Source organism: Chiloscyllium punctatum, chromosome 13, assembly GCF_047496795.1.
Source record: "Chiloscyllium punctatum isolate Juve2018m chromosome 13, sChiPun1.3, whole genome shotgun sequence".
Lineage (NCBI taxonomy): Eukaryota > Metazoa > Chordata > Chondrichthyes > Orectolobiformes > Hemiscylliidae > Chiloscyllium > Chiloscyllium punctatum.
The window spans coordinates 101,639,343-101,927,700 of NC_092751.1; the positions used below are offsets into that span (position 1 = coordinate 101,639,343).

At 44.3% G+C, this 288,358-nt stretch overlaps 1 protein-coding gene across 14 annotated transcripts; it reads left to right on the forward strand.

Moving 5' to 3' along the window:
* Positions 1–28,521: 28,521 nt before the first annotated feature.
* LOC140484719 (PH and SEC7 domain-containing protein 1-like) lies at positions 28,522–237,087 on the forward strand. 14 transcript variants are annotated; one of them, XM_072583468.1, is made up of 21 exons: positions 28,522–28,665; positions 36,856–37,006; positions 43,076–43,216; positions 82,954–83,028; positions 92,501–93,534; positions 110,965–111,076; positions 112,435–112,936; positions 125,215–125,727; positions 140,172–140,225; positions 159,248–159,442; positions 162,198–162,278; positions 163,598–163,710; positions 169,511–169,569; positions 178,008–178,097; positions 201,385–201,428; positions 216,647–216,837; positions 220,981–221,051; positions 225,979–226,136; positions 227,062–227,206; positions 230,204–230,347; positions 232,867–237,087. In XM_072583468.1, exons 5-21 carry the CDS (start codon positions 92,593–92,595, stop codon positions 233,107–233,109), a joined length of 3,657 nt encoding a protein of 1,218 aa, XP_072439569.1. In that variant the 5' UTR covers positions 28,522–28,665; positions 36,856–37,006; positions 43,076–43,216; positions 82,954–83,028; positions 92,501–92,592; the 3' UTR covers positions 233,110–237,087. The 14 variants fall into 14 exon arrangements, with proteins under 14 accessions (XP_072439569.1, XP_072439567.1, XP_072439574.1 ...); XM_072583466.1 differs by lacking the exon at positions 43,076–43,216; XM_072583467.1 differs by lacking the exons at positions 28,522–28,665; positions 43,076–43,216 and adding an exon at positions 28,863–28,990.
* The last annotated feature ends 51,271 nt before the right edge of the window (positions 237,088–288,358 follow it).

The following is a 288,358-nucleotide window of genomic DNA, read 5'->3' on the forward strand; positions in this document are numbered from 1 at the left end:
ATCGGTGGCATCTGCATTAGCAAAGATCCATGAGGACTTACAGTGGCAAGGGCGTTGGTGGAGGTGAGATGGCATCAAAGGGTGGCAGCTTTTGTTCAGGATGGCGCAGCGAAGGAGACTCATGCCTGGCCACTAGGGGCAGAGCACTTAAGAAAGACTGTAAAATCGTACACCTTTTCTTTATTTCATCATTTTTATGTGTTTATGTTCAATGTTTTGGTTTAGTTTGCTATATTTTATGAATGTGCTGGAGAGTGGTGACAACAAGCAACACTTTTCATTGTATTTTGTAATAAGATACATGTGCTAATAAATAAATAAATCAAAAACAACCTATTACATGCCTGGAGACCATTGTCATCAGCTGTGCACAGCTCCAAAATGTAAAATATTTAAAACAACATGTCTGAGAGTTCCAAGAAAAGTGAGGAGACTAATTCATACACTTGCAAGGTTGGGTGGAAGTTTGGAATTATTTGAAGGGTAGATTAGATGATCTACAGTATGGAAACAGGCCCTTTGGCCCAACAAGTCCACACTGACCCTCCAAAGAATAACCCATCCAGACCCATTCCCCTAACACTATGGGCAACTTAGCATGGCCAGTTGACTTGGCTTGCACGTCTTTGGACTGTGGGAGGAAACCCACACAGGTACGGGGACAACATGCAAACTCCACACAGGCATCACCCAAGGTTGGAACCAAACCCAAGTCCCTGGTGCTTGAGGCAGCAGTGCTAACCACTGAGCCACTATGCTGCCCCATAGAGTGTTGAAGGGTTTATAAAATCTTGATGGGCATAGATACGGTAAATAGACAAGGGATTTTCCCCGGGGTGGGGGAGTCCAGAACTAGTGGGCATAGGTTTAGGATGAGAGGGGAAAGAATTAAAAGGGACCTAAGGGCCACCTTATTCATGCAGAAGGTGGTGTGTGTATTTGGACCAGGAGCCAAAGAGATGCTGAATAAACCAGTGGAATCAATTAGTCAGTCACGGGGTTAAGGTGACGGGGAATAGGAGGGAATATGGAACAACATTTCTTGTCGGAAAATTTAAGTTGTCAATCCTTAACAGAGGGGTATGGGTAATATTTTACTGGACCAGTAATCAATAGACCCATGTTAATGTTCAGAAGTCATGACTCCATTGTGGCTGGCCTTGGTAGAATCTAGATTAAGTTATTAAACTAACCTCAGTCATGGTCAACATGTGTGTTGTATAGACCCTACTGAGCGAAACTCTAAAGAAGGAAATCTGCCCTAACCTGCAGGGTCTGGCCTACATGGCGACACTCCAATTCCACATCAATGGGATTGACTTTGAACTATCCTCAGAATTGTTGCATACATCAAGATGCCCCAAGGGTGAATGCTGGGCCAGTCATCAGAAAGCTACAGTGGCTCATACCTGCCTTCTGACTTCTTCATGAGGGTCATGCATTGGAGAGCAAATCAACGCCACATCACACATGGAGCCTTGCAGCAGCATCCAAAATGCAGTCATTGACAAACAGGTATGACCTTGGAGATCTTAGTTTTGGCCTGGAGTCATGCAAGATTGAGCAGCTTCCTGTCCACATGATTTCTGATTCAGATACCAGGATTGCCAGCATGGAAGGGACCAGAGTCACCTTTCATTTACACGTGGAGAGACCTTGACTCTCTCAGAGCCAACTCTCTCAGAGTGAACAGCATTTCTGACGGTCCCCTTTCTTATCAGATTCACAGCTCCAGTCAGGGAACTCATATTCTGTGAGGTCCACCTGGCTGACCTCACTACAATCATTACATCGAAGGGTGTTTAGATCCCAAGGCAGTATGTTAAAGAAGGGCAAAGGAGCTACCCCCTGCTGATTGATGGGAGGCAGTGACATCAGTGGTAATGCCGCTAGGTTACAAATCCAGATCTCCCCAGATAAATGTTATTGGAATGTGGTTCAAATCTCACCATGGCAGATGGTGAAACTTGCATTCAATAAAAAATAATCTGCAATTAAAAGCTAAAAAAGTTACCATTACCATGTAATTACTAATGACTGTTGTTTAAAAGCACAGCTGGTTCACTTTTACGAATGGGAAATCTGCCATCCTTACCTTGGGTCTGGCTCTACATTGGCCCATTGTAATATGGTTGATTGCACTATGAAATTATTGAGCTGGCCATTCAATTCCAGGGAAATTCGAGTCAAGCAATAAATGCTGGTTAGTTTCCTCCCACCGCCCAAAGATGTGCAGGTCAGGTGAATTGGCCATGCTAAAATGCTCATAGCGTTAGGTGCATTAGTCAGGGGTAAATATAGGGTAGGGGAATGGTTACTCTTTGGAGGATCAGTGTGGACTTGTTGGGCTGAAGGTCCTGTTTCCATACTGTGGGGAATCTAATCAACTGTGCATTCACACTTAATGGAGTGTTGGAGGCTGAGGGGTGACCTTATGAAGGTTTATAAAATCATGACGGACATGGATGGGATAAATAGACAAAGTCTTTTCCCTGGGGTGAGGGAGTCCAGAACTAGAGGGCATTGGTCTAGGGTGAGAGGGGAAAGATATAAAAGAGACCTAAGGGGCAACTTTTTCACACAGAGAGTGGTACGTGTATGGAATAGGCTGCCAGAGGATGTGGTGGAGGCTGGTACAATTGCAACATTTAAAAGGCATCTCGATGGGTATATGAATGGGAAGGGTTTGGAGGAATATGGGCCGGGTGCTGGTAGATGGGACTAGATCGGATTGGGATATCTGGTCGGCATGGACAAGTTGTACCAAAGGGTCTGTTTTCGTGCTGTATAACTTTGTGACTCTTTGTGTGACCCACGGACAATTTTCTTTTTAAATCACAAATAGATTATCTCGCCATTATTGCTTGGCTGTTATTTTTGTTACAAACAACAATGACCTATTATTTTATAAGATTTTCTTTCCGAGCAACATTGGTGGATTAAAACAGAAACTAGTCACAGAGAATTCTCTGATGTTGGCGTTTAATGTTTTGATGGAAACAGACTGCTTGAATATTGGTTACATAAAACCTCCCAGAAACCGGGAATCAACCCATTTACCTGTCATTTAGATAAAAGTGGAAACTTTGCACCAGGCACCTTTGTGATTTTGAATAGGGAGTCTTTCCTCTCAAATAAATAAAATACCTCAAAGTAAACATCAGTTGGAAATTATTCGACTTTCACTCAGTCTTGTTTCAGGAATGCAATTTATGGCAATAAATTGGCCTCCATCAGCCAAGTGGGAGGTTGTGTAAGACATTAAGATGTTTGCCATCATTGTTGCACAATGTTTTGTCCAAAGAAATTTTACCTGAGTCAATATTATCAGTTGGCAGAACAGAGAGCTGAAAGTACAAACCAACATGGAGAATGAGTAATGAATCTACTCACAACCATTGCACGTCTTCACTCACCTATTAGCAACTTCAACCCTTGGATCTTGTGATTAAAACATTGAACAATCTCAGCTGTTTGTGAATGGAGATTTGAGTAGGGAAGAGAGTTATTGAAGAGGTCAAAGAAGCAAATGCACTGAAGAAGATTTTCTCGAGCAGGTTTTTTTTAACCATTTTACATCTGAAAATTTCATTAGCAGGACAAAGGTGTTGTTGGCCATTTATTGTCATCCCTAATTGCCCAGAGGGCAGTTAAAAGTCATTACATTGCTGTGGGTCTGGATTCACGTGTAGGCCAGAGCAGGTAAGGACAACTGTTTGCCTTCCACAAAGTGAACAAGATGGGTATTTTCCTGACAATCAGCAACAATTTCATTAGAATTGTAATCTCAGGCAACGTTTTTCAATCAAATTCAAATTCTACCAAACTTTCATGGTAGGGTTTGAGCCCAGATCTGCAGACTATTGCCTTGGTCTCTGGATTAAGAGTCGAGCAATAGTGTCTTTAGGCCATCACCTGTACTCTGTTATGATCGGTTATATTATTATGTGTTGAATATGCAATATCTATAAAACTGTCACATATGATTAGATTCCCTACAGTGTGGAAACAGGCCCTTTGGCACAACAAGTCTACACTGACCCTCCGAAGAGTAACCCACCCAGTCCCATTTCTCTCTGACTAAGGTACCTAACACTATGGGCAATTTAGCATTGCCAATTCATCAGAAGTATTTTGTGGCACATACTACCCAGAACCAGAAGACAAACAGACATTGTACTGAATACTCCATATATGTGATCAGTACAACAATTACAATTCAGCCTGAACACATTGTTCAGGCTCCATTGCGGTGCTGAGAGAATGCTACACTTCTGCATGTGCCTCTTTGTAGCTTAGACATTAAATGGAGATGCTAATCTGTTCTTCTGAAGGACATCAAAGATCCTGTGCCATTATTTCATAGAATCCCTAGAGTGTGGAAGCAGGCCATTCAGCCCACACAGTCTCCGACCCTCCAAAGATCGTCTCAGCCAGACCCATCACCCCCTTCCTTACACCTATAACCCTGCATTTCCCATGGCTAACCCACCTAGCCTGCACATCCTAGGACACTATGGTTGAGAGTGTGATGCTGGAAAAGCACAGCAGGTCAGGCAGCATTCCTGATGAAGGGCTTATGCCCCAAACTTCAATTCTCCTGCTCCTCAGAAGCTGCCTGACCATCTGTGCTTTTCCAGCAACACACTCTTGACACTGATCACCAGCACCTGCAGTCCTCACTTTCTCCTGGACACTACAGACAATTTAGCATGGCCAGTCCACCTATCCTGCACATCTTTGGACTGTGGGAGGAAACCGGAGCACCTGGAAAGAATGTGCAACCTTCACACAGACAGTCATCCGAGGGTGGAATTGAACCTGGATCCCTGGCACTCTGAGACAGCAGTGCCAACCACTGAGCCACCACGCTGTCCTCTTTTTCAAAAGAGATCTACTCAAACCTTGGGAATCGATGCTCAGTTTCATATGTGCCTCAGCTCATTGGTTGAGGAACCCCTCATCCATGGTTTTCTTACCTAATCGGTTGACCATTCCAATTTTTTATTGTCTGGGCTCCCATCTTCCACTCTACAGGAGCACTTTCAAACCTTCGGTGCCAGCATTCTAACTTGTACCTGGACCTTGCTTGTCCACCATCCACAAACTCACTAACCTACATTGTCTTCCAGATCAGCAGTGTCTCACTATTAACATTTTCCTTGTTGTTTATAAATACCTCTGTGTGCTTGTTCCTCCTTATTGTCTAAACTCCTCTCGACCTACAACACTCTGAGATTGCCACGTCATTGATTTCTATCTCTGAATTGTACCAGTATATAAAGGAAAGCATTCCTAAATTATGTTCAGGAGAATTCTCTACAGCAGTATGTGTGTAATCCATCAGATAGGAAGCAGTGCTACACCTGGTCCTTGGAAGTGAAGTGGGTCCAGTAGAACAAGTGGCAGTGGGGGAACATTTGGCTAGCAGTGCATCATAAGGTTTAGGATGATGATGGAAAATAGCAGTGGACGCATCTTGAATAAGAATGATCAACTGGTGGAGAGCTAACTTCAATGGGACAAGAATAGAGTTGGCGCTGATAGACTGGAACAAGAGGTTGGTAGGAGAAACAGTAACTGAGCATTGGGCTACCCTCAAAGAATATGTGGATTGGGCACAGTCAAGATATATTCCTTCCTTCGAAAGGGAAAGGTGGAAGACAAACCAAGGGCTCTTTGGTTATGAAGGAGTTAGAAGTTACATGAAAGAAGAGGACGTGTATTAATGACAGGTGAGAGTGGTAAGTACAATTGAGAACCAAGCTGAAGGTTCAGAAAATGCAAATACAAGTAGCAAAGAGGGATAATTGAAAAGGTCTGGCATCTAACATAGAAGGAAATGCCCGGGTATTCTATCGGCACATCAGAAGGTCAATTCGGGAGCAAAAAGGGGATTGACATATGGAGGCAGGGTTCCTGGCGGAGATATTAAATGGTTACTTTCATCTATCTTTACCAAAGACCAGGCCACGGTGACAGAAGAGGAAACCTCAGTCATCAGTTTAAAATTAACATCATCAGTTTAGAATTGACATAGTGGAGTTATCGGCTAAGCTGTCAGAATTTGAAATTGATAAGGCATGGAGAGACTGAGACACGTCCAAGGATATTGAAGGAAGTGAAAGTAGAAATTGTAGAGGCACTGGCAACAATCTTTCAATCTTCCCTGGATTCAGGGGTGATACCGGAGCACTGGAGAACTTAAAACATTACGCCTTTGTTTGAATAGATCTGTGAAGATTGGCCCAGCAATTACAGACCAGTCAGATAGTGGGACAACTTCCAGAAACCATTATTCTGCTTAGGATTAATAGTCATATGGGAAAATATGAATTATTTCAGAAGATTTTGCGTAGTTTCAGAATCTGTATGAGTTGATGTACTTTGATACAAAGGACATGGAGAGATACACCAAATGGTACTTATTCTCAAGAGTGTGCAGGAGCAGAGAGACCTGGATTTACATGTACATAAGTTATTAAAGGTGGTAGGACAGGTAGAGAAGGCAATTAATCATGAGAGGTCTGGCCAAGGTAGACATTTATAAACTATTCCTATCCTCAAGAGGGATTAAAATGAGAAGGCACAGATTTAAACCGTTTTGCAAAAGAAGCAAGTGCGAGGTGAGAGAAAGCTTTCTCACACAGCGAAAAGTTAGGGTCTAGAATGCACTGCCAGGAATTGGGGAGGAGGCAGATTCAATTGAAGGAGTGACATAAGTATTAGATGATTATTCAAGTCGAAACAACGTGCAGGATTCCAGGAACAGGTGGGAGATTGACGTTGAGCTAAAATGTTCAGAGGGCCTTCGACAAAATGATGGGCTGAATGGCCTCCTTCTGCACTGTAAAATCCTGGGATTCTGTGATACACAGGAAACTGTTAAAAACAAACTACAGCCCCTGGATCATGTTATAGATCAGAGAGATCTAGGAGTTCAGGGACACAGGATAACTAAGAAAGCGTTTAGCATGCTTGCCTTCATTGCTCAGGCCTTTAAGTACAGGAGTTGGGACATAAATTGAGATTGTACAGGAAGTTGGTGAGGCCTCTTCTGGAATACTGTGGACAGTTCTGGTTGCCCTGTGATAGGAAAGATATTATTAAGCTGGAGAGGGTTCAGAGGGTTGGAGGATTTGAGCTATAGGGAGAAGTTGAATAGGCTAGTGCTGTTTTCCCTGGAGCGTCGGAGGCTGAGGGGTGACCTTATAGAAGTTTATAAAATCATGAAGGGCATGGATAGGATAAATAGACAAAGTCTTTCCCCTGGGGTGGGGGAGTCCAGAACTAGAGGGCATTGATTTAGGGTGAGAGGGGAAAGATATAAAAGAGACCTAAGGGGCAAAGTTTTTACTCAGAGGCTGGTATGTGTATGGAATGATCTGCCAGAGGAAGTGGTAGAGGCTGGTACAATTGCAACATTTAAAAGGCATCTGGATGGGTATATGAATAGGAAGGGTTTTGAGGGATATGGGCCGGGTGCTGGCAGGTGGGACTAGATTGGGTTGGGATATCTGGTCGGCATGGACGGGTTGGACCAAAGGGTCTGTTTCCATGCTGTACATCCCCATGACTCTATAACAGATATACCAGGGTGTTGCCAGAAATGGAAGACTTGAGTTACAGGGACAGGTTGGATAAGCTGGGACCTTTTTCACTGGAGTGTAAGAGGTTGAGGATTGACATTATAGAGGATTTTAAAATCAAGAAGAGCATAGATAAGGTGAACAGCAGATGTCTTTTCCCAAGGGTAGGTGATTTCACGACAAGGGGGCATATATTTTAGAAGACAGAAGAAAGATTTAAAAAAGACATGAAGGGCAACATTTTTACATACAGTGCGGTTTGTATGTGGAATGAACTTCCACAGGAAGTGGTGAATGCTGCTACAGTTACAATGTTTAAAAGACTTTTAGATAAATACATGAATAAGAGATGTTTGGAGGGATATGGGCCAAGTGCAGGCAGGTGGGACATGTTTAGTTTGGGATTGTGTTTGGCATCGTCTGGTTGGACTGAAGAGTCTGTTTTTGTGCAGTATGACTCTATTACTCAATGCCTCTATGATCTTTGTGGTGTGCTAGTGTTAAAGTTCTACTGTGCTAAAGTGCATCATGAAAGGGCACAACTGAGAATTTCCGCTAGATACTCCTGCAAGTGCAGGTAAAGATAAAGTGTTTCTCTCTCTTACGAAACCAAGTCATCAGCGAAGCCACTGTTGATAGGAACTGGATAAAATCAACTAACCGCAGAGTCAAGAATCTCCAACTATTCACAAGGTAAATAGGCCACTACTGGAATGACTTAATGACTGGAACATTTCACAATCAGTTCATCATGGATAAACTAAAAACTGATTTGTATTTTGTTTTAACTTTTTGGACTCAATTCTCATTTTTAATCTGAGTTTATACGTGTGTGCTTTGTCATCTTTTCTTGTATTTGGGTAACTAATAAACTCACCCCTTTGTTCGCTTAAGAAAGTCTGGGTAAATTGGTTTCTTTTAAATCATGAATACATTTAGGCTGGGAAGGGGTATCCATGAAGGATGGGATCTTTATAAATGAACTTGCTGCGACCAACCCGAGGGAGGAGTTGAGAAAAGAAGGGGAACCACGTTGTCCCTCCCTCACCTAGGAGCTGAACTGGTTTGGAGGTATCCCATCTGGAATCGTAACAAATTGGGAACTTTCACCTGGGTGTAACATCTCCTCATGTAACTTGGTGTCACGTTGGATTTGTGATGCACCTTGGGACATTTCATTATCTCAATGGCGCTAGATAAATGCAAGTTGTGGCTTAGTGCTGACCTTCTCCAGCATATGAGCTTCACTGCTCCCTGATGTTTGCCACTTTAGGCATTTGCACCCATGGACCGTCACTGTCCTGCACACCTTCAGCTGATGCTGCTCGATCCTCAGGAATATATTACCTCCTCCTGAACTCCCAGCCCTGCTTTCAGACTCTCCTTAAAACCCATGCTGAGCGTTCATCACCTTGCAAACACCCTCCAAACGGGATCCAACTGAGCATGAACAGAGAGCCACAGTCTAGGCAACTTACAGCTTAAATAATCCGTGCAAAATTAATTTTTAAAGCATCGTTTCCTGTCCTTGATATCTAGATGCTACAGGTGATTAGTATTACAGTGTCACATTAATGATTCAGTCACCATTGGTGCTTTGCACATTCTCAATAAGCTCTTTGCCAATTCTAGCGCCCATTGCTGTTGTCTCTGCTGCTTAATGTGTTGCAATGATCGGAAAGGCCATACCCACAGCAGGAGGTGGAACTGCAGTGGTTCAATTACTGTTATTTCCATGGCAACACATGGATGCTCCTGGTGAATGTGACACTTTGCTAGTTTGTCCCCATTACATTCACTTCTATATTGTCTCATGGCAGCAGATGTAGCGGTGGTGGTGGGGGTGGGGTTCAGGAGATGAGGTGATGGCAGGGAAAAGAGACAGAACTTACATAAGAAATAGGAGCAGATTTAGGCCACTCAGCCCCTTGTACACTTTAAATGCAGCTTTCAAACAAATCCAGAGCTGGAGCAAGAAACTAAAATACAGATAACATGAGGGAGTAAGAGTAATGTGACGATGATGCTGCAAGACAAAAAAGATTGGGTTGGTGATAGTTCGTGGAACGAAATAGAAGATTAATCTAAGGAGGTGCAAATGACTGAATAAGACAGTTGCAAAGATCATTGACCCAAAATTTTACACTTTGTACAGGCCTGCAGAGCATTTCCAGTTTATATTTCGGATTTCCAGCCGAGTTTTTGTCGTTATTGTTAGTGTGAATCCCATTGCTCCTTAATTTAACTGAAGGATATTCTAACCTATTCGAACCAAATGGATTCACGACTAGATTAAAGTAGCAAAGTCATGGGTGGCACAGTGGCTCAGTGGTTAGCGCTGCTGCCTCACAGCGCCAGAGACCCAGGTTCAATTCCCGCCTCAGGTGACTGACTGTGTGGAGTTTGCACATTCTCCCAGTATCTGCGTGGGTTTCCTCTCGCAGTCCAAAAATGTGCAGGTTAGGTGAAGTGGCCCATAGTGTGAGGTACAGGGGTAAATGTAGGGGAATGGCTCTGGGTGGGTTGCGCTTCGGCTGGTCAATATGGACTTGTTGGGCTGAAGGGCCTGTTTCCACACTGTGAGTAAATAACCTAAGCATGTCACACAATCAAGGACAAACCTCTCAAACGATAATATTGCGATATCGGGGAGATGGGCTGAGAGATCTCATTCTACACTTTCAAAACTACATCATTGGCTATAAAGGAGAACACACCCTAAGGTCATGCTAGGTTCTGTCACTTCATATAATTATCGCCTGACTGAGCAGAACTATGTGCATTTGTCATTTAGTTTAACCATGATTTGGAGATGCCGGTGTTGGACTGGGTGGACAAGGTCATAGGTCACACAACACCAGGTTATAGTCTGACAGGTTTATTTGAAATCATAAGCTTTCAGAGTGAAGTCCTGAACAGGTCTCAGAAAGTTTGTGATTTCAAATATACTTGGACAATAACCTGTTGTTGTGTGACTTATGATTTAGCTTAATGTAAGAACTGGTGAGGACCATTCAGCCCCTTAAGTCCATTCTGCAATTCACTTGGTTTATGGGTGATCTGTGCCCTTAGGCTACATATTACATATAACATAACAGCGCAGTACAAGCCCTTCAGCTCTCGATGTTGCACCAACTTGTGAAACCAATCTGAAGTTGCTCTAACCTATTTTATCCCATTATGATCCATATGTTTATCTAATGACCATTTACGTGCCCTTAAAGTTGGAAAGTGAGTCTACTACTGTTGCAAGCAGATTCTATGCCCTTTCTACTCAATTAATAAAGAACCTACCTCTGACATCTGTCCTATATCTATCACCTCTCACTTTAAAGCTATGTCCCCTTGTGCTAGTCATCACCATCCAAGGAAAAAGGCTCTCACTGTTCACCCTATCTAACCCTCTGATTATCTAATATGTCTCTATTAAATCATCTCTCAACCTTCTTCTCTCTAACAAAAACAGTCTCAAGTCCCTCAGCCTTTCCTCATAAGACCTTCCCTCCATACCAGGCAACACCCTGCTAAATTGCCTCTGCACCCTTTCCAAATCTTGCACGCCTTTCCTATAATGCAGTAACCAGAACTGTACACAATACTCCAAATGCGGCCACACCAGAGTTTTGCATGACTGCAATGTGACCTCATGGCTCCAAAATTCAATCCCTCTACCAATAAAAGTTAACACATCATATGCCTTCTTAACAACTCTATCAACCTGGGTGACAACTTTCAGGGATATATGTACAAGGACTCCGAGATCTCTCTGCTTATCCGCACTACCAAGGATCTTACCATTAGGTCGGTACTCTGTATTCCTATTACTCCTTCCAAAGTGAATCACCTCACACTTTTCCACATTAACTCCATTTGCCACCTCTGCAGCTTATCTATGTCTCTCTGTAATATCCTTCCGCTATCCACAACTCTACCGACCTTAGTGTCATCCACAAATTTATCATTCCATCCTTCTATGCCCTCATCCAGGTCCATTTATGAAAATGACAAACAGCAGTTGCCCCAAAACAGATCCTTGTGGTTCACCACTAGTAACTGAAGTCCTAGATAAACATTTTCCATCAACCACCACCTTCTGTCTTCTTTCAGCTAGCCAACTTCCGATCCAAACTGCTAAGTCACCCTCACTTCCATGCCTCTGTATTTTATGCAATAGCCTACTGTGGGGAACCTTATCAAATGCCTTACTGAAATCCATTTACACTAACCGCTTTACTCTCATCCACCTGTTTGGTCACCATCTCAAAGAACTCAATAAGGTTTGTGAGGCACGACCTACCCTTAACAAAACCGTGCTGACTATCCCTAATCAAATTATTCTTTTCTAGATGATTATAAATCCTATCTCTTATAACCTTTTCAACACTTTACCCACAACCAAAGTAAGGCTGTCTGATCTATAATTACCAAGGTTGTCCCTACTCCCCTTCTTGAACAAGGGGTCAAGATTTGCTATCCTCCAGTCTTCTGGCACAATTCCTGTAGACAATGATAACATAAAGATCCAAGCCAAAAGTTCTACAATCTCCTCCCTGGTGTCCCAGAGAATCCTAGGATAAATCTCATCCGGCCCAGGGGATTTATCTATTTTCACGTGTTCCAGAATTGCTAACACCTCCTCCTTATGAACCTCAATCCCATCTAGTCTAACCTCCTTGGATTACACACAAATTTCCCATTACTATGCTTGATTGGCCCTAATCTTACTCTAGTCATTATTTTATTTCTGACATACCTATAGAAAGCTTTAGGGTTTTGCTTGATCCTACCTGACAAGGACTTCTCGTGTACCCTCCTGGCTCTTCTAAGCTCTCTCTTTAAGTCCTTCCTGGCTAACTTGAAACTCTCAAGCGCCCTAACTGAGCCTTCATGTCTCATCTTTACATAAGCCTCCTTCTTGCTCTTGACACCAGCTTCAACTTCTTTAGTAAATCACGGCTCCCTCACACAACCACTTCCTTCCTGTCTGACAGTTACATACTTATCAAGGACAGGCAGTAGCTGTTCCTGGAACAAGCTCCACATTTCAATTGTGCCCATCGTCTGCAGTTTCCTTCCCCACCCTATGCATCCTAAATCTTGCCTAATTGCATCATACTTGCCTTTCCCCCAGCTGTAGCTCTTGCCCTGTAGTATATACCCTTTCCATCGCTAAAGTAAACATAACTGAATTGTGGTCACTATCACCAAAGTGTTCACCTACCTCCAAATCTAACACCTGACCTGGTTCATTTCCCAGTACCAAATCCAATGTAGCCTCACCTCCTATTGGTTTACTTACATACTGTGTCAGGAAATCCTCCTGAACACATTAGACAAAAACTGACCCATCTAAAGTACTTGAACTATAGTGTTTCCAGTTTCCCATAACAACTATCTTGTTACTTTCACTCCTATCCAGAATCATCCTCTCCTCTACATCTCTGGAACTATTCGGAGGCCTATAGAATACTCCCAACAGGGTGACCTCTCCTTTCCTATTTCTAACCTCAGACCATACTACCTCGATAGACAAGTCCTCATCAAACATCCTATCTGCCACCATAGTACTGTCCTTGACTAACAATGCCACACCTCCTCCTCGTTTACTATCTTCCCTGTTCTTATTGCAACATCTAAACCCTGGAACCTGTAACAACCATTCTTGTCCCTACTCTATCCATGTGTCTGAAATGGCCACAACATCGAAGTCCCAGGTACCAACCCATGCTGTAAGTTTATCCACCTTATTCCAGATGCTCCTGGCATTGAAGTAGTCACACTTCAAACCAGCTTCCTGCCTGCCAGTACACTCTTGTGACCTTAAGATCTTATTTATGAGCTCATTATTCTCAACCTCCTGTACACTGGAGCTACAATTCCATTTCCCATCCCCCTGCAGAATAGTTTAAACCATCCTGAAGAACTATAGCAAATATCCCCCTGCAGGATATTGATACCCTCTGGTTCAGACATTTATAAAACCATGAGGGGCATGGATAGTATGAATAGTCAATGTTGTTTCCCCAGGGTAGGGGAGGCTAAAATTAGATGGTATAGATTTAAGGTGAGAGGGGAAAGATTTAAAAGGGACCTAAGGGGCAACTTTTCCATGCAGAGGGTGATGTGTATAGGGAATGAGGTGACAGAGGAAGTGATGGAGGCTGGTACAATTACAACATTTAAGAGGCATCTGGATGGGTACATGAATAGGAAGGGTTTAGAGGGATATGGGCCAAATGCTGGTAAATTGGACTAGATTAATTTAGGATATCTGGTCGGCATTGACAAGTTGGACCGGAGGGTCTGTTTCCATGCTGTACGCAGCTCTATGACTTTATGAGTCTATATTTGCTGAATTTATTTTCAGTTCTGATGAACTGCCATTGACCTGAATCATAAACTCAGTTAACACAGATACTGTCTGATCTGATGTGCATTTCCAGCACTTTTTGTTCCTATTTCAAATTCCCAGCATCTGCAAAACTGTGCTCCTCCATTTGCCCACATTGATTTCACGATCTTTAACATCCTCGCCAAACAAAAACTAATCCTAGTTTTGAGATTTTCAATTGCGTCCAAATGTCAGCAACTGCTTGTGGAGAGAGGTTCAGATATCCAAGCCTCCGTGTGTGAAGAAATGCTTCCTGACATTAAATTTCCCAAAAACCGGAATTTTAAGATTATGACTCCCTTTTGTTCTGAACTCTTCCCCCTCTACAACGGAAATAGTTTCTCTTGATGTACACTGTCAAATCCTTCAAACATCTTAAATACTTCAATTACTTCTTCCGCCCTTTACCTTCTTTACTGGGATCACTCAAATGAGAATAAAAATGCAGCACATTATCAAACCTGGATCAGCGCCAATGTCAACGGAGAATGGGCAGATTGAGAAATACTGGCTACTGAAAGCACAAATCTCCTCAAATTAGGAACATACCCATTGTGTTGCAATAGAGATTCATAGGTCAGCGCCAGAAATTTTCTGGGGAATTCTCCAAATTGGTCTGTGCAATTTTGACAGTATAAAGATAAAACTACCATAGTCTTACCAGATCTTAGAGCTGCTCTCCCATTAGTGAGATATATGACTGGTGCTGGTTTAATCTGACAGTCTCCATGCCCCAGGCAAGGTGAGGTTTGTGAGAAGGAAACCTCAGCCAGAATTGGTTCCATGCCGTTGGCGTTATTGCTGTACTGTAGACCTCTAGGGTGGCACAATAGTTAGCACTGCTGCCTCACAGCTTCAGGGACCTGGGTTCAATTCCAGCCTCAAGTGACTGTCTGTGTGGAGTTTGCACATTCACCCCTAGTCTGTGTGGGCTCCCTTTGGGAGATCTGGTTTCCTCTCACTGTCCAAAGATGTGTAGGTTAGGATGGACTGGCCATGCTAAATTTTCCCGTGCTAGGGGCATGGTAAATGTGGGGTTATGGGTGGAGCTGGGTGGGGTGCTCTTCAGAGGCTTGTGCCCTACTTGATGGGCCAAATGGCCTCTGTCTGCACCATAGGAATTCTATGACTTGCTAGCCAGCTAACTGACCCCAAACCTTGACAGAATATTGGCTGATCATCCAACCCTGTGCAACTTTTTCACGCAGACGATGGTGTGTGTATGGAAGGAGCTGCTTAAGGATGTGATGGAGGCTGGTGCAACTACAACATGTAAGAGGCATCTGGATAGGTATATGAATAAGAAGAACTGGCAAATGAGAATAGATTAGGTGAGGATATCTGGTCAGCATGAATGGGTTGGGGCGAAGGGTCTGTTTCTGTGTTGTACATCTCTATCACTACTCCTGTCAGCCCTATGATCTACTCTGTTCTAGCAGCACCAATTTTTCACATCTTCCCATTTCCAGGAAGCACTACTTTCTTATTCTCAGCCTGTGCTCTAACAGCTTGAGATCTTTCAATCATTAGGCTTTTTTTGTTCATTGAGTGACGTTGGAACCCCCACTCTTCAGATATCCCATGCTTACCAGGGGCATTTCAGCTATTTTGTAGCTCACTCATTAATTTGTTGACATTCAATTTCCATTGCCTTACTTTAACAGTTCTTAGCCTGTTTATTTTGGCACTGTAGGAAATTTACTAGAATCACATTAACATGCACCCATTAAAGTCCCATTAGCCTGCTTCCTATTAAGACTTTAAGATGTCTTTTGTTGATTTTTTATTTACCCTTTCCTTGATGCGGATATGAGAACAGCCATTGTTGTCTATCCCTAATTGCCCTTGAAGTGAGTAGCTTGCTGGAGCCATTTCAGAAGGTCTTAATCTGTAACCATTTGTACCTCCTGTAGCTATCATGTCAAGTTACCCTTCTGCAGCAACTAGATCTGAACCATTAATTCTCTTCTACAGATGCTGCCAGACCTGCTGAGTTTCACCAGCAAATTCTGTTTCTGACTTACAACATATAAAATACTCTTTTTTTTTGGCATTTCACCTTTACCTGTCTCATCAGGAACCCATCTTTTGGCCTTACAGCATCATCATTAAATTGTCCCTTCTCCTTCGTTGGTTTTACGTTCTTGTCTTCACTCAGTTGACAGGACAGCTGTTGTGTGACACTAACCCTGTGAGTTCAGTCCTATTTGGACTCTCATTTATCAAGTTTCAGGTTAAGCTCACTGCCAGTTGTCTCTCTCCCTCAATGTATAGTGAGAGAGCAGCACATGGCCCTCAGGGACTATGGCAACGCTATTCATTTAGAGAGAACTAGAACCCCTACAGTGTGGGAGCAGGCCACTCAGCCCATCAAGTCCACACCAACCCTCCAAAGGAGATCTCACCTTCCACCTTATCCCTGCATTTAGGCCATGGATACTACAGGCAAGTCAGCATGGCCAATCTATATAGCCTGTACATCTTTGGACTGTGGGAGAAAGCCAGAGCACTCATAGGCAACCTCCACAGACACTGGGAGAATGTGCAAACTCCACACAGATAGTCATCCAAGGCAGAATTGAACCCAGGTGCCTGGTGCTGTGAGATAGCTGTGCTAACCACTGAGCCACCTTGCCATCCCAACTGGTGGACCACTGTGTACAACTGTTAAACTAAATGGCAAGTGCGCATAGTTCAGCTCAGTCAGGAGATAATCAGATAAACTTACAGAATCTCTAGTACGACCACCAGGTGTCTTCAACCACTTTACATCCAGTGAAGATCTTTTCAAATGCCGAATGAGTTGAAATGTAGAATATGAGCATTCCAGGGCTATATTAGTACACAATAATGGACTGACTTGGCTTGGACAAACTATTCAATAAAATATGATACTGAGGCTGCTGCAGATCAGAAATGGAAACAGAAATTGCTGGAGAAACTCAACAGGTTTGGCAGCACTTGTGGAGAGAGAGTGTGTGTGTATGTGAGAGAGAGAGACAGAGTCAACATTTTGACTCCAGTATGACTCACCTTCAGAACTGGACTCAAAATGTTAACAGCACATTATGTTTATCATAGAATCCCTACAGTGTGGAAACAGGCCATTTGGCCCAACAAGTCCGCACCGATCCTTCAAAGAGAAACTCACCCAGACCCATTCCCCTGACTAATGCACCTAACCCACACATCCCTGAACACTATGGGGTAATTTAGCATGGCCAATTCACCTAACCTGCTCACCTCTGGACTGTGGGAGGAATCCGAAGCACGCGAAGGAAACCCATGCAGACACAGGAAGAATGTGCAAACTCCACACAGACAGTTGCTCGATGCTGAAATCAACCCTGGGTCCCTGGCACTGTGAGGCAACAGTGCTAACCACTGAGCCACCGTGCTGATCTTTTCTGAGGGATACATACAAATAGAGCCTTTGTAGTGAGGTTGAGAGCCAGAGAGAGGTTCCTGAACCTTATGCCTCATCAGCTAAAAGCACAGTGAGCAATAATATATTCAACACAAAGAGCTGTGGATGCTGGCAACCAGCAGGATAAAGCAGAGAAACACAGCAGGTATGGCAGTATCTGTGATGAGAGAAACAGAGTCAATGTTTCAAGTCCAAGGGAATGAAAGTTAATTTAATGCAGTCTATTCCCCTAGAATGGAAACATTATGCTTTATAAATTCTGCAAATTTACTTAGTTCTGAAGAAGTGTCACTGAACTTGAAGTATTAACTCTGTTTCTCTCTCCACAAATTCTGCCAGACCTGCTGAGCTTCTCCAGCATATTCTGCTTTGATTTTGGATTTCTGCATCTGTAGTGTTTGCTTTTTACCTGAGATGTGCATCAGAATCTTGTTGAGGGCCCGGGGGTTTTGACCGGAGAGTGACCAGGAGACCGCCGCTGTCTCTGCCTGGGCCAAAACACAGGCCAACGAAACATGACGAAGCCCCTACCCCCAACACTGCCCATTCCCCCTTGTCTTCCCAAGTCCCCAGGCAGAGGATGTCAGCTTCGGCCCTCAGTAGTGCCACTCAGGAGGCTGTGGCCAATGCTGGAATTGCAACTCCCTGCATCCAGGGCATAGGCAAGAGGGAGTCCTTGGATCAAGGATCATGGGAAAGCTCAGTTCTTGGGTTAGGGGTCACGGGGAGAAGAGGTTATCAGGTCAGGAGTCATGGGAAGAGTGAATGAGGCTGTCTAGAGCACTGTGTACAACTGTTAAGCTAAATGGCAAGTGTGCATAGTTCAGCTCAGTCAGGAGATAATCAGATAAACTTACAGAATCTAGTACACAAGGGTCACAAGGGAGAGAGGGTGTTTTTCAGGTTTGAACCATGAGGGGGAGGATGTCCCTCAGGTTGGGGCCATGAGGACGGGGAGCATAGTGTTCAGAGACAAACACAGGGTGACACTTGATGCCCAGTCCTTCGACCACACAGGCAGTCTCTCATCGTGGGGCACCACCTGGAGCTGACAAGTGATCCTCAGGGTAACAGAAGCCGGGCACACTCGGCTGAAGATCAGTTAATCCCAGTGAAGAATGGCTGTGACCTTCTCGTGGTCTTTAATTGGCCATTCCAAAGCCCCAAGTGGGGGCAAAGCCAGATGTTCAGTCATGGGTTATCTGGCAGAAGGGGTAAATCGGGGATTCACGTATGGCCCCATTCCACATCTGAGCTTATCCCAGAGAGAGAGAGAGAGAGGGAGAGGGAGAGAGAGAGGGAGAGAGAGAGAGAGAGAATGACATTCCATTCTCCCTCTCTCTCATCAAACATGTTGCTTAGAAATAAAAACAGAAATGGCCAGAGATTCTCAACCAATCAGACAACATCTGGAGAGAGTGAAAGACAGAGCAAGAGAGAGAGAGAGGGAGAGAGAGGGAGAGAGAGAGAGAGAGAGAGAGAGAATGACATTCCATTCTCCCTCTCTCTCTCTTGCTCTGTCTTTCACTCTCTCCAGATGTTGTCTGATTGGTTGAGAATCTCTGGCCATTTCTGTTTTTATTTCTAAGCAACATGTTTGATGGGGAGTGGAGATTCGATTGATTATTTAATGCGGTCTCACTACACACAAATATTCAATGATGGAAACACTAAGCTGTGTAAATTCTGCCCATTTTGTTGGTCAGATGATATTAATGTGTGATCCCTCAAGCTAACTACAGAGGGTGCTATTGAGTTCAGTTAGGCAGAGCCTTTATCGGGTCTGTGCTGGTAGAGATCTAGAGTACAGAAGAAGGCCCTTCAGCCCATCACGTCCGCTCTGGAGGCTCAAGTCTAGAATGTTTGATCCTATTTATCTTTACCAAAAGAATTTAGTTGCCTGTGGCAATAATAACAACCAAATCAAGACGATGACAGGTTTAGATGAGGTAGACAAAGAGAAAATGTTCCCATTAGCTGTTGGTACATGGACCAGGATGCACCAACTTAAAGAGATTGAGCAAGAAAAGCACAGTGGAAGTTTTACACACTGAGTGCTAATGACCTGGTTCTAACGAAGGATCACTGAACTCAAAGTGTTAACCCTGCTTCTCTCTCCACTGATGCTGCCAGACCTACTGAGTTTCTCCAGCACGTTTTGTTTTGATTTTGGATTTCTAGCATCTGTAGTGTTTCGCTTTTACCAGAAACAGGGGTCAGAATCTTATCGAGGGTTCAGGAGGTATGGCTGGAGAGTGACCACAAGACCACCACTGCCTCTGCCAGGGAAGCCCCTGCCAAGTCTCAGGCCAACCAAACTAGGCGAGGCACACACCCCCGTCCCCAACCCTTTCCCTCGAGCACTCAGTAGTGCCACTCAGGAGGCTGTGGCCTCTGCTGGAACTACAACTCCCTGCATTCGCGACGTGGGTGAGAGAGGGCTCTCGGGTTGGAGGTTGTGGGGAGAAGGGGCTCTTGGGTAGGGGGGTTAAGGGGAGGGGATCTCGGTTTTGGGGTCATAGAGGTCATGGGGTCCTTCGGTCAGGGTCATGGGGAGAGCATGTTCTCAGGTCGGCGGTCATGGGGAAAAGGCCGTGCTCAGTTTGGGGGTCATGGCGAGAGGGACATTTCTCAGATTGGGGATCATGGGGAGAGGTAGTGTTGGGGTGTCCCCAGGTCAGGAATTATGGCAGCGGGGAGGGTTCACAAGTTGTGGGCCAGGGAAGAGTGAGTAGTGAAGGAGTCTTTAGATCAAGGATCATGAGGGGGAAGAGGGTGTTTTTCAGGTTTGGACCATGAGGAGGGGGATTGTCTCTCAGGTTGGGGCCATGAGGAGGTGGAGCATGGTGTTCGGAGACAAACACAGGGTGACACTTGACAATACAGCCTCTGATTATGGGGCACCAACTGACAAGTGACCCTCAGGGAAAAAGAAGAAGCTGGGCACTCTCTCTGGCATCAGGCTTGGCTGAAGCTCAGTTAGAACATAGAACATAGAAAAGTACAGCACAGAACAGGCCCTTAGGCCCACGATGTTGTGCCGAGGTTTAATCCTAATGTAAAGTATAAGAACTTAACCTATGCACCCCTCAACTCACTGCTATTCATGTGCATGTCCAGCAGTCGCTTAAATGTCCCCAATGATTCTGCTTCCACCACCACCATTGACAACACATTCCATGCATTCACTTCTCTCTGCATAAGGAACCTACCTCTGACATATCCTCGATACCTTTCTCCTAATATCTTAAAACTATGACCCCCTCGTGCCAGTCAATCCTGCCCTGGGGAAAAGTCTCTGGCTATTGACTCTATCCATGCCTCTCATTATCTTGTATACCTCGATCAGGTCACCTCTCTTCCTCCTTCTCTCCAGAGAGAAAAGTCCAAGCTTATTCAACCTTTCTTCATAAGGCAAGCCCTCCAGTCCAGGCAGCATCCTGGTAAACCTTCTTTGCACCCTCTCCAGAGCCTCTGCATTTTTCCTATAGTAGGGCGACCAGAACTGGACACAATATTCCAAGTGTGGTCTCACCAGGGACTTGTAGAGCTGTAACAAAACCTTGTGGCTCTTAAACTCAATCCCCCTGTTAATAAAAGCCAAAACACCATATGCTTTCTTAACAACCCTATCCCCTTGGGTGGCAACTTTGAGGGATCTATGAACTTACACTCCCAGATCCCTCTGTTCCTCCACACTGCCAAGAATCCTGTCTTTAATCCTTTATTCAGCATTTGAATTCAGCCTTCCAAAATGTATCACTTCGCATTTGTCCAGATTGAACTCCATGTGACATTTCTTAGCCCAGCTCTGCTATAGCCCTTGATGCTATCACGACACCTCCAACCTTTGTGTCATCTGCAAATTTACTAACCCACTCCTCACGCTCCTCATCCAAGTCATTTATAAAAACTACAAAGAACAGAAGCCCAAGAACAGAGCCCTGCGGGACCCCACTCAACACTGACCTCCAGGCAGTTAATCCCAATGAAGGATGGCTGTGACCTTCTCATGGTCTTTAATTGGCCGCTTCAAAGGCCTAAATGGGGGAAAAGCAGGATTTTAAGTCATGGGCCTTCTAGCAAAAAGGGTAAATTGGGGATTCACGTATGGCCTCATTTCAAGTTTGAGCTGACCCCAGAGAGACAGAGAGAGAGAGAGAGAGAGAAAATGGCATCTCCCATTCATCGTCTCTCTCTCTCTCTCTCTCTCTCTCCAGATGTTGTCTGATTGGTTGGGAATTTCTGGCCATTTCTGTTTTTACTTCTAAGCAACATGTTCGATGGAGAGTGGGAGTTTGATAGATAATTTAATGCGGTCTCACTACACACAAATAATCAATGATGGAAACACTAAGCTGTGTAAATTCTGCCCATTTTGTTGGTCAGATTACATTAATGTGTGATCCCTCAAGCTAACTACAGAGGGTGCTATTGAGTTCAGTTAGGCAGAGCCTCCGTCGGGTCTGTGCTGGTAGAGATCTAGAGTACAGAAGAAGGCCCTTCAGCCCATCACGTCTGCTCTGTAGGTTCAAGTCTAGGATGTTTGATCCTATTTATCTTTAACATTAGTTTTTAGTTGAGTGAGATCAAGACTATGACAGGTTTAGATGTGGTAACAAAGAGAAGGGTGTTCCCATTAGCTGTTGGTACACGGACCAGGATGCACCAATTTAAAGAGATTGAGCAAGAAAAGCACAGCAAATGTTTTACACACTGAGTGCTAATAAGCTGGAGCTACTAGCCTATGAGATTGGAAGAGATGATAAATGATTTCAAAAGAAAATTAGACAGGCAGTGAGGGAAATAACTTTACAGAGCTATAGGGTGAGAACAGGGACAATGGGACTGACTGAGTTGTTCTACAGCGAGTCAATGGGCTGAATGGCCTCCCTCTACACCTTGGGAGTCAATGACTTCTTTATTGATATTAAATTTACAATATTGGGGGCACCAGTATATTAAAATAATGTGGCTGGATTGGTTAGCAACATCTGCAAATGAAAAGCGTAAAGAATTTTTCATAATCAAGAAATAGAGTTATAGCCATAGAATCATACAGATGTACAGCACAGAAACAGGCCATTCGGTCCAACTCGTCCATACTGACTAGATATCCTAACCTAATCTAGTCCCATTTGCCAGCACTTGGCCCATATCCCTCGAAACCTTTCCTAGTCATATACCATCCAGATGCCTTTTAAATGTTGTAATTGTACCAGCCTCCACCACTTCCTCTGGCAACTCATTCCACACATGCACCACCCTCTGCATGAAAACATTGCCCCTTAGGTCTCTTTTAAATCTTACCCTTCTCATCCTAAACCTATGTCCTCTAGTTCTGGACTCCCCCACCCCAGCGAAAAGACCTTGTCTATTTATCCCATCCACGCCCTTCATGGTTTCATAAACCTCTATAAGGTCACTCCTTAGCATCTGACGCTCCATGGAAAACAGCCCCAGCCTATTTGGTGGCACGGTGGCTCAGTGGTTAGCACTGTTGTATTACGGCACCAGGGACCTGCGTTCGATTCCTGCCTCAGAAGACTGTCTGTGAAGAGTTTACACATTCTCCCTGTGTCTGCCTGGGTTTCCTCCTGGTATTCTGGTTTTCTCCCACAAACCAAAGATGTGCAGGTTAGGTGAATTGGCCATGCTAAATTGCATGCAGTGTAAGGTGCATTTGTCAGGGGTGAATATAGTGTAGGGGAATGAGTCTGGGTGGGTTACTCTTTGGAGGGTCAGTGTGGACTTGTTGGGCCAAATGGCCTGTTTCCACACTGAAGGTAATCTAATCTAATCAACTCGGCCTCTCCCTGTAGCTCAAATCCTCAAATCTTGGTAAATCTGTTCTGAATCCTTTCAAGTTTAACAACATCCTTCCTGTAGCAGGGGGACCAGAACTGAACACAGTTTGAACTTCTGATTGCTGGTTTTGCCTGGCCCAGACTTTCTGTGATTCCAGTGACAGTGGGATCAGGTGCCCAGAACAGTGTGGATTTGGGGCTGTTTGCTCTTTACTTACATCAGTTTTTATCCAAATTTAGTTAGAGATTTTCATTGCAAGTTTAAAGAGTGCTCAGGTGTTTTATTCAAAACAAAGTTCACCAAAGCCCCTTAGACTTCCAAACTAATGTCCACCACCATCGAGAAGGACAAGGGAAGCAGATACATGGGAGGACCCTCACCTATGAGATCTCCTCCAAGCCACTTACCTTCTTGACTTGGAAATATATCACCATTCCTTCAGTGCCTCGGGATCAAAATGCTGGAATTCCCTTCCGAACAACTTTGTTGTTCTACCCACACCAAATGGCCTGCAGTGGATCAAGATGGCAACTCACTACCTCCATCTGGAGGGCAATTAATGATGGGAATTAAATGCTAGCCCAGTCAGTGAGCCCCTGAATGAATAAAAAACAATCAGCACCCACAACAGTGTTCACCATTCCCTCCATACACCATGGACTCAACTCACCCTCTTTCACACCCCCTCCCCTGACTTATCAACTGGAATATTTACCAAAGGAAAATAACCTAACCGCGGATGCTGCAAATCAGAAATTGTTGGAGAAACTCAGCAGGTCTGGCAGCATCTGTGGAAAAAAAGCAGGGTTAACGTTTCCAGCTCTTTTTTTCTAGGGTCACTGGACCTGGGACGTGGACTCTATTTTCTCTCTGCACATGCTTCCAGACTTGCTGAGTTTCTCCAGCAATTTCTGTTTTTGTGTTACCATCTGGAAATCCTGACTCCTGTCCGGCAAATGTCAGAAGAGTCAACGCTGTCAGTGAGTTAGGGGACTGTCGGGGTTATGATGTGAGGAGAATGAGACAGCCAAGGGGCAACACCATTGAAGGGTTGATGGAGAGGATGAATATGGTCATGGGGTGAGGCAAGCTGTAGGGGCCTGAGCAAGGAGATGAACACTGTTGGTGGAGTTTGAGAGAGGGAGGCGAACAGTGTAGGGGTTGAAGGAGGTATCGAGGATGAGGGAGGGGAATGAGCATTGTCGGTGTGTGAGGGTGTGAACATTGAGTTGAGGTCTTCCACTGAGGTTACCCAGTCTGATTTCCTCTCCACAGCGACAAGGAGACTGCGTTGTATAGAGTAAATTGAAAGGACAAGTAAATTACTCTTTCACCTGGAAGTTTTGTTTGAGGTCTTTGATGGTGATGAAGGAGAAGGGAAAAGGTGAAGTGTTCCACCTCTTGCAAACCTGCAATCTAGTCTCCTTTAGCTGTTGCTCACAATACAGTCAACTCCACAATGAGGAGACCCAACACACACTGGCTGACTGCTTCACAGAAACCTCTCCACTCAATCTGCAAACACAAGGACTGGATGTTCAGAGAGGGGGTCCTATATGAGGCATGCAAAGATCAGAATGGCATAGATAGGGCAGATAGGGAGCAACCTTTCCCCTTAGCAAATGGGTAGATAACCAAGCGGCACCATTTTAAGGCAAGGAACAATGGGTTTAGGGGGGATCTGAGAAAAAAGAGCTCACCCAGAGGTGTTTGCTTATCTGGTACTCACTGACTAAAAGGGTGATGGAGGTGGGAACCCTTAAGACGTTGAAGAAATATATATGTGGAAAATGGAATTAGAGTAGATGGGAGTCTGATTCCTCATGAAGGACTTTTGCCTGAAACGTCGATTTTCCTGCTCCTCAGATGCTGCCAGACCTGCTGCGCTTTTCCAGCACCACGCTCTTGACACGGGAGTCTGATGGCTGGTATGGACATGGTGGGCCAAAAGGCCTCTTTCCAAGCTGTAAAAGCTCTATGACCCCAGGCTTTCGATTGCTTGGAATTTCAACAAACCATCTTGATCCCTCGTTAACATTTCTATCCTGGACCCTCTGTGTGTTCTAGTGAAGCCCAATGTAAACTACAGCACCTCATTTTTCACTGAGGCATTTTGCCACCTTCAGGACGCAACGTTCAGCAACTTCAAATCATGGACCTTTGTCCTTTATTTTTATTTGTTCCCCACCACACCACCATCCACACCCCCCCACACCTCACTGCCAACCCCCTTACCTCACTACCCCTCCCTCCACATTCATCTTATTTTTGCTGTCAGTCAGAATTGACATTTAACCTGGTATCTATTCAGTCGGTTAGCTCGGTTGACTGGATGTCTGGTTTATGATGCAGAGTTAATCAAACAGCAAGTGTCCAATCCCTGAAACTCACAAATATCACCATGAAGGCCTTACCTTCTCAATATCACTCCTTGCCTGAGGTGTATTGACCCTGAGGTTAAATACACCACCAGTTGTCTCTCTTTAATGAGAGAGTGGGATTATAATAATTTCACCTTCCCTAATAGGGTGGTACAGTGGCTCAGTGGTTAGCACTGCTGCCTCACAGCACCATGGTCCTGGGTTTGGTTCCAGCCTCGGTGACTGTCTGTGTGGAGTTTGCACATTCTCCCCGTGTCTGCGTGGGTTTCCTCCGGGTGCTCTGGTTTCCTCCCACAGTCCAAAGATGTGCAGGTCAGGTGAATTGGCCATGCTAAATTGTCCCATAGTGTTAGGTGCATTAGTCAGAGGGAAATGGGTCTGGGTGGGTTAATCTTCGGAGGATCGGTGTAGACTTGTTGGGCCGAAGGGCCTGTTTCCACACTGTAGGGAATCTAATCTAATCCTTTACTGTTAATCTTTACCACACCTTTACTTTCTGTTCTGTAATGCCTCTCAACTCTCATCTCCTCTGAATCTTCCCCAACATGTTCTTTCCTCCACCTTTCCCTATCTCCTTTTTCAACAGTTAAAACCCATCACAATTCCACCTCTCTGTAGTTCCATAAAAAATAGTTATACTGGACTCAAAGTTTTTCTCTTCTCAGATACTGAGTTTTTCCAGCATCTTCTGTTTTATTTCAGATCTCCAGCATCTGCAGTGCTTTGTCTTAGCCATGATGCAAATGCTGGAATATCATCATCTCCAGAGACAGGGTTTTCAAATGACTTGGATAAAGGGACAAAAGGTATGTTTGCTAAATTTGATGATGTCTTAGAGATAGGTAGAACAGTAAGTTGTCTAGAGGGGACAAGGAAGTTACAAAAAAAAAGCTAGGTTAAGTGAGTAGGCAAAGATGGGCCAAATAGAATATGAAATTGTGAAATTGTCCACTTTGACTGAAAAAAAACAAATGAATGTATTACCTAAATGGTGAGAGATTGCAGAGCTCTGAGATACAGAGGGATCTGGGTGTCTTTGTACATGAATCACAACAGGTTAGTATGCAGGGACAGCAAGTAGCAGAGCTAATTAGAAATTGGATACAGAAGTAATGAGATCATGTTTCATTTATACAGAGCACGCGTAAGACCACATTACAGTACAGTGCTGTGCTGTGTAGGAGTGCGGGACTCAGCACAGCAGCTTACCAAGATGATTGTTGGGCTGTGAACTCAGAAACATCGGGGTAGGTCTGACTACTACAACAGGGCAGTTGTCAATGTGTCCCATGAGATCTCATTTCAAACAGACATTCTGGCCTTTTGCTGTTGTCCCACTGTGAAATGCTAGCACATCGAGGCAGTGTAAGTGGATTCAATGTGTGTTTGTTTTGTACAGAACTGCGAGTGTGAGGGCTGTACATTTTGTTGTGGTACATTGTATGTGTTATATTGTGGCATGTGCATGCTTTATTGAATGTGTTCCATTATACTGTGTGTTCCATTATATTGTACTGGCATGATTGTATTGTCTGTTCCATTATATTATGTATATGATTATATTGTATATTCATTTACATTGCTTCTGTCCCATTATATTATGCATTCCATTATATAGTGTGTTCCACTATATTTAGGGCACACTATTATGTTATGTATTCCATTACATTGTGCGTTCCACTATTTCATAGAATCCCCACAGTGTGGAAACAGGCCCTTCAGCCCAACATGTCCACACCAACTCTGCAAAGAGTATCCAACCCAGACCCACTCCCCTACCCTATTACTCTACATTTACCCCTGACTAATGCACCTAACCTACACATCCCTGAACACAATGGGCAATTTAGCACGGCCAATTCACCTGACCTGCACATCTTTGGATTGTGAGAGGAAACCAGAATACCCAGAGAAAACCCACGCAGACACGGGGAGAATGTGTAAACTCCACACAGACTGTCAGCTGAGGCGGGAATCAATTATATTTTGTGCTCTCCATCCTTTATGTTCCATTATATTATGCTCCATTATCACAGAAGCTCTACAGTATGGAAACAGGCCATTTGGCTCAATAAGTCCACACCAATCCTCCGAAGAGCAACCCACCCAGACCCATTCCCCTACCCTGTTACTTTACATTTACCCCTGACTAATGCACCTAACCCTGCACATCCCTGAACACTATGGGCAATTTAGCATGGCAAATTCACTGAATCTGCACATCTTTGCATTGTGGGAGGAAACTGGAGCATCTGGAGGAAACCCTCACAGACACTGGGAAAGCCTGCCCGAGGCCGGAATCGAACCTGATCCCTGGTGCTGTGAGGCAGCAGTGCTAACCACACAACCACCGGATTTTATTTTGTGTTCCATTATATTATGTTCAATTATATTATATGTTCCATTATATTGTTAATTACATTATATTGCATGTTCCATTATATTGTGTGTTCCAATGTATTATGCTCCATTGTATTGTGTTCCATTATGTATTGGATGTATACCATTATATTGTGTTTCATTATATTTTGCATGTTTCATGACATTGTTTGTTCAATTGTATTGTGTTCCATTAAATTGCTCGTCCCACTTTGTTATATGTTTACCATTATAGTTAGTGCATACCATTATAGTGTGTATTCTATTGTGTGTGCGTGTTTGTGTTCTATTGTGTGTTTGCATTGTTTATGTGTGTGCGTGTGTGTGTATACATGCACCATAAGAAGGCCTAACGTTTTGACATTCATTCAAAAATGTTTAAACACCCCCCACCCCAACAGACCATGAGGATCCCCGGGGGGGTCTCCCAGATTGAGACTAGTGCTGTGATAGGATAGGACAGAAGCTGTTCTTGTCCAACCCTTAGAGCCGGCGAGGTGGGGGACTGGGAAGGGCTGGGGTGTTTATAATTTATTGTGCGGGGTATTTCTGTAACACTCCCTGACGGGCAGACTCTGGCGCTCAATGGAAATGAAAGGAGCAGCCGGTTTAGCCGAGGGCAGCGTTGTGGAGCCGGCCTGGGTCTTATAATCTTCTCGGCAGCAGCCAGTGATGTGGTGGGAGCCCGGGGTGAGTGGCTTTTGTCGGCATGTTTTTCTCTCTCTTGTTCCCGATGGCTGCGAAATTAATTGTGCATTTAATCATAAGGCAGTCAGGTTGGAGTGTAATTGAAATCAGGAGGAGGAGGAGGGGGGAATCACGTGTAGGGAAGCTGTGATTGCCTGTGGACTGTCTGTGAGGAGGTTTGTCCATCCTGTATCCCGGAGAGACATACACACAGGGAGCTCAGTGTCAAAAGACTGTGGAGCTGGAGCTCTGTGATCAGATGGGGTGAAGCTATCTGAACTGCACCACTGTCACTGGAGTCCCCTACTATTGTTCATGCCTGGCACAGGTACTGTGACCGATTCTTGTTCTAATGAAGGGAAAATAGGAGTCGTTTCTCCAATCTGCATTTCAATTGTTAACCCTCCCCTAGCCGACAGTTGGTCTCAATTGACATCCAAATGTTGGGAAGTGTTCAAGGTGAAATGTTCGGGGTTGCAACCAAAAGGTCCTCTCTGAGCTGAATATCGGTCTAGATTTTATGGTTCTGGTGCTTTGTGAACAAACTCTTTCTCTTTTCAATCTTGTTCCACTGTGATTTTCCAGTTGAAAGTAGTCATCGGAGATGTGTGTTTTTGGAATGGTGTGGACGGGGCACTGAAGTGGCACAGGCGACAAAACATTGAAGTGAGGACGCTGGAAAATCTCAGCAGGTCTGGCAGCATCTGTAAGGAGAGAAAAGAGCTGATGTTTCGATTCTAACTGACCCTTTGTCAAAGCTTTGACAAAGGGTCAGTTAGGCTGGAAATATCAGCTGTTTTCTCTCCTTACAGATGCTGCCAGACCCGCTGAGATTTTCCAGCATTTTCTCTTTTGGTTTCAGATTCCAGCGTCCGCAGTAATTTGCTTTTATTGAAGCGAGGATGGTTATTTTAAGGGCAGTGGGAATGGGGTAAATATCAATTCAGTGTCTGCAATGGTTAGAGAGATATTGTGCAAACATTTCCACCTAATTAAGATTGCTGCTTGCCTCTGTACTAAAAGCTTGTAATTTCAGGCCTCATCTGAGTCTGTAGTTCCTGGACCGTCTCTGACACCTCCCTCCCCTTCCTGGACCTCTCCATCTCCATTAATTACGACCGACTTGACACTGACATTTTTTACAAACCCACCGACTCCCACAGCTACCTGGATTGCACCTCTTCCCACCCTACCTCTTGCAAAAATGCCATCCCGTATTCCCAATTCCTCCGCCTCCGCCAGATCTGCTCCCAGAAAGACCAATTCCACCACAGAACACACCAGATGGCCTCCTTCTTTAGAGACCGCAATTTCCCTTCCCACGTGGTTAAAGATGCCTTCCAATGCATCTCGTCTACATCCCGCACCTCCGCCCTCAGACCCCACCCCTCCAACCGTAACAAGGACAGAACGTCCCTGGTGCTCACCTTCCACCCTACCAACCTTCGCATAAACTAAATCATCCGCCGACATTTCCGCCACCTCCAAAAAGACCCCACCACCGGGGATATATTTCCCTCCCCACCCCTTTCCGCCTTCCACAAAGACCGTTCCCTCCATGACTACCTGGCCAGGTCCACGCCCCCCCTACAACCCACCCTCCCATTCTGGCACTTTCCCCTGCCACTGCAGGAACTGTAAAACCTGTGCCCACACCTCCTCCCTCACCTCTATCCAAGGCCCTAAAGGAGCCTTCCACATCCATCAAAGTTTTACCTACACATCCACTAATATCATTTATTGTATCCGTTGCTCCCGATGTGGTCTCCTCTACATTGGCGAGACTGGGCACCTCCTAGCAGAGCACTTTAGGGAATATCTCTGGGACACCCGCACCAATCAACCACACCGCCCCGTGGCCCAACATTTTAACTCCCCCTCCCACTCTGCCGAGGACATGGAGGTCCTGGGCCTCCTTCACCGCCGCTCCCTCACCACCAAATGCCTGGAGGAAGAACCCCTCACCTTCCGCCTCAGAACACTTCAACCCCAGGGCATCAATGTGGACTTCAACAGTTTCCTCATTTCCCCTTCCCCCACCTCACCCTAGTTCTAAGCTTCCAGCTCAGTAATTGTCCCCATGACTTGTCCAGACTTGTCCTACCTGCTTATGTCCTTTTCCACCTATCCACTCCACCCTCTCCTCCCTGACCTATCACCTTCATCCCCTCCCCCACTCACCCATTGTACTCTATGCTACTTTCTCCCCACCCCCACCCTCCTCTAGCTTATCTCTTCACGCTTCAGGCTCACTGCCTTTATTCCTGATGAAGGGCTTTTGCCCGAAACGTCGATTTCGAAGCTCCTTGGATGCTGCCTGAACTGCTGTGCTCTTCCAGCACCACTAATCCAGAATCTGGTTTCCAGCATCTGCAGTCATTGTTTTTACTCTGTAGTTGAGAATGCACTAGTCCTGTACTGAGGGGGTGCTGAACTATCGGACAGCCATTCTTCATGTCTAATCTTGTGCTTTAAGCCAAATCTGTGCATGGTCTCAGGATATTGTGGGTATCTGCACAGATTCTGTACCTAAAGCCAACACAAAGAGTGCTAGAGAAACTCCACAGTGTCTGCAGAGAGTGAAACAAAGTTGACCCCTCTTCAGAACTGTTACAGAAGCTGCTGATTAAGTCTCTTAAATGTAATGCACTCCTTATGTACTCTAACACTGTTTACAACTGGTACATAGATTCTGAAGTGCAGTTCTGTAGTGCAGGATCTCTCTCTGCTTGCTTTCACGTTTGAAGAGGACAATAAGCTTTCCAATACTGCTGAAGATTGAGGTGGTCTCCTTTAGACGAGAACTTAAACCAAGGCTCCCACCGGTTTACAGAAGATCCGGGCCACTTTCCAGGGTTTCAAAGTCTCATTCTCTAGATGTGAGCCAATATCAGAATCGGAGGTGGGGAAAGGGACAAGAATTGTAGTCATGCTGAAACGCTCCTGATTTGATGTTAAATGTCATTTTGTCCAAAAGAATCACTGCATGAATTTTAAGAGTGTGATTGCTAGAGTTCCCGAGCCTCACTGAGCAGTTGCCATGCCTGCCTCCTCTACACCATTGAGTGATGCTTGTGGCAATTCAACCTTTTTCAGCCAATCACAATAGGTGCATTTGCAACCCAGTTAAAGATGGCAGTTCACTGAGAGTTTGTGCAGTAAGGAATCATAGTCTGTGAAGAACCGTAGGCATCTGTCTCCGTTACTGCGACAATGGTTGTGTATCGCTTGAGGGTAACCATTCCGCAAGCGTGGAGTATGGTTATGATTAGATTCCCTACAGTGTGGAAACAGGCTCTTCGACCCAACAAGTCCACACCGATCCTGCGAAGAGCAACCCACCCAGACCAATTTCCCTACATTTACCCCTGACTAATGCACCTAACACTACGGGCAATTTAGCATGGTCAAGTCAACTAACCTGTACGTCTTTGGACTGTGGGAGGAAACCCACGCAGACACGGGAAGAATGTGCAAACTTCACACAGTCAGTTACCCGAGGTGGGAATTGAACCCAGGTCCCTGGCATTATGAGGCAGCAATGGTAACCACTGAGCCACCGTGCCGCCCCATGGTTATGAGGCCAGGCCTCCATGAACTTGCACAGTAAACACAGGGAGTGAACTTATGTTAGCTGAAAATGTGTTGCTGGAAAAGCGCAGCAGGTCAGGCAGCATCCAAGGAGCAGGAGAATCGATGTTTCGGGCATGAGCCCTTCTTCAGGATTCCTGAAGAAGGGCTCATGCCCGAAATGTCGATTCTCCTGCTCCTTGGATGCTGCCTGACCTGCTGCGCTTTTCCAGCAACACATTTTCAGCTCTGATCTCCAGCATCTGCAGTCCTCACTTTCTCCTTGTGAACTTATATTAGCTTTATTTAGCGCCATGCTCTGAGGTGTGGGGGGGAATGGGTGTGGGGAGGCAATTGCAGCATCCCTCACGGGTGGGGAACACAAGTCATGTTGGAATGCCTTGTGTATCCTAGCCCTACACCCTTGTGGTCACATTCCTGGAGGAGCACTACACTATAATAAATACTGCGAAATAAATTGTTCTGTATGCTGATGTTTATTTTGAAGGTCCTTTTTATTTGGGTTTTGTGGCGTAGTAAGTCTCATTTCTACCTCTGAGTCAGAACTTCTGGGTTTGTGTCTAACGCTCGGTCTTGATGGACAAGGAAGCTGTGCTCATTATATAACAGACAAGCTGGAGGAACACAGCGAGCCAGGCAGCATCAGAAGGTGGAGATGTCAATGGAGGTGGGGTTAGGGGGTGCTGCAGATAAAGAGAGGGGGAATTTTGGGTGGGGAGAGGGGCAGGGGAATGGTGAGGTAGTGATGGATGGTGGGTACGACCTGATTGGCCGATGGGAGGAATGAATCCTGTTGGTAGGTGGAACGGAAGGTTTAGAACCGATTGATTGCAAATCCTTTAAACATGCTCTTGGGTGGTAAGATTAGGAAAGTTTGCTTGATGTGGCGTGGCTCCCCCCTCAGGCTATGCTGATAAGATATTGACCTGTTCCAGGGGGAAGAAACTGGCTCTGGAGACAGATGCAAGCGCATGCTGTGACTGCCTTGTACATCTCTAGCTTTGGGAAGACCTGTCCCTGTGCTGTTAGTTCCATGAGATATGTGAGCAAGCACAGTACCATGTATGGGGTTGTGATACCAGTGTAAACCTGCTGGATTTACTAAGGTCAGTACGCAGGAGAACGCAACAATAACTTCTATTTGTACAGCGCCTTTTAACAGAATAAATGGTGCCAAAGTGTATTGTCAAACCATAATTGACACACAGTCAGGGGAGTAGATATTTGGATAAGTGAGAAAAGATTGATCAAAGAGGTGGGTTGCAAGGAGTGCTTTTGAGGGGAGGGGCAAGAAAGAGAGGTTTAAGGGGAAGTTTCCAAAGTTCAGGATGCCTGAACGCACAGGCACTGGGGATGGAGTGCAAGAATGAGGGATAAGCAAGAGGCTGGAATTGCCTCCTCACTTACACAGATTTTCCAGTCAATAGAAGGTTTGTTGATTTTGATCTTTTGAGGATCATTCAATTCTACATTTTGTTTCAAAGGCATAACAGTTACAGGTGCGCAGCTGAAAATCTTAATTCCTTGGACAAATCCTTGATAATAGTTTCAACTGTGGATATAAAAGTATGATAATATTGTTAATAATATATTCCCTCACAGACTAGAGTTGTCTACCAATTTGTGTATTTCTATGTCCTAACGAGAGACTATAAGAGGACGTAATCACTGTCCATAGAATGCCCCAGTGTGTTGTCCCAGTAATTAACAGTAGCAGTTACCCATCATTGTAGATCCCAATGCACAGGCTCATTAACAAAATTATGTAAGTACAAAAAGTCAGCTTTATTTCCTACAGTAAGTACTGCTGGAAAATGTGTCCCCCCTTTGGGTGACTTTTTTTTCCCCTGTCCTTTTACATCTTTAACAAAGACGGGAGCAATCAGCTTCCACATCACTTTGTTCGTCTCTCAAACCAAAGCGTGTTACAGTGTTACAATGTGTTATTAAGCGTGTCCAATACCAGTCAAAGGAAGACCAGATATGCCTGGCCCAACACTGCACTCAATAAACCACAAGTTTAACTGTTAAGGTCATTGCGTTGTGTGCCAGCTCAGTTGGTAACATACTTGCTCTGAGTCTCAAGCTTCCTGTTTCAAGATCCAAGGAGAACTGAGGGGGACACTCTAGTGCAGTCCTGAGGCAGTGCTGCTGCACGGACCGAGGGGGGACACTCCAGCACAGTCCTGCGGCAGTGCTGCACGGACTGAGGGGGGACACACCAGTGCAGTCCTGAGGCAGTGCTGCTGCACGGACCAAGGGGGGACACTCCAGCACAGTCCTGCGGCAGTGCTGCACGGACCAAGGGGGGACACTCCAGCACAGTCCTGCAGCAGTGCTGCACGGACCGAGGGGGGACACACCAGTGCAGTCCTGAGGCAGTGCTGCTACACAGACTGAGGCTGATGCTCCAGTGCAGTCCTGAGGCAGTGCTGCTGCACGGACCAAGGGGGGACACTCCAGCACAGTCCTGCGGCAGTGCTGCACGGACCAAGGGGGGACACTCCAGCACAGTCCTGCAGCAGTGCTGCACGGACCGAGGGGGGACACACCAGTGCAGTCCTGAGGCAGTGCTGCTACACGGACTGAGGCTGATGCTCCAGTGCAGTCCTGAGGCAGTGCTGCTGCATGGACCAAGGGGGGACACTCCAGTGCAGTCCTGCGGCAGTGCTGCTACACAGACTGAGGCTGATGCTCCAGTGCAGTCCTGAGGCAGTGCTGCTGCACGGACCGAGGGGGACACTCCAGCACAGTCCTGCGGCAGTGCTGCACGGACCGAGGGGGAACACTCCAGTGCAGTCGTGAGGCAGTGCTGCACGGACCGAGGGGGAACACTCCAGTGCAGTCGTGAGGCAGTGCTGCACGGACCGAGGGGGAACACTCCAGTGCAGTCCTGAGGCAGTGCTGCACGGACCGAGGGGGGACACTCCAGTGCAGTCCTCAGGCAGTGCTGCTGCACGGATCGAGGCTGATGTCCCAGTGCAGTCCTCAGGCAGTGCTGCTGCACGGATCGAGGCTGATGCCCCAGTGCAGTCCTGAGGCAGTGTTGCATGGATGGCAGTGCTACCTTTTGGATAAGCCATCTGTTTTGTTGAAAATGAAGCAACCCACAACATATGTTTCTTTCTCGGAGAAGGGCTGGGAATTATCTGATGTGCCCAGTCTCCTATCCATTAATTATTCCCCAGTCAACATCTCTTATTTAGATTGTTCCCAGGATATGCACGTTGCTGGTGGAGCTAGCATTTGTATCAGGCGCTCCTTCATTGTCTGTGAACTGCAGGTGGTCCTTCTCTATAAGTTGTGTTGTGTACACAATGGTTCACACTTCCTGATGCACAAACAGCTCTCAGTGCTGGAAATAAGCTGTATCTGCAGTACCTGGTTATGCGTTGCAATGGTTTCAGTTGCATAATTTGTGATTCCCAGAGGTAATCTTTTGGTTCCTGAGTATTAAACAACTGCTTTCCGTCACAGGCAATGTAACCATAACTCTTCCTGCACCATTAGTCTTTTGCAGTTCCTGCTTCTTCCCCCTTCCCCCCTCCCCCCTCCAGCCTACTGCACGCCTTTCTCTCCCCTCTATGACATTTTATTTTCTCAGGTCTGAACTGCTCACTCTAATGGATGTAGAGGAGCCTGTGGCTACGATCTTGAAGGAGGTCTAGGGTCTTCTCCCTGGTGTCAAAGCCAATGTTTTTCCCCCAACCCGCACCAATTTTTTTCCTTCGGTGAAGAAACTCCTCCTTCTCAGTATCAGCATTAACACTGACCCATTGCACCAGCCCGCACAGAGTCAGTGCCCTAAATGGAGGAGACTCTACCTCTCCTGGTTATATGCATATTTTTTTTCTTTTTCTTCTCTCCTTATTCTTTACCCCCACACTATCGCCCAACTGCGGTAGTGCTTATATTTCCCCCAGCACCCACGTTGTGTGTGTGCGGGTGTGGGACACGGTGAAAAACAACAAGTGTAAAAATCTTTATTCAGCATCTACCACCAGGAAAAAGGAGGCACCAAAGTGGCCAGTGACCAGCAGTGCCCTTCTCGGAGGGCATTGCTGCATGACCAAACAGTGAGGGGGAGGGCAGGGATCCAGCACCACTTTTAAAACAAAAACACACAGATGACACATTAGTACTTGTGGGATCTTGATGTGCACAAATTGACTGCTGCATGCCTGACATTACAACAGTGGTTACACCTCACAAATGTAACTTCTTGGCTCGACGGTGCTTTGGGATATCTTAAGGCGGTCAAAGGTGCTATATAAATGACTATTGTTTTTTTTCCCCCCTGGATTCTTTCAGTCTTTCTCCCAGGGTGCACTTAAGGATGACAAAAATTAATATTTGTTTGTGGGGGCTTCAGACTTGACAGATGAAGATCGCTGAAGCAGAGCTGTCTAACCAATTGTCTAACTAATGGAGTGAGGTACAAATTGCGAAAAAAAAAATCAAACGCTTGAAGAATGGAAAGGGTTGAAGGCTTCAAGAGGATTTTATTCACCATTTATGATTGGCAGAGAGATGCCCATTGTCAATTCTACCATGTTATTTTCATGCACTTAAGTGCTGTCATTTTCTTGTCTTTTCTGTCAGTGTGAACTATCCCCAGAGCGCTCTCTAATGGAAAATGTAATCAAAACGTCCAGTGAATGGCAGCGTGACAAGGAGATTCTTTCAGGCTCCTTTCCAAACCAGTTGTGAATCAATTTTCATCTTGAACTGAGTGCCACGTCTGGACCTGCAGGTAAGACTGGGCTGCCCACCGTGGCAACGTCAAATCCTTCACTTAGTGCTGAAGGGGCTGCTCTTGATGTGCTGCAATAAATTGGAGCCCTGCTCAACAACCATGTGCACTTATATAGCACCTTCAAGGTGGCAAAGCCCTCACAAAGTCCTTCACAGGGGTCACTATTAAAGCGGAACTTGACACCGAGCTGCACTAGAAGATGGGAGTTTAGTCGAAGAAGTTGATTTAGAAAGAGCATCTCAAAAGATGAGGGAGAGGTGGAAGAGGTTTAAGGAGGGAGGGAGGTCCAGAGTTGACAGTTGAGGTGGTCAGGGAAATGAAAATAGCATAAATGCAAGAAGCCAGATGCAGCGGAGATTCTTGAAGGGATATGAGGTGGGAGAAGTTGCAGGGATAGGGATTCAAGGTAATGTGAGAGATGTGAAGCATTCTTTGAAAGATAGCAAGGAGTTATTCAAATGTCCTGATCTTGAGACATACAAAAGAGTCACTGGGAACACAACGGTGCTAAATCACTGTTTCTGACATGTCATAGAATCAGGCCCTTTGGCCAAACTAGTCCACACCGACCCTCTGAAGAGTAACCCATCCAGATCCATTACCCAACCTTTTAGTCTATACTTACTCCTGAATAATGCACCTAACCCACACATCCCTGAACACTGTGGGCAATTTAGCATGACCAATGCACCTAACCTGCATATCTTTGGAATGTGGGAGGAAACCAGAGCATCCGGAGGAAACCCACGCAGACACTGGGAGAATGTGCAAACTCCAGGCAGACTGTTACCCGATGTCTGGCACTGTAAAGCAGCAGTGCTAACCACTGAGCCACTATGCCGTCACCTTTTTAGGAAGTGCACAAACCTCTCCTCATATCCTGGGATGCACCAACCAAAATAGACTTGTCACCCTTTGCGTTGTCCTTAGTTTGTGCATGGAAGGTCTCCCAATCAGCATTGCCCAGTAACTGCATTTCCGAGTAAGCTGTCATGTGTGAAGTGCCTTGCGATGTTCTTTCAGCTCACTGCCTAATGAATTAATAGGAGCGTTCTCTCTGCCTTTCCTACAGCCAGTAACCTGTCAAAAATAAATGGACTATAATTGAGTGGCTTATTCAATGGGAATGGTGTGTTACCAGAGCAGATTAAACCACCAGGTGCTGCTAACCTTGTTGGCTTGGAGTGAAGAGTGTGGTGCTGGAAAAGCACAGCTGGTCAGGCAGCATCCGAGGAGCAGGAGAATCGACGTTTCGGGCAAAAGCCCTTCCTGATGAAAGGCCCTTTTGTCCAAAACGTCGATTCCCCTGCTCCTCAGATGCTGCCTGACTGGCTGTGCTTCTCCAGCACCACACTCTTCGACTCTGATCTCCAGCATCTGCAGTCCTCACTTTCTCCTTGTTGGTTAGGGGTCATGGTACGACCTTGACAAACTTTGAATGAAAAGGTTACAAAATTAAACATAGGGGCTGGGGCAGCCCATCCAGCCCATTGAGTCCACTCAGCCATTCAACAAAATTTTACCTCAACTCCAACTTCCTCTACCAAGCGTGAATGTCTCACCTTGAAATGACAAGTTACAAGGTGATCAGAGGATTAGATAGGGTAGACAGTGAAAGTCTTTTTCTTAGGATGATGATGTCAGCTTGTACGAGGGGGCGCAACTACAAATTGAGGGGTGATAGATTTAAGACAGATGTCAGAGGCAGGTTCTTTACTTAGAGAGTGGTAAGGCTGTGGAATGCCCTACCTGCTAATGTAGTCAACTCAGCCACATTAGGGAGATTTAAACAATCCTTAGATAAGCACATGGATGATGATGGGATAGTGTAGGGGGACGAGCTGAGAATAGTTCACAGGTTGGCGCAACATCGAGGGCCGAAGGGCCTGTTTTGCGCTGTATTGTTCTATGTTCACCCAGAGAGTGGGGAGCCTGTGGAATTCTTTACCACAAAGTGGCTAGGGTCAAAACGTTGAATGTTTTCAAGGAGGAGTTATAGTTCTCCGGGATAGAGTGTTCAATGGATATAGGGAGAAAGCTGGAGGAGGTTTCTGAGCATATTGAATGGTGGGGCAGACTCAAAGGGCCAAAGGGCCCTCCCTGCTCCTATCGTCTATGTTTCTGTGCTTGATTGTCCACCCTCATGGTCCTAAAACTCCCCTTTAGTTGCATGTAAGGGCTCCTGCTTTCAACTCCATTAGTGACATGAAGGAAAGGAACACACAAGATGGTTTACCTTTACCTCTATTATGTGCTTAGAGGAAACCCAAGAGCTTTTCCTGAAGCATCCTCCTTGCCTGTAAACATCTGTTGTACCGAGTTCCTCCGCCATCCCCACCCAAAACAGCATTGGTTCCGTCCTTGGGCAGAGCTTGTAACCCTGAGCGTGGCACCCCTACTTGGGACTGAGGAGGATGAATGGAAGGATTGCAAGAGGGTAGCTGAGCCCTCCAATGGCCCTGCCACCCTAAATTTTTGCAGTACGATCCAATAAATAGGGAGTTGGGAGGTGACTATTACCCATTGGACTATTAATATTCTGGGGATCTGGGTTCAAATCCTGCCACTGCAATTAAAATCAGGAATTAAGAGTTTAATGATGACCATGAATCCATTGTTGATTGTTGGGAAAACCCATCTGGTTCACTAATGTCCTTTAGGGAATGAAACTACCATCCTAACCTGGTTTGGCCTACATGTGACTCACAGCAATGTGGTTGATTCTTAATGGCCCTCTGGGCAATTGGGGATGGACGATAAGTGTTGGCCTGATCAGTGACGTTTTCATCCCATGAATGAAGTAAATGTGAAGTGAAAATAAATGCAGATTTAAAACACTACTTAGAGCTGATTTAGGATTGAAGACACTGTGGGTGACAGTTTGCTTTTGCTGTTGAGAGTGATAAATGCTTTTCTGCTGAAAAGCTGTGGACATGAAGTGAATATGAAGGGAGCTGTAAAATATGCCATTGACAATTCTTTTACCTATTTGTGCTATTTCTGTCTCCCTCCTGCTGAAGGTCATTTTGTATAGGAATCCATAGTGCACACGGGTACAGAAATCCACTGATTTTATTTAAAAGACACAAAATCTCCAAAGACCAGAAACTGTGGACTGAAACTGGGAAATAGCTGAAAGGCCGGTCAGGATCAGGGTGGGAAAGGCAATTTTGCACGAAGATTTTTCGGGTGTTAAGCGAGTGGTTCGGAATCAGAATGTAGTTTTCCAAATGGGTGTGTGTGCAGAACCCAAAGTTCCTGTTTATGTAGCTGTTGTGGCTCTAATTAACAAATATCAGCAAAGTTTCACATATTAAAGGTTTCCTTTTCATTGCAGAAGTGGCCTCCACTTCTGTGGGAAGGAGGATTTGAGTTCAGAACAAGCATCCCATTCAGCTGCTCATATAGTTGGTTCTGATATAATGCGATAGTTCTGTTCTCGTGTGATCCTGCATTTATAAGAAAATCGCGCAAGAGCCGCACCATTTAAACTAATGGCGTCACAATCGTGTTATAGCCCAGGAAAGCTTGTGTTCTACAGATAACAGTCTAACCTCGCCAATCGTGTTAAAGCCAATTCATGTTGAAGAAACATGCGTTATGAAAGAATCAACTGTACATTTACTGATTTTGTTTCCCCCACTATTGGCAGCAGTGCTAGTTGCAGTAACCTGGAGACTTGGACCAAAATCCTAGAGATTTTGTTTCAGTTCCAGTCTAGCATGTGGGGCATTTTAAATGTAATTCATTAGTAAGTGAAATGCACTAAGGAGCACTCATACCCCTACCAGGCTATGTTAATTCAATGTTATTGTAAATATGCAAGTCTTTCATGAGACTCTTTGCTGCTTTATTGATGCTCTATAGTTACAAAGGAGAAATCAGGAACCCTTTTATAAATAGCTTCCATTTTCACTGAGGAGGCTTCAAGACCACCAATTTCCAGCAACCTGCTCTGAAAACTCTGTTGATGTTTAGATAGCTGTGATAAATTGTACGGCAGCAACGGCAATTCTAAATCAAATAACATTATTCTAAATAGAACAACCCGTAAAAAAATCAGTTTACCTTTTCTCTCAATTTTAATGGCTCTCTAAAATATTTAGATTGGCAGCTTCACCAAAATGTGATCAGCTGTACTTTGAGCAATAACCTATCTTTTTTTTTCTAAAGTTCATGGAAATTCATCTCTTAGTTTTTGAGATCTATTGTTTACAGATAAACAGACATCTAAGCATGTAAAAACATTCTCTATCCTCGTCTCTGTGGAGGCAATAATAAATCTCAAATACATTGCTGGTCTCACCAGTTCTGATTGTCTAACTACTGTATTGTCATAAAGATCCATCTGCTTCCTTAATGTCCTTTAAGGAAAGAAATCTGGTGATCTTACCTGGTCTGGCCTACATGTGATTCCTGACCCACAACAACATAGTTGACTGTTAACTGCTCTGTGATATAGTCTCAGGAAGTTACTCAAAGCATTACAGATAAAAAGCACTGTGCATGTTCCTACTCCCCATCGTCTGTAGTGGTTCAAAAAGGCCACTCAGCAACATCTTCTCAGATGCAGTTAAGAACAGGCAATTAATATTGGCCTTGATGGTGACAGAGATAGTTGGCTAGGTCTGCAGCTCTGGAATTTACTGTCTAAACCACTCCACTTCTCCTCGTTTAAGATGCACACTAAACCAACTTCTTTGGCCTAAGACCAATGCTGTTACATGCCTCAGTATCAAATCTTCCTGTGAGTTGCCTTGGAATCTTTGACTATTTAAAGGTTCTATGTAAATGTAAGATGTTGCAGTAGTTACTGAATCATTCCATATGTTGAACAAGGGATAAAACGCAAAATATGAGTGGGATATTGATGGATCAACCTTTTATGGTGTTTGCAAATTGGTGGGAAATGGGCTCTGGATGCTCCATGTGGTGTGTCTTCATCTCAGCGGATTACAAAAGGCCCCTGGTTGACAGGTTGCCCATTCCCAGTGAATTTGAGGGGATGGTTATGTTATTGTCCTTATAGTGGTCACATTCACCAGAAAGCAAGCAATGGTGCCCTGATAAAAGTCACTTTTTACTTTAGGTTGCGTAAAATAACCCAGTGTCTCTCAGTCGCACACAGAGCTTGAATCTTGGTGAAAAGGGAGACGTGTTGCTGAACTTTTTGCTCTTGTGCTCATCAGGACAAACTCAAGAATGCCAAATCGCAAATTTATGCAACTGGAGAAAAGGGTGCTGATTGGTTGGTACGTTGACTCTGATTGGCTCAAACTGGTGCCATGGAAAAAGTAATGGGAAACTATTAGTAACTTTAAAGACTTCTTGTTTGCACAGAGCTCCCTATGTAAGAGTATATGTCATTTCCAGCAAGGAGGAGTGAGCTTCATTTTGAGTTTGCTTGATTATTCTCAATTGGCTGGAAGTGGAGCTGCTTTTCACTATTGTACTCAGATGTGCTGTGTCATGAACTGGATGCTCTCTTGAGGGAGAGCATGATCACACTCAGATGTCCTCATCCATTAACTGTTTGCAAAAAAAGGCAGCAGGAATCCATCTTAATCCAAGATGTCTGTGGTGCTGTTTGATCATTGGCCAGAGTAAGAAGTTCACATTTGGTGCCCTGTCAGGAATGAAATGCAAAAAGCATGCGCTCCCCAGGCATTTGAAGAGACCAATATGTTGATCTTGAAACACTGACATGTGTTTTTCTGATTTGTGTTTAAATGAACTTGGTGAACAATCCTATGGGAGGTCTGCTTCTGGGTTTCATTTACATCCTATCTCTGTCGCTACCAGTTTGTCTATTCACTGTCTCGAAAGATGCCTTTAATTTACAGTTTGGACGTCAGAACGCTCATGCTAGGCTGGCTGATTCACCCAGTGTTGAGGTACTGAGCAGGAAGGTGAGCTGGTAAATTTGTCGGCTTATCTTTCACGCTGAGGTCGGGATTGTGCACGCTTGTGTAGTACAGTCTTTTCACAGAGCAGGGAGCGTGGCATCAGCTGAATTAGTGTGGGCCACAGCTGCTTCACCTTTTTTGTTTTTCGTTAATCTTTCAGGGGATGTGTGTGTGTGTCACGATGAGCATTTGCTACTCATCCCTAATTGCCATTGAACTCCGCAAATTTGCAAGGGGCCATTTCAGAGGACCGCTAAGAGTTTGCCATATTGCTGTGGGTCTGGAGTCACACATTGACCAGGTAAGGACAGCAGAGTCCCTTCCCTTAGGGGTGTTAGTGAACTAGATGGATTTTCAACCACAATTGATAGTTTTATGGTCACCTGTGTTAGGATTAGGGTAACCCTGTTGCTGAGACCACCTTTCACCTCCCAATATGTGAACTGAATTCAGATTTCACCTTCAGCAGTGACAGGACTTGAAACTGTATCCCCAATTACATTACCCTGGATTTCCGGATTACTAGTCTAGTGACGTTACTGCTGTGCCATCTTCTCCCCTAAAGAGGCAGTGCCAATCTTGAGTGAAAGAAAGCCAGACTTGCATTTTCAACGTTTGTGAGAAGATTTGTAGCTCGGGTGCTCGTTGTTGTGGTTCTGTTCGCCGAGCTGGGAATCTGTGTTGCAGACGTTTCGTCCCCTGTCTAGGTGACATCCTCAGTGCTTGGGAGCCTCCTGTGAGTGCTCCTGTGTTGTTTCCTCTGGCATTTATAGTGGTTTGTCTCGGCCACTTCCGGTTGTCAGTTCCAGACTTGCATTTCTGTAGCGTCTTTCATGACTGCGAGCTATCTCACTGTCCACCTGTATGCCTGACACTAAGTTCTTGAAGCAACTCTGAAATTTGATTGAGGCTGGGGACCCCTAGCAGAAACACTGGGGAGACATCCTCAAAGCATCCCTGATGTGATTCATGTCCCCGCCTACTCCTGGGAGAGCCCTGCCTCATGACTGACCAAATGGGAGAAGGCTTATTTGGGAAAGTACTGAACATGTTGGAAGACCTCGTCGGGAATGTGTGGAGGCAAAGTCAAGGCAATTAGGGAGCGTACTAACCTCTCAATGACGTATCTACCAGACCCTTCATAAGCCACCTGCCCCTGTTGTAGCAGAGATTGCAGATCACATGTTGAGCTCATAGGCTACCTCAGAGTCCATTGAGTGGGAATGGAAACCAGTCACCCACGTTCCTGAGGGCTTGATAAGGGGAGATATCCCAAAGCATTTACAGTTAATCGATGACAATAAAATGAAGATTATATGCCATAGGGGTTGCTAGTGAATCAAGAATATCAGCTGCTGGGAGGAAAACTGACTTTGATAGTAACCATATTCCATACTATGTGGAGTTTGCATGTTCTCCCTGGGGTCTGCGTGGGTTTCTTCTGGATTGTCTGGTTTCCTTCTACAGTCCAAAGGTGTACAGGTTGGGTGGATTATCCATAGTGTCCCAGGGTGTGCAGGCTAGATAGATTACTCATGAGAAGTGCAGTGTTACAGGGATAGGGTTGGGCTGGTTCTGGTTGGTGCTAGACTAGATGGACTGAATGGCCTCTTTCCATAATGTAGGGAATCTATGATTCAATCAGTTTTTCTCTCACTTTAGTGGACATCTGGAGCCATTTAGAGTCTGTGAAGTAAAACCAGACCTAAATGATTAATGGTAGCAGACAGCAATCCTTTTTTTCTCCTACCCAGAAGTGTTTTTTTTTGCTTTCTTTTAACGGATAACACCATCAGTAGAACACCTGTGTAGCCAATTGAATATTTTATAAGCGGAGCCCTAGCTACCTGATGAAGGTGCAGCACTGTGAAAGTTTGTACTGTCAAATAAATCTGTTGGACGATAACCTGGTGTGTGATTTTTAACTTTGTGGGCAAGGGAAACCGTCAAAGGTGGCTCATGGAGTTTAATTTCAAGCAGTGTAAGGTGTTGCCTTTTGGTAAGGGCAGGACATACGCAGCTAATGCTAGGGCCCTGGGGAGTATTGCTGAACAAAGAGACCTAGGGGTGCAGATTCGTAGGTCTTTGAAAGTGCCATTGTCGGAGAGTGAAGGTTGAGAGCGTGGTGCTGGAAAAGCACAGCAGGTCAGGCATCGTTCAAGGAGCAGGGGAGTCAACATTTCGGGCAAAAAGCCCTTCATCAGGAATGATGAGTGAAGGTGGTGTTTAGTATGCTTGTCTTCATTAGTCAGTGTATTGAGTATAGGAGTTGGGACATCAACATTGTAACTGTACAAGACATTGGTGAGTTCACATTTAGAATAGTGTGTATATTTCTGGTTGCTCTAGTGTAGGAAAGATGTTGTTAACTAGAAAGGGTACAGAAAAAATTTACAAGGATGTTGCTGGGACTGGAGAGTTTGAGTTATAAGGCGAGGCTGGATAGGCTGGGACTTTTTCCCCTGGAGCATTGGAGTCTAAGGGAGTTACAAACTCATGAAGGGCATAGATAAGATGAATAGTCAAGATACTTTTCTCCAGCATAGGGGAGTCCTAAACTAAAGACTTTGATTTCAGGTGAAAGTGGAGAAATTGAAAAGGGACCTGACGGTTAACCTTTTCATGCAGTGGGTGGTGTGTGTATGGAATGAGCTGCCAGAGGAAGTGGTGGAGGCTGGTACAGTTACAACATTTAAAAGGCAGCTGGACAGGTAAGTGGATAGGAAAGGTTTAAAGGGATATAGTTCAAACGCAGGCAAATGGGGCTAGTTCAGTTCAGGTTACCTGCTTGGTGTGGATGAGTTGGATCGAAGGGCCTGTTTCCATGCTATGTGACTGGATGACTCTACACCAGCTACTGCGTGTCCTTGATAAGTGTGTACCTGTCAAGCAGGGATGAAGTTGTCGAGCGCAAGAGCTGTGGTTTACTAAGGAAGTGGAATCTCTTGTCAAGAGGAAGAAGAAGGCTTATGTTAGGATGAGACATGAAGGCTCCGATAGGGCAATTGAGAGTTACAGGTTATTCAGGAAAGACCTAAAGAGAGAGCTAAGAAGAGCCAGGAGAGGTCATAAGAAATTGTTGACAGATAGGATCAAGGAAAACCCTAAGGCCTTCTATAGGTATGTCAGAAATTAAATAATGACTAGAGTAAGATTAGAGCCAATCAAGCATAGTAGTGGAAAGTTGTGTGCAGAGTAGAGGCAATAGGGGAAGTGCTAAATTAATACTTTTCATCAGTATTCACACTAGAAATTAACAATGTGGTTGAGGAGAATACTGAGATCCAGGCTACTAGACTACATGGGATTGAGGTGCATAAGGAGGAGATGTTAGCAATTCTGGAAAGTGTGAAAATAGATAAATCCTCTGGGCCAGGTGGGATCTATTTTAGGATTCTCTGGGAAGCCAGGGAGGAGATTGCAGAGCCTTTGGCTTTGATCTTTATGTTGTCGTTGTCTACAGGAATAGTGTCAGAAGACTGGAGGATAGCAAATGTTGTTCTCTTGTTGAAGCAGGGGAGTAGAGACAACCTTGGTAATTATAGACCTGTGATCCTTATTTTGGTTGTGGGTAAAGTGTTGGAAAGGGTTATAAGACGTAGGATTTCTAATCATCTAGAGAGGGATAAGTTGATTAGGAAAAGTCAACACGGTTTTATGAAGGGTAAGTTGTGCCTCAAAATCTTAGAGTTCGTTTGAGAAGGTGACCAAACAGGTGGATGAGGATAAAGTGGTTGATATGGTGAATATGGATTTCAGTAGGGCGTTTGATAAGGTTCCCCATGGTAGGCTATTGCCGAAAATACAGAGGCATGGGATTGAGGGTGATGTAGCAGTTTGGATCAGAAAATGGCTAGCTGAAAGAAGACAGAGGGCGATGGTTGATGAGAGATATTTATCCTGGAGTTCAGTTACTAGTGGGGTACCACAAGGTTTTATTTTGGGTCCACTGCTGTTTGTCATTTTTATAAATGACCTGGATGAGGGCGTAGAAGGATGCATTAGTAAATTTGCAGATGACCCTCAGGTCAGTAGAGTTGAAGATAGTGCTTAAAGATGTTGTAGGTTAGAGGGACATAGATAAGCTGCAGAGCTGGGCTGAGATGTGCCAAATGGAAATTAATGAGGAATAGTGTGCGGTGATTCACTTTGGAAGGAGTAACAGGAATGCAGAGTACTGGGCTAAGGGTATGATTCTTGGTAGAGTAGATGAGCAGAGAGATCTCTGGTGTCTATATACATGGATCCTTGAAAGTTGCCACCCAGGTTGATAGGGTTGTTAAGAAGGCACACTGTATGTTAACTTTTATTGGAAGAGGGATTGAGTTTTGGAACCGTGAGGTCATGCTGCAGCTGTACAAAACTCTGGTGCGGCCACACTTGGAGTACTGCATACAGTTCTGGTCACCGCATTATAAGAAAGATGTGGAAGCTTTGGAAAGGGTTCAGAGGAAATTTACTAGGATATTGCCTGGTATGGAGGGAAGGTCTTCTGAGGAAAGGCTGAGGGACTTAAGGCTGTTTCCATTAGAGAGAAGAAGGTTGAGAGGTGACTTAATTGAGACATATAAGATAATCAGAGGGTTAGATAGGGTGGACAGTGAGAACCTTTTTCCTTGGATGGCGATGGCTAGCAGGAAGGAACATAGCTTTAAATTGAGGGGTGATAGTTATAGGACAGATGTCAGAGGTAGTTTCTTTACTCAGTGAGTAGAAAGGGCATGGAATGCACTGCCTGTAACTGTAGTAGACTCGCCAACGTTAAGGGCATTTAAATGATCATTGGATAGGCGTATGGACAAGAATGGAATAGTGTAGGTTAGATGGGCTTCAGCTTGGTTCCACAGGTCAGCCACAATATCGACTGCCAAAGGGCCTGTACTGCGCTGTAATGTTCTATGTTATAGGCGAAAGTGAGGACTGCCGATGCTGGAGATCAGAGACAAGATTAGAGTGATGCTGGAAATGCAGCACCCAAGGAGCGAGAAACTCGATGTCGATTTTCCTGCTCCTCGAATGCTGCCTGACCTGCTGTGCTTTTCCAGCATCACTCTAATCTTGTCTCTGATTTCTATACCATCTCGGTTGATTTTCTGTCAGTAATTGCATGTAGGCCAAGCTTATTGTTTTGTACTAACATTAAGGTCAGTCATCCTTGGTAATTTGGGCTCTACAGGCGAGGACAACTAAATTTATACATGCAGCATCTCACTCTCCTGTTTGCTCTGGCTTTCATTCTTTCTTGCTCGCTCACTCCCTTGCTCGTTCTCTTGCACACACTCACTCGCTTGTTCTCTTTTTCGCTTGCTCTTTTTTTTTTCCTCTCTCTGTCTCTCTCTTTCTTTTGCTCTGTCTTGCTCTCTCTCGCTCACTCCCGCTTTCTGTTTTGTTCGCTCTCTTTTGTGCTCGCTCTCTCGCTCTTGCTCTCGTTCGCTCTCTCTCTTGCTCTCACTCTCTCTCTCTCTCTTTCACTGGGTCTTTCTCTTTTGCTTGTTCGTGCTCTCTATTTGTTTCTTCCCACCTCCCCCGCCACTCTTTTTAAATGTACTCATACCTTTATCATAATTCTTTGAAGATCTTTCTGTTGAGGTATTTGCCGTTTTCCTGAATGCAATATTGTATTATTCTATTATATCTGGTTATTAATGCCTCACAAACCCTGTGTTTTAAGAGTTTATAAATATATTGAGCTCAGTGCTTGGAGGTTTTACAGGGATGTGTCTCTGTGTTTGTTCCAGATATCTCAGAAGTGTTCTCATTCAGCTGACTTTATCCATTTTCACTTTATGGCGTTGGATTACACCTGATTTAGTTCTTCTCAATGTGTTTGTGAATGTGATAATTGCCAAGCACTGAGGAAGCCATGTACATCAATCTTTTACCCGATTAAATATCAAATTTTAATTTCACACATGCACTTCACAGCACATTCACAGTTACAACCTTGTCCCAAGCTCTGTTTAACCTTCTCTTCCCTGTCACTCTGACAGGCCCTTTCTCAATATCCTTCCTGTTGCCCTCTATTTTCACTTCTACGTTTACTTTCTTTTTCAACGCCAAAGTTTAATTCTCACAATAATAATATGTTTACTTTCCCTCTCCTCTCTGCAGTTCGCGCCTCTCTATTCCCCCTCCTCCCCCAGTTGCTCTTCTCTCCAGTCTCCTTCCAAATTTATCCCCTTTCTCTCTATTCCCCCCTTGCCGTTTTCCTCCTGTCCCTCTTCCCCTCCCAGTTTTTCCTCACTCTCTCTGTTGACCGTTCTCTGTTCGTCATCCTGATTTCCCATCCCTGATTCCCGGCTGTCCCTATTTCACTCCCTCTCCAAGCCCCTTTCCAATTGCTGTTCTCCCCATTTCCTCACTCTCTCAGTATCCTACCCCACGCTACCCTCCTTTCTTACTCCCATTGTTTTGCTGTTTACTCCTTAGTTTCCCACCTGTGTCTGCTCTTTTGATCTTATTTCCCCCGTTTGCTTCTCCAATCTAATCCTACTCTATGACTGCTGCCTGGTCATGGGGATGTTCTGTCATCTCCCACTGAATAACTGGGGTGGGGCAGAGAGGGGTTGCTAATGTATTTTGAGCCAAGGCTGGGTCAGCCCTCCCAGGCAGTGAAGGATACTCTTCAGGTGTCTGACATTGGCTATTGAGTGAAGATTCTTTGTTTTTCCCATTTTGAGTTTTCACCTCCCCATTCCGTGGATTCTGAATCCAAATCCTGGAATGCATCAATTGGTGGGAATTTTGTGGTGCAATCTGTTTGTATATTGGAATCAATCATATGAATCCCAACAGTGTGGAAACAGGCCCTTCAGCCCAACAAGTCCACACTGACCCTCCGAAGAGTAACCCACCCAGACCCATGCGCCTACCCTACTATCCTATATTTAACCCTGACTAATGCACCTAACCTACACATCCCTGAATATTGAGCAATTTAGATTGGCCAATTCTCCTAACCTGCAAATCTTTGGATTGTGGGAGGAAACCCATGCAGACACAGGGAGAATGTGCAAACTTTGCACAGACAGTTGCCCAAGGCTGGAATCGAACCTGGGTCCCTGGTGCTGTGAGGCAGTAGTACTAACCACTGAGCCACCCGTGCTGCCTCTTGTCATTGTCAACATTCTACAATACTCACCCACCTGGCTGAGCTGGCATTGGGTCATAATGGGTGTTGACATTCTGTCCCACTGTATAAATAGGAGGAGAAAGTGAGGACTGCAGATGCTGGAGATCAGAGCTGAAAATGTATTGCTGGAAAAGCGCAGCAGGTCAGGCAGCATCCAAGGAGCAGGAGAATCAACGTTTCGGGCATTCAGAAGGGCTCATGCCTGAAACATCGATTCTCCTGCTCCTTGGATGCTGCCTGACCTGCTGCGCCTTTCCAGCAACACATTTTTCACCACTGTATAAATACCCATGTAAAGAATGTACAGAAGGTTTGCCCTTTGAGGCTCAATATAAGACGTTGTCTGTTGGCCACTGATCTTGCCTAGTAATCTCTCACACATGTGGGAGTTGCTGATCCAGTTGAACATGAAGCAAACCCAACAATGACTGATGATAGGCTTCACCCTTAGATCAGAGTCATAGAGATGTACAGCATGAAAGTAGACCCTTCGGTCCAACCTGTCCACGCCGACCAGATATCCCAACCCAATCTAGTCCCACCTGCCGGCACCCGGCCCATATCCCTCCAAACCCTTCCTATTCATATACATGTCCAGATGCCTTTAAATGTTGCAATCGTACCAGCCTCCACCATTTCCTCTGGCAGCTTATTCCATATGCACACCATGCTCTGTGTGAAAAAGTTGCTCCTTAGGTCTTTTTTATATCTTCCCCCTCTCTCCCTAAACCTATGCCTTCTAGTTCTGGACTTCCCAAACCCAGGGAAGAGACTTTGTCTATTTATCCTATCCATGCCCCGCATGATTTTATAAACCTCTATAAGGTCACCCCTCAGCCTCCGACACTCCAGGGAAAACAGCCCCAGCCTATTCAGCCTCTCCCTATAACTCAAACCCTCCAACCCTGGCAACGTCCTTGTAAATCTTTTCTGAACCCTTTCAAGTTTCAGATCATCCTTCCTATAGGAAGGAGACCAGAACTGCATGCAATATTCCAACAACCAATGTCCTGTACAGCTGCAACATGACCTCCCAAATCCTGTACTCAATACCCTGACCAATAATGGAAAGCATACCAATAACAATGAATTCTGTTAAGGAATCACATAGAATTTTAAGACTAAAACACATTTCCAAAAAAAGATTAAAGATTCAAATCCTTTCATGCACCATTTTTGAAACGAGACCCATTTTGTGTAAACCACAAGGCAGATCTATAATTTGAGTTGTAGTTTGTTCTGTAGTTTATGGCTTCGTTTGATTCAAAAGTGTCTTGACCCAATATCTATCCCTCAACTAACATCACTAAAACAGATTATCCTTCTTGATTTCTGACTGTCTTAATTCCATTATCTACTAGTTTGTCTCAGAGCTAGTTCTATTTCCTGTGAAACAGAAGTTTGTGGAGTCCCAGGGTCCTCAATGGTAACAGTTTGTTTTGATGTGATGCATGTAATTTGGTTTATTAAATTTAAATTATTATTGTCACATGTACCTAAGTACAGTGAAAAGTTTATTTTGCATGCATTACAGGCAGACCATACCATACAGTTTGCATCAGGGTAACAGAACAGACCGAGGAATACTATGTTACTGCAGAGAAGGTGCACAAACAGCAAGATCAATAATAGATTTGAAATTTGCAAGGTCCATTCAGAAGTCTAATAACAGGAGGGAAGAAACTGTTCTTGAATCTTTTGAATCAACTTTCGATGATTCAATGATTCGAAAGTTGATAGGGCAGACATTCGAATGTGTCGTCACCGTGGTATATGTGTTGAAGCTTTTGTAGCTTTTGTACCTTTTGCCCCAGGGAAGGGAAGGGATTATAACTGGATTGCGAAGGCTCTTTGATGTTGTTGGCTGCCTTTTCAAGGCAACGAGAAGTGTAGATGGAGTCAGTGGATGGAAGGTGGGTTGTGCGATGATCTGGGCTGTGTTCACAACTCTCTGTCATTTCTTATGGTCCTGGGCAGAGCAGTTGCCATACCAAACCGTGATACACCCATGTACCTTTTAAAGGAGTGTTTCTTGACCCACCGTGAGACATAAAACCTTGCGACCACAACCAGCTTCGTCCCAGTTACCATTTTGCAGGCTGATATTGAGGGCTGTTGTGGTATAGTTGTAGTGTTCCTACCTCTGTACCAGGAGGATAAAGTTCAAAATCCACCTGCTCCAGAGGTATAAAATAACATGTATAACCAAGTTGTTTAAAAGTATAGACATTGTTGTTAAAATTAAAAAATGAAACCCACATCACTGTCCTACCAATGACCTATATGATTAGGTCATTTGTGACATAGAAAAATGCAACAGTTGACTCCCTCCTGACTTGCACTGCCAGTTCCAAAGTACACCCAGTCACAACCTTCATTACATCCCTGATCTGACCTGGAAATGTTACATGCTTTAAGACAGGTCCAGAATAACCCAATGTCAGTGAACAATGTTTGGAAACACAAGTGGCTGCTTAACCCTGGAAGCCCCATAGGATGATGTGCATGCATCAGGGAAAGAGAGATGTTTATAGCTTAAGGCTAGTTAAAAGATGCATAAAATATATATCTTTGTGATAATACATACACTAACAACCGATTTAAAGATATTCAACCAAGCTTGTAACATGGTTTTTTTATGCTTGCTAGAAGTGACCAATCTTCACAGGTAGGGACCCATTCTTTGCAACAAAGGGGATAAGTTCAAACCTTTTTGCTTTTATGAATTACCAAGAAGCTTGTGGAATCAATAGTTGCATTGCTTTCTCCATGGTGCTGTCTTGGTCAATCAGAGTCAATTTACCAACCAATCAACACTATTTGCTCCCGTATTTTAAATTGTCATGATTGTTTGAAATTTGACATTTTTGCATTTGTCTGGATGAGTGCAAGACAACAGGCTTTGTCAACGCATCTCTTTTTTTTTTCAGTGCAATTATGTGCAAATCAGTATTTATTGGGTATTGATATGACTGAGGTTGGAATAGTATATTTTCTCTATCATTCCATGATTTGGAGATGCTGGTGTTGGACTGGGGTGTACAAAGTTAAAAATCACACAACACCAGGTTATAGACCAACAGGTTTATTTGGAAGCACTAGCTTTCAAAGCGCTGCTCCTTCATCAGGTGGTTACAATCATACCACAATCACCTGGTGAAGGAGCAGCACTCCGAAAGCTAATGCTTCCAAATAAACCTGTTGGACAATAACCTGGTGTTGTGTAACTTTTAACTCTATCATCCCACTACTCCATGTGTTATAGCAGAAATATACTTCTCCCAGTTACCAAGATAACAAATTGAATACCTTCTCTATGTCAGGTGTTAAAAAGATACATCAACCAGGTTTCTTAATAAACCTACATTTGGGTTTATTATCAAAACAAAATTTACTGAATAAAGATACTATAGTTGGTTAACCTATGTAGTCTGTTACAGAAGTATAAAGCTTATCTCTATAAATATCTGAAAACCACACATGCAAACATGTGCATGGACTTCTGAAAATTAAGGAGAAAAAGGGGACTTCCTGAAAGAAAAAGGATGTTGGTCAATAGGAAATACTTGAAGGCAGAAAACTAAATATCCAGAATCTGTTTTGCTCTGATGTTCTGCCATATACAGTCAAGTCAATAATCTTACATGGTTTTCTCTGAAGTATTGCAAACTCGGCTTTCTTCGGAAAAGCAATATTGTGACGTTCTTTCAATCACTCTTTTAGAAGAACAAATAGGTTTATCCTGAATTAGTGAAGAGGGTTTTTACTTCCGAAATGGGAGGGATCAGCTGGGCAGCTTGTTCTTAGCATATTGTCATAGAGTCATAGAGGTGAACAGCACAGAAACTCATCCATGCTGACCAGATATCTGAAATTAATCTAGTCTCATTTGCCAGCATTTAGCCCATATCCCTCTTAACCCTTCCTATTCATGTCCCTATCCAGATGTTTTTTAACTGTTGTAAGACTCCACCACATCCTCTGGCAGCTTATTCCATACACACACCACCCACAGTGTGAAAAGGTTGCCTCTTAGGTCCATTTTCAATCTTTACCCTTTCACCTTAAACCTATGCCCTCTAGTTTGGGACTCCCCTACCCTGCAGAAAATGCCTTGGCTATTCATCCTAACGAAGCCCCTCATGATTTATCCACTGGTTCTCAGGATATTCTCCAATTCAGCTGGTTCTTATAAAATTACCAGTATCTGTAGTTACTTGCTTTAATCTGAAATAATTATGGAATGCACTGAGATTACTCAGCAAACCTGGCAGCATGAACTCTGAGGAAGAGTCATATTTGACTCAAAATGTTAACTTTGTCTCTCTCTCCAGATGCTTCCAGACCTGCTGAGTTTCACTAGCTGTTTTTTTTTCAGCTGGTTCATGGCAGGTTTCTCTCTAACTCCAACACTCTGGGGTTTACATACAATCCAGCTTGTTCTTAGCAGGCTTTCCTCTACTCCATGTAGATCAATCAAGCACCTCTCCATCTGGTCACTGCTCAGAACCAGCCAAAGCAGGATCAGCAGCAGAACAAACATTTATTGATGGTCTTAAGATTTCCAAGAAGCCATGATTTAAAAAGACTCCAAAGTTCTTGTCACCCAGTTAAAGGAAGGATATTATGAAGCGGGAGAGAGTTCAGAAGAGATTTATTCAAATGGTAGGTTTGAGTTATAAAGAAAGGCTGGAGCATAGGTTGAGAGGTGACCTTACAGAGCTTTAGAAAATCATGAGGGGTATAGGTAAGGTTAATGGTAGTTGTCTTTTCCCTAGGATGGGGGATTTCAAGAGAAGGGGGCACTTTTTCAAGGTCAGAGGAGAGAAATTTAATTAAAGACATGAGGGGCAAATTCTTTACGCAGCGGGTGGTTTCCGTGTGGAATGTACTTCCCGAGGAAGTGGTGGATGTGACACAATTACAACATTTTAAAAGAGACTTGGATAAGTTGATTAATAGGAAAGGTTTTGAGGGATATGGGCCAGGAGCAGGCAGGTGGGACTAATTTAGTTTTTGGGATTATGTTTGGCATGGGCTGGTTGGACCAAAGGGTCTGTTTCCATGCTGTATGACCCTATGGAATGGACATGCAATGACCTCTTTCAAAGAATTCAGTCCCAACATGCCCACAAAACATGAAATAAGTTGCTTTTACCATAATTCTTCAAAAACTTATGTACTCCAAGCAATAGTAAATGCAAAATGCCTTTGCAACAGTCGGTGTTAAATTAATATCCTCCCTGAAAGGAAGACGTGTGAAATCTGTGCTGGGAGTTTACTGAAGCATTTTAATCCAGCTCTTTGGCTGAGCCTACCTCACACACTGACAATAGTTTTTAAAGTGCAGCATATCAGACACCACTCAGTGCTGATTACCATGTTCAGCATGCTGTGCCTTCTAATTGACAGCATCCACAGCTTCAGTGGTTAAAAACAGACCAGTTCTGATCCAAGTACCAATTAATGGGCTTGCTCTGTCGGTAATGTTGATGGGCGCATTTAAAGAGACACTGATTCTTCCTCCATGTTTTCACTGTGCTTGTTTAACGTTTGACTGCTTGACAGCTTGCTTCTCACAGCTGCCCAATTCATTCCAAGGCGACGAATCGCTTTGAGAGGTGGTGACAATCAGTGTGGTGGCCATTTTGTGCGCAGCAGGATCCCAAGGCCTTGGAGATTGGATGGCCTTTTTTATCAGGGAGTGGGAGAGGGCGTTATGGACGGCGGGCACAAATTGAGTGGAATTGAGGTTGAGATGAGATCAGCCATGACCACATTAAATGGTGGAGCAGGGGCCAAATGGCCTACTCATGCTCCTAGCTCTTATGTTATGCTGTGCACACCAATTCATGGCCAGAGGGTGGGCATTACCTTTAAAGGATAGTGGGGAGGGTGGTATAGCAGGAGGCTCAGTTACAAATTCCAACTGCTGCAGAGGTTTACAATATTAGCAACAAAAAAAAACCTGCAGGAGCTGGAATCCAAACCAGACAAGCAGGAGGCTGGAAGAACACAGCAGGCCAGACCGCATCAGGAGGTGGAGAAGTTGATGTTTCAGGTGTAACCCTTCTTCAGAACTGGGGTGGGTATGGGGGAGGGTGGGGAACGCAGATAAAGGGAGTGGCGGAGGCCAGGGGGTGAAGTGGGGAAAGGTGAAGACAGGTAGAGGGTACGACCTGGTTGGTCAATGGGAGGAATGAATCCATTTGGTGGCCACCACCTCTATCTATCTTCACCTATCCCCACCTCACCACCCAGCCCCCACCACCCCCTTTATCTGCAGCTCCCCCCTACGCCCACCCTCAGCCTTTAAGAAGGGTTACACCCAAAATGTTGACTTCTCCACCTCCTGATGTTGCCGGGCTTGCTGAATGTGTGTGGCCCACATGTTCCTTCCCCACTTGTCAGCCCAAGCCTGAGTATTGTCAAAGTCTTGCTGCATTTGAACACGGACTGCTTTAGTATCGGAGGAATCGCAAATGGTGCTGACCATTGTGCAATCTTCAGCAAACTCCCCACTTCTCACAGATTCATGACACTTTAAGTGAATTAATTTTCCTCATCTCTGTTTTAAGTCTACTACCCATTGTCCTAAAACTATGACCTCTCATAGGGGTCATTCTGCTATAACATGACCGTTGCATTCCCCTGCAGCCTCGTGCTGTAGAAAATCACACTGTCGAAGATCACTAATAGAAAAATCACTATACCGTTCATTAGAAAGTCTGTGTTATCTGAATATCATCCACAATTTGTCAATAACGTTATGGCCATTTCGTGTTGACGACGCGCGTGTTATACCAGAACGACCTGTACGAGATTGCCTCGTACGAGATTGTGGGGCAATGTCTACTTTGTTAATCCCCTTTAGCATATTTCATATCTGAATTAACTCTCTCTCATCCTTCTCAACTCTAGAAAGTATAGGCCTACATTGCTCAGTATCGCTTCATAAGACCGACCCCCTCATGTTGAGCATTTGATTCCCACATTGAGATGCAGGAGTTCCTCAAGATGCTTTTGTAGGCCCAACAACCTTCAGCAGGTTCGTCAATGACTTTCCCTCCATCATCAGGTCAGAAGTGGGGATGTTTGCTAATGATTGCACAATGTTCAGCACCATTCATGTCGTGGAGTCACAGAATCCCTACAGTGTGGAAACATGCCATTCAGCCCATTGAGTACACACCGGTTCACTAAAGAATATCCCACTCAGACCCACCCCATCCTTGTAACCATGCGTTTCCCATGGTCAACCCACCTGACCTGCACATCTTTAGACTGTGGGAGGAAATCAGAACACCTGGTGGAAACCCACACTGACTCTGTAAATTCCACATAGACAGCCAACTGAGGCTGGAATCGAACCGGGGTCCCTGGCGCTGTGAGGCAGCAGTGCTAACCACTGAGCCACTGTACTGCCCTGTGACACCTCAGATGCTGAAGCATTTCATTGCCAAATGCAGCACAACTTCGATGACATCTAGGCTTGTGCTGACAAGCAGTAAGTAACATTTGGCAGGCAATGATCATCTTCAACAAGAGAGAATCGAGCCATCACCCCTTGACAATCTGTGGCACTTCCATTGCTGAATCCCCTCAGTGTCAACATCCCAGGGGTTACTATTGACCAGAAACCAAACTGGATTACCTATATAGTGGCTATGACAGCAGATCAAAGGCTAGAAATCTTTCAGGAACAAACTTACTACCTGACTCTCCAAAGCCTGTTCACCATGCACATGGCTGAACTCTAGAATGCTCCCTGTTCCCTCGTCAACATCTCTGTCTCAGACTTGCTGCAGTGCTCCAGTGACGCTCGGCGCAAGTTGGAAGAACAACACTTCATTTTCTGCTTGGGGACCCTGCAGCCCTCCAGATTCAATATAGAGTTCAATAATTTTAGGGCCTGAACTCTCCCATGTCCTAGCCCCTACCCGACACACCAGGCCTTGTTATCACATAGTCTGCTAGTACAGACTACCTATTGTTAGCCACTAACTGCCTCCATGAATAGCTATTCACCTACCTAGTCAGATCATTATCTACTCCTTTGTCTGTCCAACTATTCTTCTCTGTCTCTTTAGGCTCTAACCCCACTATCATTTACTCCTTAAACAACCCCCCCCTGCCAACACACCAATCCGAATATCCTGCATATAGACCGACATTTTTCTAGCTACCGTCAGTTCTGAGGAAGGGTCACCTGACCTGAAACGTGAACTCTGATTTCTCTCCACAGATACTGCCAGACCTGCTGAGTTTTTCCAGCATCTTCTGTTTTTGGTTCTGATTTACAGCATCTGCAGTTCTTTTGGTTTTCCAGTCTGGAGTGTGATCGAATACTCCCCACCTGCCTGGGTGGGTGCAGCTTCAACAACACTCAGGAATTGCTTCTGACTGTGGGGTTTGGCAGCCCTTGTTCCCCATTTAGGGTTGCCAACTCCCTGGGAATGCCCTGGAGTCTCCAAGAATTAGCTCTTAATCTGCAGGACACCCCTGTGAACTAAACAGGAGCAATTATCTGGCAACAAATTAGAAACAAAATGAGTGTTTACTTTGCGCCATTTGTATAATTTTTAATGATGATATTAGATACATCGTGAATATATTAAGAAAACCGCTTGATATGCAAGAAAATGGGCACACCCAGAAATGCATTCTCACGTATAGAAGAACAACCTCAGTTATCCGAAAGTCAATCATCCAAGTTTCGGATAATCCGAAAAAGAGTCCTGTAAATGCTTCCTAAGTGATCAAATCACTTATTCAAACAATCAGTTATCCGAACAAAATGTTCCCCATCTGTCTCACTCGGATAGTCGAGATTGTGATGGGCTTGGTGGAAGGGAGGGATAGAGGTAGAAATCCTCTTGGATGACAATGTGGTATCATTCAATCAGATGAGGACAATTCTGTTCTGATTCTCCAGTTGGCTGTGGGAAAATGGGAGTGTAGTAAGATTGGGCAAGTTGAGTAATCAATGGTGGGAGTGAGGAGATGGGGCAGTTAGAGGCGGAAAGCCTTGCTAAAGTTTGCAGGACACTGCCCATCTGGAGTTGGAAGCTCGTAGACTTTCATAGTGGAGACAATATTCTGGTGCAAATCTCACTGGACTGGTAGTGTAGAAAGCCAGGCTAATGCAGTGACAATGTGAGTTCAAACCCCACCATGGCAGAATTCAGTAGGGAAGGAAACCTGCCATCTATAAGCGATCTGACCTTGTTCTGCTTCCCAAATCCACAGTAATGTGGCTGATTCTTAATTGCCCCCTGAAATGGCCCTTGCAAGCCCCCCTGTTCCAGGGCAGTTAGAGAAATACTGGCCTTGTCACCAATGTCAAAATCCCATGAAAGAATAAGCAAAAGAGTTGCTCAAACCTGCAAAGTTCTTCAATTAAAGCAAGGTGATGTTTGTGGGTAATGCCGCGACTGGATCGTGCAAAGTCAGAGACCGAAGTCCTCATGCCTGTCAATCACAGACCATCACCCGGGCAACCACTGTGGCATTTATGAACTGGAAGTGTGCAAAATGAAATGAAATGAAATGCGCGTCTGCGGTTCCTATCAAAATGTCATTTGACTAATGCCTATTGTGCTCTAAATTGATTTAAATTGACAGGTTGTCCCACCATTTGCTGCATCATATTGCCATGTAACTCATGCCCTGGGCTTTCAAATTTTAATTACAGAAGAAGAAATGCCAAGTTTCCTTTTGCATCAAAAGATCAAACCATCTTCCCAGTGCAGTTGGAATGCAGTGGCCATTTTTAAAGGCAGCACCCCTCCTTTGCAAGGGAAACACATGTCCATTAACATTAAGAATCAGTCCCAGATTCTGCTGCATTTTACTGAAGTAACATATCAGCTTGGGTCACCTGGAGCAGTGTAGTTATTACTGGATAGTAGCTCTGAATAGGGTGCTGAATTTTAATGACCAAACCTGCTCACTAAGAGCCCCTCACTGATTTATAGTCACATTTAGAGAAGGAAACGAATTGAAATATTGATGAGCCTGGAAATAAATGACCTACTTTATTTCTCTTACCCACCTGTTAATGAGCATGAGTTGGAAGAAAATGTATGAAGCTTCCAGTTTCTCCTTCACCCCTTCCCCCCCAGAGCATGCGGTAACTCTTAATCCTGTTTTAACAGCAAGACCTCAAAGCCATGTATATTATGAATTCACAGAGTAATATATCAAGAAAACAGCTTGATTTGCAAGAAAATAGACACGCACAGAAATGCATTCTCATGCACAGAAGAACAACTTCGGTGATCCGAACGTCACTCATCCCAGTTTCGGATTATCTGAACGAGGTCTCAGCGTCCCGTAAATGCTCCCTTTGTTTACGATCAGATCGCTTATCGGCGCAATCAGTTATCCGAATAAAATGCTCCCCACCCGTCTCGTTCAGATAATCGAGGCTGTTCTGTGTTGTGAAAGGGAACACCTTTTAATTGGAGGCTAAGATTTTATTCCACTTTTTGGATAAAAATTATATTTTTTTACTGTGGGTTTTATTGCACTTGACCTTCATTTTTAAAAGATTGATTTTGTCGATTAACCTTATAAAACTGGGCTTTGGATTGTCTGGCAAGTATTAGGAACAGCTCATCCCATTTCCGATCAGAGATTATACTTTACAAGCTGTGTGTCTGAATAGGAGGGAGGGTGACCACCTTTTACAGCGTAGTCTCTCTGAACTCCTCTTTATTTCTCAGATGTGGGCGTCACATTTACTGTCTACTGTTTGTTGCCCTGAACAGCAGGATGGTTGCTAGGCTATGAAGGATAGATGGAAATTAAAGGAGCTTGCAATTCTGTTCTGACCTCAGTCTCAGGATCTCACAAAGCTTCATGCAGTCAGTGACCTGCTTTTAATGAGTGGTTACTGTTGTAATATAGGACATTAGTTCATTTAAATAGAGGAATTGATGAGTAGATATAGATCGCTTCATGTTTACTTATGTAACTATGTAGCAGGGAGCTGTGGAATTGTGGTAATAGTTTTACCAGACAACTTAATGTTGCTGAATGATTAGGGGGAGGTATGACTCTTGGTGGTTTAATCTGAGGGTCACCACATCTTGGGCAAGGGGATATATTGAGAGGCAGAGTCCATCATGGTAACCTCAGCCAATGCCGGTGCTGAACCCACACTGTTGGCATTACCCTGCCAGCTCTCCAGGCAACTGATCATTAACTATTCTATTAACTACCTGATGTGCAGAGCTTGTGTTGAGAAGGGCTTTTGCCGTGCAGTGATAGTGCCCCTACCTCTGAACCAGGAGGCCCATGTTCAAGTCCTGCTTGTGCAATGGTTTGCCGTAACACCTCTGAATAGGTTGATTAGAAAATATGTAGGACTTTGAGTATTGCTGAAAAGAGACATATTTAGTCAAAAAGCTTTCATCTTGTACTCATCAGGACAATTTGCAAGAATGCCAATGTAAAAGGAAAAGAATTTCAAACGTGCATGATAAGGTGAGCCCACTTGCCAACCAATCAGCATTCTCCCTTCACACAGTGTAAAATGCTTTTTCCCTCTAAGTTGTTAATCTTGCAAATTGTCCTGATGAATAGGAGGTGGCAAGTTGCAACAAAATGCATCATTTTGTTGCAATGCCCCACTGTCTTCCTTCAGCAGCCGAAAGGGAAAGTTTCCTCCTTGAGTTATTTGAATGATCTCTGAAATTGACTGGCTCCCCTTGAGCTACTTTAATAAACCACCATTGCACAGGATTGAGAGGAAATGTGAACATAATATACAATCACGACATGGTTCGTTATGATGAGACATCAAACTCAATCAGCTGCTTCTCTCTCCAATTGAGAATTAGATCCTCCTATTCTGTATAAGCAGGTTACTAGGGGATGTAATCTTAAAAGAAGTTTAACCAGACCTTTTCAGGAGTGATCTCAAAAAGCACTTCTACACGAAAAGGGCAGCTGAGGTTTGTAACCCTGTCCTGCTGACTGCAAATGATACTGGATCTATTAATTAAGTTTAAACCTGACAGAGGTAGATTTTGGTTAATTAGAGGTATGTGGAAAGGATAGTACGGTCACGAACCAGTCACAATCTCATTGAATGGTTGAGCAGTCTGAAAGGGGCTGAATGGTCTCTGTAGCATTGTGATAATAATGGGATTTGGGAACTGATACCATTGGGACTGGGAAATTGTCCCTTCATTCTGTGCAGTGTGTACAGCCAGATTCTTTCAAGAGACAATTGCATCTGAACTCTGTGGTGAGAACTGAACCCTTTCCAGGCACTTGCAAATGAACCCAGTTTAAGTTCCTTTCAATAAAGAATTCAGTTCAATGCTCTCTCTCTTCTCTCTCTCTCTCTCTCTCTGTTCAGCATTCATAGAAAATTAATGAGGACCATTGCATATGTTTTTATCATCATTTTTTTTGTGTGTGTGAGTGAGAGAGGGAAAATAGGACTGGAATCTGTTAGGTATGAAGTTGGTGCCACTAATAAGCTGAAGAGCTGGAAACAAAACATTTTCCAGCAGAAAAAGAAGCACTGAACAATGTGTGATAGAATGATACAGTACAGAAGGAAGCCATTTGGTCCATTGTATCTGTGTTGGCCCTTTGAAGAAGCTTTCTGATTAATGCCATCCTGCTCTAAATAAAGAGACCAGTAGACAGGCTTTGTTTCTAATCCAAATCCTCTTTTCATGGAGTCGGATCCCCCTCTGTCTCTTTTGGTTGGATCTGACTGTCAGTGTATTTTGAGACTGCTGGTTTGCGTTGTCTTGAAGCCAGGCTGACCAGCCGAGCGGACTAATGCTGTGATTTACTCCCATCTGTTCCTTTTGTCCGGAAGCAAAGGCCATCACTGAGCCCCCAACTTTGCAGGTACTGACTCCTGTTGGTGGATGGGACAGTTCTAGGCGCTGACCATCTGTTAAACTCAGTGTGACCTGCAGAGGAGGGACCGGCAGTTTTGGCACGGCGAACTAGATTGGCTGCAGTGAGGCAATTACCTCGATGGACAGGGCTAAAGGTGATCATGCTGTCGGCTGCAGCGGGTGAATGCAGCTTCTCAGTTAAGGGTGACACTGCAAACCATCAAGAATCAGACTTGAAAGAGTGGGAAGTGAATAACCTGCTATCTGAAGTTGGTAATACGCCAAAACGGGTCCTGCTTTATTTTGTGTTGAGAATAGGTGTCTGAAAACTGGTCCTACATTCCACAGGATGTCTGGAGATGAGGTAAATATAGTCTTGTACAAGTAGCAAATGCCTTGGGTTTGTTTGTTAGATAGATTCAAACTCCAAAGTTTGTTCCTTCATTATGCTACTGTACAGAATCAAAATGCTTTAGTGACTATGTACGTACATAAATGTATTTTTTGTGAATAAAGTGTATTTTTGGAATGAAAAAAGAGGACAGAGTGCAGTGCATTAATCACTTCTAGTTTTGGAGTAATGTGAAGCTCTCATTACTCGGCAGGCGAAATGACTGTGAATGATGTTAATTTGGTCAATTCACAGTGGGTATTTGTGCTGCCTGGAGCTCTTGACTATGCAGTCTGCAACTGGACAGAACTGGCTCTCAGTCAGCGACAGAGAAAATCCGAGAGTGTCCGTCTGTCTCTCTCTCTCTCTCTCTCTCACTCACATTAGGCAGCAATGCGAAGGATTAAACAATGAGGAACAAGGAGCTTATGTGGGTACATTTCTGTTGATTGTGTATCTGGCACACGTGATGTTTGATTGACGAGAGAAAAATAATTGCTGAGTATTGGTTCAGTTGAAGAAAAGTTTTCACTTTTCACATCTCTCGGATATGTTTTGCTCACAGAATTACTCTGAGGTGTAGTTTGAGGCATTGATACTGGCAGGGCTTTGTACAAAGCAGGACAGCACACACAAATTAATGATCAGTTCATCCAACTTTTTTTCTGCCACCAAGGGAAGAAGTTTTAGCTTTTCAAATGCCTCAGGATGTTTTCTACTTCCTGTATTTGTGTACAAATATTTTTTTGACAAGGAGCCATCTTGCCCACTTTATTTCGGGACAATGTGCAAGTACGTGTCATTGTATTTGTTGTGTCATCAGGTTTATTTAGGGGTTTAGAGACCCATAATGCTGGCAGTTGAGCAGGTTTGAGTTCACGCTTATGTCTGAGTGGGTAAAGGCACTCGTCTTTCAATCAGAAGTTTGTAGGTTCAGGTCCCATGGTGAACAGATGTGTAAAATCTAGACTTTTACTTGCAGACATTAGTGAGAGGGTGTGCTCTTTGGAATGAAATTATAAACTGAGTCCCCAACTATCACTTTAGATAGTTGTATAGGACAGCATGGCACTCTAAGGAAGAGCAGGAGTGTGCTCCCTGGGATATAAGGTGATGGCAGAGGAAATGAACAGGTATTTTACACCAGTCTTCAATACAGAGGATACAAGTAACATCCCAGAACCATTGGTGAATTAAGAAATGGAAGATTCAGAGGAACTCAAAATTGCATACAAACTGGAAGCGACATTGAGCAAATTGTTAGAGTTGTAGCTGACAAGTTCTCGAGTCCTGATCAATGTCATCCTCTTGTGAGATGGCACGGTGGCTCAGTGGTTAGCACTGCTGTCTCACGGTGCCAGAGACCCGGGTTCGATTTCAGCTTTGGACGATTGTCTGTGTGGAGTTTGCACCTTCTCCCCGTGTCTGCGTGGGTTTCCTCCCACAGTCCAAAGGTGTGCAGATTGGGTGGATCGGTCATGCTAAATTGCCGAGGGATGCAAAGGTTAGGTAGGTCAGCCGTGGGGAATGCAGGGTTATGGGGATAGGATTGGAGAGTTGGTGTGGACATGATGGGCTGAATGGTCTGCTTTCACACTGTGGGGATTTTATGATTTTTAAAAAAAGTTCCCCACAGGACAGAAAGAGGCCATTGAATCTGCATTGAACCTCTCAGGAGCTTCCATCCAGAATGTCTCCTTGCCTGCATTTCCCACGACTAACCCACTACTCTGGGCACTACAGTGCAAGTTAGCATGGCCAAACCATTTAACCTGCACATGTTTGGACTGTGGAAGGAAACCGGAGCACCCAGAGGAAACCCATGCAGAGAACATGCTCACTCCACGCAGACAGTCATTTGAGGCTGGAATTGAACCCAGGTCCCTGGCGCTGTGAGGCAGCAGTATGAGCCACTGAGCCACCGTGCACTCTACTGGCTAGTGGTAAGCGAGATAGTTGATGCACTCATCTTAATTTATCAAAATTCCCTAGATTTGGGCAAGTTTCCATCAGAATGACAAATTGCAAATAGCACTCCATTATTCCAAAAGAGAAGGAAGCAGAACAAGAAACTACAAGCCTGTTAAAGGAGCATCTGGCATAGGGAAAACGTTAGAAACTGTTATTAAAGAATAGGGCACTTTTGCTGCATGTGGATATCCAGAAGGCACTGGATAAATTGTCATGTCAAAGGTTAGTGCAAAAAACATAAAGTGTGATGTAAGGGGTAAGATAATGGCCTGGATAAAAGATTGCTAGCTAACAGGAAGGTGAGGTATAAATGGGCAGCCTGTAAGGACTGGTGTGTCACAGTGACCTTCAGTTTTACACGTCGTGAAAATGACTTGAATAAAGGAATCTAAGGTCTGGAGTCTTCATTTGTAATTAATACAAAGATGAGAGGATGTTAAAAAGAAGTTGAGAGGATATTCAGAATCTACAAAGGGAAATACATAGGTTAAGTGAGTGGGTGAAGATTTGGCAAATGGAATGTAATGTGGGAAAGTGGAAAATAGTTCATTTTGGTAGAAATACTTTTTTTGAAAATGTATATTACTCAGATGAGAGATTGTAGTGTTGAGATGTAGAGGGATCTGGGGTGTCATAGTTCATGAGTTACATAGGTCATATAGTCATAGAGATGTACAGCATGGAAACAGCCTTTGCTTCAACCTGTCCATGCCGACCATATATCCCAACCCAATCCAGTCCCACCTGCCAGCACCTGGCCCATATCCCTCTAAACCCTTCCTATTCATATACCCATCCAAATGCCTCTTAAGTGTTGCAATTGTACCAGCCTCCACCACTTCCTCTGGCAGCTCATTCTATACATGTACCAGCCTCTGTGTGAAAAAGTTGCCCCTTAGGTCTTTTTTATATCTTTCCCCTCTCACCCTAAACCTATGCCCTCTTTCCTGGGGTTGGGGAGTCCAGCACTAAAGACTTTGTCTATTTATCCTATCCATGTCCCTCATGATTTTGTAAACCTCTATAAGGTCACCCCTCAGCCTCCAATACTCCAGGGAAAACTGCCCCAGCTTGTTCAGCCTCTCCCTGTAGCTCAAATCCTCCAACCCCGGCAACATCCTTGTAAATCTTTTCTGAACCCTTTCAAATTTCAAAACATCTTTCCGATAGGAAGGAGACCAGAATTGCACGCAATATTCCAACAGTGGCCTAACCGATATCCTGCACAGCTGCAACATGACCTCCCAACTCCTGTACTCAATACTCTGACCAATAAAGGAAGGCATACCAAACGCCGCCTTCACTATCCTATCTACCAGCGACTCCACTTTCAAGGAGCTATGAACCTGCACTGGAAAACTTATAGAATATTACCCTTATTGCCAGGGGATTTGAATGTAAAGGTTATGAATTAGTTATACAGAGCAGTGGTGAGATTATATTTGGAGTACCGTAGGCAGTATTGACCTCCTTATTTAAGGAAGACTGTAAATACATTGGAAGCAGTTCCGAGAAGGATTACTAGACTAATACCTAGAATGGACTGGTTGTTTTCTGAGGGAAGATTAGATTTGTATCTTCTGGAGTTTAGAAGGCAGCCTCAATAAAACCTATCGTAACCTGATGGGTTTACACAAGATGTACTTCGAAACAATGCTTTGTTTTGTAAGAACATCTAGAATTAAGGAGTACCATTTCTAAAAAAAAAACTGGAGTTGTCCATTTGAATCCGATAAGGTTTCACAAAGGATCATGGGTCTTCAACATCCTTTTCCTCAAAAGGCTTTGGAAGCAACGTTTTTTGGATATTTTCAAGATGAATAAATTCTTAATAAGCAAGGAGAGAAAGGTTATCGGGGCAGGTGGAAATGTGAAGCAATCCGATCAGCCATGATTTTATTGAATGGTGGGATGGGGTTGAGGGGCTTATTCCTTCCAGTTTGTATGGTTTCCTGGCCAAAATTCATTTTCCTCAATCCGCATCACAAAAACAGATAGTTTGGGTATTTGTGCATTACTATTTCCGAGAGCTTGCTGTATGCAAATTGGCTGCCATATTTCTAACAATACCTCCACGGTACTTCTTTATTTATCTTAAAGTGGTCTGGAATGTCTTGAAAGACTCCATGTAAATCCATGTTTTTCCATTTACCTTCCCATCTATCCATTTTCTGGGTGTTAGTTAGCTCAGTTGGCTGGACACTTGGTTTGTGATGCACAGTAATACCAACAGCATGGGTTCAGTTCCCACACCTGGCTGAGGTTCATATAGTGATCATAACGAGGCCAGCCAGGTAGAGCTCATAGAATATGAGTTCCCTGATTGGGGTTGTTAACCTGGTCCAATCAGGAAGCACTGACTAACAGATATGAAAAGGAGTGTCCATTGTCGCTGTCCTTTTATATTTGAAACTGGGATTTGTGGTTTGTCCTCATCTCCCTGTAAACTGGTTGAACAGTAGGGTTTGGGGCCTAGCTTTGCTGCTCCTCTCCCTTGTAAAATTGCTGTTGTATACAGCTGTAAATATTAACTGTTTTTGTAAATTGTTTTGTAATTTGTTTAATAAAATATTACAAACAGGGGAAAAAAATGAAAAGGAGTTTCAGCGCTTCAGTTAGCCTAGGAATTCGCTCTGTGCTAGCTGGGTCAGTGTCCTGTAAGTAAAGGGTGACTTGTTGACACGATACTGGTGAGTCTGAAAAGTTTAAAAGTTCCTTTTGTTTTACTAAAGGAAGCAGCTTCTGAATTCTTCCTGAAGAGTGATTAGTTGAACATTGTGGTTATTGCAGCAGAGGTCACCAGCAGTGTTGACATTGGTAGTTGATTAGTTGGGTTCCTGATCCTTAGGTTTATGGCCTGGTTGAGATTCTGTTATTCTGATTCATTTTATGTGACTACTATCAGCTGGCACTCAAAAACACAGCGGGGACTAGGGGATAGTTCTTGGACTGTAACGTTCACCACAAGCTCACACTGAAACCCCAAAGCTAGTACATGAGTACATTCAGCCCCACTAGCCCCCTCCAGTAGAGTTGAAACTGGCTTTTTAGACCCTCATCCTTGTGTATTCTTCAAAGGAAACAACACACAGTGTGTCTGCAGTTTGGGACATAATCCTCAGGGAAGATCCTGGCTGTTAAGCAAGGAATCATCAGTTCCTCATTATCTTCGAAATCAAGCTTGTTTTGACTTGCCTGTTTCCCCTTTTGATGGAATGTTGTTTGAAGTTCCCTTTACAACTGTGTAGATGTGACATTTTGTGGTCTCTTTCTCCAGATAGCCACTTAATTTACAGCAGCAGTCACTTTTGTTTCTAGATTGACCCTGTTTTTTTTTTCAAAAAAGATGACATTTTGGAATTACAAGTTAAAAATGTCGACAGTAATTTGGAAATCTGACCCATGGCCACAACAAAGGAGAAACTTGAGGTGACCTAACTGAGATCCTACCAAATGCAGTTGTTATCTTAAGCATATCTAGATCAAGACTACATTTCCTTTGGTGGGAAATTGGAACAAGAAGACAATCTTAAAAGTAGATTTTGCCATGTGCTGGTTTGAATCATATTTTTTCATGATGTTGCTTTTGTGCAGAGCTGCTCATTACTTTGCTATTCGCACCTACTCTGGACTAAGGCTTTGTTACTTTATGACAAGTGCCACTGCTTGCTTTGTTTTACATCTGGTGACCGGTTTTATTGTTATCTAATATGTCTCACTCTTTACCCTTTCCTAGATGTTCCCTCCTCTCTCCCTTTTAGCAGCATTTAAACCCATCCGATTTCTACCCTCCTTTAATTCTGAAGGAAAGTCATTTTCAACTTGAACCTCAGTATCTGTGGCAAGTGGGATTAGATTAATTTGGAATACCTAATTGGACGAGTTGGACTGAAGGGATTGTTACCATGTTGTACAACCCTGAGAAACAAAGTTAATGCTTTGAGTCCAGTTTGACTCTTCAGAGCAGATAGAAAATGGAAATATGATGGATTTCACGCTGTTGAGAAGGAGGGGAGTGCCAGGTGTAACAAAACAAAAAGTAATTAGATATTGAAGGCATCATAAAATAAAAGGCAAAGGGATTTATAATGGTTGTAAAGAAGGGACAAAGTGTGGGTGTTAATAGCAGAAAAAAGGTCAGCTTTGACTGAAAGAAAACAAAATGAATAAAAGATACTGGCAGAGGAGGAAATTAGGTAAGGGCGATGAGTGACATAGAGTAAAGGTGGTTTGAGATGCAGGTCAATGTAATTCAATGGTGCAAGAAGCTGTAAAGAATTCATGACATTCTCCTCTTTGCGTTCTAGATGCCATGGTTTCCTTTTTTACCTCTTTCTTTTATTCACTCTTGCTTTCTTGCACATTTCCGATCCATTCCCTTCTTCCACCAGCTTTCTTCTTGATGTTTGTTTGGGTTCACAGCTAGTTATGTAAGCTACAGTGAAAGCTCCATTTTGTTAACAGCAGCGGACACTAGCTTCCAGGTCAGCCCCATCTGACCACTGCAACAATTAGAGTGATTTCAGCTCCTGATGCTTTTGCCACCATCTTCCCCAAAACCCAAGCAGACAAATTTCAGTTAAAACAGGTGATTGCTTGCATTAAGATCCAAGATCTGGGACGGCACGGTGGCTCAGTGGTTAGCACTGCTCTCTCACAGCACCAGGGACCTTGGTTCAATTCCCACCTCGGGCAACTGACTGTGTGGAGTTGCACATTCTCCCTGTGTCTGCGTGGGTTTCCTCCGGGTGCTTCAGTTTCCTCCCACAGTCCAAAGATGTACAGGTTAGGTGAATTGGCCATGCTAAATTGCCCGCAGTGTTAGGTGGATTAGTCAGGGGTAAATATAGTGGGGGGTAGGTTTCTCTTTGGAGGGTTGGTGTGGATTTGATGGGCTGAAGGACCAGTTTCAACACTGTAGGTAATCTAGGTTAAAGATCCGGTTCCTACAAACAGAGTCCAGAACCGGGCTGAATATCAGGGAATTTAGAAAGAATTGTAGACCAGATAATGAAGGTGATGTGGTGTCAATGGAGTTTGGTTAGGGAAGGTTGACAAGAGGCATGGAAAATAAGTGGGTAAGGGCAGTTGATGTTAACCTTGACCAGTTTAAAGAATTGAACAGACCTTGATGGGCTGAATGGCCTCCTTCTGATTCCTATGTTCCAATCAGCTGGACTTTTTATCAATTTGTCAGCTGTAAACAGCAAGGAAGTTCATAGGAGCATAAGAAAGAGGAGCAGCTTAGGCCATTAAGCCTGACGGTTCAACAGGATTAAGGCTGACCTGCCCCTGGTCTTGACTCCTTTTTCATTTCCTCTCAATTCAGCCATTAGGTTGAAATGCAGGTAGAACTTGCATTTATATAGCCTCTTTTATAGACACAGGAGATTCTACACCAGTGTGTTGCTTTTGAAACGTATGATGATGGTTATGTCAATACAGCAAGGCCCCTCCAACAATAATCAGTTGAATGATAACCTGATTTAATTTGATTAAAGAATTAATATTGCACAACGGTATTCACCAGGAAAATGCCCTACTGTCCTTCAAAAAGAAAAGACCACTGATGTCCTCAATTGGGTCAATTCCAGAGTTGAGGGGGTTGGTTTATGGGGAGAGATTGAGTAGACTGGAATTATATTCATTGGAACTTAGAAGAATGAGTGGGGGAATCGTATAGAAACATATAAAATTGTGAAGGGAATAGATAGGATAGACGTAGAGAGGATGTTTCCACTGGGAAGGTGAAACTAGGACAAGAGGGCATAGCCTCGAAATTAGAGGGAGCAGATTTAGGCCTGAGTTGAGAAGGAACTGCTTCACTCAGAGGGTTGTGAATCTATGGAATTCCCTGCCCATTGAAGTAGGTGACGATACACCAGTAAATGTTTTTAAAGCTTAGATTTGTTTTTGAACAGTAAAGGAATTAAGGGTTATGGTGAGAGGGTGGGTAAGTGAAGCTGAGTCCATGAAAAGATCAGCCAGGATCTTGTTGAATGGTGGAACAGGCTCAATGGGCCAGACGGCCTACTCCTGCCCCTATATCTTATGTACAGCCATATGAAGGGGCAGACTTGATCCAAAGTTTAAATAAAAGCAAAATACTACACTTAGATGCAAATCTGAAACAAACGCGGAGAATGCTGGAGAATCTCAGCAGGTGTCGAGAGAGGAACAGAGTTAATGTTTCGAGTTGGGTGACTTTTCCTTAGAACAAAGAGAGAGAACTTTCATCAATTATACAGGGCATCGGTGAGGCCACGTCTGGAATACTGTGTACAGATGTGGTCTTTTTATCTGAGGATGTATGCTCTTGCTGTAGAGGGAGTGCAGAGAAAGTCTACCAAATTAATTCCTGGGATGGCAGGACTGGCATATGAGGAGAGGTTAAATCGGTTAAGGTTGTATTTAGAAGAATGAGGGAGAATCTCATTGGAACCTATAAAGTTCTAACAGGACTGGACTGGGTGAATGCAGGAAGGACGTTCCTGTTGGTGGGGGAGTCCAGAGGCAAGTTTCAGGATCAGGGGTAAACCTTTTAGGACTGAGATGAGGAGAGATTTCTTCACTATGGGAGTGGTGAGTCTGTGGAATTCGCTACCACAAAGTGGTTAAGGCAAAAACAATGTGTTTTCAAGAAGGAGATAGATATAGCTCTTGTGGCTAAAGGGATCAATGAAGGAGAGTAGAATGAGGGTATTAAGCTTGATGATCAGCCATGATCATATTGAATAATAGAGCAGGGTCAAATACATTACTCTTGCTATTATCTTCTGTGGTTCCATGTTAAAGTTTCAGGTCCATTATAACTCCTCTTCAGAACTCTGACATTAATTCAGTTTGCTCTGGCTAGCTACTGGGTATCCTAGAGGTCTAGATGTGTGCTTCAAGTGTACCTGCCCTGTGTTGTTGCATGGAGTCATATTGATGCCAGTGTACCTTGGCACACTGCCTGGGATTCCAGTACGCCCCAGCAATACAAATGTTGACCTGATTAAAAGGGAACATTTGTTGACATTACTAAATACTTACTCTCTCTTCAGTTTGTTTGGGCTTTAGATCCTCTGTACTTTCATTGTCTTGGAGTCAAATGATTTTTAGCAGTGGATGGATTTGGCATAGATTCTGTGTAAATGCAAACATGAAGCAAATGTCTGTGCACAGTGTAGGTGATAAAATTGAATGAAATATTAGACTATTTCTAGATCATATGATACAAATTAGTTGTGTGTTGATGAAGGAACTATCAGAAACTGCTGGGAATACTCAGGCCACCAGTGGAGGGTGAACCAGGAGGGTGAACCAGTGTTAATGCTTCAGGTCGCTATCTTTAATGATACAACTTACAGCCCAGGAAGTGCTTTTTTTTAAACAGAAAAAGTTGTGTATTCATAGCTGCACAAACAATTTGTGCACGGGTCCCAAAAACAACAATTTGATAATTGGCCAAATAATCTGTTTTATGACTAAAAACAGAAAATGTGGGAGAAACTTCAGGTCTGGCAGCATCTGTGGAGAGGGAAGCGGTTAATGTTTTTAAGTCCAGTATAACTTTTCTTGGAAAGTGAGTTTCTCCAGTTTCAAAGAAAAATCAGACTAGACTTGAAATGTTAACTCTGCTGCTCTCTCCACAGATCCTGTCAGACCTGCTGAGTTTCTCCAGCATTTTCTGTTTTTGTTTCAGATTTCCTGCATCTGGGGGATTTTTGCTTTTCATCTGTTCTAGGATTTGATTGAAGAGTAAATATTTGACTGGGACACTGGAGATGACTCACCCATAGTGGGCAGCACAGTGGCGCAGTGGTTAGCACTGCAGCCTCACAGTGCCAGAGACCCGGGTTCAATTCCCACCTCAGGCGACTCTCTGTGTGGAGTTTGCACATCCTCCCTGTGTCTGCGTGGGTTTCCTCCGGGTGCTCCGGTTTCCTCTTGCACAGTCCAAAAATGTGCAGGTTAGGTGAATTGGCCATGCTAAACTGCCTGTAGTGTTAGGTGAAGGTGTAAATGTAGGGGAATGGGTCTGGATGGGTTGCGCTTCGGCGGGTCGGTGTGGACTTGTTGGGCCGAAGGGCCTGTTTCCACACTGTAATCTAATCTAAATCTAAATCTAATCTAAAAAATCTAATCTAAATCTAAATCTAAATCTAAATCATTCTTCAAAGTAATGCGCTATATTAGTTTTTGCATCTGAATAAGCAGATGCCCTTGTGTAGTAAGCCATCTGGAGAACAACAGTGCAGCATTCCCCTCAGTACTGCACGGGAATTTCAACCTAGAGACTGAAATCTCCAGAGCAGGATCTGAACCCACAATCCCCCTGCCCCTCCCTGAGCTGTCAGCTCCGTAGTTTGAGAGATGTTTCCAAGAGGAATGGAAGGTTCTCTTGGTTTTGGAACCTCGTTGGAACTGGTTTTCTCAGTACTAAGCATTTCCAGGTTTTCGATGCAAGAATATATCTCTTTCCACTCCAATTCAACAAAATGTATTTAATCCCACCCTCACAAAATGAATCCTTGCTATGTCAGTGGGACATTCGTTGATTCCAGCATTCCTTCTAGGTCGTTCTGACTCATGTATTGTAAACATGATAAACAATTTAGACCCTCGATATATCATTACAGTCTAGGTACTGACACCCATTGCCCGAAGGCATCATGAGTTGACTTTGGCTATAAATTGCTTTCTACCGTTTTTATCATTGCCCTTTATCCTACAGCCATGTGTGTTCACTGATGCAACAGCTCCAGGAATTCAGCCTGCTTTTGTGTTTCACCAGTCTTTGTTCACAGCTCAGACTCCTAACATTCTTGGTTACAAAAAGTCAAACTGATACTTTGTTGAAGCCTTGGTGATTGGCTCATTGTGCGCGGAGCTGATTGTGTAGCGCGGAATGGGTTGCTCGAAGCTATGTAACTGTGTCTGCAAAATGCAAACCTAATGGAGGGAGCAGCCGTTCCATCACTGCTAATGGTCGGTGTTTTACAAGCAGGTGCATCTAAACATTTCCAGCTTGATTCGTTTTGCCTTGGTTGTTGTGTCTGCTGCCAAGAGTCACAATCCTGTTTCTATGCTGAGATGTGCAGGACTTGTGCTAGATATTTTCTAATCAGCCTGTTCAGAGATGTTATTTACACAGGAGCATGGAGTCAGTCTGACCAGCAATACATCTCTCCTGCTCATCTCTGTGTGTGATTTTCATCTGCAGTCTGGGATTGGGGAGCACACTGTAAAACTGCCAGGTAAAAAAGAAAATGCTGTCTTCTCGTTATAGGTCACTGCTCTGTCTCTGGCTCCTCAACTAAACAATTGGCTTGTTTGAAGGTCAGGGTGGAGGAGGATGCATCTGTAATACCTGCTCAAAGCTTGGGCAATTTTGCATCTCTTTGCGGTGTCACGGTGGTTCAGTGGTTCCCTCACAGCGCCAGGGACCTGGGTTCAATTCCAGCCTTGGGTGACTGTCTGTGTGGAGTTTGCACATTCTCCCCGTGTCTGCGTGGGTTTCCTCTGGGTGCTCCGGTTTCCTCCCACAGTCCAAAGGTGTGCAGGTTAGGTTAATTGGCCATGCTAAATTACCCATAATGTTCAGGGTTACCTAGGTTAGGTGCATTAGTCAGGGGTAAGACTTCCAAAAGGTCTTTGATAAGGTGCCACACGGGAGGCTGCTGAGCAAGGTGAGGGCCCATGGTGTTCGAGGTGAGCTACTGGGATGGATTGAGGATTGGCTGTCTGACAGAAGGCAGAGAGTTGGGATAAAAGGTTCTTTTTCAGAATGGCAGCCGGTGACGAGCGGTGTCCCGCAGGGTTCAGTGTTGGGGCCGCAGCTGTTCGCATTATATTTTAATGATCTGGATGAAGGGACTGGGGGTATTCTAGCGAAGTTTGCCAATGATACGAAGATAGGTGGACAGGCAGGTAGTACTGAGGAAGTGGGGAGGCTGCAGAAGGATCTAGACAGTTTGGGAGAGTGGTCCAGGAAATGGCTGATGGAATTCAACGTGAACAAATGCGAGGTCTTGCACTTTGGCAAAAAGAATAAAAGCACAGACTACTTTCTAAACGGTGAGAAAATTCATAAAGCCAAAGTACAAGGGGATCTGGGAGTGCTAGTCGAGGATTCTCTAAAGGTCAACATGCAGGTTGAGTCTGTGATTAAGAAAGCGAATGCAATGATGTCACTTATCTCAAGAGGGTTGGAATATAAAAGCACCGTTGTGCTACTGAGACTTTATAAAGCTCTGGTTAGGCCCCATTTGGAGTACTGTGTCCAGTTTTGGTCCCCACACCTCAGGAAGGACATACTGGCACTGGAACGTGTCCAGCGGAGATTCACACGGATGATCCCTGGAATAGTAGGTCTAACATATGAGGAACAGCTGAGGATCCTGGGATTGTATTCATTGGAGTTTAGAAGACTAAGGGGAGACTTAATAGAGACGTACAAGATAATACATGGCTTGGAAAGGGTGGATGCTAGGAAATTGTTTCCGTTAGGTGAGGAGACTAGGACTCGTGGACACAGCCTTAGAATTAGAGGGGGGTAAATTCAGAACAGAAATGCGGAGACATTTCTTCAGCCAGAGAGTGGTGGGCCTGTGGAATTCATTGCCGCAGAGTGCAGTGGAGGCCGGGACGCTAAATATCTTCAAGGCAGAGATTGATAAAATCTTGATGTCACAAGGAATTAAGGGCTACGGGGAGAATGCGGGTAAGTGGAGTTGAAGTGCCCAGCAGCCATGATTGAATGGCGGAGTGGACTCGATGGGCCGAATGGCCTTACTTCCACTCCTATGTCTTATGGTCTTATGGTCTTATGGTAAATGTACAGTAGTAGGGTAGGGGAATAGGTCTGGGTGGGTTATTCTTTGGAGGGCTGGTGTGGACTTGTTGGTCCGAATGGCCTGTTTCCACACTCTGGGGATTCTGAGAATCTCTGATCCGACGCCTTGCTTTTGGCTCTGACTGCAAAATATTTGTTTCCTATCTCTTCCTCAACACCACAAACTCTGAAGCCCTTGCTACACTGGCAACTGCCAATCCCACTCCAAACTGATCAGATTCACAACTCCTCTCGACTCAACCTTGGCAAAACCAAAATGAATCTCTGTCACTTGCCAAAACCTATTGTGCTGTCTCCTCAGCTGCTCTGAATTAAAACCAAGAACTGTGGGTGCTGAAAATCAGAGACAAGGGAAGAAATAGCTGGAGACACTCAGCAGGTCCGGCTGTAGGGAGAAAGAGTTGAACAGTGTGGTGCTGGAAAAGCACAGCTGGTCAGGCAGCATCGAGGAGCAGGAGAGTTGACGTTTCAGGCATAAGCCCTTCATCAGGAATGGGAGGGGTGGGGCTGAGAGATAAATAGGAGGGGGGGGTTGAGGCTGGGGGGAAGATACCTGGGAAGGCGATAGGTAAATGTTGGTGAGTGGTGGTGATGATAGGTCAGGGTGGAGGGTGAAGCAGATTGGTCGGAAAGAAGATGGACAGGTCAAGAGGACGGTGCTGAGTTGGAGGGTTGAATTTGGGATGAGGGTAGGGGGAGGGGAAATGAGGAAACTGGTGAAATCGACATTGATACCATGGTTGGAGGGTCCCAAGGTGGAAGATCATGCATTGTTCCTCCAGGCATTGGGTGGCTAGGATTTGGCGGTGGATGAGGCTCAGGACTTGCATGTCCTTGGCGGAATGGGAGGTAGAGTTGAACTGTTCGGCCACAGGGCGGTGGGGTTGTTTGGTGGGTGTGTCCCAGAGATGTTCTCTGAAATGTTCCATGAGCTGGTGTCCTGTCTCCCCAATGTAGAGGAGCCCAGATTGAGAGCAACAGATACAGTCGATGAGGTGTTTGGATGTGCAGGAAAATCTCTGCTGGATGTGGAAAGATCCTTTGGGGCCTTGGATGGAGGTGTGAGGGGAGGTGTGGGCACAGGTTTTACACTTCCTGTGGTGGCAAGGGAAGGTGCTGGGAGTGGAGGGTGGTTTGCTGGCTCTAATGAAGGAGTCGCAGAGGGAATAGGCTCTGTGGAATGCTGACAGGATGGGAAGGGAAATGGGTGGTGGGGTCTGACTGTAGGTTGTGGAAATGGTGGAGGATGATGCACTGTGTTTGGAGATTGGTGGGGTGGAAAGTGACGACTTGGGGGCGGGGGGGTGGTTCTATCTTTGTTGCGATCGGAGGGATGGGGCTCAAGGGCGGAGGTGTGGGAAGTGGAGGAGATGTGCTGGAGGGCATTATTGAAGCAGGTTTTGCATTTTTGGTAAGGCAAACCAGGGCAGGACTTATCCAGTTAAGGTTAAGGTCCCTGAGGAGTGCTGTCGAACAAAGGGATCTTGGGGTGCAGGTGCATAGTGGAGTCACAGGTAGGCAGGGCGGTGAAGAAGGCATTTGACATGCTTGTCTTCATTGGTCAGATAGCTGAGTAAAGGAGTTGGGACATGATGTTGAGGCTGTACAGGACTGTGTGAGGCTACGTTTAAACTCTGGTTGCTTTTCTGTCGGAAGGATGTCGTTAAATCTGAGAGAATGTGGGAAAGATATAGGAGGATCAGGGTGTAGGTTTGCCAGAGGCCTGGCATTCAAACCACAACTCCATTAACAAATACACAGATTTGGACCCCATTTTACCAACCTCTCAGAAGTAGAACCAGAAATGATATTATCCACTACAACAAAGTGAGACAGATAAACAGCAAGTGGGACACAACACCAATGCTTCACTGGAGGCTCACTGATGATGTTACCTAGCATGGTGACGAAATGTCTGTGAACAAATCTACCAGCTCAATGAGCAACCGTACAACCTGAGCTCCAAACCTTTTCCAAATCCTCGCGTACAGGGATATTGTCGGGACTAGAGGGTTTGAGCTATAGGGAGGGGCTGAATAGGCGCTGGGGCTTTTTTCCCCGGAGAGGTGACCTATAGTTTATAAAATCATGAGGGGCATGGATATAGTGAACAGACAAGGTCTTTTCCCCAGGATAGGGGAGTCCAAAACCAGAGGGCATAGGGTAAAAGACTTGAGGGGTAACTATTTCACACAGAAGGTGATGTGTGTATGAAAGGAGCTGTCAGAGGAAGTGTTGGACGAATGGTACAATTACAACATTTTAAAAGGAATAGGAAGGGTTTAGAGGGATATGAGCCAAGTACTGGCAAATGGGTCAAGGTCAGATTGAGATGCAGATGAGTTGGACGGATGGGTCTGTATGACTCTATGACCCTGAGTCCAGTGACGACTCTTCAGAACAGAACAGGTGTGAACTCAAGTCATTGAGTGTATTTAAGGTAGAGATAGATAGGTTCTTGATTGTGAGGGGATCAATGATTATGGGTAGAAGGCTGGAGAATGGGATTGCGAAACATATCAACCATGATTGAATGGCGGAACTGAATTGATGGGCTGAATGGCCTAATTTGACTCCTGTATCTTAAGGTCTTATGCTTGCCCAGCTGCCTGCGACACAGTGAAGCCTCTTCAAAACTCTCCTCTTCAGATTGTCTTGTCTACCTTATTCTCTGCACGCTACGTGCCAGCTGATCCCCACATTTCTGATCACTCATGACTACCCTGGTAGCTCTGTTCCACCAGTTGTCTGATTTTCAGTACGTGGATTCCCACTCTCTGGAATTCTGATGCCAGCCCTGTTACGTTTTCAGTTGAAAATCTCACTTACGTTGATGTCTGTTTTCTATCTCTTCAAACCCCAGGACAGGCCACAGACCTCCGCTGGGTGAAGAACTCTGAGGTGTACATACAATTAGTGAGAGATTCTGGGACTTGTGCTCCTGACGTGGACTGATCCACACTGGGACGGTGTACCAGGCTTCGCTTGCACAACTCTAACAAGCGCATATATGTCATTGGGGTTCAGAAGATTGAGGGGGGTGCTTATAGAAACCTTTAAAACTATGAAGGCAATAGATAAGATAGAAACAGAGGGGTTGTTTTCACTGCCTGGTTAAACTAGAAAAACATCGCCTTAAAATAGGAGGAGCAGATTTTGGACTGAGTTTAGGAGGAATGTCTTCACCCAAAGGGTTGTGAATCTGTGGAATTCCCCGCCCAGTGAAGCACTTGAGGCTACCTTGTTGAATGGTTTTAAGGCAAAGGTTGGTTTTTGAACCATAAAGGAATTAAGGGTTATGGCGGCGAGTTGGAGCTGACTCCACGGAAAGGCCATGATCTTATTCAATGGCGGAACAGGCTTGAAAGCCCGGATGGCCTACTCCTGCTCGTTCCACTGTTCTCTGGAAGTGTGATTGCAAATTTCTTTTTGGAATCCCTACAGTGTGGAAACAGGCCATTTGGCCCAGTAAGTTCACACAGACCCTCTGAACAGTAACCCACACAGATACAGCACCGAACATTATGGGCAATTTAGCATGGCCAATTCACCTCAGCTACACAGCTTTGGACTGTGGGAGGAAACCAGAGCACCTGGAGGAAGCCCACGCAGACACGAGGAGAATGTGCAGACTCCACACAGACAGTCGCCTGAGGCTGGAATTGAACCCAGGTCCCAGGTGCTTTGAGGCAGCAGTGCTAACCACTGAGCCACCGTGCCACCTGTATCAATGAAATGTATTCATAATAAATGTCTGGTGTTATTTCTGACACTCTGACACTTTAACTGGAAGAACTGGAAGATTCTGATATTGGGAGTGTGGTGCTGGAAAAGCACAGCAGGCCAGGCAACATCCTGAACCGAATTCCTGATGATGCTGCCTGACCTGCTGTGCTTTTCTAGCAACACACTCTTGACGCCGATCTCCAGCGTCTGCAGTCCTCACTTTCTCCGAGATTTTGGGATTGACCCTGCGTTTGTGTCAGTTGTACGGATATTCAAAGTGCAGTGCCAGCACGTACTCACGCATGCTCTAGTTATGATTTAAGAACATCTAATACTACCTGGGGAAAGATTGGGACACATAGATAAGGGCGCCTACTCTGTTTTCATGCCCTCCTCTACATTTGATCATTGTTGCGTTGGCCCTAGTGGATAATGCTTGTTTATTTTTCTTTTAATCAGTAACCCAGGCGATTTGGTGGTGGTAAATTTAAAATTGAGAGAGGTGTAGTAGCATCTCTGAGCAGGCGAGGAACAAAGAGCAGATAGGGCTCTTGTCATGTGACAGTGGACATGTCCCTTCCTCTGGGTCAGAAAATCTGGACTCAAGTGGGGGGGGGCAGATGGTGGCTCAGCATTTAGGGTTTGATTCCACCCTCGGGCGGTTGTCTGTGTTAAGTTTACACATTCTCCCCGTGTCTGTTTGGGTTTCCTCCGGGTGCTCCATTTTCCTCCCACAATCCAAAGATGTACTGGTTATGTGGATTGGCCATGGGAAATTGCCCATAGTCTCTAGGGATGTGCAGGCTAAGTGGATTAGCCATTGGAAATGCAGAGTTAGGAGGCTGTGTCTGGGTGGGATGCTCTTCGGGGAGTCATTGCAAACTCGATGGGTTGAATGGCCTCTTTGTAGAGGTTCTATGATTCTAGGTTCTTCCCGCTATGGAGGTGTGTCATAAAATGTCCAAAAGGATCAATTAAAGATAAGAGCCAGTTTCCACCTGGATGGTGTTGGGCTGTGGAAGGGAAACATCACTCCATGTTGAACAGAGAGCAGCTCCTGCTTCCTCTCATCCCGCATGGACATTTACCAGAAACTGTGGTGGGTGTATTGTATGAACCTCCTCCTCTCATGTTCAAGGAACGAGGGGAGTGTGTCCAGAGCTTGTAAACGTCCAACCGACTGAGATACCAGATAGGTAACAAAAGTGGCTGTCTGACTTCAGGAGAACGAGAGGTGAGAGGAAGCAGAAGGACATGGCCTTTTGAAACAGTGATACTTGCCTCTGATTTAACATGTTTATAGCTCCCTTTCATACAGTGTCCACCCTGGGTGCTCTCTGCTTGCAGCACATTTCAGGATAACGTCATCATCTTCAACATGAGGCCCTCTCTCCATGTTTCTCTCCCCTCGAACCTACAGGAGTAACTTTTTAACTTTTGGTGGAAGAGATACCAGAATGGCGATAACGCACCCTGCCCAATCTCGTTCCCATTTGTCTCAAATTTAACTTGTGCCCAGGTCCTCATTGAATTCTTCACTATTAAGATAGAAAATGGGAGAGAGAGAGAGAGTCAGTGGGTTACAGGGTTAACACTGGCTACAGCTAATACAGGGGTGCTCCAAGTCATGAGGGGTTCTGATAGTTACTGTATTTCCAGAGACCAGAGGACCCAGACTGAGAAAAGAGGCGGAGATGACATTGGAAAAACACGCAAAAGGTTATAATCCAGACCTGCTGCTTGAAGGATGGTATACGTGTATTCAGTGGTAATCTTTGAAAGGAAAAATACTCAGAGACAAGGTTTTTTGTTTGTTGTTCATTCATGGAATGTGTGTGTTGCTGGGTGGGCCAGCAGTTATTACACATCCCTAATTGCACTTGAACTGAGTGGTTTATTTAGCCATTTTGGAGGAAAGAGTCAATCACATTGCTGTGGGTCTGGAGTTACATGTAGACCAAGCCATGTAAAGATGGCAGATTTCCACAAGACATAGGAACAGAATTAGGCCATTCAGCCCATTGAGTGAGTCTTTTCCACTATTCAGTCATGGCTGATATGTTTCTCAACTCTATTCTCCTACCTTCTCCATGTATCCCTTTATCCCTTGCCAATCAAGAACCTATCTCTCTCTGTCTTAAATACACTCAATACCCCACAGCCACCTGGGCAACGAGTTCACCTATTCATCATCCCTTGGCTGAAGCGATTCCTCCTCATGTCAGTTCTAAAGGATCAGGCCTTCATTCTGAGGCTGTGCCCTCGGGTCCTAGTCCCTTCTACTCACAGAAACATCTACTCTATCCAGATCTCTCAGTATTCGGTAAGTTTCAATCAGACTCAACCCCCCTGCCCCCCGCAAAAACAAATCCTTCTAAACTATATCGAGAACACACCCAGATTTCTCAATCATTCATTCCTAGGATCAGCACGCCCTTCTTTCAATACTCTGTCCCTTAAAGATGTTAATAAACCAGATGAGTATTCATGTCAAGTTACATGGTTGCTATTATGCTAACTTTTAATTCTGTTTTTTATTGAATTCAAATTTCTGTCATGTGGGATTCAAACCCGTGTCCTCTGAATGTTCATCTGGGATTTTATGGTTACTAATTTGGATTATTAATATTGCAAGACAATATTAATGGTAAGGAGAATGAATGGGACTAACTGGATTGCTTTTTCTAGGGAATTAGCGCGTCTGGGATAGCTTATCTATGGTTGTGAACATCACAGAAAGAGGCCATTTGGCCCATCACGCCTGTACTGGCACTCTGGAGGAGCTATCAATTTCAACCCCTTCCTGCTGCACTTTCTTTAAAGCACTGTTATGTTTTGTTCCGTTTTTCAAATCTATATCGAATTTCCTTTGTGCAAGTTATTATTGGATCTGCTTTCACTGCCCTTTCAGATGATAATCTGCTGCATAGAAAATTTCATTCCCCCCCCCCCCACCCCTCTTTGATTTATTTGTAAATTATTATAAAAACCGTCTCCACTGGTTACTAGCTCTTCTTTCAACAGCAACACTTTCTCCCGGTCTGTTCTATGACTTGCCCTTCGTTGATACTTGAGTAATTGCTCATTCCTGTTTTATTAATGCATCCAGAGTGAAAGAATGCAGAGGGCTTTGTGATTCCTGCTGGACTAGGAGCTTTCACTAGGGAAATGGAGAGATTACAAGGTAAGTGCTGCAGCAGAACTGGGTTAATGCCACATTGCTATTAGTACGACATCCATAAATAACCTGCACGTTGCAGTCTGGCCAAGTGTGTTCTCGAGTGGGCGTCTGCTTGTGTTTCTCTCATTGAAGATTGAAATCCCACCCCCATTCTTCTCATCCATCTCTTGTCTGTCTGCCAGAGCAGACTCTAAGCTGCCCAGCTGGTTATTGTTGTGCGTGGAAGGGAGGAGAAGGAACAAACTCTTTTTTACATTCTCTTGAAAAATTTAGATCATTTTTAAAGAATGAGACCCTTTGATTTGTCACAACAACAGCTCGTGTTTTCACTGACTGGCCGAATTGAGAATCCGAGATCTCTCTTGTTCCACTCTCTCGATCTCTCACGTGATGAGAGACTAAACTGGTGAGATCTTTGGTTTCCACCGGTGAGAATGCCTCATAATTTACCATAACTGACCTCCAGTCATTCTCAAAGGACCTGTCTGACATAAATCTCCGACAGCAGTTAAACAGAACTAAGAATACACAGTGCTCTTTCCGCATCCCTGAAGTAGATGTTTCTAGTTTGGCGATCCGAGTGCAAATTGTGCCTGAAATAATGACTTTTGAGGGGTGTTTTGTACTCTTTATCCCCCTCCCTATCAATCCAAAACCATTGGCATGCTAATGAGCACAAAACAGACAGGTCCTTCATTAGTAAGGGGATGAAGGATTGCAGGGAGAAGGCAGGAGAATGGGGTGGAGAAACATATTCACCATTAAATGGCGGAACAGACCCGATAGGCTGAATGGCCTAATTCTGCTGCTGTGTCGTAAATCTGCCCTGAATCAATACAATTGGGTTTTATTTTTCTTTATTCATTCATGGGATGAGGGTGTCGCTGGCTAGGTAGCATTTATTACCCATCCCTAATTGCCCAGAGGGCAGTTAAGAGTCAACCACATTGCTTTTCAAAAACATAGTGGGGAAAAAAATTACTTTGATTATATCTTGACGCATCAAAGAGTGAGAACCTGGTAGAGTTTAATGGATAAAGCTGATTATGGGTTTATCCCGAAATTAGGCATTTTTAATCGTAGTATCAATCCATCAGCTGCAAGTAACCCCATTTTAAACTACTGGAAACTACTTTCGAAAAACATTTTAAGAATTCTTTCACAGGATGTGAATGTTGTGGACTCGGCTAGATTCTTTTTCCCAGCCAATGAGATGGTGTAGGTAAGCTGCATTGAACAGCAACATCTAGAGTCGTGTGGGTACATCTATCAGGGAGGGAGTTCCAGCACTTTCACTCACTGACACTCAAGGAACTACACTGCATAATTTCCCCTTAGACTGGGGGTGCACGTTTTCACTTTCTCAATAAATTTAAAACCAATCACGTTCAAAAGTTTTTAATTAAAGCCTTGCTCACAAGGAAGTGATTTTAATAGGCTCCTTAAAACTCAAAAACAGGCGTTTGCTCAAATTCAAGCTCATTTGACCTCTCTCCAGGTTTTAGTATTTCCTTTGAAGCTGATATCTGTTGAGATACGCTTTCACGTGGGCCACAACTATTACACAAAAGATAAACTCTTTGAATTCAACTGAAGTGAAACTTAAGTTGAAGAGGAATGTTAGTTGTTAGCCTAGAGTGTACCTTATTCAAGACGCTTTTTTAGCAACAGGTCATCTTGTAACCAAGGGGAACCCATCACTTTAAATGCTTAGTGTGTGTGAGAAATAGTTGCCACATGTACCCAACCGTTGCTCAAAATGCCGAAGAAATTGGCTGCACACCTTGGCTTCATTACCACATAACTGTCGGTGCATAAAACTTACTGTTGGAAGTGAAAATACTCCCTCTCAGGTGGGCTCCATTAGAGTAGTTTAGACACTCCGTCAGCATTGTCTGTTAATAGTATTGTGCATCTGTGTGTGTGTGTGTCTCTCTCGGTCCATGTGCATTTAACTTGCTCAGCATTCAGTTGGCTACACTTCAGTCCATGAGATTACAATGGTTATCTCCAGTTGTTTTACAGCATGTTCGACTGAGACTGCCAAATTGAACCATGGTGCATTTTGTAAAAGTCAGACCATACAGAAATTATGGAAAGGCCCAAAAATCGTCTTGAGCACAACAAATAGCCTGATGCCCCAGTGCAGAAACCTGGGAGGGCTTGCAGGATATCTATCTTTTGTAACGTGGAAGCAGGCCATTCAGACTATCGAATCCACATCGACTCTGCAAAGAACATCCCACCCAGACCTGCTGCGCCCGCTACACTATCCTCGTAACCCTGTATTTCCCATGGCTAATCCACCTAGTCTGCACTCCCTGGACACTATGGGCAATTTAGCATGGCCAATCCACCTAACCTGCACATCTTTGAATTCAGTACAGCAATTCTAATATTGTATAAATAATTATGAATACCATCAACAGACATCTTCAGACTGCTTTTTTGTAGTAGGACAGCTTAATCGTCTTGGAATAGTCTCACCTGCTATGCCAGACGAAGATTTTACGAAGATGTGATCAGGATGCATTTTGAAGTATGGGCGCCATACGTTTAAGTTAATTTGTCTTGGAGACCTGCAGTTCTGGTTGAATAGATTGTGTCTGGATTCAGAAGGGTTCAGAAGAGATTTCTAAGGATGACGCCAGGATTGTAGGGTTTGAGCTATAGGGAGATGCTAAATAGGCTCAGCTTATTTTCTCTGGGGCATCAGAGGCTGAGGGATGACCTTATAGAGGTTTATAAAATCATGAGGGGCATGGATAGGGTGAATAGACAAGTTTTTTTTCCCCAGGATAGGGTAGTCCAGAACTCAAGGACATAGTTTTAAGATGAGAAGGGAAAGATTTAAAAGGGACCTGAGCAGTACCTTTTTCACACAGAGGGTGGTGCGTGTATGGAATGAGCTGCTGGAGGAAGTGGTGGAGGCTGGTACAATTACAATATTTAAAAGGCATCTGGATGGGTATATGAAGGAAGGGTTTAGAGGGATATGGGCCAAGTGCTGGCAAATAGGACTTGATTTATTTAGGATATCTGGTCAGCATGGATGAGTTGGACTGAAGGGTCTGTTTCGGTGCTGTACATCTCTGTGACTCTATGACTTTACAAGGAGAGATTATCTCGACTAGGTTGCGTTCCCTGGAATTTAACAGATTATCAGGATTATTTGATTAAAACCTTAAAAGATTAAAAGGAATAAATAAGGCAAATGGAGGGAAATTTTTGTGACTGTTGGGACAGTCAGAGGCAGGGAAGGGTGGGATAGGTGCATGGGGAGCTCACAGGTTGGTGGAATCAACAGGTTAGAGCTAGATGTTTCATGTGAAAAATCAGGAAAGACCTTTACACAGAGTGGCAGAAGTTTGGAATGCTGTTGCGGAAATGGCAATTAATGTGAGAATAATTGATCATGGGAAATCTGAGATCGATGAATATTTGTTACCTAATAATATTAAGGCCAAGGTTGGGAGATGGAGTGTGGTGTTAGACCAGCCATGACCTTTTGAAAGATGGAATAGGCTCAGGGAGCTAAATTACCTCTTCCTATTCCCATGTTGGAGTGGCATTAACCCTTTGGCTGCCATTGTAGAGAAGGTATCTCTTTCTTCAGTTTTCTCTGTCAGACTACTGCTGAGGGTTCCCAACTGCTTCACTCAAGATCCTTCTGTAAGCTCGGACAATGAGCATTGACAACTAGTTAACCTTCAGCTACTCCAGCCATCACTGGATGTCCAAGCGTGTAACACGTGGGCATACAAACCTACCCACACAACGTTTCTTTATTCATTCACGGGATGAATACATTTTTTGCCATCCCGAATTGTCCAGAGGGCAGTTAAGAGTCAACATTGCTGTGGGTCTGGAGTCATATGTAAGCCAGAGTGGGTAAGGAGTGTGCTGGCAATCCTGTCCCAGCAGCGCTCAGACTGGCTTGGCATCTCCACAAAATGTGCTATTTAGAGTCATAGAATTGTACAGCACAGAAACAGACCTTTGAGTCCAATTCATCCATGCCAACCAGATATCCCAACCTAATCTAGTTGCATTTGCCAGCACTTGGCCCATATCCCTCTAAACCCTTCCTATTCATATATCCATCCCAGATGCCTTTTAAATGTTGTAATTGTACCAGCCTCCACTACTTCCTCTGGCAGCTCATTCCATACATCTACTACCCTCTGCGTGAAAAAGATGCCCTTACGTCTCTTTTAAATCTTTCCCCTCTCAACCTAAACCTATGCCCTCTAGTTCTAGACTCGCTCACCCCAGGGAAAAGACTTTGTCTATTTATCCTGTCCATGCCCCTCATGATTTTATAAACCTCTATAAGGTCACCCCTCAGCCACCGACGCTGCAGGGAAAACGGCTCCAGCCTGTTCAGCCTCTCCCTATAGCTCAAATCCTCCAACCCTGGCAACATCATTGTAAATCGTTGCTTCTCCTTTTGCGCTTTTAAAAATTCATTCACAGGATGTAGGTGTCACTCATTAGACCAACGTTTATTGCCCATCCCTAATTGCCCAGAGGGCAGTTAAAAGTTAACCACAATGTTGTGGGCGTGGAATCATAGGTAAAGGTAACAGTTTCCTTCCCTAAAGGACATTAGTGAACTATAAGGGGTTTTTCTAACAGTTAGCATGGTTATCATGGGACTCCTCATTCTAGATATTTATTGAGTTCAAATTCCACCATCTATCATGGAGGGATTTGAACCCAGGTCCCCAGGACATTATCTGGGTCTCTGGAATAATAGTCCCAATTTCCCATGGCAGACCCACAAAGTAATGATCTCCATTGAACTCCCTGTATTGTTGCCTTTGTTGCTGAATTCAACACTTTGGTAGTTCACCTACCCACTGTTGCAAGTCTAGCCTTCTAGTTAGCACAGGATGTATGGGAGTATTGAGAGCAAGGAATGCTCGGTAATTGTAGTTAATGGCTCTCTCCTTTTCAGATCTTGATTTTTGTGCTGGGTTGGTCAATATTCTGAAGCCTCTATTCTCTGCACACTATCTGTCAGACTTCATTCCTCTCACTGTTAATCCTAGTCAACATCCTCTCACGTGACTTGATGATACTAATCAGGATTAAATCAACATCAATCACAGTTCATTCTCATGGATGCAATGTAAACAGTTCTGAGGGGGGGGGGGGGGGAGCAGTGGTCTCAGCTGTTCTTCCTATAATCCTGGGACTGTTTGAGCTGTGTCACAGCAGTTTACAAGCTGTTTGCCTGAGAGACATCCTGTTGCTATTTTGCGATTCACTTTAAACGAGCTGATTCAGATTGCATGATGATGTGCTGACATGGGGTCTGGAGATTTGCTCAGATGCTGTTTTAAAATCCAGTTTTGTTCCAGTTGAATGCCAACAGCTAGCTGTCCGGTTTTACCCTGGTCCATTTTGAGTTTGTGCTTGTTTGATCATTTTAGCCCTACTGTACCTATACCCAATATACAAGGTAGTCGAACAAAAACTATTTGTAGAGGCGAAGGTTTGGGATTGGTCTTCTGGGATCGTCTACCACTGCAAAATGACACTAGAAAGAAAGGTTTGTGTTTAGATGGGAAGTGATGGCTGAGTAGTATTATTGCTGGACTGTTAACCTAGTGACCCAGGTAATGGTCTGGAGATGTGGGTTCAAGTCCTGCTGTGGCAGACCGTGAAGTTTGAAGTCAGTAAAAAATCTAGAATTGAGAATCAAATGATGACCATGAAATCATTGTCAATTTTCAGGAAAAACCCATCTGGTTCACTTATGCCCCATTAGGGAAGGAAACTGCCAGCCTTACCTGGTCTGCATGACATGTGACTCCAGACCCACAGCAACTCTTAACTGCCCTCTGGGCAATTAGGGACAGGCAATAAATGCTGCCTAGCCAGTGACACCCTCATTCTGTGAATTAATTTTAAAAATAAATTATTTAGCAACTTTCACAGCCTCAAGATGTTCCAAAGTTCTTTAGAACCAGTGAAACACCTTTTGATTTGGAGCTTCTGCTACACTGGTATAGCAGCCAATTTATTCACAGCAAGGTCCCACAAATGGAAAAGACAGATTCGGGTCAGGAAAGACGAAGCTGAAATGCGATTGATCCAATCAACTAAAACCCAGAATTATTGCACTTCAGCCAATGACGATGGCCAGACAGTCACTGGAGCAGCACAGGCTGGAGTAGGACTGTGGAGCCCTGTAGAATCTTTGGTTATAGCAGACTCCTTGGGAACTGCCCGGGAAATTGAATTGTCTGATGAACAATTCCCATGTGGCTGAAACATTTCAAAAAAGTTCACTAAAGCTGGAGAATTCAAAGGATTCCGACTTACTTAGTAGTTACCCAGGAAAAGTTAGAGGATTAAAACCTACTCTAACTCCTGCATAACTATTGACCCATCAAACCTGGATCCCTGACTCCAAGTCCTGGGGCATACCCTAGTTGAACCTTCTGCCCTGACCTGACCCTGTCTTACTCTGTCAGCCTGACTCTGTCTTCCCCTTCGCCCACTGAGATTCAACACCCACGTCCCTCCTGACCACCCCCAGACCTGACAACTGCCTAACCCCTGACTTACCTTAAGCTCTCGTTCACAAACCTGTCACCACTAGCCACTTGCCATGCTACCCCATCTCTCACCCAAATGGGCGTGGTTTCTGTGAAGTTTTCCTCTGTGGTTGGATTTGTGGGTTTTTCTGGAGGGAGGTCCTTGTCCAGCGATCTCCAGCAGGGAATATTGAAAGGTAATTGAGTAAATTTTATTCCAGTCAGGGTTGGAAAGATTGTTTGACCCTGACTGGCCCAGATATTTCAATGTGTTTTCAAACACTGAATGCTTTGGTACTGACCTAGTGAACCATACCACGTGCATTCTTCTGTCACAAATAATTATTCGCCAAGGAATTTTTGAAAGTCTTTTTTTTTATATTGCATGTATTTTGGGAACATTTTGAAGTATTGAGACTTTTGCTCCACTGTGTTTTAGAGCACAGCTAATTTTATTTACATAGTGTGTTGGAGCTGAACTGGGTTTAATATATCTCGGGCTGCTTTAGAAAAATTGCAAATGCGGACTTAGATTTCAATTATCTTTAATAAATTTGGAAACCTGTTCAATTAGTTATAAATGCAGTTCAGAGGCATGTCACCTTGTGAATTTTCACCACCTTTGTACAAACATACGAATCTTTGAGTATCGGAGTCCTGTTGCGGTTGGACTGAACGTTGGTGAAATCTGTTCTGGAGTGCTGTTATAGGAAGGGTATTATTACAATGGAGAAGGTTCAGAAAAGATTTACCAGGATGTTGCTGGGAATGGAGGGTTTCAGAGACAAAAATGGAATGAGGGTGTCACTGGCTAGGCAGCATTTATTGCCTGTCCCTAATTGCCCAGAGGGCAGTTAAGAGTCAACCACGTTGCTGTGGGTCTGGAGTCACATGTCATGCAGACCAGGTAAGGCTGGCAGTTTCCTTCCCTAATGGGGCATAAGTCAATGGGACTTTTTCTCACTGGAGCATAGGAGGTTGAGGAGTGACTTTATTGAGGACTGTAAAATTATGAGGGGCATGGATGGGGTAAAATGACGAGAGTATTTTTCCCTAGGGTCTGGGAATTCAAAACTAGGGGGCATTTTTTAAAAGTGACAGGAGAAAAATTTAAAAAGGAAGAGGAGCAACTTTTTTACACAGAGGGTGTGGAATGAACTGCCAGAGGAAGTGGTGAATGCAGGTACATTTACAACATTTTAAAAAGATGTTTGGATAAGTTCATGAATAGGAAAGGTTTGGAAGGATGTGGGGAAAGTGCAGGCAGGTGAGATTAGTTTAGTTTGGGATTGTGGTTGGCATGGACTGGTTGGACTGAAGGGTTTGTTTCCGTGCTGTATGACTCCATAAATTAGGAGTGAGAATAGCCCATTCAGCCCTTCTAAACTACTTCACCATTCAATAAAATCATGGCTGATCTGTGAATCCATATTCCCATTTACCACTGATAAGGTTAGTTTGTTGTCAGGCAACAAAATCAATGTACCTCCCCTTCAAACTGTTCAAATACTCTATCTCCTCTGCCTTCTGAGGCAGAGAATTCCAAATTCACACAATACACCAAGAGGAAAAAGAATTCTCCTCATCCCTGTTAGCTACCCCTGATTTTAAAATAGTCTCTCCTGGTTCTGGACTGAGCCACAAGAGAAAGAGAATCCTTTCCACATTTACCTTGTCCAGATCATTCAGGGTGTTACATAAACTTTAACAAACCAATCCTCGCTCTTGAAAACTCCAGCCTGTCCAACATTTCCTCATTCTCTTCATTATCTTTTCTTTTCTTCCTTTAAACATGAACATCAAAGCTGCTCATTGGTGAAATGTGGTCTTACCAATGCCTTATATAACCTATATAGGTTGTGAGTGCAGACATACTTCAAGCTAGTAAACAGTCAATGGGAGTTAACAGTCAATGGGAGTTAACAGTCAATGGGATCCCTACAATGTGGAAACGGGCCCTTTGGTCCAACAAGTCCACATTGACCCCCCGAAGAGCATCCTCCCAGACCTGTCTGGGTAACCCTGCATTTCCCATGGCTAATCCACCTAATTTGCACAACCCTGTACACTCTGGGTAATTTAGCGTGGCCAATGCACCAAACCTTTGGATTTTGGGAGAAAACTGGAGAACTCAGAAGAAACCCGCACAGACATGGGGAGAATGTGTAAACATCACACAGACAGTCACTCGTGGGTGGAATTGAACCCAGGTCCCTGGCGCTGTGAGGCAGCAGTGCTAGTCACTGAGTTACCATGCCAATGGCAATATCAGTGGAGTAGTAATCCAGATACCCAGGCTAATGGTCTGGGAATATGGGTTCAGATCCCACCATGGCAGCTGGGGCAATTTAAATTCAATTAATACATCTGGAATATAAAACTTCTCTCTATGGTGGTGACTGTCATAACAATCATTGATTATTATGAAGGCCCATTATCTTGCTTTAGAGCAGAGAGATCTGCCATCCTTACTTGGTCTGGCCTACATGACGGTAATGAAGTTGACTCTTAACTGCCAGCTGAAATTACGCAGGGACGGGTAATAAATACTGACCTTACCAGCAGTGCCCATGTCCCAAGAAGGTATACACACAAAGTTGTGTATAGGTGGAGAAAAAGCAGAGTGAACATTTCGATCCAACGACCTGTCTTCAGGGTTCTGAACCCAAAACACGCTGCTTTCTCTCTCCACAAATGGTGCCAGACCTGCTGAGTTTCTACAGCAATTTGTTTCTATTTCAATTTCCAGTATCCACAGTCCATTTTTTTTTGAGTTGTGTGAAAGTTTAGCTTCCTGATTGGACTTAATAGGGTTACAGAGTTCAAACCCTCTATTGGCTGCACTGGGGTCAATGTTATAGTTTGGTTCCATGCTAATTAATAGGTCGATGGTGTTGGTCAATAACATCTTCCTTGGATTTTCCTAGGTTGGGGAATTGGACCTCAGCATGGGAAGGTGATTGCAGTGCCCACTGTTCCTACCTCCTATTAGCTGGCGATTGGCATAGATTCGTACCAAATGGCACAGGATACAAGAGTGATGACCTTCTACATGGAGCTGAGAACAGATCCTCCTGGGCACTGTGCCATCACACCTCCAGGATCACTGTACCATGATGAGCCCAGCCCTGCTCAGTCTGTTGCCAATACCCGATCACCATGCTTTCTCTCACCCATCGTGCCACCCTGTACGCAGCGACGCAGTCTGCCGCCAGATACAAAGATGGATTTCCTGGGCTTTCCTGGTTGCAAGAAGGGCACAGCCTCACTCGTTCGCACACAATCAGAAACCAATCCCTTTCGGGAATTTGCCCCAGCTAGCTCTGGGAGGTCCACTGCCCCGTCCTCTCCGGTATGCATCAGGACTCACCCGTTCTGCCCAGTTACCTTGGAGAATACTATGGGCGGTGACACCAGAGGTAGAAGCTCAGTAGTTACTTTCAGCTACATCGAAAAGGCCAGAGTTAAAACTGTTGTGAACCCTTTCAATGTGTCTGTGCTTCCTCAGGGAGTGAAGCTGGCTGGCATGGGGCAGGGATCCTCCATTGGATGGAAAAGTCCCCAGACTAGTCACAAGGTATCTCATGGGATAATATCAATGCCAACTCCGATGGAGAGTTTTGACACAAGGGTGAGCACAGTGTCTGTGGGAAGTTGCCGTGAGCCTTCGAATAGCCTCATTCCCAATCGGAGTTTGCTCTCATCGGTTGGGAGCGCGAGCCAAAGATATTCTGATGCTGCAGCTCAAAGTCCATGCCCTGGAGGGAAAAGAGCACAGTCTGGGAATGAACTACGTCAAGGGTATCCTTCAAAGCAAGTCTGCACAAAGGCTCTGGACTTGGGAACCGATCTAATGACTGTGGCTACCCCCAATAAAACATCGAGTAACCACAGCATTGCTGCCATTCCATGCGTGAATCCCATAGGAAGAGAAATCCCAAACAGTCCCGGCCTCACACAGGTACGTCCTGCTAAATGAATGAATGAATTAATGAGCTTTATTGCTTCTGTTCTATCCAGAGAATTAAATTGAATAATCTTCTGTGTAAACGGGGTAATAGCAGAGCAGCTTTGAGACCCCAGAAATGGGTAATTATGGGATGGTGGGCCCCATCTCTCTCATTTTGTCAACGTTGCTGTCTCGGTGGAGTATGGTATTGTGAAGGAGCAGAATTCACCCTTTGCTCTGAATAGCAGCTACAGCAAACTATATATTACGGTAAGACATTAAAATGTGAAACTTGTTTGGTAATCACCATCAATTCTGAATGAAAATGAACTGCATTGTGCGCCATCCAGCTGGGAGTGTGATGCTGACCTTGCGAGAGCCATCAGATGGGAATTTAAACTATTTTGTGGTTATTTATTTCCCCTAACACTGATGTTTCACCACACTGAGCTCCCCAGCAATAACCCGCACACTCCAAACATTCATCACTTGGTCCGGCTGTGCACGACTGATCACAATCTATGTTTCCTGGCCCACTCCAAGTGAATCAAATCTTTACTCACATTGACTAAATGAATCCATTCTCTCATATATGCCCATTGGCTTAGTGTTTAGCACTGCTGCCTCACAGTGCCAGGAACCTGGGATTGATTTCACCCTCAAGCAACTGTCTGTGTGGAGTTTGCACATTCTTCCCGTATCGGCGTAGCTTTCCTCTGGGTGCTTGGGTATCCTCCCACTATATAAAGATGTGCAGGTTAGGGGGATGAGCCATGCTAAATTGTTCAGTGTGCAGGCTAATTGGATTAGCCATGGGAAATGTAGGATTACAGGGAATGATGTTGGGTGGGATGCTCTTCAGAGGGTTGGTGGGGACTCGAAGGGCTGAATGGCCTGCTCCCACACAGTAAGGATTCTATATCAATCCATTTCTTATTCTTGATAAAATGTAAAACCTGCTCCTTCCTCATAGCTCCTGCTTGCTTTATGTTGTCTGTAGACACGCCAAGAAACATTTTGAGATCTCCTGAATTTGTGAAAGGTGCAATATAAATGGAAATTGCTCTTGCGCTGAAAAGCAGTTTTTAGTAAAAGCAAATGGTATTGGTGATCTTGGACCATCACAGAAGCAAGTGACAAAATCAAAATGCTGGAAATAAAAACAAAGTGCTGGAGAAACTCAGCAGGTCCAGCAGCATTTGTTGAGAGGGAAACAGAATTAATGTTTTGAATCTGATATGATCCTTCTTCTGAACCAAGAAACCATTGTTTGTTGTGGCCATAAGATATAGGAGCAGAGTTAGGCCATTTGGCCCATTGAGTCTGCTCCATCATTCAAACATAGCTGAAATACTTCTCAACCTCATTCTCTTGCCTTAACTCTGTAATCCTTAAACCCCTTAGTACTCAGAAACATATCTATCACCGTCTTAAAGACTCTTATTGATTTGGCCTTCTGAAGCAGTGCGTTGCACAGATTAACCACCCTCGTGCTGAAGAAATTCCTCCTCATCTCAGTTCTAAAGGGTCATCTCTTCACTCTGAGGGTCCTCCTAGTGGAAACATCATAGAGTAAGCGAGTCACGGAGATGTACAGCACGGAAACAGACCCTTCGGTCCAATCTGTCCATGCTGATCAGATATCCCAACCCAATCTTGTTCATCCCCCCACCACCCCCCCCACTCCCCCACCCCCCCACCCCGCCAACACCTGACCCATATCCATCCAAACCCTTCCTATTCATATACCCATCCAGATGCCTTTTAAATGTTGCAATTGTACCAGCCTCCATCACTTCCTCTGGCAGCCCATTCCATACACATTTCACCCTCTGCGTGAAAGTATTGCCCCTTAGGTCTCTTTTATATCTTTACCCTCTTACCCAAAACCGATGCCGTCTAGTTCTGGACTCCTCCACCCCAGGGAAAAGACTTTGTCTATTTATCCTATCCATGCCCCTCATGACTTTATAAACCTCTATAAGGTCACCCCTCAGCCTCCAACGCTCCAGGGAAACCAGCCCCAGCCTATTCACCCTCTCCCTATAGCTCAAATCCTCCAATCCTGTCAACATCCTTGTAAATCTTTTCTGAACTCTTTCAAGTTTCACAACATCCTTCCAAAACGATTTTCTCCACATCCACTCTATCTAGGCCCCTTGATATTCTGTAAGTTACAATCCGATTCCTCTTACCCTTCTAGACCATAAGTCCATAACACAGGAGCAGAAATTGGGGCCATTCAATTCATTGAGTTTGCTCAGCCAATCAATCATGGCTGATGAGTTTCTCAACTCCATTCACCCGCTTTCTCCCTGTAACCCTTGATCCCCTTTTACAGTCAAGAACCTATCTATCTCAATCTGAACTATACTTAATGACCTCCACAACCTTCTGTGGTAGTGAATTGCATACCATAGGCTGAAGGAGTTTGGGTATTTGTTGGATTGTAGATTACTGCCTGATTCTAGATCATTGCAAGCTGTTAGTTCAATGCTTATTTTCAAAATTGGATAACAGGGCATCGTTACAAGGCTGCATTCTCTCTGAGGGATTCTGTATACTGTGAGAACAAATCCGAGCAATTGTCCAGATCAAAGTCATTGCTTTCATCCTGCTCCTGAAAGATGCTGGTTGAGGAAGGTTTTATAACATCCCTGGGATCTGTGCTGATTATGTACTGCTGAACTCTTTTTTTTTTGTGATTTGTAAGTGGACAAAATAGAAGGAGTAATGGTGACCTAGTTCTTTCTGAATCACTGGGAATTGAATGCAGAGAGTCACTATGGTGACACTATGGTTCTAAAAGGTGTATTTTTTTTCCTGCTTGTTTTAACGAACAGCGTTTTGAGACAGAGGCAGCAGTGGTCTGCTTCAAGTCAATAAAGAAAGTAAGCTTGTGAGACCTTAGAAATTTTTAAAAGCTGGAACAATCCTGAATGGGTGGGGTCAAGCCCCACAGAACCAGGATTTTGAGTTCAGGTTTCAGTAGCTGTTGGGATTGTGAAAAGCTGATACACCTCAGTCTCTCTCTTTGCTACAACAAAGGGGTTCTCTTCCTGCTGCTAGAATTGCATGTGAGACAATCTGTTTTACTAAATTTGCCAAGGGTACATCTATGGCAAATTGGAACAGTCAATGATAGCTTATTATTCTGTTACATTCCAATCAAATTAAGTTATCCCAATAACTGGGCTATCTCCTCGACATGTATTGATGGGGTTTGGTCTGGTCCATAACATTAGTTAGTGAAGGTGTGCTGATGAGTAACATGGGAATGAGCTGACATTCAGCTAACATTGTAACACAGGTTCCTCAGGGTTTGGGATGAAGCTACATAGTTGGGTGAGCTTGGCTGGAGCTTTACAGTCCATTCAATGCACCAAGGCAACGGACTACAGACCCAAAAGGAGAGATGGGAAGCAATTTTGGCTTCACTCAACGAGTTGTAATTTGGAATGTGCAACTGAAGTGGTACAAGCAGAGTTGACAGCAGTTTTCAAATGGGAGAGAAAACCTCTGGTTCAGGGCTGAAAGGAGAGTGGTGATGTTTAATTTGTTTAGCAAGTAGTTCACTGGAGAAGCCTTTTGGCCCCTCATGTCCCTGCTACCCCCTGCAAGAGAACCTCGCCTACTACCACCACCCACATTGTCCCCCTAGCCCTAAACATATATCCTCTTCAGTTAATGATCCAATTTTTGAAACACTATTCTTTCATGGCACGTGGGCATCACTGGCTGGGGCAGCATTTGTGCCCATCCCTAGTTGCCCTTGAGAAGGTGGTGGTGAGCTGCCTTCTTGAATCGATGCAGTTCATGCACTGTAGGTAGACCCACAATGCCCTTAAGGAGGGAATTCCAGGAATTTTACCCTATGACATTGAAGGAACAGTGATATATCTCCAAGTCAGGACAGTGATGACTTGGAGGGAAACTTCTAGTGTTCCCATATTTCTGCTGCTCTTGTTCTTCTTGATGGCAGTGAGCATGGGTTTGGAGCGTGCTATCTGAGGATGCTTGGCAAATTTCTGCAGTGCATTATTAGGCCAATGCTGCACACTGCTGCTACTGTGGAGAGTTAGCATTGAGATGTCATGCACAGTATCAAGCTTCTCGAGCGTTGTTGGGGCTGCACCCATCCAGGCAAGTGGGGAATATTCCATCCTACTCCTGACTTGCGCCTTGTAGATGGTGGACAGGCTTTGGGGGAGTCAGGGGGTGAGTTACTCGCCTCTGAATAACTAACTGCTGACCCAGTTCTCTAGTGAATAATTAGACAGCTCTTTGAAAGACAGCTCAAGATGGGCCTAGTGGCCATCTTTTGTGGTGTAGAATTTCATTACATGAGAGTTGTTGATGTTCACAGCTGGAAGGAAAGAAATGGAACAGACCAGTAGAAAACAAACCGTTTAATTCAGATCCATCAGTTTCTCTTGTGATAACATCTCCTGTCCATCAATAGATGCTGATTGAGAAATATGAGGAGGAACAACTACCGATAAAGGTGTCCAGTGTGTATGCATTGTGAAGAAATTACAGGGTGTTCCGTACTCTGGACAAACAATCCTCCTTCCGCCTAAATCCTCAGTACCAATCTATCTTTCATTCATCTCCCTGTAGTTTGCAGCACCTTGCTGAAGGCTCGTAGTTGGAGGTGCTGTGGTAACGTATTTTTTACATGAACTTCCTGAGGAAGTGGTGGAGACGGTTATAGTTACAACATTTAAAAGACACTTAGCTAAGTACATGAATAGGAAAGGTTTGGAGGGTTATAGGCCAGGAGGTATGCAGGTGGGACTAGTCTGCTTTGTGATTATGTTTGGCATGGACTGGTTGGACTGAAGGGTCTGTTTCTGTGTTTTATGACTCAAACTCTATATTATAGCTTGGACCTTTGGACAACGATGGTTGCGTCTCCAATGTTTTTTCCTGCCTGCCATTGGTGTGCTGTGGAAGAATTTTCAGACCTGTTAGGCTGTGTTATGAAGGTATCTTCCTTGAACTTCAAGTCCTGGAGTGAGACTTGAACCCAGAGTTTCAGACTCCGAGGCAGGACACTACCCGTTGTGATGCAAGCCCTGTACCAGCTCGCTGTGTTAGCTGGATGGTATTTCCTTATTTCCAAACCTCTTTCTGATATTCTGTTGTTTCCAGTGAACACGCAATTGTCCAACAATCTGGTATTAAAATCTGATCGCAATGAGAGTAGGTCATTCAGCTCCTTGTGCTCCTCCACCATTAAATAAGAGAATGGCTGATCTTATTGTAAACTCAAATACACATTCTGATCCACTCATCATAATCTTTCATTGTCTTGCTTTCCAAGAGTCAACTCTGCCTTTAAAATATTCAAAGATTCAGCTTCCACCACTTTTGAGGAAGAGTTCCGAACACACTCAATCCTCTGAGAGTAAATTTCACTCCTACCCATTTTAAATGTGCTCCCCTTTTATTTTTAATTAGTAATCTCTAGCTCTAGCTTTTCCCATAAGAGGAAACTTCCTTTCTATATCTGTCCTGTCAAGACCCTCAGGATCTTTGTATTTGAATCAAGTTACTTCTTAATCACTTGTATTCCCCTCACAATAAAGGATAGCATTTTATTGGTTTTCTTAATTACTTGCTGCATGTGAATACCAACCTTTTGTGATTCATGCACTAGGATACCCAGATCCCTCTGCATTTTGGAGCTTTGCAATCTCTCTCCATTTTTGGCAATATTCTCTGTATTCTTCCAATTTCCCGTTTTCCCAAATTATATTTCATTTTCCCACTCACTTAACCTATTTATCTTTTTTAGGCAACAAAAACAGAAGTTGCTGGAAAAGCTCAGCAGGTCTGGCAGCATCTGTGAAGAGAAAGGAAGTTAACGTTTTGTGCCCAGTGACCCTGGAAGGATGCGACCAGACCTGCTGAGCTTTACCAGCAACTTCTGTTTTTATTTCTGATTTACAGCATCCACAGTTCTTTTGGTTTTTATTTAATTTTTTTTGGGAGCCTCCTTCTGTCTCCTTCAAAGCTCACTTTCCTCCCTACCTTTATGTTGTCAGCAAATTGGGCAAGCACACTTTCCTTTCCTTTGTCCAAATCATTTATAAATTGTAAGTAGTTGAGACCTCAGCACTGTTATCCCTATCATTACGTCTTGCCAACCTGAAAAAGATCCATTGTTGCCTACTGTCTGCTTCCTATTAGCCATCAATCTTCTAACGATACCAATGTGTTACTTGATACCATGGGCGTTTATGTTCTACAATAACGTTTTGATGCAGCACCTTATCAAGTGTTTTGTAGAAATATGTTAGTTCTTGCTGTATTATTTTCAAGTCTGGATTTGTGTATCTATGGTTGCGTTAATTGAAGGCTGTTGTTTCATCTTTGTTATGTATTGTTGGTGAATATTTCAGGTTGCCCAAGGTGAGCTCTATATTTTAATTGAGGGAAAATTGCTCTTGCCGTTTGTTCTTTGAAAATCTAATGAAAATTGGGTTTCAAACGGCATGAAAAGATTTGTTTAACAACCACCAGGTTCATTCATAGTGTGAGTAATTCAAACATATCCACAGCGTTGTAATGTATCAGTCTTTTATACAATGCTTGTATTTTCACTGCCTTGTTATAACTCAAAAGTGAAATTGGATAGATACTTGAGAGGGATAATTTGGTGTATGGAGGAGTGGTATTGGCCTAGATGCTGACAGTTCACTGCTCCTTGCGTCCATTGACTCCATCTTGGTCTCTGTCAAGCAATTCACTCAGTCTCATTCTGATTTTTTTGATTTGATCTATTATCCTATGTACCTAACTACAGTGAAAAGCAAGTATGTAAGTTAGTTCGCTGAGCTGGAAGGTTTGTTTTCAGATGTTTTGTCACCATGACTAGATAACATCATCAGTGAGAGACTTCAGTGAAGTGCTGGTGGTATGTCCCTCCTCTCTATTTATAGATCTTGGTTTCTTAAAGTGGGTGATGTCATTTCTGGTGTTGTTTTCAAAGGAAGGTATACACAACCCATTGTCACTAGTTCTCATACCTACAGACAAAGAAGGACACCACTTTGACTGGGACAACACACACATTCTAGGACAGGCGAAACAAAGACACGCACGAGAATTCTGAGAGGCATGACATTCTAACCAGAACTCCATCAATAAACACCATCGACTTAGATCCTATCTATCTTCCCTTGGAAAAAAATGACATCACCCACCTTAAGAAACCAAGACCTATAAATGGAGAATGGGACATACTACCAGCACTTCACCGGAGACTCTCACTGATGATGTTACCTAGTCATCATGACAAAATGTCTGAAAACAAATCTTCCAGCTCAGCGAGTTAACTTACAGACTTATCGTCAACCTGATCTACACATCGTCTCAAAAATTGTTAATAGTGAAGATTTTTTTTTGTTTTGCGAGCAGTACAGGCAGATCATAGCAAACAAGGACGTACAGACCATAGAGTGCTGAGACAGAGCGAGGTATTCAAGGTTACAGCTGCACAGGAGGTGCACAAAGCAAGATTAATGTTATTTGAAGAGAGAGAGGTCCATTCAGCAGCCTAATAACGACAGGGAAGAATCTGTTCTTGAACCCGTTGGTGTGTGTGTTCGAGTTTCTGTATCTTCTGCCTGATGGAAGAGGGTGGATAAGTGGGAGACCCCTCCCGGGGAGTGGGAGGGGTCTTTGATGTTGGCAGCCTTTCCACGACACCTTACAAGTTTCCTTCTTCTTTCAGTCACTGCCATGTGATCATTAACGTCTGCTGGGACCATCTCATTGGGCTGAACGGTCACTTTCTGTGCTGTACCATTGTGTGATTCTATCTGGCGAATCTGAGAGTTAACAATAAGAATGATTTCTCAGTGTTTCGAGGTGAAACAAGATGCTGTACGGCGAAAAGTGAATTGCTTCTCTTCAGGGGTGGGGGAAGCAATTTTTTCAGCTGCCGATGTCCTGGGGCAAGTGTCACCTCTGTCCCCAGTCTGAGTATTCCCAGCTGTATGTTGATGTCTTGGTTTGATTAGATTACTTAGTGTGGAAACAGGCCCTTCGGCCCAACAAGTCCACACCGACCCGCCAAAGCGCAACCCGCCCAGACCCATTTCCCTACATTTACCTCTGCACCTAACACTGTGGGCAATTTAGCATGGCCAATTCACCTGACCTGCACATTTTTGGACTGTGGGAGGAAACTGGAGCACCCAGAGGAAACCCACACAGACATTGGGAGAATGTGCAAACTCCACACAGACAGTCACCTGAGGCGGGAATTGAACCCAGGTCTCTGGCGCTGTGAGGCAGCAGTGCTAACCACTGTGCCACCATGCCACCCACAGTGACTGTGGCAGTACAACAAGGTAGAATAAAATGACAGCCTCAGTCTTGAGGGATTACAGGTGGGAAGGAATATAGAAAACTAGGCCCCTTTAGCCTGCTCTACCATTCTAGGTCAAGGCTTATCATCCTCCTCTAAAGCATTTTCCCACATTACCCCCATGCCCCTTTATGTCATTGATATGTTAAAATCTATCAGTTTTGAATATAGCAGTCAGGGTGGCATGGCGTCTCAGTGTTTAGCACTGCTGCCTCACAGCGCTGGGAACTCTGGTTCGATTCCAACCTCGGGCAACTGTCTCTGTGGGATTTGCACGTTCTTCTTGTGTCTGCGCGGGTTTCCTCTCACAATCCAAAGATGTGCAGGTTAGGGTGGATTTGCAATGCTAAATTGTCCATAGTGTTCAGGGATGTTTCAGTTAGGTGCATTAGTCAGGGGAAATGCAGAGTAATAGGGTAGGGGAATGGGTCTGGGTGGGTTACTCTTTAGAGGTCAGTGAGGACTTGTTGGGCCAAATGGCCTGTTTCCACACTGTAGGGATTCTATGACTTAGTCTCTGCAGCACTCTGCGATGGAGATTTCTAGATAGTTAGTCAAATTTTGAGTCATCCAGCACAGAATGAGGCCATTTGGCCTATTGTGTCTGTGCAGGCCCTTTGAGAACTCTCTTCAATTAGTCCCACAACTCTGCTTTATCCCCGTAGCTCGGAAAGGTTTTGTTTCTTTAATATGTAACCAATTCCCTTTCAGTTACTGGTTGATCCACCATCTGTTCACCATGGATCATTCCAGATATTAACACCTCACTGCTTTTACAATAAATTTCTCCTGGCTTTTTATTTGTCAATTATCTTAAATCTGTGTTTCCAATTAGCGACCCAGCTGGCAGGGTCTTCCTTCTTGCTGATTTTATCCAAACTCCTCATGATTTGGAACAGGGACAGTTGAGGGTAAATGTGATCTGACCTAACTCCTATATCCACACTTAGTGGAGGGTGCTTCTTTATAATGTGTCTTTATGTAACTGAACAGTCCAGTGCACTGTCAAAAAGACTCACATTAGATAGAATGGAACGTTTGAGTTATAAGGTGAGGCTGGATAGGCTGGGACATAAATCATGGAGCTTAGGAGGTTGAAGGGTGACCTTCTAGAGGGTTTTAATATAAAGAGGAGTATTGATAAGGTGAATAATGATTAGCTTCCTCATAGTGTGGAAACAGGCCCTTTGGCCCAACCAGTCCACACCGATCCTCCGAAGAGTAACCCACACAGAACCATTTCCCTCCTAACACTAACACTACAAGCAATTTAGCACAGCCAATTCACCTGACCTGCACATCTTTGGATTGTGGGAGGAAACTGGAGCACCCGGAGGAAACCCACACAGGTGCCTTTCTCCCAGGGTGGGGAATTTCAAGACCAAGGGGCATATTTTTAAGGTGAGAGGAGAAAAAGCTGAAAGGGAGACAGGAGGCAGCCTTTTCACAAAGAGAATGGTTCATGTGTATAATGAACTGCCAGACAAAATGGTGGGTGCGTGTACAGCTATAATGTTGAAAAGACATTTGGATAAGTATATGAATAAGAAATGTTTGGAGGGATACGGGCCAAGTACAGGCAGATGGGACTAGTCTAATTTGGGATTCTGGTCGGCATGGACTGGGTGGACCAAAGGGTCTGTTTCCCTGTTGTACGGCTCTATGGCTTATTGTTGTGGTTCTGTTCGCCGAGCTGGGAATTTGTCTTGCAAATGTTTCGTCCCCTGTCTAGGTGACATCCTCAGTGCTAGGGAGCCTCCTGTGAAGCGCTTCTGTGCTGTTTTCTCCGGTATTTATAGTGGCCTGTCTCTGCCGCTTCTGGTTGTCAGTTCCAGCTGTCCGCTGTAGTGGCCGGTATATTGGGTCCAGGTCGATGTGTTTGTTGATAGAGTCTGTGAATGAGTGCCATGGCTTATTCTTGCAGTGTTGTATAACTGCTCCCAGTTCATTGTGACTGAGGAACCCATTCTGAAGAAGGGTCTCTGGACCCGAAACATTAACTCTGCTTACTCTCTCTATGCATGCTGCCAGACCTGCTGAGTTTCCCCAGCAATTTCTGTTTTTGTTACTGATTTCCAGCATCTGCGGTTCTTTGTGGGATTTTAATCACTTTTGACCCTGCTTATTTTCAACTCTGTAGCCAGCCTTATTGCATTGGCTCTTGAAGTGCAGAGATCTTCTTCCTGTTGCCAAGTATTACAGTGACTGTCTTCCCAACTTGCCCCCTTCCAATGGTCCATATCCTTCACTCTCCCCAAGCCACTTACCAGTACAAATGTAGGCCATTTGGTCTAACTAGTCTGAACTGGTGTTTATACACCACACGATTCTTTGACCATTGCAGGTGTTTTGTCCCGGCCTCTCAGACAATCTCACTGTCCCCATTCCTCCCTCAAACTGGCTTAATTTCCTTCTGAGACCATCCATACTAACAGCCTCCATCACTTCCTGTGGTAGAGAGTTGTAGGCCATAAAGTAAAGGAATTTCAGTTGGATTTAATTTATTCATAACCATTTTATGTGTAGGTCCTCTGCTTTTGGATCCTCTGACAAGTGGGAAAAATTCTCTTCCTGTTGGGCCTGTGCAATTCTCACATAATGTTCAAAGATCTCTATCAGCTGTAGCCTTTTCTGAAGAAAAGAGTGGTGAATAGTTCAATCTTTCCTGATGACTGTAACCTGATAAATATTTTTGAGCACTTTCCCCAGGGATGCCATGAGTCTCCTTATAGTTCAGAGACTAGAACTGTTCATGGTACTCCTGAGAACAACCTGGCCCAGTTACGTTGAACAAACCCAGGGAATGCTGGAAAATCTCAGCAGGTCTGACAGCATCTGTGCAGAAAGATAGTTATTGTTTCGAGTCAGGTATGACATCTTCAGAATGGAACGAACCATATTCCAACACCTTTTCAGTTCTGAAGGAGAATCATAGAGTCATCCAGCACTGAAACAGACCCTTTGGTCCAACTAGTCCATGCCGACTGTGTTCCCAAACTAAACTAGTCCCACCTGCCTAGTCCTAGTCCATATCCCTTCAAACCTTTCAAATTTACGCATTTATGATTAGATTCTCTACAGTGTGGAAACAAGTCCACACCGACCCTCCGAAGAGTAACCCACCCAGACCCAATTCCCTCTAACCTGCACATCTTTGGACCATGGGAGGAAACCAGAGCACCCGGAGGAAACCCACGCAGACACTGGGAGAATGTGCAAACTCCACACAGACAGGCCCCCTAGGCTGGAATCGAACCTGGGACCCAGGTGCTGTGAGGCAGCAGTGCTAACCACTGAGTCACTGTGCCACCCTATCCAAATGTCTTTTAAATGTTGTAACTGTACCTGCATCCACCACTTCCTCTGGCAGTTCACTCCACACACTCTGTGTTTTAAAAAAAATTGTCCCTCATGTCCTTTTTAAACCTTTCTCCACTCACTTAAGAAATACATATCCGACTTGGAATGTTAACTCTGTATCTCACTCCCCAGATGTTAGTCATGATGTGTTGGAGGTGCTGGTGTTAGACTGGGCTGCACCAAGTTAAAAATCACACAACACCAGGTTACAGTCTAACAGATTTAATTGGAAGCACAAGTTTTTGGAGCTGATGAAGGAGCCGCACTCCGAAAGCTAGTGCTTCCAAATAAATCTGTTGGACTATTACCTGGTGTTGTGTGATTTTTAACTTTCCACAGATGTTGCCAGACTTGCCGAGTTTCTCCAGCATTCTGTGTTTGTTTCAGATTTCCAGCATCCACAGCACTTTGCCATTATTTCATTTCATTTTAAGACTGAGTTACTTGAATCTCTCTTTCCTGAAACATGATTGTACCTTGCATTTATTTTTCCTGAAACATATTTGGAGTTAGAAAGCAGCTGAGTGGATGATCCATTGGGTTCTGTCTCCCTTAAGATTGTTCAATAAAGCTCTGTCTTCAGTGTCCATTTCAGGCATCTATGTCTACTTTCAGACTGGGCTAACAAGAGATTAGAAGCAGCAGACGGTGAACAAGCACAGAGAGCAAGGCACTGATTTCACTGTTGGCAAACCCAGTGCATCAGGACGTGAGACGTGCAGAGGTGGCCAGACTATTAAATTGGCAGTGAGCCAGCTTATTAGCTGTAATTGAGGTCTGCGGGAACAAGTCTGAGTATTGACTGGTACTTTGCCAAATCATTTATTGGGCTATTATTGAGACTGAACTGAATATGCAGCTAGGAGTATCAGTTTGTGTACATTGTGTGGAACGATGCGTACACACAGGCAAACAGAAGCTGTTATCACCTGAAAGATATAGAGGTGGAGAGCAACTTTGAGGTTCTTGCTATGAATTGTTACTGTTGTTCTCTGCAAATGCTTAATGCAGGAGAACTTAATTGGAATGTTCATCATTATTAGTCATAATGATCACTATAATGATCAGTAAATGGATCATGTTTATTGGCTAGGAAGGGTCTTGAGCCAATGAGAAACAACTGAACACATTAGCTGCTGGGAATAGGTCATCAGCTCAAAGTATTCGTTTATTCCCTGTCCTTCGCCACTTTACTCAGTTCTCCTGAGGTTTGTTTCTTAAAGTTGTACCTCCTAAAGTGGGAGAACTCACCAAATCAGATACATCTTTCAGATAGCAGGCAAAAGCTCAAAGGTCCTATGATTTGAAGATTTTGAAATCTGATAATGCTAGAAGGATCAGGAAACCATAACATTGGAACAAGGCGACAAAATAGAGGAAAAGAATGTGTCTTTTTATTTTATGCCTTTTGAAATTGTGTGCTGATATGAGAAAGAACTGTTCTTAAAACCAGTGTTTTGCCAGGATTGATGCATGCTTCGAAAAGCAAGTATCCTGAATCTCATGGCAAGTGTTGTCTAAACAGCATCTTGACCAAGTGATAATTGTAGGTTAAGGTGCAGGCAATTTATGGTTGAGGTGTTCTGTATCCAGATAGAGCTTTGTTTAGTAACATGAAGTTGATTGGTCTATGGATTAGTGACTAGTTATCAATGATAAGAGTCTTTTGTCTGTCAGCAACTGTGCAATTGTTTCTCAGGTACCTGACAACAGTGGGTGAGAACGAGAGATCAGAGGCAGCAGATGGTGAATAAGCACAGCAGAACGAGACATGGATTTAATTGAGAGAAACCACCGGGTCTCACCAGCCAGGCATGCTTTCTCCCTCCCTTCTCTGCAGTAAACCACTTTAAATCTGAAGAAAACCTCTTTATCTTTCATTTTGCTTTAACCTGTGATGTTGAATTGATAAGCTTTTTATCACCTTTTTAGAACTCTTTTAGAAGTGAACCAGCCACCCTTGGTGTTTTGCAAACCAGCAAAAACATCTAAGGAAGGATGATTGAGAAGCAATGTTCTAACCAGCACAAGAATCATAACAAAATGTTTATAAGGGGAATTGAGTTTAAATTTGTAGTCGTAGAGTCATACAGCATGGAAACAGACACTGTGATCCAACCAATCTGAACCTCCTTCAATCTGAACCTAATCCCAAACTAAACTAGTCCCACCTGCCTGCTCCTGGCCTATATCCCTCTAAACCTTTCCTGTTCATCTACTTATGAAAATATCCCTTAAATGTTGTAATTGTACCCACATAACCACGTCTTCTGGCAGTTCATTCCACACATGAACCACGCTCTGTGTAAAAAACGTTGCCCCTCATGTCTTTTTTTAAATCTCTCCCCTCTTGCATCATAAATGTGCCCCTTAGTCTTGAAATCCCCCATCCTTGGGAAAAGACAACAACCATTAACCCCATCTATACCCCTCATTTTTTTAAACACTTCTATAATGTCATTCCTTAACCTCCTATGCTCCAGTGATAAAGGTCCCAGCCTATCCAGCAATTCTTTATAACTCAAACGTTCCGTACCTGACAACATCCTGGTAAATCTCTTCTGAACCCTCTCCAGCTTAATAATATCCTTCCTATAAGTGGGTGGCCAGAACTGGACATAACACTGTTTGCCAGTAGCTGGAGTTTAATGACTTGTTATCCTTGTTAAGTACAGAAACCTCGTCCATGCTTTGTGTCAACCTGGGGCTGAGTATCAGCTTGATTGGGGAATCATCTGCCATGGTGGGATTTGAACCCATATCCCCAGAACATTACCCTGGGGTTCTGAATTGCTTGTGTAAGTGATATTACCACTGCTGCCAGAAATGTTCAGATGTGTCCTGCCAAAGGTACAGTTATACCAAAGGGCTGGAGTGGGAAAAGCTGCCCAGAAATTCCTCTGCATGTTCTCAGTATTTGCAGACCTGTCATCACCACTTGCACTCCTATCTGGAGGACCTGTGTTAGCTGTAGCAAAGTACAATGTAACATTCGGATCATCAGCGTGTTAGTGTCGGAGCTCCCTAAACATCCTGGCGAAAGACTGTTTTGAAGCTTCTTAATGTCAGAACCACAACATTCAGTAAAATTCCACAAATGGCAATGAGATCATTTGCAAACAATGAGAGAAAAGTAAAGATTTCATCGTCTGCATTTCTCAAATGACAAACCTAGTTACTCAACACAAGGTTTGTAATAAGATGTCAGCAGTCTAATTTGTTGTGAATCTTTGACATAATAGTTGACACAATCCTCATCTCTGATATTTGTACAGTTGGTAAACATTGCTCAGGATTTTTTTGTGTTTTGAAAACGTTCATCAACTATGCTTTCTTTGAATTGTTCTGTAAGTTAATTGGATTTCTGTAAGAAGAGGGTGATGATTATAAACTCTCTCTTTGATCCTCTGAGATACCTCTCAAAATCATCCAAAACCTATTTTGTACACAATACTTTATCTGCCTATTTTGTGTTAGTTAACTGATTTGTAAACTTTGTCAAATATAAGGGTTTGCTATTTCCTTTATTGGTTAGCGTATTGAGTGTAGGAGTTGGGAGGTCATGTTGCGGCTGTACAGGACATTGGTTAGGCCACTGGTGGAATATTGCATGCAATTCTTGGCTCCTTCCTATCGGAAGGATGTTGTGAAACTTGTAGGGTTCAGAAAAGATTTACAAGGATGTTGCCAGGTTTGGAGGATTTATGCTATGGGGAGAGGCTGAATAAGCTGGGGCTGTTTTCATTGGAGCGTCGGAGGCTGAGGGGTGACCTTTTGAGGTTTATAAAATCGTGAGGGGCATGGATAGGATAAACAAATAAAGTCTTTTCCCTGAAGTGGGTGAGTCTGGAACTAGCGGGCATAGGTTTAGGCTGAGAGGGGAAAGATATAAAATACACCTAAGGGGCAATTTTCTCACACAGAGGGTGGTACGTGTATGGAATGATCTGCCAGAGGAAGTGGTGGAGGCTGGTACAATTGCAACATTTAAAAGGCATCTGAACAGGTGTATGAATAGGAAGGGTTTGGAGGGATATGGGCCAAGCGTTGGTAAATGGGACTGGATTAGGTTGGGATATCTGGTCAGCATGGCTGAGTTGGACCGAAGGGTCCATGCTGTCCATCTCTCTGACTCTGACTCTAAACACTGTCCACCTGAAATTAGTGTTACCAATTTGATAAACCGCCACATTTTTACCTTGTTGAGTTCAATTTCACAATGTGCTGTAATAAAACAAAAAACTTTAATGAAACAAAGCGGATGACTGAGATCATGTACAAAAATCAAAATTGATGGAGAATTTCAGCAGATCTGGCAGCATCTGGGTAGAGAAAGCAGAGTTAATATTCTGAGCCCAATGACCTGGACTCCTGTTCTGAAGAAGGATCACTGGACCCAAAACCCACACTCTGCTTTCTCTCCACAGTTGCTACCTGACCTGCTGAGTTTTTCTAGCATTTCTTGTTTTCATGTATTTCACAATTTGCTGCGGGTTTGTGACATTTTAAATGAGGTGGTTATTGAGGGCTATTTCAGCTTACTCCTTATTAGTTTTAAAAATGGCATTTCTGCAAAACCTACATTTAGACTGTATCAGCAGAGTAGGGAAAGCCTGCAAAATAATTGAGAAGAGTGCTGGCCTGGATCCAAAGTTGGCTGAGGAACAGAGAGCAGGGGTAAGTATTTTGTGCAGAGGAAGATATCATCAATCCTTCATTTCTTGAATGAAGCAAATGAGTTAGACCTGGATATCAAGGATGCATCTTCAAAATTTGCAGATGGCAGAGGACTTGGCAATATTGCTAACTGTGAGGAGGGCAGTGATAGACATCAAGTGGGCTAAGTCTGGGCAGACGAGTGGCAGATGAAATTTAAAGCAGAGAACCGTAAAGGCATTCATTATATTCGAAGGAATGAGGGGAGGAAAGATATAATCAAGAACACAATTCTAAAAGGGCTCTCGTAAACAGATACTTAGGGATGGTTGTGCACAGATCATTGAAACTGCCAGTGTCGGCTGGGAAAGGGGGTTAAAGAGGGGTGTAAGGTTTATAGTCTGAGGCATAGAATGTGAAAGCTCAGAAGTTATGATGAATGTTAGAAAATGCTGGAGTATATTCCCAATTCTTGGCACTTCACTTTAGACAGACAGGGTGGAGAAAAGATCCATGTCAGTGCTTTGAAGTTACTTCAGTTCTGAGGAAGGGTCCCTCCACCCGAAACTTTAACTCTGATTTCTCTCTACAGATGCTGCCAGACCTGCTGAGCTTTTCCAGCAAGCTGTATTTTTGTTTCAGTTGCACGCTTTGCTTTGGTGACCGGAATTTAGTTCTTCTTGTCTTTTGTAATGTCCCCATGAAGTGCCTTGGGAATTTCGTTTGGACCGTGTTAAAGGTGCTACAAAATGCAAGAAGCTGTTGTTGAATATGAAACTGGGTAAGGTGAAACTGCACGATGCCATACCGTGTCCTTTTTGGCTGAACGGTACAAATCCATTGTATTGAATTGGTTTCCGGCTTCTGACAATGGGCTAGATCCAGTAAACCAACTGGAGAGTTTGCCTGGATTAATGCGGTTTCAGGAAGAAACTCTGATTTCTGCAGTTAAATCGGGGGGGGGGGGGGGGCCCAGACTCTACCTGTGAAATTTAAAGCAACTTTTTGGTTCAAAAAGTACAGCTTTTTATTGTTTTATTTTGAAGGTTGAGGCTTGTATGTTGGTCGGAGAACACTCTGAGCGTGCTCAGAGGATTGCGAAAGCCAGACGAGAGTTCTTTTATGGAACGTTGGAGCCACAGATCCCAGAGGATAAAGGTAAGCCACAAAATCTATACTGGCGTATATGACATAGATAGGCAAGCTACAAGGAGTATGGCCAGGCCCCAGGAGCAGACCAACGAGGATGTCCTCAGACATTCCTGTTTACAACTGTCGGGCAGGGCTGAAGTAATGTAGGATCAGGTGTGTTGCTACAGTGATGTATTAAGTGGGGAGTAGTGTAGATGGGTGTAGATAGATGTGGAAGGAAAACAAAATCAGTAAAACTGACAATTTGGACATCTGTCCCATCTTGTCTGTTTCCAAACAAAAATCCAATATGACCAATATGCTCTTTTTCAAGTGCAAGTTTATTTTTAAACCTGTTTTTTTCCCCTTTGAAGTATGCCATAGAGATGTACAGCATGGAAACAGACCTTTTGGTCCAACCCTTCTACGCTGACCAGATATCCCAAATTCATCCAATCCCATTTGTCAGCAGTTGGCCCTATCCCTTAAACCCTTCTTATTCATGTACCCACCCAGGTGCTTTTTAAATGTTGTAATTGGACCAGTCTCCACCACTTCCTCTGGCAGCTCATTCCATACACGTACCACCTTCTGTGTGAAAAAAGTCCTTTTTAAATCTTTTTCCTCTCACCTTAAACCTATGCCCTCTAGCGTTGGACATCCCTATCCCGGAGAATACACCTTGGCTATTCACCTTATCCATGTCCCTCACGATTTTATAAAGTTCTATAGGTCACCCCTCAGCCCCCGCTGTAGGGAGAAAAGCCTGTTTAGCCTCAACCTATAACCCTCTGACACTGACAACATCCCCTGTAAATCTTGTTTGCACCCTTTCAAGTTTAACAACATGTTTCCTACATGTGTGAAGTATGATTGCTAGCAGAACCTGAGTGGGAGAAAGTGGGAACTGCAGATGCTAAAGAGTCAGAGTTGAAAAGTGTGGCGCTGGAAAAAGCACAACTGGTCAGGCACCACCTGACGAAGGGCTTATGCCCAAAACGTCAACTCTCCTGCTCCTTGGATGCTGTGTTTTTCCAGTGCCACACTCCTCAGCACACCCTATGTGGGCTGTATGGCCCACTTTCATACCGTGTCTTCTGTGCAATGGAAGGATTCCTAGGTTGCTCCACAAGCACTCCCTCCATGGCTATAGGGGTGGCAAATTGCTCACTTGCAGTCTTTGAAGAACCTATGTAAATGTGCTTACCGGTTGCTAGACCCTGTGGACTTCTACAACCGCTGATGTGTTTGAATGATATCCAGTTTGGAAGTGTATCCTCTACAAACTGAAATGGGTTATTTGGGGGCTAGTGCAGTCAGTTCCTGCCTCCTGCACTGAACTTGGTGGTCATTCGGTTCCTAATGATCTGTTGTCTGCTTTGCAGCTGACTCTAAAACCTGGCAGGCACCAGTGAATCCAGACAACAACACAACCAGGGAGATAGCAGAGAGCAAGGACCAGGGGGCCTCGGCCAATGGATCTCTCGATGCAAAACTGGGCACGCTCAGTCAAGGCTCTGCCAAGGTCGTTAATGATCTGAAAAGTGCACCTTTGTCGAATGGGACTTCCACCGATTACAAAGCAAGAGACCAACTGCGAGCGATGAAGTACTCGGAGACTGATCTGGATGCTGTGCCTATCAGACACTACCAGGAAACCAACCTTGATGAGGTCATGACAGATTACAATATAACCAGTTCAGACGGGCAAGAGCTTACTCACCCCATGAATTCAACACTTGATTCTGTTCAAATGGACCATCCCGTCCCTTCAAGAGGCTTCGGTCGAGACCAAACCACTGGGAATCATGAGGTGTGCAGGGAAGAGCAATCCAAAGCTGCTGAGGATGATGTGTTCTCCGAACTGTCCTCTGCTGCTGACGAGAGGTAATCCGTTTTGAATAAGCGACAACCAGATCAGACAGAAGATGTTAATTTTAATTTTCTCGCTCTCCACTGATGCTGCTCAACCTGCTGAGTTTCTCCAGCCTCCTCCGTGTCCATATCTGCCAACAACAGATGCTTCTGGAGTTAGCAACTGGAATCAGTTTGTACCATGAAACAAAAATAGAAAGTTTGGAAAAAAACACAGCAGGTCGAGCAGTACCTGTGGAGAGAAAACCGAGTTAACATTTCAAGTCCAGTGACCCTTCTTCACGACAGCTTTATATCATGGCAGCCCTCCTCCCCAGCAGTTAATGTTACCTTAAGGACAACCAGGTAGAGGTTACTGATTGATTTAGTAGCTTGAACACATATAGGGAGAGACTGACCGAGTCTGTGACAAAATGTGACATTCCTGAAGAAGGGCTTATGCCTGAAACATCGATTCTCCTTCTCCTTTGATGCTGCCTGACCTGCTGCGCTTTTCCAGCAACACATTTTTAAACAAAATGTTAATGTGCCTGACTCCAGTTCAGCAGATTGTGTTCAAATCACATCAATCTCACAGCACCTTGGATATTCAGCTTTGGGCAAGTGGCCTGTTCAGTTGCAGACAAGCTGCTCTAAGTCTGAAGGTTCAAGTCCCGGTCCAGTACTTCGTAAACACAAGAACTGGGAGCAGGAGTAGGCAATTCAACCCCTCAAGCCTGTCCCACCGTTTTATACGATCATGACTAATCTCACCTCGGTCTCAACTCCACTCTCCCGCCTGGTCTCCGTAACCCTTCGACCGTTACTAAATAAATTATCTCCTCCTTAAATTTATTCAGTGTCCCCATACTCTGGGGGAGTGAATTCCACAGAATCCTGACCCTTTGAGAAAAGTAATTCCCTCTCATCTCTGTATTAAATCTGCTGTCTCTTATTCTAAAACTATGACCTCTCATTCTAGACTGCCCATAAGAGGAAACATCCTCTCTCTGCCTAGTTTGTCAGTCTCTTTTTAGCATCTTATAGCCCCCCCTGTCATCTATCTGAACTACAGAGGGGATTGGCCTAAACTGCTCAATCTCGAGACAAACCCTTCACCTCTGGAATCAACCCTATTTTGGTGTCGCATGAAAACTTGGTCATCATACCTTCTAAAGCAGCTAAGCAGAACTACGGAGTAATGTTCACTTCCAAAGTTAATAATTATTATCAGCAATGAAATACCAAGGTCAGAGTATCACATGGCTCCTTTGTAAGCATGTTGTTCAATAGGACTATTGTACATGAACCTAGTTATTATCACATGGCTCTGAGGTAATATGAGCTAGGTGATTCCTCCAAAAATACAGATGTTACACGCATTAAAAAGGCAATAGCGTCATGCCAGCTGTTTATGTATACTGTTCCATGGGACATCAAATGTGAAATACTGCACTGCAGAATGAACAAAAGACCAGGAGTAGCCCCTCAAGCCTGTTCTGCCATTTAATAAGATCAGGTTTGATCTGTGGCCCATCTCCCGTAATATTTTTGCTTGACAAAAATTTTATCTGTCTTACATTTAAAGCTAACGACTGAGCTAGCATTGACTGCCACTTGTGGAAGGGAGATCCAAATCTCTACCTGGCCCTAGTGGAATTATCGCGAGGCTATTAATCCAGAAACTCAGCGAATGTTTAGGAAAACAGGTTTAAATCCTGCAGTGCTAGCTGGTGAAATTCAAATTCAATTTAATAAGTCTGGGATTAAGAGTCTACTTTTGATCATGAAACTGGTGTCAATTGTTGGCAAAACCCATCTGGTTCAATAATCTCCTCCAAGGAAGGAAATCTGTCATTCTTACCTGGTCTGGCCTATGCTTGATTTCAGAATCACAGTAATCTGGGCAGTGCGGGCTGGGCATTAAATTCTGGCCCGGGCATGATGTGAACATCCCGTGAATGAGTAAAAATGAAAATGCCACCCTTTGTGTGTAGATGTGCTTCCTACTGTCTCATAGAACAAAGAACAATACAGCGCAGTACAGGCCCTTTGGCCCTCGATGTTGCGCCGATCCAAGCCCACCTAACCTACACTAACCCACAATCCTCCATATGCCTATCCAATGCCCTTTAAATGCCCATAAAGAGGGAGAGTCCACCACTGCTACTGGCAGGGCATTCCATGAACTCACGACTCGCTGAGTCAAGAATCTACCCCTAACATCTGTCCTATACCTACCACCCCTTAATTTAAAGCTATGCCCCCTCGTAATAGCTGACTCCATACGTGGAAAAAGGTTCTCATGGTCAACCCTATCTAAACCCCTAATCATCTTGTACACCTCTATCAAGTCACCCCAAACCTTCTTTTCTCCAATGAAAACAGCCCCAAGTGCCTCAGCCTCTCCTCATATGATCTTCCTACCATACCAGGCAGCATCCTGGCAAACCTCCCTCGCTCCCGTTCCAGTGCCTCCACATCTCTCCTTTTGTATGGTGACCAAAACCGCACACAATACTCCAGATGCAGCTGCACCAGAGTCCTATACAACTGCAACATGACCCCAGGACTCCGGAACTCAATTCCTCTACCAATAAAGGCCAGTACGCCATATGCCTTCTTCACAGCACTATGTACCTGAGTGGCAGTGAAGGTTTAACTTAGTCTGTTTGGGATGAGAGGGATGTACTGTGATGAGTGGCTCAGTGAATTATAATAATATTTATTGAGGTTTAGAATTAGAGACAATTTCATTGAAACATACAAGGTTGTGAAAAGGCTTGAATCATGGACATTGACAGTTTGCTTCCATTGATCAGGAACTCTAGAATTATAGGAACACAGTCTCAGGATAAGGGACCAGCTACAATCCTGTTTTAAACATGAAGAAGCTATTTCTTAGGTTTATGTTTGGACTAGTGCTGGATCCACTGCTTTTTGTCATTTATATAAACGATTTGGATAAATACAGGTATGGTTAGTAAGTTTGCACATGACACCAAAATTGGTGGTGTAGTTATCTCAGAGTACAACGGGACCTTGATCTGATGGACCAATGGTCAGAAGAGTGGCAGATGGAGTTTAATTTAGATAAAAGTGAGGTGTTGCATTTTAAGTAAGGCAAATCAGGAGAGGACTTATACAGTTAATGGTAGGGTCCTGGGGAATGTTGCCAAACAGAGATCTAGGGGTGCAGAAGCATAGATCCTTGAGGCACATGGGATAGTAACAAAGGCATTTGACAGTCTTGCCATAATTGGTCAGTGCATTTAGTTTAGGAGTTGGGATGTCACGCTGCAGCTGTACAGGACACCATGAGGCCACCCCCAGAATACTGCATCAAAATCTGATCTCCTTCATTTAGGAAGGATGTTGTGAAACCTGAAAGGGTTCAGAAAAGATTCACAAGGATCCCGCCACGGTTGGAGAGTTTGAGCTATAGGGAGAGGCTGAACAGGATGGGGCTGTTTTGCCTGGGGTATTGGAGGCCAGGGGGAGACCTTACAGAGATTTATGAGAGACATGGAAAGGGTGAATAGCCAAAGTCTTTTTCCAGAGTAGGGCAGACCAAAACTAGAGGGTATAGGTTTAAAGTGAGTGGGAAAAGATTTAAAAGGGACCAAGGGGCAACATTTTCATGCAAAGGGTGGTGCATGTATGGAACAAACTGCAGAGGAGGTGGTGGAAGGTGGTACAATTTTAACATTTAAAAGGCATCTGGAAGGGTGCATGGGAAAGGTTTAGACGGATATGGGCTAATTGCTGGCAAAAGGGATTAGATTAATTTAGGATATCTGGTTAGCATTGGACGGGTTGGACCAAAGGGTTTATGTCTGTGCTGTACATCTCTGTGACTCCATAACTATATCTAACTTCTTCTTGAAAACAATCAAGTTTTTGCCTCAAGCCCGTTCTGTGGAAGAGAATTCTATATGCTCACCATTTTGTACATGAAGATATTTTGGGCCTAAACAGCTGACTCCATATCCTTAAACTCCCAGACGATACCTTCTAGTTCTAGAATCTCCAACCTGTGGAAATAGTTTATCTATCTCTACCCTGTCTTTTCCTGTTAATAGTTTGAAGGCTTCAATCAGATCACTGCTTGACCTTCGAAGTTCTCGAGAAAACAGGCCTAATTTGTATAATCTCTCCACGTGACTTAACCCTTGAAGTCCAGGTATCATTCTTGTAAAGCTGCATTGACTTTCTTGCCAAATCCAATATATTCCTCAAAAGGAGAAAGTGAGGACTGCAGACGCTGGAGATCAGAGTCGTGAGTGTGGTGCTGGAAAAGCACAGCAGGTCAGGTAGCATCTGAGGAGCAGGAGAATCGACATTCTTGGCATAAGCCCTTCGTCAGGAATTGCCGATTCTCCTGCTCCTCAGATGCTGCCTGACCTGATATCCTTCCTTAGGTATGGTTCCCAGATCTGCTCTCAGTACTCCAATTGGAGTCTAACCAGGGTTTGTATAAAGTTTGTGAGAAGATTTGTAGCTCGGGTGCTCGCTGTTGTGGTTCTGTTCGCCGAGCTGGGAATTTGTGTTGCACACGTTTCGTCCCCTGTTTATTAAACCACTATAAATGCCGGAGGAAACAACACAGAAGCGCTTCACAGGAGGCTCCCAAGCACTGAGGATGTCACCTAGACAGGGGACGAAACGTCTGCAACACAAATCCCCAGCTCGGCGAACATAACCACAACAGGATTTGTATAACTGCAGCATAACCCCGTGTCCATTTACTGAACAGTGCTAACCATAAACCAGTGATCACCTATGTTTTAGACTCCAATCTAATTGGATTGTTGAATAGTGAACCTACATTAGTAAGTTGTACCTTTTTTTTACGAAAGAACCCCATCAGAATGGGACTAATTGGACAAGAGTATAAAAAGTTAAGGAGTTGAGCGATGTCTGAAAGTTAGGTTAATGTAGATTTTTGGGAAGGCTTTTATGAAACGGGAAGGAGTTAAGAAGAGATTTCCGAAGTGTAACATGATGGGCTGAAGTAACTACCATTGAAAATCGAAAGCAGAATACTGCAGATTCTGGGGACTCTAAAGGAGAAACAAAATGCTGGAGAAACTCAGTAGGTCTGACAGCATCTCTGGAGAGGGAGAGAGATCAGTTAACGATTCAAGTCCAATATGGCTCCTCTTCAGCACAAAGAGATCTGAAGGAGAGTCATATTGGACTCAAAATATTAACTTTTTCTTCCTATCTCTCCACAGATGCTGCCAGACCTGCTGAGTTTCTCCAGGGTTTTCTGTATTTATTTCTGTCCTCAGCAGACCCTTCAGGAGTTACTAACTGGAATTACTTTTTACGATGGTGACCCCATCCCTCGCAGTAAATAGAGTTACTGAAGTGGAGCATGATTGCCTCACGAACAGCCTGTTGAAGAATTACAAATGTTCCAGCAAAATACTTAATTGTTTTGTTAGTGTTGGAGGTGTAACATTTTAAAGGACCTAGTTCCAACAAAAACAACTTGCATTTGTATGACACCGTTAATGCATTAAAATACCCAAGGCATTCCACAGGAGTGCCCTATGTTCTGGGCATCCTGTTAACACACTAACCTGTGAGTGGCCTGAGTGATCCAAACAATTTACCAGAAAGTTCGCGATGAGGGTTACAGTTATTTACTGATGGGCGGCAGTTCCCTGCTCCAACAACATGCCAATAGAGTTAACGTGTACCACGTATTATAGCTGCTAACAAGTAGGGTCTGCCTTTTGTTGTTTACTGAGCTGGGAGTCTGTTTCAGTGCAGCTATTAACAGATAACCAACCAGATATGACTTAATGTTACAAAGTGTTACCAGGGCAGAGACCGTGTATGGTTTTTGAATTCTTTACTTAACAAGGGCTATAAACTGCGTTGGAAATAGTTCACTCAACTCTGATTCCAAGGATGAAGGTGTTATCTGATCAGGAACAATAGAGTAGGTTGCTAATATATTCTTTGGGGTTTGAATGTTTGAGAAATAACCTTATTGAAACAGATGAGATACCGAAGGGATGTAAAAGCATTTGTTTGGTCTGACACAAACTTTGTACGTGTTAAAAGAATGACACATTTGATTTGATTTCTTGTTGTCATATGTACCTAAGTACAGTGACAATTTTTGTTTTGCAAACAGCACAGGCAGATCGTAACGTACAAGGACACAGAGGTCATAGGGCGCTTAGACAGAGCAAGGCATAAAAGGTTACAACTGCATAGGAGGTGCACAAACCAAGATCAACACAAGATTTGAAATTAGAGAGGTCCGTTCAGCAGCCTAATAACATCAGGGAAGAAGCTGTTCTTGAACTTGCTGGTGTATGTGTTCAAGCTTCTGTATCTTTCGCCTGACGGAAGAGGATGGAAGCGAGCATTTCTGGAGCTGGAGAGGTCTTTAATGATGTCCATGATATCGAGGTGCTGGTGTTGGACTGGAGTGAACAAAGTTAAAAATCTCACAATGCCAGGTTAAAGTCCAGCAGGTTTATTTGGAAGTAGAAGCTTTCAGAACACTGCTCTTCTGTCAGGTAGCTAGTGGAGCAGGGTCACAGAATTTATAGCAAAAGATCATAGTGTCATACAACTGTGATGTATTGAACAAATCTAGATTGCTGTTCAGTGTTTCATCCTTTGGAATGGGTTGCAGGTTTCCATTCATTAAAATATCAATTCCAGAAGTTCTTTCAAGTCACATTCCTGATGTAACTTAAGGTTTTATATTTAAAAAAGTAACATCTGAACAATGCATTAAAAGTGTGAGGTTAGAGTCTGACTCAGAGTGAGGTGACCAATGCTGGTTTAACCGGAGGGTCACCACGCTACAGGTGAGGGGAGAGGTTGAGAAGTAACCTCAGCCGGTGCGAGAGATGAACCCATGCTGTTGGTATCACTGTGCATCACAAACCAGCTGTCCAGCCAACTGAGCTAATCAATCCCATGCAACAAAGGTTTTCAATCCACAAGGTACAAAGAAGTTTCTTCTCTGAAGGTTGCAAGCAGAATTCTCTTCTATATATTGTGTGAAGTCTGGGTCATTGAATATATTCACCCATCAGATCTTGATCAACAGGGGAGTCAAAGGTCACCGGGGAAGGTGTGAAGATGGAGTTGAGATCACTGTATGATCAGCCTTGATCTTATTGAAGTGCAGAGTGGCTTGGGGGAGCTGAATGGCCTACTCCTCCTGTTTCTCATAGTTTGATGGATTTCAGCTCATCAGGTTGGCTCGAAGGTAGGGGATGATGGCGGAGGGTTGCTTTTCTGACTGTAGGCCTGTGACCAATGGTGTGTCGCTAGGATCAGTGCTGGTTCGATTGCTTTTTGTCATTACATAAATGATTTGGATGTGAATATAGGAGGTAAATTTGCAGATGACACCAAAATTAGTGGTGTAGTGGACAGTGAAGCAGGTCATCTCAGATTACAACAGGATTGTGATCAGATGGGCCAATGGGCTGAGGAGTGGCAGATGGAGGTTAATTAAGATAAATGTGAGGTGCTGCATTTTGGAAAGGCAAATCAGGGCAGGGCTTGTACACTTAATGGTAAGGCCCTGGGAAGTGTTGCCGAAGTGCATCCTTGAAGTGCAGATTCATAGTTCCTTGAAAGTGGAGTCGCAGGTAGACAGGATAGCCAAAAAGGCGTTTAGCATGCTTGTCTTTATTGGTCAGTGTATTGAATATAGGAGTGAGATGTCATATTGCAGCTGTACAGGACATTGGTTAGGCCACTTTTGGAATACTGTGTGCAATTCTGGTCTCCCTCCTATTGGAAGGATGTTGTGAAACTTGAAAGGGTTCAGAAAAGATCTACAAGAATGTTGCCAGGGTTGGAGGATTTGAGCTATACGGAGAGGTTGAATAGATTAGGGATGTTTTCCCTGGAGCGTTGGAGGCTGAGGGGTGACTTTATAGAGGTTTATAAAATCATGAGGAGCATGGATAGGGTAAATACACGAAGTTTTTTCCCTGGGGTGGGGGAGTCTAGAACTAGAAGGCATAGATTTAGGGTGAGAGGGGAAAGATATAAAAGGGACCTAAGGGGCAACTTTTTCACAGAGGGTGGTGCATGTATGGAATGAGCTGCCAGAGGAAGTGGTGGAGGCTGGTACAATTACAACATTTAAAAGGCATCTGGATGGGTATATGAGTAAGGAGGGTTTAGAGGAATGTGGGCCAAATGTTGGCAAATGGAACTAGATTAATTTAGGATATCTGGTCAGCTTGGATGGGTTGGATGAGTTGTTTCGGTGCTGTACATATCTAGGACTCTATAAGTCCATCCTGATGTTTCTGAGCCCTGTGAACATGATCTTACACATGGGAAATCTTTTAGTAACTTCCTTGATCTGTCTTGTTCATAACTTCAGGGTGGATTTCTTATTCTTTTTAGTCCAGCACTCTATTCCCCTTGTCTCACCTTCTCTCTTTTTTTTTCAAAAGCAAATTATATTTACTGTTGGGGCATCGGGCTAAACTGGCTGAGCCAGTATTTATTGCCTGATCCCTAGTTGCCCTTGAGCATGTGGTGGCTTCTGGACCCTGGCTGTGTGCTGCAGGTTAACCCACACTGCCCTGAGGGAGGGAGTTCCAGGATTTTGACCTGGCGAAAGTGAAGGAACAGCAATATATTTCCAAGTCAGGATGGTGAGTGACCTGGAGGGGAGCTTTCAGGGGGTGGTGTTCCCATGTACCTGCTGCCCTTGTCCTTCTAGACATAAGTGGCAATGAGTTTGAAAGGTGCTATCTCTCTATCTTTTAAGTGATTCTCTCCCCCATTGCTGTTTCATCCTTATTTTTTTCTCTCCACAGAAGCTTTGGATATTTTTTTCCAGCATTTTCTATTTGTATTTCCGATTTTCAGGATCTCAAGTCTTGCCTTTGTCAGCTCTTTAGGTAAAAACAAGGGCTTTTGCCCGAAACGTCCATGTTCCTGCTCCTCGGGTGCTGCCTGACCTGCTGTGCTTTTCCAGCACCACTCCAATCTCGACCTTTTGTCAGCTCTTTGCCTGGACCTGGCACTCCCCCTGCTGTTGTTCCTTTGTGTTACACCTACTTACCCAGCTGCCTCTTTCCACAGCCCAGCTACAGAAAAACTTAACTGTGATTCCTGCAAGCTGCATGGCCAATGATGTTGCTTACATGTCTAAAATTGTGACAACTGAATTTTTAAGAAAAAGAGAAAAAACTAAAGATCCCTGACCAACCAATGCAACTATACCATTGGTAAAAACCTTTCTTAGTCTTTCTTTGGTGCACTTATTTCTTTATTTCTCTCTTTTTTTTGTTTCCTTAGAATTTGATCTTCAGCATCTGTACCTGCGTATCTTTTGTACCTAGGATGGCACTGCAATGTGACGACTGTGAACATTTTACTGTATTCATTTGAGTACATGTATGGGGGAGTTCAGAACTAGAGGGCATAGGTTTAGGGTGAGAGGTGAAAGATATTAAAGAGACCTACGGATCAACCTTTTCACACTGAGGGTGGTACGTGTATGGAATGAGCTGCCAGAGGAAGTGGTGGACACTGGTACAATTGCAACATTTAAGAGGCATTTGGATGGGTATATGAATAGGAAGGGTTTGGAGGAGTATGGGCCAAGTGCTGGGAAATGGGACCAGATTAGGTTAGGGTATCTGGTCGGCATGGACGAGATGGATCGTTTCCGTGCTGCACGTCTTTATGACTCTGTGACGATAAAACTAATTCAATTCACTTACTGAGAGTTGTTGAAGGTGTCACATGTGAGATTTCCGAAACCATGAAGGATTTCAAAAGAATTCTCATCGGCAGGAGGTGAGTCAGTAACCAGAGGGACAATAGTTTAAGGCGATTAGCACAGGGTCCAGAAGGAGGCTAACGAGGATATCTTTGTTTTTCTCTTTGCCATTGATTGGGGAAGCAGCACCTGAAAGGGTGGTGTGAGCAGATTGAAGAGAAACTTTACCAAGAGTGTTTGGACAGAGTAAAAAAGCAGAAATGTGGACAAAGTGCTAGGGGAGTGGGATTAATTTTATGTGCTCTTTCAAACGACCAGAGTAGACGCAGTGGGCTGAATGGCCTCCTGCAGTGGTGTATCAGAATGTTAGAAGTAAGAGTTGGTCATTCAGACCACCTTACTTCATTTGATAAGATCCAAGATGCTGATCTTGACTCCCGTTTTGTTGCCTGTCCCACAATCTTTCACTCCCTTGTAGATTAAAAGTAGATCCAACTCAGCCTCAACTAAATTCCAAATATTAATAACCCTCTGAAAAGGAAAACAAATCTTCTTATCTCTCAAGGTTGAGAAGGCAAGTCCATTAGTCAGGGAATCTCGAACGATGGGCACTCATTTAAAACTGAGATGCAAAGGAATCTCTTCTGCCAGAGATTATTTCTGGAGTTCTCTACCCCAGCGTGTTGTGAAGGCTAGATCACTGAAAGACAAGGTAGATGGATTTTTGAGATAGTTGAGAGCCATGAGGAGCTGGCAGGAAAGTGACGTTCAGGCCTGGAGCAGACCACCATGAGCTTATGGGACATTGGGGCAGGCTTGAGAACGGTATTTCCTTTCATTGTCTTCCCTTCTGCGCAGACCTCTAGGGTCTCTGTGTACCCGAAACCTGTTGGTCTTCAGAGCAAGGAGTTCACCTCAAATAAGTGTCACAGACTGGCACATTCCAAGGTCCAGGACTACATGCTGAGGGATGCAGTAAAGGTTGGGGCAGCTGCCGTGAGGGCGCGGTGGGGAAAGACTACTGTCTGAGGTCTTTCTGCTGAAGGCAATTGGGGGTCTGTGCAGTTAAAAGACCCTCCTGGTGCCTCAAATGCATGTAGATATAGTCTGGTTCAAGTAAAAGATGCTTTTGGTTTGTTTGGATAGAGTAAAACTCCAATGTTCGTTTGTTTTCTTGATATGCTACTGTTCAAAACCAAACTCTGTGTGTGTGTGTGTGTGTGTGTGAAATTTAAAATAAAAGTGGCTTCCATGTGCAGAATGCAGAGCATATGCTATTCAAGAGGCTGACTGATTAATCACTGCTATTACTTCTTTCTTCTCTCCACCTTCAATGGAAGGCACTTTACTTTGAAACTGTGTCTCTGTTTTAGTTTCTTCTACCAGGAAAATGTCCCCCCAGCACCTACACTGTCCAGGGATTCTTAAAATATTTCTATACAATCACCCTCTATTCTTCCAGACTCCAATGAATGTGGGCCCAACCCACTCAGCCTTGCCTGCTGGGTTCGCTAGATTAATCCCAGCGATGAGAAGCTTGTCTTATGAGCAGAGTTGAATATTTTAGGCCTGTACACTCTCTCCAGAGTTTGGACGAATGAGAGGCGGTCTAATTCCGATCGATACAGTGCTGAAGAGGATTGACAAAGTAGATGTAGAGAGGACGTTTCCCCCCCCACCCCCGTGTGGCAATTTAAAACAAAACCGGATAAAGGGGAGGCAGATTCAAAATAGAGATGAGCAGAAATTACTTTTCTCAAGGGATCTGTGTCCCAGAGTGCAGTCAATGCTAGGACACTCAATGAATTTGAAGCAAAGATAGGTAATGAGTTGAAGGTCAGAGAGTCATAGAGATGTACAGCACAGAAGCAGACCATTTGGTCCAATTCATCCATGCCGACTAGATATCCTTAATTAATCTGGTCCTATTTGCCAGCACTTGGCCCATATCCCTCTAAACCCTTCCTATTCATATACTCATCCAGATGCCTTTTAAATGTTGTAATTGTACCAGCCTCCACCACTTCTGGGTTATGGAGAGTAGGTAGGAAAGTGGTATTGATGCTGAGGTGAGATCAAGAATGATTGTATTGAATGGTGGAGCAGGTTCAATGGGCTGAATGGCCTACTCCCGCTTCTGGTTCTTGCATTCTTTATAAGATAAACCACTTTGCCCAGGAATCAACCGAGCAAATCTTCATGGGAACTGCCTTCACTGCAAGTAAGATGAAAGTGAGGACTGCAGATGCTGGAGATTAGAGTCAAGAGAGTGGTGCTGGAAAAGCACGGCAGGTCAGGCAGCATCCGAGGAGCAGGAGAATCGGGCAAAAGATCTCTCCACCCCCCGAGGCTCCCAGCCTCATTCCTGATGATGAGCTCTGGCCTGAAATGTCGACTCTCCTGCTCCCCGGATGCTGCCTGACCTGCTGTGCTTTTCCAGCGCCACACTCTTGACTTCAATGCAACTAACCCTCTTGTTGAAGAAACCATTCCAACTATTCTTGATATGGTCTCAATAATGTTGTGTATAATTCTGCCCATGCTATTTTATTGTATTCGGGTTCTCCACCTGCAGGTCACTGGAGGTAGAGGTAAAGAATCTGCTTCCACCGGTTGCTACAATTCCTATTGCACGGAGCCTATCCGAAGAAGGAACTGACACCTTCAGCAAGCAATTTGAATCGATCCTGGAGTCCCACCGTGACAAAGGCACCTCTTATACCAGCCTGGACTCCATGGAAACCCTGCCTTCTCCCAGCAGGAACCAGGGGAATTATTTCACCTTTGACTTTCCAAGCCTGACTTCCGAAATCCAGGTCCAGATTAAAGAGAACGCCCGGCTGATTGAGGAGGAGTGGTCAAGTGCTGATGGCGAGGGTTGCACAAATTCAGCCAAGGCCTCTGATTGGCCAGACAGCCCTGGGTGCCAGGCAACCAGAACGGAGAGGAAGCTGGGGGTCAGTCCGATGGTGGGCTACAGTAAATCTGAGAACACTCTCACCAGGTGCCAGCTCTACGCGGAGGGCAACCTGCTCAAAAGAGCACTTGAAATCGGAGACGATGAACCAAAGTCAGAGTATTCCTCAAGGTAGGCCACAAACCTCTTCGAATTTGCCACATTGTTGGGTTCAGAGTTCATCATAGACTGGGATGGCTCATTTGTGTCACTCCAGGCTCAATGCAGCAGAGTTTGTACATTCTCCCAGTGTCCACGTGGGTCTCCTCTGGATGCGCCAGTTTCCTCCCACTGTCCATTTTGAACACTAAATGTTCACAATCCCTTCATGGCCTTGCATAACCTCCCTCCACCCCCGCTTCCTCAGGCCCAATAACCTTCTGAGATTGTGCTTCTCCAGCACCGGGCTCCTGTGTGTCCCTGACTTCCATCGCTTCTCCGTTGCTGGCTCTGTCCGCAGGAACCCCGTCTCCCCAGATTCTCTCACAGTTTGATCAAGTTCCTGGGAAAGGCCTTGGGCCATGTTACAGTATCAGAGGCGCTATAAAAACACTAGTTGTTGCAGTAGTTGTTGTTGTAGTACTGGGCCCAACTGACTTGCCAATCATTTTTGGCATTTTATCAGGGCCACTGGTGCCTGCCAGAAGATTCTCTTGTTGCAAACTACGAAAGGCAGGGGTGGCACCTTGGAAGTACATTAATATCTGAGAGATTCCCTGTTCCATTCTCAGTGATTCCACCCCACCACTAAGGGATTCATCACCAATGCCTTGACATTGAGATTACTGGATTGACTATCACACTGGCAACAAAGCAACCTGCCCTTTTTATTTTGCACATGAGCCCCAGAGGGAGACCTGAACTGAGTGGAGAGAAAAAGCAGAGATAAGAATACTTATGAAGAAGGGTTGTTGGATTTGAAACGTTAACTCTGTCTCTCTCGCGCTTGCTTTCTCTCTCTCTCTCTCTCTGTCTCTCTCTCTCTCTCTGTCTCCCTCTCTCTCTCTCTCTCTCTGTCCCCCTCTCTCTCTCCGTCGACCCCCCCCCCTCTGTCCGTCTCTCTGTCCGTCTCTCTGTCCGTCTCTCTGTCCGTCTCTCTGTCCGTCTCTCTGTCCGTCTCTCTGTCCGTCTCTCTGTCCGTCTCTCTCCGTCTCTCTCCGTCTCTCTGTCTCCCCCTCTGTCTCCCCCTCTGTCTCCCCCTCTGTCTCCCCCTCTGTCTCCCCCTCTGTCTCCCCCTCTGTCTCCCCCTCTGTCTCCCCCTCTGTCTCCCCCTCTGTCGCCCTCTCTGTCTCTCTCACTCTCTCTCTCTCTCTCTCTCTCTGTCTCCCTCTCTCTCTCTATCAGTCTCTCTCTTTTTCTCTCTCAGTCTCTCTCTTTTTTTCTCTCTCTCTCTCTCTCTCTCTCTCTCTCTCTCTCTCTCCATCTCTCTCTCTCTCTCTCTCGCTTGGTCTCAAAATATTCAATGAATATCTGAGGCAGATAGTTCCAAATTCCCACAACCCTCTCAGGGGATTAAACCTCTTAATCTCTGTCCTGAAAAGGAGTCCTCGAAACTTGAATCTGTTCTGTCTTTCTGGTTCTTGCTGGTGATATTCCCTGGTGCCCCACCTCTGTTTGCTCAACTGGTATCCATTTCATTAACAACTTTTCGACAGGTCCCTTCACAATGTGCCTCTGTTGAATTTTACATTGCTTTTAATGTTATCAATGCCTTTCATTGTTGTGCAACATTTAACTAAGTTTGAGATAACTGCAAATGTCTTATGATCAAATTATAGTTATTGTATTCACTTTAATGATGGCCTGTGTAATTGTGTACCCTTATTTATTATTAACTTCTGTCTGTGTTGTGAGAGATGGTACCTTAGTGGTAATATCCCTCAACTAGAACAAGGCAAAAGCTCTGGGACCGAAATTGAAATTGCCAGGAAATCTCAGCAGCTCAGGCAGCATTTGGGGCACCATGGTGGTTCAGTGGTTAGCACTAGTGCCTCACAGTGCCAGGGTAACGGGTTTGATTCTGCCTTTGGGTGACTGTGAGGAGTTTGCACATTCTCCCTCTGTCTGCGTGGATTTCCTCTGGGTGGTCCAGTTTCCTCCCACTGTCCAAAGATGTACAGGCCAGATAGACTGGCCATAGTAAATTGCCCATAGTGTCCAGGGATATGCAGGCTAGGTGGACTAGCCATGGGGAACTGTAAGGAACTGCTTGGTCTGGCCTACATGTAATCCCAGACCACCGCAGTGTATATACATTGGGAGTGGAAGTAAACCCCTCAAGTCAGCTCTGCCAATGAGTACAACCATGGCTGATCTGTTAATGGTTTTGAATTCTACATTCCCATCTAATCTCCCTGATGACCTTACATTCTTGTCCAGCACAAAATCAATCTACCCCTGCCTTGAGGATGTTCAATGATTCCCCTCCCACGATCTTTTCAGTTTGAGAGTTCCAATTTCGCTCAACTCTCTAAGAAAAAGAATTTCCCCCTTTTTTTTTCTCTGTCCTCTAAGGATGATGCCTAATTTTAAAACGGTGTCCCCTCATCCTCTCTGAGAGGAAGCATCCTTTCCACACCTATTTTGTCAGGACCAAGCAGTTGACCCCTGAGGGAATCGGTTAAGGTCAGTTGGTTGGATGGTTGGTTTACAGAGCAGTGTGATGCTGACAGCGTGGGTTCAATTCCCATCACTGGTTTGAGGTTACCACAAAGGACTCTCCTTCTCAACCTCTTCCCTCACCTGAGGTCTGGTGGTCCTCAGGTTAAATCACCACCAGTTGCTTCTGTCTCTAATGAGAGAGCAGCCAGTATGGTCTGGTAAGACTGTGGTGACACAACAACAGAGTTGACTCCTAGTTGCCCCTCTGGAAGTGACCACTCGGTTGAAGGGCAATTAGGGACAGAATGCTGGCCTCGTCAGTGACGTCCACATTCCACAAAAGAGTAAAGAAATAAAGACATCTGTTCACTTCAATTTACTGTGCTGCTTTTAATCAGGAAGAGTTTTGACTGTTATGAGGAAAAGGCAGGTAAGTGGTGTAGTAAATTAAATAAAGGTAAATTTGCCATAGTCCTCCATCATCTTATTGAATGGTGGACTGGACACAGTGGATTGAATGGTCTACTTCTGCTCCTATGATCTATGGTCTTAATAATCATTTTTGTTGCTCAAAATGTACACTTTGTGTCGTGAATGGTGTTCATTTCAGTAGTGGGTCTTGTACTAGTATCCTTGAGATCAGATTCCAGCCTGGTGAGTTATGAGTATAATTTAAGAAGGCTGGCATTTAATGATGAAATCTAATACACAATGGTATTTGAGTGCCAGTGTACCAGTATAATTCTCAAGTCTGTAAAGCCAGTAATACAAGTTGTGCCACTTGTAATACTGGTTGTGGCACCAGTAATAGTTGCTGGTCATAATAGTTATGGCACCCGTAGGAGACCAGTACTTTGGTGTCGTTGTGCATGCAGTGCCTGTTTTATTTAAAAACAAGTCCATTGTCAGGATGTGAGCATGGCTAGCATTTATTAGCTATTCCTAGTCTTGCTGTCAAAGTGGTGATAGAACCTTACAACTCTCTCTCTCTCTCTCTGAGAGAAAAAAACTTCTCTTATTTTCAGTTGTGAAAAAGTGACCCCTAAGTATAAAATATTTCCCTCTTCACAGCTGTTGCTGGTGGTACTATCCTGTGACCTAGCTCTTTTGCTCAACAGATATCCATTTCATTAATAGCTCTTCACCAGGTCCACCATGGAGGTCCCACCTTCTCAACCTCTCCCCTTGCCTAAAGTGTGATTAGATTAGATTAGATTAGATTAGATTACAGTGTGGAAACAGGCCCTTCGGCCCAACAAGTCCACACCGACCCACCGAAGCGCAGCCCACCCATTCCCCTTACATTTACCCCTTAACTAACACTATGGGCAATTTAGCATGGCCAATTCACCTGACCCTGCACATCTTTGGACTGTGGGAGGAAACCGGAGCACCCGGAGGAAACCCACGCAGACACGGGAGAACGTGCAAACTCCACACAGTCAGTCACCTGAGGCGGGAACTGAACCCGGGTCTCTGACGCTGTGAGGCAGCAGTGCTAACCACTGTGCCACGTGCCGCCCAATGTGGTGACCCTCAGGGTAAACTCCCCATCAGTTGTGTCTCTCTGTAATGAGAGAGCAGCCCCTCTGGTCTGCAAGGACTATTGTGACTACTTCTGTTTACAAGTGAAGACATCATTTAAGGTGAAGAGTGAACTGTATTGGCATTGGCATGTATACAGGCCTGAGAGGGTGCCAACTACAGGTTTCTTTCACTAAAGGACAATACAATGGGTCTTACACTGGTTTGACAGCTTTGTCATGTCTCTTTTATTGCTTTTTGTCTAGTTTGGTTTGTTTTTAAAATTATATTCAAATTCTCAAATTGAAAGGGTGGAATTTGAACATTTCAGTGTCTGAAATGTCCAGAAGGAAAGTCAGTCAGACATAGTATACCTCAAAATCGAGCTCCAGCGGGACCAGGTAGATTCATTCCCACCTATTGATGGTTTTGTGTTGGTGGTTTATCCCTCTGGGTAGTTGTTCAGGCCCTCGGTTCTGAATGCAGTCACATGACTGATGGGTTCCTGCTCTTGGAAAAACTGGTGCACAAAATGAATCCAGGAACTCCCGGTTTTCCAGCAAAACCCAATTGGTTGGCCCAACTAGCTTGACGTAGTGGTGATTCCAATCTCCTAGTTTAGGCCCAAATTTTAACCGTGATCTGCCTGTTAAGAGCAGGTGGGTTCATAGAACCATCACGGTGAGGAATAAAAATAGTAATATTGGCACAGGTGGAAATCTAATATACAATGGTATTTGAGCGCCAATGTACCAGTATAATTTGCAAGCCAGTCATACTGGGAATGGTACCAGTAATACTGGTTGTGGCACCAGTACTAGTTATGGGGTCTGTAGTACTGACCATGGTGTCGATCATAATAGTTATGGCACCTGTAGGAGACCAGTACTTTGGTGTCATTGTGCATGCAGTACCAGCTTTACTGGATGTGGTACTTTATGCAGATGCTGCCCTAACATGGAGACATGTACGGTTTTTATCTCCTTGTTCAGCAGGGACCTTTATTTCCATTGAGACAGGTCAATGAGGGGTCATCAGACTTGTTCCCGGGATAGTGGGACTTTCGCATGAGGAAAGACTGGGTGAACTGGCCCTGTATTCTCCATAACTTCAAAGCATGAGAAATGATCTATAGATCGATCGTCGATCATGCTGAGGAATCGAGGGTTATGGGAAAGGGCAGGAAAGTGAATGTGAGGAGCATTGGATAAGCCACGACCTTATTGAATGGTGGATTAGGCTCAATAGGCCAAATGGGTAAAAACAATGACTGCAGATGCTGGAAACCAGATTCTGGATTAGAGTGGTGCTGGAAAAGCACAGCAGTTCAGGCAGCATCCGAGGAGCAGTAAAATTGATGTTTCGGGCAAAAGCATCAGGAATCTACTCCTGTTCTAATTTCTTATGGTCTCCTTGAAACAAATTAAGGGGATAGGCATAGTCGATGCAGGTAAGCTGTTTCTCCTGGTTGGGGGGAGTCTGGAACCAGGGACACAACTTAAAGTCAAGAGCTTTCAAACCATTTAGGACTGAGATGAGGAGCAATTGTTTTAATCAGGCTGTTGTGAACTTTTGGCATTCTCTATAACAGAGGGTTGTGGAAGGTCAGCCTTTGAGTCTGGTTAAGGTACAGATTGATAGGTTTGATTGATAGGATTACCAGTGGTTATGGGGGTAGTTTGGGTAAAAGTCACTGAAGTGCTTAATCAGCCGTATAATCGTATAAAACAGCAGTGCCGGCTCAAGGGGCTGAATGGCCTCCTCTTGTTCCTATGTTCCAAAAGCGCAACTCCTATGTTTTCATGGGGATCGGAATTAAAATTGCACATTGACATGGGCCTTCCAGTGTTTGTGCAGCTGATTAAGGCAATGAGCATCTAACTTATGTTAGCGCTGACTGTTTAGGAATTTGAAAGTGACCTCTTTGAAAATCTAAGCCCGAACAGTACTCAGCCCTCTCGGAAAAGGAAACCCTTTCTTTAAAAAAACCCACGATAAACAGCCAAGAAAAGCAGCCAGCCTCTCCCTCCCCTATCCCTGGGATATTGATTGTTGTCTGTATTTTCCTGTTCTAATGAGACTCTGTGCATGGTGTAACATCATGTGAATGGGTAACTCATTCTTGCTGGGCACATTTACCTAAAATCAGGACTTGAACACTTGACTCTTAAAACCTTTCACAGTAAAAGTTAAAGTTGCTCTAAGTTACCAGACTGCGGGGCTGCTCTCTCATTAGAGAGAGAGAGAGGCGACAGGTGGTGATTTAACCTGAGGGTCACCACACCTCAGGCAAGGGGAGAGGTTGAGAAGGAGAGTCCTTCATGGTAACCTCAGCTGGTGCGGGAATTGAACCCACGCTACTGGCATCACTCGGCATCACAAACCAGCTGTCCAACCAACTGACCCCCTTCCAAAATGACCTACACATAAATCATTGTAAGACAAGATTGGATTGGGATATCTAGTCAGCATGGAAGGGTTGGACCGAAGGGTCTGTTTCCATGCTGTACGTCTCTATGACTAAGTAAAACAAGTATATCTTTTTGAAATCGCTCACAAGGGCTCAAAATCATTTTGGTTGCAAGGACAAAATCACCCAAAGTCCCCTTCTGTGGAATGTGTTCTGAAAATGCTGGTTAATGATTTGCTATTTGCAGGTTAAAGGTATGTGACATTCCAAATAGGTGAAGCATTTGGTAAAACGCTGATAATCGCTCCCCAGCTCTCAGATCTTGGGCTTACTGGTGTCAAGAGACAGGTGGCATTTTCCTGCATGAGGGGACTGAGAGATGGTGCCTAAGTGGTTATATCGCTGAACTACGAATCCAGGTTAATTCTGTGGGAGCATGTAGACCAGAGCAGCACAGAAGGCACAGCAGCTGGAGGAATTTAAAATCAGTTCAGAAAATCTGTAATCTAATCTCCGTGATGATTGCCATTCAGCTAACTAATGAGACCAGAAAGTGCTGGAGAAACACAAGCAGGTCTGGCAGGGTCAGCGGAGAGGGGATTAGAGTTAACAGTTCGAGTCCAATACGGCTTCTTTCGAATTGAACGTGGTGCTAGACTTAAAATGGTAACTCTGTTCCTCTGGCCACAGACTCTGCCAGACCTTTTGTGTTTCTCCAGCACTTTTTGCTTTTATTTTTGATTCCCAGCATCTGCAATATTTTATCTATGTTATTTGGCTCCCTAATGTACTTGAGAGAAGGAAATCAACCATCGCCATGCGATTGTACATGTGAGTCCAGACTGGCAGACAACATGCTTGATGCTCAAGTGCCTTGTGAAAAGGCCCTATCAAGTCACATGGTTCAAGGGTATTTAGGGATGGGCAACAAATTCTGGCCTTGCAGTGATGTCAACATCTCATCAACACCATTCCAAAAGTATTTTTTTTTTATTTACTCTGTGGGACGTGGGTGTCACTGGCTGGGCCCAGCATTTATTGCCCTGTCCCTAGTTGCCCCTTGAGAAGGTGGGAGTGAGTTGCTGCCTTTAATCCACTGCAGTCCATCTGCTGTGGGTTGACCCACAATGCCTCTAGGGAGGGAATTTCCAGGATTTTGACTCCATGAAGGGACGGCGATATATTCCAAGTCAGGATGGTGAGTGGCTCAGAGGGGAACTTGCAGGGGGTGGTGTTCCCACGTATCTGCTGCCCTGTCCTTCTAGATAGTAGTGGTCATGGGTTTGGAAGGCGCAGTGATTCTTTGGTGAATTTCTGCAGTGTATCTTGTAGGTGGTACGCACTGCTGCTACTGAGTATTGCGGTGTAGGACAAGACTGTTTGTCGTGTTGCAGCATAGCAGAACATTTTAAACTAAAAACTTCTGTCTGTCAGTTTTGAGGGGCGAAGAGTCAGGTTAAAAATAAAGTCTCATTGTCCAAGCAAACCACAGAGGCTGCTCTCTCATTTGGTGGCAGTTTAACAGTAACTGAGGGTTACTGTTCCTCAAGCGAGGGCTGAGATTGTAAGGGAGAGTCCTCCAGGGTTACCTTAGTCAGTGATGGGAATTGAGCCCACCCTGTTGGCACCACTAAACAGCCATCCAGCCAACTGAACTAATGGGAAGTGGGACTAATTGGATTCTCTACTTAAGGATCTTGATGGGCTGAGTGACCTCCTCCTGTGCTGTACTAGACTACAGTGAGGGTCTAGGTTGGAACATAAGCACGGTCCTCAAATGCCCAGCGGCTCAGTCTTGAGTCCCAATCTGCTGCAGCGACTCTATCCAGCAATGAGATTATCACTCTCTCTCGTCGCTCCCAGGTCTTGGAACAACTGCACGTTCTGTCAGGATCATATGAGAGATCAGAAGTATTATAGCTGAATGATTGGGCGAGGTAATACTAGAGTGGGGGGGGGGGGGGGGAGGAGAGAGAGAGAGAGAGAGGAGAGAATTATATAGCCTGTTCTTCAGCCTGAAGGGGAGAATTACAGCAGGATTGAGAATGAGCAATTTAAAGACCCTTCTGTTGGTTCAACATATCCTGCCTGAGTAAGAAATGTCTCTGGAACTGCAGAGAATGTCCAATTCCAATATTTGTTTTTCTTGATCAGCACAGGCCAGACAGAACAACTTTGATACCTGTGAATGTAGACACAAGTTTTTTTCTTTGTAACCAATAAATTATATTTTTTGCAATAAAAGAATTGACAGGAGGGATGACAGTCTGGGAGGTACAAGTGGAGAGGTGGGGGGGATGTTTTGCTCAGAAGATATGATTAAAAAGGGAAATGTTGACAGAGAGAGGAGAAAGGTGACAGATGTGTGTATGTGTGGCGGGGTGGGGGGCAAAACCAGATTGGTGCAGGGTCCACTTACCTATTACTGTAAGGAGCGAGTTACCTTGGAAAGACTAAGGAGGGTAGCCCCAGTATTTGGATTTGAGGAGCTCCCTGGACAAGAGGACATGGCAGGAGGGAGGAGTAACTATTACAAGAAGGAGGCTCAGTGAAGCAGCAATATCAGCTCCGGTGCAGACTGAAAGAGAGGCTGAAATGAGAGAGAGAGAGAATAAATATAACTAAGAGGCGATCTGGGAGAGAGAGAGAGAGAGAGAGAGAGAGAGACAGAAAATACATGTCGGTCTGCTCTCTCAACTCCGAGGGCTCCAGAGGGAGGTCTCTGATCAACTGTGAGGGGCGAAGGCACTCGGGAATCTGAAGGATTTCAAGGTCACGGGGTTTTTTTTTAACCCAAAAAAAGAAAGCATGAGAGTCCGGATCCCAAGGCAGCCTCCAGCGCCTCACGCTGCTGGGCAGCAGCCTGGACTAAAGGAGAGACACACAGACAGAAAGCTGGAGGTTCGTTGTAACGATGTCAGCAGTTCGCTCCCCTGGTAAACCCAGACTTGGAGAGCTCAAGAGGAGGAAACTTGTCTCTTTCCCCCTCCCTCCCCCAACACCCCCCGGGGGTGGGGGGAAGGTAGGGGGAGCTGGGGGGTAAAAGCTGGAGATCCAGTGGGTCTTGCAGTGACTGAGCTGTTGCTGTGATGGCTGATGCTGCAGGGAACCTGTGTTGCTGGCAATTTCCAGAACAGCCTGGACATCTTCCACACGCGGAAGAGCTGTGAGTATCAACGCAACATCCCCCCCCCCCCCCCCCCCACCAACTCCTTTTGTTAACCCTTTGGGGTCCAGCAGCCGCTGTCTTTGCCTCTCCACCCCCAACCCCCGTTGCAAATAGAAAGAGCCCATTGACTGGGGAGGCTGCCTGATCCTGGGAGTGAAGGGGTTAACTGATGGGGAAAGGTACAGTAGGTCAGGCCTGTGCTGATTGGAGTCTCTCAGAGGTGACCCGATTGAAACACCAGCAGATCCTCCTTCAGAAATCACAATAAATAGTGCCCATCAATTCCCCAAAGAGCTGTTATCCAAATTCAGCAGGTAATAGATGGAGTGATGACCTTTTATTTTCAAAGGGAATAGATCAGGGAAATCGAACATCGTCTCAAACTGTGGTAAATTGCCCATAGGGTCCGGGGATGTGTAGGCCGGGTGGGTTAGCCATGGGAAATGCAGGGTTATAGGGATGGGATGGGGCTGGGTTGGGATGCTGTTCACGAGGGTCCGCGTGGACTCAATGGGCCAAATGGCCTGCTTCCACACTGTAGGGATTCTGTGCTGATTCTATACAGAGCAGTAGTGAGACCACAGCTGGAATACTGTGAACAGTTACATCCCCTTCTCTAAGGAATGATATACTCACTGACGTTGGGAGGTTCACTGGGATGATCCTGGGGATGGCGAGGTTGAGTCGGTTGGGCCTCAATTCATTGGAGTTTAGAAAAAATGAGAGGTGACCTTATTGGAACATGTAAGGTTCTTAGGGAGATTTGTCAGGAAACCCACTCAGACACAGGGAGAATGTGCAAACTCCACACAGTCAGTCGCCTGAGGCGGGAATTGAACCCAGGTCCCTGGCGCTGTGAGGCAGCAGTACTAACCACTGTGCCACTGTGCCGCCCTTCAGAGAAACTGTTTCCCCTTGTGGGTGAGTCAAGGACCCCCCCCCAACAGGACACAAATCTCAGACAAAGTAGTCACTCATTTCAGGCAGAGGTGAGGAGGAATTTCTTCTCTGAGTAAATCTGCAGAATTCTTTACTGCAGAGGGCAGTCAAGCTAATTGTTTTAAATATATTCAAGGCTGAGATAAACAGATTCCTAATCAGGAAGGGAATCAGTGTTTATGATGAAAACGGAGTTGAGGATTGTCAGAAGTGCATTTAATGATGGAGCAAACTCGATGGATCGAATAGCCTAATTCTCTTCCTGTGTCTTATGGTCTTCAGGTTGTGAGAGCACATTTCCCCTTGTTGGGGAGCCAAGAACGCGCTTAAAAATTTAAGGCTCTTCCATTGAAGAGTGCAATCGGGAGGGAACGTTTCTCTGGGATAGTGTGGAATTCTCTTCCCCAGAAGAGATTGCGTTGTTGTGTACTGTATATTCATAGCTGAGCTCAATACGTTTTTGATCAACAGGGGAGTCAAGACTGATGTGACAGCAGGGGGTGTGGGCAGGAAAGTGGAGTTGAGATCAATGTCAGTGTGGGCGGCACGGTGGCACAGTGGTTAGCACTGCTGCCTCACAGCGCCAGAGACCCGGGTTCAATTCCCGCCTCAGGCGACTGACTGTGTGGAGTTTGCACGTTCTCCCCGTGTCTGCGTGGGTTTCCTCCGGGTGCTCCGGTTTCCTCCCACACTCCAAAGATGTGCAGGTCAGGTGAATTGGCCATGCTAAATTGCCCGTAGTGTTAGGTAAGGGGTAGATGTAGATGTAGGGGTATGGGTGGGTTACGCTTCGGCGGGGCGGTGTGGACTTGTTGGGCCGAAGGGCCTGTTTCCACACTAATCTAATCTAATCCATGACCTTATCGAATGGCAAAGGAGGCACGAGGGGCTGAATGGCTGGCTCTCTCTCCTAATTCCTGATTTCTCATGCAAGTGGAGGCTCTTGTGTTAAACGAATGCTGCTCCTGAGTGGAATCATGGATCCCTGAGGCGGGAATGGTCTTGAATTCCTTGCTTGACTGACAGAGTGAAAAGATGGATGAACTGGGGGTGGGAGAGGGGATGTCATTTTAACTCTCTGGGATCTTGCTGTGTACAGAAAAGAAAAATCAATATATTTGCCTTCAGAACCAGCTGAGCCAATTTCCCAGAGATAATTCTCTGAGAAATGCTTTCATTCTGATGTGGCTGTGCTATTCCCTTGCTGTTTAATTGAGAATATATTGTAACCTGTATTGTTAATCATCAGTGCACTTTACATCAATCAATAATGTTATTCTTTTCCTTGTTGCCATCCCCGTTTACTTCCAAACCCTTTGGCTGCATACTCCTTACGTTCCTTTCTGACTTTGAATTAAAATGAGCAGACAGAAGCAGGCCACTCAGCCTATCTGGTCTATGCCATTCTCTGTACCCTGGGGAGGTGTTGGTCCAGTGGTATTGCTGCTGTAATTTAATCCAGAGACCCAGCTAATGTTCTGGGGACCCAGATTCCAACCCTGCCATGGCAGATGGTGGAATTTGAATTAAATAAAAAAAGAATCTGGAATTAAGGGTCTAATGATGACCATGAATGCATTGTTGATTGTCATCTGGTTCACTAATGTCCATTAGGGAAGGAATCTGCCATCCTTACCTGGTCTGGCCTATGTGTGACACCAGACCCAGAGCAATGTGGTTGGGCCTTAATAATTAAGGATGAGCAATAAATGCTGACCTAGCCGTCATCCTGTGAGTGAATTAAAATAAATCTAACGTGTGATGGGTCCTCGTAGAATAATTCTAGATCAGTGATCCCAGTCTGGGCTCACAGCGATGGAATTTTTTTGCAAAGGTCTCTCCTAACGTTCTTCCGCAATTTGGTCAGAATTGTCTCTTGCTGGTCTGCACCGAGGTCATGGCACCGATGATGTTGGAGAACTACTCCCCACTTAATTTCGATAAAACTCTTTCTCTGAGTTGACTGCCTGTTCTTAAATAACGTTTTTTTTGTAGGGTTGTCGCAGTTTTTGTTCCCTCCTCATCACATTCCACCTTGAACTACTGAGCTGGTGGAGGGAGCATCCCCACTGACGTGGGACAAAATTGGATTGCCTCTTTGAGGAGCTAGTACAGATCCAATAGGATGAATGGCTGTAAGCTCTTCAATAAACAGCTATCTAATGGGCTAGGGTTAACTCTCATGGGTTGGAAAATAACTTTTTAAATTCATTAGTGAGATGTAAGCATTGCTGACTGGGCCAGCATTTATTGCCCATCCCTAGTTGTCCCTTGAGAAGGTGGTAAGCTACCTTCTTGAGCCATTGTAGTCTATTTGTTGTAGATAGACCCACAATACCCTCAGGGGGAGTTCCAGGATTTTGGCCCAAGACACAGAGGGAACGCTAATATATTTCCAAGTCAGGATAGCTGAATGCATCAGATTGGAACTTGCAACTTGGTGTTCCCAAGTATCCACGACCTTTGTCCTTCTAGATGGTGGAGGTTGTGTGTTTGGAAGGTGCTGTCTCTCGATCTTTGGTGAATTTAGCCCTATGTTCAGTGGTTCCACTAGAGGAGACTGCTTGAAGATCAATAGTGCACTGAGGATATCAGGAATGGTGCCTCAGCAATGTCCATTAGGTAAGGCATTTTATGCACACGCAGAGTATTTGCAGCAGGACAGGGAGGGGTCACTGTTACTTTGTGTGGATCTGTACTGCCCATCAGCTACACAAGAGGTAGAATGAGACATGGAAGAGTGTGGCTCACTCCATTGGTGTTTGAAACCAAGGTCCAATATTGGAGATACCAGGCATTGTGTGAGCACCTGCGACGTCTGCATTTTATTACGCAGGCTCAGTTTGCTCAGATGGCTGGATGGCTGAATGGCTAATTTGAGATACAGAGTGAAACCAATAGTGTGGGTTCAAATCCCACCCTGGCTGAGGTAACTATGGAGGACTCTGCTTCTCAACGTCTCCCCTCCCCTGAGGCACGGTGACCCTCAGGTTGAACCACCACCAGTTGTCTGTCTCCGTAATGAGAGTGCGGTCCTCTAGGACAGTGGTGACTTTACACTAACTTTAGCATCTTTCTTTACTTACTAACTGTTCTGTTGTGGCTTGATAAGAAACACTTTCTGCAATGATGTCAATGCTTTTAGACCAGGGGCCCTGGGAGAGCATCGATATTTGCATGCAGTCCTTGAGTGTATGTCGCTATATAGATAGGAGTTCCTGTGTGTCTGCAGAGGATCATGGGAATGTGTCAGTGTTTGCAAAGGATCATGGGAGAGTGTAAATATTTGCCATTATTGCAGGAAACCTTTCTTTATTAAGCAGCAATAGAGTGGCTAGTATGTTAACAAAGGATCATGGGAGTGAGTCAATATTTGCAGACCATCCCCTACATAGCTCAAATCTTCAAAAGGAAAATGAGACCTCTGTGCTCCAATTGCTGTCCTTGTCCACCTCCCCCTCCTACTTCAACCAGGCTCCTCCATCCCCTCTCTACCCTAAGCCAATACCCCACAAAGAAATTGCTGTGTGTGCAATGGCTTCAGATGGGGATGATCAAGGAAGAATTGGGATCAAAGAAAGGTCCACAAAGGAAGAATTATCAAACATCAAGAGACCGATCTGAGGAGAAGACCTTGACATTGCTCCACGTGGAGAGAATAGAGCGACCATCTGTGGTGTACCATCGGGTCCAAGTGACAAACAGGAGGAGGTGCTGGGGTTGGGTAAGGGATTGAATTATTTCACATTCACCATGTGCATGCTACATTGTTTGTGAAAATTCATGTGCATTATATGTTTCAGTATGACTGCACTGTCCATTCTTACCACCATTATCATGATTGATACAGCTTTGGGCTGCAGTGATCTAATTGTGGTTGATCGCTTCCACTCTATGATCCACCTTAATCCACATCTATTCCTTACTTTTCAGGTGCTGCTGGTCCATTGCAAGAGAGGGAAGAGGAAGCTCCAGGTGTGATCCCAGGTGAGAACGGCACTAGCAGTCAGGAAGGATGGCCGAATCCTGCAACCTACAGTGGGAGAGACTCGGAAACGCTTCAGGGAGCCCGGCACTGGTGAAAGAACAGAGGTGTGGGCCTGAAGCAAGGTCAGGTCTCCAGACTGCAGTGAAGTAGATACGGGTTTCTCTGCAGACTGGCCCAGGCCTCATCCACAGGGTGGTGAGATGTAGGAGGATCACCACCTGAACACCTCACCTTGGAGTCAATAACAAATGTAGTCGGGCTTCAGTCTCCTCTGGTCAGCTGATTCCTGCTGAACCTGTGTCCAGCTTCGACGTCCCAGGCAGTGCATTCCAAATTGGACCATCTTGTAGTGTGAAGCAACAAGTGGTGATTTATACAATAGTTAAATCAAGGCATAAGGTAGCAGGAGTGGGCCATTCAGCCCCTTTGAGTATGCCATCAAGTAAAATCATGGCTGATTGTGGCTTTAACTCCACTTTCTTGTCTGACCCCCACAACTCGTTCATTTAACAAAACATGTCGCTTGCAACCCTGAATATGTTCAGTGTCCTCAGAACTGCTCACCTGGGCAGAGAATCCCAATGATTAATCTTGCATTTCCAGGAGGAGAAATTCCTCCTGACCTCTGTCTTAATTAGCAGTGGCTAGTATTCGGTTCAGTGGCGAGTTTACCTTGTCAGAGAATACTGCTGTGTGATCTTTCCCTGGATAGCCCCAGGGACAAGATCATAGTTAAACCTAAAGTCTAAACTGGAGAAACACAGCAGCTCGGGCAGCATATATAAAGAGAGAAGCAGAGTAAATGTTTTGTGTCCAGTATGAATCTTCTGTGGAAGTTCAGCTTCCGGTTTTTAATTTCAGATCTCCGATATCTGCAATACTTTGCATTTATTGTGGTAGAACCCAACCTTGATATAGTTTTTGATTGTGCTGCAGAGAAGATTTAGGTGTTGATTGATCTTTGGGTGAGACCATGTCTAGCTGAATCTGAGAGAAAAACGCACTTTTTAAGGAGATTGGTTAGTTTTAGCTTTCTCTTTTGTTTTGCCTCCAAGAACAATGTAAGGTGGGAAATTATCCTTGCACTCTGTTAGTTAAGTTGCCAGTTTAACATGCTAGACATCACAGTTTTGTTACGAGCAATTCAACACAGCAAGATTAGTCTGAGGACTGACCCCACTGCAAATTCTCTCTGAGCCCAGGAACAATCTTGAGATACTGTGTATAAAGTGGTCCCTATGTTTTTAACCTTCATCAGCAGCAACTACATTAGAGGTATTTACCGAGTCTTGTTAGTAATCTAATCAGATGCTTTTAAAAATGTCTCTTCGAGTATTAGGGTTCATTCTGCTGCATGGCAAATTTTCCCCAAGGACTGGCACAAGAGAAATTTGCCCCGGGGACTGGCGCAGGGGAAATTTATTTCCTCCTTCATCAAGCGTAGCTTGAAGTTTTTTCGAGAGTTTGTGTGGTCTCATTGTCGTGACCTTGAATTAAAGAGAAGTCACTCAGTCAGGCCTCTGCTAAAAGTGGAATTTTTACCATCTGTGGCCCCTTTTCCTTTTCTAAAAAAAAGCTAAAAAAAATTTAAATTTGATGTACTTTAATGTTGTGTTTTCTCCTGATTTTTCTCATTTTAAGCATTGTTTAGAATTCTTGGGGGAGTGTGTCGAAGAGTGAATGAAGCTGAATTTATTATTAAGCAGCTTTATTGCAATTGTGCAGTCTAATGAAGTAGCCCTGCCAATGTCAGGTCTAATATCTCCTCTCATCTAGTTCCCCTGTGGAGGTCAACAAGGTCTGGATATTGAAACCAAACTAGCTCTCTGTAAAATAAACAGAAAACAAAATGGGATGCCAAGGTTAATGAATTGGATTCTGTTCAGTTTTCGAGGAGGTCCAAATGCATCTGTAAAATAGATCTTTAATAAATGGCCTCATTCTTGAAAAGAGATGATAATGCTGCCTTTGTTAGTCGTGTTGGTGTAAGAGAGTACTCTGTGGATTTGCTAGTTTGCGTGTCTTATCCATTGTTGAGCTGTGAGCACCTTATACACTTGCTGTTTGTATTAGTGAGTAACACAGTGGTGTAAGGGCATCTCCCAGCTGGTTAAAACATGAGCTATAAACCTGCCATCATGGAGTGATGGTGATCCAATGGTTTGGTACTGCAGAACCCCCAGGTCAAAGTTCTGGGGGCATGGGTTTAAATCCCACCATGGTAGATGGTGAAATTTATTATCCAGTAAAAAGCTAAAAGTAACCATGTTGTAGAAACCCATACCAGCTCATAAATGTCCTGTAACTACCTGGTTTGGTGTGGTTCTGGAAACTTACTGTTGTTGATTCTTACTTGGGTAATTAGGGACGGGCAATAAATGCTGGATTAGTCAGTGATGCTCATATTTCACAAATGAATACATGAAAATTAGAGACAGTGCACTGATGATTCAAAGACTGATCTCTGGGATAGCCAAGAAGGCACTTGGCCTATAGTCTCTGGACGTCATAAAAATGAGGGGTGAATTTGTTAAAGGATCAATAATTGTGACAGAGTAGGCATTTTGTTTGGCTTTTGTGGAAGCAGGAGGGTCTATAACCAGGGGACAAGATGTTGGAATAACCGGTAAACCGTTTAGGTTGCAAATGAGGAGAAATTTCTTTACTTGGAGAGTTTTTGACCCCAGAGAGCTATGGAGGCTCAGTCATAGAGTCATAGAGATGTAAAGCCAATGAATATATTTGAGACAAATTGATATAAGGAAAAGAGGAAAGAAAATAAGTCTCTTTGGTGCAATTGGTCAGCGCGTCGGCTGTTAACCGAACGGTTGGTGTTTCGAGACCACCTGGGGAGAGAGTGATTACTGTTCTCACTCCAACCGTTTTGTTGGGCAGCACGATGGCTCAGTGGTTAGCACTGCTGCCTCAGCGCCAGGGACCCAAGTTCAATTCCCACCTCAGGCAACTGTCTGTGTGGAGTTTGCATGTTCTCCCTGTGTCTGTGTGGGTTTACTCCGGGTGCTCCGATTTCCTCCCACAGTCCAAAAATGTGCAGGTTAGGTGAATTGGCCATGCTAAATTGCCCGTAGTGTTAGGTACATTAGTCAGGGGTGAATGTAGGGGAATGGGTCTGGGTGGGTTGCTCTTTGGAGGGTCGGTGTGGATTTGTTGTACCAAAGGGCCTGTTTCCACACTGTAGTGAATCTGATCTAATCTAATCATCATAAGCAAGGATTTCAAAGGGCTAAAAGGGGTAATGAAAAGTTGTGAGCAAACAAGATTAAGGAGAATCCCAAGGCTTTTTATACATATGTAAGAAAGAAGAGGGTAGCCAGGGAAAGGGTTAGCCCACTCAAGGGTAAAGGAGGGAATGTGTGTGTGGAACCAGATGAGGTCCTAAACAAATACTTTGTGTCAGTATTCATCAAAGAGAAGGGATTGGTGGAGCATATCTCTTCCTTTAGGGTACGACTCACAATCTACCTCATTCCTGTTGTTGTTAAAAAGGAAGAGGTGTTGTGCGTTTTAAAAAGTATTAAGGTAGATAAGTGCTTGGGTCCTGGTAGGATCTATCCCGGAATACTGAGGGAGATGAGAACAAATTGCTGGAACATTGACAGACATCTTTGTATCCTCTTTGGCCACAGGTGAGGTCCCAGAGGACTGGAGAGTAACCAATGTTGTCCCATTGTTTAAGAAGGGTAGAAGGGATAATCCTGGAAGTTATAGAGTTGTGAGAGTCATGTCGGTGGTAGGGAAATTATTAGGAAAGATTCTCAGGGGTAAGATCTATATACATTTAAAAGCAAACGGACTGATTGGCGATAGATAGGCATGGTTTTGTGTGGGGGAGGTCACGTCTGGGCTTGTATACCCTTGAGTTTAGAAGACTGAGAGGGGATCTGATTGAAACGTAGAGGATTATGAAAGGATTGGACACTCTGGCAGGAGGAAACATATTTCCGCTGATGGGGGAGTGCCGAACCAGAGGACACAACTTAAAAATACGGGGTAGACCATTTAGGACAGAGATGAGGAGAAACTACTTCACCCAGAGAGTGGTGGCTGTGTGGAATGCTCTGCCCCAGAGGGCAGTGGAGGCCCAGTCTCTGGATTCATTTAAGAAAGAATTGGATAGAGCTCTTAAAGATAGTGGAGTCAAGGGTTATGGAGATAAGGCTGGAACAGGATACTGATTGGGAATGATCAGCCATGATCATATTGAATGGCGGAGCAGGCTCGAAGGGCAGAATGGCCTACTCCTGCATCTATTGTCTATTGTCTATTGTCTCAATAACTTGATCGAGTTGTTTGAGGAGGTGACAAAGATAATTGAGGGAAAAGTGGTTGATATTGTCTACATAGATTTCATTAAAGCCTTTGACAAAGTCTGTCATGGCAGACTGGTAGAAAAGATGAAGTCACATGGTATAAGGGGTGAGCTGGCAAGATGGATACAGAACTGGCTAGGTCATAGGAGACAGAGGGTAACAGTGGAAGGATGCTTTTCAGAATGGAGGGTTGTGACTGATGGTGTTTCACAGGGATCATTGCTGAGACCTCTGCTGTTTGTGATCTACATAAATGATTTGGAGGAAAACATAGCTGGTCTAATTAGTGAGTTTATGGATGATACAAAGATTGGTGGAGTTGCGGATAGTGAGGAGGATTGTCTGAGGATACTGCAGGATATCGATCAGTTGGATGCATGGGTAGAAAAATGGCAGATGGAGTTTAATCCAGCCAAATGTGAAGTGATTCATTTTGGAAGGTCAAGTACAGGTGAAAATGATACAGTGAATGGCAGAACCCTTAGGAGTATTAATATGCGGAAGGATATGGCTGTGCAGGTTCACAGGTCACTAAAGGTGGCAGTGCAGGTAGATAAGGTAGTAAAAAAGGTCTATGGCATAAGACCATAGGAGTGGAAGCAAGACCATTCGGCCCATCGAGTCCACTCTGCCATTTAATCATGGCTGATGGGCTTATCAATTCCACTTAACCGCACTCTCCCTGTATCCTTTAATTCCTTCCGAGATCAAGAATTTATCAATCTCTGCCTAGAAGACACCCAACATCCGGCCCCTACTGCATTCCGTGGCAATGAGTTCCACAGGCCCACCACTCTCTGGCTGAAGAAATATCTCCTCATTTCCGTTCTAAATCGAACCCCTTTAATTCTAAGGCTGTGCCCATGGGTCCTAGTCTTACCGCCTAACGGAAACAACTTCCTAGCGTTCACTCTTTCTAAGCCATGCATTATCTTGTAAATTGCTATTAGATCACCCCTCAATCTTCTAAACTCCAATGAATACAATCCCAGGATCCTCAGCTGTTCATCGTATGTTAGGCCTACCATTCCAGGGATCATCCATGTGAATCTCTGCTGGACATGCTCCAGTGCCAGTATTCCTTCCTGAGGTGTGGGGCCCAAAACTGGGCACAGTATTTTAAATGGGGCCTAACCAGAGCTTTATAAAGTCTCAGAAGCACATCGCTGCTTTTGTATTCTAATCCTCTTGAGATAAATGACAACATCACATTTGCTTTCTTAATCACGGACTCAATCTGCAAATCAACCTTTAGAGAATCCTGGATTAGCACTCCCAGATCCCTTTGTACTTTGGCTTTATGAATTTTCTCACCATTTGAAAAATAGTCCATGCCTGTATTTTCCAAAGTGTAAGACCTCTCACTTGCTCATGTTGACTTTCAGCAGCCATTTCCTGGATGACTCTCCTAAACTGTCTAAGTCTTTCTACAGCCTCCCACCTCCTCAGTATTGCCTGCCTGTCTGCCCAACTTTGTATCATTGGCAAACTTCGTCCCTTCATCCAGATCATTAATATATAACGTGAACAGCTGCAGCCCCAACACTGTGCCCTGTGGACTGCACTTGTCACCAGCTGCTATTCCGAAAAAGAACCTTTTATCCCAACTCTCGGCCTTCTCTCAGGCAGCCAATCCCCAATCCATGCCAGTAGCTCACCTCGAACACCATGGGCCCTCGCCTTACTCAGCAGCCTTCCGTGAGGCACCTTATCAAAGGCCTTTTGAAAGTCTAGATAGATAACATCCACTGGGTTTCCCTGGTCTAACCTACTTGTTACCTCTTCAAAGAGTTCTAACAGGTTTGTCAGGCATGACCTCTCCTTACTAAATCCAGGCTGACTTATTCTAACCCGACCCTGCATTTCCAAGAATTTAGAAATCTCATCCTTAATGATGGATTCTAGAATTTTACCTACAACCAAGGTTAGGCTAATCGGCCTATAATTTTCCATCTTTTGTCTTGAACCTTTCTTGAACCAGAAGGTAACAACAGCGATTTTCCAATCATCTGGGACTTTCCCTGACTCCAGTGATTTTTTGAAAGATCACAGTCAGTGCCTCCACTATTTCCTCAGCCACCTCCCTCAGAACTCTAGAATGTAGCCCATTAGGGCCAGGAGATTTATCAATTTTTAGACCTTTTAGCTTTTCTAGCACTTTCTCTTTTGTAATGGCTACCATACCCCACCCTGCGCCCTGACTCTCCTTAATTGTTGGGATATTACTCACGTCTTCCACTGTGAAGACTGACACAAAGTACTTATTAAGTTCTTCAGCTATTTCCTCATATCCCATCACTAGCCTTCCTGCATCAATTTGTAATGGCCCAACTTCTTCTTTTGCCTCTCGTTTGTTTCTTATATATTGAAAAATCTCATACTATCATTTCTAATATTACTGGCTAGCCTACCTTCATATTTGATCCTCTCCTTCCTTATTTCTCTCTTTCTTATCCTCTGTTGGTTTTTGTAGTCTTGCCAATCTTCTGATTTCCCAGTGCTCTTGGCCACTTTATAGGCTCTCTCTTTTTCTTTGATACATTTCCTGACTTCTTTTGTCTAACCCCTCCCCAGATAATATTTCTTTTCTTTGGGATGAATCTCTGTACTGTGTCCTCAGTTACACCCAGAAACCCCTGCCATTGTTGCTCTACTATCTTCCCTGCTTGGATCTGCTTCCAGTTGATTTTTGCCCATTCCCCTCTCATGCCCCTGTAATTACCTTTAACTGTAAGACCGTTACATCCAATTTTGCCTTCTCTCTTTCAAGCTGCCGACTGAAGTCTACCATGTTATGATCACTGCCGCCTAAGTGTTCCCTCGCTTTAAGATCTTTTGTAAAGTCTGGCTCATTACATAGCACTAAGTCCAGAATAGCCTGCTCCCTTGTGGGCTCCATCACAAGCTATTCCAAAAAGCTATCCTGTAAGCATTCCATGAATTTCCTTTCTTTGGATCCACCAGCAATACTATTCTCCTAGTCCAACTGCATATTGAGGTCCCCCATGATCACTGTGACCTTGCCTTTCTGACATGCCCTATCTATTTCCTGGTATATCTTGGGCCCCTGGTTCTGACCACTGCTGGGGAGGTCTGGATGTAACTCCCATTATGGTTTTTTTTTGCCTTTGTGGTTCCTCAACTCCATCCACACAGACTCCACATCATCTGACCCTATATCATTGAGTGCTATAGATGTAATTTCATTCTTAACTAATAAGGCTACCTGTCCCCTCTGCCCACCTCCCTGTCTTCTCGATAAGTTGTAAATCCTTGAATGTTTAACTGCCAGTCCTGAATCCCCTGCAATCACGTCTCTGTGATGCCTATCACATCATATTCATTCGTGATGATTTGTGCTGTTAATTCATCTACTTTGTTACGAATACTACGAGCGTTTAAATAAAGCACCTTAATGCAAATTTTCTTATCCCTATGATTTCCAACATCTATAGTAATATATCCTAAGTTACCTTCCTTTTTGCTTCATTCCTCATCTGCCTCGAACTTAAACCCTGCACCCATGCTAACCTGCTCTTATCTTTCTACCTGATTCCATACTCCCTGTTACTTTCCCTTTCCCTTTACCTTCCCCTGACTCACAAGTTTAAAATCCTCGTTACCACCCTATTTATCCTTTTCACTAGAAGACTAGTTCTAGACTGGTTCAGGTGGAGACTGTCCCATTGGTACAGATCCCTTCGGTTCCAAAGCTGATGCTAATGTCCCATGAAATGGACTCCCTCTTTCCCACACCAGTCTCTTAGCCATGTGTTTACTTCCCTAATTTTCTTATCCCTATGCCAATTAGCATGTGGCTTGGGCAGTAATCCAGAGAGTATGACCCTTGAGGACCTGTTCTTCAATTTCCTTCCTAGTACTTGATACTCCCCAAACAGGTCCTCCTTCCTAGCCTTGCCTATGTTAGTGCCAACGTGAACCACAACAACTCCTCCTCCTGCTCCAATATCCTTTCAAACCGGTCAGAGATGTCCTGCACCCTGGCACTGGGCAGGCAACACACCATGCGGGACTCCCAATCCGGCTCGCAAAGGATATTATCTGTCCCCCTAATTGTAGAATCTCCTATAACAACTACTTGTCTTTTTGCTTCCCCCTCTTGAATGGCCTTCTGCACCATTCTGTTCACAGCCCTTTTCCTCATTCATAGACGGAGCAAAACTCTTCTACCTGTTGGGCAAGGTCAAGGGCTGAGGCTCCTGCACTCCTGAACTCAGAATCTCCCTACGTGCCTCACTTACAGTTACACCCTGTTGTCCCTGATCACTGACTGACTGACTGAATTTGAATTACTTAATCTACCGGGTGTGACTGCCTCCTGAAACAAAGCGTCCGGGTAACTCTCCCTCTCATGGATGTGCCGTGGTGTTTGAAGCTCAGATTCTAGATCATCAGTTCTGATCTGGAGTTCTTCCAGCAATCAACACCTTGCTGCAGATGTGGTCACTGCCGTTCACAATGGGATCAGCCAGCTCCCACATCATACAGCTACAGCACATCACCTGTCCAGCCGTCTCTACTTATTTAATGATTGCCTTCATTGGAAGGGGCATTGAATATAAGGATAGGCAAGTTATGCTGCAGCCTTGTAGGACTTTAGGCCACTCTATTGTGTACAGTTCTGGTCACGACACTGCCAGAAGGATGTGGACGTGTTGGAGCAGGTACAGGAAAGGTTTACTAAGATACTGCCCGTTATGGGAGATTTTAGCTATGAAGAAAGGTTGGATAGACTGGGTTTTCACTGGAATGCAGAAGGTTGAGGGGGTGACCTGATCGAGGTTTATATGATTGCGATTGGCATGCATAGACTGGAAAGTATGTGGCTTTTTCCCAGGGTGGAAGGGTCAGTTACAGGGGGACACAGGTTCAAGGAGCAAAGAGGGGAATTTAAAAGCGATGTGCAAGGCACATGTTTCACACAAAGGGTCAGTGAGTGCCTGGAACGCACTGCCAGAGGAGGTGGTGGAAGCAGACACAAAAACAGCACTCAAGAAGCACCTGGATGAATACATGAATAGGAAGGGAATAGAGGGATACAGATCCTGTAAATGTAGATGGTTTTAGTATGGAAGGCAAAATGTGTTGGCACAAACTTGGAGGACCGAAGGGCCTGCTCCTGTGCTGTATTAGTCCTTGATAGATGTCAAGGGATATGAGGGTAGTGCAGAAAGATGGTGTTGAGGTGGAAGATCTACCAAGATCTTGTTGGATGGTGGTTCAATCTTAAGGGCTGAAAGATCTACTGCCGAATGTGCAAATGCGTTCTTCTCCATTTTTAATGGTAATGGATTGAACATCCTTCCTGCCTTTCTCAGCTTGGCACTTTGTCACCCAGCTCTGATACTATAACTGAAAAGAATGACTTTGTATCTACCAGTTGTGCCCTGCCATTAGTGTCACTACATTGCCCCATCCCACCCCACCCCACCCCACCTACCAACTTGGAAGCCACTTCATCGAAAGGCTACACCGGGGTCAGGAGTTTAGCCTCTGGATTGGGACAGTGATGGCAGGGTCAAATAGAGGTTATGACTCCACATTGTGTCAGAAACATTCACCGGTCAGTTATTCTCTTTTCTGCAGATTGACCCAAATGGCAGCCAGAGGGTGGGATCTGGAAACTGGAGGAACCAACCTGAAAAGTTTTCAGTTCTGAAATGACCTCCACAGCCAGGTCACCACTGCAGAAAGGGAAGGGCAGCTGATAACTGTGATGAGGTACTCCTGTGGTGTGGTGGTAGTGTCCCTATCTCTTAGCCAGGAGGCCTGGTTTCAGCTGCAATAGAGATGTGTCATAACATCTCTGAACAGATTGATTACAATGATTATAATTTCCAGCATCCAATTTATAAGGGCTCTTGTAGCGAGTTGGGTTCAAGTCCCACTTATTCCAGAGATGTGTAATAATATCTCTGGATAAGGGGTTGATAATGAATAACTGTGGGTGTAGCCACATGATAGAGGGCTGATGCCCAAAACGCTGACTTTCCTCGGATGCTGCCTGACCTGCTGTGCTTTTGCAATGCCATACTTTTCGACTCTGATTCTCCATCCTCTGCAGTCCTCACTTTCTCTCTGTGGGTGTAGCCAAACAGCTGAGGAGAGCTATCTGTTCTGCCACCAATAGCCTGCTTCCCAAAAGCCTCATGGGGACCAGCAGATCTTGTAGGAAGTTCCAGTTGCCCTTTGGTATTTTGACATTGTGGACTGAATGGCCTCCTTTTGCACCATAACACTTCTGTGATTGACATTATTCTCCACTGTAACGTGTTCTGGTTGCCTTTTCGTTTCTGGGCGTTTGAAATGATCATACTTCAAGCTTGGAAGGAAGTTAGCCCTTTATCTTTCATAGCATTGCCATACCCGGCCAGAAATCTGCTGAAGCTGGTATTCTACACAACAGCTGATACCCCACTGCAGTCATGAATGTAACTGCACTGGAACACCAAGATCTGCAATTGCTTTGTGTCTAATTATAATTTATAAAGTTTCGGCAACAACATGTAGCAGGCTGTTTGCTCACTTCCATCGGATGCTCAAATGCTTCCAGCTTTGGTTCAAAGTCTCTGGGGCAGGGCATTTTGTTGGCAAAGCTGTCTGCTAACTAGTGGCATTAAAATCCTGCCCACCTGCTTTATATTCACCTCATATGGGAGTGAAAACCTTCCATTATCTTGGCTGTGTGTGTCTTCAAAAATATTCTGACATTTAAGCACAAGTCACATCTTAAAGAAACTTGGGTTTGACCAATGATACTCTGCAGTTGCCATTGGCCATTGCTGTTTGGATGCATGATTGGAGATGTCCTGTCACCGATAATTCAGCCCAAGTGCCTTCTCTCTGCCATCTTCATTACATCTCACAGCTAAGAAGTGGAAGTGTTAAAATAGCAATGGCTCACTTTTCTCATGCTTCTGTGACTCTTCGACTGGATTGATCAAGGAGATTAATCTTTTAATTCCTGGAACTTTCAGGGTAACCCTGAAGTGTCAGTATTTCTGTGGCTGGGTAAGGGACTTAGGATCCTGGAGCAATCATGAGATGATGTCATGGAGAAGCTCTTCACTGACTGTAAATAGCACAGCGTGGACAGTTGGTTAGGGTGTGTGTGACATACCTAGAGAACCAAGTAAATTTGAGACTAGTCATTAAATAATGTAAAAATAGGCTTATCTAACATTACCATGTCAAGTACTATTTATTGTTAGAATGCAATAAATAGTCTTTAACCTTCCCTTTTCCACATTTGATCTGCCAAACCCATAAACCCATCCTCTGAAAGTCCCTGTGTATGGAATCATATTATGGTTTCTGCCCTGATGGAGGCCATTTGGCCCCTCCAGGCTGTGCATGTTCTCTCTCTCTCTCTCTCTCTCTCTCTGCATGGTCTCCCTCCCTGTAGCCCAGCAAATTGTTTTCACAGTTCACTCACGGAGTGGAGAGGGAGAAATGTGTTCCCATTCATGAAAGGATGGAGAACGAGAGGGGGCAGATTTCAAGTACCTGAAACAAATCACCACGAGATAAAAAAGAACCTTTTGGTGAAGTGAGTGGTTAAGGCCTGGCATTTGATGCCTGAGCGATTGCAGTGGAGGCAGGTCCAATTGGAGCAGTCCAGGGGCGATTGGGCTGTTATTTGAAAAGGAGGAATGTAAAGGATTGCAGAGAGAATGGCATTTAGTAGATTGCTCCTTTGGAGTGCCAGTTAAGATGCAGTGGGCTGAATGGTGTCCTTTCGATACAGTATTGATTCTGTTGCTCTGGATACCCTTTTAATTGAATCTGCCTCCACCACACTGTGAGCAATGTGCATTTCCACAATCCAAGCACATAATGGCTTGGAGGTAGGAGATGGAAGGTCTGGTTAGTAATTATGCAGATGACACCAAAATTAAAAATCTCACACTGGGCGGCACAGTGGTTAGCACTGCAGCCTCACAGCCCCAGAGACCCGGGTTCAATTCCCGCCTCAGGCGACTCTCTGTGTGGAGTTTGCACATTCTCTCCGTGTCTGCGTGGGTTTCCTCTGGGTGCTCCGGTTTCCTCCCACAATCCAAAAATGTGCAAGTTAGGTGAGTTGGCCATGCTAAGTTGCCTGTAGTGTTAGGGGAATGGGTCTGGGTGGGTTGCGCTTCGGCAGGTCGGTGTAGACTTATTGGGCCGAAGGGACTGTTTCCACACTGTAAGTAATCTAATCTAATCTTAAAAAAAAACAGGTTACAGCCCAACCGGTTTATTTGGAAGCACTAGCTTTCGGAGCACTGCTCCTTAGCCACCTGATGAAGGAGCAGCGCTCCGAAAGCTAGTGCTTCCAAATAAAGCTATTGGACTATAACATTGTGTTGTGTGATTTTTAACTTTTGTACACCCCAGTCCAACACCGGCATCTCCAAATCCTGACACCAAAATTGATGGTGTAGTGGACAGCGAAGAAGGTTACCTCAGAGTACAATGACACATGGGCTGAGGAGTGGTAGGTGGAGTTTAATTTAGAGAAATGTGAGTTGTCTCATTTTGGTTAAAAATAAACTGGGAAATAAATAAACATACAGTTAATGGTAGGGCCCTGTGAGTGTGGCTGAGCAAAGAGACCTTGGGATGAAGGTTCATGGTTCATTGAAAGCAGAGTTGCAGGTGTAGTGAAGGAGGTACGCTTGCCGTTATTGGTCAGTGTATAGAATGTAGGAATTGGGATGTCATGTTGCAGCTGTACATGACAGTGGTGAGGCCACTATTTGAATATTGTGTCTAATTCTGATCTTCCTACTATGGGGAAAGATGTCGTTAAACTTGAAAAGAATCAGAAAAATATTATAAGGATGGTGACAGGGGTTGGAGGGTTTAAGCTATAGGGAGAGGCTGAATAGGATGGGCCCTTTTTCCCTGGAGTGTCAGAGGCTGAGGGGTGACCTTATAGAGGTTTATAAAATCATGAGGGTGAATAACTACGGTCTTTTTCCCAGGGTAGGGGAGTCCAAAACTAGAGGACACAGGTTTAGGGTGAGAGGAGAAAGACTTAGAAGGGACCTAAGGGGCAAATTTTTCACACGGAGGGTGGTGGGTGGAGGGAATGAGCTGCCAGAGGAAGTGGTGGAGGTGGGTATGATTACAACATTTAAAATGCATCTGGATGGGTACATGAATAGGAAGGGTTAGAGGCATGTGGGCCAAATGCTGGCAAATGGGACTGGATTAATTTAGGGTATCTGTTTAGCATAGACAAGTTGGACTGAAGAGTCACCTTCTGTGCGGTACATCTCTATGTATCTTCAGGTTCTTATGTCAATGTCTTTAGATTGGGGTCCACTAGTTCAGCACTCCACTGCTAACTACCATCCCAGGGTAACCTGCAGGATTGTAAAACAACTTGTGAAACTTTTATACACCCCAAGCGATTGTCTTTGGTATTTACTGGCTAAGCTGAAAATGTGTTGCTGGAAAAGCGCAGCAGGTCAGGCAGCATCCAAGGAGCAGGATAATCGATGTTTCGGGCATGAGCCCTTCTTCCTGAAGAAAGGCTGATGCCCGAAACGTCGATTCTCCTGCTCCTTGGATGCTGCCTGACCTGCTGCGCTTTTCCAGCAACACATTTTCAGCTCTGATCTCCAGCATCTGCAGTCCTCACTTTCTCCTATGTACTGGCTAAGGAGAGTGAGCAAGGTTGTAGTTGTGTAATCATTAACTGACTCTATTGTGTTAGCTGAGTGGTTTGAAACAATCTGTGTGTGATCCTGTTCAGAACAAGCTGTTTCTCACCAGGGGCAGCAGAAACTTCATCCAAATCCTTCTGCAAGTATTGGCAAATGGTTAATGTGGAAAGTGAAAGGGGGGCTGCTTTATTATTCTTTGTTGACACTCAACGGTGGGTAGGTAGTTCAGGAAATGCAAACAACCTGAGTTCTTCATCGCTGTGCTCCGTGGTTTGTTAATAGCTGGAGCTGGCCCTCTCTTTGCTTGGCAACTGACTTACTGTCACGTGCGTGTGGCCTAATCCATGAAGAAATGATGTGAAAGATTTGCGGATGCTCCCTGGACTTAACTCTGCCTCTTCTGTGCTTAATAATGTTGTTGATGACTGACTGCAGCATTAGCAAGCAATGCCGAGAATAGAGTCAACTGTGAGTAGTTATGGCTCTTTCACTCCACTTCAGGTGCAAGGAGCTCAAAATGGCTGCTAAGCTGTTCACATTCATGTACTGGGGTGCTGCTTGTTAATATTCCACAGTCAACGGTGTAGAAAGGAGAAGATAGAACAGGAAACTGTGTGGGAACAAAGTCGTGATCTGGAAGAGAAGTGAACTGCTTCAGGGCTGAGCTGACATTCTGATGGAAGGAGAGTGGAAGAGTTTGAAGAGGCTCTGGTTTCAGATAAGGCAGGGCGTGTAAGCAGTAAGTAGGTGGGACTTGCATGGTCAGGAGGTCAGTGCTGGTGGGGAAAAGGAGATTGATCCGACTGGAGTGAGTAGAGAAAACAGAATTCAGTATTCCGTTTGTAGTTTCTTTTGAAAATGCTTCAAGAATTGGAATTATAATTGCCAAAACCCCTTAGATTCAGGCAGTAAGGTCTAAAGGATGATCCAATACTCCTGGTAATAGTATCTATCCTTCATAATAACACAGCAACACTATGTCAGTCTTGACTCAGTGGTCAATCTCTGAAGTGGAAAACCATCGGTTTAAGACCCATTCTGGTGATTTGAGAGCATAATCTAGATGCAGTACTGAGGGGCAGTGCTGCACTGTCAAAGGTGCAGTCTTTCGAATGAGAAGACAAAATGAGACGTCTTGTAGCTGTCTCAGGTAGAGGCAAAAGCTATTGTAAGATCGTGAGACCGTAGTATTAAGCCAATTGGCCTATCTAGTCTGCTCCACCATTCAATGGGATCATGGCTGATCTGATAATCCTCAATTTCACTCTCCTGTCTTTTACCCCCATGATTCTCATAGGGATTAAAGATCTATCAGTCTTGAACATGCTTAACATCCAGCCTTGACAGTTCCTTATGGCTAAAAAAATTCGACAGATTCACGACCTTCTGGGAGACAAAATTCCTCCTTGTTTCTGCCATAACTAGTCCAACGGTTTATTTGAGAGTACAAGTTTTTGGAGTGCTGCTCTTTGTCAGGTAGCTAGCTACCTGATGAAGGAGCAGTGCTCTGAAAGCTTCTACTTTCAAATAAACCTGTTGGACTAAACCTGGTGTTGTGTGATTTTTAATTTTGTCCACCCCGGTCCAATACCAGCTCTTCCACATCATGTCTATCATAAATGTATGAGCCTTGACTCTGAGGTAGAGCCCTCTGGTACCAAACGCTCCGAAAGGAGAAATGATCTCTCGCTATCAAGCCCCCTAAGAATCTTGTATGTTTCAATATTGCTGTTTCTCACCATGGAATGAGCTGCCAGAGGAAGTGGTGGAGGCTGGTACAATTACAACATTTAAAAGGCATCTGGATGGGTATATGAATAGGAAGGGTTTACAGGGGTATGGTAAAAACAATGACTGCAGATGCTGAAAACCAAATACTGGATTAGTGGTGCTGGAAGAGCACAGCAGTTCAGGCAGCATCCAACCAGCAGCGAAATCGACGTTTCGGGCAAAAGCCCTTCATCAAGGAAGCGCCTGAGACCCGGGTTCAATTCCCGCCTCAGGCGACTGACTGTGTGGAGTTTGCACGTTCTCCCCGTGTCTGCGTGGGTTTCCTCCGGGTGCTCCGGTTTCCTCCCACAGTCCAAAGATGTGCAGGCCAGGTGAATTGGCCATGCTAAATTGCCCATAGTGTTAGGTAAGGGGTAAATGTAGATCTAGGGGTATGGGTGGGTTACGCCTCGGTGGGGCGGTGTGGACTTGTTGGGCCGAAGGGCCTGTTTCCACACTGTAAGTAATCTAATCTAATCTAATCTAAAGGCAGTGAGCCTGAAGCGTATCTCTCCACGCTTCAGGCTCACTGCCTTTATTCCTGATGAAGGGCTTTTGCCCGAAACGTCGATTTCGCTGCTGGTTGGATGCTGCCTGAACTGCTGTGCTCTTCCAGCACCACTAATCCAGTAGTTAGAGGGGTATGGGCCAAGCGTTGGCAAATGGGACTAGATTAATTTAGAATATGAGGTAGGTGTGGACCAGTTGCACCGAAATATCTGTTTCTGCATTCTCAATCTCTGTGACTCTAAATATTTGATCCATAAACATTACACAGATCCTGTCAGGACTTAACTGCAGTCAGATGATTTCTTGCAGTTGATGCAGTTAGGTCTTTGACAAATGACTTTCTGACCTGTTTAAAACAAAATTACCTTTGTAGAACTGACCCATTCATCTGACTCTATTTCGAAACCTGCAACGCAGAATGTGTTTTATATACACCTTTCCTCACTTGGGGATATCACTTATATGCATCAGGCATCCCATACATGCATGGATGTCATAGACCGTGAGGATGTACCCTATCGTATAAATTATCTTTACACCACACGCTGCATTTGCAAGGCTAACAGCATTGTGGATGACCCCACACATCCCTCATTCAAATTCTTCTCCCTCCTGCCATCTGGCAGAAGATATCGGAGCATTCAGTCTCTGACGGCCAGACTGTGCAAAAGTTTCTACCCCCAAGCCATCAGGCTCCTTATCACTGTATGATCGCACTCTATTCCATTTGTAATTTTCAGACAACTTTTTGAATTGCTGCTAAAACAATGTTTTATTGATGATCGTGCATTGTTACATTGTAATTTGTCCACCACTGTGCCTAAGGTCTTGTCAGGAATTACTGTGCTGTCTTGCATGTTTTGCACTTCTCTGTGCACTTTATTCTGCCCTGTGTGTGACTGTACTCTTGTGTAGCCTGTGTGTTCATAAAGCATCTTGGTCCTGGAGGAACGCTGTCTTGTTTTTATTGTACCAATGTAGAATTGACAAATAAAGTTACTCTATTTACCTAGGACCTTGCTACACTTCCATAACTCCAACTCATGTGTTTTTAGTGGATTTTGTATAAATCTGTACAGTCCTGCTGGGTGGATGGTTCATTGGATATAAATTTAGACCTGTTGTTGAGAATGGATGCGTTTTGTTGACTCAGTCATGCTTGTTAAGGGTGACTATTCCTCTCCCTTTTGTCAGGCTTAAAGGTGTGTCCAGATTGCCCTTGAGGTCTCGCAACGCTGCTAGATGTTTGTACACATGTAAAATTGGGAGAAATCACTCAGAATCCTGCAGCATTCATTCACCTGATCAGCTGGGCATGCTTTCAAGGATTCGGTGCCTTCAATCGATACCAGTTTGAGGAAGGAGAGCTGGGAATAGAGCATTTCAAACAGATATTCTTGCCAATTGTTCCTGATGAGTGCAGGTTCAAAAACCTTTGACATCATGAGTTTTTTTTTTCAACAATATTCTTTAAGACTGCATCTTGCGGAATGTGCTTGTTACGCAAACTTTGATTTGTGGAACACAACTGCTAAGCACCTACAACATCAAAATAAGACCTTGACATCTGAGTAATGAATTGTACAGCATGTTTGAGAGATATGTACATCATTTCAATTTCACCCCATTAATCAGTTGTTTAACACAATGCTTTAGTAATCAACGATCCCTGCATTGTCTTTGAAGTGACAACATATTCAAGGAAATACTAATAATCTGTCCCATTTTCCTTGTCAGACAATTAATGCTTTGAATATTTGATTGAACGGGAATGATATATTTGTGTACAACATAAGAATTATCTACATAATTTCTGTCTTGGAGGTTTATATATAGTCCATGCTCTGTCATTGGAGAGAGTATTGTCCTCCCACACTTTGACTAGAATTAAAGGTTTCGTGGAGTAATTGAAAGATTTGGCAGGGATTTCTCAACCAATATTCTGTCATCCAGCAGCCTAACGTGTCATAAATAAAATGTTTGATCCCTCACAGTCCAATCTTGCCATTTACTTGTCCACCTTTTACGAGTTTGGTTGTCTATGCAAAACCTACAGGGCAGTTTGTCACCCACTGAGTACCCTAATTTTGGCTTATTCACAGTTTGTAAGAAAAAAGCATTTACGGAGCATGTACTTTCTGTACTAAAAGGTGCCCATACGGCTCATAATGTGAATGCAACGTCTGCCATGTTCACTGTTTGCAAAATAAGTGTTTTTGAAGAATTTATCCCCCACACATGGTGAGACTTTATCGGGTTAGCTCAGTGTCTGGATGGCTAGTTTGTGATGCAGAGTGACATCAACAGTGTGGGTTGAATCCCCGCACCGGCTGAGGTGACCATGAAGGTCCCACCTTTGCAACCTCTCCCTTCACCCCCTGAGGTGTGGTGACCCTCAGGTTAAATCACCACCCATCATCCCTCTCAGTCCAATGAGAGAGCAGCCATATTGTCCTCTGGGACTGTGTCGACTTTACCTCATGTCACCAGTTTCACTGGAATCTTGCTGTGCATGGAGTGGTTTCTGGTCTTGCTTACATAGCAGATGTGGTGTCTTTAGTTGTGTCTTAAGGAGCTCTTTAGGCCAAAATTTTGAGAGTTCTAACAAAGTGCATTGTGAAGTGTTAATGAGACCAATGTGTAGCTTGTGAATGATGTATATTTGCCTGGGAAACGCTCATGATGCTGCCTAGTGGATTTTACCCATTCTTTTCAGATGTGCTTTATTTATTCCAGTGACAGCAATTTGAACCACTTGGTGATGGACTCTGAGTCCGAGATGGACAGCACCGAGCAGTTGGCGTTGGGGAGCACTGACACTTTGGCCAATGGCAACAAGACTGACCAGGAAGCTGCCAAGCGATTGGCCAAGCGTCTCTACTACCTGGATGGGTTCAAGAGATCCGATGTGGCTCGACATCTGGGCAAGAAGTGAGTAGTTGCTAAAAGAGGCAGGGGGAGGAGAGAGACTGGCAATACAATTGTTGCTCCAACTGTAGGTGAAATCACACTTGGGACACTGTGCACTGTCTGGGTCCCCACATATAAGAAAGGCTGTACTGCATTGGAGGCCGTTCAAAAGAGATTCACTTAGGCCAATTCCTGGATTGGAGGGATTGACTTATCAAGAGCATCTAAACTGGTTAGGCCTTTAATTGTTAATTAGAAGAGTGAGGGGTGATCCTATTGAAACATACAAGATTCTGAGGGAACCTGACAAGAGCAGATGTGGGAGGGGCCTAGAGTTTTGAAAGCTTGAGGCATTGAGAGTCATGAGGAACTGTCACAGCAAGGAGTCGAGGCCGTGGGCAGATCAGCCATGATCTTATAGAATGGCAAGAGGGGCTGAATGGCCTACTCCTGTTCCTTCTTAAAATATTTTTATGTGGGAGAAAGGGGTTCTAAAAAGAGAAGTGTATGCAATAGAACCTGTGCCAGAAATGTCAGCACTTTTCATGCAGCCCTTAGATCATTGCCTGCTGTCTGCTGAAAAGTAACAAGCATTAAGAAAGGCAAAGTATGAAGGTATGATTGTGGTGCGGTGCACTCCACACTCTGGTTTCTGTTCCATTCTTGGAGGACAAAGCCGATCATTAAAAACACACAGGAACAACAGGAAATGTGTTGCAGTTTCAGGATAGTTATTTAATCTGGATTATGCTTTTAGTCACATATTATTGTACAAACTGTCCAAACAGGTTCAGGCTGTTAAGAAACCAGTACATGGGTTTTATACCAGCTTCAGTTTACCTTATCACACCAAGAGAGGGTGCTGCTGTATCAATGTTTTAAAATGTCTCGAACAAGTTGTAATGATTTTCCATTTATCCTCCTTGACTCACTCACTGCCTTCGCTCCTTTTTATCTTTCCTTTTCTTTTACTCCTCTGCTGTTCCTCCTTTTCTCTCCTCTCTTTTCTGCCACTTTTTAACTTTCTGCCATCCTTTCTCCTGTTCACTTTCTATTACTTACTCCCATTCTATCCTTCTAAGTGCCTCCATTACACGTTTTGTATAATTCCACATCACTTTACTATTTACTGTTATCTCCTCTCTCATTTTAGACCCATTGCTGTTTCATGTTTCACTTTTTCCTGTGCTTTTCTTCCTTTTGTTGAGTCCCTTTCCCATTTTTGGTTTCTTCGCTGGATCCACAATTCCTGTTCATGAATGTTTTAAACAAATTTTTGCCTCTGTGATTCTCTGTTTCTGACCCCACTGGCAACTTGTCTTTCATATCCTCTCCTACCCTGTGAAATCATACTCTCACACACCCTCTCCCGCTCCCCCTCTCCCGCTCCCCCTCTCCCGCTCCCCCTCTCCCGCTCCCCCTCTCCCGCTCCCCCTCTCCCGCTCCCCCTCTCCCGCTCCCCCTCTCCCGCTCCCCCTCTCCCGCTCCCCCTCTCCCGCTCCTCCTCCTCCCGCTCCTCCTCTCCTGCTCCCTCTCTCTCCCTTTCTCTCTCTCTCCCTCTCTCCCTCCCTCCCTCCCTCCCTCCCTCCCTTTCTCTCTCACACAAACTCACTCACTCAGTCACTCACTCTCACACTCTCTCTCATCCCCAACCCCCCACCCCAAAAAATTGGATAGACAGCACAATTCTGTCTGTCTCGACACAGCTGGTGTAAAATGTTAAGAGGAATTTTAAGTGCAAGTTACATTCGATGCAGCTTGGGTTTCAGCAATCACGTGAGAAAGTCTAAAAAAAATCAGTGTTGAGGATAGCCCCTGTCCAAAATGTAATCATGCCTCCCAGAGTCAATAATTACCAATGTGCCTTTCCATTAAACACCTATTTACAGTCTTTTTAAGGAGGCTGTAAAAATTAAGCTGGGTCCTTTAGGCACAGGATGCTGTTAGAAATTTGAGCATAACTTTTACTCGGCACTGTGCCTCTGTAAATGAATGATTCAGCATAGATTTTAACAGGAATTTCTGGTCATGTCAAATTGGCTTACAGGTTGCGACAGTGACAAAACTTGACTTATTTTTGTGATAGTCCCATTTAAGCTGCACTTTTTAAAAACTCTTAAATGTTGCTGGGTAACGTCAAGCGCATTTTCATTTTTTAAAAAAAAAGTTCTGTTTCAAAATGCTGGTTGAAGCCACATTTTGGGTTTGGCATTTTCAAATGAGTTTTAATGCAAATGCAAAGCTTCTCAGGCTTAGTGGTTAGCACCTGTACTGCACAACACGAGGAGCCCAGGTTCAGTTCCAGCCTCGGGCGGTCTGTGTGGAGTTTGCACATTCTCCCCGTGTCTGTGTGGGTTTCCTCCGGGTGCTCCGGTTTCCTCCCACAGTCCAAAGGTGTGCAGGTCAGGTGGATTGGCCATGCTAAATAACCTGCAGTGTCTAGGGGATGTGCAGGCTAGGTGGTTTAGCCATGGGAAATGCAGAGTTACAGGGTGGGGGTGGGGGTGGGTCTGGATGGGATGCTCTTTGGATTGTTGGTGTGGACACACTGGGCCAAATGGCCTGCTTCCACACTCTAAGGTTTCTATGACCCTCAAAAAGGGTGCACTTTGTGCTGGTTTTAACGATTTGTAAACGAGCTTGAAGCTCAAACTTTCGCAGCATCTCGCTCTTTCTTTCTTTCCTCTATACCTTTCTTTCCTCTCTCTTCTCTCTCTCCTCTGCTGCTCATCTCTCGTTGTCTCCTCTTTTCACTGTCCTCCTATTCTTGTTTCAGTAACGACTTCAGTAAGATGGTGGCTGAGGAATACCTGAGGTTTTTTGACTTCACGGGGATGAATCTAGATCAGGCTCTGAGGTAAGAGAGACCGGAGGGTCATTGTCTGTGTCTAATAACTTTCAAAACCCAGATAAGTCTGTTTTAAGTCTTTTATGTTAGTGTCTAATAAAGGTCTCCATAAAAAGTCATACATATTAAGGAGTTTTAAATCCATTTTGCTTCAATCTGGTTAAAATAGTTGGATAAATAAAATTTGTTTGTAATCAATTACTGGGATGTGTTGCTGAACAAAGAGACCTTGGAGTGCAGGTTCATAGCTCCTTGAAAGTGGAGTTGCAGGTAGATAGGATAGTGAAGAAGGCATTTGGTATGCTTTCCTTTATTGGTCAGAGTATGGATTAAAGGAGTTGGGAGGTCTTGTTGCAGCTGTACAAGGCATTGGTTAGGCCACTTTTGGAATACTGTGTGCAGTTCTGGTCTCCTTCCTATCAGAAGGATGTTGTGAAACCTGAAAGGGTTCAGAAAAGATTTACAAGGATGTTGCCAGGGTTGGAGGATTTGACCTATAGGGAGAGACTGAATAGGCTGGGACTGTTTTCCCTGGAGTGTCAGAGGCCGAGGGGTGACCATGAAGAGGTTTATAAAATCATGAGGGGCATGAATAGGATAAATAGACAAGGTCCTTTCCCTGGGGTGGGGGAGTCTAGAATTAGAGGGCACAGATTTAAGGTGAGAGGGGAAAATTTAAAAGGGAGCTTAGGGCAATTGTTTTCACACAGAGGGTGGTGTGTGTATGCCAGAGGAACTGGTGAAGTCTTGTTCAATTACAGCATTTAAAAGGCATCTGGATGGGTATATGAATAGGAAGGGTTTAGAGGGATATGGACTAAATTAGGTTAGGATATCCTGTCGGCATGGACGAGTTGGACCGAAAGGTCTGTTTCCATGTTGTATATCTTTGACTCTATGACCTGGCCCTCCAAGTACCATCTCCTGCACACATGCAGCACACAAACCTTTTCCAATGTTGGGCCAGTTGAGAGAGAATGAATTGATTTTAATACTAATAATTGGTCCTACCAAACTCAAATATTGTGGATAAAAGAGTCATGTTGTCAAATCTTTCATCTTGCTCTCATCTGGACTTCTACAAGAATGCCAAATTTCAAAGGGAACAACAATTTACACTGCATGAGAAAAGGCTGCTGATTGGTTTGCAAGTTCACTCAGGTTGGTTGAGATGTTGCCGTAGAGAGTGCACCCTATTGTCGCTAGGCTTTTGTTTCCTTCAGAAAGAACACAATGCCTGATCATGTTTCTTTCTGCCAGCAGAGTACAGGTACCTGTTCATGATTTTAATATGTGACTAAACTATGGTCTTGGTTGTCTCTTTGCAGAGCTTTCTTGAAGGAGTTTGCACTAATGGGAGAGACGCAGGAGCGGGAGCGAGTGCTGATCCACTTTTCACATAGATACCATCAGTGCAATCCCGGGGCCATATCTGCAGAGGGTAGGTTCAGTCTCTGTACCAATTAAGGTTCAGGAGTCAAATGGAGTAGGTGATGCTGAGGCAGACTGAGGATTGAGAGGGTGAGGTGGTAAATGCATCATAGCGATGGGCAGGGAGATGGTGCAGAGCAGATCCCTCTGGATAGCCAACTAGGGAGGACAGAGGTGAGGGGGGATCATTTCCTGCTAGAATGGGGAACGGAGCCTTAAACTTAATGGCCTTCAAATGTAAAAATGGCCATTTGTAGAGCCTTTAAATGTTTATATTGGCAATTTCTACATTACAACCCCACTGTTGGGAGATCTTCCCTGTTAGAATCCCTACAGTGTGGGAGCAGCCTATTCGGCCCATCAAGTTCATGCCGACCCTCCAAACAGTATTCCCCCCTGGACCCATCCCCTTATTCCCCGTGGCCTATCTACCTAACCTGCACATCTTTGGGAGGAAACTGGAGAACCCGAAGGAAACCCATGCAGACACTGGGAGAACGTGCACGCTACACACAGACAGAGACCCATGGCTGGAATTGAACCCGGGTCCTTGATGCTGTGAGGCAGCAGTGCTAACAACAGTAGGGTAGAAGCTGATACAAAACCGGCTGGTGCGTGTGCTCAGGCTTCTGTACCTTCCCCCTGCAGGTAGATGTTGTGGAAAAACATTGCCAGGGTGAGATGGATCTTTGAGAATGCTGGCAGCTTTTCCTTGACAGCGGGCCTGGTAGTTGGATTCCATAGATGGGAGTTTGGCCTTTGTGATTGTCTGGGCTGAGTTCACCACTCTCTGTAACCATCTCCGATCTTGAATGGTACAGTTGCCATATGTGTGCTCAAGTTTCAAAAGAACAGGACTACAGTGAGAAGTATACAACACGTGGTGCCATCTTAGGTACCTGGGCACAAATCTTAGCTACAAAATAATTGAGAAAATAAAGAAAGTTAGTGACACTACATTACAGATATACATTGTATATGTTAGGAAAATAAGAAATAAAGCTAAGAAGATAGACATTCCAGCGTTTTTTGAGCGAAAAGTGTGGTTATGATCAAAATAGCAATGCTACGGATAAACTTATGTCTATTCTATACCTTTTACTAGTTTTACAGAATTTAAAATGATGAATTGCTGAAGCTTTATCGAAGAATGATTGGATAGGCTGAAATTATTTTCTTTGGGGCAGAAGAGGGTAAGGGGAGATCAGATTGAGCTATACTTGTGTAAAAGTGAAAATGTTCAGACTATTTTTTCAGGTTAAATTTATTGGATTGATTATTACATGGATATTACTTCTGAGGGGCTGAAATTCATGCTACAGTCCAAAGTACCGTATCATGAGCAGAAGCCCAATTGATCTCTGAACGAATAAAAAAAAAGCACAACAAATTGTGTTAATACGACTGTATTCCACGAGTGCTACAAGGGAACTGACCTCAGCTGAGCTGCACACAAAGGGAAGTTATCACCTGACTCTGACCTGATGTGTCTTAAACTTTTGCACCAGACTGTTGTGAATTTTACATCAAAACACATAATAGCGCGAATAAAAAATAATTTCCTCATAACATTTATGTTCAGGATAATACCTTGACTTACAAATGTTGATCTGTTGTCTGTGAAGAACTAGGGTCAACATTTACACGAGATATATGGAAAATTCCAGATTTTTTAGCCAAAAATAGGGGGTCAACATTTGCATGAGATCGACCTTTACTCAAGTATATACGGTAAATGAAAGGCCAGGATAAAGCAGATGGGAAACTGCCTTAGCAGTGAAAAATCATTTGGTTCATTAATGTCCATTAGAGAAGGAAATCTGCCCTCCTCACCTGGTCTGGGCTTCACGTGACTCCAGACCTACAGCAATGTGGTTGACTCCTAACTGCCCTCTGAAGTGGTTTCACAAGGCATTCCGCCCAAGGGCAATTAGTGGAGGACAGGAAATAAATGTTGGCCTTGCCAGTGAAGCCCCCATCCTTAACAAGAATGCAGAAAGCAAATGATTACTAACGAAGAGAGCGACATTTATTGTTACTAGGGGGAAGATTAGAGAGAACCTAAGGATGGTGAGGATCTAGATTAGATTAGATTAGATTAGATTACTTACAGTGTGGAAACAGGCCCTTCGGCCCAACAAGTCCACACCGACCCGCCGAAGCGTAACCCACCCATAACCCTACATCTACATCTACATTTACCCCTTACCTAACACTACGGGCAATTTTAGCATGGCCAATTCACCTGGCCTGCACATCTTTGGACTGTGGGAGGAAACCGGAGCACCCGGAGGAAACCCACGCAGACACGGGGAGAACGTGCAAACTCCACACAGTCAGTCACCTGAGGCGAGAATTGAACCCGGGTCTCAGGCGCTGTGAGGCAGCAGTGCTAACCACTGTGCCACCGTGCTGCCCAAACTTGCTGCCTGCATGAGTGATGGAGCCAAAAACCTTCATTTTTAAAAAAAACACAAATCCTCTGACACTTGGGGAACTTGCTAAAAACTTATCGGGCTGCTGACCGAAATGCGATTAGGTTTGATAGCTCTTTCTCAGCTGTCAATGGGCCAAATGGCCTCCCTCAGTCCTGTATATCTTCTTTACTTTTAAATAAATCCATTCCCATACTTGCCCTTTACTCTCACAGGAAACAGCTTGAACTCCTCTCGGCTTTACCCTTGATATAAATAATCTTAAATCTTTGTGCAATGGGAAAAAAAAATTCATTGTTCCTGTATTTCTACATTCAAGATTATTCTTCTTACCACAGTCCCAGAGCCTTTTTGGAAATGTAGAAAATAGGAGCAGAAGTAGACCCTTTGGTCCATCAGTTCTGCTGTGTTATTACCTGGATCCTAACTGACCTTTTATCACAATACTATTTCCCTGCACAAATGCCATTCTGTACAATTTGGTTGTGCAGAGTTCTGCATTGTTTTGTCTTCCTAATTTTTCACTGAATTCTGTGATTTGAGGGGTTAATGTTGAAACAGATTGTTCGGCAGGATCTTGAATTGTTGTACGGACTCTGGTCAGACTCTGATATGGAAGAGATTGAATACCTTATGCACTTGGGAGGGAATTATATAGAAATTACAGTGTGGGACCAAGTTCTGCTTGAAAAATCCATGCTGGTATTTCTGCTGCCCTTGTCCTTCAAGGGACTTAGAAGGTTCTATCTAAGGGCGTTGGTGAATATCTGCAGTGCATATTGTAGATCCTGCTGATACTGGTTGAGAGTTTGAATGTTTATGGGTGCAATGGCAATTAATTGGGCAGCTGGTCATAGGTAGTGTCAAGCTGTTCAGTATTGTTGGAGCTGCATTCCAGGCAAGCGGGGAATATTCCACCACACTCCTAACTTGTGCCTGTGGGCTGAGTTGTCAGGAGATGGTTTACTCACTGCAGGATTCCTAGCCTCGAATCTGCCTTGTACTCACAGTAGCTAGTCCAGTTCAGTTTCAGATCAATGGTAAGCCCCAGAATATTGATAGTGGGGGATTCAATGATGATGTCAACTATTGAATGTGGAGGAATGGTGGTTAGGTTCCCTCTTGTTAACGATGGTCATTGCCTGGTAATTGTGTGGCATTTGGTGCAAATTCCCAGCCCAAACCTGGATATTGTCCGGGTCTTCGGAAAACAGCTTTGCTATGCTGTGGAGAAAGTGAGGACTACAGATGCTGGAGACAAGAGTTGAAAAATGTGGTGCTGGAAAAACACAGCAGGCCAGGCAGCATCCGAGGAGCAGGAGAATCGACGTTTCGGGCATAAGCCCTGAAGATTCCTGAAGAAGGGCTTACGCCCGAAACGTCGATTCTCCTGCTCCTCGGACGCTGCCTGGCCTGCTGTGTTTTTCCAGCACCACATTTTTCAACTTTGCTAAGCTGTGACAAGCTATTATGTAGTTCTCCTTCAACTGTGGTGGTGCTTTTCACAATTTTGCCATCCTCTGTTTAAAAGCAAATTGAAATAACTTCTCCTGCTCTCTGTTCTAATCCTCTTGAATTTAATTTGCTCTTCATTCTAAGCCCCACAATCACTGTAGACTGATTTAATTCTGTCCATTGTGTGTTCTCCTTCCATAGTATTAAGCATCTCCAAGATATCACACAATCTTTCTTCTAGCAAAACAAAATCTGTAGGAATAGCCTGCCAAGATGGCGAACGTTGGCATTGATATGTTCTCCTTTATTTGGCTTCACAAAGGTCGATAAGGTTAAAAATCACACAATGCCAGGTTATAGTCCAACACGTTTATTTGGAAGTACTAGCTTTTGGAGCACAGTTCCTTCATCAGGACTATAACCTGACATTGTTTGATTTTTAACTTTGTCCATCCCAGTCCAACACTGGCACCTCCACATGAATGCTCAATTATGCTGTTATTTCCACTTTCCTCCCTTTGACTGGTGTGTTTTAAAAATCTAACTTGGATAAATTCAAAGAACCAGCCTCCACTGCATTTTGAGGAAGAGAGTGTCATACTCAAATGTTCCTCTCAGAGCAAATGATCCTTTCAAAGAGAGGCCTCTTACTCTTGACCTATATTTAACAGGAAGGTGCAGGCTGTGGCAAGGTGACTGGCCTCAGGGCTCAAATGGGCTCAGATCCCACCAGGGCTACTGGTGGAATTTAAATCTAATGAATTAAATAGGAAATTGAAAGCCAGTTTCATTATGGGGACAGTTATGGGAAGTGTGTACTTTTTGGATGGCATCGTGGCTCAGTGATTAGCACTGCTGCCAGACAGCGCCAGAGACCCGGATACGATTCTAGCCTCGGGCGACTGTCTGTGTGGAATTTTCACATTCTCCCCGTGTCTGCGTGGGCTTCCTCCCACAGTCAAAGATGTGCAGATTGTTTGGATTGGCCACACTAAATTGACCATAGTGCCCTGGGAAGTGCAGGCTAAGTGAATTATAGAGTCATAGAGATTTACAGTGTGGAAACAGATCCTTCGATCCAAACACCCATACCGACCAGATATCCCAATCCAATTTAGTCCTATTAGCCAGATCTTGGCTCATATCCCTCTAAATCCTTCCTTTTCATAGACCCATCCAGATACCTTTTAAATATTGTAGTTGTACCAGCCAAAAAGGGAGAAGCAGGATCGGATGGGAGGGGGTGTTGAACCTTGGTGGGGTGCTCTTTGGAGGATCGGTGCAGATTTGAAGGGTCGAATGGCCTCTTTCCACGCTGTAGGGATTCTATGATTCTGTGACTTTGACAATTATTCTGGTAGGTATCCACCTGGTTCACTGACATCCTTTAAGGAAGGACATGTTCTGTCCTTATCTGGCATGTGGATTGGTTAATTAGGACGCCTGGTTTGTGATACAGAGTGGTGCAACAGTGCAGGTTCAATTCTGACACTGGCTGAAGCTATCACTAAAGCTATATCTTTTCAGCCTCTTCCCCTTTCCTGTGGTGTGGTGACCCCCAGGTTGACCCCCTCATCACTGACTGTACTTCTAACGAGAGACGAGTCTTCTGGGCCTTGGGCAATTTTACCTTTCTTTGTAATTGAATCCTACCTGCCCTCCGAAATGGTCCAGCAAGCCACTCAGTTAGGGGAAGAGTTACAAACACTGTCCTTACCAGCCAAGCTGACATCCCTTGAAACAACAGATATTAAAAACAAAACTGAGCTAGATAGCGCTTTGACATGAAATACAAGTGTGAGTGAGAGAGAATGACAGCAGTGTGATATTCCTTCAACTCTGGGATTGACTCGAGAGTCTGTCTCCAGTGCTATGGATTCTAGCCATCCTAAGTAATCCTCTTTCTTTTTTCTTCTGCAGATGGTATTCACACGCTAACATGTGCGCTGATGCTGCTTAATACGGATCTTCATGGACATGTAAGTGTCAATAGAGGGCAATGGAACAAGGCATGGGATGAGAAGATCGAGAATATAGCTTCTGAGAAGCGTCTTGATCTTGTCAAAGACCTACTTTACCCAGCATATACTGGCTCACATTTTATTTCCCCTTCCCGTTTTCCCTATTCCCTGGATGATTGACTGATTTATTGTTGACACGTGTGCTGTGATACAGTGAAAGGTATTGTTTTGCATGCTATACAGGCAGATCGTACCATACAAAGTAAATCAAGGTAGCAGGACAGAGTGCAGAATACAGAGTTACAGTCACAGAGAAGGTGTATAGAGAGAGAGAGAGAGAGAGAGAGATCAGAATTAACATTTGAGAAGTCTTCAAAATGTGGAGAGGTCAGTGTGGAACTGGGGTAGACAAAGTCAGAAGTTGCACAACGTCAGGTTATTGCTCCTTCATTAAGTGAAGTTTTCAAATAAACTTGTTGGACAATAACCTGGTATCATGTGACTTCTCACTTTTTTCAAAATATGATATCCCTATTGTTGCTGCTACTGAGTTATCGCACTAATTAGGCATTACCAATAGAAATGTCAGAAAATATCTATGAAAAACTGTAAAGTCACATATTTAGTTTTATTAAATGTAGCGATTGAAGTAATCTGTGCTGAAGAAATTGGAAATTCTCTGCTGGAAATGTCTGTAGACACTGGACGACAAATTGAGTTTTTAAGATCGGGAATAATCAATTTTTGTGAGCTGTTTGCAGAGGCCAATAGAGATCTGTAAAACAATAAAAAGGTTTAATAGGATACATATTGAGAAAATGATTTCACTTTTATGGGAACTTCAAAACTAAAGGTTGTAATTATAAAATCGACACAAATAAATCTATTCCAATATCTAATAAATCTCCCCAAAGCCTGTCCACCACCTACAAGGCACAAGCCAAGGGTGTGATGGAATATTCCCTGCTTGCCTGAATGAATGCAGCTCCAACACCTCAACAAGTTCGACACCATCCAGGACAAAGCAGCCCCCTTCTTGATTAGCATCCCATCCACCACCGTCAACATTGATTAAGGCAGAGTGACAGCAATGTCTACCATCTACGAGAGGTGCTGCAGCAACTTCCCTAGACTCCTTCAACAACGACCTCTTCTATCTAGAAGGACAAGGGCAGCAGAGACATGTAGCACCACCACCTTCAGGTTCCACTCCAGGCTACTCACCATCCCGACAGTTGGAAATATATCACTGTTCCTTCAATATTGCTGGGTCGGAATCCTGGAGTTCACTCCTTAACTACATTGTGGGTCTGTCTTGACCTCATGGACCTCCTTAACTGCATTGTGGGTCTAGCTAGACCTCATGGACCTCCTGAACTGTATTGTGGGTCTATCCAGACCTCATGGACCTCCTGAACTGCATTGTGGGTCTATCCAGACCTCATGGATTACAACTCACTGCCACCTTCTCCAGGGCAGTTCAGGATAGGCAATAAATGCTGGCCCAGCCAGTGACAGACGGATCCCCTTCATAAATAAAGCAATCCAATAGTGAATTCGAGAGAAACTTCTTCACCCAGGGAGTAGTGAGACTGTGAGGTGAGTGATGTCAATACACTAAGGGCAGCACAGTGGCTCAGTGGTTAGCAATGCTGCCTCTCAGCGCCAGGGACCCGGGTTCGATTCCCACCTTGGGCGACTGTCTGTGTGGAGTTTGCACATTCTCCCCATGTCTGCATGGGTTTCCTTTGGATGCGCTGGTTTCCTCCCACAGTCCAAAGGTGTGCAGGTCAGGTGAATTGACCGTGCTAAATTGCCCTTAGTGTTAGGTGTATTAGTCAGAGGGAAATGGGTCTGGGTGGGTTACTCTTCGAAGGGTCAGTGTGAACTTGTTGGGCCGAAGGGCCTGTTTCCACACTGTAGGGAATGTAATCCCAAGCCTTCACTCCAGGAGCAGTGAACTCGAGCCATCAGCTGAAAACTAAAGTCCTTCTGGGTCTGTGTGAGCCCAACACCATCTATTCATGGTTATTTTGTCTTACTTAAAAAAAACACTCCGGGATTACTCAAAGCTGTTTACCAGATGCCTGTCAATAAGAGATATTTCAATACCACTGTGATAACACCCCCCCCCCCCCCCTTCCTCTGCAAGAGAAACAGGACAGGACACATCTTGCAAAGGCACAGTATTGTCATACAATGTATAGATAAAGTCATAGAGTTAAACAGCACGGAAACAGACCCTTCAGTCCAACTCGTCCAGGCCGACCAGATATCCTAAATTAATCTAGTCCCATTTGTCAACACTTAGCTCATATCCCTCTACACCCTCCCTATTCATATACCCATTCAGCTGCCTTTAAATGTTGTAATTGTACCAGCCTCTACCACGTCCTCTGGCAGGTGAAGGTGAGGACTGCAGATGCTGGAGATTAGAGTCGAGAGTGTGGCGCTGGAAAAGCACAGCCCTTCGTCAGGAATGGAATTCGTGATGAAGGGTTTATGCCCAAAACATTGATTCTCCTGCTCTTTGGATGTTGCCTGACCTGCTGTGCTTTTCCAGCACCACACTCTCACCTCCTCTGGCAGCTCCTTTCATATACACACCATCTGGATGAAAATGTTTTCCCTTAGGACCCTTTTAAATCTTTTCCCTCTCTCACCTTAAACCTATGCCCTCCAGTTTTGGACTCCTCCACGCTGGGGAAAAGACCTTGGCTATTCACCCTAACCATGCATCAAGGGATATGGAGTTCATGGAGTTGTGGTACAGATTAGCTGCTTAATTGAATCATAGAGGAGGCTCAGTGGCTGTGTGGTCCCCTTCAGTTTGAATATACACCTTGATCCAATTGGCCTATAGTGGCACAGTGGTTAGCACTGCTACCTCACAGCGCCAGAGACCTGGGTTCAATTCCTGCCTCAGGCGACTGACTGTGTAGGGTTTGCAAGTTCTCCCTGTGTCTGTGTGGGTTTCCTCCGGGTGCTCCGGTTTCCTCCCACAGTCCAAAGATGTGAATTGGCCACGCTAAATTGCCCGTAGTGTTAGGTAAGGGGTAAATATAGGGGTATGGGTGGGTTGCGCTTCGGCGGGGCGGTGTGGACTTGTTGGGCCAAAGGGCCTGTTTCCATACTGTAAGTAATCTAATCTAATCTGAAGATTACCCTGGAATTTGACTCCTTATCAGGGGAATTTCACAAGTTTATGTGAAGAGTTAGGAATAGTTCTGCCAAACTTTAGCACTGATTAATGTTTGTACTCCAAACTTTGCACTTCTGTTAAGGCTTTGGTAACTGAGCACACTTCACTGCTGTATAGAATTTTCCCCATAGTAGAGTTACCTTCTCGGAGAAAGGGAGGACTGCGGATGCTGGAGATCAGGGAAGAGAGCTTCTTCAAGGAAGGCATCCTTGGAAGAGCTCTGAAGAAGGGCTCATGCCCGAAACGTCGATTCTCCTGCTCCTTGGATGCTGCCTGACCTGCTGCGCTTTTCCAGCAACACATTTTCAGCAGTGGATTTATAGCTTGTACACACAGAGGTTAACACATCCTGCTGAATTCGGCTTTTAACATTGCCCTTGATTCAGCAACTTGAATGATTTTAGGAAAGTATTCTGCCAATCACCTAAATAAAGGCCTAGCTGGAGGCCAAGGAATAAGCGGTGACAAAGACTCATATCTCTAACATTCCTTCAAATTCCTAACTCCACAAATTCGAATTCTACATTGTGCTGGGAGTAACCATCAGCAGCAGCACAGTAATTGGGCTTCAGAATTACAATAGCTCAGCAGGAGCTGAGTTCAATGTAATCTATCTGAGCAGAGAGTTCACTGATGACTTTGCAACCAATAGCAACCAAATGCTCCCTACTTCAATTGATGGCCTCCGAACAAAGACTCATCGTTGCTGAAACAAGGTGTTGATTATACCTTTCAGTCAAAGTTGGATAGGAACAGGGGGAGGCCATTCAACTGCTTGAGCCTCTTCTGCCGTTGATTTAGATCATAGCTGGTCTGTGTTTTAACTCCATCAACCTGCTTTTGTCGCTAAGCTTTGCCTAGCAAAAACTATTAATCACCGTGAAGACATTTTCGTTTGACCTCCTTCTCCCCCCCCCCCCCCCCCCCCCCTCAAACAGCTTTTAGGGGATGGGGAAACTTCCAGATTTTCACGTGAAGAAGTGTTTTCTGACAACACTGTTGAAAAATCTAGTAGGAATTTATTGATCATCCCTGCTTGTCCCCCCCATCAGAAGAGAAAATACTTTCCCTCGATCTACTCTCTCAACACCTCTTTAACACTTCAGTAAGATCACCCCTTGACCTTGTACTTAAGGGAATACAAGCCTCATCCAAGGGTTCCCAGTTCATTTTATGTTTTTTTTTCAATATGGATGCACATTCTTTCAGAAGGTATGCTGTTGGGAACTGAACTCCAGCCTAGAGGTGAGACTGACTGCCCTTGACATTAAGGTAGCATGGGAATCTATGTAGCCCTAGCAAATTTTATGTCAATAGCATTCTAGGGGAAACTCTGTACTGGTCGATGTCATGCCTAGCATAAAGGATGATGGCTGTGGAAGTTAAATGTCTCAATCCCAAGACATCGCGACAGGAGTTCCTCAGCATAGTGTCCTAGTCCCCTGAGCCCAGTCATCTCCAGCTGCTTCATCAATGGTGTTTCTCCACCCCTCACTTCATAAAGTCGGAAGTGGGAATGTTTGCTCAAGCTTATACAATGACCTGGGCAATACAAGTTTGGGCTGATAAGTGACCAGTAACATTCACACCATACAAGTGCTGGGCAATGACCTTCTTAAAAAAAGGGAGGACCAAACCATCTTCCCTTAACATATTCAACTGCCATTACCATTGCAGAATCCCCCATCATCAACATTCCGGGGGATAAACTAAGATTGATCAGCCATATAGTGGAATCAGAGATAGATAGGGTGATGAAGAAGGCACTTGGCCGACTTGCCTTCATTGGTGAGGACATGGAGCAGAACATTGAGTGTAGGAGTTGATATGTCATGTTGCAGCTGTACAGGATGTTGGTGAGACCACTTGGAGAATGATGCACACAATTCTGGTCACCCTTCTATTAGGAAGGACGTTGTTAAACTTGAGAGGGTGCAGAAAGGATGGAGGTTTGGAGTTATAGAGAGAGGCTGAATTGGCTGGAGCATTTTTTCCCTGGAGTATCGGAGGCTGAGAGGTGATCTTCTCGAGGTTTATAAAATCATGAGAGGCGTAGATAGCGTGAATAGCTAAGGTCCTTTTCCTACGTTAGGGGAGACCAAAACTAGAGAGCATAGGTATGAGGTGAGAGAGGAAAGATTTAAAAGGGACCTGAGGGGTAACCTTTTCACACAGAGGGTGATGTATGTATGTAACAAGCTGCCAAAGGAAGAGGTGGAGGTGGATACAGTTACAACATTAAAAAGGCAATGGGTAAATGAATAGGAAGAGTTCAGAGGGATATGGGCCAAATTCTGGCAAATAGGACGAGGTTAGATTGGGATGTCTGGTCGACATGGACAAGTTAGACTGAAGGTTCTGTTTCCATGCTGTATGACTCTCACTACAAGAGCAAGGAATCAGAGGCTGTGAAGTCTGATGAGCAACTCACCTCCTAACTCCCCAACGTCCATCTATTTACAAAGCACAAGTCAGGAGTTTTACAGAATACTCTCCACTTGACTGGATGACTGTGGGTCCAACAACACTCAAGAAGCTGAAAGCACTCAACAATCCAGGAAAAAGAAGCCCATTTGATAAGCACCCTATTCACCATTCATTACTTTCACCACTGAAGTACAGTGGCAGCAGTGTGTATCATATACAAGATGAACAATCGCAGCCCAAATGATGCTCTTTGACAGCATCTTCTAAACCTGTGACCTCCCTCAACTAGAGGGACTAAAGCAGCAGATACATGGGAACATCATCGCCTGTGAGTACCCCTCCAAGCCGCTCACCATTCTGTCTTGGAAATATATCGCCATCCCTTCACTGTTGTCCGCACCCTGACAGCACGATGAGTGCCCCTGCATGAAATGCTGTTTGAGTTGTTTGAGTTGTACTACAGTTACACAGAGCTTTGGTGAGACCACACTCAGAGTATTGCCTGCAGTTTTGGGGTCTCCACCTCAGAAAGGATCTGCGCTCTTGTGCAAGACCGAGTGCAGTAGAGGTTCATTGGGCTGATACAGGAATTGGCTGGACCGTCCGTGTGAGGAGAGGTTTGTTCGACCGACCCTATATTCATGAGAGCTTTTGGAAGGATGAGTGGGGGTCAGATTGAAAGGTATAGGGGGTGAGGTGGTGGCCTAGTGATATTATTGCTGGACTGTTAATCCAGGGGGCCCAGGTTTGAATCTTGCCATGGCAATTGGTGGAATTTGAACCTAATTTCTTTTTTTAAAACCTGGAACTATGAATCTGATGGTGACCATGAATCCATTGTCAATGGTTGGAAAAATTCTTCTGGTTCACTAATGTCCTTCAGAAAATTCTTACCTGGCCTACATGTGACTCCAGACCCACAGGAATGTGGTTGACTCTTAACTGCCCTCTGGGCAATTAGGGATGGGCAGTAAATGTTGGCCTAGCCAGTGACGTCCATGTCTCATGAATAAATAAAAAGAAAAATTCTAACAGGGCTGGACAGACTAGATGCAGAGAGGATCTTTCCCTGGGTTGGAGTCTAGAATTGGGGACACGATCTGTAGATACAGGGTAGACCATTTGGGACTGGGTTTAGGGAAAGTTTCTTCCTTCACAGGACAGGAAACCTGTGAAATTCTCTACCACAGAAGGCAGTGGAGCCCAAGTTATTAAAAATATTCAAGAAGCAAATGGATAAATGTTTAGATTTTTTTTTAGAAAAGAGCCTTAAGGGGTATAGGGAGAAAGCAAAAATATGGCACTAAGACAAAGGATTAGTCATCAAGTCACACAGCAAAGAAACCGATCCCTTAGTCCAACCAGTCATAGAGGTGTACAGCACGGAAACGGACTTTCATTTCAACTTGTCCATGCTAACTAGACATCCTAACCTAATCTAGTCCCATTTGCCAGCACTTGGCCCGCATCCTATTCACATACCGTTACAACTTTTAAAAGGCATCTGGGTGGGTATTAGGCTCGATGATTTCCTCTGGCAGCTCATTCCATACAAGCACCACCCTCTGTGTGAGAAAGTTGCCCCTTGGGGCACTTTTTAAATCTTTCCCCTCTAACCTTCAACCTATGCCCTCCAGTTTTTGACTCCTCCATCCTGGAGCAAAGACCTTGTCTATTTTATCCATGCCCCTCAACTTTATAAACCTCTGTAAGGTCACCCCTTAGCCCCCAACACTGCAAAGAAAACAGACCCAGCCTTATTCAGCCTCTCCCTACCATGTCGACCATAATCCCAAACTAAATTAGTCCCATCTGCCTTCACTTGCCCGATTTTCCTTCCAAACGTTTCTTACTCACGTACTTATCTAAATATCTTTTAAACATTGTGACTATACCCACATCCACCACTTCCTGTGGGAGTTCATTCCACATGCAAACTGCAGCGTGTTTAAAGTAAAATTGCCCCTCATGTCTTTTTTAAACATCTTTCTCCTCACGCCTTAAAAATATGATGTGGAGGTGCTGGTATTTGACTGGAGTAGACAAGGTCAGAAGTCACACAGGTTATAGTCCAACAGGTTAATTTGAAATCACATGCTTTCTGAGCACTGCTGCTTCATCAGGTGATGAAGCATATGAAATATGCCCTTAAAAATGGTTGTGACCATATTGAATAGCTCAGAGGGTTGAATGGCCTCCTCCTATGGACTGCAGCGGTTCAAGGCGGCATGGTGGCTCAGTGGTTAGTACCGCTGCCTCACAGCACCAGGGTTCCAGGTTCGATTCTGGCCTCGGGCGACTGTCTGTGTGAAGTTTGCACGTTCTCCCAGTGTCTGCGTGGGTTTCCTCCCACAGTCCAAAGATGTGCAGGTTAGGTGGATTGGTCACGCTAAATTGCCCATAGTGTTAGGGGCATCAGTCAGAGGAGGATGGAACTGGGTGGGTTACTGTTTGGAGGGTAGTGTGGACTTGTTGGGCCAAAGGGCCTGTTTCCATACTGTAGGGAATCTAATCATCAAATCAAAAAAGGAGCAGCTCACTATGATCTCCTCCAGGGCAGTTAGGGATGAGCACCAGAGGCTGGCTTTGCTGGCAATGCCTACATTCTGCGAAAGGATTTGTATTAAAGGGTAAAAAAAAGTGGTGGCAGGAGGTTTGGAGGGAAGACATGCTAGTATAGGGACTGTTTCAGCCAAATGGCCGATCTCTGTGCCGGAAATTCTGTTTTTCCACGGCCCTGCCTCTTCCTTACCACATCGTTCCCTCAATTACTCAGGAGGCTCTCTCTTTTGCACTGGGCTCTTAACTTTCCTTTTTCTGATCACAGAACATCGGCAAGAGGATGTCTTGTTCCGACTTCATCGGGAACCTGGAAGGTCTGAATGACGGGAAAGATTTCCCAAAGGAACTCCTCAAGGTAAGATTGCAGAGAAAAACAATTAACTTTTTATTGACACTGGTCATGCCCAGACAAGGGACTTCTGTAATATTGAGAGTTAGTTTTTAATCAAAATCCTTCCAGTATCCATTTTTTTATTAAAAAACACAATTCTAATTGCTTGTCAAGTCCAGCAAACTCAGAAAGCAGCATCAGTATAAGTTTAAAAGTATTGAGCAGCATGGGCTGCTGATCTAATCAGTTTTCATTGAGTTCTGGGAATATGTGATTAAACTGTTCTCATTTAATAATGGAACTGTCTTTTCATTATTGCACTGAATGCTGACAGAAATTAGCTTCATGCTCAAACTAACCAAATTCAATGGCATGAAGGTTGGTCAAAGTTGGTAATGTTCTGATACAGGCAAGTTTCATTTGTTCAGTCCTTTGCCACAAGGTCCTGTATGCGTCCATGTTGCTCTCTCTCTCGCTCTCTCTCTCTCTCTCTCTCTCTTTTGACTTTTTTGCCTATGAGGTCTTGAAGGAGTACGACAAATCCTGCTGCTCCCGCATTGTTACCAGGAGTTCATGGTGTCCTGATAAGTCAAATCCCAATTTTGTTTCACTCATGAGTAGATATTGGAGCTGACATGAGGAGTTGAGGGTCTAGATTAGAGTGGTGCTAGAAAAGCACAGCAGGTCAGGCAGCATCCGAGGAGCAGGAAAATTGACATTTCGGGCAAAAGCCCTTCATCAGGAATAGACATGTACCAACAGATTTAGGAACAGCTTCTTCGCCTCTGATATTAGACTTCTGAATGGACCCCTCAAATTTCAAATTTAATGTTGATCTCGCTCTTTGTGTGTCTTCTCTGCAGCTGGAACACTGTATTCCTCGCTCTGGTCTATTACCCTCATGCACTTTGTATGGTATGATCTGCCTGTACTGCACACAAAACAGAACTTTTCACTGTATCTAGGTACATGTGAAGGGCTGATGAAGGGCTTTTGCCTGAAATGTCGATTTTCCTGCTCCTCGGATGCTGCCTGATCTGCTGTGCTTTTCCAGCACCACTCTAATCTAGACTCTGGTTTCCAGCATCTGCAGTCCTTGTTTTTACCATGAGGAGTTGAGGCACAGGGCAGTCTTGAAGGGCCAAAAGGCCTTACTCATGCTGTAGCTATTTGCTTTCTGAATGAAGGAGGTCATTACGGTAAGTGTAGAGCAATGTTTCCAGTAGTTTTTCCAATCCTTTCTTGGGATGTGGTTGTTGTTAGCAAGACTTGCATTTGTTATTGCTACCTGACGGTAGAAATGAAATAAGCTAAAAATAAATGAACAAACTCCCTCTGGTACAAAATATTAATAATTTGAGTCCTGGTACACAGCAAGTTTAAGAGACTGTATAGTTTTTCAAAAGCTTTCTTTGCCTCAAGCCTGCTCCTGATGTACACTAATTGATAGAGGTTGATTTGTATCATTCAGCAGTGCAGTATCATTGTCAGCACAACCACGAGGATAGTAGAAGGTGAAATGGATAGATATTTGTCTTGACCAGTAATTCCTGTTACCAGGTTTCTGTTTTTATACTTTTTAACAAAGACTGCTATTCACTACAGTGCCCGCAGGGTCTTGCAATATACTGTTTTGAATTTTAAACTTTAGTGCCTGTGGAAAGAATCTAATTAATTCCCCATGTATGAGACCAATGCAGGTTAAGGAACTGGGTGAGGTAGCACAAAGTGACAGAATCATTGTAGTGCTGAGTTTGAGACATCTTAACTAAAGTTAATTCTCAAATATCAGGCAGCACAGTGGGTTCCCAGATCACTTGCAATGTGTTGCAGTGTTTTGTTTTTCCCACAGCTGTTCCAATCACACAGCAAGGATTCGTAAATGTATCAATGTGGTTTACTTATTCAAAATGAAATTGGACCATTCAGTATCCCATCCTGTCCCATGGTGGATTATCACGCAGTTTAAGATTTGCTTTAATTTGTTGTTGTCACATGTACCTAGATACAGTGAAAGGTTCTGTTTTGCGTGCAGTACAGGCAGATCATACCATACAAAGTGCATGAGGGTAATAGACCAGAGCGAGGAATACAGTGTTCCGGCTGCAGAGTAGATGCACAAGGAGCGAGATCAACATTAAATTTGAAATTTGAGGGGTCCATTCAGAAGTCTAATAACAGCGGGGAAGCAGCTGTTCCTAAATCTGTTGGTATGCGATGGAAGAAGTTGGAAGGGAGTATAACCGGGGTGGGAGGGGTCTCTGATGAGGTTGGCTACCTTTTCACGGCAACGAAACGTGTAAATGGATGGGAAACTGCATGATGGTCCGGGCTGTGTTCATAACTTTCTGTAGTGTCTTGTGGTCCTGGACAGAGCCATGGCCGTGCCAAGCCATGATGCATCCAGATAGAATGCTTTCTATGGTGCATCTGTAAACATTTGTGAGGGCCCTTCTGGATATGCTCCCTTGCAAGTCTATACTTAAATATAAAGTTGCCGTTGTCTTATCAGACCACAGGGCTACTCTGTCATTACAGAGAAACGACTGGTGGTGATTTAACCTGAAGGTCACGGTTAAGAAAAAGAAGGAAGCATATGTCAGGTTTAGACAGGATAGATCAAGTGAATCCTTAGAAGAGTATAAAGAAAGTAGGAGTATACTTAAGAGGGAAATCAGGAGGGCAAAACGGGGACATGAGATAGCTTTGGCTTGATAGAATTGAGGAGAGTCCAAAGGGTTTTTACAAATATATTAAGGACAAAAGGGTAACTAGGGAGAGAATAGGGCCCCTCAAAGATCAGCAAGGTGGCCTTTGTGTGGAGCCACAGAAAGTGGGGGAGATACTAAATGAATATTTTGCATCAGTATTTACTGTGGAAAAAGATATGGAAGATATAGACTGTAGGGAAATAGGTGGTGACATCTTGCAAAATGTCCAGATTACAGAGGAGGAAGTGCTGGATGTCTTGAAACGGTTAAAAGTGGATAAATCCCCAGGACCTGATCAGGTGTACCCGAGAACTCTGTGGGAAGCTAGAGAAGTGTTTGCTGGGCCTTTTGCTGAGATATTTGTATCATCGATAGTCACAGGTGAGGTGCCGAAAGACCGGAGGTTAGCAAACTTGGTGCCACTGTTTAAGAAGGGCGGTAAAGACAAGCCAGGGAACTATAGACTGGTGAGCCTGACCTCAGTGGTGGGCAAGTTGTTGGAGGGAATCCTGAGGGACAGGATGTACATGTATTTGGAAAGGCAAGGACTGATTCGGGATAGTCAACATGGTTTTGTGTGTGGGAAATCATGTCTCACAAACTTGATTGAGTTTTTTGAAGAAGTAACAAAAAAGATTGATGAGGGCAGAGCAGTAGATGTGATCTATATGGACTTCAGTAAGGCGTTCGACAAGATTCCCCATGGGAGACTGATTAGCAAGGTTAGATCTCATGGAATACAGGGAGAACTAGCCATTTGGATACAGAACTGGCTCAAAGGTAGAGGGTGGTGGTGGAGGGTTGTTTTTCAGACTGGAGGCCTGTGACCAGTGCCACAAGGATCGGTGCTGGGTCCTCTACTTTTAGTCATTTACATAAATGATTTGGATGCGAGCATAAGAGGTACAGTTAGTAAGTTTGCAGATGACACCAAAATTGGAGGTGTAGTGGACAGCGAAGAGGGTTACCTCAGATTACAAAAGGATCTGGATCAGATGGGCCAATGGGCTGAGAAGTGGCAGATGGTGTTTAATTCAGATAAATGTGAGGTGCTGTATTTTGGGAAAGCAAATTTTAGCAGGACTTATACACTTAATGGTAAGGTCCTAGGGAGTGTTGCTGAACAAAGAGACCTTGGAGTGCAGGTTCATAGCTCCTTGAAAGTGGAATTGCAGGTAGATAGGATAGTGAAGAAGGAATTTGGTATGGCTTTCCTTTATTGGTCAGAGTATTGAGTACAGGAGTTGGGAGGTCATGTTGCAGCTGTACAGGACATTGGTTAGGCCACTGTTGGAATATTGCTTGCAATTCTGGGCTCCTTCCTATCTGAAAGATCTTGTGAAACTTGAAAGGGTTTAGAAAAGATTTACAAGGATGTTGCCAGAGTTGGAGGATCTGAGCTACAGGGAGATGCTGAACAGGCTGGGGCTGTATTTCCTGGAGCGCCGGAGGCTGAGGGGTGACCTTATAGAGGTCTACAAAATTGAGGGGCATCAATAGGATAAATAGGTAAAGTCTTTTCCCTGATATTGGGGAGGCCAGAACTAGAGGGCATAGGTTTAGGGTGAGAGGGGAGAGATATAAAAGAGACCTAAGGGGCAACTTTTTCACGCAGAGGGTGGTACGTGTATGGAATGAGCTGCCAGAGGATGTGGTGGAGGCTGGTACAATTGCAACATTTAAGAGGCATTTGGATGGGTATATGAAAAGGAAGGGTTTGGAGAAATATGGGCCAGGTGCTGGCAGGTGGGACTAGATTGGGTTGGGATATCTAGTCAGCATGGATGGGTTGGACCGAAGGGTCTGTTTCCATGCTGTACATCTCTATGACTCTATGACCTCAGGTGAGGGGAGAGGTTGAGAAGGAGAGTCCTTCATGGTCACGGTTGATGTGGGAACTTAAGTTATGCCATTGGCATCACTTTGCATTGCAAATCAGCCATCCTGCCAACTGAGCAAACCCCTTGAAATGATATCACATGCAATAGATAGAGCTTTGCAAGGTGCTGCTGTCCTGAATGCCAAAGACTGCCAGCAACAATAGGCAGTATTGCTGAGCAACGTTCCCTGTAACCTGAGCATCTGCATGGCCCCACAGCTACCTGGAGAAGCTGGACACCATTCAGAGTGCTTCCACATTGATATCTACATACGGATGCTGTTGCCGTGCACAGACCTTGAAGGTGTGTACAGTGGGGGGGAAATATCTAGAGGTAAATTAATAGTTGCTGGGTCATTAAGTTGCTGAACTAGGATTTTGAGCCTTCAGGTTCTTCTCTGGGACTTGTGACATTAGTTTGGCTAAGACTCAGGTGTAGGGCTGAGGGAATGCTGTATTTCATGATAAGACATTATACTGAAGTTCTGTCTGTTCATTGGATAGATGTCAGAAATAGCAATTTTGTATTCCAAGAGTAGGAAATTGTCTCAATGTCCTGGTGGAGGTTCTTTCCTCTGCAGATGCTACTAATACACAATCTTATTTGTTATTTTCTGGAATCCTGCTAGTTTTGTCTACATAACATCAGGAATCATACTGCAGAAAGGAAACAAATTCCATTGATTACAAAGGATGTTGGGATATTGATGCAAATATATGTATTGCAAAACTATTTCTTATTGGCCTGCACAAATTGGCAGCTGTGGCCCAGAGGATTGGTTGGTCTTCAGATTTGGTGGCACTGCCTCCAGTGGCTGGAGGACCATCAACCATAATCTCCCTGTTACCCTTCATTCATGGGTTTGGGGTCACTGCAACCCTCAGGATTGATGCACAAACCCACAAGTGGATCAGAGAGAATCATTCTGCAGCCACACCAAAGCCTGCTTTAGGCAATACAGATCTTAATTTTATTCTGATCATAGAGCAGCCAGAGTAAGTGTTGGAGGTTGGTACAATTGCAACATTTAAGAGGCATTTGGATGGGTATATGAATAGAAAGCGTTTGGAGGGACATGGGCAGGATGCTGGCAGGTGGGACTAGATTGGGTTGGGATATCTGGTCGGCGTGGACGGGTTAGACCGAAAGGGTCTGTTTCCGTGCTGTACATCTCTAACTCTATTATTTCTTTCCCTTTGGCTCCTCTCCTTGAAGGTATTGATATTTTTATGCCCAACCCTCTAATGATTCTGTTTTATGTTCTGATTTTCTGCTGTTCATGGGATATTTGTGAATCATGACTGTAAAGACATGGTGCAGATATGATAGGCTGAATGACCTCCTCCTGCATTGTAATATCTCCGTGAGAACACTGGAGACAACAAAAGTAATTAGATTAGATTCCCTACAGTGTGGAAACAGGCTCTTTGGCCCAACAAGTCCACACCAACTCTCTGAAGTGTAACTCACTCAGACCCATTTTCCTCTGATTAATGCACCTAACACTATGGGCAATTTAGCACGGCCAATTCACCTGACCCGCACATCTTTGGACTGTGGGAGGAAACGGAGCACCCGGAAGAAACCCACGCAGACACTGGGAGAAAGTACAAACTCCACACAGACAGTCACCCAAGGCTGGAATTGAACCTGGGTTCCTGGTGCTGTGAGGCAACAGTGCTAACCACTAAGCCACCATGCCACCCAGAAAGACATTGAGCTTTAGCGAGCCGGACATGATTTGAGCATGCAATCTTCTGATCTGGAGTCAGACGCACGACCACTGCGCCACAAGCCCACAGCCTCGTTGAAAGTCATTATCCAAAGCCCATTATTAATTCATCAATTTCATCTTCTGAAGGACTAACTTTTTTTTACCAATCTATTCCTTTTTCTTGACTTGTAACTTTTCCCTCTTTCTATGGATTTACATACACAAAAAAAAGCTGTGGAAAAATTATGATACGGATAGAGGCCAATCAACTCATCGTGGTTACATCAGCTGAAAAGGAGAAAGGGAAAAGCTGGCTGCATATTCTAATCCCATGTATCAGAATTTGTTCCAGAACCTTGCGGGTTTAGGTGCAGATCCAGATTACAGATCCAGAGTTTCTACTTCAACTACTAAACTGGGCAGTGAATGTCAGGCACCCACCAGCCTCTGGGTGTTAAGTGGTTTTCCTCATGTCTCCCACTGCTGGTCACTTTGCAACTATGTCTCCATTATCATTGTCATGCCCGTTTTATTGTGTAAATTTATCCATCTTGTTATAAATGCTGCGTGCATTCAGGCAAAGAGCCTTCGGTTTTGTCTTTTGAATGTTTTTCTCTACACTGACTTTACCTGCTGCTGCATTTTTACATTTGCTTGTCCCTTCCTGTCTGTCTGGTTATCATTATGTGCTATTGCCTAGCCCTTTTGATTCTTCCAAATCTCCTCTCATGTGAACACCCTACACCCTCCTACCCATTTTTGTAGTTTGGAGCCCTTTCGATGGCCTGGATATACGGTTTACCAATGTAGGCCACATCCAGTGTAAGTCGGGAGTGTGATGCTGAAAAAGCACAGCAAATCAGTCAGCATCCAAAGGAGCAGGAGAATCGATCCAGTAAGCCGGGTGAAGACTGCTCCAGCTGCATAGCTTCCACTTTCCCCTGAACTGGCACCAGTTCCCTTTGAATCAAAATCTCTTTCTCCCACCCAAACATTGAAGGACACATTCAACTCCCTGATCATATTTTCTTTACTTCCTCTTTATTCATTCACGGGGTGAGGACAGTAATGACCAGGTAGCATTTATTGCCCAGAGGGCAGTAAAGAGTCATCCACATTGCTGTGGGTCTGGAGTCACATGTAGGCCAGACCAGGTAAGGATGGCAGATTGCTTCCCGAAAGGACATTAGTGAACCAGATGGGTTTTTCTGACAATCAACAATGGGTTCATGAGATCATCATTAGACTCTTATTTCCAGTTTTTTAAATTGAATTCCCCAGGCATTTATCTGGGTCTCTCAATTAACAGGAGAAAGTGAGGACTGCAGATGCTGGAGATCAGAGCTGAAAATGTGTTGCTGGAAAAGCGCAGCAGGTCAGGCAGCATCCAAGGAACAGGAGAAGGAGAAGGAGCAGGAGGAGCAGGATTCCTGAAGAAGGGCTTGTGCCCGAAACGTTGATTCTCATGTTCCTTGGATGCTGCCTGACTAGCTGCGCTTTTCCAGCAACACATTTTCAGCTCTCTCAATTAACAGTCCAGCGATAATACCATAAAACCATGCCCGCACCCTACATTAGCTCATGGCTCTGTTTGTCACCTTGACGTTGTTACCTTTGCAATCTTGCTTTGACCCGAGAGATTTATACTCTCTCTAAACAGAACTTCCTCCTTGGTCCTACTTATGTCATTAATCTCCAAATGGACTCAACAGTTTTTCCCACACTCTGAGCAGATGTCCTTGAGCAGTGGCAACCAGGCAACTGACACAACCTTTGTGATTCACACTGTCCACTGCAGAGAACAACAGCATACTAATGCCCACTATTTCATTCCCACTCACGTGCAGCGAGGATTAATGTTCAAACAGCCTTTCAGAATGTGCTTTTTGAGTCTGTAGAGATTTAACTGGAGGAAGTTACAGAGTAAGCCTCACATTCCTGTACCATACTACGCAACAGAGAACGGTGGGTGCTGGAAATCTGAAATGGAAATGAGAAAAAAACTGGAGAAACTCTGCAGGTGTGTGGAGAGAAAGCAGTGTTAATACTTGGGTGGAGTGACCCTTCTTCAGAACTGATAGTAGCTAGGAAAAGGTGGTGATGATAGGGGCTGGGGAGGAGGGACTAGGTAGTTGGAAATGGAGCCCAAAAGGAGAGAAAGTAACAGGCAAAGGAGTTTTTGATGATGGGAAGGACAAAAGCTGACAATAGCAGCCCTTTTCCCCCCAACGGGCGAATCCTCTTCCTTCTGATTGGAGGAAGCTTTGTCAAAACTGTACTATCTAAGGGTCTTCTGTCTGTTGGGATTGGGTAAGACTATAATTTTCTGTTGTGGACAGTCAGGATTAGGGCTTACAGTATACGGATACTTGCAATGGAGAGCGATTCCTCTGGGTCTGAATGTACCTGAGGGACGAGTTATATCTCTGGAGACTTTGAATTTTTGTGTTTATGCCTTTGCTTGCTGATAGTGTATCATTTAACTGTGCACCCTCTTCCTCTCCTGCTCCCTGCTGACTGGGTAGCCTTTCCCCAGAGAAGTCTTTTTGTTTGGGGTGAGGTGATAGTACATACACAAACATGCAGCTTCATTCTTAGAATTAGAATAAGGTTTTATTGTCATGTGTACTCAAGTACAAAAGTGCAGTACAGTGAGAAGTATATAATGTTACCACGCACTGTGCCATCTTAGGATATGAAGTATCTCGTTCTGAAACTTCAGTACTAAAATAGATAAGGTACAAAAATAGAGAAATAAAGAAAAAAGCTAAAGGTTCCATATGACTGTTTTTCATAGGAAAATAACTAAAGTTAAAAGATAATCATTGCAGTCTTTCTATGGTCTGCAGTTGGTCCACGCTAGAAGCTTTCCATATGTGGTCTCACTCTCCCTGGTGCTGGGCTGACCCCAATTGAGCTTGTTAGCCACTGACAGCCATCTGGAACAGACTGACCGCTCCAGGCCCCCAGGCCACAGAGGCCCAGTGTGGAGGCTGCCCAGCTGCAGGCCCCCAGTCCACAGGACCACCAAGCTCCAGGTCCCCAGGCCAGGACCACCGTGCTCTAGGTCCTAGTCTACCCACCTCCGATTCTAACACCTATGGGCCGCTGCCTTCCAAATTTGGAAAATGGAAGGTGTTTCCTTCTGTTTCACAGTCATAAACAATGGAAGGAAGTTATCTACGATGACTATTTTCAAACCCCCCCCCCATGTGAAACACTAACCCCAAGAATGGACTGACTGCCAGAGAGCCCTGAAGCTGTTGACACACTTCCTACAACTACAGACACATTCCCGAGGAACTCTTGTAAACATAGACGATCTCTTGTAAATGTAGACGGGCTGCCAGGGATGGTCTGCAAATATTCACTCCCTTCCATACAGGCGTGTATATTTTCAGGGTCTCCTGTGCAAGTTCAGTTGGGGGTCAGCCCAGCACCAGGGAGAACAAGACCATGTATGGAAAGCCCCTAGCGTGAACCAACTGTAGGCTGTAATGATTATCTTTTAACTTTATTTATTTTCCTATGAAGAACCGTCATATCGAACTTTTAGATTTTTAAACTATATTTCTCTATTTTTGTACCTAATCTATTTTAGTGGATATCCTTAGAACATTGGAGTACTCCCACAGATATTGTCTTCTCTCTTTGATCAAATGTGGGGCATTGCTGGCAAGGCTATCAATTTTGTTGCCCATCCTTTAACTATCACAATCAGTGGTTTGCTTGGCTATTGCAGTTATGAGTTGACTGTGCTGCTGTAAACCTGGAGTCACATGTACACCAGACTAGGTAAAGATGGCAGATTTCAATGAAACATAATGGGTTTTGTTTTTGAACAGTAATGAAAGATAATTTAAAGGCCAGATTTATTGATTTAACTCAGTGCTGCAGTGGGATTTGAATCTGTATCCCCAAAGAAGTAGCCTGGGTCTCTGGATTACTAGTCTGGTGATAATACGCTACACCACCATCTTCCCAAGAGCTTTCATGTCATATCTAGAAAGTGTAGATGGAGAACCATGTTCCTTAGCTAACGGAAATCTGGTAACTACACAGCACTCCCTGGGTTCCAGTGCGGATCCTGAATCCATGGGTTCCACTTTGAAAAGTCCTACTTTAACTGATATCTAATCAGACATTGCTGATTTTCACCATATGCAGTCACTTCCTATTTCATACATGAGTTCACAAGCGTTAAACTCAGCAGGCAGCCCTGGGATGCTTGATTATTTTCTGATGCACTCATTTCCGAACCGATCTTACAAATAAAGTTGAATCGCAGATTCACAGCACAGACCTGTGAACAAATTGGTAGGGGGGAGGTGGGGCTGGTTGTTCTTTTCTATTGATGCTTGACAAAACAAAATACTTTGCTCAAGTTCCAGCAAATGCCTTCCTCTCAACAAAACCCACAGCAAAGAACAAAGTGCAGCAAATGTTTCCCTAGCTACAATGATCAGGAGATTTAATATTCGTAAAATAATTAAGCTCACCTCTTGAAGTTCATGCTTTCAATTTGATGCTCCCTTTCCTATTGTAGTTCAGAGTATTGCTAATGTATGCACTATAGAGACATCAGCAAAATTCATTTTTAAAAATTAAATCACATTCCAATAACTAGCTATGATTCACAGTCTTGGTATATCATGGTACATTGATGTTGCCATGACTTAACTTTCAATAGGCTAACGCTGTTCAGGCATCCCTAGCCTCATTACCATTTCTTTAAAGGCTTGATTGAATAGCTTTTAGATCACGCGGTAAATTCTATCAATCAAGATCACTCCCTTTTAGTGATTAATGCCCAACCTTTGTCATTGTCATCTACGTTCCCTTATTTACAATAGTTCAAACTTTGGAGAGAAGCTTAAAAATTCCCTATCTGACCTCTGAGACCCAAATCAAGGTAGCATTTGATGTCTAAACTCCACAGCTAAGCTGTGAATTTTGTGATCCAGTTTATAGCTTCAGGGGCCTAGTTGATTTGGAGGTGGTGTGTTACAAGTTCAGCTTCTCCACTTACAGGTTCGTCCTGTTAGGTGTTGTTCTAGTTTAAGGGTGTTAAGTTATTAGGACTGGAAATCCCAATGGGCAACACGATATTTGCTGTAATGTTGCTTACATTACTTGACCTGACTGGCACCATCTTTGATGTGACCTTTCCCTCTCTCTGACTTAAGGCCACTGTCAGCTCCACATTGTTGTCTGAAATTCAGACTGCCCACCGGAACTGCTTCCCATCCCCACCACGTGAAACCATTCCCCCACCACCCTGGGAGCAGTCAGTACTAGCCCTCATACATGACTGAGCTGCCCCTCCTGACCAGACACCTCATCCCTTCCCTACAGGCCTGAGGGCTCCACTGAACACTACCAAACCCCCTCCCTCCCAAACTGGCTGAGGTAATGGCAAATGGAGGGGCCCCGAGATATGAGGATAAGTCCCACTCAGCAGGTGCCTGTAGGGACCCTGGAAGGAGTGGCAGCGACAAAGAAGGTGACCCACATCCGAAAACAAAAAGACCCCACCAGGTAGCTGTCATGATGGGGTCAGGAAACACTGATGACCCCCCCCCAGCAAACTGATAAACAAAGTCCCCCCAGCCCCATTTCCACATTTAGAGGGTCCACTGTGGAAGGTACTATAACAACTGTAAAATGTTATATTTGTTTTATACTGTTATTTTTAAAATTTATTTTAAGTTCCGTTCTGTCACAATGTAAGAATTTAGACATACAAAATCCTATATTTCAGCTTAGAGGGTACTGATGTTTTAATTTTTTTCTTTGTCAAGGAAGGAACCTAACTCTGGCTTTAACATTGATTCTAATGGGAATTTATGCTTCACTTAAAGTCTTTTCACTTAAGATCATGATTTTCAGGAATGCATCCCTGATTTTGAGCAAAGATACTCTGCAGTTCCGATGGGTGCTTGTTCAGTGTTAGCATTCTTGTCCTGGAGTGAAGAAATTGTGTTGCAGACTGATACTCTAGTGTGTTACTGAGGGACTGCTGCATTGCCAGAGGATGCAGGCTTTTAGATGAAAGGTTGAACCAAGAACCTGCATACTTAAGTGAATGTTAGAAGTCCTGATGCACTATTTGAGAGTTAAGGAGATCTCTTGGAATCCTGGTCCATATTTACACATAACCAGAAATAGCCAGACAGAGGTGAAAAAATCCAGGCAATATGAATGGGAAGGGCATATTTCCCTACCAGAAATGTCAATAACTGGGCACGTAGCTTTAAAGATTGGAATAATTTGAGTAGATTTGATGGTATACTTCATCCAGTGGATGGTGAAAGCCTGGGACCTCAATGTTTCAAATGATGGCAGAAACCTACATCATATATAGAAAGTACTTTGATGTGCAGTTGAAATGCTATAGGGCTATTGACTAGGAGCTGGATGTGGGATTAGGCTAGATCACATCAATTTGGCCAGGACAGACACATGGGCTGAATGGCCTCACATGGTGCTGTAAAATTTGTAGATTTGAACCAGTTTTCTTCTTTTCGCTTGGAGGCGATAGTAGCATAGGAAAATTCAATCACTTTGTACTCCGAGCAGTTGCAATATTTTATTTTGGAAGGATAAGTGTGTTGTGTCCTACAATGTACATGTAATGAGTATGGTCAGAATACAATGTACCTGAATGACATGCAGAAAAGCAGGATACTACAGAAGATGTTGGAAATTAGATTTTTGAAAATGTTACTTATTTGTTCTTGGGCATCACTGGCAAGACCAGCATTTATTGCCCATCCCTAATTGCCCTGGAGACAAGTGGTGAGCTACTGCGATGATCCACTGCAACTCTTGGGGTGCAGAGTCACTCACAGAACTGTTAAGAAGGGAGTCCTTACATTTTGACCCTGCACACTAAAGGAACAGCGATATACTTCCAAGTCCGGATGGTATGTGGCTTAAAGAGGAACTTGCAGCTGGTGGGTGTTTCCATGTATCTGCTGGCCTTGCCCCTCCACATGGTAGAGGTAGTGGGTTTGGAAAGTGCTGTTGGAGGAGACTTAGTGAGTTGCTGTAGATGATATACATTGCTGATCTGGGGCATTGGTGGTGGAGGGAGTGGACATTCAGTGATCTGAATGGATAAATGCTGGAAATAATGAGCTAGTCAGGCACCCGTCTGGGGAGAGAGAAACAGAGTTAATATTTCAAAAGGTTCCAGGACTGAAACACTGAATAAGATGTTCTGAAATAAATGGTGCTCACTTTTGTGTTCAGTGTCCCTCGTTTGCTGTATTTGGTCTAGTATAGAAAGTATACTAGGGCAGAGTGTGCAGAACCTGGTACTGTATACATTACACTCGGTTTCTTATTCAAGTTAAGGAGGATAGTGTGGAACTCCAAAAGGACAGTGCTAAGTTGGTGGAGTGGGGGATGGGTGGTAGGTGAGGTTCAATGCAGACATGTGTGAGGTGAAAGATTTTGGACAGAAGAACATTGAAAGATGATATAAAATGGGGGTCCGATTCTAAAGGGGATGCAGTAACAGAGGGACCTGGGTGTGAATGCGCTCAGATCTTTAAAGATAGCAGAATAGGTGGAGAACAGTAAATAAAGCTACAGTGTTTTCAGGCTTTATGATTAGATTAGATTACTTACAGTGTGGAAACAGGCCCTTCGGCCCAACAAGTCCACACCGCCCCGCCGAAGTGCAACCCACCCATACCCCTACATTTACCCCTTACCTAACACTACGGGCAATTTAGCCTGGCCAATTCACCTGACCTGCACATCTTTGGAGTGTGGGAGGAACTCCGGAGCACCCGGAGGAAACCCACGCAGACACGGGGAGAACGTGCAAACTCCACACAGTCAGTCGCCTGAGGCGGGAATTGAACCCGGGTCTCTGGCGCTGTGAGGCAGCAGTGCTAACCACTGTGCCACCGTGCCGCCCATTGAGTAGGAGCAGAGAATACAAGAGCAAGGAAATGATGCTGAATTTGTATACAACACCTGTTAGACCTCAGCTAGAGTATTGTGTATTGTTGTGGGTACCACGTTATAGGAAATTTGTGAATGTATTGGAGAGAGTGGGGAAGCAATTTACATGAATTCTTCAAAGAATGCGAAACTTCCTTGATGAGGATAGATTGAAGAAATTGTGATTGGAGAGAAAAAGGCTGAGTGGAGATCTGATAGAGATTTTAAAATGATGAGGTGGCTGGATAGAGAGGGAGAAACTATTCCTGCTGGTAAAATACAAAAGCTTAAACATGCACCAACAGATTCAAGAATAGCTTCTTCCCTGCTGTTATTAAACTTCTGAACGGACCTCTTAAATTTACTGTTGATCTCACTCTTTGTGAACCTCCTCGCAACTGTAACATTCTATTCCTTGCTCTGTTCTATTACCCTAATGCACTTTGTATGGTATGATCTACCTGTACTACATACACAACAAAACTTTTCATTGTACCTAGGTACGTGACAATAATAAATCAAAATGAAAAAAGAGCAAGGAGGATAAAATTTAAAGTGATGTGCAAACAAAGCAGGGCTGATGTGAGAAAAATCTTTTTCACACAGAGAGTAGAGTCTGGAATGCACTGCCTGGCAGGTTCAATTGCGACATTCAAGAGGGTACTGGATGGTTATTTGGATAGAAATGACTTGCAGAGGTATGGGGAAAAGGCAGGAGATTGGCACTGGGGTTCAAAGCAGTGCAGGCATTATGGGCTGAATGGCCTCCTTCTTTGCTGTAAATGGATTCTGTGCGTTGCTGACTGGTTTTTGCACACTGAGAGCAGTCTGATTAAATTCCTGGAACTATAAAGAGTATCAAAGACTGGTTCCAGTCTGGGGGTCAGGCAGGGTCAAGGGCACCTACGGTGCCAGCATCTGATAACCTTTGGGCTGTAGAGTCATAGAGCCATAGAGACAGACTTGTCCATGCCGACCAGATATTCTAAATTAACCTCGTCCCATTTGCCAGCCTTTGGCCCATCTCCCTCTAAACCCTTCCTATTCATATACCCATCCAGATGCCTTTTTGAATGTTGTAATTGTATCAGCCTCCACCACCACTTCCTCTGGCAGCTCATTCCACACCCATACCACCCTCTGCATGAAAAAGCTGCCCCTGAGGTCTCTTTTATAGTTTTCCCCTCTCGCCCAAAACCTATGCCCTCTTGTTCTGGACTCCCCCACCCCAGGCTCTATCTTTTTACCCTATCCATGCCCCTCATGATTTTATAAACTTTTACGAGGTCACCCCTCAGCCTCTGACATTCCAGGGAAAACAGTCCCAGCCTGTTCAGCCTCTCCCTGTAGCTCAAACTCTCCAACCCTGGCAACATCCTTGTAAGTTGTGTTGGCGTTCTGAGCAGATCACTTGATCCGAAGTGTTAATTCTTGATTTCTCTCCACAGATGCTGCCAGACCTGCTGAGCTTTTCCAGCAATCTCTGTTTCTGATTTACAGTATCAGCAGTCCTTTGAGTTTTTAAACTTTTGACTCTAAGCCCCTGGGGTAGTTGGCATGTGCCCTTCTCTCAGGACGTGGTGAGGAATGTGGGTGCTGCTAATCATGAGGATTAAAAATGAAAACACGTCACATGTGAATCTGCCAGTGTGTGTGTGTGTGTTTAAATAAAAGCCCAACCTACGTAGATAACCAGATGTTTTTTTTCCCTCTGTCTTGCTGAGCCCTGAGGATTGCTCAGGGTGCTAATTAGCGGCTGGCATTTAGTTGTGACATTGAGCGCAAAGAGCTGAATACTGTAGTACAGTCAGTGGTGAGAATAAGGTGACAGCAATTTCTCCAAAGGGGGCTGTTTGTCTCAGAGGTGGGAAAGGGGACAGAAAAAAAAGCTTCTGTGAGGAGGAGGCAAAAGCCTGGGATTGCATGCTAATTCTATAGCACTCCCCAAGCAGAGGCGATAGTGATTGGGTCCGTGTGTGTGTGTGCTTGTAATTCAGCTCTGCTGTGTTTTGTGTGTGTGTTGCAGTGATTTGACAAAATTAAGACTGCTCTTTTGTGTGTGTGTGTGTGTGTGAGGGGTGGAGGAAGGGGAAAAACTACATTTTTCCAAAAAAAAAACCAACCCCTACCTGCTGCCAGAGGGGAACATGATCGGCTTGAACAGCGTTCACACAAGCGAGAATCTGCGCCCCCGGACGGCAGCATCAGCCCGCTATAACCGGGATTACTGCGGGGCACACGCCGCTCGCTACCGAACACCACAGCGCTCCAAATCCCTTCGAAATCCCGGCGTAGACAAAAACAAGGTAAAACCGGCGTAAACAAGGGGGGGGGGGGAGAGAATCACATCTGGTCAGCTTTGCAGCATCCGGATGGTTTTATTGCTGATTGAACCAGAATTTGCAATTTTTTTAAGTTAGTTTTTTTTTGTTTGTTTAATTTTTTTGTTTCAAAAGGAGAGGTTTGTTTTTTTTTAAACAAGGAAACTTAATCCTATTGAATAATGTTCTCTCCTGTGCGTGCTGGAGTTGGACTTCCCTGGTTTTATTTAATTCTGGAGCATGTTTTGGATGAAGGTCCCATAAAAGTCAGATATTTGGGAGAGGGGAGGGAATTTGAGGTGGTGTATACCCCCCTCTCTCACACTCCGACGGTGTGGGGAGGGGACGCGCCCCGGTGCCCAAAAATGTACACATAAATCAGCCCCCACCAGGTTTGTTTTTGCTGCAATGCAGCATTAGATTGAGAGGGTACAAAAGTCTTGAGACCCGCGGCTGTGCATCACTTGAAGTTGCTCCTGAACTGCAGCTCTTCTCATTCCTGCTGTTTGCACTAAGCCTGGTTCTGCGGCCAAGTGTGCTTCCAAGCCGCGATTACTTCACTGCATTAACACCATCCTGAGTTTACAGAGACACAGCGTAATCGCCCAGTAAATGTGATCTGAGCCCTAGGATTCACCCTCCGTTTTCATTCATCTCACTGTCTGCTGGATGTATTCTGTTCGCGTTATACTGTGCACCTCATCAGTAAAAATATATTTCCCAACCACCCCGTTCAGAAATGCTGTTACACCACCTCTTTAAGCTAGTGAGACTTGAACTTGGATCTCCTGGCTGAGAGGTAGAGGCACTACTGCTACAGCCCTTTCTTAAATTGATAGTTCTGTTGCAGTACAGCCACTTGAGTTATCCAAATGTAATGAGGCAGACTTTGTTGAAATGTCTGGCATACCATCTTTTAAAAGAAAAATCAATAAACCCGTTTGGAAATGTTATGATGCACTTCCAGGGCAGTTGAGACTTGAACCTCTGGCCCAGGGATAGGGGCATTGTCACTGTGCCACAAGATTTATTTTTCATAAGACCCCTTGAGCCAAGTGTTTGTTAAAGTAGTTTTAATCAACCTGTTCAGACATATTCTGACACACCTCCACGGAACTGTGGGACTTGAACCCCAGAGGTAGGAACACTGCCACTGTATCACAACCTGTTGCTTTTCTGTGTGGACACAGAAAACGAGAAGCAATTATTAACACAACTATTTGTTCTGCAGCATGGTGTCTCAGTGGTTAGCACTGCAGTCTCACAGCACCCGGGACCCAGATTCGATTCCAGCATCGGGCGACTGTCTGTGTGGAGTTTGCACATTCTCGCCGTGTCTGTGTGGGTTTCCTCTGGGTGCTCCGGTTTCCTCCCACAGTCCAAAGATGTGCAGGTTAGGCGAATAGGCCATGCTAAATTGCCCATCGTGTTAGGTGCATTAGTCAGGGGGAAATGGGACTGGGTGGGTTAATCTTCAGAGGGTCGATGTGGACTTGTTGGGCCAAAAAGCCTGTTTCCACACTGGAGGGAATCTAACCTAAACTAAAATTTACAGCAATCAAGTGATTCCTGTGAATTTCAGTTACCACGCACACTTCACCTTCTAGGTAGAAGTGAGTACTGCAGATGCTGGAGATTAGAGTCAAGATTAGAGTGGAATTCCTGATGAACGGCTTTTACCGGAAATGTTGACTTTCCTGCCTCTCGGATGCTGCCTGACCTGTGCCTTTCCAGCACCACTCTAATCTTGACACTTCACCTTTTGCCTTGTGAAAGTGGGAGCAACTTTTTCAGTGATTTGCACTGCCTTTGCACATTAATAACTCACCCCCTTCACTCACAGAAAGTTCAACTTGGCCACTAACCTTATATTCAAACAAGGAACTCTGAATGCTGGAGATCTGAAATAAAAAGGATTTCTGATGAAGAGTCGCTCATCTCAAAATTCTGCTTTCTCCCATAGATGCTGCTAGACCCGCTGAGTTTCACCAGCAATTTCTGTTTTTGCTACGAACCTTTCAATTACATGAAAGGTGATCGGTTCACCGCTGTAATAAGCACTATAAGAATGGGGATTCATTTCCTCAAGCTGTGAATTAGAATCATAACATTCTTAGTGTGGAATCAGGCCATTTGGCCCATTGAGCCCACACCAACCCTCTGAAGAGCATTCCACCCAGACCCATCCTCTCCCCGTCACCACACATTTCTCATGGCTAACCCACCCAAGCCTGCATATCCCGGGATATTGTGGGGCGATTTAGCACAGTCAATTCACCGTAACCTGCACATCTTTGGAGTGTGGGAGGAAACTGGAGCACCCGGAGGAAACCTACACAGACACTGGGAGAATGTGCAAACTCCACACAGTCTGAGGCTGGAATTGAATCTGGGACCCTAGCGCTGTGAGGCAGCAGTGTGAGCCATTGTGCCACCTCAGATTATTTTAGGAGAGTTTAAAATGTCAAATTTTACATCAACTTACTTTTCTTGTCTGTCCCTTTCCTCTTTTTCTTAATCCAGTCTTTCTTTGTGCCTCTTGATTTCACATTCTGCAGCTGATTTTATGTTGGATTAACTCTCTGCAACACACGATCCTTCTCAAGTCTTCCTCTGTTTCAGCAAGCTTTTTGTACTCATTGCTTCAGTCACTTTCCAGAGTTGACAGTGACCAATGTTTCATATGGTCACCTGGAGATTTGCGAATTAACACACTCATTCGTTAATTCTTTGCCCCCTTCCATATGTCAATGATTTACATAGTATTCACCATCACAATGATGGTGCTGGGAGGAGCTTATTTTAACAAGGGAGGGAGACCCAGAGAACAGATCATCATAATCCTCATCTGAGATTATTGCATCGAATGACTAAATCACTAGAATTAACAGGAAATAAATTTGGGAAATTGTTATACTAGGGTGTCAAGGGGCATAGAATAAAGTAAGTTGGAGTTAAGCGACAGATCAGCCATAGTCAAATCAAATGGCTGAATGTTGGTCAGGCGTATTATCTAAGCAGCTAGAATGAAATATGCAATATACTGTATCAGGTGCTACTTCTTAAAAGTGAGGTGTAATTCCATGTCTTGTCCTGTTGGGGGAGAATCCAAAACTTGCAGTCACTCTTAAAAAAAAGTAAGGGGTCACCCACGAAGAGAATGTTTTCATCTTTGAGAAGGCCCTAAGTCTTTGGAACTCGCTTCCTCAAGAGTCCTTGGTCAAGATAGACAGGTTTATGATAGGCAAGAGGGGTGAAAGGTTATCAGGGTTGGCAGGAAGATGGAGTAAGCAGATCAGTCTTGATCTTATTGAATCATGGAGCAGATTTAAGGTGACTGAGTGGCCTACTCCAGCTCCTGTTCCGTATCTTTCATGTCTGGGCCAACATTTCACTCATGACCCAGGAGATATTAGCTCATTGTCCACTGACTAGATTCGGTTAGGATACCTGGTCAGCATGCACAAGTTGGACTGAAGAGTCTATTTCTGTGCTGTACATATCTATGATTGTGACGCTATAACTTAGATGTAACTGCTACATTTGCCAACAGTGAATTTGTTGTCAAGTAAGTCACAGCATGAAGCACTTTGGTTTAGTTTAAGGCACTGTAAATAGAAGCGTTCCATCCAAAATGGCATTCCTTGATTCCTGTCCTGCTTTGCACTGTGGTATAGCACTTGCTTCCATGCTCAGTCAATGCTCACTCAGTTGATGAATATAAAAGCGGCGATTTATCACTTTCTGCTGGGTAAGGACATTCATGGCTGTGTGACCACGATGAGTGGATGGGGTAGAGGTTACTGGTCTGCCAGGATCTCATTTAACGGCAGACCAATTTTGATGGACTGAATTCCCTCTGAAAACCTATTCACTCACCTAGATTGTGGTTACACCATCTTGCTTCACAATAGCAAAACAGCTGCTTAGTGCAGTTATGAACCAGGGTTTGCAGTGAATGGGATTCTTAATGATAGGTCAGATCTTTTTGGAAAGTGCAATCACGATGTTTCTGGAATTTTGAACTAGCTGGGAGCCTGATGAAGTGTGTGTGACGTATTGAAGACTTTATTACTTTAGACTGCATGCTGTGTGGTAACTGCGTTGTGTTTGGTACTATTAAAAACAACCTTTGTCAAAGGCTGTGCTGTTACAGGGAGGGTGGTGATATGAGTAATGTGAAAGCATGATAAAAAGAAAAAGATGTTTGTCTGAGATTGCTGCAGCATTTTCATATATGGAACCAAACAAATTGCAGCAAAAACTCCAGGATTGGATTTGATGTGATTTATTATTGTCACATGTACCTGGGTACAGTGAAAAGTTCATTTTGCATGCAGTCTGGGCAGATCATACCATACCAAGTGCATTTGGGTAATAGAACAGAGTGAGGAATAAAGTGTTCTGGCTGCAGAGAAGAGTGAGACCAACATTTAAATTTGAAATTTGAGAGGTCCATTCAGAAGTCTAATAACAGCAGGGAAGAAACTGATCTTGTATGTGTGTTTTAAGCCTTCTGCCCAGTGGAAGAGGTTATGACCAGGATGGGAGGGATCATTGGCTACTATTCCGAAGCAGCAATAAGTATAGATGAAGTCAGTGGAGGATTGTCCCAATCAATTTGTGAAATTTTGGAAGGACATCAGTGATTTTGGAATAAATATTTCTCATGTGACCGAGCCAGGACTGAGCTGCATCATGTCTTGTGTAATAGTGGGTGAGACACAAGGGTTTTTCCAGAAGTCTTACTGCTTGGCTATTAATCCAGCGACCTGTGTAATGTTCTGGGTCCCCAGGTTTCAATCCACTAGTTGTCAAATGCTGGGTTAATTGGTTCATGGTCTTGAAAAGACTTAGCACCAGGTAAAGTTCCTCAGACTCTATCCCTTTAGTGGAGAAGAATTTCCATTGTCACTTTTTGCAGTGTATTGCTGCTATTTTACACATATTTTGTAACATGGCTATAAATAGTCAAGCTCAGGGAGACCTCTTTGATTGTCACTCTCCACACTCTCCAACAGGGTGAAGTGTGATGCGTTACACAGAAGGCAGTTTGAGGTCTCTTTGTGCTGTATTTTGAGAGCATTTAGATGTGACACACTGCCCTGTTAGATTGGGAGTGACTGCTTCATTTCAGCTGAAGAACGTGACAGAAACAGGGAAATGTTTTACACACACACACACTGACGATGACTGATCTGAAGTCAGAGATGAAGTGGAAGCAACCTGATCCACTGTGCCACCTGGTCCTCAGTGGAAATCTTGCTTGAAAAGACAACTACAGCTTGCTCCCTGGTGGTTGGCCAATGTGTACGTACACCATAGTAGTGGCTCATCAGTTTACTCAGTGAGAATCTCCATCACAAGAGCTTGAACCTATTCGACAAAGTGTTATCGAGGTGGCCAGGGATCTGTAAGAAAAACAAATGGGAACTTGTTTTGAACTAAATCCATAACAAAGATAAAGGTACTTTTATATGAAGCAATGGGGGCGCAGAGAGGGAATAACTTTGAGGATAATACCTTTTTCTCGGGTAACCTTTCAATAAAAATATAACACACTCATGCAGTTCCCAGGGACTGTGCTGTTTTTTGTCATTCCTTAAATAGTCAAGTATGAACAAAAAGCATTTTGTGCAGTATCATTTCCCAACTTCATCCTCAGTGGATCAAAACCTACCTCCTTTTGGGGGAACAAACCTAAGGAGCTAATGGCGTGCTCCTGTACCTATGTTCTAACACCTTAACCAAAAATCACCTTGATTTAATTTACATTATATACATGTTGAGTTTGTCTGTGACCTTCCTGTCTGCTTCTGGTAACTTTTGGGAGTGAAAAATAAGCCAGAATCTTGAGAAATATTGAGTGATATTTTGCGTTTTCTTTTAATGTCCAGAGTGCTCTTGCACCCAGCTGAATGTTGTTTCTTTTCATAAGCCACCCAACGTAGTTTTCCATTTAATAACCACCACCAGGAAATCACCTGTGTTTTCAAATGATTAATTTACTTGCAAAGCCCCATTAAGGTCAATGCAGATCATCAAAGGTGAGGGAGTTGTAGGGAAATGGAATTGGAAGAGGAGAGATATTTTGTCAGATAGCTGGTGCCTTTGATACAAACAAGCTGACACTAATCCAAAACACAGGAATCAAGTTAACCATCTGTTAAAATAGCATTTTGAAAAAACCCTTTTAACATCTTTTTAAAAGATCTTTTCCTTTGGGTAGAGTGATAAATGGACAAGTTCACTAGTTCTAGAAGCAGAAATGTGGGACAATGGAACAATGTGATCCTGCCTTATTCCCGCATGTACACTTTTTAAAAAAAACTAAAGGCTTAATTAAATATTTCCAAGGAAAACTTGAGATGAAATTTAACCCTCATTTTGCAAGCTGTTCACAAGATTGTTTGGCATGAAAAACAAAGAAAACTCTTCGGTGGTTTTGATCTTACTCTTCCTGAATATGAATCTATTGTCTCCCCATGTCATAACTTCCAGTTTAACATTACACCTAAATGTAGCATCTAGGTGAACTTAGTCCTCTGTCAGTATTGCACTGTAATGTCAGTATATGCTGCTTGATTCCTGGAGTGATGCTTTGAGCTGTAATCTCTGACTGATGGGAGAGCAACTGCATCAGGTTAATGCACTGAAGCGATTCCACGTTCGGTACTGATCAGACCTTTCATTATTTATCATGATTCTTTTCACTTTTTTTTTCTGTAGGTTCTGTACAGCTCGATAAAGAATGAGAAGTTACAGTGGACCATGTAAGTGTGGAGTATTTGTTTTGAGTACTTGACGTTGTCATAATGCATTGTAATTTTGTTGTCATTTGTGATTAGGAATAATCAGGACATTTTGCAGAGCTCACTGTAATTTCTGTCTGTGTTCTGGAGCAGTGAAAGCTCTCAGGGAGCCTGTGGAAATAATGGTATACTCTGAGTAACCCCTTGGAAATTCTGATGTACTACCTCCTGCCCCTGGAAATATCGATGCACTCCCAGGGATACTTCCTCCTCATATCAGGAATAAGACATTGATTAGTTAACTGTTCGAGTCCATCCCCGCAGACCAGCTGAGATCATCACTTTCATGCATTGCTCTGGCCTTCATTGTCAGTACACTGGACTGTAACAGGCAGAAACATGCACAATCATTCCTCGTTATGCATTTTCGATCAGCCTGTATGGCTTAAAGGAAGCAGATAGGATTTGGTGCTTGCTAATTGCGCTGGGTCTCCCTGCCTTGTAATTGCTACAGCATCAGATGGGTTCAAATGATAGTATCATATTAGCCATCACACACTAATTAGACAGATTACTGTCTTGTAAATTGGTACAGGTGGGAGATGAAGGGTAGCTTTTGAGTCATGTTCGCAATAAATGAAGGAAGCTGTACTTGTGCTCTGAACATGGATTTGAATGTAATCATGTATATCTCCCTTGGCACTGTACAAGGTAAGTCAGAGGTTTGAAATGTTTTAGGAGCATAATAAAATAATAGAATGATTCTGTTCTGGCCATTCAGCCCATTGTGACTGTGCAGGGGTTTTGATCAATTGCCTTTCCCCATTTGCCTTGAAATATTTATCCAGTTTTAGATCTTGTCCTTGGATAGTATACGGGCAGAGGAAATGACCGGGGAGTTGCAGTGGGAGAGGGACTCCTTGAGATTCTTGTAGAGAGAAGAGGAAAACTTCTTCAAGGCAGGCATCCTTGCAAGAGGATTCACAGTAGGGTTAAAATTAAATAGGTAAAAAAAATGACTGCAGATGCTGGAAACCAGATTCTGGATTAGTGGTGCTGGAAAAGCACAGCAGTTCAGGCAGCATCCGAGGAGCAGGGAAATCGACATTTCGGGTAAAAGCCCTTCATCAGGAATATAATCCTGAAGGGCTTTTGCCCGAAACGTCGATTTTACTGCTCCTCGGTTGCTGCCTGAACTGCTGTGCTTTTCCAGCACCACTAATCCAGAATCTGGTTTCCAGCATCGGCAGTCATTGTTTTTACTTTGGATAGTGTATTCCAGGTCATGTCTCACAGTGTCAGAAAATCTTTTTGGTTATGTTGCCTCTGGCTGTTTTGTTAATGACTTCACGTCTGTGTCCTTCTGGTTGCTGACGCTCCAGCTCCTGAGTTTCTCACTCCAAGCTATCCATGGTGTTAAACGCTCCTGCTTCAAGGAGAAAATCCTGCCTTTTGGAATTCCTCGTCCCCCATTAGGGGGACTATTCTGTAAGTCTCCCTGTATTATCTCAGTGCTGAAGTGTAAGTAGTGTCAGATGTCTGAGTGAACTTGTCTGCCTGTAGAATCCGTGGTTGCCACTTCAGTTTTCCAGAGGTCTCAGTTTGTTGATGCTTCCTCTCCTATCATCCCTGTCTTGCTCCTTGCCTCTTCACATCTGAATCCTGAAGTTAGCATTAGGCAGTGAGGAGGTGTGAGATTGTGTCAGACTTTGCAATGTGATGTTCAGGCACTGTGTCCCTATGCAAGGTAGTGATAATGCTGCTAGGCTGGTAGTCCAGACTTGAGAGCGTGTTGCTGGAAAAGCACAGCAGGTCAGGCAGCATCTGGGGAGCAGGAGAATCGACATTTTGGGCCAAAGTCATTCGTCAGGAATCCTGATGAAGGGCTCTGGCCCGAACTGTCGATTCTCCTGCTCCTCGGATGCTGCCTGACCTGTTGTGCTTTTCCAGCGACACGCTCTCGACTCTGAACTCCAGCATCTGCAGACCTCACTTTCTCCTGGTAGTCCAGACATCCCCCCCCACCCCCCACCCCCCTCCCCCCTCCCCACCGCCAAGGTTATTGTTCTGAGGGCTTGGGTTCAAATCCTACCGTGACAGATGGTAAGACGTGAAATTCTAAATTAAAAGAGAGCCTAATTCTTGTGAAAGTCCATCTGGTTCACCGATGTCCTTCAGGGCAGGTAACCTGCTATCTTTACTTGGTCTAGGCTACATGTGACTCCAGCCCCAAAATAATGTGGTTGGCTCTCAACTACCCTCTGGGTAGTTAGGGATGGGTAATAAATACTGGCCCACCCAGTGCTGCCCATATCCTGTGCACGACGAAAAGAAAACCCAGGCAATAGTCTGGTCATCTTTAGCTCCGAACAAAGGGTTTGTTGGAATTCCGTACTGGCGAAGTCCTTGGGAAGATGTTACAATGCTTGTTGTTGTTCAGTTGTTACCTATGACAGGAGCATGAAGGTTTAACTGTGGTGATGCTGTTATTTTTGGGACTGTACATCAACCCCCTGGGAATGCATTGCCCTATGGGAAGGGGACACCATGTTTTGCAAAGGGCCATTGTGGAGCAGAGGCGTTCATCATTTCCTCACCACTGACACAAACATTGCGCAAGCTGTAGCTTCCATCTGTCACCGAGAGTGGCTGCAGCTTTTGACTCGTGGGGTTTGACCTGAATGTGAATGGTTCAGGGCTCTGTCGGTCATCAGATGGAGCTCAGGAAACCCTCCCATGGCCAAGGGGTGGGTGTCAGATACTCGACCAGGTCTCGAAGCTGACGGGGAAGCCTTGACTGTGGACAAAGAAGAGGCTAGTGTTGTTTCTAATGCTCACAATTCTGAGATCTTCACCGGGGACCTGGAGGTGGGAAGATCTTGGGGTGAAAATCTGCCCTACCTTGCTAAGGTTAAGAGTTGGGTACAACTTTCACCATTTTGGGCGTCATCTCATTCACTCTGGCCCCTGCGTTCTTGGCAATCAATCACACGAAGGAAGACTGTGTGTAAGTTGTACTGAATGTCGGTGTAGGTTGGCATCACTCAACAGTGAACGGCACTTGAGTGCAGCCTGAGGACATAGACATAGACACATAGCAGGAGCAGGCCATTCTACCCTATGAGTCTACCCTTTGAGTCTGTTTTGACGTTCAGTAAGATCTTGGCTGATCTACCATCACCCTGTGCAATTCCCACTTCTTTGACACTGATCTCTGTCTCGAATATACTCAATGACTGAGTTTCCACAGTCCTTGGGGTTAAAGAATTCCAAAGATTCACTGAGTGAAGGAAGCCCTCCACATCCAGTTTCCAATCTGCCTGAACCTTATTCTGAGAAAGTGGACCCCGGTTTCCTTTCATCATTGGCTGAGATGTTAAACTGAGCCCCCTGCTTGGCTGAAGGCAAACCTTGTTGAAGGAGAGCAGGGAGGTTCTCCCTGCCTCACTGGTCAGCATTAATCCCTCATTCATAATCACAAAAAAAGTTAATCTGGCCATCCTCATGATGTTGGTGGGATCTTGCTGTGCACAAGTTGACTGCTGTGCATGTAAACTTATAATAGGGCCTCACTATTCAAAATAGTTCCCTGGCCGTGGGGTGCTTTGGGATGTCCTGACATTATGAAAGGTGCCATATATAAATGAAAATTATTTATTTTTTAACGTGTTGGACATTTGATGCATCCAACCCACTGGTTCTTGAGATTGTAACTGGGTGAAGTGTGTTTCCCGGTGCTAGTGTCTCTCACTTGAGCATAACTACCAAAATATTAAAAGCTCTTTCAGGCTCAAGGAGATTTCTTCTTGAATGGCTATGTTATCTGCTGCACTGTTGAACTAAGACCCCTGCTATCGCATTGTTCTTTACGTCATAAACCCTCCCCGTTGCTTCAGTCATCCATTGAGAGTCACAGTCTCTCACATATTTATTGAATTACTTTCACAGCTCCAGTCTATAATTTACGGGTCTGGAATTTTAATAAACCAGAGAGGGTTTTTTTGAGAGTCCGGCCTACTAGGTCATTCTGAAACCTGTGTTGCCAAGGTGACTGACAGCTGCAATTGGTGGATGGTGAACAGGAGAATATTAATGGAGAAACATAAATTTATTGCTGAATAATAAATATTTCTGAAATACTTGTCAGTTGATTGCTCACTCATCAATAAATTATTCAGCTTCTTGTGCTGCTCTTGGCGTCTGGGAAAAGTATTAATAGCATTTCAGACTGCCATCCACATTCACATAAAAGATTATTTGTAGCATTATACAACCCACAGGGAGTCCATTTGGCCCATTGTTATTGTGCTGGCTCTTTGAAAGAGCCTCCCAGTGAGCTTCACTTCCCTGCTCTTGCCCTGTAACCTTGCAAAATTTTCCCTCTTCAGGTAACCTTGCAAAATTTTCCCTCTTCAAATATTTATCCAGTTATTTTCTTAAGTAGTCATGGTGGCTCCATGGTTAGCACTGCTGCCTCACAGCGCCAGGGTCTCAGGTTTGATTCCACCCTCTGGAGACTATCTGAGTGGAGTTTGTATATTCTCACCGTGTCTGCATGGGTTTCCTCCGGGTGCTCCAGTTTCTTCCTGCAGGTTAGCTGAATTGGCCCTATTAAATTGTCCATAGTGTCCAGGGATGTAGTGGCTGGGTGGGTTAGCCATGGGAAATGCAGGGATGGCGTGTGTCTGGATGGGATGCTGTTTGGAAGGTCAGTGTGGACTTGATAGGCTGAATGGCTTGCTTCCACACTGTAGGGATTCAATGAAATCACTATTGAATCTACTTCTCTCACCCCTTCAGGTAGCATGTTCCAGGTTTCTGTGTGTTTTTAAAAATAAATCTTATTTCCCATCTAGTGCTTCCATTTCTTTCACCCTGGAATTGTGTCCTTGAGCCTCCAGTCTGTCTGCTTTGTCAGAGCTCCGTGTAATTTTGATCAGCGTTCCTAAATCAGCACCTTAGCCTTCTCCACTCCAGGGAGACCAGCCCCAACTTTGCTTCCCTTCACGGAACTGACCAAAAAAAGAGCATGATGCTGCAAAAATAAAATCAGCCAATGTTGGCAGCACTCAGCTTCTAAGCTGCATCTGTTGTGATCGAGAGAAAGTTAACATTTGAGGTTAAATCCCCTCTGACGGTACAGTTAAGTAACTCTTTTACATAATTCCCAAAGCAGATGTGTCTCGTCGCAATCAATAGACCATGTGTTAGGCATTAAGTAAACACTCTTGTAACCTCTGGGAGATTGAAGGCACAGATTGTCATTATTTTATATAGAGATTATAATTAGCAACACACCTAACTGGAAATAGTCGGCAGTCTCTGGGGCAGTGTGTGGGCTGTGACGAAGAGAAAGATGAGTGTATATGTAATGTAGTTTGTTTTTTCACTCTGATTGTTTTGGAATGTAATCCAATTTTTCTGTTTTCTAACGCCTCTGGGCTTATTACAGTAAAATGTGAATTGTTGTCATCACTGAACTGTTTGAAGTCTGCGAGAACGTTAATTAACCCCTGGAGTACTGTTGATTAAGGGACCTGTTCCAATGGTACTCCAAGTATTTGGAGAAAGTGAGGACTGCAGATGCTGGGAAATCAAAGTCGAGAGTGTGGTGCTGGAAAAGCACAGCTGCTCAGGCAGCATCTGAGGAGCAGGAGAATCAACGTTCAGGCACAGGCTCTGCATCAGGCTTATTCCCAATGAAGGGTTTATGCCCGAAATGTCATTTTTCCTGCTCCTTGGATGCTGTCTGACCTGCGCTTTCCTAACACCATGCTCTCGACTACAAATATTTCCTTATCAAATGCTCGAATTAACCCTGAATTGCACCAATGATGAGACCAGTTCCAACTGTAAGGCTAAAGGTTGTGAGCCATGTCGGAGTTGGTACCAGACTGACTCCTCAGATGGTAGGACTATCAGATGGAGAGAGACTGGATCACTTAGGACCATAAGAATGTAAGAAATAGGAGCAGGCCCTGTGACAGGTATCGTCCGCTATCCGAAAGTAGAGTGTTTCTATGAAACCTTTCGTAATCTGAAATGACGAAAAGCGAAATAGCATTAATTTATATGGGAAAAATTTTGCCTTTCTTCGTAAAAGTGAAAATCTTCTTCAGATTTCTTTCGGTTAGTGAAAACCGGTGCTAATGTAGGTCTTTTGCAAAAGTGGTGGCGTAAAATGAACGTTCAAAAAGTTCATCTGTCTAGGAAAGGTTTCAGAAAAGATTTACAAGGATGTTGCCAGGGTTGGAGGGTTTGAGCTACAGGGAGAGGCTGGATAGGCTGGGGCTGTTTTCCCTGGAGCGTGGGAGACTGAGTGGTGATCTTATAGAGGTTTATAAAATCATGAAAAGCACAGATAGGATGAATAGTCAAGATCTTTTCCCCAGGTTAAGGGAATCCAAAACTGGAGGGCAAAGATTTAGAGTGCGAGGGGAAAAATATAAAACAGACCCGAGGAGTAACATCTTCAGCAGAGGGTGGTACGGGTATGGAATGAATTGCCAGAGGAAGTGGTGGAGGCTGATACCATTACAACATTTAAAAGGCATCTGGATGGGTGTATGAAGAGGAAGGGTTTAGAGGGATATGGGCACGTGGGACTAGATTAATTTAGGATATCTGGTTGGCATGGAAGTGTTGGACTAAAGGGTCTCTTTCTGTGCTGCACATTTCTATGACTCTAGGTAGGCCATCTGGCCGCTCAAACCTGCTGTGCCATCAATAAGATCATGACTGATCTTGTTACAGACTCAGGTCTTCCCCGCCATAACCATTAATTCCTTTACTGTTCAAAAATCGATCTTTGCCTTAAAAACATTCAATGAGGTAACCTCACCCGCTTCACAGGGCGGGGAATTTCAGATTCACAACCCTTTGGATGAAGACGTTCCTTCTCAACTCAGTCCTAAACCTGCTCCTCCTATATTGAGGCTGTGCCCCCCCAGCCAGTTCTAAATTTCACTCATCAGTGGATTCAAACCTCTGCTTCCACCTTATCTATCCCATTCATAATTGTATATGTTTCTATATGATTCCCCCTCATTCTTCTAAATTCCAATGAGTACAGCCTCTGAAGACTATATTGTCTGGAGGAGGAAGAATAGGGGTGTGGAGATCTCCAAAAAAGCTATAGCATTGTAACATGACTAGACCGTGTAAATGCAGGAAGTATATTTGTGACGACGGAGGAGTCCAGAACCAGGAGTCATAGTTTAAGGGTAGGTGATTAAAGACTGAGATGATGAGAAATTGCTTCATCCAGAGAGCGGAGAGCCTGTGGATCTCTCCGCCACAGAAAGTGATTGAAGCTGAAATGTTTTATAGAACGAGGTACACTTCACCTGAGAAAGGAGCAGCGCTCAGAAAGCTCATGATATTAAATAAATCTGTTGGACTATAACCTGGTGTCGTGTGACTTCTGACCTCAAGAAGGAGGTAAATAAAGTCCTGGATATGAAAGGGAATAAAAGGGTGTGGAGAGAAAGCAGGACCAGGGTATTGAGTTGGATGATCAGTAATGATCATATTGAATGGTGAAGCAGGCTTGAAGGGCTGAATGGCCTACTGCTGCTATGTCCTATGTTTTTATGTAGCTTGCTTGTGAGTCAGAGTCATTGGGCTCAAAGCCCACTCCAGACACATGAGTATTTGAACTGATGGGCCAATGCAGTACTGAGGGAGCACTGTATTGTCTGACGTACATTTTGTTTTTGAGGGGTTATTGTGACAATAAGTATACTTTTAAAAGCTTGCTTTTGTTACTAACCTACTTTTCTACTCAGCCTGTTCAGAGATATTCTTACACACCTCTGGAGCAGATGGGATTTGAACTCAGGTCTCTTGGTTCTGAGGAAGGGACACTACCACTGTGCCATGTGCCCCAGTTCCTACATTTCTTTATGCTATCTCCCTGCTCTATTTAAATATCAATGATAGATCATAAACCACTGATGAAGGGACATTTGTATTGGTTATCTCGGTAGTTTGTTGTATTGGATTATTGTGGCAATAAATAAACTTTTCCATGAACTTTTTGTTTTACTTTTTGTTTTTGAATGTGACATTAAGGTAGACTCTGATTCGTGTGGTTGATGCAGTAACACTTTTGAATGAAGAGAAGGGTATTTATTCCCAATATCCTGCTCAATAATAGACCCTTGACTAACATTAAGAAGATAAGAATTAGGAGCAGGAGTAGGCCCTTCGAGCCTGCTGCACCAATTTATAAGATTATGGCTGATCTTTTTGTGGCCTCAGCTCCATTTATCTGCCCTCTCATCATAACCCTTAAAACCTTTAGTGTTCAAAACATTTTCTTAGTTCTAATAACATTCAATGAGGGAGCCGTACCTATTTCACTGGGCAGGGAACTCCATAGATTCCCCTAATTTTGAGGCTATACCCTCTTTCACACATCAGTGGAAACAACCTCTCTACTGCTATCTTATCTATTCCCTTCATAATTTTAAATGTTTCTACCCCCCACCCCACTCTTCTAAATTCCGCTGACAGCTGAGATATCTGCCATGGAGAGATGCAATAAACCAATGTGGGCATTCAGTGGGTCCCCTCGTTCAAAGTCATTGACTGCTCTTGCTGCCAACTTGCTGGTGTCACCCCATTCCACTTTGCCCTGCCTGGATCCCTTGTCAATCCAAGATCTCTGGTCTCTGGGTGTCATAATGCCAGGTGCCAGTGTGTCTTCAGTGGCGCTGCCAAGTACTGAAGAGTTGCCAATCTCTGATTGGTCAGTCGGTCTCAATAGGCGAGACCACAGCCTCTGGCCCAGGTGAAGACCCAATCTTAACCATTCAAGTGCCTGAGCTGTCCAAATGCACCAAGAGCTGGAATATATGCAGTTTGGGCTGACACTACACAAGTGTCAGGAAATGACCATCTTGAACAAGAGAGAATCTAACCATTGCCCTTGACATTGAATGATGTCATCATTGCAGACCACCCCCCCCCCCACCCCTCCCCATACCAACATCCAGCAACTTACCATTTACCATTGACCAGAAATTGAAATTGACTCGCCAGATAAATACAATGGTTATAGAGCCAGTCAGAGGCTAAGAATCTTGCAGTGAGTAACTCCCCAAAACCTGTCCACCATCTACAAGGCACAAGTCAGGAGTGCAGTGAAATACTCTCCATTTGTCTGGATGAGTACAGATTCAATAACTCTCTAGCAACTTGACACCATCCAGGATAAAGCAACCTGCTTGATTGGTATCACATCCATTTTCTCCACTACCATGGAAGGTCAGTAGCAGCAGTGTGTACCATCCCCAAGATGCACTGCAGAAATTCATCAAAGGTCTTTAGGCAGCACCTTCCAAACCCAAGAACGTTCCCATCTAGAAGGACAAGGACAGCAGATAAATGAGAACACTACCCCTTGCAAGTTCCCCTTCAAGCCCCTCACCATCCTGACTTGGAAATACATGGCTGTTCCTTCAGTGTGGCTTGTTCAAAACTCTGGAGCTCCCTCCTCCGTGGCACAATGTCATCAAATAGCCTACTACTATCTTCAGGATACCTAAGGATGGACAATAAATGCTGGCTTAGCCAGTGATGCGCTCACACGCTGCGAATGTGAAATAAAATGTCTCGGGTTGTTTTGAAAGCAAAAAAGGGATGTGGAGTGTCTGTGGAGAGAGAAAGGGAGTTAGCATTCCAAGTCAATGGCCGTTCATCAGAATTAAAAATGTAAACGTTTTTAAGATTTCTGGGAAGTTGTAGGGATGCAGCAAAGAGATGGGGAGAATAAATTCTGTGACGGGCTGGAGGTCAGGAAAGATTAAGCAACAAAAGATTTCATGATGCGATCTGTTCTGACTATCTTGTTGACCGTCAGATAGACTAGAGCGACCAAATGGCCACATCCTGTCTCCATACAACGTAAGAACTGCAGGGAGATGAGCAGAACTGAAGCTTGCAGAATATTTTTAACACTGTGAAAGAATGATGTAAAATGAGGAGGGTATAACAGTGCCACTGATGCCTGAATATCAGAATCGCTATTATATTAGGATTTATCTCCAGTCTTGTGATGTGGGAGCTAAAAAGGTTCCAATGACTAAATTCAGGGAATGAGAATTTGGTCCAGCTGCAAATAGCCTTCGGATTAAAACAGAGCGACTTAATTATAGTGACAAGCAGTGCATGGCACCAAAAATGAATTAGCTCTCAAGGTGTTCAAAGAAACAGACTGAAAAATAAAATGGCAGCAGAACACAGTGACATATAGTACGATTAGAAGCATTATTTCAGTAAGAGAAAGTGTCATTGGTGTCAAGGTTTGTATGAATGCTGTGCAACACTGTAAAATGTTCCATAAAGCCGTAAGAAATAGGAACATGAGCAGGCTATTCAGCCCCTTGAGCATGGTTACCCATTCATGGCTGATCCGACATTCTCCCTGCCCACTCTCCTGCCCATTCCCTGTAACCCTTCATTCTTCGACTGATCAAGAATCTATCTCCGCCTGAAATATACACATGGACTCTGTCCCCACAGCTATCTATGGCAAAGAGTTCCAAAGACTCTCAAACCTCTGAAAGAATAAATTCCCCCTCATCTTCATCTTAAATTGGCATCCCTTTATTTTGAGACCATGTCCTCTAGTCCTAGACTCTCTCATGAGGGGAAGCATCCTCTCAGCCTCTACCCTGTCAAGCCCATGAAGAATCCTACATGATTCAATGAAATCATTTCTCATTCTTGTAAATCCCAGTGAGTAGAATCCCAATCTGTTTAGCCTGTACTCACTAGACAATCATTCCATACTGGGGATTACCTGAGTGAACCTTCTGTGAATTCTCTCCAATAAAATGGCATGTTTCCTTAGATAAGGGAACCAAAACTGCTGTCAGTACTCTAGCTATGGTCTCACCAGCATCTTGTACGGTTACAGTAAGACTTCCCTACTCTTATACTCAAACTCCCTTGAAATAAGGACCAATATTCCATTACTTTTCCTAATTACCTGCTGCACCCATGTGCTAGCTTTCTGTGTTTTGGGCACAAGTAACCCCAAGTCCCTTTGTGTTGCAGCTTTCTGCGGTTTAAGTGCTACTGTGTTCTTCTGTTCTCCCTTCCAAAATGAACAACTTTGCATTTCCCCATCCGGGATTAACTCTGATCGTGGGAACGAGAGGTTGAGAAGGCTGGGCCTATACTTGATGGAGTTGAGAGGAATGAGAGGAGACCTTATTGAAATATATCAGAGTCTGAGGAAGCTTGACAGGATAGATGCTGAGAGGTTGATTCTCCTTGTGATAGAGTTTAGGACCAGAGGCCATAATCTTAATAGCAAAAGGTTGTCCATTTATAACAGGGATGAAGAGGAATTCCGTCTCTCAGAGTGCAGGCTAAATCTGTGGAGTTGTTTACTGCATGGGTCTCTGGCTCATTAAGTATAAGACCATAAGACATAGGAGTGGAAGCAAGGCCATTTGGCCCATCAAGTCCATTCTGCCATTTAATCACGGCTGATGGGTGTTTCAAGTATATTGAGGGCTGATAGATTCCTAATCAATAAGGGAATCAAGGGTTATGGGGATTGGGCAGGCAAGTGGATTTGAGGATTATCAGATCAGAGAAGATCACGGCAGAGAAGATTCAGTGGGCCGAATGGTCTAATTCTGTTTCTTTGACTTTATGGCCTTTAGTATCCATTCACCCTGTAATCTGAAACAGATCCTTGCTGAGAATATTTGAAGTCAGCAATGACATTGCACATTTCTGTAATGTTCTCTTTGTGTCAGGAAGGAGTTGTGGAACGATAATGAGTATGAATTCTGGGCCTTCTTGTTCAACAAAGTAACATTTAATTGAAATCTATATTTGTATGATGCTGTAATCCCAAACCAGAGATTACACACAATACTCTTAGCTCCACATTTTTGAACAGTACCTTCTTCATTTGGCTAACTTCCTCTTCTCTGTGAACTTGTATTAATTAGAGGGGGCAAGTATGATATAATTATCAAAACCCAAATGTCAGGAAGTGGAGTTTTATGCAACAGTTAACTGGGAAGTTAATCAGCCATGAACTGGGAACAGTTGGAACTCTTGATAAAAGCTTTAGTAGAATGCCGAAATAGAAATAGAAATTCAGAAAGCATAACTTTTCAATTAGTTTTTCCTATTTTAGCAGCACACCCGTTAATTGCATTGATTTTTCATTCAGTCCCTGTGAGAATTCTCTTCATATATCTGTGATTATCTGCAGTGAAGCTGTGAAGTCTTTACATGATCTTGACAGTCTGACTTGGGGAGGAAGAAAGACAAAGTCTTTTTCTATAAAAAGTGAGTGAGTAATTATAGGGCTTGGCCCAGTGCCATTCATAAGGGCAGGGAGTCCTAGTCTTCAATGTCAAATTTGTCTTGACTCGTACTGGTCCTGTTTAGAGTTAAAATAATTAATTAGTCCACAGAAAGATCAGCCATGAATGGTGGAGCAGGCTCGATGGGCAGAATGGCCTACGCCTGCTCCCATTTCTTATAAGCCCACTAACTGACATCCAAAAATGGCAAAGTGAGAAAGGGTAACGGTTGTGTAATGTAATGGTTCTGAAAGGGTTAATATTGGAGACTGTATTAAAGGTCCACCCATACTTTTGCTGTCATAGGGGCTGGCATGAGTGAACATTTTATTTCCACTGGTCCGCCAATCTTAACACTCACTAGTGGTTTTCCTCTACCACTTTAAACCACATAGGCCCTTAGAACCACTCCGTGAAAGAGGATCTGAAGCAAAAACAGAAATTGCTGAAGAAACTCAGCAGGTCTGCACTGAGAGAGGTTGGTAGCAGCAAGCTACCCCCAACCCGAAGGTGGTAGTGGTTGGCATCATAACAGGGGAAGGGAGAAAATGAGAGAGAGAGAGAGAGACACACAAAAAATTTAAAATCCAGAAGATGCTATGTAGAACAGTTGAGATGAACGCAGTCTTTGAGGGAGATCGCTGGTTTCCATTCGAGGGTGATTCCATTAGAGGGAGATGATATTGTTCCCGATTTCCATTGATGAATATTCATGGAGGGACACTGCCATACCTCTAGAAAAGCGTTTTGACCTCTAACCTACTCCGCATCCCAATATGTAGGCTTTGAAATGACACACTAGGGTGCTAGTCTACATGAAGCACTGAGGGGTGTGTTAATCTGGAGAACGTTATTGGTCTAGCAATCGAGCGATGGCACTAATGAACCAGCGACAAGAGTTTAAATCCCACAAAATCAGCTGGGAACTTTAAATTCAATTAATTACATGAAAATGTGGGCCTAAAATAAACTAAATTATGTTATGGTGACCATGACACCTCAAGATTGTTAGAAAAGTCATCAAATTCATTAATGTCCTTAAGTGGTCTAGCCAATATGGGACTCCAGACCCTCAGCAATGTGGTCAATTCTTAATGACCCTCTGAAATGCCCAAGCATGTCACTCCTATTCAAGAAGGCAGCACACTGCCACCTCCCCAGGGGTAATTATGGATGGGCTTGACTTGCCAGTGACGACCCCACCTTGTGAATGAATATAAAATACTTCAAGGGGCCACACTTTAGATATCGTTGTTCTAGTGAACCACACAATGCAGCAAGATTGGTGTCCAGTGCCCCCTGTGCAGTCAAGTCATTGTGTGGTAAAGAGAGCAATAGATGCTGAAGAGTGTCAAGTTCCTGGGAGTGACAACAATCTGTCCTGGTCCAACCACATTGACACTTACAGTCAAGAAAGCACAGCAATACCTCCACTTCCTTGGGAAGCCAAAGAAATTCAGCATGTCCCTAATGACTCTTATAAACCTTTATAGATGTGCCATAGAAAGTATCCAATCTGGATGAACCACAGTGTGGTATGGCAACTGCACTTCCCAAGACTGGAAGAAAGTACAGAGAGTTGTGCCCGGTCTTTCATACAAACCAGCCTCCCATCCACTGACTTCATCTACAACTCCCGCTGCATCAGGAAAGCAACCAATATAATCAAAGACTCCTCCCATCCTGGTTATATTTTCTTCCATCCTCTTAATTTGGGCTGAAGATATAGAAGTTTGTATACACATACAAGCAGGTTCAAGAGCAGCTTCCTTGCTGCTGTTATCAGACTTTTGAATGGATCTCTTTAATTTGATTGTGATCTCTCTCTGCATCATCTGTAACACTATCCTGCACTCTCTGTTCTGTTATCCTGATGTATTTGTATAGTACGATCTGCCTGTAAGGCACATTAGACAACACTTTTCACTGTACCTCGGTACACGTGACAGTAATAAATCAAATCACCATTCTCTTGTGACTTGTGGATGTACACTGGAAAGTGTGAGAGGCTGGAGCAGCATTATGGACCTCTCAAAATGAGCAACGATGTAGCTTCAAATCCTTCTCCAATCCTAGAGCATGAAAGTAAAGGTTTATCACCCCAGGACAGATCTGAGAGTTTGTATCAGTTGAAACTGAGATCCCACTGGCTGCCCAGGTAGCAAAAGAAGAATCCCTGGTAACTATATCTGAGTCACCATCAAATTATCATATTGCTGCTTGTGCAAGCCTGCTATGTGTAAATTGATTGCTACATTTCCTACGTTATCACAATACCTGTATTTCAGAAAGATACTTAATTCACTGTAAAGTACTTTGAGAATTCAGTGATGATTAAAAGCATTATGCAAATGTAATTATTTTTGCTTGTAGGTTGGAATCTATTTCTGCGCCATTTGAGCCCAGATGTTAATATGTTAAGGATTTTCATATACATTTTCCTGCACTGTTTCACAACTGTGATCCTTTTTAAGAATCTTGTAAAGCTGGGGTAGTTTAAGGGGACACTACCAACTTCAAACCAAAGATTATAAAGTCCTCAACCTTGTGCTTGTCCACCTAAGCAACCCAGTCTATGGCTAGAGATTGGCGTGGAGGGCAAAGACATAATAGCAAATTCAGCAATAATACAACTGCAAATAAAAACCGAACAAACTGCAGATGCTGTAAATGAGGAACAAAAACAGAATTTGCTGGGAAAGCTCAGCAGGTCTAGCAGCATCTGTGAAGTAATATTACAGATACTGCCAGACCTGCTGAGCTTTTCCAGCGACTTGTTTTTTTTTTCCCCCCATCATACAATTGCTATTAAATGAGCCACAGAAGTTGTCACTTGTGCCTTGATGCTTTTTGTGAGTTTATTCTGAAGATTTGCTTTTTATTGTTTGCTTCTTCTGACAGTAATGAGGAAGAGCTACGGAAATCCCTGTCCGAGTTGGTGGACGAGAGGACGGATCCCAGCCTGAAGGCGATGAATAGGATCAGCGGTGGGAGCAACCCCTTCCTGGATATTGTGCAAGATCCCAACGCGGCCACATACAAGCATGGCTTCCTGGTGCGCAAGGTTCACGCGGATTCCGATGGGAAAAAAAGTAAGGATTGAAGATGCAATGACCTTCACAATTTGTACGTAGCTTGAGCACCATCCTAGTAACAGAAAGATTTGCCTGGAGTGCAGTGTCTCAGTGTGAACATGTGGTTCACTGTTGACAGCAATGATACAATTAGAACAGAGCTGTCCAAAATATTAGCCAAGGTGCAGAAATCCCTGCCTGAGCCAACGCACGAGAAGACAGATCCCCGCCTGAAGGCGATGAATAGGATCAGCGGTGGGAGCAACCCCTTCCTGCCAGACTTGTTGGTCGCTGACTTCTCCCAGTGTTACTGTTGAGCAGTTGGGCTGTTCATGTTTCACTGAAAGACCACCCCTCTTTGCCTGGGCCACAATGAACCGCTGGCTAACTGGGGAATCCAACCTTGAGGGAGGACAGCAAGTTAGTTTGTGCTGTCCGATCCCTTGTCGGAATGGTTAAGTTCTGGCAGGCTGTCCAAGTTGACACACAGTAAGTCATTTGTGAAGTAGTGCCCTACAAAGTGACCTGGCCCTTTCTCTTGGATGACCCAACTATTCCTTACTATGTTCAATCTGCTCAGTGACAGTGTTTAATAAAAACACTGTTTCTTCACAGGGCTGGACAGCTTTGAGTTGGAAACTGTTCTGGGTTTTATCAGCACTTTGATCATTGCTGTCTCATTTTATCCAGATCGTTCAGAAACTGTTCCTAGTTAATGGTTATTACTGATGTGACACTGGGACCTTTCGACCTCCACAAGTAAATGTGCCTACCCTTCAGACTCAGAGTTCCTACAGTGTGGAAAGAGGCTATTCAGCACACTGGGTCTGCACTGACCTCTGAACAGTATCCCATCCAGACCATCTCCCAGCCAGACCCACCCACTACCATCCCTTTAACTCTGCATTTCCCATGACTCATCCACTTAACCTGCACATCTTTGGACTGTGGGAGGAAACCCACGCAGACACACGGAGACTGTGCAAACTTCAGACAGGCAGTTGCCTGAGGCTGGAATTGAACCCGGGTCCCTGGTGCTGTGAGGCAGCAGCGCTAAACACTAATCCACCGTGAGATTTTCCGAGTTGCTTGGGAAATCCCTCTCCTATTAACTTTACCTGGCAGAGTTGGTGATAGTTAGATGCTTAAGTTATTGGGGTGTTTGGTGATCTGAAAGAGGTCCTTTAAGACTTATGACCAGGTTTGATAGAGTAGATGTTTCCACTTGTTGGGGAAGACTAACATTTAGAGTAAGTATAAGGCAGTCACAATTAAATCCAGTGTGAAGATCAGGAGACTTTTTATTTTAACCAGAAGGCAATGAGAATGTGGAACTGTGTCACATGTGAGTTGGTCGAGGTGAACAGTCGTGATGGGTTTTCTGGGAAGATGTGTGAGGGAGTAGGGGATAGTGCGTTTTGTTGAGGGGCTTTGTTGAAGATGGATGGGACCTGGCTCATGTGATATAGACTCGGACTGGTTGGACTGACTTCATACAGCTAGCATTCTGACAGTGATCCGATACTGTCAGGATTGTGGAAGGTTGTATATCAGAACCATCGGGAACAGAAGTAGGCTATTTAGCCACTCATGTCTATCCCACCATTCAACAAGTTCATGGTTGATCGACCCGAGTCCTCAATTGCTATTTCAGCTCATCATAGCCATCAACCGTCTGATAGTTCCAAAATCTATTGTCCATCTCTTTAAATGCTTTCAGTGATTTAGTCTCCCTTCCTGTCTTGGGGTAAAGAATTCCAGACAATCAATACCCTTAAGGAGATGAAATCACTTTGCCTCTCAGTTTTAAACGTGTGTCCCCTTCTTCTGTATCTATGTCCTTTTTGTATAAGATCGCCACACTATCGGAGACAGATTCTCAATATCTACTCTGTCAAGATCCCTCAGGGTCTTGGAATGTTTCAATCAGATCTCCCCTCATTCTTCTAAACCCTAATGTATAAAGGTCTAAACTGTTTGGCCATTCTTCAGCTCAGGAATCAGCAGAGGGAATCTCTTTTCGAACTGCCTCCTGTTCTTTCTCAAAGATCAGGACCAAAACTCTACACTGTACTCCAGCTGAAGGCTCACTAATATGCTGTGGAGATGTAACAGGATTTCCCTGTTTTTAAACTCCATCTTGCTGCACCTGTATGCTAACTTTCTGTTGGGCTCAAAAAAAGACTGCAGATGCTGGAATCCAAAGTAGGCCGGCAGGAGGCTGGAGGAACACAGCAGGTCGGGCAGCATCAGGAGGTGGAGAAGTCGAAGTTTCAGGTGTAACCCACATTGCAGCCCTGAAGAAGGGTTACCGCCGAAATATCGACCCCCCCACCCCCCCAACCTCCTCATACTGCCCGCTTGCTGTGTTCTTCCAGCCTCCCGCCTGTCAACTTTCTCTTGGGATCATTCCAACTGATCTCCAGCAGTTTCCTACACCTTCCCTAGTCAGACTCCAGCTTGAACTGTATCCACTCTGCTGCTTGACTAACTGGATCTGTCTGCATTTCATGACAGGGAGTTCCACAACTCAGACTACATGGCTGCTTTATAACTCCTGAGCCGTCCTGACTCTCCTCCTATCTCTGTAATATTTTCTGCATGCTACGATGTTTCCAGTGCGGTTTATGAAATTAGGAGGGGCATAGACAAGGTGAATAGCCAAGGTCTTTTTCCTCGAGTGGAGAAGTCCAGAACTAGAGGGCATAGGTTTAAGGTGGGAGGGGAGAGTTTTAAAAGGGACGTGAGGGGGAACTTTTCCCACACAGAGAGTGGTTTATATGTGGAACAGATTTAGTTAAAGAAGCGTTATACCCGAAACGTTGACTTCTCCACCTCCTGATCCTGCCTGGTTTGCTGTGTTCTTCCAGCCTCCTGCTTGTCTTCCTCTTATTTAGAATGAGCTGTCAGAGGAAGTGGTCGAGGCCATTTCAATTACAACATTTAAAAGACATTTGGACATGTACATTGTTATGGGCCAAACGCAGGTAAGTAACACGAGCTTAGTTTAGGAAACCTGGTGGGCATGTAGGAGTTGGACTGAAGGGTCTGTTTCCGTGCTGTGTTACTCTATGACTCTAAACCAACTCCTTGAGAGCCCCTCAAAGATGCAGCCTCAGCCCCCACCTCCAGTCCTCTGCTACTGTATCAGCCTCAAACCAACCACTTGGACAGAACGTGTGGTCATCCTCATCTCTTCACTCTTTGTCTCTCATTCATTTGTTCTTGTGCCTCAGTGGAGTATCTGAGCCTGCTTTACTACCTAAAGGAATTATAGAAGTGCAGCGTGGTTCATTCACTGCACTTGTCCAGGCACCATGGCTGGGTTAGTTTAGGTTCGGCAGCTCTTGGGGAATAGAGGTAGCCTTCCTCTCAGGGTCTGCCCGTAACATCACAACAGGACTGCACTGTCATTCCAGACCGGACTGTCCCACCACAGCAGCTGGAAGATATACATTGTTAGAGGATGACACCCTTTTTGATGTAAGCATTTTCAGACTTGAGCTGCTTAGCTTTCATCCGACCTTGGTCCAATTCTTGAAAGAATGGACAGACATAAGGCACAGGAGAAGAATTAGGCCATTTGGCCCATCAAGCTTGCCCCACCATTCGAGCATGGCTGTTAAGTTTCTCAGCCCATTCTCCTGCCTTCCCATGACTCTGGATCCCCTCATTAATCAAAAACCTATCTTTGTCTTAAAGACACTCAGTGAGTTTATCTCCTTAGCCCTCTGTAGCAATGAGTTCCCCAGGGTTCTCCTCAGGCTGGAGAAATTCCTCCTATCTCAGTTCTAAAGGGTTACCTTTCACTCTGAGGCTGTGACCTCGGGTCCTCGTGTCTCCTACTCGTCTTCTCCATGTCCACTCTATCCAGGTCCCTCAGTATTCTGTACATTTCAATTAGATCCCCTCCCCCCCATCCTTATTATCTCCATCACATGCAGACCCAGAGTCCTCAATTGTTCCTCATTTGGTAAGCCCTTCATCGCTGGGATCATTACTGTAAACCTCCTCTGGACACTTTTCCAAAGTCAGCACATCCTTGCTTAGATATCGAGCCCAAAACTGCTCATGGTAAGCTGTTAAAGGTTCATGTTTTGCAAAGATTCTGTGAAGAACCATCTGGAGTATGTGTCATCTGTCTGCATTTTCCCCCCACAGCTCCCCGAGGGAGAAGAGGCTGGAAAACCTTCTATGCTGTGTTAAAAGGAATGATCCTCTATTTACAAAAGGTTTGGTTGTTTTGTTTGCGCTTTGATGTTTTGGTTAAACGACGAATTGTAGTTGAACCACTCCACCGCACCCCCCCCCCCTCCCCCACCCAACCAAGTGATGTTATAAAGCTCTACTCGCCTTGCTCCAGTCCCTTTCTCACACTGTCTGGGGCTGAATTCGATCTGTTTGTATCGCGTTGTTATACTTGACACCAAAATCTGTTTCTGCGAATGTACCATAACTAAGACCTGACTCAGATAGTCTGCCCTGCCCCCCCAAATTCGGATTATTTGCCCCCTGGCTTGGATTATTTGCCCCCTGATGGGATATCTGCCCCCCTGACCCTGATTATCTGCCCCCCTGACTCTGATTATCTGCCCTCCCGACTCAGGGTATCTGTCCCCTGACTCGGATTATTTGCCCCTTGGCTTGGGTTACCAGCTGCTGAAACCCCTATCCAGACCTCGGTTGTCCCTTGGTTTGACTGTGACGGAACACTCCCAGCCACGTGGTCCTGTGCCATTGTCTGTGATCCTGCACCAATCTGGTTACCCTGTGGGGCTCACTGATCTCACACTATGTCTCAATCAAGCGTTAGTTTTTTTCAATCCCATATTCCCTTAATGTTTGTAATCTCACCCAACCCTCTTCTGGCCTTTGCAGTATCTCCATTTAAAATTATTCCACCATGGTGACCACATCGTCAATTGCTGTGGGGATAAATCCCCAACTAAATACCTAACCTTGTGTCCCTTCAAGATACTCCCTACCTCTTTGACCAAGTTTTTATGGTCACTTATTCTGTGATCTCTTTACTAGACTTGATACCAGTGTACCTATCAAACACAGGAAAAAGTGAGGACTGCAGATGCTGGAGATCAGAGCTGAAAACGTGTTGCTGGAAAAGCACAGCAGGTCAGGCAGCATCCAAGGAGCACAAGGGATGAACTCAGATTTCTCCAGTTTCCTCATTTCCCCTCCCCCCACCATGTCTCAGTCGAACTCAGCACCACCTTCCTAACCTGCAATCTTCTTCCTGACCTCTCCGCCCCCACCCCCACTCCGGCCTATCACCCTCACCTTAACCTCCTTCCACCTATCGCATTCCCAACGCCCCTCCCCCAAGTCTCCCCTCCCTACCTTTTATCTTAGCCTGCTGGGCACACTTTCCTCACTCCTGAAGAAGGGCTCATGCCCAAAACGTTGATCCCCCAGCTCCTTGGATGCTGCCTGACCTGCTGCGCTTTTCCAGCAACACGTTTTCAGCTACCTATCAATCACAGTGTGATTTATTGCTTCATTACAGGCACAATATAAGTGCATGTGGGAACCAGTGGTGGTGGGTGGTAATGTCATTGGACTAGTAACTGAGAATCCCGGGCTGATGTTCTGGAGACATATATGTTCAATTTCCATATTTACCAAAGATCTAAAATTCAAAAAGACAGTTTAGTGGTAACCATGCAGTGACCATTGTCAATTCATCCAGTTCACTAATGTCCTTCAGGGAAGGAAACTGCCAACCTTGCCTAGTCTGGTTTACATGTGACCCCAGACCCACAGCAATGTGGTTGACTAGTGTAGGTTAGGTGGGCTTGGATCGGCGCAACCTCGAGGGCCCAAGGGCCTGTACTGCGCTGTATTTTTCTATGTTCTATGTTCCATGACTCTTAACTGCCCTCTGAAAGAGCCTGGGAGTACACAGCAAACCAGGCAACATCAGGACGTGGCGAAGTCAACGTTTCTAATGTAACCCTTCTTCAGATTCTGTAGAAGAGTTACACCTGAAACGTCACCTTCACCTCCTGATGCTGCCTGGCTTGCTGTGTTCTTCCAGCCTCCTGCTTGTGGTCTACCCTGGATTCCAGCATCTGCAGTTTGTTTGGTCTCTAGCTGCCAAATTCAATTAGTGCTGTGATAGAGATGTACAGAATGGAAGCAATCCCTTTGGTCCAACTCGTCCATCGACCAGATGTCCTAAATTAATCTAGTCCCATTTGCCAATATTTGGCTCATATCCCTCCAAACCCTTCCTATTCATATACCCTTCCAGATGCCTTTTAAATGTTGTAATTATTCCAGCCTCCACCACTTCCTCCGGCAGTTCATTCCATACACTTACCACCCTCTGTGTGAAAAAGTTGCCCCTTAGATCCCTTTTAGATCTTTCCCCTCTCACCCTAAACCTATGCCCTCTCGTTCTGGACTCCCCCACCCTAGGGAAAAGACTTTGTCTATTTATCCTATCCATGCCCCTCATGATTTTATAAACCTCTATAAGGTCACCCCTCAGCCTCCGACGCTCCAGGGAAAACAGCCCCAGACTGTTCAGCCTTCCCCTATAGCTCAAACCCTCCAACCCTGGCAACATCCTTGTAAATCTTTTCTGAACCCTTTCAAGTTTCACAACATCCTTCCTACAGGAGGGAGACCAGAATTGCACACAGTATTCCATTGGTGGCCTAACTAATGTTCCAGTCAGTGATGCCCACATCCTATGACTGAATTTTTTAAAAAGTTATGTTATCGCTGGCCCGAGACCAACAGTGAGGTACAGTTAGTCATAAGAAGTCTGAGCAATTCTCCCTCTTGCATTTTGCTGTGATTGAATCCTTTCCAGTCATTGGACATGGCTGAGATTGGGTATCCAAGGAGTGTGTTGGAGCGTGGGTGAACTGTGCCACGTTCTCCAAGGTATGTTCTAATTATGTGTCTCATTCCTAACTGGAAGGCTCGAGGTGGAAGTGTACTCCTTTTAAAATGTTGGTGGCCCTTCCTTCCTTCATGTGGCAGATGTAGGTGTGGACTATCAACTGCAATTTTGCGTTCAAGTAGGTCAACCAGCGAGGTTCATCAGGAGTACTGGAGTCGATCATTTTGTTATTTGTGGATGGGGTTTTGAGATCTGTGATTGCTTCTGGGTGAGCTCAATCACACGTTGGAAGAATTTTTAATTTGTACTCTGAGAATTCGGATCTGCCACAGTTTGTGTGGATGTGGCTGGTTTGCCAACAGACTTTGCAAAAGATCGAAACCAGGGATCTCCCGCTGTCAGGAATCTGGCACGAGGTGTCAAAAATATGCCGTTTTCCAAACTTCATCGGGGTTGAAGTAATGTTGTGGGAGGTGGAGTGTGTGAGGCGTCCCGATGGACCTGCGTGATTCCATGGGGTGGGGAGGGTTGCTGCTGAGATCCCAGTGGATGGGGAGGTGTTTGTTTTCCTCAGTCTGCCAGGCTTCCCAAAGGGATGTTGGATCATGGGAAATAGTGCACAGTGTGCAACTCCATGGGCAACAGAGTTGGCATCGACTGGAGATGAATAAACAGGAATATCGGGCACAGTAAAGTGCTTAAATTAAAATTGACCTTTGACACTCATTAACAAAAAGGGATAATTAGATGAATTCAAGGCTGTGATCTGATTATGTTTTGAATTCCATGTTCTCATCCATTCCTGATAACCTTCGATTCTGTATCCAACAGAAACCTATGCACATCTTGCAAGCTAGACCTTGGAGTGTAAGAGCTGGGACATCATGTTGAGGTTGTACAGGACCTTAGTGGGGTCTCTGCTGGAATACTGTGTGCAGTTCTGTTATAAGAAGAGTATTATTAAACTGGAGAGGGTTCAGACAAGATTTACCAGGGTGTTGCCAGGAATGGAGGGTTTGAAATAGGCTGAATAAAACCGGGGCTTTTTTCACTGGAGCATAGGTGGTTGAGGGGTGACTTTATAGAGGTTTATAAAATCATTAGGGGCATAGATCAGGTGAATGACAAGGGTCTTTTCCCTACGGTTGGGGAGTTCAAAACTAGGGGGCATATTTTTAAGGTGAGAGGACAAAGATTTACAAAGGACATGAGGGCAACTTTTCAAGGAAGAGAGTGGTTTGTGTATGGAATGAACTGAGAGAGGAAATGATGGACGCAGGTGCAGTTACAACCTTTAAAAGACATTTGGATAAGTTCATGAACACGAAAGGCTGGAGGGATATGAGCCAATGCAGGCAGGTGGGATTCATTTAGTTTGGGAACATGGTCGACGTGGACTGGTTGGATCGAAGGGTCTATTTCGGTGCTGTAGGACTATGACTCTGCTATAAAAATATTCAGTCACTTTCCATCACTTTCTGAGGACAAGAGTTCCAAAGTTGCACAGCCCTCTGAGAGAATAAAAATCTCCTCATCCCTGTCCTAAAAGAATGACCACTGATTTGAAGATGTGGAGGTACCGGTTTTCGACTGAGGTGGAGAAAGTTAAAAATCTCACAACACCAGGTTATAGTCCCACTGGTTCATTTGAAAGTACAAGTGATTGGAGTACTACCTGACAAAGGAGCAGCCATCCAAAAGCTGATACTTCCAAGTAAACCAGTTGGACTATAACCTGGTGTTGTGTGATTTTCAACATTGTCTATAATTCTAAAACAGTGCCCGCTAGTCGTGGATTGGCCCAGAAGAACAAACCTCCTTTTCCATGTCCCCCTTGTCTTAACACCTATCATGGTCTTGTAGCCATTTTCTAACTAACCTGCTCAGAGATATAACCACACACCTCTAGTGCAGGTGGGGCTTGGAACCCTGGCTCAGAGGTAGGAACATTGCCATTGCAATCAAAGCATCTTTGACTGTTCGGAACTCTGGCTAAATCAAGCCCAGCCTTTCCAAGCTGACGTTTTGAGTTTAGATGACTCTTCATCGAAGCTGATGGGAATTGGGGAGGATGGGGTGCAGTGCTGGGGGAGGAAGATGTTGATATTAAGTGAGAATGGCAGAACAGTGGTGTGTCTAACTGCCAGACTGGAAAGAGCAGAGAGTTCCACTCAGGTGGGGGTACATTTCGAGGTGAGGACTGTTCGAAGGAGAAGATTGTGCTCTTCACTGAAGGTTCTGGGTTGTAAAGGACGTGTTGATTAATTTCCTTGTCTTTTTGCTTGTAACAGGATGAGTACAAGTCCGACAAGCAGCTGTCAGAAGATGACCTGAAGAATGCTATCAGCATCCATCACTCATTGGCCGTCCGGGCAGCTGACTACAGCAAGAAACCCAATGTCTTCTACCTGAAGACAGCCGATTGGAGAATATTCCTTCTCCAAGCTCCGTGAGTGGCTAGATTTTATAGGATCTGGTAGATCGCTGACCTGACTCTCCCACTAGGACAACTTAAATGTGCGGAGAGCCAGTCATAGACAGTGAATCAATTCAGTGGGCAGTCACATGGACCTCAATTATCTTTTCCACTCTGTTTCTTTCCACCTTCTGTTAGAATGTGGTGGATGCTTGAGCGAGCGACTGAGATTACACACATTTGGGGAATGAGTGGATGGGGTTGGACGTTGGGCTGGTGGTGGTGGTGGTAAATAGGATTAGATTTTGGCTGGGGGTGTGAGTGTGATTTAAAGAGAGGGAGGAATGAGCAGATGGGTCAGGTAACTGGGCCATGAGTGGGATTACTCTATTGGATGTGATCCTGGTGCAGAAGTAGGCCATTCGGCCCATCGAGGCTGCATTGCCATTCATTGAGATCGCAGCTCCACTTTTCTGCCTTTCCCCATCATCCTTGATTCTCTTCACTGATTAAAGATCAATCTCAGCCTTCAATATAATTAATGACTCACGCTCTACAGCACTCTGCGCTAAAGAATTCCACAAGTTCACTACCTTCTAAGAGAGAAAATTCCTCCTCATCTGTGTCTTAAATGGGGGACTCCTTATTCTGAGGCCTTACCACCTGATCCTAGCTTCGCCCACAAGTAGGAACAACCTTTCCACATCTATCTTGAAAAACCTCTTAAGAAACTTGCATGTTTCAACAAGGTCACCTCTCGTTTTTGTAAACTCCAATGAGTTCAGGCCTAACATACTCAACCTCTCCTTATAAGAACGTCCCTGTAATGAGGGAGTGAGTGGGATGCAGCAAGATGCGATAGGGTTAGACTGGAGTGATGGGCTGAAAGGCCTGAGGTTTTGCTGTGTGTTTCTTGCTTGAGTGCCCATCTTGGAAACTGAATGCCTTTTCCTTTCAGAAACGCAGAGCTGATGCAATCCTGGATCACCCGCATAAACCTGGTGTCGGCCATGTTTTCTGCGCCACCCTTCCCAGCAGCCATTGGTTCCCAGAAGAGGTTCAGCCGTCCTCTGCTTCCCACCACACTGACCAGACTCTCCCTGGTGAGTGATCTGCTCCGAGTTGAACACAGAACTTAGGGATAAAAAATATCAGTGAGATATTAGCAGCAGGAATAGGAGGTTAGTGCCACCACATGAGAGGAGATGGTGGCAGTGTCCCTGGACCAGTAATCCAAAGGCACAGTTAGCGTCCTGCGGCTTGAGTTCAAATCCCACCATAGCAGCCAGTGGGGTTTAAATTGAATTAATTATTTTGGAATTGAGAGCTAATCTCAGTGACGATGGCCACGAAATAATTATTGAGTGTTTTAAAACCCCATCTAATTCACCAGTGTCCTTCAGGCAATGAAATCTGCCATATGTATCTGGTCAGACCTACAGGTGACTCCAGACCCTCAGCAATGACTTATAACTGCCCTCTGAAATGAGCTACCAAGCTGCTCAGGTCAGGGGACAGATCGGGATGGGTAGCAAATGCAGGTTTACATTTGTGCTCTTCTGGTATATCCCATGTCCCCAGAATTGTACCTTTCAGATCTTCAGAGCTAGATATTTTTTAACCAAAATGTTCAGAGATGTTAGTGAAGCAGGTGGAACTTGAACACTGTCGGTGCCGGCCATGGTCTCTTCTGAATACACTCGGGGATCCTGTTGTGAAATGACAGCCTTGACTTTGATTCATGCCATGGGATAGCTCATTGTAGCAGTCTCTTATTAGCTAAACCAGTAACTGCTCAGTGTGAGCTGCATCACATAGACCACCACCAATAACATGCACTTATCCACCTTAAATATCTCCAACTTCCTGACTGAGGCACCTTTCACATCTTCAAGATATCCCAAAGCACTTTACAATTTTAGAAATGTAATCTTTGTCCTAGCGTAGGAAACATAGCAGCAATGAGAAGTTATTTTGTTATTGTGAAGGTGATTGAGAGAATGGCCTGAACAAAGAGCTATATTGCTTTTCAGGATAATGTCATGGGATGTTTGGCATGTACCCGACAGACCGGGCACGGCCTCCAGTTAATGTTGCATCTAAAAGACAGCATCTCTGACAGTGCAGCATTCTCTATGCACTCCATGAGGAATAGGAACAGGAGTAAGCCATTAGGCCCTTCAAGTCTGCCATTCAATAGAATCACGGCTAATCCAACATTTCTCATGTCCACTTTCCATGTTCTCGTTTCCCTGACTAATCAAGAATCTATCTGTCTCAGCCTTAAATACACACAAAGACTCTGCCAACACAGCTCTCTGTGGCTGGTGTTACAACATGGGGTAAACCTTCCTGCTCAATTTAAAACTAGGAACACAAAAAAGATTTATCCTGTGCAGTAATCTGTAAATATTGGAGTGGCAAATTTAAAGTAAAAATTAACAACTTTATTTCTTAAAATAAAACAGAGAATAATTAACTAACCACTATTTACAATTTCTTCAAACTTACCTATTACCTTCCCTTCTATTAGTCCGATAAAGCTCCTAATGAAGATTTACAAAACAACACTTCTTATCTCAAAACCAGGCAGCTGGATGTTCTTGTCTTCGGATCTTACTGTGTCTTCTTTTCTCCTTGTTAGGAATTTCTGCATCACAGGTTACTGATTGAAAAGGTACTTTTAAGAGAGAGCTGTTTTCAAGCAGTCTGTTTACATGCTGGGCCGTGGCAGTTCTCCTCTCAACTGTTCAATTTCCCCAGTCTTATACTCCAGAGAATTGGATTGTGTCATTGGCTTTTAATATGGTCAATATACTCAATTCAATCTTGATGGGAGTTTGATATGTTTTGGGTATAATTTAAACTGATTGGCTGAAATTCATGTTTGTTTTTGTCTCAAAGCAACAAAGTGGTTCGACCCAGTGTTACTTTGTTACCATTTTTGAGTATACTTGGTGCTGGGTCCATTGGTTCTGCTGCTTTTAACTCTCTTAAAGGTATACCCACATCTTCTTGACACAAGTAGTTCCAAAGACACTCAATACGCTGAGAGAAGAAATTACTCCTTGTCTTTGTCTTAAACTGATTCAGCTTTATTCTGAGACTCTGCAATTAGGGGAATCAGGGTTGAGATTAGAGTGGTGCTGGAAAAGCACAGCAGGTCAGGCAGTATCCGAGGAGCAGGAAAATCGACGTTTCGGGCAAAAGCCCTTCATCAGGGGAATCATCCTCTTAGCATTTATCCTGTCAAACCCCTTCTGTATGTCTCAATGAGATCATCTCTTATTTTTCGAAATTCCAGTGCACAGAGCCCTAACTGCTCTGTTGGAGTGTCAACTGTCACCATTTGTTCAAGTGACTGGAGTGGAAATTGAACCTGTCATCTGGGTGACACGGTGACTCAGTGATTAGCACTGCTGCCTCACAGTGCCAGGGACCTGGGTTCAATTTCACCCTCTGGCGACTGTCAGTGTGGAGTTTGCACATTCTCCCTGTGTCTGTGTGGGTTTCCTCCGGGTGCTCTGGTTTCCTCCCACAGTCCAAGGTTGTGCAGGTTTGGTGCTAAATTGCTCATAGTGTTCAGGGATGCATAGGTTCGGTGCATTAATCAGGAGCAATGTAGGGCAGGAGAACGGGTCTCAATGGGATATTCTGTGGAAGGTCGGTGTGGACTTGTTGAGCCAAATGGCCTGTTACCACACTGTAGGAATTCTATGAACTCTGAGTAAGAGTGCCAACCACTGATCCACAGCTGACACGAGTTGGTTCTGGTAGTGTAATAGCACTCTCTGGTGGCTGGAAGAGGGTACAGCAGGAACATGTGCGTTTTAAGTTTTCTGACTGACTGGGAAGAAGCCTAGTAGACGTCTATTGTGCAGCTCAGTGCTAATTGTGCAAGTTGGATTCCTGCTCTGGCTGAGATACCTGCTAATGACGGTGGTCTTGATTGTGAAAGGTTTCTGTTTTACCAGAGCCATCATAGACATGAAGATTTACCAAAGCAGACTAGGGCCATGGCAGCTTTGACATATTACTTGGTGAGGGGGAGCAACAATCTAATTTTATTTTGTTTTTTTTTGTAACTGTGAATCTCGAAGGAGGAGCAGATAAAGGCTCACGATACCCGACTCAAATCGATGACTGTGGATCTGACCGAGCATCGCTCATATCCTCCTGACAAGAAAGTGAAAGGCAAAGAGCTGGATGAATACAAACAGAAGGAAGAATACCTGGAATTTGAGGTGAGTGTAGAAACAATCCCACTGGGGAGACTAAACTTGAGGGAGCCAGACTGACAATGAGGCTAGTAATTCAGAGACCTAGACTAAGACTCTGGGGCAAGGGTTCAAATCCCTGATGGAATTTACATTGATTAATTAATCTGAAGTTGAAAGCCAATTCCAGTAATAGTGATCATAACAGTTATTATCGATGCAATCACAGAGAATGCTGGAGAAACTCTTGCAGGTCTGGCAGCATCTGTGGAGAGAGAAACTGAGTTCGTGTTTGGAGTCTGGTTTGATTCTTCTTTAGAGCTGATTTCGAGAACTGAACCTTTCTAAAGGTGAGTGATACCAAACATGAAACATAAACTCAGTTTTTCTCTCTCCACACATACTGCCAGACCTGTTGAGTTTCTCCAGCATTCATAGAGCAGTACAGCACAGAAACAGACCCTTCGGTCCAACCAGTCTATGCCGAACATAATCCCAAACTAAACTAGACCAGCCTTCCTACTCCTGGGCCATATCCTTCCAAACCTTTCCTGTACATGTAATTATCTAAGTATCTTTTAAACGTTGTAACTGGACTTGTGTCCACCACTTCCTCGCGAACCACCCTCTGTGTAAAACAATTTTGCCTTTCAAGTCTTTCTTAAATCTCTCACCTTAAAAATATGTCCCCTAGTCTTGAAATACCCCATCCTAGGGAAAAGACACCTACCATTAATTCTATCTATTCCCTCATGATTGTATAAACCTCTATAATGTCACCTCTCAACCTCCTACTCTCCTAAGTCACAGCCTATCCAGCCTTTCTTTATAACTTAAACCTTCCATACCCGACAACATTCTGGGAGATCTCTTCTGAATACTCTCCAGCTTAATAGTATCCTTGCTTTTACTGGGCAACCAGAACTGGACACAGTAATCCAGAAGAGGCCTCATAAACGTTGTGTACACTGTTATCACGCGCATTTCGTCAGCGCAAATTGGCTACAACGTGAAATTTCTACTGAATGGGTGTAGTGGATTTTCTATGGCAATCGTCTACAGCGTGGTTTTCTATAGCGCGAGGTTACAGGGGAACACAACTGTTGCATTATACTAGAACACTCTGTACAACCTCAACATGACCTCCCAACCCCTTGTGTTTGTTTCAGATTTTCACCATCCTGATGTTTGGCTTTTCTCTAATGGTCACCAATGGTTGTTTCAATGGCCATCTGGTTCATTAATACATGAATGGACAATTTGTGGTGAATAAAACTGACCACAGCAGCTAATGGGCATTGATTTATCTCACATGATTGTTCTTCACTCCTCTTTTGTTTGGTGTAAAAAGGTCCGTGTGACAAATCTTTGTTTCACACTACGGTGTGAACCCACTTGGTCTAACTGGTCTTTGTCAGCTTTACTGAGTCTCCTCTCACTGCTACTTCACCTGCCCCTCTTAACATATCCTCCTTTCCCTTTCGCCCCCCCCACATCTTTTATTTCCCCAACAGTATGGAAACAGGCCCTTTGGCCCAACAAGTCCACACCGACCCTCCGAAGACTAACCTATTCAGATTCATTTCCCTCTGACATACACCTAACACTATGGGCAATTTAGCATGGCCAATTCACCTGACCTGCACATCTTTGGACTGTGGGAGGAAACGGAACACCCGGAGGAAACCCACGCAGACACGGCGAGAATGTGCAAATTCCACACAGACAGTCACCCAAGGTTGGAATCGAACCTGGGTCCCTGGCGCTGTGAGGCAGCAGTGCTAACCACTGAGCCACCAAGCCACCTCATGACTGAATGGCAGATCAGACTTGATGGGCTGATTAGCCTAATTTCTGCTCCCATGTCTTTACCAAACTTCCCCTTCAATTTGCTTATGCTACTCATCTGAACTCAACCTTGCACTGAATTCCACAGTGTGACCACCTTCTAGATCATGTAGTTATTTTTCAGTTCACTAAGGATTTCTTGGTGACTGTCTTATCCTTTCTTGGTAAGGAAGGATTGAATATTGCTAAAAAGAAAGGCATGTCGCTGAAGCTTTTCATCATAAACTCATCAGGACATACACTTGAACTTGTAAGGTGGTCCACTTACATTTGTAAATAACAGCTCTCACACAGATTTACTTGAAATCACAAATCTTTTGGAGCGCTGCTCCTTCATCAGGTGAAGTGGAGGGAGGTGCACAGGCACAGAATATATAGGTGAAGAGACAATGGCAAGATAATTCCAGTATCAACAGATAACTACAAATGTTGTGAGTGGAGTGTTGTGAGTGGAGTGTCAACAGGCTGAGTAACAAGTCAGCATCCTTTTTCTCCTCAATAAATTGTCATGACTATTGGAAATTTGGCATTCTTGCATGTGTCCTGATGGTGTGAGATGAAAAACTTCAGCCACAACTCTCTCTTTTCAGTAGTATCTAATGGCCTCTGGTTTAGGAACACCACCATTTCAGACTAATGTCACCTTTATGCCTTTGATGGATGAGAAATGTTAAAGTTGTGCGCTTTCTTTCTGATAGAAAATGAGGTTCAGCACATATGTCTCGCTGCTGCGTGCCAAGCTGAAATCAGGAACGGACGACCTGGACAAGTTTGAATCCGCCCTGTTCGACAACATTGAGAGTGAAGGGAATGGCTTGACAAAGTCCCACTCCAGCCCGTCCCTACACCAGGAGCCACCGGTCATGGCCATCCGAGTCAAACGCAACACATCGGAGCGCCGGAGTTACCGGCACTCTGCCAACACCAAGCACAAGCTATAACCCTTTTGCTCAGTCAGGGTTTGCACTGAGACTAGCATGTTGTACGTTCAGTTACAACTTCTGACTGTAGTGTAGTGCCAGTGATGGCTGCTTGTGTTGGTTGGCGCATGCGTAGTTCAGGGACTGGCTGGTGCATCAAATGGCTCCCTTTCCGAAAGACTGGATTTGCAGGGATTGATCCAGAGGGCACCGATACTGTTGTGGTGTGGTGGGCAGAGAGCCTGTTTACTAATTGCACCATTACAGGGCAGGACCATGGTTGCATGTGCCAAGCATGGCAAGCGCCACCCAATCGCAGGTCTTGAAACATCATCTACTTTACTCTGAATTTCTGGATGGTGACTCCTGCCCTGGTTCTGGTCTTCTCTCTCGAGCACGTGAGAGGAAAGGCGTGCCCGTGGCAAACAAGGAGGCCCGAGCCACACCAAACAACCGCTGTATTTCCACGGGACAGACGGATAGAGCTATATATACAAATATATAATATATTCCTTTAGGATAAGGTGGCGTTGCCACAGGTCAGGAGTGGCAGGCATTGGCAGACCTGGTTTGTGGTTCTGCATCTCACTGGGACTCGCTGGAGGGTTGCTGCTACCTTGCTGCGGGTACCTCGATCGTTGTCGACAAGAGGTTAAGGAGCTGGAGTTTCTCATTGCTACATTCCTTCATGTGGCATCACCGACCATCACCGCAATGAGTTGTGGTAGCTGCCATGGATATTTTATTTATGTCGTGTTTCACATTCCTTTCCCCTTCATCCAGCTGTTCACATCTGCTTCCCATCTCCTCCCACACACCCCCTCCCATAAATGTTAAATAATAATGTGTAAAAGTCAGAGTCAATTTAATGTGCGTTTCATAAAATTCATTCTGACAATGAATCATAGGCTGTTTTTAACAACTTGTTTTAGTATACATGACAATGTTACACTGTTTATTTAGACAGCAGTATACTGGATCAATCTCATTCCTTCTCTCTTTCCTGAAACAAAATTCAAAATGACCCCTGTTCTCATCAATGGATACCTTGAAGGCCAAGAAACCAACAATAATCTAAAGACTCCAAATGAGGGAAACAGGTCCCATTGTAGAGTAGATCTAGTCTTTGTACTGTGCCCTGGAATATGGGAAGTGGACAAGACCCCTTGGGTGTTCAGTGTGACTATCTGTGACCAAACTCCATTAGTCCCCTATTGCCTTTGACTAACCATCTATTGATCCTCGTTCCCAAATGAGCAACTGGCATCAGATGGAATTTCTGAGCCTCTCCCGGTTTTATTTCCCAGGACTTGGAAGAAATGAGATGTTAAACTGTATGCCAACTCACTCTTGCCTGGTTTACACTGTCATACAGAGTCTGGATCTACTCCCCAAAAGTCTTTGTGACCTTTGGTTGCTGCTGGATTGTCATTTTTTAAGAGTGGGTGTTTTTATTGGACTCTTGAGTATTGCTGCGGGAGCAGAGAAGAGATTTTGAAAGGGTTTTCCATTGTGGGTGAATCATCCATTTGTGGGGCTGAGAAGGACCAGGGTTTGATAAGGACAGAGGCCGGGTGGGGTGAGAAATGTGATAATATGCTCAGGGTGGGGCTAGGGTTATTTGGGCAGATTGGCCTCCCTCATCCCTGTCGGGTGAATAAAGTGTCCCACAGATCTGGCAGTGACCCTTTTCACTATGGGCTGTGTTACCATTGGAAATCCTGCAGCTGCTACCCTGTTGTTCCCTTGGAAGCCTGTTAGAGAAGAGACAGAGACACCTATGGGTTAGCCTCCCAGACTGTCACTTGGCTTGTTACAGGTTACTCACTGAAACTGAATTTCCATATCATCTCAAATAAGACAGTCTTAGGCCGTGACTTTTGAGATACCAGTAGTTACTGTACAAGCCTAAAGACCTTGCGTAAAATTTGCTACTTTAGCAAAGGTGAGCCATTGTCTTTTTTAAAAAAAAGAGATCAATATATTAATCCCTCCTTTGACGTAGGGGTTGGGGAGGATGACTGTTGGGCGGGAAGTGGATCATTACACAGTGATGTGAACCTGAACCCCAGAGTAGGACTTGAAGGGTTTCATCATGTTTGCTATGGACTGCTCAACCATTTGTGAATGAAAAGAGATCATGTGAAGACACAGGAATTACGTCAAACTAATATCTAACTCAATCAAAGCTGATTTGATTTCATGTGGTTAGTGCTTTAATAGGGCGATAGACGTTTCCGATGAAGGGCTTTTTCCTGGAAGATTGATTTTCCTGCTCCTTGGATGCTGCCTGACCTGCTGGACTTTTCCGGCACCAATCTAATCTGTTCTGGTAGCAACAGTCAGGCCAAATTTTGATTCTATGAATGGCCACTTCTCCCCAGAAATTAACTTGCGAGCCTTTCTCTATTCCTGGCTAACAAGGGAGCTGAGCGTTTCAAGATTGAGGTGACTATAATTTAGCAAGAGTTGAGAGATCAGAGGCATGTGTCTGTTATGAGGTCTTGATGGACTGGTGAGTTGGGAAGATGGCCTTTTCATCTCTGTGACCACACCTACAATCCACTGCAGAGAAATATTTGCTCTCTGGATTGGTGAACTTGGCTGCAGCAACAATTACTATTACTATAGCGCCTTCAGTGCAATAAAGCATTCCAAGGTGCTTCCCAAGGGCAAAATTAAAGTAAGTTTGACACTGAGCCACACAAGAGATATTAGATCAGATGGTTTGGTCAAGGAGGTAGGTTTTAGGGAGGAAGAGGAGGCAGCAAAATGGAGACATGTAGGGATAGTACTCCAGACCTTGAGGCCTGGACACCTCAAGGCATGGCCACCAATGGTGGAGCAACAAAAACAGGACATCCACACGAGAGCAGAAGTGGAGAGGTACTGATATCTCAGAGAGTTGTGAGACTGAATGAGATTACCGAGGTATGGAGGGGTGAAGCTGCGGAAGGATTTGACACCATGATGTTGCTTGACCAGGAATCACGTTAGCCTAGTGAGCACAGGGGCAATCAGAGAATGAGACTTGCCTTGAGTTCAGACGTGGTCAGCAGAGCTTTAGCTGACCTGAAGTTTCGGGAGGGTAGAATATGGGAGACCAATCCAGAGTGCATTGGAAGAGTTGAGCCTGGAAAGTGGAGGCGAGGAATGTTGGAGCAGTCAGGATCCTATTGAATGGTGGAGCATGCTCAAGGGGCTAAGTGGCCTTCTCCTGCTCCTGTTTCTTATGAAAGTTACAGAAGGTGCAGATGAATGTTTCAGAACCTGGTGGGTTGGGGGTTGAGGCAGAGTCATGTGATAACAGAGGGGTTCACAGCAATAACACAAATATGAATTGGAACAATGAGAAAAGATGACGAGCAGCTGGAAATGTGGAAACAAAGAAATAACTGGGAACAACAGCTTAGCAATGTTTGTGGCACTGAAATTAATCAATGTTTCTGGTCAGTGTGGTGGAAATCACAAGGAGTTCAACATTGAAGCACACATTTCCACACATGCTCAGACAAATTGGGGAGAATGACTGGCAGCTTTACCACAAATTTGTTCAGGTCACTTCCTTGATTCACCCCTATTTGACCATACACTGCAGAGATATTCACTGTAGGAATCTGATGTGTTATTCTGGATGCTGCTACAGAGTGGGATTACAGCATGCTGTTGGAAAGACAGACCGAGAGTTACACTCTGAATGTGACCCTCGCTCGCAATGTATGTGGTGCAGGAAGTGTGGAACTGTTGAGCACTAGTAGCGAGAACAAAAATTACATGGCCGGTTATTAAAAAGAATTCTATGGATGGTCCAGTTCCTGTAAAGCTAGTCGATTGGTGCCCTTAACTTCTGACCTGAAAGGACACTGCTGCCATTTTATCTCTTCCAGATCCAACTCAGACAAACTTAAAAACTCTTAATAAATGTTAATAATTATTTGAAGATGACAATTATTGTAAAACTCAAGGAATACTGTTAAATAAACAGATGTTACATTTAAAGTGAAATGACTGGATCATCCTTTGGGACAGTGTATCTATAATGCTGAAAAGTTTATGGAGTCATGTAGCATGTAAACAGACCCTTTAGTCCAATTTATCTGCACTGACAAGACATCCCAATCTAATCTGGACCCATTTGCCAGCCTTTATACTGCAAACCCAATTGCAAAATTGAGTGTAAATTATGCTGCTTCCCAAAATAGTTGTTCATTTTTGTCATTTCGGTATGTGGATCATATCAGTGTAACCTTCCATTGACCAACGCATCTGGGTAGTGTAATAGAATGTCACGATCTTTTAAAAATTCATTCATAGGATGTGGGCTGCATTGATGAGACCAGCAATTATTGTCCCTGTTTATCACAATTCCTAATTTAAAGCTAAAAATCACACAACACCAGGTTCTCGTCCAACAGGTTTAATTGGAAGCACTAGCTTTCGGAGCGACGCTCCTTCATCAGGTCATTGTGTGCTCCACAACAACCTGATGGAGTGGCACTCCGAAAGCCAATAAGCCAATGCTTCCAATTAAACCTGTTGGACTATAACCTGGTGTTGTGTGATTTTTAACTTTGTACACCCGAGTCCCACACCGGCATCTCCAAATGATAATGTAAAGCTCTCATCCTTGTTTTCAAATCTTTATCCCTGCCTCTCCCTATCTCCGTAACCTCAGATAGCCTTGCAATTCCCTCTGTCCCGTTCCCTCCCAAAAACATTTCCTCCAGCCCTGGAGTGAGCATACTATCCTCACACTGTTTGTGCTGTCATTAGCAATCTGACTTCAGAGTTACATGCTCTGAATGACTCTTCTAAAGCCGTCCCTCCCTCCAGCCTCAACTTTCCAGCCCTCCTTTAAGATTTTAACTGTAAAACCTTCCTATTGGTCCAAGTTGTTGTCTACTCTTCCCAATCTCTTGCTGTTAGTCTTGTCTGATCATGCTTTGGTGAGGGTGGTACACGACCTGAAAGTTGCTCTGAACATGCAATTTGCTGCAAACATTCATAGCAGCAACCTCTTGCGGCAGCATGAGGAAGTGTGCAAGGACTGTTTGCTCAACTCATTTTTGGACATGGTCCTTCTGCTAGCACGAAGTGGTTACTGATTTACAAAGGTCAAATACTGAAGCAGGCAAAAGTGTGAACTGCAAAAGCCCTTCTGCCCGAAATGTTGATTCTCCTGTTCCTCGGATGCTGCCTGACCTGCTGTGCTTTTCCAGCACCACACTCTCAAATAATAAGACAGTCATGAGTCACAACTAAATCTGATCTCTGTAGGAAGCTTACTTTGGTAAATTCGCCTCATGACCCCTTCAGAGCTGAAAAAGCTTATCTGTTTTAGACTCTCGAACATAGAATCCCTATAGTGTGGAAACAGGCTCTTCGGCCCAACTAGTCCACACTGACCCTCCGAAGAGTAATCCATCCAGACCCTTACCTTATTACCCTAAATGTACCCCCGACTAATGCACCTAACCTACACACTATGGGCAACTTAGCATAGCCAATTCACCCAACATGCACATCTTTGGATTGTGGGAGGAAACCGGAGCACCTGGAGGAAACCCACGCAGACACGGGGAAATTGTGCAAACTTTACACAAAGTCGCCTGAGGGTGGAATCAAACTCAGGTCCCTGGTGCTGTGAGACCACCATGCCACCCCAAAACGCCTCTACTAGTGTGTGAGTCTAATATGAAATGACTCAATGTTAAGAAAAAGATCTGCATCTGTGTAGAACTCTTTGTAGCACTTCAGAACACCTTCATACATGCAGTTACATGAAATACACTTGTATTCATCAAGAAACTGGCTGTACCAGTGTTTCCTTAGTAAGCCTGCAGAAGGTGGGGGTGAGCTGCCTTCTTGAACTGCTGCAGTCATTTGGTGTAATGCTGTCAGGGAGAGAGTTCCAAGATTTTGACCCAATGACAGTGAAGGAACAGCGATGTATTTCCAAGTCAGGATGGTAAGTGTGTTGGAGGGGAACGTGCAGGTGTTCCCATGTATCTGCTGCCCTTTCCCTTCCAGAAGACAGTGGCTGTGGGTTTGGAAGCTGCTGTCCAGTGATCCTTGTGTAAATGCTGCTACTGAGCATTGGTGATGGAATGAGTGAATGAAGGGAGGGAGGGAGAATTGTTTGGTCGTTGGGGCTTCTCCAGACAGTGTCCAGGATCCATTCGCCACCAGCTCAATATTTGTGGGAACTTCAGGCAAATGTTCTGGGAATGTGTGTTTAAATTGCACCACTGTAGAATTTATAAAATCTGGCATTTTAAATAATTAGCCAAATAGCGATCACTTATAGTGTAGTGATTACCATTTAAATAAGAAACTATCTGGTTCATTAATTTTTTTTTAAGAGAAGGAAATCTGCCATCCTTACCTGGTCTGACCTACATGTAACTCGAGAGCCACAGCAATGTGGTTGGCTCTTAACTGCCCATCCACCGTGTAGTTAGGGATGGACAATAAATGCTGGTCTACCTAGTCATAGAGTCATACAGCACAGAAACAGACCCTTCAGTTCAACCAGTCCATGCCGAACATAATCCCAAATTAAATCTTGGCCCATATCCATCCAAACATTTCTTATTATGTACCTATGAATGTCTTTTAAACATTGTAACTGTACTTACATCTATCAATTCCTCTAGAAATTCATTCCACACACAAACTACTCAGTGTATAAAAAATGCCCCTTGTGTCTTTGTTAAACCTCCTCTTACCTTTAAAATTTGCTCCCTGGTCTTGAAATCCCCCCTCCTAGGGAAAAGACACTTGCCATTCACCTTCCCTATACCCCTCATGATTTTATAAACCTCTATAAGGTTACCTCTCAACCTCCTACGCTCCAGTGAAAGAAGTCCCAGTCTATCCAGCCACTCCTTCTAACTCAAGAGTCTATCATTCCATGAATAAATATATAAAAAGCTTTAAACACAATATGGTGGAAAATAGTAAATGGACAGCAGAGAACAAACTTGAAGGCTGTGTTGCCATTGTTGCGTCTGCTAATGGAGAGACACTACAATATCTGAAGATCAGATCTCTGAGTATGAGAGCAAGTGTTTCAACTGAACACATTCTCAGAAGAAGAAGACAGGCTGGTAGAAAGTAACAGAGAACATCAGCAGAGCCACTGTGAACGTAAGTGTAACTGTCTATCAGTTTGATAAGAGACTAAAATAGCAGTTGTTCATAAACACGTTTTCCAAAAGCAGTGAACAGCAGCAAGAAAAGGCCTAGATTCAATACTGAGTCCCCACCCCCTGTCCAGTAAATATTGTGCCATGTGTCTACATCATATTTACAGGCCATTCAGCTCAACTGGTTTGTGTCATCACATCACCCCCCCCCCCCCCATCTCTCTTCATCTGAACTTGTCAATGGGGTGGTACTGGGTATGGAGAGACTGTCTTATGAGGAGAGGTTGAGTAGATTGCGTTTGAGCTCATTGGAGTTTACAGGATGAGAGGACATTCAGATTCATACAGGACTTGAGAGTAGATGGAGAAAGGTTGTTTCAGACCAGAGGGCATGGTCTCAGAATAAGGGGGTCACATATTTAAGACGTGGATGTTGAGAGTAGTGAATCAATGGAACTCTTTACTGCAGAAGGCTGTTTAGGCTGGGCCGTTGAGTATATTCAAGGCCGAGATAGATTTTCAGTCAGTAAGGGAATCAAAGGTTGTGGGGGATGGGCAGGAGTATGAAGTGGAGGATTTTCAGCCATGATCTCATTGAATGGCAAGCAGACATAATGGGCTGAATGGCCTCCTTCTGCCCCACATCTTACATCCACCTCTCAGTTTCTCCCTCATGTTCCTTTAGCTTCACCTTAACTGCATCATTACTGAGTTAATTGCTGAGTGATGAGGATGTGGCCCTGTGAACATATATATCACTGTTTGCTCAGGTATTCCCCTTAGGTATGGTGCAACCTGCAGGACAACTTGTGTCTGGGCCATGTGTGTCGTTAGGTCTGGAATTACTGGTTGGACAATTATCCAGGGCAATCGCAGCTTGTATTGAGATCCTGCTCTTTAAAGTAAGAAGGATTTGTGAGCTCTGGAGATATAAAATAAAACAAAGTTTCCTTTCCGTGGTCTCCTCACTGAAGAACTTTACACTTTATACCTCAGAGACAGAATCCCCAAGAGGCATCGTGGCAAGAGAGCAATGGAGATACATTTCAATGGCTGTCCCAACACAATGCAGTTCATTTCTATCACATCACAGCTCAGTCAATACCATAACTGGCAGCCATCACAACCATTCAGACCCAGCAAACCTTTTTTTAAATTCACTCATGGGATGTGGGCATCGGTCACTGGCCAGCATTTATCGTCATGCCCCTAGCTGCCCTTGAACTGGGTGGCTTGCTAGGCCATTTCAGAGGCTTATTGAGAGATAACCACATTGCTGTGGGTCTCGAGTCACCTCTAGACTAGACCAGGTGAGGAAGGCAGATTTCCTTCCCTGAAGGACGTTAATGAACCAGATGGGGTTTTTCCCAATAAACCACAATGGATTCATGATCATTTGTAGATTTTAAGTTCCAGAGTATTGCTGAATTCCAATTCCATCATCTTCCATGGCAAGGTTCAAACCTAGGTCCCCAGAACATTAGCTGAGTTTCTAGGTTATGCGATAATACCACTAGACCATTGCCTTCCCTTAGACTGGCTACATACAAAGGATGATCACGTTGGCACTAAATTTCCAGCTCTTGCCTCGTATTACTGGTGAGTGCGAGTCTCACTCTTATCTGTGAAGGGGCTCCACTTGTGTATCTCTTGTTCTGTCTGAGTGTTTTTTTGGAAAGTCGGGGATATGTTACAATGCCTCTGTCGTAGAGCACTGGATATCTATCCGGCTTCCCACCAGGCTGCTCTTGCTGTAACTTTGCTGGTTTGAAGATTGCAGCATTTCAAGCATAAAAGAGTAACCTGCTTTCTCTCTCCACAGGTGCTGCCAGAACTGCAGAGTTTCTCCAGCGTTCTAAGTGTTTATTTCAGATTTTCAGCATCCACAGTGTTTTGCCTATATTATAAAAGAGTAACTGAGCAGATAGGAAGATAGTTTCATAAATACCCTCTGTCTTAGACTACATTCGCTTTGAAATTCCAAAATGTCCAAATAGCAGCAGGTTAACCCAACATTGTAGAGGAGAATTTATGAGTGTTCCTTCACTTGATGTATCGGTGGACTCAAGATTTCTTCTTCTGGATAACAGTTCTTCCTCACCTGAAAGAATTGACATTTGATTTTTAGCACTTGAACAATTACTAATTGGGAAATGCCTCCTGATTTTGACAGAGGGACTTGCAACTGGACTGGACTGAACCAGTTGAGGCTGCACTAGACTGACGCAGACTAGTCCTCCCAGACTCAGTCCAGTAAGGTTCACTGAGTTAACAATTGCTGATTTTCGATGCTCCCACAGCATATTGTTCAGGAACTGGTAAACATCATTAAAAAATACATTAGACATAGGCTGCCTTCTCTGTGAATCAATTTGCAATTCGAGTGTAGAGTTCAGATCTATACACAGAGACAGTAAATATAATTTATATCTTTAAAACATTTAATGTTAGCAGTATGGAAATGGTATTTCTTGTCATGCTTTGAAATGCAACAGTACCCAGGTCTCGTTGTACACCCATCGCTGAAAATAAACATGCGGATGCAGCACTGATGAAAGAACTCGAGGACCTTAGGCTCATCCGAGACAATGAAATTTTTCTGGACAAGACGTTCAGCGAGGTTATTACACCGACCATACCAGAAGAGAGCAGAAGAGAACAGACGATGAGGAAGGCAGAGAGAAGACAGGAGCAAGAGACCCCGGGGGAAGTACCTGTCCGGAACAAGTTGAATCTTTTGGAAACAGGAGAGACAGATGACACTGCCAGTCCGCGAGGCGGCCAGGTCTGTCAATCAAACATTGGCGTGGAGGCAGAGCGGAAGAGTTGGACATCGCACAGAGCCGTGGTAATAGGGGCCTCCATAGTGAGAGGAACTGACCGGGGTTTTTGTGGCAGCAGGCGGGACTTAAGGATGGTGTGTTGCTTTCCTGGTGCCAGGGTTAAAGACATCACAGACAGAGTGCAGGAAAACCTCAAGGACAAAGGTGAAGAGCCAGAGGTGGTGGTACATGTCGGCACAAATGATGTCGGGAAGAAGAGGAGGAACATACTACAGTGGGACTTCGGAGAACTAGGAAGAAGGCTGAAAAGCAGGACGTCCAAGGTGGTTATCTTTGGTTTGCTTCAAGTTCCTCGGGCTGGAGAGATCAGAAACAGGGAGATAATGGACTTGAACATGTTGCTGGGAAACTGGTGCAGGAAGCTAGGATTTAAATTCTTGGATCACTGGGGTATGTTTTGTGGTAAGCATAAATTATACAAGAGGTTGCACCTTAATAGGTTAGGGACCAGCATTCTGGCAGGCAGGTTTGCTACTACAACACAGCTACGTTTAAATTAAGTAGTGGGGGAGAGGAGACAAACTGGATGTTTAAGAAGGAAATTGAAGGGAAAGTTAGAACAAGAGAAGTCAAGAAAGATATCTGTATCAATGAAGCAGAAAACTCAAAAAGGGATCATGCTGTGAGGTTGAGTCAAGTAGGTGTTGATGGGAAGGGTGAGGGCAGTAACAAATTAAAAATACTATACATGAATGCACGAAGCATTAGAAATAAGATGGATGAGCTTGAGGCTCTTTTGGAAATTGGCAGATACGATATTGTGGGGATAACTGAGACGTGGCTTCAAGTGGACAGAGCCTGGGAAATGAATATTCAAGGCTACACGTGCTATCGTAAGGACAGACTGACGGGCAGAGGGGGTGGGGTGGCCTTGTTGGTAAGGAATGATATTCAGTCCCTTGTGCGGGGAGACCTAGAATCAGGGGATGTAGAGTCAGTGTGGATAGAGCTGAGAAATTCTAAGGGTAAAAAGACCCTCTTGGGAGTTATCTACAAGCCCCCAAACAGTAGTCTGGATGTCGTATGTAAGTTGAATCAGGAGCTGAAATTGGCCTGTCGCAAAGATGTTACTACAGTTGTTATGGGGGATTTCAACATGCAGGTAGACTGGGAGAATCAAGATGGTATTGGACCTCAAGAAAGAGACTTTGTGGAGTGCCTCCAAGATGGATTCTTAGAACAGCTAGTGCTGGAGCCGACCAGGGAGAATGCAATTCTGGATCTGGTATTGTGCAACAAATCAGAATTGATCAGGGACCTCGAAGTGAAGGAGCCATTGGGAAGTAGTCACCATAATACAATAAGCTTCAATCTGCAATTTGAGAGGGAGAGAGTACAATTGGTAGTGACAATATTTCTGTGGAATAAAGGGAATGATGGAGCTATGAGAGAGGAGCTGGCCAAAGTTCAATGGTGCAATACCTTAGCAGGGATGACAGTGGAGGAACAATGGCGGATATTTCTGTGTATAATGCAGAAGATGCAGGATCAGTTCATTCCAAAAAAGGAAGAAAGATCCCAGGAGGAGGCATGGGTGGCCATGGCTGATGAGGGAAGTTAAGAAACATATAAAGTTAAAAGAGAAAAAGTATAACATAGCAAAGATAAGTGGGAAAACGGAGGGCTGGGAAGCTTTTAAAGAACAATAGAGGATTACTAAGAAGGAAATACGCAGAGAAAAAATGAGGTACGAAGGTAAACTGGCCAAAAATATAAAGGAGGATAGTAAAAGCTTTTTTAGGTATGTGAAAAGCAAAAAAATGGTTAAGACTAAAATTGGGCCCTTGAAGACAGAAACAGGGGAATATATTACGGGGAACAAAGAAATAGCAGAAGAATTGGTACTTCAGATCTGAGTTCACTGGGGAAGACACAAGCAATCTCCCTGAGGTAACAGTGGCTGAAGGACCTGAACTGAAAGGAATTTATATTTGCCAGGAATTGGTGTTGGAGAGACTGTTAGGTCTGAAGGTTGATAAGTCCCCGGGGCCTGATGGTCTACATCCCAGGGTACTGAAGGAGGTGGCTCGGGAAATCATGGATGCGTTGGTGATTATTTTCCAGAGTTCAATAGATTTGGGATCAGTTCCTGCGGATTGGAGGGTGGCTAATGTTGTACCACTTTTTAAGAATGGTGGGAGAGAGAAAGCAGGAAATTATAGATCAGTTAGTCTGACCTCAGTGGTGGGAAAGATGCTGGAGTCTATTATAAAGGATGGAATTATGACACATCTGGATAGTAATAAAAGGATAGGTCAGAGTCAGCATAGATTTATGAAGGAGAAATCATGCTTGACTAATCTTCTGGAATTTTTTGAGGATGTAACTCTGAAGATGGATGAGGGAGATCCAGTAGATGTAGTGTACCTGGACTTTCAGAAAGCTTTTGATAAAGTCCCACATAGGAGGTTAGTGAGCAAAATTAGGGGGCATGGTATTGGGGGCAAAGTACTAACTTGGATTGAAAGTTGGTTGGCTGATAGGAAATAAAGAGTAGTGATAAACGGCTCCATTTCAGAATGGCAGGCAGTGACCAGTGGGGTATCGCAGGGATCAGTGCTGGAACCGCAGCTTTTTACGATATATGTTAATGTTATAGAAGATGGTCTTAGTAATAACATTAGCAAATTTGCTGATGATACTAAGCTGGGTGGCAGGGTGAAATGTGAGGAGGATGTTAGGAGATTACAGGGTGACCTGGACAGGTTAGGTGAGTGGTCAGATGCATGGCAGATGCAGTTTAATGTGGATAAATGTATGGTTATCCACTTTGATGGCAAGAACAGGAAGGCAGATTACTACCTAAATGGAATTAATTCAGGTCAGGGGGCAGTACAAAGAGATCTGGGTGTTCTTGTACACCAGTCAATGAAGGTAAGCATGCAGATACAGCAGGTAGTGAAGAAGGCTAATAGCATGCTGGCCTTCATAACAAGAGGGATTGAGTATAGAAGCAAAGAGGTTCTTCTGCAACTGTACAGGGCCCTGGTGAGACCACACCTGGAGTACTGTGTGCAGTTCTGGTCTCCAAATTTGAGGAAAGACATTCTGGCTATTGAGGGAGTGCAGCGTAGGTTCACGAGGTCAATTCCTGGAATGGAGGGACTACCTTACGCTGAAAGACTGGAGTGACTAGGCTTGTATACCCTTGAGTTTAGAAGACTGAGAGGGGATATGATTGAGACATATCAGATTATTAAAGGATTGGACACTCTGGAGGCAGGAAACATGTTTCCGCTGATGGGTGAGTGCCGAACCAGAGGACACAGCTTAAAAATACGGGGTAGACCATTTAAGACAGAGATGAGGAGAAACTTCTTCACCCAGAGAGTGGTGGGTGTGTGGAATGCTCTGCCCAGAGGGCAGTGGAGGCTGAGTCTCCGGACTCATTTAAGAAAGAGTTGGATAGAGCTCTCAAGGATAGTGGAATCAAAGGTTATGGAGATAAGGCAGGAACCGGATACTGATTAAGGATGATCAGCCATGATCATATTGAATGGTGGTGCAGGCTCGAAGGGCAGAATGGCCTACTCCTGCTCCTACTGTCTATTGTCTATTGATGCAGCAGATGGTGAAGAAGGGAAATGCTAGGTTAGCCTTCATAGCAAGGGAATTTGAATACAGGACCAAGAATGTCTTGTTGCAATTGTGCCTTGGTGAGACCACAGCTGGAGTGTTGAGTGCAGTTTTGGTCTCCTTATTCATGTTCTGGAGTGCAACAAAGATTTACCAGAATGATTCTTGGATGACAGGGCTGACATAGGAAGAGAGACTGGATTGGTTGGGATGGGTCATTGGACTCAAAGCATTAACTCTATTCCTCTCTCTCCACTCCACAAACACCGCACGATCTGCTGAGTTCCTCCTGCAATTTCTATTTTGATTTGTTTCAGGTTAGGACATTTTTTTGGTTTGGTTAGGACTACAGAGAAACCTCAATTATCCGGCACTCATGTTATCCAAATTTCGGATTATCCGAACAAGATCGCAAGATCCCAAGGCTTGGCTAAACTGGGTTATCCGGAATTCGATTATCTGCACATTCGATTATCTGAACAAAATACTCCCTGCCTGTGTCATTCGGATAATCGAGGTTCCTCTGTATTTTCATTGGAGTTTAGAAGAATGAAGGGGGGGGGAGGCAGGGATCTCATGGGATACAACAAAATTCCAACAGGACTAGACCGAATAAATACAAGATGTTCCCAGTGACCAGGGAATCCCAGTCGGAGGACACAGGGTTGGTCATTTAGGACTGAGATGAGGAGAAATTTTGTCACCCAGAGAGAGTGAGCCTCTGGAATTCTCCGTCAGAAAGCAGGTGAGGCCAAACCATTGAATGTTTTCAAGAAAGAGGTAGATGCAGTTCTTAGGGTTAAAAGGAGAAAATGGGAGCAGGGGACTAAGCTAGATGATTGTCCACGATCATATTGAATGGCAGAGCAGGCTCAAGGGGCTGAATGGCCTACTGCTGCTCTGATATTCAGTGATTCTCTCTCTCTTTGATTTGAGCAAACATCTCAGCCTTCATACATGTTATATATCAGCCCAATTTTCATGAATACTGAATGCAGTTCGTATGGTGTTGGTGGTTTGATACACTGCCTCTGGGCACAGCTGAGATCTCACACCCTCTGAGATGCTGGTCATTACACTACTTGAATTATCCAGTTGCAGGCAAGTTCAAAATGATTTCTGATTCTCAACCCCTCCAGCACTTTTCATTTTCTACTGGTTAAAAGCCTTTAATTAGCCAGTAGTTGTGGAGTGCCCTGACTCCCAGCAGAAGTTATAACCTTCACACATGGCACACTTGGACTACTCAGAGAATACAGTTTGTAAATCCTGAGATAAGAAGGATTTACTAAACATTGTACTCTATGCTACTCTCTCCCCACCCCCACCCTCCTCTAGCTTATCTCTCCATGCTTCAGGCTCACTGCCTTTATTCCTGATGAAGGGCTTTTGCCCGAAACGTCGATTTCGAAGCTCCTTGGATGCTGCCTGAACTGCTGTGCTCTTCCAGCACCACTAATCCAGAATCTGGTTTCCAGCATCTGCAGTCATTGTTTTTACCCTTTACTAAACACTGCATGAGTGTACTTAGGCAATGTGAATAGGCAGGAAGAAATAAATAATTTTTACGACCAATACAAAGCAGACAAAAAAAATCCCAAAACACATCACAGAACTAGAGGGCAAAGGTTCATGGTGAATGGGGAAAGATATAAAAGGGACCTAACGGGCAACTATTTCACACAGAAGGTGGTGAATGTACAGAATGAGCTGCCAGAGTAAGTGGTGGAGGCTGGTACAATTACAGCATCTGGATGGGTATATGAATAGGAAGGGTTTTGAGGGATATGGGCCAAGTGCTGGCAAATGGGACTAGATTGGGTTGGGATATCCAATCGGCATGGACGAGTTGGGCCAGAGTCTGTTTCCGTGCTGTACGTCTCTATGACTCTGTATTCTTAAAACAGACTGAAGACCTCACTGGCTAGCCAGCATTTATTGCCCATCCCTCATTGCACAGAGGGCAGTTAAGAGTATCTCTGCATTGCTCTTGAACCTCCCCACCTTTCTGAACAAGATTTACAAACTGCCCTCTCACTTTTTGGAACACTATTTTCGCTGCCCGTGGGTTCTGTCTTTTTTTCCAAGAGAATCCATGCGGGAATATAGTGGGGTCCCAGACTCACATTCCAACCACATTACCATCAGCTTACCACTGGATGCAAAAATTAACTCTCTCTCTCTCTCTCTCTCTCTGTCCTGCGATGCTGCCAGACCTGCTGAGTTTCTCCAGAATTTTCTGTGTTTGTTGCCACCTGGTAGTATGTGAACTGGATTTTTTTGAAAATTCATGGTATTGCATATCTCTAAACCTGGGCCTCCTGGTCCAGAGGTTGAGACAGTACCATTATGCCACAAGAGCCCTGCAGTATGTGAAATATATTGTGAAAGGTGAGACAAGCTTACCTTCAATTATAATGGTTTGGCAATCCTCACATTATTTGATCAGAGATAACGGACTGGGTAAGAATCGCTGCAATTTTACTTTCCACATTTCCGAAGCTAATGTGACCATTAGCACACACACACACAGACACTCAGTCTCACACACTTACACAGACACAGTCTCACACACTTACACAGACACTCAGTCTCACACACTTACACAGACACAGTCTCACACACTTACACAGACACTCAGTCTCACACACTTACACAGACAGTCTCACACACAGACAGACACGGTTTCACACATACATGCACGCAAACACAGACACATACAGACATGCGCAGACACACACACAGTTTCACTTACATACACACATGCCAACACAGACATACACAGTCTCTCTCACACAACACATACACACAGACATACACAGTCTCTCTCACAACACACATACGGTCATACGCACACAACACACACACACACACACACACACAGTCATACACACACACACAACATACACACACACACAGTCATACACACACACACATGCCCCGTGAGCACTGGCAGAGGTTGTGCTAAGTTCTCAGCTCTTGCTGATAATGAAATCCTTCCCCAGGGAAATTAGATGTTTTCAGCAGCTTTGTTAATAAGTTTGGGAATTGGTAGCAGTGTCCTTAATTAGCCAGCAGCAGTTTGTGGAGCTACCTGACTTGGAGTGGAAATTGTAACCTTCACACATGCACGCTCAGTAATGAACCCATTAGGAATTTCTGAGATATGAAGGATTTACTAAACACTTTCTTACTGCAATTACTTTGTAGTGCCTTTCATGAACTAGTGACATCCCAAAGTGATGCCCGGCTAACGATTATTTTTGACAGTCAGCCCTTGATTTTGTAGGCAGACAAATCTCACACAGCAAGATCCCACAACTTGTAGGCACTTGAATGGCTTGATAATCTGTTAATGTTTTGACCAGGCTCTGATATTGTCCCTGGGAAGTTTTCTACTCTGCATATGCAATGAGGCCTCAGTTTAACAGTTTAGCTGGAAAATTTCCACATTCCCCTCTGACAGTGCAGTACTCCCTCAGTGCGGCACGCAAAGGCCAACCTGGATTCTCTGCTCAGCTCCTGGTGTGGGACTTGAACCAGCAAACCTAGTGGCTACCAACTTGTGGCACCAGTGGCAACTATGAGAGTGTATTGAGTGTGTGCATGTGTGTATATGACCGCGTGTGTGTGTATATGACTGTGTGTCTGTGTCTGTACGCATGCATGTGTGTGAAACTGAGTTTGTATGAGACTGTGTGTGCGTGACTGTGTATGTCTGTGTGTGTCAAACTGTGTGTCTGTGTGAGACTGTGTTTACACTGTGTGGGTCAAACTATGTGTCTGTGTGAGACTGTGTGTCTGTGTGAGACTGTGTGTATATTGTGAGTGTGTGTGTGTGTGCATTGATCAAACTTGTTGCAGAGTTCCTTTCTCTTTTCAACAGCAGTGAGAGAGAGATGCACACTATCGTTATGATGCAGCTCTGTATCCCTGTGGGTCTTATGGATTTGTTGAGCACATGATAATTGGCCAGCAACACACTCAGAACATGGTACAGTAATTCATTGTAATTTGTATTTATGAAAATATAGTAAAACATTTATATGTCATCATAATTAAGTATATAAATTATAAAAAAGAAATAATGCAAACAAAGTTAAGACCAATTTCATTTTTTTGTTCCAACCGTGGCCTTTTGATTTTGTAAGGGCCTCCAGGCCATCCCTTACGCCATGGTCACGAAAGCTGTCCCTAAGGCAGCATCTTGAGGAGGGAGCATGCTGAAGCAGCTCCTGTTGTTGCTGAGCGGATCTAAACATTGCCTCTGCCAAAGCTGCCTCCCTCATCGCCGCCACTCACAATGTCAGTTCATTAGTGCGTGCCAATATTGCCCTGAAGCCTCCCATGCTTGAATTTTCAAAATTCATCTCTATTTAGCAGCTCATTTTAAATATGTAAAAATTACACTGTGCAGAATGAATTATTAAGTGGATTTGCTACATTGAGGACTTTACATTTGCGGACATGCATTTAAATTGTTTGAGGAGTTCACTGATATTGATTCCATTTCATCAAAAGTGTGGGTAACATCAGCATTAATAAATCTGGTTATTCCTTGGTTCCCCAACCGCTGACCCACCCCCACGTTCCTTTGGTTAAAGAGACACACAGACACACATCCCCCCTCCAAGGCTGTTCATATTTGTTCCTCAGTTAAGAAACTGGCCACGAGGAACACAGCTGTGCCTGGCGGAGAGTTTGAACCCTGTTATGGACCAGACCAAACCTCCTCAAAATGTATTCAGAAGATAACCTGGTTTTAAAGGCAAGTGTAAGGCGCTATGTTTCAGATACAATTCGATTGGTCAAATAACAGACTTGAAGCAAAACACACTTTATTCTTACATTCCAGTTAAAACACAGACAAAATAAGTATTAAACAAATTAGCTTAACTGTCCTTCTATCAAAATACTTAACAAGATAATACATATGTTAACTACCACAGGATTAGCTGTTCCAAGTTAGCAACATCCTATAACACACCTCTGGTAAAGTTTCATGCAATGTTTCTCCAGTCCATGGGGGAAAGGACATCAAACGAAAACTCTGAGAGAGAGAAAACTCAAGCATTTTGCGGTATCAGGGTGAGATTTCCACAGCTTCCAAACCCCAACTGCTACTGAATACCAAACTAAAATCCTGGTTCTGTGGCAGTTGACTCCACCCATTCAGGCTGCTTTTATTATTCCAACTTTAAAAACAACCCCAAGGCCGCTGAAGCTGTTTATTGGCTTGGAACAGAACACTCTATACTTCTGTCTCAACCTTTCTTCATAAGGAAAACCAGGACAAAATACACAGCGTAAAGGCATCGTCACAACTCAGAGCCAACCCGGTTTCCTCCCACAGTCCAAAGATGTGCAGGTTAGGTGGATTAGCCATGGGAAATACAAGGTTACAGGATTAGCGTGACTCTGGATGGGATGCTCTTTGGAGGGTTGGTGTGGACTTGATGGGCTGAGTGGCCTGCTTCCATACTGTAGGGATACTATGATTTGTCAAGAGCATGGGCTCAAATGGTACATTTGGATTCAATAAAAATCTGTAATAAAAAGAGAGCCTGAATCGCTAGGGGGCCTTTCAGCCCATCGTGCCTGCACCGGTTCTATGACCTGGTTCTATCTCCTAACACAGTTGGAATACTGAGGAGGCTACAGAAAGACTTGGGTGGGCTGGGCAAGTGGGCAAAGAATTGGCAGCTAGAATACAATGTGGGAACCTTGAGGTTATGTACTTTGCTTGGAAGAGTACAGGCATAAGCTATTTTCTAAATGGGGAAAGTCTTTAGAAATCTGAAGCTCAAGGGGCCTCAGGAGTCCTCATTCAGGATTCTCTGAAGGTTAACATGCTGGTTCAGTTGGCAGTTAGGAGGGAAATATAGTTTTAGCATTCAGTTTAAGAGGGCCAGACTACAAGAGCAGGGATGTACAGCTGAGGCTGCATATTGCTCTGGTCAGATTGCATTCAGAATATTGTGAGTAGTATTGGGCCCTGTATCTAAGGAAGGACATGCTGGTCTTGGTGGGTGTCCAGAGGATGCTTTTCAGAATGATCCCGGGCATGAAGGGCTTGTCATATAAGGAGCACTTGAGGACTCAAGATCTATACTCGGAGTTTAGAAGGATAATGGGGGATCTGATTGAAACCTACAGAATACTGAGAGGCCTAGATATTACAGACGTGGAGAAGATATTTCCTCTAGTAGGCGAGACTAGGACATGAAGGCACAGCCTCAGAGTGAAGGGACAACCCTTTAGAACTGAGACGAGGAGGAATTTCTCAGTGGGAGGGTGCTGACTGTGTAGAGCTTATTGCTACTGAAGGCTGTGGATGTAAAGTCATTGAGAGTGTTTAAGACAGAGACAGATAGGTTCTTGATTAGTAAGGAGATCAAGAATTATGGGGAGAAGGCAGGAGAATAGATTGAGTAGCATATCGATTGAATGGTACAGCAGGCTCGATGGGCCAAATGGTCCAATTTTGTTCCTATATCTTGTTCCTATAGGGTCTTTTCACCATATCTTGGCACACTATTTCTATCCAAATAACCATCCAATGCTCTCTCGAACGCCTCCATTGAATCTGCTTCCACCACAGGAAGTACATTCCAGACATCAACAACGAGTCATATGGAAAAGGTTTTTCTCCCAGCAGCCATCATGTGAATTCATCCCAGCCCCACTGTCTTTACACACAGACAACAGGTGGTGGTTTAATCTGAGGGTCACCCCACCTCAGATAGGGGGTTGACTGGAGAGGGTGAAACTTTATGATGTGGGAATTGAACTCACATTGTTAGCATAATCCTGCACTGTAAGGCCAGCCATCTAACTAACAGAGCTAACCTGACCCCAAACACCTAACTAGGAGAGATTGAGGACTGCGGATGCTGGAGATCAGAGTCGAAGAGTGTGGTGCTGGAAAAGCACAGCCGGTCAGGCAGCATCCGAGGAGCAGAAGAGTCCTGATGAAGAGTTTATGCTCGAAACGTTGATTCTCCTGCTCCTCGGACGCTGCCTGACCTGCTGTGCTTTTCCAGCACCACACTCTTCGACCCAAACACCTAACTGCCTGGCAATCAATCATCAATTGTCATTAAAAAAACACAACTGGTTCATGAATACTCTTCAGGGAAAGAAATCTGCCACCATGACCTATATGTGACTCCAGACCCACAGCGATGTGGTTGACTGTTAATTGCCCTTTGTAATGTCCAGAGCATTGCCAACCAGTTCAATGGCTATTCAGGGATGGTCAACAAACTTTGTTCCTGTCAGTGACTCTCACATGCCAAGAATGACCAGAAATGAAGTCCGTGACTTAACTCCATATCAGTCCACATCCCAATTTACAGAGAGAGATGAAACATATATTTAAATAAGGACTGAGTCAGTCATTTTCTTCTTGGTGCAGCTGACTCTGTGAAACAGGAATAGGATAAGTGTCCCAATTCATGAAACGTCTTACAGATTTGAAGTTCTATGTCCGTGGGAATGGTGAAGAGCAACCATGTCCTCAGGTAAAGGAGTTTTGATTATATTTTAAGTGGTTGATTTCTATAAATAAACACTCATATCAAGAGCTTGCATTTACATCGCACCTTTAATGTAGTAAAACTGCACAAGGCACTTTCACGGGAGTGCAATTTGAGAATTGTCATTGAACCATGTGAGGGGACTTAGGGCCAAGTGACAGGAAAGGTTGGTCAAAGAGGTTGGTTTTAAACTGTGCCTTCAAGCAGGTGGATAGTCATGTGCACAGTTCTGGTCTCCTTACTTGAGAAAGGATGTACTGGAACCACAGGGGTGTGCAGAGAAGGTTCACCAGGTTGATTGCAGAGTTGAGAGGGTTGCCTTATGAGGAGAGATTGAGTAGACTGAGACTATAGTCATTGGTATTTAGAAGAATGATATAAAATGAAGGGAGTAGACAAAATAGAAGCATGGAGGTTGTTACCCACTGGTGGGTGAAACTAGAATTAGGGGGCAGAGCCTCAAAATAAAGGCGGAGCAGATTTAGGACTGAGTTGAGGAGGAACTTGTGAATTTGTGGAATTCCCTGCCCAGTGAGGCAGTTAAGGCTTCCTCGTTGAATGTTTTTAAAGGCAAACATTTTTGAACAGGAAATGACTTAAGGGATATGGTGAGTGGGCAGGTACGTGGAGCTGAGTCCATGAAAAGATTAGCCATGATCTTATTGAATGGTGCAGCAGGCTTGAAGGGCCAGATGGCCTACTCCTGCTCCTAATTCTTATGTTCTTTATATGCAGATGTGGTCAGGAAAGGCATTCAAGAGCTTAGTGCCCACACATTTGAAGGTACAACCACCAATGTTAGGGTGAAAGAATTTGGAGATTCGCAGAAAGTCAGAATTGGAGGAATGTTCTCAGGTGTGTCACGGCCAAATGGTCTCTTTCTGTGTTGTAACCATTGATACATCTATAAGATAGGGACATTGCCTTAAATCTTCTCAGTCCACCTGTGGATATCTTTTTATTTTCTCTTACCCCATCCCATGGATTAAAGGTGACAGGTTTCTTTTACCTGAGCATCACCTTGATTAGCCTGGTCTATGGTGTTGTAGTGTCAGAGGTCATCTGAAAGAGACAGCTTTGCAAGGACCCTGGTTTGGATGGCAGTGCAGATGCCAGTATGTAAGTATACTCCTGAACCCACTAAATGCCAGCACAGAAACTCGCAAATCATTCACTCCACTTGTGCCTGAAGCAAGCCTTTAAAATCTTATGACTGTATAGAACTTCACTTAGGCCACATTTGGAATATTGTGCACAGTTCTGATTGCCACACTACCAGAAGGATGTGGAGGCTTTGGAGAGGCTACAGAAAAGGTTTACCAGGATGTTGCCTGGTTTGGAGGGTATTAGCTATGAGGGGAGATTGGTAGACTAGCAGGAGATTGGAAGAACACAGCAAGCCAGGCAGCATCAGGACTGAAGAGGGGTTATACCCGAAACATTGACCTCACCTCTTCTTGATGCTGCCTGTTGCTGTGTTCTTCCAGCTTTCTGCTTGTCTACCTTGGATTCCGGCATCTGCAGATTTTTTTTTGTCTCTAACATGAGAAGAGATTGGACAACCTCGATTTGTTTTTACTTGAACATTGGAAGTAGACGGAGCAAGATGATAAATTATGAGAGTCATGGATAAAATGGATAGTCAAGAGTCTTTCCCAGAGTAGAAATGTCGGGGACATAGAGTTAAGGTAAAAGGGATATGTGAGGCAGGTTTTTTACACAGAGGGTAATAAATGCCTGCAATGTGCTGCCAGAGAAAATGACAGAAGCAGATACAAAAGGCATCTTGACAGGTAAATGAATAGGCAGGGAATAGAGGGATATGGACTGCATAGAGGCAAAAGGTTTTAAGTTTAAGAAGGCGTTACATGTTGGCAGAGGCGTGGTGGACCGAAGGGCCTGTTCCTACACTCTACTGTTCTTTGTTCTCTGTTGTCTTATTCCAATCATTAAGAATTCTGAGAACTTGTATTGTTTTTCTGTGAAAGAGCCATAATTGAAAATACTTTCTGAATCAGTTAAATTACAGCAATTATTTTATGAGTGGGCAAATCCAAATTGAGATGGATTTGGGATATGACCGTGAAGGTCCTAATCCTAACCATTGCCAACTGAGGGTAGCCATCATCCTGGAGATTACATCACATGACTCCCTGTCTCCAATTGCCCCACCCCCACATTCCTCCCATTGGCTAACTGGCACATCAAATCTTGTGCCAGCTGCCCTTTCCACCAATTGGAAGGCAACCCAATTCTTAAATATCTGATTAGATGACAGTCAACTATCAGTCAACTTTCCTGCTTTTCTTACTTTTTTGATATTTTTGCAACTAACAAATGTTCAAAGAAATGTATAACAAAATGTATTTTTCTCCCAGGTGTGGCTCACCAAAGTTTTCCTGTAGACTCCAGGCCAATTCTAGAGGATTGAAATTCTCCCCATTTCACGGAGATAGAGAGGTGAATGACGGTCTAAATAGCAAAGTACAAAGAATGGAGATCTGAATTTTTTAAAGAAGTGCCAGGGAAACTCAACAGGTCCTGGCAGCATCTGTGGGGAGAGATACAGAGTTAACATTTTGAGTCCTTTACAGAAATGAAAGGGTTCAGAAAATGATGGTTAATGATAAAGAAGGTAGAGGAACATGTGGAATGGATTGTGAAGGTGCCTAGAGCAAAATGCAAATAGAGTGCAAAGGGTCGTAAAGGAGATATACAGATGGAAGTTAGATGTTAATAGCAGAGCCAGGAAAGTCTTAGCTTGGCTGAGAGTGAATCCAAGTGGGGATGGGTGGGCCATAATCGCCATTGATGACATAGTTCAAAGACTGCTTGCAGATGGGCTAATAAAAGTAGAGACCAGGAAGGTGAGGAGGTGGATTCTCAGAAAGCAGGGGACAGAAACATGGTAGAGGGGAGTCTGAGCTGGGGAGAATGAGAGACCTCCACCTCCAAACAGACCTCACCACCAAGGATATATTTCCCTCCCTTCCCCTATCAGCGTTCCAGAAAGACCATTCCCTCCGCGACTCCCTCGTCAGGTCCACACCCCCCACCAACCCAACCTCTACTCCCGGCACCTTCCCCTGCAACCGCAAGAAATGCAAAACTTGCGCCCACACCTCCCCCCTTACTTCCCTCCAAGGCCTCAAGGGATCCTTCCATATCCGTCACAAATTCACCTGCACCTCCATACACATCATTTACTGCATTTGCTGCACCCGATGTGGCCTCCTCTACACTGGGGAGACAGGTTGCCTACTTGCGGAACGTTTCAGAGAACACCTCTGGGACATCCGCACCAACCAACCCAACCGCCCCGTGGCTGAACACTTTAACTCCCCCTCCCACTCCGCCAAGGACATGCAGGTCCTTGACCTCCTCCATCGACAGACCATAGCAACATGACATCTGGAGGAAGAGCACCTCATCTTCCACCTAGGAACCCTCCAACCACAAGGGATGAATGCAGATTTCTCCAGCTTCCTCATTTCCCCTCCCCCCACCTTATCTTAGTCCCAACCCTCAGACTCAGCACCACCCTTTTGACCTGCAAACTTCTTCCCGACCTTTCCACCCCACCCCCTCTCCGGCCTATCACCCTCACCTTAGCCTCCTTCCACCTATCGCATTCCCAACGCCCCTCCCCCAAGTCCCTCCTCCCTACCTTTTATCTTAGCCTGCTTGGCACACCTTCCTCGTTCCTGAAGAAGGGCTTATGCCTGAAACGTCGATTCTCCTGTTCCTTGGATGCTGCCTGACCTGCTGCACTTTTCCAGCAACACATTTTTCAGCGAGAGTGAGAGAGAGTAGAGTTGAAAGCTGGAATGCTGAGAAGTGAAAGATCAGAGTCCACAGGACAGTGAGATTAAAGCAGGATTGTGACTGAGAGACTCCCAAGAGTGAGTTGCAGTAGTACTCATCACAATGACACCCATCAAAATTCTAGAGGTTACCATTGACCAAAACTGAATTGAACCAGCTACACAAATATTATGGCTACAAAGGTATCAGAGGCTAGGAATCTTGCAATGCATAACTCACCTCCTGACTCCCCAAAGACTGTCCATCGTCTACATGGCACAAGTCAGGAGGGTATGAGTGTTTCCAACAACATTTAGGAAAATCAACACCATCTAGAACAAAACAAATGTTTGATCAGCCCCCCTTTGGTTACTGGTGAGGCCGGACCTGGAGTGCTGCGTGCAGTTTTGGTCTCCTTACTTGAGAAAGGATGCACTGGTACTGGAGGGGGTGCAGAGGAGGTCCCCTTGATTCCAGAGTTCAGGGGGCTGGCTTATGAGGAAAGAATGAGTAAATCGGGATTATTTTCATTAGAATTTAGAAGAATGAGGGGAGACCTTACAGAAACATATAAAATTATGAAGGGAATATATAAGATAGAAGTAGAGAGGATGTTTCCACTGACAGGTGAAACTAGGACAAATTAGCCCCAAGTTTAGGGGGAGCAGATTTAGGACTGAATTGAGAAGGAACTTCTTCACCCAGAGGGTTGTGAATCTATGGAATTCCCTGCCCAGGGAAATAGTTCATGCTACTTCAGTAAATGCTTTTAAAGCTAAGATCAATGCTTTTTGAACAGTAAAGGAATTAAGAGTTAGGGTGAGAGGATGAGTAAGTGGAGCTGAGGCCGCAAAACGATCAGCCATGATCTTACTGAATGGTGGAGCAGGTTCGAAGAGCCAGATGACCTACTCCTGCTCCTAGTTCTTACATTCTTATGTTCTTTCCACCAGTCGCTCCCTCCACCGCTGACACTGCGTGGTAACAGCATGTTCCATCTTTAAGATTCACTGTAGCAACTCGCCAAGACTCCTTTGTTGACACCCATTGTCCTAGCCACGCACCATCCTGACTTGGAAGTACATCGTCATTCCCTCACTGTCTCTGAGTCAAAAACCCCAAAACTCCCTTCCTAACAGCACTAAGGGTTTACCACATCCTGAACACTGTAGGAATTCAAGAAGACAGCTCACCAACACTTTCTCAAGGGCTATTACAGATGGGCAATAAATGCTGGCCACACAGCATTGCTCACATCCCATGGACCAATTATAAAGAAAATCCTGCCAACCTGCAACAATAGCCTAAATCTTTCATCATCCATGTCAGTTTGTTCAGTACAACAGTCCATATATAAATCAGAGAATAACTTTCTCAATCTGATCTTCACAGACAGAGAACTTCACATGGCTTGATTAATTTTATCACCTCATTCTGGAAGTTAGAGTCTTTACAAACGTTGTTGTCTCATGACTCGTGCTGGTCTCAAGAAGTTGCTAATTATAAAAATGTTGCTTTGCAAATAAACCTATTGTAAAGCTGTTTATAGATTTATTTGTTAGCTGTACTAAAAGAAATTTGCATTTGTATAGCATTTTGCAAGAACCCAAATACCCAAAGGAATTTTAGTCGATTAAGTACTTTTAGAAGTGTTGTTACTCTTGTAATGTAAGGAACACAGCAGGTAATTTGGGCACAGCAAGCTCCCGCAAGCAGTAATGTGATAATGACCAGATCATCTGCTTCTGTGACTTAGAGACAGGGTAATGTTAAATCCGCTTTCCGTTTCCTCCCTGTTAATAGAGCGTCTGTTTATGGAACTTCCTGATGTTTCTTTTCTCTCAAGCTGCTTCTCTGCTTGAGAGATTGGTCTGATCAGCAGGCTGACTGGGAGCAGAAAGATCAGCCGTGTGTGTGGAATGGAACCAGATGTGTTTGGATAGTCTGGTGATGCTGGTCGATGCTTTTGAGAATCTGTTCAGAAACTGAGAGAGTAGGAAGTGGCAGCAAAATGCTTTCAGCTGCCTGACTGGGCCTTAAGCTGGCAAATGGACTGCAAGTAAGCAGCTCACCACCACTGTCTCAGGGGCAACGAGGGATGGCAAATAGCTGCTGGGCCAGCCAGCGACACCCACATCCCTTGAATGAATATAAAAAATGTCCCCACTCCACCCATTCCTTTCCAACACAACTCTGACCTCTCCACCTCTGTCTCCCCCTTTAAGCTACTTTTTAAAATCTGCATCTTCAACCAAACTTTTGGACATCTGTCCTAATATTAGTTTAGGGGGCTGGGCGTTGCACTTTCCTCTATAAGGGTCCTGTGAATCCCCTTGGCATGGTTCACCTCTATAATGTTAAAAGCAGGAGGGGAGTGTCAATAAACCTTGAAGGTTTCTGAGTTCCTCACCTTCATTTCGACTCATTGCTGTGTAAAATTACTCAGTCTTCGATTCATATACAAATTCAACAGCTCTCTGACAAAAATAACAAGACTGAGTATCCAGTGTTGCTACAATGGGCTTGAATTAAGGTTACATGATATTAATGTTGGGGGATTTGGATTTCAAAGAGAGGTAAATGGATGTGGGTCAGTTATGCAAAGACTTCTTTTAGAAAAGATGAAAGTCATCTGGTCAGTGACTTAAATGTGTCATTTCTAAGAAACCATGTGGTGTTCATAGTTAAAACACTTGTAATGTTGAGTTTATGTCAGAGTAAACATACTAAGTCAATTAATTTGGTCCTGAGTTCAGAACAAATGGTTCAAAGCTTTATTTCAGAAGAACCTGGAGTTTAGTTCAGAATTACACAGCACAGAAACAGGCCATTCGACCCAACTGACCTATGCTGGACATTTTGCTGCACATGAGCTTCCTCCTACTCCTTTTCCAATCCTTTCTCAATCATGTGCTTGTCCAGCTTTCTCTGAAATGAATCGTTGCTATTCATCTCCAAGTCTCCAAGCAAGGGTAGCAAATTCCACATTTTCACTATTCTCTGGATAAAATACGTTTTTTCTGGATTTATTCATGTCTGTCATGTAATCAAAGTCTCTTGATTTCAATTGCCCACAGGTGGAAACAAAATCTCTACATAAATCCCATCAAACCCTTTCATAGTATTAAAGACACCATCAACTGCACCTTCCAAACCCATAACGACTTCCATCTAGAAGGACAAGGGAAGCAGATAAAAAGGAACACCAGCTCCTGCCAAATCCCCTCCAAGCCACACACCATCCTGACTTGGAAATTATCACTGTTCCAGGGTCAAAATCCTGGATATCCCTCCCTAGCAGCACAGTGGCTCTAGTTACACCACGTGGGCAGCAGCACTTCAAGAAGAAAGCTCACCACCATCTTCCCCAGGGTGATTTGGGATGGATCCAGCCTGCAATGCCCTTGAACAAATGAAAGAAAGACCTGGTCACATGTATCAGCATTGCCTTTTCTAGAGAAAAGAACATCATCATGTCGAATGTTTCCTGTTAGGTTACTGAGTTTTTAGATTAGATTAGATTCCCTACAGTATGGAAACAGGCCCTTTGGCCCAACAAGTCCACACCACCCCTCTGAAGAGTAACCCACCCAGACCCATTCCCCTACCCTATATTTACCCCTGACTAATACAACTAAGAGCAATTTAGCATGGCCAATTTACTTGACCTGCACATCTTTTGGATTGTTGGAGGAAACTGGAACACCTAGAGAAAACCCACACAGACATGGGGAGAATATGCAAACTCCACACCAAACCCAGGTCCCTGGAGCTGTGAGGTAGTAGTGCTTACCACTGAGCCACCATGCCAACCCAAAACGTCATGTCTTCAACAACCAGCTTGTGTACTATTCTTAAGAAATATAAAACAATGACATTTTTACTGTCCACATCAATTGAACGAAAATGAAAGCAGCACTGGCCATTTCTGCATCAAAGCCCTGCTCTGGGTCGGCAACAATTAATTTGACATTTTCAGAACAGAGAATGTTTAATCTATCAAATCAATTGTCAGTTGCATTTATCTGCAGCTTCAATCGGATATGACAGGTCTGCTCTCTCTCTCGCCTGTTCTCTCATGCTTGAAGTTTATTTTCGTGCTCTGTCTGAACGTGTTCTGTTAAGAACCAGTAAATTCGCTGATCTCAGCCACAGATGTGCCTTTCTTTCTTAGTAAGGTAAGATGGAAAGATAAAGAAATCACGTCTGCTCATTGACTTTATCTCAATGCCAAAATACTAACTGCACTGCTCATTGTAGACCTGCCAGTGATTTGCTAAATGTACATTGCCTCTTGTGCCTAAATGCTCGCAGATGCTTGGGTACGGAATGAAACTTTCAACAACAATTAAGTTTTAAAGTGGTGGAAAGTCAGACCTGGGCTGGAGTAAGAAGGGTATTAGGGAAGAGTGGGTGAAGGTGCAATCTTAAGAGGGGAGGCTTTTGAATGTGGGAGGAAATAAATTAGTACCAAAACATGTAGGAAGAGAAGATTGCCAATTCCTGACAGGTTCCAGAACAGACATGGTAACATTTCAAGTCGAGATTACTCTTCACCAGAGCTCTGATGACAAGGCATCTATACTCAAAACGTTAGCTTGCTCTCTCTTCATGGATGCTGCCTGACCCGCTGTGATCTCCAGGATTTTGTGTTTTCAGTACAGATTCCAGCATCTGCAATAATTTGCTCCTCCAGAACAGATGGACTGTACCAGTTCTGGGTTACAATTGTCAAACCTTTCAAGCTTTCATTAAACTGACAAATCAACGCGGCATTTCATGTATGCTATTCATAGCTATTAGGATGAGTTAATTAGGGGACTAGAACATGATGCAGAGTAAAGACCAACAGTGTGGGTTCAACGTCTGCACTGATAGTTCACGGAGACCCTGTTGGCCAGATGGCTAGTTAATGTCAATGGAAACCCTTCTACAAGCATATCAAGTTCTTCAGGCTAAAAGGTATGGGGAGAAAGTGGGAATAGTGCACGGAATTGGATGGTCAGTCATGATATTATTGAATAGCTGAGCAGGCTTGAAGGGCTGAATGATCTAATCCTGCTCGTATGTTCAATGTTTCTAATAGGGCCAAGGTGCTGAAAAAGAAGTAGGGCCAATTAGGAACACAAAGGGGATTTACATTTCAAGGCAAGCGGGATGGCTAATGAATACTTTACATCTATCTCTAACTGTGCAGTAGATGTTATCTGATAGCACGGTGTTGGGTCTGACAGCACGGGGTACACTCAGTCCAGAGAGAGATTGGTTCGAACGAGTGAAGGGGGTGAGCAAAGAAATAAAGGCAATGGTTATAGAGTCATCAAATCATAAAAAAGGCCCTTCGGCCCATCGAGTCTGCACCAATGTAACTACTGCTAAAGACATACTAATCCCAATTTCCTGCATTTGTCCCATATCCTTGCATGTTAAGGTATTTCAAATGTTCATTCAAGTATTTGTTCAGGGTCATTAGGTTTCTGGCCTCCAATATCTTCTCAGGCAGTGTGTTCACCCTCTGAGTGAAAACAATTTTTCTCAAACTCCCCTCTGAATCTTTTGACTCTTACTCTAAAGCTATGCCCCCTCGTGATTGACCCCTCAACCAAGGGGAACAGCCACTCCCCACTCACCGTATCCATACCCCTCATAACCGTCCACACCTCAATGATGCACCCCTTCAGCCTTCTCTGCTCTAAAGAAAACAATCCAAGCCTACCTAGTCGATCCTTCTCGCTCAGTTTCTCCATCCAAGGCAACATCCTGGTGAAGCTCCTCTCTACCCCCTCTACTGCTATCACATCCTTCCTGTACTGAGGTGACCAGAACTGCTCACACTACTCCAAATGTGACCTAACCAACACTTCGCACAACTCCAACATTGCCTCCTTGTTCTTATACTCTATGCCATAATGGATCAAATGTACCATATTCCTTCTTTACTATCCTATTCATGTGCTCTGCTGTCAACAGGGATTTGTGAATAATTACTCCAAACTCTCTCTGTTCCTCTGAGTTACCCAATGTCCTGCCATTCATTAAATGCTCCCTCATCTTGCTTCTTCTTCCAAAGTGCATCAACTTGCATTTCTCAGGGTTAAATACCATCTACCACTGCGTTGCCTTTCTGATCAACCCTGTAACCTTCTTGTAACCTTGGACTATTTTCTCCAATATTAAACACCTGATCAATCATGGTGTCATCTGCAAACCTGCTTTATATTCCTCCAACCTTTTCATCTGTGTCATTTATGTAAATAGCAAACAGTAAGGGTCCCAGTACAGATCCTTGTGGTATACCACTGGACACCAGCCTCCAGTCACTCGAACAACCTTCTACCACTAACCTGTGTCCCACAACAAAGCCAGTTTTTTGATCCATCTCATCAAGTTTTCCGGGATTCCATGTTCTTTAACCTTCTCAATCAGTTTCTCATGTTAAAATCTTTGCTAAAATCGATATAAACTTTGTAAATCGAACTTCCCTCGTCCACACACTTGATCACATTTTTGAAAAATTCTAATAAATTTGTTAGGCATGACCTCTCTCTGACGAAGTTCTCTCTGAACAAATTGAGTGCAGGTAAACAGTAACTCCATTGGTGGGGCAACTTTAAAGAACCAATTATTCAGGATAGAATTAATAATCGTGTGGAAAAACACGGATTTATTGGGAAAATATAGAACAAAGAATAAAGAATTGTGCAGCACAGGAACAGGGCCTTCAGCCCACAATGTTGTGCCAAACATGACACCAAATTAAATTAATCCCTTCTGCCTGCCCTTTGTGCATATCCATCTATTCCTTCCATATTCATGCACTTATCTAAAAATCTCTTAAACGCCCCTTTCATATCCACCACCACCCCTGGCAGCGCGTTCCAAACTCTACCATACTCTCTATAAAAAACTTGCCCCTCACATCTCCTTTGAATTTTCCCTCTCTCATCTTGGATTTTCTTTTAGGGGACATCACGTCTAACTAACTTGCTGGAGTTTTCTTTTTGAAGAAAACAGAAATGATTAATGAAGGTAATGCTGTTAATGTGGGGTACGTGGACTTTCAAAAGGTATTCAATACTATGCTACACAGTCGTCTTCTGAGATAATTTATAGATCATGGAATAAAAAGGACAGAAGCAAGGTGGAAATTGGCTGAGGGATAGGAAACAGACAAATGGTTAATGACTATTTTTCAGGTTGGAAGAAAGTTTGTAATAGAGTTTCTCAGGGCATAGTATTGGGACCCTCGCTTTTCCTAATGTATATACATGATCTAGCTCTTGGTGGGCAGCGGACATTTTCAAAGTTTGTGCATAATACAAAACTTGAGAGAATTGTAAACTGTTAGGAGGGTAGTGTAGAACTTCAAAAGGAGTGACACAAGTGGGCAGATAAGTGGCAGATAAAGTTCAATGGAGAGAAATGTGAAGTAGTGCACTTTGGTGCATAAAACATGGAAAGATAGGATAAAATAAAGGATACTGCAGCAAACGCTTTATTAGCTGGCACTTCTGGGACCAGAAGCATTTCAGTTGATCAAGGGGCCCACATAATCAATGTAAAAAAAAAACACCAAGTCCTAGAAATGTAACATGTGGATATACATATCACTGTTATACTTTACTTACAGCATAAATCACTTCAGTAATTATGAAACTTTGCCTTTCTCACTTGCACTCTCAACAGACTACTCAGACATTGTGGAGATTGTGATAATACAGTAAACCCCTGATAAACTTCCAATATTTGAGGTCTATAATTTTTCCCTGTTTATTGAGAGTGCCGGTTCATAAGGTGTCGGTTAGAACAACGTTTGCTGCACTTTAAAGTGTGTTCAGGAGCAGAGAGACCTGCCTGTGTATGTATACATGTGATTAAGTTGGCAGAACAGGTAGAGAGAGCTCTAAATAATGCATACGATAACACACGTACCAACAGGTTCAAGAACAGCTTCTTCCCTGCTGTCATTAGGCTGCTGAATGGACCTCTCAACTTTCAAATCTAACATTGATCTTGCTTTTGTGCACCTCCTGTGCAGCCATAACTTTGTAGGCCTCCCTCTGTTTAAACATCCTGTGATCTGTATGTCCTTGTGTGTTATGATCAGCCTGCACTGCTGGCAAAACAAAACTTTTCACTCTACTCAGGTACATGTGACAACAATAAATCAAATCAAGTGAAATCAAATCAATATTCGAGGCTTCATAAATAGGAACATTGAGCTGTGAGAGAACCTAGAGCTAGGGGTCAGAGTTTACAAATAAGGGGTGTCCATTTAAAACAGACATGAGGAAACATTTGGAATTCCTTTCCTCAACTAGCAGTGGATACAGAATCTTTAAGTATTTTTAAGGTAGAGGTAGATAGAGTCTTAGGCAAACATGAGGACTGCAGATGCTGGAAACCAGAGTTTAGATCAGAGTGGTGCTGGAAAAGCACAGCAGATCCGAGGAGCAGGAAAATCGATGTTTCAGGCAAAAGCCCTTCATCAGGAATAGAGGCAGGGAGCCTCCAGAGTGGAGAGATAAGTGGGGTGGGTGGGGGGAGAGGTGGGGCTGGGGAGAAGGCAGCAAAGAGTACAATAGGTGAATGGGAGTGGGGATGGAGGTGATAGGTCAGAGAGGAGGGTGGAGCAGATAGGTGGGAAGGGAGATTGGCAGGTAGGATGGAAGGGATGAAAGGTTATCTGGGGAATGCAAGACTTAAGGTTAAAATCTGATCAGTCACAATTTTATTGAATGGCAGAGCAGACTAGATGGGCTGAGTGGCCTAAACTTGTTCTTTAGTTTGGATGTTGGTAATCACTGTGTCCATTATTATTATAGGTGGACGGAAGGATACCACTATCAGTTAGACAGTAGTTTAACAATGGCTTTTGTTGTCATGTCTGCTTCCCCTGGCAGGCTCTGTCAATGCCATGAAGATACCACTGAGCTAACCCCAAACCTGTGATTATGTCACATCCCCATTCATTGAGCTTTCTCACAAAGAGAGCCGAGATTATAAAACTTCAGATGGTTTAATTTAAGAGCTAGAATTCAAATGCAGTGAACACACTGTTTGGAGAATGTAAATTGAAAATTGTTTTGACTTTCCTAAGGGGAAGACAGACGTCAAAAGAATTTGAATGAAATATGCACAAGGTGCTGTGCCAACTCTTGTCAGCCACTGGCGCAGGCATTAATATATTATTCACCCCTCCTATTGGGACTTGCCCCATACCAACACCAAACCCAAACACTGACACTGAAATACTTAGCAAGATCACAAGGGTTGGATGTTCTTACCAGAATCTTGGCAGCTATGACCTGATTTTTCTGTTAAAGCCTGGAAAACAAACCATAGGCATGACTGTAAGATTTCAATCAATGAAGGGTCATGTAATCTTTCTTAGTCATTCAACAAAGGCTAATTCCCAGCGTCAGCGGAGAAGCTACCTTTGTTATTTACCACAGCCACTGACTGGGTCAATATTACAAGGTGGTGCTACCAGGGAAGGGTGCAAAATTAAGACTCTTGCAAATGGTGCACGTTCACCTCTACAGCTGACCTTCACTCAGCAAGCACAAAGAATTTCAGGATACTTCATATTACATTGATCTGGGTGAAGTGATTGATTGCCCACTCTCCTGCAAGGCAGAATTTGCTGAAGAGAAACTTGCATTTGTATAGAACCTTTCGAAACCCTCAGGTTATTCCAGTGTGTTTCAAAACAAATACAATACCTTTTTCGTAAGTTACACTGGAAATGCAGCAGCCAACTTGTACACGGTGAAGAGATAATGTCATGTTGTTTGAGGGATAAATAATGGCAAGGAGACCAGGCAGAATTCCTGCTTTGAAGAGGAGGCACGGTCAGATTGTTGAACAAGTGCAGATTGTTGGGGGAAAAGCTGATTTGGTTAGCTAATATCCTCGACAGAATTTCAAGGGTTCTACATGACAGTGATATTAACGTGAGAAGGGTTAGACAATTAAAGCCCTCGTCTAACTCCAGGGGAACTGTTAGACTGGCCCGAAAAACCACACCCTGCAAAAACCACCTTCAACAGATCCCATAAACATCCTTGATTATGATGTGACACACCCTTCCCCTGTTGCCAGACTCAACAACCTCCTCTGTCTGCTTCCCCAGCTTATAAGACCATAAGGCATAGGAGCAAAAATTAAGCTTTTCAGCTCATCAAGCTTGATCTGCCATTCGATCATGGGGCAACATGGTGGCTCAGCACTGCTACCTCACAGTCTGAGGGACCCAGGTTCAATTCCTGCCTTGGGTGACTATCTGTGTGGGGTTTGCACGTTCTCCCCATGTCTGCGCGTTTCCTCCAGGTGCTCTGGTTTCCTCCCACAGCCCAAAGATGTGCAGGTTAGACAGACTGGCCATGCTAAGTTGTCCATAGTGTTGGGTGCATTAGTTAGAGGGAAATGGGTCTAGGTGGGTTACTGTTCGGAGGGTTGGTGTGGATTTGTTGGTTGAAAGGCCTGTTCCCACACTGTAGGGAATCTAATGAGTTTCTCAACCCCATTCTCCAGCTTTCCTCCTGTAACCCTTGATAATCAAGAACCTATCTATATTGGTTTTTAATATACTCAGCTGAAAATGTGTTGCTGGAAAAGCGCAGCAGGTCAGGCAGCATCCAAGGAGCAGGAGAATCGACGTTTCGGGCATCAGCCCTTCTTCAGGAATGATTCCTGAAGAAAGGCTGATGCCCGAAACATCGATTCTCCTGCTCCTTGGATGCTGCCTGACCTGCTGCGCTTTTCCAGCAACACATTTTCAGCTCTGATCTCCAGCATCTGCAGTCCTCACTTTCTCCTCCTTTTAATATACTCAGCCTTCTATGGCAATGAATTCCATAGGTTCACCACTCTCTGGCTGAAAGAGTTTCTCCTTACCTCCATTTTAGAAGGTCTTCCCTTTCCTCTAAGGCTGTTCCCTTGGGGCCTAGTCTCCCCTCCCAATGGAAACATCTTCCGAACATCCACTCTTTCCAGGCCATTCAGCATCTGTAAGTTTCAATTAGATAACCCTTCATCCTTCTTATGAAACCACCCCATGGGATATAATAAGCCCACTCCCTCTAGAAGGCAACATTTCCCCTGACCACCCACACCTCCACCTGGTCCAATAGCCCCTGACCCACCCTAAACACTCAATCACTTACTTGGCATCGCAACTTTATACACTTACCCTTTTACAGAAGTTGACCAAGTGGCAGTGCAGCTGGGCTTTTGAAAGGCAGAATACAGAGCTATTACTAACAGGGTGGCATGGTGGCTCAATGGTTAGCACTGCTGCCTCACAGCGCCAGAAACCTGGGTTCAATTCCAGCCTTGGGTGACTGCCGGTGGGGTTTGTGTGTTCTCCCTGGGTATGTGTGGGATTCCTCTGGGTACTCCAATTTCCTCCCATGATCCAAAGGTGTGCAGGTAGGGTTGATTGGCCAGGCTACGGTGTCCAGGGATGTGCAGGCTAGGTGGATTAGACATGGGCTGGGAGTTAATGGGCTAAGGTCGTGGGGTGGATCTGGGCGGGATGCTCTTCGGAAGGTTGGTGTGGACTTGACGGGCCCAAATGGCCTGCTTCCACACTTTGGCGGTTCTATGATACTGCTGTGAAAAAAGAGGATGTAATGTTTGCCATGTAGTGACTATCCAGCACAACAAGGACACAGTTGGATTGAAGTACTCCCTGCATTTCTGCAGGAGCCATGATTAGAACCTCCTGCCAGAAATACAGAGCCCTCTCTGAAGGTAAAAAAAAATGCAGGAGCTGAGGGAAATCTGCCCATGGTTGTCGCTCTGCTGGTGAGTAAATGATATGAGTGCAAAGGGAGGAAGGAAACTCACAAAAAAGATTCAATTATCCAAAGCACATTGAACAGGTCATTCAATCATTTTCTTGAACAGGGGCTGGAGAGTGAGTACTTAAGGAACAGAGTGGTGTAAAAGGCTATTTGATTACTGAGCCCTTTTCAGAGAAGAGAGCATTATTTGATGACTGTAATCACTAGGTCAGTGCAATTGCTTGATTTGTGAATTATTCTGAATCAGGTCATCATTGTCAACTTCCCTTAGTTGTTTCCATGTCCGATTGAATTTACTTTTGGATGATTGGATCCAGGTATGAATTCTCTTCCACGTGATTCACAGAGTTTGAGATTTATTTTCAGCGAGGTCTTTGCTGATTGCTAACATTGGAACTGGATAATTCAAGAGAGTTAGTATTATCACAGAGGCCATTCACACAGAGTATGGTGCATGACGGATTTTATACTGATGGACATGACCTTACTCACCTAGTGTTGGTTCTTACAGAAATGAGAAATAGATTTATAATCACATGCTTGCCCATCCTGCTTCCATTTCAGTTCATTTTATAAACCTCTGTACGCGTACATTGGATTGCCTGAGGATCTGCATAATAAAAAGCAGAGATTCCTTCTGTAAGCGCAAATGTAGGAAACTTTGTGCAAATTGATTTTTTTTACAGAAAATGTTGGTGCCTTCAGCTAGAACATGAGGCCACTCAGCCCTTTCAGTCTGATTTACTATTTGATAAGATCATGGCTGATTTAGTTGTGGTCTCACTTTCCAGTTGGCTACACATAACCCGACTCCCTTGCTTGTGAGAGGTCCAATGCGATCTTGAATAAATTCAATGACTCAGCCACTGGGAGAGAGAATTCCACACATTAACTACCCTCTGAGAGGGAAAAAAAACTTCCCATCTGCATCCTAATGGGAGACCACTTGTTGCGAAATGATGTCGCTTAGTTTCCATCTCTCCCACAATGTGAAACATCTCCCGGTATCCACCCCACAGGAGATTTCAATAACATCATCCCTTCTTTTTCTGAACCCCAGAGGAGAAGGACCACCAAACCTGTTTGCCTCCTTTTCATAAGATAAACCAGGAATGAGTCGAGTGCACTTCCTCTGAACTGCTTCAAATGCAGTTATATTTTTTTTTCAAATAAGGAGACCAAAACTGTTCACAGCCCTCCAGATGTGGTCTCACCAAGGCTGGATACAACTGCAATTAGACTTGATCACTTTTATATTCAATTCCCATGTAACAAATGCCAACATTCCAATTGCCTGACATTAAATGTTAGACATTACCCTTAAGCACAGGAGGACTTCATTCCATCTGTTCATTTCCCATATTTATACAGTACCTTGAATAGTGAAATGTCCCAAGATAAATTCAGCAGCAACATCATACAGTCATAGAGATGTACAGCACAGAAACTGATCATTTGGTCCAACCCGTCCAGATATCCTAACCTAATCTAGTCCCATTTTCCAGAACTTGGCCCATATTCCTCTAAACCTTTCCTATTCACATACCCATATAGGTGCCTTTTAAATGTTGCAATTGTACCAGCCTGTACCACTTCCTCTGGCAGTTCATTCCATACACGTACCACCCTCTGTGTGAGAAAGTTGCCCCTTAGGTCCCTTTTATTTCTTTCCCCTCTCACCCTAAATCTATGCTCTCTAGTTCTGGACTCCCCCTCCCCAGGAAAAAGATTTTGTCTATTTATGCTCCTCATGATTTTATAAACCTTTATAAGGTCACCCCTCAGCCTCAAATACTCCAGAGAAAACAGCCCCAGCCTATTCAGCTCTTCTTATAGGTCAAACCCTCCAACCCTGGCAACATCCTTGTAAATACTTTCTGAACCCTTTCAATTTTCAGAACATTCTTCCAATAGGAGGGAGACCAGAATTGCATGCAATATTCCAAAAGTGGCCTAATCAATGTCCTGTACAGCCGCATCATGACCTCCCAACTCTTATACTCAATGCTTTGACCAATATCAAACAACTCTGATACTTAACCAATATTCAGATGGGGGAGTCAAAGCTTAGGGAAGAGAGTTTGAAAGGAAGAGAGGAGGGAGAAAGAAGGAGGAAGAAAGAAGGGGAGGTGGTGGAGGGAATTGCAGACAGAGACAATGCAGCTAAAGTCATAGCCACCCATAATGCAACAGTTAGAACTGGAGATCCTCAAGCAAATTTGGAGGTGTACAAAGGTCATACCAGGTAATGGGAGGAGGAAATTACAGACAGGGAGGGACAAGTCCATAGGTGAAATTGAAAATGAGGTTGACAATTTTAAAATGGAGGTATTGCTTAACTGGAAGCCAGGAGATCTTGACTATTCAGCAGGAGCCAATATAAATTTTAAGTAAAATACATTTGAATGGATGGTGGGCGATTAGTATTCCAGTCTCCAAGCTGTTAAGCTCTGGGTTCAAGCCCCACCTGAGGAAGGATAGCACCATAATATCACTAAAAAGGGATCGACGTGGCGAGTGGGAGGGATTTCTGAAATGTGATGGAAAGCCAGAACCTTGACCATCATGGCTGCTGCAGACATTGCCATAGCAGCTCAATGATGATACCACAACTTTCCTGTGAAACCTTAACAAGGAATAGAAGAGATCCTCTCCACAGGGGGCTTTTGTGGTTCCCAGGTGCAGGCCTTGGTTTTGCCTTTTGCTAGGAGAAAGTGAGGCCTGCAGAGTCAGAGTCATAAAGTGTGGCGCTGGAAAAGCACAGCCAGTCAGGCAGCATCCAAGGAGCAGGACAGTCAATGTTTCAGGCATAAGCCCTTCATCAGGAATGTGAAGGTGTGTGTGTGGGGTGGGGGGGGGGGGGGGGGGGGGCGCTGTTGGGTGAAGGGGGCTGAGAGATAAATAGGTATGTCAGTGTGGGAATAAGGTAACTGGGAAGGTGATAGGTAGATGCAGATGGGGGTGGTGGTGATGGTGATAGATCGGAGGGGTGGGTGGAGTGTATAGATGGGAAGGAAAAAGGACAGGTAGGACATGACAAGAGGGTTGGATCTGGGATGAAGTAGTGGGGAGGGGAGATTAGGAAACTAGTGATATTGCTGACGATGCCTTCTGGTTGGAGGGTCCTAAGGTGGAAGATGAGACGTTCTTCCTCCAGTCATCGGGTGGCTTGGATTTGGTGGTGGAGACTGCCCAACCTTGTTGGGCCCACCCTTGTCTCTGCCTCCTGGCACCAACTGAAGAAGTATTTGCCTTTAGGAGCCTTGGCAAATAAATCCTCAACATATAGAGGATCTGGGCATACAATTACCTGAAAATGGCAACACAACCGGCTAAAGTGGTCAAGAAGCCATAAGGCAAACTTGCCTTCATTGGTTGGGACATAGAGTATAAAAATTGACAACTCACATTGCAACTGTATAGAACTTCAGTTAGGCCACATTTGGGGTATTGTGTGCAATTCTGGTCACCAGACTATCATAAGGATGTGGAGGCTTTGGAGAGAGTATAGGTATAGTTTACCAGGATGCTACCTGGTTTGGAGGGTATTAGCTATGAGGGAATAGAGGGATTGGGACCTTGGTAGAGGGAAAATGTTTTTAATTTAGTAAGGTGCTGTGTGTCAGTATAGGCTTGGTGGGCCAAAGGGCCTGTTCCTACACTGTACTGCCCTTTGTTCTTTGTCCAGCACAAGGGTCCTGACCATGATCACTCGGTCTCTGACTTCAGTTTCATTTTGTGTCCATCCCCACCTTCCTGAAGACTTTGTGTTATCTCTGCTAGCCCTGGGTTGGTAAACCTGCACACCTGAGGTAATATCACTGAGTTAGTAATCCAGTAATCCCAGACTAAATCCCTTGGCAATTTGGGATCATATCCCACCCCAGCAGCTGATGGAATCTGGATTATAAAGTAAACATCAAGTGATGGTGATCATGACCAATGATGGTGTCATTGATTTTATAAAAGAACAGTCAGGCACTTTCCATGGGGTGGTATTACCCTTGTGTCACAGCTCCCCTGCCTGTTCCAATCACTACCTTCCCAAACCCTTCTGACAACCCCAACTATAATTAAAAATAATCTTGGTGTATTTTAGGGGTCTATGGGAGATGAGAGGTAGGTTCTTTACACAGAGAGTGCTAGGTGCGTGGAATGTACTACCAGCAGTGTTAATAGAGTCAGATATATTAGGGACATTTAAGTGAACTTTTGGAGCGGCACATGGAAGATAGTACAATGAAGGGTATGTAGGTCAGTATGATCTTTGAGTAGGACAAGAGGTCGGCACAACATCGAGGGCCAAAGGTCCTGTACTGTGCTGTACTGTTCTATGTTCTAATTCCTGTCTGTTGCTCTATAACCCCTGAACTGAAAAAATCCTGAATTATTATAAGTGCACACAATGGATGGAGCGCCAATGAGAAAATATTAAATAGTTTTGTTTCCTCTTCTAAGTGATGCATCAATCTTTGGCCACCAGATGGTGGCAGTGAGAAAACATCAACTGAAACATCGGCTGCATTATTGAGATCCTTTGGTTTGACATTGTTCGTTCCTGTCTAGGTTCAAATGAACCCTGATATATATTCCTCTCTCTTTTTCATTTGCTCAGTGGATGATTCTCTCTGATATCTTGGGGCTAGCTTTTGTTGAGGCATTTAGGATGCAGGTATTTATTGAAATAACTCCACAGAGGCCAGTATCCTGTCATCATGTCGCCCTTCATTTACACATGGAGAGTTCTTGACACTGATCCAGCTCCCTCAGAGCTAGCTCTCAGAGTGAACATAACTTATGACACTCATGTTTAGATCTGTCAGCCAGCGCTCCCTGATTGGACCCGGTTAACAGCCCCAATCAGTAAACTCATATTCTATGAAATCCACCTGGCTGATCTTCTTTACAATCACATTGTAGCTCCACTTCCTCTTGTTCGTCTGCAATGCTGTTGGTTTCCAGCTCAGTTGGCTGGTTAGTTAGTTTGGAATGCAGAGTGATGTAGCACAGGTTCAATTCCCACGCTGGCTGAGATTACCATGGAGCACTCTCCAGCTCAACCCCTCCCCTGTGTGCGATGTGGTGACCCTCAGGTTAAATCAGCACCAGCTGTTTCTCTCTGATAAGCGAGCTCCCTCATGATCCAGTCAGTCTTTGGCAGTTTTAAGTTTATTGGTTCTTGCAACATAGGATGGCAGTTGTCACTTCAGGACATCCCACAGCATTACACAGCCAATGGCGTGTAGAGGGAGAACAAAACAAGATTTTTACATTGAATTGCTACATTTCTGTACACCAATGAAGACAGAGCTACCATAAAATAGGCTCTGAAGGGAAATAGAAAGAAGTTCGGTCAGGAACCAGTTGAATAACCATTCTAAGATATAGATTTATCTTTAAAAACAGAGGAGAATGAGAGATAGACAACAAGTGAACAGGTAGAGAACCATTCGTTAGAAATCGAAATATCAAACACTCAGATACCAGCAAAGTTTCTACAATATGCAACCAGCCCAGATCATAGCAAATCATAACTGATCATGGTGTGACATTAATGAAGGGTCACAAGTCAGTTGGGCCAATGTGCAATATGCCAAGCATGCATGATGAGAGTTAGGAAGATGATGATTGTGCAGTGATGTTGAGTGACAGCCACCAGCAGCAAGACACTGAGCTATCAACCAAGAACAATTGCAAGCAACACATTCCTGCCTGTGCTGGGGGACAGTCCCTAGGTCAGGACGAGTTATCAAACCACTAAAGCATCATACTGGTGTTTGAATTGTTCAGCTTGTTAACTTTGTTTAACCTGTTTGAATAATTGTTGAATTGACAACATGTGCCTATGAAAAGCCATGTACTGTATATCTCCTTGGGATCATTTGTTAACTTTAAGATAAGGGGGATGTTGAGCCTCACAGTGAGTATGCAGTATAACTTAAAGTGACATGCTCATGATATCATTGTTGTATCACAGTACGTGACCCAAGGGTGTAAAGATCTCAGACTCCATCTTAACTAAAGCGACTAGAAGCATGACAGACTAATGTAAGTGTGCTGCTGGTAACAGCTTAATATGAGCTCAGACATGGAAGTGACTGTGACTGTAACTCAGGAGCTGTAAAAAGGTTTGTGGAACGATTCATTACATGTTTCCTATATCTAGTATAAAGCTACGGGAGCTAACATAAGAAATGCCACTTCACGTTCAGATACCCTGCTGGAGACAAAACTCAAGCCACAGTGATCATTCAACTCTTAACTGCTTTCAGAAATTACTTAGCAAGATTCTTAACTGAAGGGCAATTAGGGATGGGCAATAAATGCTGGCCAAGCCATTGATACCCACATCCCATCCAACAAAGTTTAGAAAACACTGTTATAATGTAGGGAACTGGGCAAACAATCTCCCACAGCAACCTCTTACAAAGAGCCATGTGCCTCCTTAGTTAACAAATATTAAACAGGATATCGGGCTCCCCCCTGCTCTTCCTCAAGTTGTCAGGCAGGAGGCTGGAAGAACAAGCAATCCAGGCAGCATCAGGAGGTGCAGAAGTCGAAACTTCAGGTGTAACCCTTCCTCTGCACTCGTCTACTGTCTACTTTGGATTCCAGCATCTGCAGTTTTTTTGTTTCTTCCTCAAGTTGCGCCATGTGGCATTTTACATTCCCGACTGGATGGGTGGACACTTACTTTAACATCCTCTCTGAAAAACAGCACCTCCAACAGTCTAACATTTCCCGAATATGGGAGGGCCAGGGTACATCTTTGTGATCCAGGTCCCTTGGGGTAGGACTTGGAAATGCAACCTTCCTACTCAGCAAAGATAACAACACTCACTCAGCCACTTGGTTAGCTCAAAAGGTGTGGTGCTGGAAAAGCACAGCTGGTCAGGCAGTACCTGAAGAGCAGGAGAGTCAACATTTTGAGCATAAGCTCTTCATCAGGAATCCTTGAAACGCTGATTATCCTGTTCCTTGGATGCTGCCTGACCTGCTGTGCTTTTCCAGCGCCACACTTTTGACTCTGATCTCCAGCATCTGCAGTCCTCACTTTCAGCTGGTTAGCTCACTCTTATAACAATGTTGACCATATTTCTTCTATTGAAAGATAACTTCTGACTCTCTTGGTCTTAATCTGAGGTTCAGATAGCAAAACTGGGTCATGGTTTAACAGTTCATCCTAAAGATGGGACCTCTGAGAGTATGGTACTGATGTGGTTAGCTTGGATGGCTGGTTTGTGATACCTAACAGTGCAAGTTTAATTCCTGCACTGAGATAACCATGAAGGATTCTTTTCCTTGACCTCCTTCCCTGAAGTATGTTGTCCATCATGTTAACCCATCTGCCGTGATCCCTCCCGAAAAAGACAATGGGATGATAATGATTAGATTAAATTACCTACAGTGTGGAAACAGGCCCCTCAGCCCAACAAGTCCACAACAACCCTCCGAAGAGCAACCCACCCAGACCCATCCCCCTCAAACCAATGTACCCAACACTATGGGCAATTTAGCATGGCCAATTCACCTGACCTGCACATCTTTGGACTGTGGGGGGAAACCGGAGCACCTGGAGGAAACCCACACAGACACAGGGAGAACATGCAAACTCCATACAGACAGTCACCCGAGACTGGAATTGAACCTGGACCCTGGTGCTGTGAGGCAGCAGTGCTAACCACTGAGCCACCATGCTGCACCTTGACCTTACTCTTTTTATTTATACTCAGTATCGTACTGAAGTGTCAGTATAGATTTCAGTCGCACCTTTTCTTGACCAGTTCAGTTGCAAGTAATGCAGTGAAGACACTCTAGTATTTGAGAATTATAATTAAATTGGTGAATCATACGCACAAATGCAAACACACACAGATAGAGCACAGACATGCAAATGCAAACATGGACACATGCAAACATACACCCACGTGAATATGCATACACAGCACATTGTATACACACACCATGCATGCAAAGCACACAACACGTTACATACACAAAGCATGCACTCAAACACACACAATGCTTGGTGAGGCATTATTGCTAGACTGTTAATCCAGAGACCCAGGTAATGTTCTGGGGGCCTGGGTTCGAATCCCTCCACGGCAGATGGTGTGATTTAAACTCAGTAAAATCTGGAATTAAGAGTCTAATGATAACCATGCCAATTGTCAGAAAAGCCCATCTGGTTCACTAATGTCTTTTAGGTAAAGAATCGACTGTCCTTACCTAGTCTGGCTTTCATGTGACTTCAGACTCACAGCAATGTGGTTAACTCTTAACTGCCCTCTGGGCAATTAGGGATGAACAATAAATTCTGGCCTGTCCAGTGATGCTGTCATTCTGTGTGAATGAATAAAAACAAATATATAAAATATACACACATCAAACACATATTGTGCACCGAAACACACGTGGGTCAACAAATACATACATGTTCACACACATGAACATAAACACGGACAGAGAGCTAGCTTCCATTTGTTCCATGCCAGGATAATGTCAATTAAATAGCTGGTACAGGCGGCTGGAGTCTTAATTTTTTTTATGTCTCTATTTTCCCTGTCACACAAACAGATGGCTTCCAACTCCTGTAGCAGCGTCTGTCTCCATTTCCCAGCAGGATTTCATCTGCAGGCGCAGCTTTACAAATAATTTAATTGAAGTATCTGATTGCAGAAGGCACGTGAATTATCACTCTCATTATGACATGACATTCATCCGGATTTCACCTTTCTGTTCGATGAAGGATAGATTTTTACGGTCATTCAATGTAAACTGCACTGCAAATACTAACTCTGTCTTGTCATGGACTATAACCTCAGGCTGTCATCACTGCTCAAAGTGGACCACTGCTTTTAAGCAGCTGATTAATGGTTCAATATGGAAAATTCCAACTTCAGCTCCTGTAGAAATTGTTTCCCTCTCTTGCTCACAAACCCACTGTTTGAAGCTGCAAGCCTCCTGAGATCTTTCTACCAATATTCTCTTGATTGAACAAGACAATTGTTGTTCAGAAGGCCGACAGTACCCCAGAGTGCCTGTTGGTGGCAGCACCATTCTGTGAGGTTGCTGGGAAACAATCTGGGACATCCAGCCTCCGAAGGGGGTTACCAACCTTCTGGGATCACTCTGGAATTAAATTCAATTCAATGCCGTGAGCAACGCTACAGGAGAAAACTGAAGCAAAACATAGCAGCCTTTTCTTAGCTGAGATTTTATTAGTTGCTGCAGAGTTATAGAGTCAAAGAGATGTAAAGCACAGAAACAGACTTTTCGGTCCAACTCCTCCATGTCAACCAGATATTCTAATCTAACCAGCGTCCAGTCCATATCCCTCCAAACCCCTTCTATTCATATCCCCATCCGTTTAAATGTTGCAATTGTACCAGCCTCCACCACTTCCTCTGGCAGCTCATTCCATACACATACCACCCTCAGTGTGAAAAAGGTCCCCCTCAGACCCTTTTAAATCTTTCCCCTCTCACCCTAAACCTATGCCTTCTAGTTTTATACTCTCCCACCCCAGAGAAAAGACCTTTTCTATTTACCTTATCTATGCCCCCCGTGATTTTATACACCTCTATAAGGTCACCCCTCAGCCTCCAATGTTCCAGAGAAAACACACCCAGCCTATTCAGCCTCTCCCTATAGCTCAAACCCTCCTACCCAGTACGTGGTGATCAATAGCTAACAGGTATGATTGCCATAGAGTCATAGAGATGTACAGACCCTTTAGTCCAACCCGTCCATGTCGACCAGATATCTCAACCCAATCTAGTCCCACCTGCCAGCACCCGGCCCATATCCCGCCAAACCCTTCTTATTCATATACCCATCAGGTGCCTTTTTAATGTTGCAATTGTACCCGCTGTGTGAATAAGTTGCCTCTTAGGTCTCTTCTTTATCTTTCCCCCTCACCCTAAACCTATGGCCTCTAGTTCTGGACTCTCCACCCCAGGGAAAAATAATCCTTGACTATTTACCCTATCCATGCCCCTCATAATTTTAAAATCTCTATGAGGTCACCCCTCAGGTCCGACGCTCCAGGGAAAACAGTCCTAGCCTATTCAAACTCTCCTTGTAGCTCAAATCCTCCAACCCTGGCAACGTCCTTGTAAACCTTTTCTGAACCCTTTCTCGTTTCACAACATCTTTCCGATAGCAAAGAGACCAGATTTGCAAGCAATATTCCAAAAGTGGCCTATCCAATGTCCTGTACAGTCACAACATGACCTCACAGCTCCTGTACTCAATACCCTGACCAATAAACAAAAGCATACCAAACGCCTTCTTCACTATCCTAGCTACCTGCGATTCCACTTTCAATGAACTATGAACTGCACTCCAAGATCTCTTTGTTCAGCAACACTCCCTAGAACCTTACCATTAAGTGTATAAGTCTTGCTAAGATTTGCTTTTCCAAAATGCTACACCTCACATTTTTCTAAATTAAACTCCATCTGCCACTTCTCAGTCCATTGGCCGATCAAATCCATATCCCATAGTGGTATTATTGCTAGACTGTTAATCCACAGACCCAGGTAATATCCAGGGGACCTGGGTTCAAATCCTGCTGTGGCAGTTAGTGGAATTTGACCTAATTTTTATTTTTAATCTGGAACTAAGAATCTAATGATGACCACGAATCCATTAACAATTGTTGGAAAAACCCTTCTGATTGACTAATATTCTTTAGGGAATTCTTACCTGGCCTACACGTGACTTCAGACCCACAGCAATGCTAAGATTTGCTCTCCCAAAATGCAGCACCTTGCATTTATCTTAGAAAATTCTGTATCACTGGTCATGGGTTTCTGTGGATCCTTGTGTGGCTAATGGTCCAAGAGCTGCGTCTCCAACCACACATTTGTCAGGTGTTTCTTGGAGAGGGATTGTTCCTTGGCCTAGAAATCATTGGCATTCCTTTCTCTTGTTCCTTTTCCAAGCTTACTGTTGCTGTTGGACAGTCTCGAAGAATTGCATCCCTTCATACAACAGGTTCCTCCACGTCAGTCTCTGCTGAAAAAAAAGGGACTGACATCTCTATTGCATTTCTTGAGGGAAGCCTTCATGGAGTCTTTGAAATGCTTCCTTTGTCATCCTCTCATTCGAATGCCTTTACTGATTTGGGGGAAGAAGATTTGCTTTGGCCGTCTGAACCCTGACACACCAGCACATGATCTGCCCAGAGCAGCTTGTTACAGATTACCATGGCCTCGCTGCTGGTGCTATTAGCTGCTTCCAAATACTGATGTTAGATTTAGATTAGATTACATTACAGTGTGGAAACAGGCCCTTCGGCCCAACAAGTCCACACCGCCCCGCTGAAGCGCAACCCACCCATACCCCTACATTTACTCCTTACCTAACACTATGGGCAATTTAGCATGGCCAATTCACCTGACGTGCACATCTTTGGACTGTGGGAGGAAACCGGAGCACCTGGAGGAAACCCACGCAGACACGGGGAGAACGTGCAAACTCCACACAGTCAGTCACCTGAGGCGGGAATTGAAGCCGGATCTCCGGCGCTGTGAGGCAGCAGTGCTAACCACTGTGCCACCGTGCCGCCCACTAGTTTGCCTTGTGATTGTGTCTGTTGGAGTTTGAGGACAAGGCTGTTTGACAGTCAAAAGCCATAAGCTGAATCACGAAGACCCTGTTGGCTTTGTAGTTGGCTCAGGAAAGCAACAAGTCATAAGTCACAGAGTCACGTAGCACGAAAACAGACCCTTCGGTCCAACCCGTCCATGCTAACCAGGTTTCCTAAACTAAACTAGTCTCATTTGCCTGTGTTTGGCCCCTGACCCTCTAAACCTTTCCTATTCATGGGCGTGAGGCAGGACAATGTGAAAAATGGGAGATCATGTAGTAAAATCTCCAGGGATGCCTCCAAATAGAGTCAACAATCTTAAACTCAGACCCTCATTCGTTAAGATAGTCTTTTTGTGACTACATTTAAAGGTAACAATGTAAAGAGGTGTTGAGTTTAAAGAGTTAATTATTTTGATTAGGAGCCAGTCTTGGTTAGAAAGCCTTTGCTTGTTAATTAGGCAACGAATATATTGTGAAGGAATGCTTAGAGGAACTCATGCTGAATTCTAAATTTGCAACAGTGTTTACACTTCAGAAAGTATGTCACTTTTTCGGACTGTGAAGTATTTTAGGATATCTGTGGATATGAAAGCACGATATAAATGTGGACTTTTTCTTTGTAATTCTGCATTGCAGAGTGCTTACTGTGCAGGCTGGGATTATGATGAAAGAGGAGAGAGACTGTGGATTTTCATGGTGCTAGAATATTCTGAGATGTGGTCTACTAAAGTTTTAGAAAGTAGTCAATGGTATGGGAAAGGTAAAGTGGAAAGCAAAATGTCAAGGTCAAAGGCAAGTCGTAAGGTCATAAAATCTTAAGAAATAAGTGTAAGAATGACTTATTTGACACTTCGAGCCTGCTCCACCATTCAATAAAATCATGATGGCTGTGTGAAAGCTTTAGGACCCTGGAACAAACTTGTGATGATAGCATAGAGGTGCTTTCCACTGGGCTTAAATAGGACATTGTGGGCAGAGTTAGATAGAAAATGGAAGAAAGGTAGAGTGCAGGAAATAGTCTCTTAACAATGTAACAGATTAAAGACTGATATATCTCATATTACCATGTGTATTTAATATTTATTTATTCACATATATTTAGTGTTAATATATATCAAAGTTCCAAAGAGCTTAAGTTTGGTGTCAGCTTGTGTTCTCTGTAATCAGTTTGCCTTGACCAAAGCTCTCACAAGTTGGCATAAAACCACATGATAAAAGAATGGCTGATCTGAATATGACCATAACTCCATTTCCCCCCTGACCCACTATAAGTCTTGACTCCCTTGTCAGTCAATGATCTGTTGGATATGTAGAATGACCAAGCCCCAGTGGAAGAGAAATCCAATGACGCTTTGAAAGAAAAAAAGTCCCTTATCATCTCTCTCTTAAATGGCTGACCCCTTATTTTCAAAGTGTCACCCTCAGAGCTAGATTCTTCCATGAGATGAAACATTCCCTTACAATCTACCGTGGAGAATCCCAACCTCCTCAGTACAATATATTTCAATAAGATCATAATACCACAGGATGGTATAGTCAGGCTGGTCAGATGGGCTGAAAAGTGGCAAATGGGATTTAGTCCTGAAAAGTGTGAGGTGATGCATTTTGGGAGAATAACACAGCAACGGAGAACATAATGAATGGGAGGACTCTAGCAAGTACAGAGGTTCAGAAGGACCTTATTGGGCACATCCTTGTGGATCCTTGAAGCAGCAGGATGTGTAGGTACAGTGCTTAGGAAGGTATTTAGGATATTTGCCTTTATTAGTTGAGATATTGAATACAAGATCAAGGAGACTATGATGGAGCTGTATATAAGGTTAACTAAGCTGCAGCTGGAGTACTGTGTGCAATTCTGATCGTCATACTATAGGGAGGATGTGATTACACTGGAGAAAGTGCAAAGGAGATTCACCAGGATGCAGTTTGGGCTGAAGACTCTGAGCTATGAAGAGGATCTCTATAGCCTGGAGTTGTTTTCCTTTGAGGAGAGGGGCTGAGGGGCAATCCGATTGAGATGTACAAAGTTACACAGCGCATAGACAGGGAGAAACCTTCCCCCTTAGTAGAGGGGTCAACAATCAGTTTTTAGGTAAGGAGCAGAAGGCTTAGAGGGCATTTGAGAAAAAAAAACCTTTTCACTCAGTAGAACTCACTGCCTGGAAGGACTGTAGAGGTAGGAACCATCAAAACATTTAAGAACTGATTAGATGAGCAGTGTTGAAGGCTACAGGTAAAGTGCTGGAAAATGTTCATTGTTCATTGGATCACACAGCCATAATGGACCAAAGGACCTTTTTTCCACACTGTGAGACCTCTATAACTTTATGATCTCCCATTCTTCTAAGTTCCAATGAATACAGGCTCAACCTTTCCTGAATGGCAATTCCCTTCATCCTGGGAATTAGCCTCGTCAACTTCCTCTGAACTGCCTCCAAAGCAAGAATAAATAAGGAAGCTAAAAATGTATTGAGTACTTCAGATGCAGCCTCATTACCACCAGCCACTCAAACGGGTTACAGTCAGGTTTAGAATCAATGTCAGGAAGTTCTTAACATTTAGAGTGATTGATGAGTAGAATGCACTCAACATGGGGAGGAGAACAAAAGTAAAAATAAAATCGGGATTGTTGAAGTCAAAGTTTGGATGCACGATCGAAAGGAAGTTAAAGATGTGCTCTGATGAGTGGAATGATTTGTATTTGTTTGCTAAATGGAAGTAGCACAGGTTAGAGGAGGCATTTGCAGAGATATTTCTGTGGAAACAGGTGAGTGTTGGATCTACATGGTCTTGTGTGCTTGTATTGGGCATGTATATATAAACAGTGGTCGGTTGGTCCAACGTACCCTTTCCATGGAAATGTCTCCGGTTTAAAGCAAGGATTTAATTTACAAAACACTGAATCTAGAGTTTACACAAAACAAACCTTCTGGAAAAATAAAGAAAGATTTACACTTGCATATTACCATTGATGTCCTTTCTATGTCCCAAAGTGCCTTGCAGAAAATATCTAATTTTTGAAGTGTTGTCACCTGTTATAATGTAGCTAAAGCAGTAAACAGTTTGCACATAGTAAGATCGCATAAGCAGCAACGAGACTATTGTCAATTTATCAAGCCTTGTTCAATAGTGTCTTACAAAGCTTTTATCTAGACCAACTATAAGGACAAGGGCAGCAGAAACTGGAACACCACAAACCCCTGCAATTTCCCTCCCAAAATGCTCACCATCCTTGCTTGGAAATATATCACTGTCACAGGGTCAACATCCTGGAACTCCCTCCTTAATGGCACTTTGCGTGTTCCCATGTCACGTGGACTGCAGCAGTTCAAGAAATCAGCTCACCATTACACTCTCCAGGGCAATTAAGGATGGACATCCTTACACCACCACAGCCATCTTGAGAGAGAGTCCGGGAGTCCATGAATGATGTGACAGGAAGTGCCCTTTCTACCAACAGCCAAGCTACAAATTCGTGCTTGTTTGAACATTCCAGAGAGAAGGCTTTCCGGCAAATGGCTTTGTCATGCTGTCCAGGTAACCATCCGACAGGATTGGCCTTCTCCTGTCCATTAGGAGAAAGTGAAGACTCCAGATGCTGGAGATTAGAGTTGACGAGTATGATGCTGGAAAAGCACAGCAGGTCAGGCAGCATCTGAGGAGGAGGGGAATCGACGTTTCAGGCATAAGCCCTTCATCAGGAATGGGGCAAGGGCAATTATAATGTGATTAAGCAAGAATTAGGATGCATAGAATGGGGTTGCAAAATTCAGGGGATGCAGACAATCGAAATGTGGAGCTGGTTTAAGGAACAGATATTGCGTGTCCTTAATAGGTATGTCCCTGTCAGGCAGGGAGGAAGTGATAAGGTAAGGGAACCGTGGTTTACTACAGACATTGCATCTCTTGTTAAGCAGAAGAAGGAGGTCTATGTGTTGATGGGGCAAGATGGTACAGATGAGGCAATGGAGAGTTACAGATTAGATAGGAAGGATTTAAAGAGACAATTAAGAAGAGCAAAGAGAGGACACGAGCAGTCTTTAGCAAATAGAATAAAGGAGAACCCTAAAGCTTTCTATAGGTATGTGAGGAATAAAAGGATGATTAGGGTAGGAATAGGCCAGTCAAAGCCAGAAGTGGGAAGTTGAGTGTGGACCCTGTACAGATCAGAGAGGTGCTAAATGAACATTTCTCATCGGTGTTCACTCAGGAAAAGGAGAATATTGCAGAGGAGAAGAATGACGTGCGAGATATTAGATTAGAAAAGATCGAGGTTAGTTACCCACAGATGTTATCAATTCTAGAAGGAGTGAAAGTAGACAAGTCCCCTGGGCCGGATGGGATTTATCCGAGGATTCTCTGGGAAGCTAGGGAAGAGATAGCAGAGCCTTTGGCTTTGATATTTGAGTCGTCATTGTTTACAGGTTTAGTACCTGAGGACTGGAGGATTGCAAATGTTGTGCCCTTGTTCAAGAAGGGCAGCAGAGATAACCCAGGTAATTATAGACAAGTGAACCTTACTTCTGTAGTAGGAAAGGTTTTGGAAAGGATTATAAGAGATCGGATTTATAATCATCTAGCAAATAACAATTTGATTTCAGATAGTCAACATGGTTTCGTCAAGGGCAGGTCGTGTCTCTCAAACCTCATTGAGTTTTTTGAGATGGTGACCAAGCATGTAGATGAGGGTAGGGCAGTTGACGTGGTATACATGGACTTCAGTAAAGCCTTTGGTAAAGTTCCACATGGTAGGCTGTTGGAGAAAATGCAGAGGCATGGAATTGAGGGTGATTTATCAGTTTGGATTGGAAACTGGCTTTCTGAATGAAGGCAGTGAGTGGTGGTTGATGGAAAATATTCAGCCTGAAGTCCAGTTACTAGTGGTGTGCCACAAGGATCTGTTTTGGGACCACTGCTGTCTGTCATTTTTATAAATGACTTAGACGCAGGCATAGGTGGATGGATTAGTAAATTTGCAGACGACACTAAAGTCGGTGGAGTAGTGGACAGTTTGGAAGAATGTTACAGGTGCAGGAAGACTTGGATAAACTGCAGAATTGGGCTGAGAGGTGGCAAATGGAGTTCAATGCAGCTAAATGTGAGGTCATGCACTTTGGGAAGAAAAACAGGAAGGCAGAGTACTGGGTCAATGGAAAGATTCTTGGTAGTGTGGATGTGCAGAGGGATCTTGGAGTTCATGTGCATAGATCCCTGAAAGTTGCCACCCAGGTGGATAATGCTGTGAAGAAGGCATACGGTGTGTTAGGTTTCATTGGGAGAGGGATTGAGTTCTGAAACCGCAATATCATGCTGCAACTATACAAAACGCTGGTGCGGCCACACTTGGAATATTGTGTACAGTTCTGGTCGCCGCATTACAGGAAGGATGTGGAAGCATTTGAAAAGGTGCAGAGGAGATTTACCAGAATGTTACCTGGTCTGGAGGCAAGGTCTTATGAGGAAAGGCTGAGAGACTTGGGTCTGTTCTCATTGGAAAGAAGAAGGCTAAGGGGGGATTTGATAGAGAAATACAAGATGATCAGTGGATTAGATAGCGTAGACAGTGAAATACTTTTTCCTAGGATGAACTACAAATTGAGGGGTGATAGATTTAAGACAGATGTCAGAGGCAGGTTCTTTACGCAGAGATTGGTAAGGGCGTGGAAGGCCCTACCTGCTAATGTAGTCAACTCAGCCACATTAGGGAGATTAAAACAATCCTTAGATAAGCACATGGATAATTTTGGGATAGTGTCGGGGGATGAGCTGAGAATAGTTCACAGGTTGGCGCAACATCGAGGGCTGAAGGGCCAGTTCTGCGCTGTATTGTTCTATGTTCTATGAAGGGTTTATGCCCGAAACGTCGATTCTCCTGCTCCTCAGATGCTGCCTGACCTGCTGTGCTTTTTTTTAGATTAGATTACTTACAGTGTGGAAACAGGCCCTTCGGCCCAACAAGTCCACACCGACCCTCTGAAAAGCAACCCACCCAGACCCATTCCCCTACATCTAACACTACCATGGCCAATTCACCTAACCTGCATATTTTTGGACTGTGGGAGGAAACCGGAGCACCCGGAGGAAACCCATGCAGACACGGGGAGAATGTGCAAACTCCACACAGACAGTTGCCTGAGGTGGGAATTGAACCCGGGTCTCTGGCACTGTGAGACAGCAGTGCTAACCACTGTGCCGCCCTTAATAGAGAGCTTTAGAATCCCCACAGTATGACAAGTCTGCATCAACCCTCCAAAAACTATCCCACCTGGACTCATTCCCCTACCCTATTACTCTACATTTATCCCTGACTAATACACCTAACCTACACATCCCTGAACACTATGGGCAATTTAGAATGGCCAATTTAACTAACTTGCACAGTGGGATGAAACCGGAGCACTCTGAGAAAACCCACACAGACACAGGGAGAATGTGCAAACTGCACACAGACATTCGCCCAAGGCTGGAATCGAACCCAGGTCCCTGGTGCTGTGAGGCAGTAGTACTAACCACTGAGCCACCGTGCTGCTCCCATATCATGCTCTTCGATACCTCCTGTCCATTCAGGGGCTCAAGCACGTTAGGTGCCGATCACTGCCTAATGACCTTGTGGGGAAAAAGCTATTTTTCTGTTCAAACCTTTTCACAAGGCACGACTGAGACTATTTAGCCAGTTCCTCAACAAGGTGGCCTGGCGCACCATTCATGGTGTGATGACCACTGTCATTAAGACCATCCTAGTTCATGGGGCATAGATTGCAACAAACAGGCCAGTCACATCCTCACTCTCAGGTGAGGTGCCACTTTATACCTGCCATTGCCCTGGCACCATCTTGAAGCTATTGGCACAGTTCTGGCCAGTCAGGAAGCATGTTGCTGTGGGTTGTATTTCCAGCAGTTTCGTTGGAAAGCTGCAGCAAATAGCAATCTCTCTCTCACTCTCTCCTCTGCAG

Excerpts from the sequence above, each read along its gene's own strand:
- LOC140484719 (XM_072583468.1), top strand. The coding sequence starts at position 92,593 with ATGGCACAGGATACAAGAGTGATGACCTTCTACATGGAGCTGAGAACA. Across the intron at positions 111,077-112,434 it reads ACAGATCCCAGAGGATAAAG|CTGACTCTAAAACCTGGCAG; the intron begins GTAAGCCACAAA and ends TCTGCTTTGCAG. Across the intron at positions 227,207-230,203 it reads CACTGACCAGACTCTCCCTG|GAGGAGCAGATAAAGGCTCA; the intron begins GTGAGTGATCTG and ends TGAATCTCGAAG.